The following is a 288,358-nucleotide window of genomic DNA, read 5'->3' on the forward strand; positions in this document are numbered from 1 at the left end:
TCTGGAGGTATGCAGCACTTTTCTGGAAGGCCCAAAGAATCTCGGTGGGGAAATGCGGAGGCCTAGCCTTTGGGTTTTGAGTTTAAGGCTTGAATTAGTACATGATGCTTGGCGTCCGCTTTAACTATATTAAAATGGAGTGATTATACTTCTGGCTTCCGAGCTGAGTGGTTGCAGAATGACAGGCTCCGCCCAATGAGCGCTTTTGGCGGACCCTTTAGCCTGCGAGAACAGGTACGCAAGTTCTGCAAACAATACCCGGGAATATTAGGTGATGATACCTCTTCTGCGGTCTGTGCCATCTGTCCGGAGCACAATTGTAACAGTAGCTTCAGCTGGCAAATAATCCAGTAGCAGTGAAAGACCGGAAAATTATGAATCGGAAGCGTTTATAATGAGGGTGTCTTACTGATTTCCGTAAAAGAGAGTATTGGTCTAACTGTTTAAAATGACTTAGTGGTCTTCGTTGTTAAAGAGGGTTTACAATGCAATGACAAAAATGAAGCTTTTCTAAAACAGCTCTACTTATGATATAGCGTCACCGGTCGGTATCCATGTTGTCTCATACGGAAAAAAAAAAAACTTCAGGGCGATTTTCACAGTGTTTACACTTTTTTTGCTCGTTTAATTTTTATCATCACTGTGACATCGGTATTTATTTCGAAAGCTAAGGTTGCTGATATTCTTTTTCGTTCGGGTAGAAAAGTGCTGATTGTTTCGGCTACAATTTTTTTTAATTGAATAACCGTTTTATGGACAGAAATCTCAGCCAGGAATGCGCTGCTGCAAGCCGCTGGCTGCAAAAAGAGGAACAGAGCGTTCGTTGCATTTAAAACTCCCAAGAAGAATGGAAAAGTATCGGCTGTGGATTCAGGTATAACGGTGGCCTTACGTCCCTAATATTGCCTTATGATGTTTGAAGTATCTTTTCTTGTGAGGGATAGGCCGCTGGTAGCAAAGCGTGCCCCTATTTTAACATAAGAATGAGCCTATCCGCCCGCTCGGGGATCACCTAGGAGTCCTTATCATGATCGATAATTTCTGAGGATTCACCTTCCCTGTATTCAAACCATGAACATGTCTCCATGGGGTGCTAAAATATTCTCCTCCTCGAAAAAGCCTTGGCCCTGGAACGAGAACAAGAGATCTTGTAAACTTTCTTCACCTACACGATAGAAGTAAGATTAATAATTTTGAGGTGAACTTGCTTAAGGTACAACAAGGTTTTTGAGCGCACCCTAGTGCTGTGTTCTCGGTTAGTTTTCATCTTTTACGTGCCCCGAAACCTCGACACTTGGGCGCCTTTGCTATTTACTATCATGAGAGATACAGTCACCCCGCCTGCGATCAAACCCGCGTCCTTGGGTTTTACCAGCACCACGACGTACCAAAAGAGTCACCAAGGCAGGAGCGACGAATTGGTGGATGTATGCCTTGACGAACCGTATTTGGAACAGTGCGGCGCGCCATGCGACATCTGAAAGATTTCAGAGGAATTTTTTGGGCATCCATCAGTATGATGCACAATGTAGTAAAGCACGAACATCGAAAAAGCAGTAAATAATAGGCTGGCATAGCAAATCGTCCGCAAATAACATCCCATGACGTCCAGTGTGCAACTACTTATATTAGTGAGCAGTCCTTTGCGCAAACATTACACCACAACAAAAAAGATTTCAAATAGACCAAAACTGTAGGGAGTTTCGTGAAGAAAGGAGAACCCGTTTATTCTGCCAGAAAGTTATTATTTTACTTTCATTTTTTGTCACAAAGATTTGGTGGTTCAGCTTAATTTTCCCGCACTCGAAATTCTGCTGCACCACAAATGGGCGCTTTTTGTTATTGTTAAAAGCGCGAGTCCTTGGCTGCAGCAGGAGCGCTTTGTATTTTCTAAAAAATTGTAGTTTTTTGTTGCGTTTGTTTTCTTTCTCTGTAAGTCCTCCCACTAATACTTTTATTTCAAACAACACTGAAGTACCAGTGATTTCTGAATGCTTTGCCTCAAATACAAGTATTTTTTTCTCTTTGTAGGGCAATGTAGAAAAGAATAAGTGCAGTGCCCCATTTATACTCTGGAAATCGGTTTTCAATATTATCATCAAGTTCAAGAGTGATATCACCGTTTGACCTGGCGGCTGAATCTTGGGAAATATAGAGAGACATACAGACACACGAAAATGTCAGTATTTCTGTATATCAAGAAGACCACCATCTTTAAAATGAAACAGTTTGCAATAGTGGTGCAAGCCTAAAGAAAGTTGCATGTTGGCGAGTTGGTAGGTTTCCATAACTAATGAGGGCGCGAAAAATTAGAAAGACAGAAAAATATTCACAGGGCATTCGCTGTCCTGTGGTTATTCTTGTGTCTGTCTCGTCTTTCTCGCTGAAGAAAGAGAGCTTGCAGCCGCTCCTCCTTTGCCGGCTTTCCCACTCTTGCACCTCACAAGGACTCCAAGCTTGTCCCCGAAAATGGTTCGTGACTGAAAGGCCCGGTTAGTTGTGTCCGCGAGCTTTCATATCCCTCCCGAAGTTGACCGCGTTAGCATGCCTAAAACAATCTGCGACCGGCATCGCAAATTCGACGTGTTTAGCGTGAACTGAACGCCTGCACTCCCCTCTTCAGGCTCCAACGCACCGAACGGTGAGGACGACACCACGCTTGATATTACCCCACAAAATCAATCGCATAGAAGGCAATTTTGTAACGCCAGGGACCCAAGTGTGATCCCCACAACAGAAACCATTTTTCCCCAGGTTAGCCTAATTTTAAAAACGCAGCTGTGGCATAGGCCGTAAGTTTGGTGTTGCTGAAAACATCGCAAGAAAATGCGAAGCCCTCGTAAACACTACCGCTTCGACCACTGAGCGTACCCGGCACTGGCAGGGATTTAGGCAAAAAGAGTCCCGCGCTGTGGTCTCACGCTCCCGGGCATGTAATGCTTGGCAAGAAGGCCACGATGATATCGATGCGTATGTGATAGTGGTTACATTCTCTTAGCATGAAGCAAAGCAACGACAAAACATGTTAATTACGATTTCAAACTTGTAGAAATGCACCGTGATAGGTGCTTCACTGATCACGGATCAAGAAATACTGAAGATTCGCGATAGTTAAGCTTTGCGTGACCAAGCACAAGCGTCACCAGTTGAGCTGGGGGAACGCTACATTAATGATGATGACTTCGCATCCACCACTCACCACTAAGAATACGACAACCACTTCGATGCATATGACGACTAATACTAGCGCCACAACTATGCAAATAGTGACATTGAAACTTAAATGTGTATCCATCAGTGCTCACCTACAACAGATTCGTCGTTCAAGTCTACCGTGCGAGTGCAAGCCTCCCCGATTTTTTTTTTGTTTCTAGAGGGGGCAGCCTTTTAATTGTTTTTTTTTGCTCCCCATTTGGGGAGATCGGTTATCACTGCTTTTGCTGCACAGTGAACTACTCTTAAGAAGAATTTGAAGTAACGATGATGATGTGTTCTTTCGGAAGTTCTTCTTATCAGGAATCCTTTCAGAAAACGCTCGGCAACGTGCCCATGCGCATGCCTATCTTCTGCTTCAAGAGAGCGCAAGAAGTAGACTAACAATGCAGGAAAAAAGCAAAAAACAGTAATTTTTTTATTGCGTAACTAGATAGAAGACTGTCTTCAAGTGCTCCTGCCTGGTTTTATCCAGTTCAACAGTGACGAAGAACATACACCCCCGCTACCTCAAGGGTCAACGCCGCTGAAGCAGGGCGGGCCCTCCTCGAACCTCCGCGAACTGTCATGCTCCCACGGAGAAAAAGCATTGCTCACGAGACCTGCTACGTTTGCGAACAAGAAGTATTCTCGTCGTTTTTTTTTTTTTACTTTTTCTATCCTCCTAGTATCGCGCTTTTCTCCTGTGCAGCATAGTGGCCACAAAAATTGCCCTCTTTGTTTTTTGCTTTGCTGCTGAGCTTAATCCACGTCTCTCTTTCCCGCTCTCTCCCTTCCTTCGTGGCGCGAATACGCTTCGCGTTGAGGTTTTCTCTTTACTTTCATTTCCCTCTGGTCGCGTGAATGCCCCTCTGCATCCCACCAAGACTGCCATGTTCGCTACCTAGAATAGCCAGCAGTAGTGGTCACCCCGAAAGTTATTCGTGTTAACAGAACAGTACGTGCAAAACTGTTCGTCTTAAGCAATTTTTTTTAATTGGGTCGAAGGAAAACCGAACAAACATGCCCATGTCGTTCGGCTTAAGGGAGAATTTATATAAACAAAGGTTCATTTTAATGTGTGTTTACTCAAATTATATTAATTCGAACACCGAAAAACAAATGATTCCGCCTTCCAGTACAGTAATGATGCGGCCCCGGATATCGAGATGAATTGGTTATTGCACGCTATGTGCGCCTAAAGTAACTTTTTTGGTTATTTATTTTTTGTGTTTTTCTGCTTCAAAATTAACGCCATGGTTTAAATAGGTGTCAAAATTACGGTCTTGCTGATTTTCTTCTAGGTGTGTGGCACTGTGTGCCAGCATGACTTCTTTAATTCCAAATGGCAGGACATGTTATGGTTCCCTATCGCTGCTACAACCGCTACCCGTCGGGGCCATGAGGTATCCCTGTAGTTAGGGCATCGGTTTTAACGCCTACAGGGTCTGGGTTCGACTCCCGGGCCTTCATATCCACATTTTTTAGGCGCACACTCACAGTTCTTGCTACTGCGCTTCTTCCCTCCTCGCCACTCTCCCTCACACTTCTTGGCCCAAATATTTACCCTCTTCACTGCGCCGATGATGATAGTTTTCTGGTAATGCTGCACGATAGAACTAAATGTGTAAACAGTTCCGCTGTCGAAACCCACTCGCCCATTCCTCCTCGAGATTAAACGGCTAGGGACACGCGCGGCAAACAATACGGAAGTAGTACGCCATATTTTTTCTCAGTATACCCCTGCTTACCATCTAAGAGGGCATCTGGTCTGTTTTGAAAAATGCAGTTCTCAAAGTATGGAAAGTTCTTTAAGTGGCGGGTAACCGCTTAGTGTCCACCACATAAATATTCTCTCCAATGAGCTCGGTAATGATAGCCGGCCATCCCATGACGAAAGAGGCACAAAAATAGTTTATTGAACCCTATGTTGAACACTCTGTATCCTCGTGGAAAACTCTCGCGAAGTTGATATTATCTAATCCCGCGATAAAGCCACACCCGATCATCTAGACCCTACTCAGAATCCCGCGTCATACGTTATGCGTTCGCATCAGATATAGCGAACGCATATATACTGATTTAGGCAAGTGATACTGCCTACTTTGTAGTTGCAACCGTTGCTGGAAAAAACTACGAAGGTCAGAAAATGAGCGTTCTGCGACGAAAAAAAATCGTGACATCGTTTTGTAGAACAAGGTGATTCAACTCTTTTAAGGCACCTTGAAAAGACATTAAACAAGTTGTTTGGCTGTAGTTGGAAAGAATGGAGTGGGTGGCGGTGTTTTGCAGTAGTTCGACTTGTTTTATGCTAATTTGAGACTTTTATTCTAAATTAGATGCTAGGAACTCAAGAATCGACCGCAATATATCCTTGTACAAAAGGGTCCTAAATGAAACCAACGCGGAATTGAGATGGCAACGTAAGTTTTCTTTTTCCAACAGGTCAGAAAATTGCAAACAAATACGGCCAGCAACAGGAAGTTCGAACTGTGCATTTTAGAAAAAACTTTCAATTGCATTCAGAAGATGCGTTGATCGTATAATTTCGTTGAGGAGGATGTAACAGTACATAATTGTGTTGAGAAAGCATGAATACTTCAACAGAATATAGCGGCACCGTTCTGGTCTAATTTTCTTGTTGGTTGCCTTTCGTTCGTTCACGTAACTGAGTGTTTAGAGATGCGTTTTTTTTATTCTTCAAGTTAATCTGCTAGTAACGTTATGAAGAAGATTGGGTCTGCAATATTTTCTTCGTGGGCACAATGGTTTAAACCATGAATGGTCTTTGATTACGGATTTTTGGGTTATACATTTTCAGTGATCAGCAAGAAATAGTCCTGCATCCTTCTGTACCCCTTCTAATGTTTTTAACGCGTATTTATAGAGGTCTCATACTGGAAACGGGTTTTCATACATTAGCCTAATGTAGCAAAATAGTGTTTTTTTTTATGTCTGGGAGGGAATTTTAAAAATGGCTCTAGAAAAAGTACAAGATCGGAGAGAATGTGCCGGTGTTGCAAGGTCTTGGTCTGTCTAGTGAAACCTAAATTCAAACGTAACACCAAGATGTTTTATCTTTGAACATTTAAATACTAAATGAATAAAAAATAGGAACCTTTCCGCTGTTTTTTATTGTCTGTAAATGCTACGTGGTAGCATTTGCTTTTGATTTTTTTTTATCTTCATTGCGAATACCAATTTGAACTTTTAACAATTCAAGAAAGTCTTTGCGCTTCTGTGGGCTTCTTGAAGCACAACCTAAGTTGTTTTTCTCGGTAATCAAAAGCACCTACCTCTTTTTGAAGTGTTTTTCAACACGAAGGCACGCAAAGGACACTTTCCAGAGTTATTGTTTCCAAGAAGGAGTCTTGGTGACAAGAAAAGAACTATAACAAAGTAGCTTATTTCTTAAAAAAACGTCACAAAACCATCTTCATGAGCCACCTGGATCTATAGCCTGTACAGCTAGAAGTGGATATATCACAGAAATATTTTCAAAAATGCAATTGTAGGCAGAAACGGTTGATTGCCGCACGCAAGTAAAAATAATTGGGAGCAAGGTAAAATGTTTACTGTGTTTTTTTATTAATGATTCTTACATTCAAATTAACGGTTCTGGTTTATTGTACTTCAATTCTGAAGTAACGTTTTAGGAATGGCAACGTATTTGGCAATGTTTTGAGAGTTTGGTATCTTATTCTATATTTTGCTTCCGTGAAGAACAAGAGGCGAAGGCCATACAAATAATGTACTATTGGAAGTGTCACACCTCGGCTGGGCGGCGAAGCCACCGCGTGCGCCTTTCTGCCGTCAGGCGCCAGCATGTCGCTGAGTCATACATTCACGCCTCGACATGCCCGGCTCGGACGCTTCGCTATCGGGGCCATCAACATTCGAAGGCGCGCCGACTGAACAAGCCCAGGCATGTTTCAAGGACGTGCGCACCACAGCCGTCAGGCGCCAGCATGTCGGTGAGTCATACATTCACGCCTCGACATGCCCGGCTCAGACACTTCACTATCGGCGCGATCAACATTCGATAGCACCCCGACTACAAGCCGAGGCATGTTTAAAGGACACAGAGGCCCTGTCGGTCGCAGCGGAATCCTCCTCTCTCGCCTCTCTCGGACTCAACGTGCGCCGAGGATACTGACGACTCACAAACTGTAGAAAGAGCGTTGTGTGTGACTGTGACGTTCGTGGCGTGTTGCTACTGGTTGGTGTTTTGACCGTTGCCGCTTTTGGGTATAAATAGAAGCCGCCCAAGAGCTGTAATTCTTTCCTGTTTGAGCAGCGACTCCATGCTGTCGCTCTGCTCGAGTCCTGTGTTGTAACCTCGCCCGTCGGGGCATATTTTTTGTAGCTTCGGCTCGCCTCTCGCTATGAAATAAACAGTTACGTTAGCCTACGGCTTGTGGACTTCTTCACGGCTGCAACAGCGGCTGGCCGCTCGCATCATACACGCTACCACTCGTATGTCGGAGGCCACGGAGCTCGGATCGGGTGCCCCCACCCGGTCGCAACAACCGGTGTCAGCGCTGGGAGGACACGGTTTCGACAACTGGTTGGCAGCGGTCGGATGAAAACTTTGTAACACCTGGACCCAGCGGTGCGAGACCCAACACCACGGACGTCAAGGCGGCTTCGGACTTCGCAGAATTCACGGCGTCAAGGGTGAGTGCGGGACTTTCCTTCACTGAGTTTTACCAGGCTTCTGAGGATAGCTGGTAGGGCGGGTGTTTTTGTCGCGTGGGGTATTCGCGCAAAACATTTTTCGAGCAGTGGGAAAGCAGTACTCAAGACCGGCCATGAATTTGAAGGCGTTGAAAAAACCTCAGTTGTTAGAGCTTGCAAAAGAGTTGCGCTTGGATGTTACGGACGCGCTGAGAAAGCCATAGCTGATACAGGCTATACTCGCTGTTGGGCCTGACGATGACGAGCTGCCTGAGTGCATTGAGACGATCAATGACAGGGAGACCGCTAAACGTCAGGTTATAGAGGGAGAGGCTGTGCGCCAGCGTGAGGAACGCGAGGAAAGAAAGCGCAAAGAGGAACGCGAGGAAGGAAAGCGAGAACAGGAACGCGAGGATAGAAGGAAAGAACAGGACCGACAGCATGAGCTGGATATGAAGCGTCTAGAAGTCGAGGCGTCTAGACCTAGACGTCAGAGTGGCAGTAGCGTGCAGTCTGCGGCGACTCAGCAGCCTACGCTACAAATGTGTGACCTAATGCGACCCTACAAGGTAGGAGAAGACATCGGCTTTTTTTTGGTCAGCTTCGAGCGTACGTGTGAGAGGGCCCAGTTTAGCCGAGACTCACGGCCGCACGAGTTGCTTACGCTTTTGCCAGGTGAGGCATCCGACGTGATGGCCCGCTTGCCAAAGGAGGAGGCGGAGGACTACGAGAAAGTCAAGTCGAGCCTGCTGCGTATGTACAGGCTGTCAGCAGAGGCAATTCGAAAAAGGTCCGTGGGGCCGGGAAAGCCAGGGGCGAGTCGTACTCGGAGTTCGCCTACAAGCTGAGGGCAAATATGGAAGAGTGGCTCAAAGAGGCAAAGGCTTTCGGAGAGCCCGATTAGGTAGTTGAGTGCTTCGGTCTGGAGCAGTTTTACCGCCGTCTTCCAGAAAACCTGAGACTCTAGGTGCAAGATAGGCCAGGGGTAAATACTGTGGATCAGCAGCTCAACTAACTGACGAGTTCGTCGCACGTCGAGGTGCGCAGGGGCCGAAGGATGGCCAAAAAGAGTTCAGGTCGATGCCTGATAAGTCAGGGCCGAAAGGCAGAGCTCCCCAGGAAGACGGTGAAGCAAGGGAAGTCGTGGTCGTGGATAGAGAAACTGGCTACGATAACGAAAAGAGAGCAGCAGACGCTGAGGAGCAGTGCAGAAAAAAGCTTTTGAAGCGCGCAGACAGGCTGCGTGTTACAAATTCGGCGAGACGGGACATTTCGCTGCCAGTTGTAAGAAAGGGAAACTAGTTTTCCACGTACTAGATCAGAGTGAGGACAGCCGGCACTCTCTGGAGCCGTACGTACGTGAGCTTGTCGGCAACGGTAAACCGTGCCGAGTTCTTCGCGACTCCGCGGCGACTGTACACATCATGGAGGAAAAAAAAGCTTAGGAGAGGCCCCCAGCTATCCCCGCGCATTGGCAAAAGTGTGGAGGAAGTCACGTGTTTTCGGCGGCCATTGGAAGTCGCGTTAGCAACGGCGTCCTAGCAACAGCCCGCCCGCCGTTCGCCAGTCATGGAGGAAAGGCAGCGCCTGCCTTGTCGTCCGATTGCGAAGATTGCTGCTTCGCTTTGCTGCGCTATGGTCTTGCGGAACTCGAAAAGGATGCTGCGAGCTGCGACAGCTGCGCCGATGTGAATATGTCATTTAATTTCTACTTGCAAGTGCACCTTGTACTGCGTCAAGCTTTTGCTCCGGTCGCGATCACGACGCGCCTATTGAAGCGCATATATCGTGAACGCGCCGTCCCGTCGTACGCGCGGACACCCGTCAGGTAGATTTTCGGGAAGTGATACACGGTGTGCAGTACGTAGGCGACTTGCAACCGAACGATTCGCAACTCAATTTTTTGGTTATCGCCGCTGCAATATATAGTTTGCTAGGCCGGCAATGCGCGGCAGTGCCTTTGCAACTGTTACAAGGTAGATTCCCAGTTGATATAATTCCATCGTCCTATTACCTTAGTAGGTGTCCGCCGGTTGACTGGAAGAGTGCTGGATCTGGAATATGGATCGTTTTGTGGTCTCGCTCTGGATTTCGCTTTCCAACGCTTCATACTGCGAGGTTAGTGTATGAACGTTTTCAACTGATATCACCTTGAATTTATTGACACTGAGACAAGTTGAAACTTGGCGAAAAAAAGTTTATTGACGCCACCCACCCTCTCATTTTTTTGACTCAATAAAACGTTTTGCCTCCTTCTCCTCCTCCTCCTTCGCAAAAAATTCTATCGAAGGCACGCGAACAACGGTAAAAACATTCCACAATTTTTTAGCGCGAAATCTGCATGAAGTACTGCTTACCTATATATATAGAACGGCCGTTTAATTGACTAGTCATCTCTGGGATTGCCAGTGAAACTGCAACGCAAACTTGGGCACTTTCCAGTCCGGTAGCCGCACGGCGTTCGCCCACTGTTTGCGGCGATTGCAAACAAAGGATGAATGCACACCAATGTACAGCAATACTTCTCAGCGGAATGATGCACTAACCGGTGGAAAGTGACGCCCAATTCCTTGGGTACCGATCGCGACTTGCAGCCTGGCACCGAGCATTGCGGCATTGTTAGAGCGAGCCGCTTCGCAAAACTGCTGCGGCCACACTGAAGACGTGTATTGTAACCGCGCGTTTAGCTTCACGGTCACGCGCTGCAAAACGGCCTTCTACCTGCCTATCAGCTGATTTCCGCCGGCTCGGCGCTGGCAGATGCAGACGACAAGAGAGGCGATACAGGACGGAGGAGGCGGAGAAGGTGCACCGAGAGAGAGAGGCAAAAAGAGTCCGCCAATGGCATGGAGGGCCAATGGTCCGCCATTCGACTTACAGAAATGGCGTTTCCGGCTGCGCTGGGTGTGACGTCAGGGCCTCTCCTAAGCTTTTATTTCCTCCATGGTACACATGATCCATTCTTCGTACGTTGAGCCGGATCAGCTAATGGGGCAGTGTGTGTGGGTGAAGCCAGCCGTAGGAGCACGAAACGTGCGCCTGCCGATTGCTAAGGTCAGCATCGGAGGTCGGTTTGGTGAACTTGTGACGCAGGCAGCAGTATCCCCTCAACTTCTTCCGGAGTACAAGTACCTATTCTCGAACAGGTCGGATCAGCTGTTAAGCGACAAGGGGTACAATTTCGAGAAACTGCCGAGGAAAGAACCAGCCGGGCTCGCTGCGATGCGCTCATGTAACGTTAGTGTCGCCACCTCTGTGAGGAATGGCGAAACTCAGACAGAAAGCGATGATTGGGCATTTCCGTAGGCTCACGACAGAGGGCAATGTAAGTCCACTGAGAGCGTAAATGTGTCTGTGTTGGCTTCGGAGATCTCGGCAGGGTGTTTAGATGGTTCAATTTGCGGGAGGCTTTGTGAACGGCTACCGGTATGAACACGAACACTTAGCGAGATAGCGAGGTTTCGCTGGAATGCGTAAACAATGAGGCTACCGAAAGGCAACAGGAGTCCGCTGAAACGAAGGTTGTTCCTTCGACGGTAGTGCAGAAACGAGCGACGTGGTGGGAAAGCCTGCAGTCCATGCAGCCAACGGTTTGCAGCGTTCAGTTCCGAGTCATGCCGATATCGCCATTGAGCAAGCCGATTCCGTACTGCCACCAGCTCAGGTAACCAACCTCGAGCAACGGCCAGCCGAGCTCGCAGAGATTCAGGTGTCAGGGGTGGCTGAGCCATCTTTTGAGACAGGGCAGCCTCGATGTAGTGTAGTTCTGGCAGTGAGGAAGTAGAGCGGGAACACGCTTCGGTCTTCGCGTGTCGAGGCTGTCGCTGAAAGCGCGAGGGACAACGAGGTAGTGACTGTACGGAACTGCAAGTTGTCTAAAGAGCTCGTCGTGCCCGTTTCACTCCCCGCTGATGCTCCCGATGATAGGCCAACATCGGCTGAGCTAGTTGAGGTTCCGGTGTCACCTGTGGCTGAGCCGAAGTCGGGAACCGACTAGCCTAGAGGAGACAACGTAAACGCGTTCTGACGTTCCCTTGCCGAACGCGTTCGCGAAAAGGTGAGCATCGAGGAGAGCGGGAAAACTTCTGCGCATACTTGCGGCGCGTCTTTCAATGCAGGCACGCCGAGAGGCAAAGCCGCGAGCTCGCTCAACGCCAAGTGGACGCCACCTCCAAGAAGGAGTGCGCGCCTTTCCCATGAACGATGAAAAATCCCTCTCGCTCCTTCGCGCGCTCGACCTTTGTCGAAAAAGACGACCGGTGTCCTTTCACGCCGTCGCAGTCGCTTTCAGAGAGCAGCCACACATAAAGTGCGGTACAAAAAGGGAAAAGCTCGGGGCAATGACGAGAGCTGAATTCGCAGCTCTCTGCGCGAGAGCTGGCCTGTAGACGCCTGACTTTCTGTATTGCATTGTTTTCCCTGAAGCAGGTTTCGCCCTTTACGATTACGTTTTTTTTGTGTTGGACATTTCCAATCACGCGAAATGCCACCTTTCAAGTTTGATCACTTGTTTAAACTACTGCTGGGCTAAAATATAACTACAGTGGTTAGTTATTAGCGTATTTTATCGCAACTAAAAGCTTGGTTGAACTTCAGTGTGGATTCGTCTTCGCACTTGCCGGCGATGCGGTTGTGTCTTCCTGTGTTGTTCTGATGCTTGCCTGACCAAGCCAGAGATGTTCTTGGGGAGCCACTACTCGTCCAGTTATCGACCCTGTGAAGGTCCAGCACGGTGTTGTACAGCACAGGCCTGGAGTCGAGCGTCTGCCGAGCACTTCACTTCGAAAGCATCCCTCTGCACTACGGTTGAAGACCCTTATCTATCGGGATATCGGACCCCCCGCGAAGAAGCTGTTACGAATCGGCCAGCGCCGCCGTAGTTTCCCGCATCACTCCTCGGCTGGGCTGCGAAGCCACCGCGTGCGTCTGTGTGCCGTCAGGCGCCAGCATGTCGGTGAGTCATACATTCACGCCTCGACATGCCCGGCTCGGACGCTTCGCTATCGGCGCGATCAACATTCGATGTCGCGCCGACTGAACAAGCCTAGGCGTGTTTCCAGGACGTGCGCCCCACAGCCGTCAGGCGCCAGCATGTCGGTGAGTCATACATTCACGCCTCCACATGCCCGGCTAGGACGCTTCGCTATCGGCGCGATCAACATTCGATAGCGCGCCGACTGAACAAGCCCAGGTATGTTTTAAGGAGACAGAGGCCCTGTCGGTCGCAGCGGAATCCTCCTCTCTCGCCTCTCTGGAACTCAACGTGCGCCGAGGCTACTGACGACTCACGAACTGTGGAAAGGGCGTTGTGTGTATCTGTGACGTTCGTGGCGTGTTGCTACTTGTTGGCGTTTTGACCGTTGCGGCTTTTGGGTATAAATAGAAGCCGCCCAAGCGCTGTAATTCTTTCCTGTTTGAGCAGCGAATCCATGCTGTCGCTCTGCTCGATTCCTGTATTGTAACCTCGCCCGTCGGGGCATTGTTTTTTTTTTTTTTTGGCTTCGGCTCACCTCTCGCTATGAAGTAAACAGTTACGTTAGCCTACGGCTTCTGGACTTCTTCACGGCTGCAACAGCGGCTGGCCGCTCGCATCATACACGCTACCACTCGTATGTCGGAGACCACGCAGCTCGGATCGGGTGCCCCGCCCGGTCGTAACAACTGGTGTCATGCGCTGGGATGACGCGGTTGCAACAGAAGGTTTGGATTTCTATGAACAGCGGGCCTTGTACCTCGCTTGGGTGTAATTAGCTTTGACGAGTGGTACGAATGGTAGTGGTAACTATTTCGTAAATGATTACAGCATTAGTATAGTCCCTGACTCTATCAAACGGCAATATGTAAATTAATTTAAGGCGTAGCTTATGGCAGATTCCTCAGCGCTCCGGCCAATATTTATGGCTCTTTTCTGGATAACACAGCGATTTGCAGTAAGGCGCGTACGTGAACCCCCATGACTCAATGTAATAGTCAATGCTGCTCTGAAACGTGGCAAAGTAAGTGAGGCGTAAAACGTGGGGAGAAAAATTATTGCGTGATTTAACCAGTGTGATACAGACAAATTCTATTTTCTTTGTTAGTTGTTCGATATGAGGGAGCCGAATGAAAAGACGGTTCTAAAGTTATACCTAAGTATGTATGGGCGCTCACTTGATCTGTGGTTGTTTCTCCGAGGTTGAAGCTGCATTGGCCGGTCTGTACTTTTTGGTTCGAGCGAGTACTGTAAACGTTTTAGTGCGTCATTAAAGCTTATTAGCTTTAAACCAGCCTAAGATGTTTCGGAGTTCCTGATTGGAAGCGACTCTGCTTCTTGATAGGTTTGACTAGGTATCAGCACGGCTGTATCGTCCGCATAGAAAACGGTGTTGACGCATTTTAACGAGCGTGAAATGTCATTAAAGTAAGGAGAAAAGGCAATCGGGCCTAATACAGAACCTTGAGTGAAGCCCATTTTGACATCTTTGAAGATTTCCTATCTGCAATTGGCACAAGTGGTTTCCAGTCGGAGAGGTAACTACGTAAGAAATCAATATCTCAACCTCGAAAACCCTAGCGTTAAAGTTTTTTATAGTTTATTACGGTTCAGACAGTCAAACACTTCTCTGATATCCAAAAGTATACCAAGTACTGTTATTATCGTTAAGGGCCTGGTGCGCGTTTCTGCTGTAACTGCTTTAAGCACGGTACTACCTGAGTGCTTTTTCGTGAAACCATGTTGATGTTCTTTTATAGGGTAAATGTTTCCAGAAAGTGTAACACACGCTTTGCGATTAGCTTCTCAAGCATACTCTTGATCCAGGGCGAAATTGTCATGGTATGGTAATTTGCCAGGTCATTAGAGTTTCCCGCATCTCATCTGCTGTATAGATGAACACAGACCTTCCAATTTTCAAGTGCGCTGCGCAAGTTACACAAATAACTGATTAAACATAGCTGCATACGGTGGCGGGCAGATTTCGATGTTGTATTTATAATGCTAACACGAATTGCGTCATGCCCTTTGCCTTGCTTGATTTCATCTATCTTGCCTTCCTTATAATTTCCGTTATTGAATCTCACTAAATACGAATGAGTTCGGTTGTGGCACAGGTAAGATTGCCTCGTTATCTTGCAGTGTATGAGGATAGCGTGGTGAATATTGGAAAATAATTCGGCATTCCTTGCACTATTATCCACTTCAGAGAGCTAGCATTCAACAATTTTCAAACCTACACATTCTTGTGCAATTTTTTAAGATCCTCTTTTGTTGCAATGTGAATAGCCCTGGCGTTTCCTGAGTTCCTCGTGATTATTTTAGACTCCGTGACCAAAAATAACCCCACTTTTATCCTTCTTTTTTGCGATGGCCATGCCCAGCAAGGCTTTATTCTCAGGACACAGTTATTCATTGATAAAAACTGCATTTATGTCCTTAAATTCCATTTTATTTGCTGTGAACCGCTTTTTTTTTGCTGCCTGACCAATTTAGCCACGTTTAGCTCGGGATACAAGTCGAAAAATCAAGTTAGTTTCATCTTTTTTTTTATCGGCTCTCTGTGACACATCAATTTTGGAATCAGCCACTGCTACTCTAACTTTAACTCCTATCTTTGTAACAACTTACACGAGAAATAGCTTTTCTTTTTTGGGTATTCTTTTTATCTCAAGTCTGTATTCTTTTAGTGTTCTTATATAGATCAGTAACTCTTTCGTTGCACTAAATACAGACTGGGCAGACACATTTTTCGTTTAAGGGCGCCATTATCTTTTACAAGCTTTTCCAACTCTTGCTTCGTGCCACAAAGAAACCCGAATATTTTGTTCACAAATTCCACGCTTTTTATAGCGTCGAACGCTTGTCTGAGCTTTGATGTGATTTCCGTGAAGTGCCCTAGCAGTTTCTTTATAATGTTTAGGGGCTGTCACCCATGGTCGCGCAGCAAGCAATCCATGCGCACAGACAAAAATATCAAGGAAAACTATGCACTGCGAGATAGAGCTGATTCGTGAGTGCGGCGTATAATTTGCTCGTGCCTGGCCGCTACCGTTCACGTTAATTTATTGAGCCAGAGAGTTGCAGGTGGCGGTCCCATAGTTTCGCAGTGGATGCGTTAGGGGGCAACCCGAGAGCTGCCTTAAGGCTTTACCGATGAGGCCGCCTTGTGGTGACCTCCGTGGGAGTGATGGACAGATATTAGATGGACTGAATGATGCAGGTCAGCAGAAACGCCTGGATCAATCGGCGGTGGTGCTTCCCTTGGGGTTGTGGCACATAGGAGTTACGCGCCTCAGGAAGCCTATGACATGGGTTACGTTGGAAGAAAGGGTATGTGGGACGATGTGTTCGGTGATTGGATTCGATGACTTAACTGGCCATTTGTATAAGATTCACACTTAGTATTGGAACATCGTCCAGAAATATAAGCACATTGGGCGTTGTTTTATTGATGGCGGAGTGTGGTGATAGCATGACGAGTTCAGATTTGATGTCAAACGTATTAAACCAGCTTTTTATACTGCCCTGCCTGTTGCACCGCTGTCACACCTGCTCAGAGTTTTTCTCCTACGTGCGCATCGCTGCACCCAGTTATCCAAACGCTTTTATCATCAGTGTTCTTACTACGGCATCGCATAGAGATTTTGCCCAGAAGGAGGGGAGGAGGGAGACGACAAGAAAAAACAGGACGGGGAGAAGACTGAACTTTGTGGGGTGCCGATCGGCGGGAGTTGGAAGGTAGGGGATTCGAGGTCGCTGAATATGGAGCGTGCAGTGCGATCCGAGCGGAATGCCATTACGTGTACTATGTACACTCACCAGGAGATCTGCGGGAAAGGCTTGGATCTATGGCTTGATAAATTATCCAATTATCCCGGTCCTGCGCTAACAGCGACCAAATTATCTCTGATAGTTCCGAATCTCAGTTGCCAATCTGATATTTCCCTACCCCCTGACAAGCTCGGCTTCCTTAAGGGCCCACTATGTTACTCTTAAGGACCAACGGTATCTTCTCTAGCATTACTTTCTCTGCGCACACCTATTTCCTGTTAATTTCTATTATTATGTCCTTTAAAAACTTTGCTAGCTGCCCCACTCCGCTCTGTTCGTGTCCTTTAATGTGGCACCTCTCTTCCGTTCCATTGTTAGCTGAGTCGCCCTCAATATAAGTTGAACTTTTTGAGTAAGCCTCCAATGTTCCGCCCGTAGGTGAGTACCGGTAAGATTCAGCTGTCGTAAACGTTTTTTCTCAGGGACAATGGTTAGGTGCATTCATTACCTGAGAATGCCTGACGAATGTACTCCACCCAATTTGTACCCTTCTAATTACCTCTGGCTCAGAGGTTCCCAATGCATCCAGGGTCACAACATAATCACGTTTGATTTCCACTCCCTCGCCGCTATTTTAACCGCTGTGCTCTCCCGAGTTTATTGAGCAATAAAATAGTTTTCTGCATATAATTTTTGGGCCACAGTTGTGATGATGATGATGGTTGGATGTTAATGGCGCAAGGCCAACTAGGGCAAAGAGCGCCAAAACAGTGGTTAAATATGAGAGGTGAGAACTTAGACACTGAAATCACTAAGCAAGAACAAAAGTAAAATCAATAAAAGACAGTGAGGATGGCTGGTGTAAAGGGCCAGATTTCATGATGCGTGATAGGAAATGAGGTTTAAAAACTTGACTTCTGACAAATACTCAAACACACGTTTGACGGAAACAATGGCATCGTCACCTAGGAAAAACGATGGATGTAGGGGAATATGTTGTCTGTAGAGTTCTCTGAAGTGTTTGTGTCGTGTTGTGTGAAGTGCCTTGCATGTGATTAGTATGTGCACTACGGATAGGGCCTCTCCGCACCTGCCGCACTGGGGTCTAGGAGATCCCGTCAGCAGATACGAGTGCGTTGCATGGGTGTGCCCTATCCGCAGCCTACCCAAGGCGACTTCCGTGTGTTCGTTGTGCGAGTCAGATGTGTACCGTCCCAAGTGTGGCTTTATTACATGTAGTTTGTTGTCTGTCTGTTCATTCCAGTGTGTTTGCCATGTTCTGCGCAAGTGTTGTCTTATGTGTGGCTTGAGGTCTGTGTAAGGTAGTGTTGTTATGTCTACTGCATTTCGGAGTGCAGCATTGGCGGCCATTTCATCCGCCAGTTCATTTCCGCCGATGCCAGAGTGGCCTGGCACCCAACACACAGTCACCTCAAGGTTTGAAGAATATGCCAGCACAATTGATTTCAAGACAAGGTTAACTACATGGTTTTTCGAGGACTCTCCGGATGACAATGTACGGACGACACTCAGCGAATCTGTATAGATGATGGATTTAGGAATATGATGTTCAACTATGTGACTTACAACAAGAAAAATGCCATATGCTTCTGCCGTAAAAATACTTGTCTTTACATTCATTGTTCTATATGCTTCAAAATTCGGCCCATGCGCCGCACAAGACACTGCAGTGAATGTTTTCGATGCATCGCTGAAAAACTCTGCAGCCTTGTATTTATCCTGCACATACATGAAATGCTGCAGAATCCCACTTTTCGGTGTCCTGTTCTTATTGTATTTTAAGAAAGACAAGTCACATGCAACAGGACGAAGATGCCATGGTGCTACAAGATCAGTGATAGATGACTTGAATGTGTCTACAAAGGAGACCTCATGAATAGTGACCTCGTCCCTTACTCTGAGCGAGAAGGGAACAGGAATGGACGGGCGATTTAAAAAGAGCTTTGATGTGGATGTATCATTAAAAACCGGTTTAAAAGGATGGTTGTCCATTGATGAAATTTTAGAGGCATACAACAAGTCAACATAGGTTCGCTGGTGTGATAAGCACCATTTGTCACACTCTGCGTAAAGACTCTGTACAGGGCTCGTACGGAATGCGCCACAAGAGAGGCGAAGCCCCAAGTGAAGCACTGGGTCGAGCATTTTAAGTGCTGTTTTAGTGGCTGACCCATACACAACACTCCCATAGTCCAATCTAGACCCCACTAGACTTGTGAAAATGATACTTGGCTGACTGGCATGCAGAGTCTCATACACATCGTCAAGATTTTTAAGGAGGCCTCTGCAGTTCCATTGGATAATATTTTCTGTTCCCATTATTTACGTTTAAGAATGACTGGAGTGTGTGTGTGTGTGTTCATGTGTCGTCTTTCGGGGCTGTTACTCTTGGATTAGGCTTTTTAGGCCTTTCTACTGGCTTGACCGTCGGAGGCCGCTCCTTGCGCTGCGTTGCAGGCAGGAACGGCACGACGTCCATATCGTCGTCGGATGTCCGAGGGGTGCCCGTCGAACCGGGTCCCCTGGACTTGGCCCCACTTCGGGAGCCCTTCGTTTGAGCCGCCACCGCCGCCACCGTCGTGGGCGCCAGAGGTGGCACGGGCCGTGCGGTGACAGTGGGAGCCGGTGCGGGGCCCGTGGTGTCCATCACCTCGGTACCCTCCAACGCACTGGAGGACGGGGAGACAGAGGCGGAAGCGGCACCGGTCCCAACAGAAGTGGTTTGCACCACAACCGCTGCTGCCTCAGCAAGCGGTGTGGTGCCGGGTTGGGCTGCGTGAGGCAGCCCAGTGGGGGGCGGGGGCGGGACCAGGTCAGACTCGCTGAACTGGGTCCCTGTGGAAACCAGACGTCGCTCCGCCCCCCGGCGAGCTGCGTCGGCGTACCTCCCCAGGGGGAAAGAGGCGAACCTTTTCCGCGCCTCTGGGAAGGTGATGTTCTCAGTTACCTTGATGTTGATTATCTTTTTTTCGGTTTGAAATTTTTCGCACTTGCGGGAGTAGGCTGCATGCGCCCCCCCGCAGTTAACACAAGAGAGGGTGTCGGATGGACAGTTGTCAGTCGGATGATCGTGCGCTGCGCATTTTGCACTCGTCGTTCGGCCACGGCAAGAGTTTGTACCATGCCCGAACCGCTGGCACTTAAAACAGCGCCGCGGATTCGGGATGTACGGACGGATGGAGCAACGGATAAAACCTGCATGTGTGTGTTGTGGAAGAACTGCGCGGTCAAAAGTGAGGATAATGTGCTTGGTGGGAATCTCCTTGTCGTCTCTGCGGATAGTGATGCGTCTCACGGCAGTGACGCCCTGATCCTTCAAGCCGGCAAGGAGATCCGCATCCGTTTCATTCAAGAGATCTCTCTCGGATATCACACCCTGCGAGCTGTTGAGGCTCCGATGGGGTGTGACCCTGATGTCTAGATCAGCCAGTCTAGTCTGAGTTAGAAGCTTCGTGGACTGCTGCTTGTCAATTACCTCGATTAGTAGTTCACCAGACCTTTGTTTTTTGCACTTATATGATTTTCCTACTATGGCTTCAAGATATTTTGCAATCAAGAAGACTGACTGAGATGCTAGAGGGTGGGTTGGATTGAGCAATTCCATCACAAGAAATCGAGAAAAATTATCCGGTTCAGGAAATGTTAAAGATGGCAATTGGGGAAAAGATGCTTCGGTGCGGCCCCTTTTCAGGGACCGATCACGTTTGGGGGGGGTTTTGAAAATGCCATATAGCATAGTATAAAAGCAGGGAGACTGGGGTACTTTTTTCTTTGACCTTACCCTGGTAGCCAAAGAGGTCCCGGAGCTCCCTGCCTGGTGAACAGACAGGGGGCCAATCCGCCGGAGCTTGACCTGGGCTCCGACGGCCACCGTTCGTGGTTTCTAACCCTCCACCTATAAACACATTGCCACGGTTGGATCCAGCGTATGTTTGGGGGCTCGGGGTCCGCGGTATCGCCAGTACCGTCACCAAGATTGCTCAAGGTGCCCCGTGCGGGGGGGCCACAGTTCTACTCGCCTCGTGGGGTAAGGTAGCCAACTTCCATGAATACGCCAATTATGGCCGTTACGAGGAGGGAAATGCTGGTTTCGTATTGCCTGTTATGAATTTCGTCACGGCGCCTTACTTTCGTTGAAGAGTACAAGAGCTTCCCACATTTGGGGTTGTTTGGCATCTACATGGGGATGGTATGGCTCGGTGTAGGGTATATTGATTAGTGTGTACATTGTGGAGAGGGTGTTGTGTGCACCGTTCTAAAGGTGTGAGTTGGGTCACTGGGGTTAGTAGAAGGACGAAATTCCAGAAAGCCAGCCCAATCGGTTACATGCGTTTGGAGCTGCGCGTGGAGATGGAGGGTTCGTTAGGTGCATGGAACTGTCGAATATTGAGGTCGCGGACTGTTGTATGATCTAGGCGCAGCTAGGTGATCGTAAGATGTGCTGAAGTGTCTGTTTGGTTGAAATTTCCGTCTCGCATTGACTCATTAGGAGGTGTCGTTAGAGTGAAATGCTCAGCTTTGAGACGCTCCCGGAGCTCTGTTTTTGTATTGGCATCGCACGGATAACTCCAGGCTGTGTGAGGAGCATTGAGGCCCCAAGAAATAAAGACGGCGTGCTACGCACAATTAGTTTTGACGGCTACAATTAGGGGTTTGAAGTTAACCGGCATCTAGGCTTCGGAGGTTGTAGCGTCGGGCATCCGCGAGCGGCTTGTTTGTTGTAGAAATTTGAGGGAGCTGGGAGACCCCCTCACAAATTACAAGTAACGTTTTACGTCGTCCTTGAGATTGCCGTCTTCTACGTGTGACATCTTGGCATCGAGCATCACCGTCGGCTGTTGACCGTAGCCAAGCTCGGTTAGAGTAATCTCCGTACTTCCTTGGAGAGCTATCTTGCAGGAAAATACGGCGTAAGGTAGTATTGCGTCGCCTGTCATGTTCAGTTTCCACGTACAGAGAGGCCACATCCGCGATCGTCTTGTCCAAACATTCCGTTAGCACCCAGCACTACTGCCATGGTGCCATGAACACAATTACGCTCCTTGTTACTTCAAGTAACAAATGTTTATTGGAGTGAAATTATGTTCCTCAAGCAACTGAAAGAACACACAAGTGGAGAACGAGCAGGCAGCAAAACAATTTGCGTGTGCATGCGCATGCTGTTGATTCACATAACACGGTGTTGCCCTGGGGAGCATTTTTCTTCCGGTATTATTCCTTCCGGAACTATCTAATGAGATGTAGAGCATTGGCTAACAAAGGTGAACATTCTGTACCAAGAATGGCACGGTGAGTAATCTGAAAGGTTAAACATTGCCCCCTACAGAGCTCATGCTCAAACAGAACCGCTGGTGATACGTTCTACGGACCGCAGTATGTCTAACGCCCCCAGTTTTCATTCCGGTGAAACCGCTTGCCTCGCCGCTGCTCTGGACTCTTCCTCACCACCGCCGACCCCTCTATCACAACTGTAATTTCCCTCTCCACCATCGGTGTTCCTTTGACAATTTGCGCTATTGGCTGACAACGGCGTTAGCGCCGTTATCAAGTGATTGCATAGAGTCCTAGATAGCTACAGCGGGTTTTAAGTGTAGCGCCAAGAGAAACCAACCTTGTAACTTCTAAATGTTTGTACGACCTTTACTTGAATACGGTTTTGTCGTGTGGAATGTTCACAAAACATCCGAAATGCGAAATTTGAATCAATACATAAATAGCCGTCTGTTTATCTGTTGCCGATATAACAGCAATTTTTTGCCCTCGTCCAACTTATCACCTGTGTGTTTTACTCTGTTATCAACTCGGCGCGACTCAGGATGCTTAAACATTATGTTTACATTGAATGATTCACCGCTCTTACCACCGCTTTAAACGTATATGGAGCTTGAAACACCATCCCGTTTACAAAATAGAAGCCAACATGCGCTGAAAGTTTGCTTTGCGACGGACGAATGTCGTTCGGCCTCTGGAAGAGCGGACAATAAGGAAGCTTGGGTAAAATCAGATGCTCGAATAGGCACGAAAAAAAATAAAGGCGCTGCCTCCGCCTTCGCTGCCTTAAGTTCTAGCTCCTTGAGCAGACGCGAATCTTTCCGGGATGAACGGCAACCTGTCCACTTAAAACGCAGCCGTGGGCCAATATTACTTGTTCAGCTTACCGGTCTTTCAGAGCAGCCTTTTTGACGGTTTGTTTCTCTTCTAATCACCCGCACATAACATTGCACGCGTGCACAGGTTGGGAGGGGAGGTGGGCGTGCACGGGAAGCTAATTTGGATGCCCTCACTCATGACATGTTCATTGCTTAGGCGGCAGGTTTAAACTTGTACCTCAAACGGCCCAATGCGACCTGTCCGGTGGGCTCTCAATAATCAAGCGGAATAAGCTGATGTATTACACAAACGATAAGGGCCCTACCACACGGGGATAAAACAGAGAGCTCCAGTTATGTCCATGATACTAATGCTCTGTCCTTACAAGTTTTATTGGGCTAATTTTGAAGTAAGCGTGGTCTAGTGCAAATTACAAAAAACGTGTTTTGATTCACGCACTCTGTGAACTGCGTAGAGCTTTGCAGGTGATGCTTCTTCACAGAAAAAAAGGGCACTAATTTTTTTCTTCAGGCTAACCTGCTTGAAATCGGAAATGTTTGCGCAGCCCGGTGACAGGTTTCTTGGTGCGTATGACGTGATACGTTAACCTGGCATTATAATTATGCAACAGGTCATTTTCCTTAAAATGTGAGTCGAAAATATCTCAACTTGTTCTTGCCGGTAAATATTACCCCAGCTATAACATGCGAAGAGACAGGTCCGTGGCGTTGATTGATAGCTGTCCTTCTGAAAAGATGAAAATTAGTCTTACCACAAATCTCCGAACGAAGCGAGTCTGGGCGAATAAAACGTAATATTCATTTGAAATGCAGCCAGAAGGTTTTATATGGAAGCCAGGCACCTTTTCTCAAAAACGTAGAGGTAAAGAATATTCTCACCCCGGAATTTGATCGCGAACCACCGCCCGGAATTAACAGTCATTCCACAAACTAAGCTAGCCAGCCGGCTACAAGATTACTGCGTAAGTAAATTGACCAAATACTCGAAGGGAAGTACATGTGGTATCTCACCTATTCTTCACAACATAAGGAGAGTGCGGTGTTTTTCTGCAGAAAAAATATTTCATCCAAGCAAAAGGCTTGTGTACCGCTCCAAAAAATCTAAATAACATTCCTGACTGTCCGGTACATCAGCCCTCCCCCCCCCCCCCCCCCCCGAAGACGCCAGGCATCTTATCTCGGTGGCAACTTTGGATGGTGAGCTTAAAGAAAACGAGGACCAAAAAAGTTGTAGCTCATGCACGGAATCAGATTTTATAAATGGCCTCCATGAAATACCTCTAACTACACACTACGTACTTGCTGGTTAATTTGCAGTAGTGCAAAACATAGGTTGCGGATTCCTCCTGCACTTGAAATTTTAGCCGGAGCCCCTGCTTTCTTCCTTATTACGCGATGCGGCAAATCCTCTACATAACGAACGCAGATAGAGGGGTTTATGCTTTACACAGAACACACATTATTTCTGTCATTCTGCATGTAAAATCTGTTTTGATAACGAACTAAACATTTGATATTCCAAACACTGAGCTCGCGTGATCGGTCACCACATGCCTCCAACGGGTTTCTGCGGCGGCTGCGTTGAGCTTCCGAGGGCCGCGCTCCCCAACTGCATTTCCGTAAAATGCCGCAGATGGGCCAATCCTTCAATTTGACCAGCCTCGCTTTACAGCACTCTTATGCAGCAGCGGCGTGCAACGTGATTAAGTAAGTGTGAGCACTTTCGGACCCATGGCGTTTTCGGAAAAAAAAACTGCCACAACTGCTTTGCTGCCTTCAGGACCACGGCAATCCACCCGTATCTATGTTATCCACGTTTCTGTGAGCTTGCATAGCGGCCCTTCATAGCAAGATGACTACGAAGCCGTGGCAAGTTCTGCCGAAATGCACGGAAGTAGGCTCTATTTCGGCGATAAGATGTCGCGTGTCGAGAATGTGATTCACATTGTTGGTGCTAAATGCAGTGTCTCCGAAATCCACTTATTTTTAAGTAGATTAGTATCCATGGTGAGGTTCATGGTACGTTCTTTATCTTGTTTTCAATCAGCTGTCCAGATTGTTTATAATAAATTTGATACTGAAGATTGTCACACGTCTGTTAGGTTATATGGAACTACATCGTGTAGCAAACCTTGCGCGTTAAATCATGCTGTCCGTTATAGCCGGACCTAAATGTGCTAGAAGAGAAAAGACAGATATCAGAACTAATACTACAACTACCAGGTACAATACCTCCCTAATGACACTCACAAGAAATCTTTAACCACTGTAGGCCATAAATTGTTGGTCCCTTGCCTTCCTAAAGCTTTCAAAGGCCCACGTCAAAGGTCCCTTATTTTTTCTATGTTTAGCGGTACTAGTGACCAGAATAGATATCTTTTGAAAGTCACATTCAGTAGTACGTAATACTTATGAAGAGATACTAAAAGGCGAAATTTCTACACTGAAAATCATGAACTGTAGGTTCTTGGCAACCTAATGTGTCCAGGAACCGGCGAGTGGGAAACATGCAGAAAATACAGCATGGAGACCAAAGTGGTAACAGCAGACCCTTCGTCTGCTGTTATCGCGTGTTATTTAAAATCGGGCACTGCTCTAGATAAAACCACAACCAGGTGTTATACGAAACCTTACCACTACATTACCACAGCTTAACTTGCCACAGCGTGCCTTAACAGGAACCCGATTTTGGGAAATAGAATTTTCGGATCAATATGAATATTTTTTGAGAAATAAGTCTTTAGCATAGACAGTGAGTATTTTATCTACGCAAAACTATCACATGATATATATTTCCGAGTTTCGGCTTTCGGCTAAAAGCTGTGAGTTAGGTAACGCATAGTGTTAAGATAGACCAGATATACTGCTACCAATCATAATTACAAGCGATGAATTGAGGGTGTTTTACGATGTATATGGTTGCCTTAAAACATCCCGTTTGCATTTTTGTTCAAGAACAATTTTACGGCATACCAATCGCTGAATGGAGACTTTTGGAATAGCTACTAGCATATGCTGAGGGTTTGGCGCCGTGTTGCGGGAGCCGAACGGGCAGTGCGTATTAGTTCACCGGGGACGGGCACCAATGCCTCCCTAAGACCCCACATTAGTTTCGGTGACCTCCCCGCCGATCTTGCGCGCTCATACACGTGTGTGCGTAGTCATGTCCCCGTAAACTACGGCCAGAGCGTTTCGTGCCATAGCAGCTATGAATAAAATTTTATTGGGGACGTTACATTTTTCTGTTAAAAATTGTCTCAAGAATCACTACAGCTTGACGAGGACGAATGTTAATTATCACACAACACACTGGATACGGGAAGTAGCGTTTATTTATTTCTGTAACATTGCTAAGGTTCTGTAATATTGTGTAGGTTATTGCTAAGGTTCGCGCATAGCCTATGTACCTAGCCTATGTACCACATGGGGACATGTACCAGGTACTATCCGAAAGAAGATGACGGTAGCACACGCAGACTCGGAAAACCTGCTAGACGTAGAAATTGAAGAGGATCTTGCGCCTTACCTGCGAGGTGATCTCGGGATTGTAAATACACTGCGTGAATACCTCTTGTACCGCTTGGCTACACGACTTTCTTTACGTCATCATAACAAAATATATTCTTTGAATGCAGAACTTTTTCTAGTCACACAAATATGTGTTAAATATGTTAGGCACAGGGTACGTCTGTTTATTTCTGTAATTTTTATTTGGTTGTATGCAGGGACATTTTTTTCCTAAGCCGATGTGTTAAACGGGTTAGTCGCATAGTTGAAGTGGACACAAAGTGCAGTTGCTCACCGATTGCTCAACTAGTGAGGCGTGCATACACGTGACGGGGTGGCTACCGACATGAGAAACCAATGTTGTCGCTTTCCCCGACTATAGTGTTTGAGAACCATCTCTCAGAAATGGCCTGCTTTCCAGAGATTACTAGAAGCACTCATCAAATACTGTGCAGAAGGTTCTCTTATCTAGAATAATCAAACTATGCAATAAAACCACTCTTCATCTAACGAGAGACAAAGTAGACAAGGAAAACAATCTCGACTGCGAATAAGTAAGTGGGCGTTTAGGATTGGTTTGTTTTAATTCACGTATTTGGAAGGTTGAGTACCAGAAAAGTTAGAGTGGGAAATCAGAATAGCTTCGACAGTGTCAGGACGACACAATCGAATGGAATTCGGCTTCCTAATCAGATAGACTCCAGTTTAATGCCGACGACTGGAACAGTTCATCCTTTCTTGCCACAACAATTGCCGCCATTAGCACTTTTATTGTCCACAGTTGACTCTGTTGCAGTGTGTTTTCATTACAACACAGTCATCAGTGAGACGAAGAAAGCTTCTCCTAAAAATCCTAAATTCACTAAAGCAGTGCTAGCAAGATGCGCATGGGGCACTAGTGTACACTTACACCATACTTGTTTTAGTTTGGGGCTATTACTATTGGCGGCTCTTGCACTGTGTTGAAGGAAAAAAGGTGCTGGTTGATGCGACACTTTTCTGCCTTTCTGAAAAACAATTTCATAGGCAAAATACATATCTCTCTGTTATCAAATTGACAGTGACAGGCCGAGCCCTTGGCTAGCAGCAAAGGTTCTTTCTCGAATTAGATCATGTAGCAATGTTGCAGCAGTAAATGTTTCACCGCAAGCTGTGAGCTTGAATAATCTACACGCTTTTTAATAGGCACGTGTTTTTTTACTTTTCCTGTTGAACTGGCCATACTGTATATTTTGCTGTACATTTAGATGTCCTAAATGCAATCGCTATCACTTTGTAGTTTTATCGTTGTTAAGTATATTTAGGCATAGCACCGTCGCATTATTTTTAAGCTGCGACAGCAATGAGACCATAAGTGCACACAAAGAGTGAACTTCTCTGCCTTCACGTTATCCTGCTGAAGTGGGAGGAATACATTTTGAATAGGTTCTTGTGAACATACAAGTTTTTTTGGGTAAAATATATAAAATCCTTACAACTACGCCCTGTGCCAAAATTTTCACGTTTCATACGGAAATGCCCACAAATATGTAATTAGGTGTGTAGTAATTAATTTATTTTTTCATTTATTTGTAGAACACCCTCAGCCTTTCAGCACTTACAGGGGTGGAAGATTCCAGGAATTTTATAGATAAACACATTCAAATTCTGTAGTGATATAAACAGCAACACATCAACCTGTAGATGTTCCATGGCATACATCCGAAACACCGACATTGTGGTTAAAGGAAAAACAGTGCAGTCAAATCACGCGTGCAAACAAAGAACTAAAATAGTAGACCATGCAAACAGCGAAAAATAATTGTACACTGTTTCAAGTCTTTTCAGTGAATCACAGTCACTGGAACGCACAAGGTTTCCACTGACGACTTGTGTTTGAAAAAAAAAATGAATTCGCATAAACAGTGGCAAGCTGTTGAGGTACTTCGTATGTGTAATTGTTTATACCTCTTAGGTTTCTTCACGCCGTGGCATTAGGTGCATTGTTGTGTTCATGCTTAATCGTTTTTTTTACAATAAAAAGAACTTCGTCCTTGCCAACTGCCGACGTTCGTCTAAGGTAGGCAGTTGAAGAGAGCATACCATTGCTCTTACCGACTCGGTCGAAGAGTACTTTGAAAGCGCAAACCTGACAACTAGCTTTTGTACTTTATCCGACTTAGAGGGATCCAATACAATGATTGCATATTGTAAAGTTGGTCAAATATGTGAAAGATATGGTGCTAGCTCGACGAAGGTCGAAGCAAGTCTAACTTTCGCTGCAGGTACCATAGTTTCCTCTTTGCCGCCATTCAAATGTTTTTGAAATGGGCCCAACAATTTACATTACTGGACATTGTTACATCTAAATATTATATTGCAGTGGCTGTAGACAGGCGGGTATAGCGTAGACTCCAATTCGAATCGAAAACACGCTTAGTTTGGTTTGTCACGCACAAAGCACTGTTTTACTTTGATTTATTTCCATTTTAGAATCGCTGCACAAATTACAGACAGCATCGAGAGTGTCATTCAGCGTTTTTTTGTCAACCTCACAATGTATTTTTTATAGATTAAGCAGTCGTGTGCAAAACGTCGCGCTGTAGTACTCGTACTTATGCCGTATGATATCTCATTTATGTATGTAAGGCGTATTATCGGGTTTAAAAATGAACCTTGCGGTAATCCTGAGGTGACATTTATGACACAGATTTCAAGCTGTTTATGTCTACATCAGTGTATTCTTGCGGTCAGGTAGGCACCTATTCATTGAATTATGTTATCGTTTCTGCCTACGAGTTCTAAGACCTCAAAAGCATTGTCAAACCCGTTGAAGGACGCGATGCCCACTGCACCAGTCTGCACACTTGTATTTGAAACATGCGTGGAGTCATCGACTGTTTCTATTAGTTGTGTTTGCAGTGACAACGTTTGCCGGAAATCATGCTGATTAAGAGAAAATAATGATTTTGTGCCCTGAGGATACGTATGCATAGCTCTGGATATATAATGCTCTAACGTGCAGCATACCCAGGTGAGGGAAAATCGGCGGTAGTTTTCCACCTTTTGTTGGCCTCAACGCTTATGCGTTGGAAACCCCTTCGCCACAAGCAAGTCGTCTGGAACAAGCGTTTTTTTTTAAGCATTTGGTATTATGTGAACGCTGTGAGTTCGATGTATAATTGTGATTGTGTAGTTCTGTAACTACAATGAAAACCGTGGATGTTTTATTGGGTGTATCCAAATAAATGTTTTACAGGAATGTGATCGGAAAAAGAAGTTGTGGAAAATGGGATTTAGGAACCGTCATATATATAAAAATTGATTAAGCACTTTCTGACGCTCATGAGTCTTTGCCTACAACTCAAATAGCCGAATGTGGGCTGTATTCACCCAACAGTGGAAAGTGCCAGGTTTCCATCACCATTATTTCCATAACATTCCTATTATTATTCTACTATCGAGCGCTTATATAACATATCTTTTTGGATATTTTTGATTAGGATGCTTTATTTTAACTTTTGTCATAATGGCGATAAATTGACTGATTTATTTGTTGCTGCCTCTTTACAGAATGACAGATTTATTTTATTTCATAAAAAGCAGAAATTACCTACTCTATTGGCAAAACATGGTAGGAAATTGACGTGATGCGAAAAACAAGTTCCCTGTCATAACTCCATTTACGCCTAGAATTCGGAGTCATACTTTATACGTAAGGTGTGGTTAACTTGACAAGTACTTCACATTAGTGTCCCTGGCGCATTTCAAAGCCACGCAATTATTCTAACTTGGGCCAGTAGACGTCTGCGGCATCTTCCAGAAGGCGTTTGGAGTATTGTAGGAAACTTGGCGATAGTGGAGTCCGCGGCAGGCAAGGTGAATGCTGTAAGTGTCCACGACACACTAGGTATTTCAGGTGTTGGTTTTCTGCTACCACCTTTAAGCTATTCAAGCAGAAGCTGCGGAATGTGTGCTCGACATCGCCGCAACTTATATTTCATCATTCGGTAAGGTTAGAAACGCAGAAGTGCAAAAATGAACTTGTTATCAGCCGCAAATAGCATAACATAACAGCAAACAACAGCTTGAACCACGGCTGTTTGTGTCCGGCCACTTGACATTTGTGTTGAGGATGCCCCACGTTACCGTCGTTCATGTTCACCCACCCTATTATATGATGTGGAACATCACACCCGTACGACACCAATCCGCGGCCAACTACCGACCATCATCTGTTTTGCTTCCACTGAACAGAAGTCGCCCCCTCCATTATTTTCGTGTCTACCACTGCATGGGTGTTAGAAATGTTTTCGTGGAGGACAACGCTCTACCCTATACACGCAACAAACAATACCTCCGAATCACTGTCTCGGGCCAGATTAAAAAAAATATAACGCAGAATATTTTACAGGAGTCATTTTTTAGCGAAATAAAGAAAACCCCACAACAAGCAAGGTTGGGTGCTCAGAGAAGAAAATGATATAGCCAAATCCTCGCGATTTACGTATATCTATTTTTTCATACGAAAGGCTAAATATAATAGCTAACAGAGAAAATATTAAAAGAAGAAATTACAGAGAAAAGGAAGAAAAGTGACAGCTTCGATATTAACGTCTGACGCCATAAAGAATCCTCACGCTTCCCAAATTTTATTCTGCTGCGAGGGTAGGATTACTTGTCTACCTAAAAAGGTTTTCCATGTAGGTAAGGCGCTTCTATATATAGGTAACCCTTAACGACTGTTGATCACCCATTTGTTGCGCGACATGAGTCAGGACTGAATGCCGTTGTACGCATTAACTCGCCAATACCATTCTTTTTTCTTTTCCCTGTAAGTTTGGAACTTAATTTCCCTCCACTTCTGTGACGTGTGCACCCTTGATTTTTTAGACACGAGTGGCTATGTTCGTCTCCGCATTAACAAAAATTCTAAAGATCTTTCTCAGGGTATTAAATGTAGCCTGGGGTTTAAAGGTTCCCACAATACATCGCATGCAATCTATGCCAACGCAATATAAAGTAATGTTATCGGTTTGAGCTTCTTCTATACGAAGGCCCCTGGCTCTCACGTGATAACAATATTTTCCTGTCCCCCTTTTATTCCCTACTCTACCTTCTACAGAAATATGCAGTCTTATAACGTGATGGACGCACCTTTTATGGCCCGCTGAATGTGAATGCACACTTCGATTCCCGGGAATATACACTTGCGATCCTGGTATTTTCCGTGTATGCAACACAGACGCGCTAGCTGGCACAGTGTGCGCAGGTACACTGAACTAGAATTTATTGGAGTTAGCTGCTACTCCGACTGGACGTATTGTGTTTCTGCTGCAATAAAGGTCATGTCCCTCTCGAGTACCCAGCCATCAGCACTTAGGGTCAATCAATCAATGTTTATTTTCGTTCTGCTCCTCTCCTTTCATTATAGCGCAGAAGCAAATTTCTTTGTGTCGATTACAATTCACTCATCTCGGTTGAAAAAAGTAAGACAGTAAACTTTGTTTGGCCAGAGCTGAAGTGAACATGGTTTTGTTTGTACTTGCTGCATTGTTCACAAATTTACCTTGTCTTGAAATGTTTTTTCGCGGTAGTTTTGTTGCCATCACGCACAGCCTAGATGATGTTTCATCTGACTTTGAATTGAGATCTCCAGCTCATTATTTGTGAAGTATCCCCGCGCTTCCGATTCGCGGTCCGTACTCACACAGAACACCTTTACTTGTGTGCGTGAGTGCGATTAAGCAAGAGAGGGGTGCTTAAGTGTAGAGAAGCACATGGTATTCCTGGCAATCTACAAAACTTCCGAGAGGCCTACACTCACGTAAAAGGCTTCAATGGCAAACCTGTTTTTGGTGTATATTGCCAGACACATATTTGTGTTCAGTATCATTTATATACCAAAATTGTGGCACTACCAATCGTCGTCACCTGCACCGAAGAGGTTGGCGTGTTCTCCGCGGCAAGAGGTGGGTGGGAAGTCAACACCAGCCTTGTAGACTCCCACCAGCTCTTCTTCATCGACTTGAGGCAGCGGTGGCAGGATGTGCAAGTCGTATCAGGAAGGAGATGTACGCTCTTTCCCATGTCTCCAATTATCCATGATTTCTTCTTGAGAATGCAGAACCGCGGTGACCTCTCCGTGCAGGGCGCTTTTTATTCTGTAGTGTTAACTCTGGAGGGTAATTTTGCTGCCCGGTAGCGCCTAACGACAGTGCCGCAGTTTTGTCGTTTAAGGCACTTCGTGAGCCGGGACTCGGCGGTCGCCGCAAGACACAGCGCACGCCCTCTCGCCATTTTCTTGACAATGTTTCCCTCAACAGCGAACTTGCCACCCTAACAACTGCTGCAACGCTAAAAGCAAAAATGTGTGCCAGATCTCGTATTTATAATATCCGACTGTATAGCAGTGTCGTCGTATCCAATGTGTTTGCGATATAAATTGGCTTGTTAAGTTTAAATAGCGTATCAAAAGGCAGACTTCCCAGATTAAGATTTAAAGCTAGATGAGGAAGCCATGCTACCCTTGTGTCTCTAACTGGGCGCGTATCCAAATTACGTTCCAGGGCTGCCACGCTTGTCTCATTGGGGCGCTGTAATATCACAATTTTTAACATGATAAAGGCACGCATACTGTGAACGAAAGTAAATTTAGCAGTCAACTTCTTGAAAGAGTTTCACTAAAATATAGAACGCTTTTTTTAACATGGAACCAAACCAAAGAGTTTTGTCATTTCTTTCCAAATTCATATTTGGCAGAGATTTCTTGTTATGGTTGCAAAGTGGACATGGAAACTCCCAAGTTTTCTGTTCCATTTCCTGTATTGTATCGGTGGAGGGATGATTTGCCTTTTACATAAAGCATATAATTTATACAAAGTGGGGGGGGGGGGGTTGTGAGTATCACTAAAGTAGGTCGTAGAGAGTTGGGTTGATATGGTTCGACCATCGCGCTATACACGCTCTGGGAACAAAATTATGTAACATGTTTTTGCTGAAAATGCAAGTACATTTAAAGGCAAATTTCTACATGTGGGGAGAACTTTATTGCCAGGGCGGTACAGTTTCTCTTAAGACGTTGCGTGTCGCACGTTTTTGTGAAAATGTTACTCGCAGACTAGCTCACAATAAACCGTGCGTATATAAAATTGCCAAACTGTCTATACTTGTTGGAACTTTCGAAGGCGACGAAGACAACGCAGGCACGGGGCTCAACAGACGCATAGACGATGAAGAGGAAGACGACCAGGCGCGGCGACAAGATGGGCGCTTTGAAGACGGTTCCCTGTAAATAGTGTGAATATATCTGCTTTCCCAGACGACGGCCTCCTCCCTGGCCTTTCTGGACGTTTTCCACAATATTCATTTCATTGTGTTTAATTTAGCGCACCGTTAGCTGGCAGTATGCAGGGTATGAAAAGGGAGGGAAAAGGAGAGTTTACAAAGTAACCGCGTGGCGTCAAAGTGTGGTAAGGCGCGGCGAGGGTGGGAGCGAGGGGAGGTAAGTGGGAGTGTGAAGGGGTCGAATGAAAAGAAGGTACTCAGGGTATTGACCAGAATAAAAAACTAGTTTCCTCAACAAGAGCGGTGACTATGAAATAAACATAAAGTAAACAGATCTGAAAAACTCGTAAACGTCCCCATCAATGAGCTCCTCAAACACTTGATGTCGTTCTAGAAACTACAACAATCAATTTGTTGTTTATGCTGTTTTTATTTGTGCTGCAGATATTTCTTGTGAAAAGTTGAAGTTACCAGGGAATGTGTCGCGTTTGTGGGGCGTCTGAACCAATGGTGCACGTCGTCCTGAACAAATGCTTAGTCTCTACGGGGCCTTCATATCACTGTACCGTACAAAGTGTTTATGCGCGGTAAACCAGTAGGATGTTTCATATAGCAAATATTTGAGGTGTGACGTCATTTCCTCCGCACTTTTTTACTGTTCGGCTGCTGTTCCGTGATTGAATTCTCTGCCACAATCTCCTCGGAAAGAACTGACTCCCAAATCAAACCAAAATCGAATCCAAAACACATAATTTCCATTTCTAAACCTTGAAACATCTCAAAATAACCATAATATTGTCTAAAATATAATTATTATGCGCTTCGTAATCAATTCCTTGCTAATACAAAAAACGTAAATAAACATATGTAGTATGGTGCGTGTTCGCTAAAGTAGCCACGAGTGCAACAATGGAGCTACGGTGAAGCAAGAGAACGACCTCACAAGGGCCGTCTCGCCAAAGATATCACCCCAATCATGAGAAAATCCTATAAATCGCAGAAAATGGTGTAGCAGTGCGTATCGCCCACAAGCCTTCGACAATAATGGGCCGCCTAATCCCCCGATCCCAAAGACCGACCGACAATACACAAAGCACCCAGAGTCGTTTACGGCATTCCGTGAGCTGAGTGCTACGCCTCGTACATCGGTGAAACCAAAAACCTACCAGAGAATATTAGGCAACACAAGAATGACGTACGGAAACAGAATAGAAAACGCAGCGCAGTCGCCGAACACTGCCACGTGGCAGACCACGAAATTGACTTTTCCGGAACGGCCATCCTCGAAAGGAAAACCAACTGGCGGAAGTGGCTTTTCCTTGAATCGTGGCACATCCAACGCACCCCTGGCAACGTTAATCGCTCGCTTGACACTCTCCATTCGGTGTCCACACACGAATTACGTGCCGCAGCGAAGGGCTTTGTGCGAGGCCAGCAGAAGTGAAATACTATTAAAACGCAGCGGCAGCGTGGCCCAAGTCACCCATGAAGAAGCCGAGCGGGATTCGAAACGTCGGGTTTTTGTCTATGTATTCGTTAGAGCATAATTAAATCTCAGTTCCCTTCAAGGCAGCACTCTAGGGCAGGAGGGAAGCGAAGGGCTCACTCTAGTGGTGAATGAGTTTGAGTGAGCCGCGCCAACTTTGCCAGATGGCATGCCTCGGCAAAGTTGGCGCGGCTCACTCAAACTCACTCACAATTTTTTTAATCACCACTCACTCAAACTCAAATTCAATGCTGAGCAGCACATCTGTGCTCACTCAAACTCAGACTCAGATTGAGCGCCAAACTGAGAACTCACTGGGATTCAGAATTCAAAATGTACTCAAACTCAAAATGTACTCAAAACTCAAAATGTTCTCAAACTCAAAATGACCTAAGAACTCAAAATGTACTCAAAATAAAAATGAAATCAGAATAAAATAGTACTCAAACTCAAAATGTACTCAATCTCAAAATGGACTCAGAGTCAAAATGTACTCAAACACAAAATGGACTCAGAACTCAAAATGTACTCAAACTCAAAATGTACTCAAACCCAAAATGTACTCAAACTCAAGATGAACTCCGAACTCAAAGTGTACTCACATTCAAAATATACTCAAACTCAAAATTGACTCAGAACTCAAAATGTATTCCAACTCAAAATGTATTCAAGACTCAAAATGAACTCAAACTCAAAATGTACCCAGAACTCACAATGTATTCCAACTCAATATGTACTCAAACTCAAAGTGTACTAAAACTCAAAATGGACTCAGAACCCAAAACGTACTCAAGCTCAAAATGTACTCAAAACTCAAAACGAATTCAAACTTAAACTATACTCCAAACTGACAGGTACTCAATCTTAAAATGGACTCAAAACTTTAAATGTACTCAAAACTCAAAATGAACTCAGAACTCATATTGGACTGAAAACTCAAAATAAATTCAAAACTCCAATGGGCTCACAACTCTCTCGTGCTCGGGCTCACTCGGGCTCAGATGGACTCTGATTTCATGAGCATTCAGTGTTTTCAAAATGACGCGTAGTGAAAATATTACGGGTGCAAATGCGTGAGCTGATACTCTTGCATTCGGTATGACATGACACCGTAAGTCCTGTGAGGTCGCAAACAGATTTTGTTGCAGTTTTAATACAGCTATACCTACTGGCCATGAGGATTAGCGCTGGTTCCAAGCAATTGTACGTATATATTGGATACCAAACTATTGATTTAGACTCCGTGTGCGTGTTCATGACAGAGGCTGTCCAAACTCGATGGTGTGCTGGGGCCGTGGGGCGAAACAAACAAGATTGGGCGAGGGGACGCGCGCTCACTGCTCAGTTCATTTACGTCGAAAATGTTTAGCGTTACGGTGCCATTCATTCTTGCTCTGCATCCTGAAAATAACGCCTTGTGTCAAAGTGAACTCTCCCTGCGAATCTCTGAAGAGCGAGACGTTCATAGATATGCCTTTGCTTTTTTAATACGTAGTCTTCTTTGCCGAGTACCCCCTTCCCCTCCCCGTGCCAGGATCGTGTAACGCCCTGCATTTCCACAAAATTGCAGATATCACGGGAGTTCAAACTGTAATCATTATAAAAGCGTAAATGTAAAGAATAGAACAAACTACATGTTTAAAGACTAAAAAAAAGCTAAACAAAAAAATATCAAAAATGGCGAACCGTGTAACACGGAAGTCATGGATAGTCTCAGATTGGTTTAAAATTCAGAGATGTGGCGCTAAAGAATGTGGGATATCAAATTCAGGCTCTCGAGGAGCGAACTCACGTCGGACAAACAAAAAATGCTTTGTGGTCATAATCTTGACTTAGTTGTTGTAACTTGTATTAGCGAAGTAAAAACGCTAGAAATGGCGCGTTTTAGGACTTTTTCGCAAATGCACCATAAAAGCTTGAGTCGTAATATTCCCATCGTGCATTGATATGGTCCTTGAGTGTCTACTCTAATTATTTAGTTGATTATAGCACGTATTGTTTAGGCAAAGCACTTACAAAAATGAAACAAATTGCGTTTTTTCCGAACTTCAGACGTAGAAAAGCACCAAAGGCCCTCGAGGTAACATTACATTAGATGGCTCAATATGCGCATCACAAGTTTAACTTCTAAATTCAAAATAAAAAAATTGCGTTTTTTCCGAACTTCAGACCTAAAAAAGCACCAAAGGCCCTTGAGGTAACATTACATTAGATGGATCAATATGCGCATCACAAGTTTAACTTCTAATTTTAAAATTTTTTTGGAGTAAATTTTGTTTCAGGGAGAACAAATTTTTGAAGTTCACAATAAGACGCACTTGTGCCCACCATTGAACTGTGTACCCAACTCGGGACGCATACGTGCCGGCGGCCTTTTTTGTGGCAGGCATGTGCTAGCCTGGCTCTCTACTAGACGAAGATGGTTTGTGTCGCTGGACATTGCAAAAAATACACCGTAAACGCAATACTTATATTTGGGTTTTCCCGCACTCACTTCGTACAGTTGCTGCTCATATATTTCAAAGTGCAGTGCTTGAATAAAGAAACAAGGTCTCCCTCAACTAAAACAAATTCAGGTGGCGGAAAAATTTTTTCAACGAAAATACTCTGTCCAGACCTCCTACACTAGTCGGTTACAAGCACAAATTTCTCAATGAAAATGGCTGTGGTCAATTTTTGGGCTGGGACGTATCGCGTGGAATGACCCCACACCAGCCGCAATACCGATAGAATAAACCGGTGTGTGGTCAAGCCCAGTACAATAACCGTTGGTTTAGAAACTGTCACAACTAATTCCAACAAAGAGGGTGCTTTCCTGTTAGGTTAGCCGAGGTTTCCCAGTCACCTCTCCCCATCTGCAAAGAAACGCTGGCACTGCACAATATTGACTTAGGTAAGCGTTCTGACGTGCTCCACCGTCAAGAACAAGCGGTAACACGCTATCTCGAAGGTTTTACAGACGTCGCCATGGCAGAAGGATCGACCACCCGCAGCCTGGTAGAGGACACCTTGGCGTTAAACACATGGGCTTTTCGAGACCGCTGATAACATGTGTAAGCCTGCCGACCCAACCACCCGCTTTATTGATAGCCGGAGAAAAGTGATAGTACAGGTGGGAGACCTGCATTCCAGCTGTCTGGCGCCGTAATTACCTTCCGTTCATTTTTCCTACATCTGTTCACGGCATGAGGTGTGGAGACTATCTTGGACAGAAAGACATCGAAAACCAGATGGAGTGAGAAATACATGTGGCCGCCTCTACACTCTCAGCCGTTTATACCAATATTTTTTGGTTGCGGCAGACTTTTAGGAAAAGAAAAGGACCGTAATGACACAGCGTTGGTTTTCTTCTGTTTGTACTGATATGTCACAGCGGGCACCAAACAAAGCAATAAGGAGCACGCTCAGCATAAAAACTAAGATCAATGACGTATTAATTACCTGTTTTGGGGGCGTATTTTGAGAATAAAAATTTTGAGCCACGCAGCAAAAAAAGCCAGCTTATTCAAAAACCCACAAACATAGCTTAGGATAGATTTATCCCGAGCTATGCTTGCGCTTTCCAAGCCTGCAAATAAAATGGTTTTGCAGTATTGGCAAATTGCAAAGAAATAAATATTCATTTGCAATAAATAAATATTCTTCCGAATGTGTACCTTCAAATATATTGTCATGCCACGCCATATTGCACAATTATCCTCGAAATACTACGTGGTACACCGATCTGTTCCAGGTGAACATTACAGATGCATATGTCTATTTACAAGCAAGATTGGAGACAATGTTATTGATTGACATTAGTCTACTTTTTAAGTGTAACCGTGGTATGTAAGATAAGTAGTTGAGTGGCTAAGACGTCGTGGTGCTGAGCCCATGGACGCGGGTGCGATCCCGATCGCTGTGGCTGCGTTTCTGATGGAGGCGAAAAGCGAAAGCGCCTGTCTACGTGTGTCCACATTTGCAGCGCATTAAAGATCCCCAAGTGATTAATATTGTTACGAGGCGAGGATGCCGTAGAAAAATGTATTTGCAATATTCAAAACGCAAGAGGCTGGGTGCCGCTGGTACACACTGAGGGAAGCACAACCATCACACCTAGTCCTCTTCTTCCACGGGAACTCGTCGCACAATCACCGTTCGTTTAACCTGGGCAAATCGCCCCATAACCACATAGTTTGCTATCGCCTGTCGGTGCCTCGTGTCACTATTACCCGGTGGAACGAGTGCCGTCGCAGCGCTATGGGGTTACAGCGTCCGTCTGAAAATCTTGCTTCAATCGTACATGTACAATGTCTGTAGAATTAGCGTGACTCGACGGTGCCGACGCCACAGGGGAGATATCGTACGTTATGTCGGTAACTTGGCACAAGACGCGAAAGGGACCACAGTAGCGGGGCAGAAGTTTTCATAAAGGCCAATACGGCGGGTAGGTTTTCAGAGGAGGACAAGGTAACCTGGAGCAAAGTGCGTCACCCGATGTCTTCGGTCATAAATCGTTTTCTGATCAGCTTGTGAGGAACAAAGCCGGTTTTGGGCATTCTGCCTAGCATTTTCAGCGCGAGCAATAGCGTCCGAAGCGTACTCCGATCGCACTGAGGGTTCTTCTGCCGACATAGGCATAAGGGTGTCCAGTGGTAGGGTGGGCTCACGACCATAAAGGAGGTAGAACGGCGAATACCCAGCCGAAGCATGCCATGACGAATTATACGCAAACGTCACATACGGCAGGAAGACGTCCCAGTCGCGGTGATCCGGGGAAACGTAGCAGAAAAGCATATCGGTCAAGGTACGGTTTAAGCGTTCGGTGAGTCCGTTAGTCGGGAGATGGTACGATGTAGTTATTTTATGTTGAGTAGAACAGGATTGGAGGATGTCGTCAACGACTTGTGAGAGAAAGAAACGGCCACGGTCGGTGAGCAACTAACGTGGAGCCCCATGCTGGAGAATGACGTTGTGAAGAAGGAAATCTGCCACATCAGTAGCACAGCTAGTCGGCGAAGCACGCGTAATGGCGTAGCGTGGGACGTAATGTGTGGTGACAGCAATCCACTTCTTTCCCGACGTCGACTGGGGAAACGGGCTAAGCAAGTCCAGGCCAACCCGGAAAAAAAGTTCTACCGGGATGTCGAGTGGCTGTAGTGTTCCCGCAGGAAGCGATGTTTGTGTCTTGCGGCGCTGACACTGATCGCAAGAACTGACGTAGCGGCGGATGGAACGGTACAGGCCAGGCCAGAAAAACGCTGGCGTACGCGTTCATACTTGCTAGAAATGCCGAGGTGACAAGCAGTAGGCATGTCATGAAGCTGCTGGAGGACTGTGGAGCGCAAATGCGCACGGACAGCGAGCAAAAGTTCCGGCCTGTCAGGGCGGGTATTGCGGCGATACAAAATGTTATCGCGTAGCACAATCATTCCCGTACACGCGTCAGGTGAGGCAGAGTTAATGTTGTCGATGGTCGATCGTAATGCTAGATCACGGCACTGTTCTTCCGTAATGTGGAGGAGTCCAGATAGAGCAGACAGAAAGACTGCATCGTCATCGTCAGCAGCGTCTGGTGTGTCGACCGGATGGCAAGACAAGAATCAGCATCTTGGTGCAAGCATCCAGATGTGTATTTTACGTCAAATGTATATTCTGTAGGCGCAATGCCCATCGACCTAACCTGCCTACCGGATCTTTTAGCGAAGAGAGCCAGCAAATTTAAGCCCGCGGTGGTCTGTTATAACTGTGAATGAGCGGACATGCAGATAAGGGCGAAACGTGGCGACAGACCACACGAGGGCGAGGCATTCTCGTTTCGTAATGGAGTAGTGCTCTAGGGCGGAAAGATGGCGGCTGGCATTGGCAATAACCCGCTCAAGACCATCCTGTCGTTGCTTCAAGACAGCTCCGATTGCATACGCACTGGCATCTGTGCGTACTTCTGTGGGTGCATAAGGGTCAAAATGAGCCACAAGCGTCGAGTGGGTGAGTACGGAGATAAGGATGGTAAAAGCGGCGGCGTGCTCGGAGCTCCACGAAAGCGGAACATTTTTCTTCAAAAGGTTGGTGAGAGGTCTAGCAACATCATCAAAGTTTTTGATAAAGCGCCGAAAATACGAACAAAGTCCGAGAAAGCTTCGAACATCTTTCGTCGACCGCGGTGCTGGAAAGTTCTGAACTGCGCGAACTTTATCAGGGTCGGGACGAACCCCCTTCGCGTCGACGAGGTATCCGAAAATTGTGATTTGCTGACATCCGAAATGACATTTTCAGGAATTCAGCAGAAGACCGGCGCGTCGGAAAGGGTTAGAATTTCCGAGAGGTGTTCCACGTGGGTAGTAAATGAGGGAGAAAATGCGATAACATCATCCAGGTAAGAGAGTCAGGTGGACCACTTGAAGCCCTGGAGCAGCGGGTGCATCATGCGCTCGAATGTGGCTGGAGCGTTGCAAAGGCCGAATGGCATCACTTTGAACTGGTACGGACCATCGGGTGTTAGGAAGGCGTTTTTTTACGGTCCATTTCATCTACTGTGATTTGCCAATATCCAGACCGAAGGTCAATGGAGGAAAAATACTTAGCGCTGTGAAGGCAGTCAAGGGCGTCGTCTATCCCTGGGAGGGGATACACGTCCTTTGTGACTGCATTGAGATGTTGATAATCGAGCAAACCCGCCATGTGCCATCTTTTTTCTTCACCAGCACTACTGGTGAGGCCCATTGGCTGCAAGAACTTTCAATGATGTCATTCGCTAGCATCTTATCCACTTCCTGTTGGATAATTCGCCGCTCTACACGAGAGACTCTCTAAGGGCGTTTGTGAACGGGGCTTGCGCTGCCGGTGTTGATCCGGTGGGCAACTGACGACGCTTTCCCTAAAGGGCAATTGTTCAGGTCGAAAATGTCCCAAAAGGAAGCTAGGAGGCAGGGGAGTTGATCGGCTTGGGCAGGGGGTAAATCTGGGGCCAACATTTTCCCAAAAGGTTCGGTCGGGGTAGTCGCGTCCGGAATGTGAGGGTCAGTATTTCGTTTGCAATCGACGGCCAATGTAGAAACGTGGCATTCCTCTAAAGCGGAGAGGAGGCCCATACTGATGGCTTGCGGCAGACGTTGGGTAGAAAAACTGAAATTTAGGAAGTGAAGTGATGTCCGATTTTGCTTGATCGTGGCGATTGTTTGGCGGGAGGTCACGTTGCGCTCCATTAAAACGGCTGGTATTAGAGAAATGACGTAATCGCTGTCAGGAACAGAGGGAAATACACATAGTGGTGCGTAAGAAAGAGCTTTAGGCGGCAAACGGGTGCTTCGAGGCAGCAGAGAAGGGGCAAGGCTTCATCAGCTGTGATTGGCGAAAGCGGTAGGTCAAGGTGGACGAGTCCGAGAAAACAATCGATCAGCGCAGAATGGACCGACAGAAAATCTTGGCCGAGGATGAGGTCATGGGTGCAATGCTCTAAAACGGTGAACAGGACAGAGATACCATGACCAGCAATTGTGGCGCGTGCAGTGCACATGCCCGCGGGGGCAGCAGTTCCTCCGTCAGCGACTCGGAGACAAGAAGTGGCTAGCGTGAAAACTTTGCGCAAGCGGGAGTGAAGTTGCGCACTCATCACGGACACCTGCGCCCCTATGTGTATCAGCGCACTCACAGGGACACCGCCAACTTTAACGTCTAACAAGTTCCTTTCGGCAGGCAGCGTTGTTAGAGGATTTTCGGGTCATCGGGAAAATACAGCGGTACCTCTGGGCGCTGTATCGTCTAGTTGTCCTGGTTGGACCATGGGTATGGCGAGGAAGAGTGGCGGGGCGAACGGGACTCACGGGTCTGTGGTGACGGCGAGCGACTGCACCAGCGACTGTCGATAGGATTCCAGAAGTTATGTGGTGGCGTCTGGTGATTGGTATAGAAGCGTCGATTTCCCTCGTCGGTGTACCGGGAGAAGTTGGCCGGGCGCGATTTGAACGAGCGGTTATGGCAGTAGCGGGCGGCGTGGCCTGCTCGGCAGCAGTTGAAGAATTGTCCCGTCATCGAGCGTCCTCCATTCATGTGGGTTGCGGTACCGGATGCGCGGTGGTATATTGTCGCGTCGAGGCGCTTGCAAGGAAGGAACAGGGCGATCATTTGGATGAGTGACGGCACAAATAGCCTGCAATATGAGATGGATTAGCTCGTCGCGTACAACGGCTTTTATCAAAGATACAGCAGGCACATTGGAGGGTTATTGGTTAGGCTAAACCACGGCTGGAGCCATGGCCTCAAGTTCACGACGCACTATTCTGGTCACATTTTCGGAAGTCGGTGCTGCCCCTGTCGAAGGGAACTTCGCTGGTGTTGGCAATACGTTGTCGGAGCACGACGACGTCGCAGCCGTGTTCGGAATTCGTGTAAAATGTTGAACGATGCGACGGCTTTTCGCCGGCTCAAAGCGGCGACATTCAGTCATTATACCGTCTACTTTGCCACAGTTCTTAAAAGCAGGAGGTTGAAGGCGTCATAGACTATCCCCTTCCAAACGTGTGGCACTGTCGTCTTCGGACATTCGTCGGTCAACTGTTTGACAAAGTGCCAGTACGTCGAGGATGTACGCGACGTAGGACTCAGTGGGGCTCTGCACGCGAGAAGCGAGATCGGCCTTTGCTGTGAGCTGCCCACTGGCGGACGTCCCCAAAAAGGCTTTGAGGCCTTCCAACGCCGCCTGTAAAAACATTGCCTAACGCGTGAGCGAAAAATGGCCAAACAGCCAGTCTCCCGTTGCTCTCTCCTACCCTTCCCCGCTCCGTAGCCTTCCAGCGTGCTTTCGTGTCCGCCAGCCAGCGCCGGTTCTCGGAAACTATGCAAAATAGTGGAAAGTTTGTTTAGCGTTCCCGAGGCGGCGCTCCTACGCCTTCTTGTTTTTAACCATGCCTGTCTGTCTTGGTCTGTCACTGATAAAACTTGCTTTGTCACGAAGCAAAATCCCTTGCGCTGCAGCACGCGGATGCCGGCTTTGCGCGCTTATCTACTCAGATCACAGGCCCTGAAATTTTCTTAGTGGGGCATCCCACCTCTATTCCCTCCGCATTTAGGTATTGTTTTGACCCCACTGTTCGCACTCCGCATCGGTACGCACTTCTAAAATTGAGTACTGTACTGTAGAAGTGCCCGGACAGCGTGGCGGGATCCGAGCTGCTTATCCTTTTGTTTCCTATAATTTTCTGAAGTTTACAAGCACGTGATATTATTTGAAAGTAATAGTAGAAGTGAGCGCCTGAACAAAAAACGTGCATGCAATTTGTTCTTCTCTGAATACTCCAAAAGGAAAAATATCAGTAAAATAATGGCTGCCCCATCCGAAAATATCGTTTTTCTGTTAGCTATATGTCTACCCGACAATCAGTATGTTCTTACACCATTTCAGTCCGCCTCCGTCTTTATCTTTGGAAAAATGCAGCAAGTATGAACCGAGCGACACGTTGAACGAGATCCCCAGTGCGCCACAGAACTAGCGCCCCGTCGCGGCTAAGATGTAAGCGAAACGGCCCTTGAAGCCCAACAGGCAAGCTGACAGACACACGTCGTAGAAGGGGGTGGAGCGTTCGCGACTCGCGAGCAGTGACGTAAGGCGAGATGTCCGCCGGCAGGCGCCACATAGCGGATCAGTGCCTGAACTAAGCGTCCCTACCCTTCCCATTGAAAAGCGCGCGACACGTCAGGCAATGTTAATACAGGCGGCGTTGGGCCTTCTTTGAAAACGTAACAGCTGGTGAAGTGTGCCTCTTTCATAAAAAAACATGTTTGGGCCGTACCTTTGAGGCGGAAAGACAGGTTGGCGAGCATGAGGGTATGATCTCAGCGGTTGTTGCCACCGACGCGCTCGTACATCATGATCCAGTCTTCCACATCTTCTCCAGCCGTGCCTTAGAAAAAAGGAGGGTCCAGGGGGTGCGACAAAATGATGTGGGGCTTGTCAAAGGGGCAGTAGCCGCTGGGGCCTCGTTTCGAAGCGGGATTGTCATGGCTGCAGTAGCCGCTGGGTCGTCCGAGCGAAGCTCGGTGAACGAAATCTGGCGACCGCTGCGGAGCTCCGTCTTCTCAGAAGTACCCCGCACCTACACCACAAGATGTTATGAGACGAGGATGCCGTAGAAAGATGTATTTGCAATATTCAAAACGCAAGAGGCTCGGTGCCGCTGATACACACTGAGGGAAGTACAACCATCACACCTCGTCCTCTTCTCCCACGGGAACTCGTCAGACCATCCCCGTTAGTTTAACCTCTGGCTAATTCCGCCAACCACATAGTTATCACCTGTCGGTGCCTGGTGTCAATATTATTATGGAGCCCTCCACTACGGTGCGCCTCATAGCCAAAGTGTAGCTTCGGCCGTTCAAACCCAACAAGAAATCAATCAAAATGAGCAATATAAAAGATAACTATGAACTTATGAGACTATTGTGCAATGTGATTCCTATCTCCTTTTCAGTTAGCCGCGGGGAGGAGAAGCACGTAAGCTCACGCAAAATATTGGATGAATCAAACGTACGTGCATTTTCTTCAAAACTCTATTCCGATTAAAAAATACTGTCAATTGTACCATTATTTACACAGCGGCCTTATGGTAAGACGGCTTAAGTTACTCAGGATGGTGTGCTGCCTGTGAGTGTAATCAGGCGAAGCCCGCTCTTAAGTGCAAATCTACAACATAGGTGATGAAGCACCATTCAAACCGTTCAAAGAAAGGGGAACACCATCTTTGCGTAGTATATATTCCTAGTCTTGGTTGAAAACGAATCAGGTAAATATAGTATGCACAGTATTCTTGCAACTATTGGCAGAGAGCACTAGTCTGAAAATTACTTATAATGCTCGCTTTTTACTAGGGTGTTTCTGTCAACGTCAACAATTGTTCATGTTCAGTCCTGTAGCAGATTAAGATGCGGGCTTGCGGAACGCCAGCAGTTTAGAACAGAAAACACTAAACTTAAGGCAAATATGTAGTTTTGGGGGTCCTAAATGCAATGAACATTTTCCGATTTGGCAGAGTTTGATCAGTGATAGCCAGTTACAATGGTTAAGATTAAGGAATGGTATCCTGCTAGGCTCAGGTCAGCCTTTTTTGTTTCACAATTCAGAAATACATAAATAATGGCGCCCGAAGCAATATCCGCGCCAGCACATAGGAGCGCGCTGGAGAACGTTGATATGTGTTGAAGCAAATTTGGAGAGGATTGATTGCGCTTTAAGCGTTCATGCACGAAAATGTTGAAGTGGCTATCTAAACACTTATTTAGGCCGTTATAACTCAATACGGCCGACGGTTTCCTCACATGTACTGAATTCTTCACCATCTTATCTCCGTATTGTCGGGTTGGAGGCCATTATGTAGGTTACTACAATCACTTCCCCAACAAGCTACTCATTGCCACCATCCACCCAAAACATCGTGCATAACTGCTCAGTTAGGCAATTCAGCGTCTCTGTGTCCCGGAACTTTATTTGGTGCTCGGTGAATTCTTCCTGTGTGAAAACGGCTGCTTGCAAGGCAGCACGAGTTGCTAGTTAGGCATCTCTCTCTATATATATAAATAAATATATATATATATATATATATATATATATATATATATATACATAAGAAAAGGAAACTTTGAACAAGGTAAAAGCACGATTGTTGCCAACGTTTCAGTAAAGAGACTTGCTTTCGTCAGGGCAATCTCTCGCCTTGCTGGCACGCTTTATATAGGGGCAGGTCTCCAGGTAAGAGGGGAGAAGGAAAGAAGGAAGTGAAATTAAGTTTGGGAGTTTGTCGGGGGAGATATTGAGGGGCAAAGAAGGTTGTATAGTTTAAGAAGCGAAGTAGGTCACAGGGAAGTCAGCCGGGGGATGATATTCGGGGAATTTTTGGAGAGAACGGATGACAAAGTGTTTGTTGACCCGCCACGGGGCATACGGAAAGGTTCTCAGAACCACCAGAAGCAGACCAGGCGGTGAGAGGGGGGTCCTTATCAGAAAGTATCTGCAAGCCTCAGGTCAAAAGAAAAGATGGAGAAGAGGGGCAATAAATAGGTCAAGGAAAAAAGAAAAAAAAGAGAAAACAACAGGGAGGGAAACTACACAAACCCACACACACAAGCAAAAACAATGACCCCGCAACTGAAACGGCACGTGTCACCCACAGCAACATTCCTCGAACAGGCCTGTCCTGAAACTCAAAAACGAAAAGATGAAGTTAGAGTGACGTACGGCGCACAAGACCACGCGGAGTAAAAAAAAAGAGAGAAATAACTTAAATAAAATGGAATTACAAAAGCAAAGGTTGGAGGGGCGGTCGAGTATTAAGCTAGACGCTAAGGAATGAAAAAAAGGAAATTCGGTGAACATGTAAAGACCAGAGGGAGCGATAATAGTCTTTGGGTAAGGTATATGCAAGACATTGCCTATTTCTGTATTCCAAGTGAATATCGCAAAGATTCCAAGTTGCCCCTAGACACAATAATTCCAGTAGGTTCCTTGGAGTTGAATTTGTGAATTAAATAGGAGGAGACCTGAAGTTTGACTGAATTATATACAACTTAAGCTCATCAAAATTGTGGCCTGGTTGGTTGAAATGCTGCGCTACAGCTATGGATGATTCGCTAAGAGTATCTGCCCGGTGACCATAAAGGCGTAGGCTCATAGATTGACTATTTTCGCCTATATACTGTTTTTGGCACATTGAGCATTCCAACATATACACAATGTTGGATGAAGTGCATGTAAAACTTGAATTAGTCTTCTGGACATAGTTACTGGCTGTACTTTTCACAATGCAGTCGGTCTGCAGGTGCCTGCAAGTCTTCAATCTGGGGGGGGACCAGCTGGCTATGACTGGTTGCTTTGAAGGCCCTGTTTTAGCATGAACTAAAAATCTTTTAGATTCCTGTTGCTCCGTTAGGTAACCCTTGGGGCTTCCGGGAAAGCCTTTCTAAGTCAGTCATTACAGGCTAAAATGGGGTAGTACTTGCGCAGTTTATTGTTTACGTTTGGGAGGGCGTTTTAAAATTGAGGTATTAGGGCAGGCGGCCTGCCGCTTTCGTTTTGTCGCTGTTTGTTGAGCACGTCATGCCATTTGAGACTACATGCACGTTGCTACATCTGATCGAGCGAGCTTTTGGGGTGGTTCCTGTTAATAAGGGTGGCCTTCAGGTCATCTACGTGCTCTACGTAGTCACTGTCATCACTGCATACTTTTCTAAGCCTGGTGGCTTGTCCTACAAAGATCCCTTGCTTGCAGTGTCTCGGGTTATGGCTTTTATAGTCTAGGTACTGCTGCCTGTCAGTTGGTTTTCTAAATAGCGTGGTTTTAAGTTTACCGTTGTCTAAAATGACAGTAGTACCTAGGAAGTTCACTTCTTTTTCGGAATACTGGCCGGAGAATTTAATAGTCGGATGCGAAGAATTAGATGAGATAAAACGTTTCTAGAGTCGCACGACCGTGTTCCCAAATCATGAAGATGTCGTCTATGTTGCGGAGGTAAACCTGAGGTTTATGCGGAAAAGAGCCTAATAGAGTGTCTTCAAGCTGCCCCATGAAAATGTTGGCATAGGTCGGCGCGAATGGAGTACCCATGCTGGTTCGAAAAACTTGCAAAAACTTAGAATAGTCGAATTCAAAATAGTTGAGCGTTAAAACTAGTTTTAACAAAGTTATGTACACTTCTGGTGCATGTTGGTGCAGGTTCTCTGATAGAGCTTTTAAAATAGCTTCAATTCCTTCTACGATAGGGATGTTTGCATAGAATGCGGCAACGTCAAGAGTAACAAGGAGGGTTCGAGTGGGTAGGCGCCCACCCTTATTTATCTCTTCTATTATGCGGAGGAAGTGGGGTTGTCCTGAACGAATGAAGGAAGAACAGTCGGAATGTCAGTTGGGTAATGATTCAGAAACAGAGATAATGCTTCTGTTGGGGTATTGTTATTCGAAACTATGGGTCTGCCAGGAAAGTCCGCAGTGAACAATAATTCAACGATGACTTTGTGGACTTTTGGGAGAAGGTAAAAACGACCTGCATGCTTATTATTCGGTTTCATAAAATTTAAGTCAGTGGTCGTTATTAAAGGGACCCCGAAAAGCTTTGTGAAGGTTGCAATCAAATGCATTCAGGTGGTAGAACACATAACGGGGGATTTTTGAGCCAAGTGTGAGCCCCATACGTTGAATAGATCATTTGTAAACAATTTTTGAAGATCGCCTTTCTCAGCCGATGAGCGCGACGCCGCAGGGAGCCGACCGCGGCTGACGCAACGGCGATCGCTGCTGACGCAACGGCGAAGGCGCCCCCTGATTCGCCCAATCGCCGGAAAGGTCGGCCGCCGGCTGCGTCACTGCCATTGGCTTCCGGCTGCTCTTCCTCCTTCCTGCGCGATCCCGAGGCAAAGGCGGCAAAGGCGGGTCCGCAGTGATTGACGCGAGCCTAGGCGGAGGAATATGTAGTAAGCTGCTTTGAAGGAGGCAGAGAGGGAGGAGGAGTCGATCGGCAAGTGGGGAGAGGTGCATTTAATTGCTTCTGGCGCAGCTAATACTGAATGTAGATCAATAATTCCAACGGCATTGCATCGCTATATTGGTGCTACGTGACAATACAGGCCTTTTGTAACTTTTACAGAAGGCTTTTCTGGGTCCCTTTAATTCTCTAGATCGCAGGTCTGTGAGGCTCTGAAGGATTTTTAGGCTGTATTCCTTGCTCGGATCGTTATCTAAGGGCTTGTAGTGGCAAGGGATATTGAGCTGCATATAAGCTTCATCTTAGTATTTTCCCATAGGTAAAACAACTATGCTACCACCTTTGTCGGCTGGCTTTATGACTGTCGGTTCTGGCTGATAGGCTATTCAGGGTAACTTCTTACGACGGAGTTAAGTTCTTGCGCTTGTTTGATCGCTTGGTGGTTGCCAATATTTCTCTTGATACTGATTTTAGGTACAGATATAATTCTGGAGATTGATCTACATCTGGAGTCCAAGTGCTTGGAGGGTGGAGGGTGCATTCGTTAATGTCAGGTTAGTCCTGCTTTTCCGAAAAAAACTCGCTTAGTCTCATTCTCCGGGATATTTCAGTGAGATCTTTATGTAACTCGTATTCATTCACACTGTTATTTGTGGGACAGCAAGTTAGACCTCGTTCTAGAATACCTTTTTCGTTGGCCGTGAGTGGTTTGAAAATGTCAATGACGTTGCTGGGGCGCGTAGCGAGGGAGCTCGTTTTTTCTATAGGATTATTGGCTGGGGGATGAGGTTCTACTTAAGCAATCTCTGTTTCGAGGGCAACATTGCATGAGATAATACTCCATTGTCTTGGCTATTGAGAGGCTGATATTCTGCAGTGCAAGCCGTAATTCGCGAGGGAAGCTGGTCACGTTGAAACCTAAACTTCATTTATAAAAATATTGAGATCTATTTTCTCAATAATATTATAAATCGTAAGGAAAATGATCTTAGAAATAGGCAAGCGGTTAAGTTTCAACGTGACCAGCTTCCCTCACGAATCACAGCTTGCACTGTAGAAAATCAGCCTCTCAATATCCCGGACAATGGAGTATTATGTCATGCAATATTGCCCCTCGATACAGAGATTGCTTTAGCAGAACCTCATCCCCCAGCCAAAATTCCTATAGAAAAAACGAGCTCCCTCGCTACCGGCCCCAGCAACGTCATTGACTTTTCCAAAACACTAACGGCCGACGAAAAAGGTATCCTAAAATGAGGTCTAACTTTCTGTCCAACAAATAAGCGTGTGAATGAATACGAGTTACATAAAGATCTCACTGAATTTTCCCGGAGAATGAGACTAAGCGAGTTTATTTTTGGAAAAGCTGGACCAACTTGACATTAACCAATGCACCCTCCACCCTCCTAGCACTTGGGCTCCAGATGTACATCAATCTCCAGAATTAAATCTGTACATAAAATTTGTATCAAGAGGAATATTGGCAACCACCAAGAGATCAAACAAGCGCAAGAACTTAACTCCGTCGGAAGAAGTTACCCTGAATAGCCTATCAGCCAAAACCATCATAGTCATAAAGCTAGCCGACAAAGGTGGTAGCGTAGTTTTTTTACCTATGGGAAAATACAAAGATGAAGCTTATAGGCAGCTCAATAACCCTTGCCACTACAAGGCCTTAGATAACAATCCGAGCAAAGAATACAGCCTAAAAATCCTTCAGAGCCTCACAGATCTGCGATCCAGAGAATTATTAACGACCACTGACTTAAAATTCATGAAACCGAATAATAAGCATGCAAGCCGTTTTTGCCTCCTCCCAAAAGTCCACAAAGTCGCCGTAGAATTATTGTTCACTGCCGACATTCCTGTTAGACCCATAGTTTCGAATAACAATACCCCAACAAAAGCATTATCTCCGTTTCTGAATCATTACCTATCTGACCTTCCGACTCTTCTTCCTTCATTCGTTCAGGACACCCCCCACTTCCTCCGCATAATAGAATAGTTAAATAAGGGTGGGCGCCTACCCAGTGGAACCCTCCTTGTTGCTCTTCACGCTGCCGCATTATATACAAACATCCGTTTCGTCGAAGTAATTGAAGCTATTTTAAAAGCTCTATCAGAGAACCCGCACCAAGATGCGCCTAAAGTGTACATAACTTTGTTTAAACTAGTTTAACTCTCAACAATTTTGAATTAAACTCTTCTTACTTTTTGCAAGTTTTTGGAACCAGCATGGGTACTCCATTCGCGCCGACCTATGCCAACATTTTCAAGGGGCAACTTGAAGCCTCTCTATTAAGCTCTTTTCCGCATTAAACCTCAGGTTTACCTCTGCTACATAGACGACATCGTTATGATTTGGGAACAAGGTCGCGCGACTCTAGAAACGTTTATATCTCATCTCAATTCGTCGCATCCCACTATTGAATTGTCCTGCCAGTATTCTGAAAAAGAAGGGAACTTCCTAGATACTACCGTCATTTTAGACAACGGTAAACTTAAAACCACGCTTTTTAGAAAACCAACTGACAGGCAGCAGTACCTAGACTATAAAAGCCAACACCCGAGACACTGCAAGCAAGGGATCTTTGTAGGACAAGCAACCAGGCTTGGAAGAGTATGCAGTGATGACAGTGAGTACGTAGAGCACGTAGATGAACGGAAGGCCACCCTTATTAACAGGAACCACCCCAAAAGCTTGCTCGATCAGGCGTACCAACGTGCATCTAATCTCAAAAGGGATGACGTGCTCAACAAACAGCGACAAAACGAAAGCCGCAGGCCGCCTGCCGTAATAACTCAAATTTGAAACGCCCTCCCAAACGTAAACAATATACTGCGCAAGTACTACCCCATTTTAGCCAGTAACGACCGACTTAAAAAGAATTTCTCGGAAACCCCAAGGGTCACCTATCGGAGAAACAGGAATCTAAAAGCTATTTTAGTCCATGCTAAAACAGGGCCTTCAAAGCAACCAGTCATAGCCAGCTGGTCCCGCGCCAGATTCAAGACTTGCAGGCACCTGCAGACCGACTGCATTGTGAAAAGCACAGCCAGTAATTACGTCCACAAGACTAATTCAAGTTTTACGTGCACTTCATCCAACATTGTGTATATGTTGGAATGCTCAATGTGCCACAAACAGTATATAGGCGAAACGAGTCAACCTATGAGCCTACGTCTTAATGGTCACCGGGCAGATACTCTTAGGAAATTCTCCATAGCCGTAGCGCAGCATTTCAACCAACCAGGCCACAATTTTGATGACCTTAAGTTATATATACTTCAGTCAAATTTTAAGTCTCCTAGGGACAGGAAATACCGAGAATCCTACTTAATTCACAAATTCAACTCCATGGAACCTACTAGAAATAATGCGTCTAGGGGCAACTTGGAATCCTTGCGATATTCACCGGGAATACAGAAATAGGCAATGTCTTGCATATACCTTATCCAAAGACTATTACAGCTCCCTCTGGTCGTTACTTGGTCACCGGATTTCCTTTTTTTTTTCATTCCTTAGCGTCTAGATTATTACTCGACCGCCCCTCCAACCTTTGCTTTTGGAATTCCATTTTATTTTTTTTATTCCTCTCTTTTTTTTGCTCCGCGTGGTCTTGTGCGTCGTACGTCAGTCTAACTTTATCTTTTTGTTTGTGAGTTTCAAGACAGGCCTGCTCCAGGAATGTTGCCGTGGGTGACACGTGCCGTTTCAGTTGCGGGGTCATTGTTTTTTCTTTTGTGTGTGGGTTTGTGTGGTTTACTTCCCTGTTTTTTTCCTCTTTTTTCTTTTTTCTTGACCTAGTTATTTCCCCCCTTCTCTATCTTTTCTTTTGACCTGAGGCTTGCAGATACTTTCTGATAAGGACCCCCCTCTCACCGCCTGGTCTGCTTTCGGCGGTTCTGAGAAACTTTCCTTATGCCCCGCGGTGGGTCAACAAACACCCTCTCATTCTTTCTCTCCAAAAATTCCCCGAATATCATCCCCCGGCTGACTTCCCTGTGACCTACTTCGCTGCTCAAACTATACAACCTTCCTTGCCCCTCAATATCTCTCCCGACATACTCCCAAACCAATCCGCTTTCTCAATTTCAATTCCTTCTTTCGTTCTTCCCTCTCACCTGGGGACCTACCCCTATATAAAGTGTGCCAGCCAGGCGAGAGATTGCCCTGACGAAAGCAAGTCTCTTTGCTGAAACGATGGCAACAATCGTGCTTCTACCTTGTTCAAAGTTTTCTTTTCTTGGGTTCTCTATTCATCTGCAAAAGTTGCAACTTCTTTATATATATATATATATATATATATATATATATCAAAGTTGCAGTCCTTATTGCCAGTGCTGTTTGGCGTTTTAACCGTCTTTTATAGTGCCGAATGAGGTATGATTGCCTTTTTTTTATGCAGGAATAAATAATTAAAAATTCAAGTCGAGAAAAAATGCGCCGTTTTTTCTGGAAGCGGGAATCGAACCCACAACCTCCGCATAACGCGTGCGGTGCTCTACCATTGAGCTAGTTCCGCGGCGACTCCCCTCTCGACTATAGCGCTGGGTTTTGTATTTACGACTTGTCAGAGCCCGGTCAACTAGCGCCGCCCCTCGACCACCGCGGGAAGACGTAGAACGTCTTTTCCCAGCCGCCGCACGTAAGACGTGGTCGGAAGTCGGGGATAGCCAAAGGCATTTCAGACTGCTGAAGCCAGAACCCTCGTAATGCATTTTGTAGAACAGAGACGTACGGGACGAGGGATTCCGTAAGGACACATATCAAAGTTGCAGTCCTTATTGCCAGTGCTGTTTGGCGTTTTAACAGTCTTTTATAGTGCCGAATGAGGTATGATTGCCTTTTTTTTTATGCAGGAATAAATAATTGAAAATTCAAGTCGAGAAAAAATGCGCCGTTTTTTTCGGAAGCGGGAATCGAACCAACAACCTCCGCATAACGCGTGCGGTGCTCTACCATTGACTTAGTTCCGCGGCGACTCCCCTCTCGACTATAGCGCGGGGTTTTGTATTTACGACTTGTCAGAGCCCGGTCAACTAGCGCCGCCCCTCGACCACCGCGGGAAGACGTAGAACGTCTTTTCCCAGCGGCCGCACGTAAGACGTGGTCGGAAGTCGGGGATAGCCAAAGGCATTTCAGACTGCTGAAGCCTCATTCGGCTCTATAAAACACTGTTAAAACGCCAAACAGTAGTGGCAATAAGGACTGCAACTTTGATATGTGTCCTTACGGAATCCCTCGTCCCGTACGTCTCTGTTCTACAAAATTCATTACGAAATGCATCCGGAAAGTGTATTCAAGATATGTATCACAGTCGAACCATGCTATAACGAGGACTGATATAGCGAATAATGGGCTGTAGTTAAATAAATACAGTCTTGGGTTGGCCACGATTCCTTTCAATGACGCGTGGTCTTTTTGTAACAAAACCGCAACCGTGAAAGCCGTGCGATATCGTCTGTAACTCAGAAATATTTTGTGCGCGCAAGGCTCAAAATTCTAAAGGTAGCATGAAAATGCAACATAAAAATTATAATATTACGCAACCCTTTTTAAGCGTTTTGAAATAATTACGAAAATTTTCGTCATCCGGCGCAAAAGTGAATGACTAATTTTATTTCACGTTTTTATTTTCCGGTCCATTTATTTTGAAATGCCGAAACGACATACGTTTACATTACTTTGGTTATAGTGGTGTCGAAGCCCGGAATAATACTTTTTTGTATCTAGGATGTTTGCGCGAGCCAGATTGCCAATATTTTAGAGCTTGTTTTTACCTTTTCTATTACATCAAATAATAAATATAACAAACTAAGTTTCTGCCCCATACTGCTTCGTTATAACGAGGTTCGACTGCAGAAGATTTAAGGGAGTTATTTTTGAAGTCATCGAAAGATTTTTAGTTGACCTACGGCTACCGTTTATTAAGCCCTTAATTTTTAGCTTATTCCTTGATCCTACTCATCAATATAAAAATGAACGTTCGTAAAAAAAACACAGAAGCATATTAAGTCTGCCGAAAGTATAAATTATGTTCAGCTTGAGAGTTTTCTGGGCAGTACGGTTCACTGGCTCGCGGCGTTTTACATTTTTGTTCTAGGACTATTGATTGATTGATTGATTGATTGATTGATTCTAGGGTTTAACGCGCCAACGCAATGCGGGAGATAAGGCACGCCGTAGTGCAGAGCTCCTGATTATTTTGACTTCCTGGAGGTCTTTAGCGTGCGCTGAGATCTCGTACACAAGGGCGTTTTTGCTTTTCACCTCTATAAGAAAAACGGCCGCCGTGGCCGCGGCCGGGGTTCGAACCCGCATCATTTTGTTAAGACCTTCTTGCCTGCATTTGTTACTTCAGATGGTGCTTAATGAGGAAGTCGGGGAATTCGGAGCGAAGCGCCAAAGGACACTTGAAACGACGGTCGCGATATTCAGACAGCAACAGGCTAAAAATCAAAAGGTTCCTTCTTCTTCCGACCTTCAGAAAAGCTTCAATAGATATGTGGCTGCAATGGTTGCGCCTGACGGCCTTCCTTTGTTCGTCACCAACGGCCCCCGATTCAGGCGTCTCATACAGTTTTTATAGCCGGAGCTCAACCTTCCATCCCCGAGGACTATATCAAGGCAGCTTGACGAGCTGGCTTCCAACTTGGCCCTGCCGGTCCTTCAAGAGGAACGTCTTAGCGTTCCATCGGGAACACTGCATTTTGTTGTGACAATTGGACAAGCCGTACGTGCGACGCAGTGCTTGGCATCAGGGTCCAGTACGTTAAACACCTGCAGCTGCAGTGCCATAAGTTCACGTTCCGCCACAAGCGAGGCCATCACACCTGTGAGAACATTAGGGAAACCTTCGTCGCCGCGTTGGAATACGAAAGTGCGAACGAAGAGGAAGTTGGTACAGTTGTATGCGACAACGCTGCTAATATGAGCAAGGCATTCAACATGGCTTCCAACTTCACCGACCAGTGGCCTCATGCCTCTGTTGACGTTGAGGACTGTGATGAAGAAACCACTGCCGAGAACCCCTTGCTTGTGGAAGATGCCGAAGGATTCGTCCTGATCCCAGCGTTCAAGAGAGTGTGCTGTGCCGCCCATACCCTTCAACTTCCAGTAAACTCGGCACTATGCCCTGACGAGTCCGCGCAGAAACTCTTGGAAACAATCAACAAAACTGTGGACGTGTTCCGCCAGTCCTGTTTTTGGACGGAGCAACTGCGGGAGCAGTGTGGCAAGAACTTGGTGCCACCATCAGAAACAAGGTGGAATTCTCTAGTGGAGGCGCTAAAACGGCTCACTGAGGTATGAAAGTGGTGTTTTAAAAACGCACATGCGTTTTGCATGCATGTCTGGTTGATTCAGTGACCACTTCATGTTGCTGAAAATACTACTAGAGCTTCAGAGCTTTGGACTTTTTAACTTTCCATAAAAAATCATTAACCTATATAAGCCTGTATTTAGGTGTGTGAGTCTATAAGTACGTAAGGCTACCATCTCTCTCTTGACCGGCTCAAAAGAATGACTGGCATAAAAACACACATGGTTGTACTGCTCGAAGTCACTACGCCGATTCGCACGTTAGGACGTGGAGAATGTTGATATACAGAGGTCGCGGTTTCGATTCCCGGCCGCGGCGGCCGCTTTTCTGATGGAGGCGAAAAGCAAAAACGCCCGTGTGTGCGAGATTTCGGCGCACGATAAAGATCCCCAGGTGGTCAAAATTAATCCGGAGCCCTCCACTACGGCGCGCCTCATCGCCTGCGTTGCGTCGGCGCGTTAAACCCTACCATCAATCAATCAATGTTGATATACATTGTGACCATATAAATTTATACCTATTTATCATCCAAACTGCCTTGGGGAGAACACATTTATTAAAAATAGAATAAAAAAATTAAAATCCAAATGAAAGATACAGCCGGCTCTATTGCATAAATAATTGCCACTGATCGGTGACGCGATCTGTCTTTAGGTCGCTACGAATAGGGGTGTCAGTCGACTGGGTTTTATATTGGGAAATATTGATGCACGGCAGTTGCGCTACGTTTCGTAAACATTCAAGTTATAATTTTACTTCCCCCCAGTTATTGTTGCAGGAAAACAGGGAGAAAAAAGTAGGGAAACAGAAGCTTCATTCAAGCGCAGTGCCCACCGGCAGGAGGCTGGTGGTACTTTCAGTGGCTCTTTTGACTAGGGTGATTGTCTGGTCGGAACCACCCTAAGCTTGCCTTGACTGTTCCTGCTAATAATTGGACACATGCCTGTATGAATTTGTGGGACTTTAGAAGGAGTTTCCCCAACAAAAGTGACATGAGGATGAAGGAAATGCTAATGAGTCGACGCGGTGAATGCGTCGCGCTGAGACGACTACTCCCGTCTGTTCTTTAAACAGCGGAGCTGTTTAAGCTTGAGCTTTGTCCTGTAGGATCATTAGCATAAACCATCGTCATTCGTGACGTGCAGAGGTGGAAAATGCTAGGGCAAGAAAGGAAATCCCGTGAACCGAACCAGGGACTTTTACGCCGTGGATATTGCAACTTAACCACTGGATCACCTCAAAAGACCGAGTCGAATGGGGTTAGCAGCGGCGGGGAAAAACATTAAGTGCAGGTAATTTGCTAGAAAAAAAAAAGTTGGTTTTGGGACACAGTGCGCTACACGCACAGACAAAAAAAGCCATATAAGAATTTACACAAGCAATACAGCAAAAATGGTTAATTTTGAAGCGGAAAAAGAAAATACCCGATCGCAAATCCCAGCATAAATTCTGCTGGGAAATCAGGTGGGCATCCTGGGAAATCAGGTGGGCATGGTGATCAATACTGCAAACTTACATGGGCAACGTTTTTAAGGCTGGGAGTAGGTGGGAATAATGGCGGTAGGTTAGGTGGGCACCTCGGCTATCCTGGGCAATACTGGTGGCCTTACTGGTCAACGTGACCCACGACAACCATGCTGGCGTTAATAGTGTTGACTGATCGTCTGCGATGGGGACGCCCTTTTTTCTCCTTGGCAATGCCCACCGTCGTTTGCCGTTAAAATGCGCAAACAGTGAAGGGCGCCATGAGCGTTCGAAAAAAGCGGTATAGACATCGACAGCGCCCATGCAATTTGTTGTGAGCGCAGCATGTTTATATTCGCACGTAAAGTATTTGGAAGCTTAGCCAGTGATCTACCTCCAGGCTTAGAAACGAAGCTTCACTTGAGTGGGCCGGCCTGCGTGCGCACAGGCGTGCATAACGCGAACTTATCTAATATATGAACTACAAGATGATATGCCGAGCTCTGCATATATATGAAAAGATGCAACACTACGAAGCCTACGAGAGAACAACCGCCGTCGTTCCTAGCCGTTCTCGCCAGCAGCCCCCGTCACGCAATGAAATAGCTCATGGAACTCGTACTGTTTGCTTACAGAACAGGCTCTCAACTCCTGCTGGATGTATGTGGCACCTGACCTTACCGTTCACCGACAGCTTAGGCGTCCATGACAACGCTAGAGTTTTATTTATTTTTAACGCGTTTTGAACGGCGCGCGTCACTCGACTCAGTTGGCCGCCGCCAGGGGGCAGCGCGACACAAGACGACGGCGGTGACGGCGGCGACGTTTCGGCGGCTCGCTCGCACCCACCGTCATGGCTGCTTGCAGTGGTTCTACGATTCGGTAAATGCTCAGCGGCGTGAAATTTCTGGTTACGTGACGACTGTGACGACTATGGATTTATCTACCGGACGAACAAGTACGGCTGGGCAGTTAAGAAAAGTGAAACGTCGTTTACTAGTCCTGTGTATTTAACGGAGCACTGTTGTCGAGCCGGTGCCGGCCCTTAGGACTGACGTTCTGTGTGTGCAACGTATCGCTCGCGTTGGTGTGCGATATCTATCATATCGGCGTTACGCAGATTTGGTATTTGACAAGCGACCTTTTCCGTCTTGTCACGTATGTAAGCAGCACTTGCTCTAAAGTTTACACCTTGGGTTGTGCGAAGTAGAATCATGTGTCATTAGTCAAACTGACCGCACCGAAAACGCTACCGCCTTGTTCTCGCTATGAGCCACCCGAAAAATACCACTTCCCTCAAGCCTCCAGGTTATAAAAATAATGCGTAGCTGTGTAATCGGCTGAGTACTCTGTTTAGGGGAATTGTACACTAACAAAAAAAATACCCCGAATTTCCCCGAGGGGAAGAATGTGAAAGTGCGAATGCACGAGTGGAATTTGCGCGGTTCGGAAATGTTCGCGAAAAAAAGATCACACACACACACACACAACTACAAAGAAAGAAAGATGCATTTATTCATCTCCGCATTCAGCTCCGATATTCAGCTCCGGGGTATTGAGCTCCGCTCCGTTGCTAGGGGAGAGGAGGCGCCCGATAACACCTCCGGAGGAACGGCGGACGACAGCGGCGGACGATTCAGGCTCGCTTAAGAAGTGCATTCGCACTTAAAAACGCCGAGCGGCCGCTATGACAGGATGTATCACGTGACGTCACCATTCTTGCCGTATCGCTGCCTCTCTGGAAGCGCTCGCGAGCGAGCGCACGCGCGCGCCCAGACCGGTCGAGGTCTTCGCCGTCCCCACAGGCCCGGGCAGCATGACGTCAGTCCCAAAACCATGACGTGTACACACGCCCGAGCAGCTCGCGCCAACCACAGCCAGCGCCTCGGCTTCGTCACGGGAGCCCCGACGTCGGCAGTTTGGGGCACGTAGCAGATGATGTCACGTCGACCCGCTCTGGGCTTTCTCGTGCGGGCGAAGATTAAAATGGATTTTAAATATGTTTCGCTGAACGGTTGCTGTTAAAACTTGCTGAGAGATATCTCCTGATAAAAAGGAAGCGTTTTACATAGTTATCTCAGCTTTGAAATTTCGTGTCAGTACTCCTTTAAGCGGGTGCATTAACCCTTCTCACGCCCGATTCCTGGCCAATTACCCACGTGGGTATGTGCCATGTCAGCAGGAACATCTCCCCCCGTTGCTAGGGAAGACGAGGAGCGCGCGCACCCGCAGCTGTTGCTATGCGGACGACGGCGGCGGACGATTCAGGCTCGCTTAAGAAGTGCATTCGCACTTAAAAAAGAAAACGCGGGGTGTACCTTAAATTCAGTCTAGAGCAGGGTATCGGAGTATATTTAGGGCCCCCTAGCACGCTCCGCACTATGAATGTTTCAGTATTAATGTGTTCAATTATGAGCGTTAATAGTGTTGTGCGTCCGTCAGCCGCCTCGGGAATATGCATTTATACGAATTTTTATGCGACCACATTGAAACATTGCACGTATCGTGACTCGTCTAGACGTTGGCGTGCTACGGCTGGATAAACAGCGTTGTTGTAACCAGGTGGCCGCTGCCTTGCGCGTGCTGTAAAGGTCGAAACTTTTTGTAAATGGCAATAAAATGTGCGTTCAGACTCTCCATGTCGAAAGGGGTTTGCCTTCTGGTTCTCCCATTTTCATCCAAAGTATATTCCCCGCGAAGCACTCCTTTCATTTCATTCCTAATTGTGGAAAGTTACCTTGCAGAAGCGTAAGTGCTTCAAAAGAGCATGCCTGTTTTATGCGCGCTGGCTTTTTCGGTAGTGATCCGCGGCCATTGCAGTTCTTCTGATAGATACAAAATAGAAAAAACAGTAGTGTCGATATTTCAGTGCATTTTACTAAACCAGGGTGGTTTAAATTGGGAGGATCCCTCAAACTCAAATTCGCGCATCCCGTAGTCTAGGTGCAGATTCAGTGCGTTGAACCCTCAAACTAAAAAAGGGGTTCTCAGTCTTTTTCATGTAAATAAATGAGCAGCTGCTAAATGTCTTGTGCATTCTATCTGGGAACGTTTTACCTTCAGACAAACTTCCCTGATATGTAAAGCCCAAGTTTTGCACCCCTGTTTACAACACTTGTGTGAACAGACCACATTCCCGCATGCCTCTAAACATCTTTCGAGTGGCGTAGCTTCTGAATACGCAGAGCGTGTATATTTCAAAATAAATGTTTGCCTTATCAGTTTATTTTTTTGCTATCATTACGGTAAATGGTACTGTTCTTACCAATAATTCTCAGAGAAAAATTAGAAGGATCATTTGAAATATTGATTGCTGATATTGCCGCGAACCATACATTGGGTTTGTGTATTTGTGTTTTGCTTTTACCGCCCGGCTGCGCCGGTCTGTGTTATCTCTGCGCCAAGGGAAGCGCGTGTTCTATTCTTTCTTTCTGTGCCGCATGTGTTATCTGTCGTGATAGGGAGATCATTCTGATCTAACGTGAACAGCCCAGAATAATCTTCTTGGATCTACTATGTTCTCGATGCGAATCGACGTTTCGAGAACCAGGCGCGCCGAAAGTTAAAAAGCCTGCAGTGCGGACGCCGGAGCATTCGATTCGACGACACTCGCCTGTGTAAGTCACTTTGTTGACCGCTGCTTCGCCGCCTCTGTATTCTTTTGAGTTGTTAGGGGAGCACAAGTTCGCTCCAATAAACGTGTTTCTCATTCAAGACAACTGCATCGTCCTTGTCTTCGCGACATCTGGTGGAGGTGCTGGGTACTAATCCTTTATGCTCTCTACGACATCTCGAAGCCGCCAAGCCAGTCCAACCAGAGAAAGCCCCCGACTGTAAGGATTGCCGATGATCATGTCACCCTGCCACCCCGCGCAAGCTTGATGGTCGCAGTCTACTGTGAAGATGCTGCTCCTGACGTCGACGCTATCGTAGACACTGATCAAAGGGTGCTTCTCGACCGTGGTGTGTCGGTCGCAAGAGGCATTGCGCGCTTCAAGGAACACGAATCCCACATTCTGGTTACTAATTTCACCGAGGAGTACCAGCATTTAAACATGGGCGCGGCAATTGCATTCCTCGAAGAAGCGCAAGAAGCAAGTGACGTGATCGCGGTCGCCGATTTTGAACGCACACTCGTAGAAACCTTCAAGCTCCCGCAGCCCTTCGACGTGAATCCGGCGCTACTGCAAGAACAACGGAACAAATTATTGGCTTTGCTGCGTCGCTATAGCGAATGTTTTTCGTCGAGCGCAAAACTACGTCAGACCCCTCTAGCGAAGCACCGAATAATAACCGTACATGGAGCCCGACCTACCCGACAGTCACCGTACCGCGTCTCTTCACACGAACGGGAAGCCATCCGGACTCAAGTCGACGACATGCTCAGCGACGACATTATACAGCCATCGAAAAGCCCCTGGGCTGCGCCCGTCGTACTCGTAACGAAAAAAGACGGCACATTAAGGTTTTGTGTTGACTACCAGCGACTGAACAAAATCACGAAAAAGGACGTGTACCCCCTCCCCCGAATCGACGACGCCCTCGACCACCTCTGCCACGCGAAGTACTTCTCATCGATGGACCTGAAGACCGGCTACTGGCAAATTGAAGTGGACGAGAGAGACCGAGGGAAGACTGCATTTATAACCCCAGACGGCCTATACGAGTTCAAGGTGATGCCGTTTGGGCTGTGCACAGCACCAGCGACGTTTCAAAGAGTCATGGACACTGTGCTAGCTGGCCTTAAGTGGCACACCTGCCTCGTATACCTCGACGACGTAGTGGTATTCGCCCGGACTTTCGACGAACACCTTGCAAGGTTGGAGTCTGTACTCGAGGCCATTCGTACGTCGGGGTTGACGCTGAAGCCTGAAAAGTGCCGTTTCGCATATGGGGAACTCAAGTTCTTGGGCCACGTCGTCAACGCCGCGGGAGTCCTAGTTGACCCGGCAAAAACTTCAGCCATTGCGAACTTCCCAAGGCCGAAAGACAAGAAGGGCGTGCGAAGATTTCTCTGGCTGTGCGCATACTACCGGCGCTTCGTCGCAAACTTCGCACACATTGCAGAGCCACTCACGCGCTTGACGAAAGATAGCACCCCTTTCAGCTGGGAAAACGACCAAGAAAAAGCATTCTGCGAGCTGCAAAAACGCCTGCAAAGCCCGCCCCTGCTCGCTCATTTCGACGAAAATGCCGAAACGGAAATGCACACGGACGCCAGTGATATAGGCTTGGGTGCCGTCCTTGTCCAAAAGCAAAGCGGCTGCGAAAGGGTAATCGCCTATGCCAGCCGTGGTCTGTCGAAGGAGGAGAAAAACTATTGTGCCTATGAGAAAGAGTGCCTGGCTATTATATGGGCGATTTCAAAATTTCGCCCATACGTGTATGGAAGGCCATTCAAGGTTGTAACAGACCACCATGCGCTGTGTTGGCTCGCCAATTTGAAGGACCCCTCTGGCCGTCTTGGGCGGTGGAGCTTGCGCCTGCAAGAGTTCGACGTTACAGTCGTTTATAAATCCGGCAGGAAACACTCCGACGCCGACTGCCTGTCCCGCGCCCCCGTCGACCCACCACCACAAGACTCTGATGAAGACAGCGCGTTCTTCGGGATCGTGATGGAGAGCGACCTAGCCGCCCAGCAGCGTGCCGACCCCGACTTACGCGTCATAATCGAGTACCTCGAGGGATGCAACGTCGCCGTTCCTAGGACCTTCAAACGCAGCTTACCAGCATTCAGCCTCAGAAACTCCGTCCTCGTGAAGAAGAATTTCAGCCCCGGAACAAGAGCGAATTACCTTCTCGTCATCCCCGCGGACCTTCGTGACGAAATTTTGGAAGCGTGCCACGACGACCCGTCTTCCGGACATCTCGGCGCAGCCCGCACTATTGGAAAAATCAAGGCGAGGTACTTCTGGCCGGGCCTTACCTCTGACGTCACCCACTACGTCCGGAGCTGCCGTGACTGCCAGCGATGAAAAACGCCGCCGACAAGACCCGCCGGACTTCTGCAACCGATCGCCGTCCCATCGAGACCATTTCAACAGATTGGAATGGACCTTTTAGGCCCGTTCCCTACGTCACGATCACAGAACAAGTGGATTGTCGTAGCGACAGACTACATGACGCGCTACGCAGAGACCGCCGTTCTTCCGAGGGGGACTGCACAAGAAGTGGCAAAGTTCTTTATAAGCCAAGTTGTGCTGCGACATGGAGCCCCGGAAGTCCTAATCATCGACCGCGGAACGGCATTTACTGCGGAGCTGATGCAAGGAGTATTACGCTACAGCAACACGGATCACCGAAGAACGACGGCGTACCACCCCCAAACGAACGGACTAACAGAACGTCTGAACAAGACAATCGCAGATATGCTGTCAATGTACGTTGACGTTGAACATAAGACTTGGGACGAAGTGCTCCCGTATGTCACGTTTGCGTACAACACGGCTATCCAGGAGACGACGCAGCTGACGACGTTCGAGCTTGTCTACGGTAGAAGGCCGACTACGATGCTCGACGCCATGCTTCCGCATGTAGAAGACGACGACCTCAACGCCGACGTCCACGGATATCTTCAACGTGCGGAGGAGGCCCGCCAGCTCGCTCGAGTTCGTATAACGGACCAGCAGCTGGTGGATGCGGGCCGCTACAACCTCCGACGCCGAGACGCCGAGTGCCAACCAGGGGATCGTGTGTGGGTTTGGACTCCCATCTGACGACGCAGCATCAGTGAGAAGCTCCTGCGACGGTACTTCGGACCCTACCAGATTCTACGACGTGTCGGCCAACTTACCTACGAGGTGATCCCCGATGGTGATTCCGGAACATCACGACGACGCACGCGGCCTGAAGTCGTCCACGTGGTTCGCTTAAAACCTTTCTACGGTCGATAACGAATTTTATTTTTATTTTCGGACTGTCGCTTATGTTAGCATCGGGTCGATGCACTCTTAGAGGGGGGGTAATGCCGCGAACCATACATTGGGTTTGTTTATTTGTGTTTTGCTTTTACCGCCCGGCTGCGCCGGTCTGCGTTATCTCTGCGCCAAGGGAAGTGCGTGTTCCATTCTTTCTTTCTGTGCCGCATGTGTTATCTGTCGTGATAGGGATATCATTCTGATCTAACGTGAACAGCCCAGAATAATCTTCTTGGATCTACTATGTTCTCGATGCGAATTGAAGTTTCGAGAACCAGGCGCGCCGAAAGATAAAAAGCCTGCAGTGCGGACGCCGGAGCATTCGATTCGACGACACTCGCCTGTGCAAGTCACTTTGTTGACCGCTGCTTCGCCGCCTCTGTATTCTTTTGAGTTGTTAGGGGAGCACAAGTTCGCTCCAATAAACGTGTTTCTCATTCAAGACAACTGCATCGTCCTTGTCTTCGCGACAATATTCATGCCCCGTGGTTTTTGTCGGTTACGGCACGTTTACGCTCAGCCTAATGTTGTATAGGAGTGATTTTCATAATCAACCTACAGTGGGCAAGGCAGCCTGGTGATCTCTCTGATTCTGCATTTTGGGTGCACCACGTTCGAGGAAAAATGACTGCGTCTGGCATGCAGGGTGCGCGCAGGTCCTTGAAATCCTTGAAAACCCTTGAAATTGAAAGTTGCGTTTTCAAGGCCTTGAAAGTGCTGGAATTTCTTTACCGTCCTTGAAAACCCTTGGATTTTTAGGGTTTTCACGGGGCTCGGTTGTGCAGCTCCCATTTTATGGCGGTTGAGCGTGGATTCGGCAAAATTCGGTGCTTACCGCCTTCCGTGACTTCGGGATCGCGAAGTCAAACTGGTCAAACCAGTTAAACTTCCTGCGCGAAAAAAAAGGCAAGCGCGCGCGGTCGCAGCGTTTTTTTTTATTTGGCTTGCTTCGACTTCGGGGTTGGCCAGAAGCCATGTAGCCACAATGGGGCTAGAGTCTCGATGTCCTCGTAAAAAAGAAAAGTTGCGCCAGCATGGTTTTTTGTAACGAAAAGGCCGTTACAGGAATCAAGCACGTATCATAACAGTTAAATTTATTGGTATTTAACTTTCTTTTTGACTTCGTCTTGAGCGGGATTTATTGGCAACCGATTAAAAAGGCATTGTCTGTTGGCCACATTGTGCTGTGCCCACTCCGTCGACTCCGGTGCCTTTGTTTGCTGTCTTCTTCCCTCGTGTGCTTATGGTGCGCGTATGATCCAGTGATTCGTGCATTCAAATGGCATAGTTCAGAATAATGCCTGGGAAGTGTAAGTTCCAAAGCGCTTGGCTCAGCAACGACGATTATAAGCTTTGGGTTGCGCCGGATACATCAGACCCTCACTGCGCAAAATGCACATCGATTCGATGGGCGAATCTGCTCTCAGAAGCAACGCAAAAAGTGCAAAGCACCGGGAAATCATGCAAATGGCAGCTGGAAACTCGATGCAGAACTATCTTGCAACAAGCACAAGCGGGCGGACCACTGGCTCGGCTCCATCGCAGGCGACGGATCTACACAGCGCCTGCAAATCACACGAGGTGGTTACCGATGTGGAAATTCTCTGGACAATGAAAGTGGTCACCTCCCACTACTCGTACAGATCATCGGCGCAAAGCGGCGACTTGTTCAAGCGGATGTTTCCTGACAGCGACGTGGCCAAATTGTTTTCCTGCGGGGAGAAAAAATGCGCCTATGTAGCATGTCATGGGCTCAGGCCATTTTTCTTGTCGTGCATACAACAAGAGGTAGAGAAGTGTGACTATTACGTCGTGCTTTTTGACGAGTCGGGGAACGACTTCCTGCAAGAGAAGCAGATGGACGTGCATGTGAGCTATTGGGACTCGTCACACAGGGTGGGCACCAGGTATTACACATCCGCCTTTATGGGGCATTCCACGGCAGAGGATATTCAGGAAGTGCTTCTAAGGGCTCTGGAGCCTTTGCCACTTGGCAAGGTTCTTCAGATCTCGATGGACGGGCCAAACGTTAACCTGAAGTTCTTCAGGAACACGCAAGTGCACTTGCAGGAAAACCATCAGGTCCAATGTGTTGACTTAGGGACGTGTGGCCTGCATGCCATCCACCATGCCTACAGGGCTGGTGTTACAGCGAGCAAGTGGGGCATTGACATTTTGTTGACAAGCCTGAGTGCACTCTTCCGAGACTCACCAGCACGAAGGGAAGATTTCTCTACCGTGACCAACCAGGACACATTTCCGCTGCACTTTGTGGCCCATCGATGGGTGGGAAACACAATTGTCATTGAAAGAGCTTTGCTTCTCTGGAATGACAAAGAAATATGCGGAGTCTGCAAGGAGTAAGCAGGTGAACTTACCAAAGTGTGCATCCTTTGAAAATGTGCACAGCTTTTGTCGTGACCCCTTGACTCTGGCAAAACTGAACTTTGCTCTCAGTGTTGCTTCCATTCTTCAGCCGTTCTTGAAATACTACCAGTCCGACAAGCCAATGATCTTCTTTCTTGGTAGAGACCTTGAAAGTGTTGTGCGGAAGCTCCTTGCAAAAGTTCATGAAGACTTCAGTGTTGTCTTCATTGGAAGGGGTTGGTGGTTTGCTCAGGGTGGATGTTGATAACCCTAATAACCACACTGCGCTTGATGAAGTGGATATCGGCCCCAAATACGTACAAGCACTCAAAGATTCGAAAGCAAGTCCGAAGGATGCATTTCAATTCAGAATGGAGTGTAAACAATTTCTGGCAGCTGTGACCAAGAAAATACTGGAACGAAGTCCCCTGAAGTCGTCCATGGTTAGAAACTTGTCTTCCCTTGACCCCCGGATGATGTGCTCGAAGCCAGATCAGTGCCTGGTGGGTTTGAGGAAGGTGTTGGACGTCTTGACCATGGCAAGAAGACTGAGTGACAGCCAACAAGAAGGTGTACTGGGAGAATACACTGAATTACTGCAAGAGTCTAAGCACGAGCTTCGTCTGTTTGAAAGGAGCGTAAGCAGGATGGATGAGTTTTTTCGTGACCTCTTGGGCTTCAATGCCTCATACAAAGAGCTGTGGAAAGCAGTCAGGCTGTTGCTTGTTTTGAGCCATGGGCAAGCCACCGTCGAACGGGGGTTCAGCATCAACCGCCAGATCTCCGTAGAGAATCTGAAAGGTTTGTCATATGTTTCACAGCGTATCATATGTGACGCAGTGGAGAGGGCAGCTGGGATTCTGAACGTTCCTATCTCAAAAGAACTCAGAGTAGCTGTGTCCACAGCGAGGCAGCATTACAGTGTACACTTGGAATCGCAAAAGAAACAGTGCCAGGAAAACTCCCAGCAGACAAAAAGGCAGAGAATTATGGAAGATGTTGAAGGCCTGCAGATGAAGAAAAAGAAGCTTGAGGCAGTTGTTGCCGATTTCACGGCATCTGCAGATGAATATGCAGAAAAGGCTGAAGCAACCGCTGACATCAAGAACGTGGTGAGATCAAAAAGCCTGAGAAAGAGCGCAAAAGCCAAGGCTGAAGAGCTCAGCAGCATTAAGAAGCATATAGAAAACAAACTTAAAGACCTGCCCTGAGCTTAAGAACTTCATCTAGTCGATTATAACTGTGCAATCTAGTCGAATCGAGTATAACGTGCAATAGGTTCAAGTGAAGTCACTTTTTTTTGTTCTGTTCAATAAAATGTAACGTGATTGATCTACCGTAGTGTTCTTCCATTTTTTGAAAGGTACTTGAAAAGTCCTTGAATTTTTTTCTTGAACACCTGTAGGAACCCTGGGCATGTTGGTTGATAATAATCTGGCTTTTGCAGGCCATTGGCCGCTTACAGGCAGAGAAGTTGCTTTGAAGATGAAGAACGGGCACGACGTACTCCCAGGCCATGGACGAGACTTCTCGTGGGACGTCGAGTGTGTTCGGGCCTAGTAAAAAAATGGTGACCACATTGCTTTTCTGCAGTTCAGAATTGTCTTGCATTATGTGTCTTGTTCAATTTCAGTAAGCTGAATTTGCCTATTTGAGTTTAAAGGGACACTGAAGTGAATTTGTCAAGCTCCCGTTTTTGCTTGCACTGCGTAGACTGGCTCAAATTAGCACACTTTTCATCGTTTATCCGGTTGACAAATCGGTAATTATTTTACAAAGGGCGAAAGAAGAAAAACTACCATGCGCGGTTTCCGGCAGCCGCACCAACTAAAGCTGTGAAGTTAGGAGGAGCGGGCACCGTGATTGGACGATGCCCAAGGTGAGCAACCAAACAAGTTTCGGTTTCGGTTCTGTAAAACACAACCGGGGGCGTTGTTGGATGGGCATTCTCAATAACTCAGTAATCATCGTACCGCGCTTCTGCCATGTTGTCAGCTGTAAAAATGCAAAAAGATAAGCCTCCCAGGACGGCTTGGAATCGTAGCATTCACTAGCCGAGACCTACGCAGTACATGAACGCCCTCCGCGTACCCGCAGACGCCCAAATGTCATGCGCTTTTTCCCCATATTTCGAGCTTGCCTCCCTCATGCCTGTATCGTAAAAAGCGTGTTCGCACCAGGCCAAGGATCTGTTCATTCTGGCCTGTGCCCACTGCCTGCAAGCAGTCGGTGCTTATGGCAACAGCACGCCAACGAGAACTCGCTAGCGCGCCAGTGCCAGCCTGCGCGCGTTCTGTCAACTAGTTCGTGGAGCCATGAACGTTGCGGCCCAAAAAAAGGTGAATTCAACGTAGAAAACATCGGCGGAAAACGAGAAAGTTAACTTACAAAAAAAAGCACGTACCCGCGGGGATTCGAACTCGTGACTCGCAGAATACTTGCGGTGACATACCTAGCACCCAAAGCCACTCCACCACGGGCCGGGCTCTGCTGGCCTTGGTAATATAGGGTATATATTGTACAACCAGTTTACAGTTTTATTTAGTTTTAGCATTTCAAGCAGCTTAGGTGACTATTTGTTGTATTGCGCTCGTGCAGTAAGCGTCGCCCGAGTTTCCACAATAGCTCACGTCTAGCAATTGCATTTCGTAGACGGAAAAGCGTTCGCAGATGCGCAGTCGTGCTGCTGACCGCTGTGCTTGTTCGCCCAGCGTAAAAAAGTGCTTCCCGCACCCTAGTTTTACGCTGTACGGTAAAAATATCAGTTGATTTTATTTCCTTAGTACCTATATTGACTTCGCTGACTCTTCTCCCGCCTTCAAGAGGCCTTATATTTTCCTACTGGCGTACCAGTCAGCGAAGCGTCGCATATGCGCTTGTGCAGCGCTTGTGTGAAGCGACCTTGACTTGGAGCTAGATAGTGTACAAACTAAGCAAGTAACGAAAGGCAGATTCTTCCATTCACAAACGTGTCCTGGCTTCGTTTCAACTGAGCGAACGAATTGCGACGACCCGTCGGCGGCCGGCGGAAGAAACGCTGGGCCGACTGACTCTGTCTGACGGCCGGGGAGCCGTGCAGTAGCGCAGCCAATTGCGAGCTCGGCTCCTCTCGACGTCTCACGAAAACGCCGCAGAAAATGAGCGAGCGTAAAGAGAGGAGGACAGCATTTTCGAATTAATTTTTCTACTAAATAAAATCGCGTAAACGCTCCCAGGGTGGTCGAAACATGGCTTGGGGACTCCGGACTACAATTTGCGCAAGTAATCACGCAATGTTTACATATCACTTCAGTGTCCCTTTAAGGATTGTTTTAAAAAGCATTTAAGCCTTAGCAGTGTTACTACTTCGCTTATGATGTTTTGACACAGATAAGGTTGACCGATCAGATGGCTAGGTAACATAACGACGTCTAATTTCCAAACTTGCACCATCTTTGCACGCATCTAGGTAAGTTTTCACTGCTTTCATCATAATGCTGCCTAGAACTGTTTTAGTTTGTAATTAAACGTAACGAGGCTTGGTGTTGGCTTTCAGCTAGCGTGATGGTGTCTGCTTATTTACATCGGGGTTTGTTCTTATGTTTTGGCACATCTTACAGCTTTTTAAGTCTGCAACACTGGTTGAGCAAAATAGTGATCTTGATGTGCTCAATTTATTGTTAGTTTTGTTACACTGTGAACAGTTTTGTTCCACCATGAACATGCACATAATTTAACCGCATTTTGAAGCAGAAATATAAGATGTTGCAAGTGTCAAGTAAAAAAGATGGAGGTAGTCTTGTAATAGTTGGCTTTATCCAAAAAACGACGAGGAGAGCCTTCACGGTACCACAGCCCGAATTGGGAGGCTAAGAGGTGTTGACGTACCTAACTAGCTTGTAATTAATATGGAGCTATAACTGCAAATTAGTTTTATGCATGACTAGGATGGCATGCACCCAATTATGGCTAAACAAAGTTATCTTTGCCCTTTTTCTTCATGTGAGTGACCGCAAGCCTTTGAACTATAGAGAACAAGTTGCCAGTGGGTGATTCATGATTAAGTGTTGCAGGTTTCAGGTTTCACATTTGAGCTGATGGGAACGGAGGGGCTCTTGGCCATGGCAGGTTTTCCTATTTTTTTAAAACAAGACTTCTTTGGGCTTCAAAATCACCCACGGCAACTTAAATTACTAATGTGGATGTGTGCCCCCTCTCATTGAATAGTTAGTCTTGCAGCAGACATCACACCTGGAAGTGCGGTGAAGCATGGTGATGGTGATGAACAGTAGAAAAGGAAAAAAAAAACATCAGATGGCCCACCATATTTTCTTTTTTCTACCGGGCCTCTCTTCATTAATGATCTCCACGTGTAGTCTGTTGGTTCGTTATGTCATGGTGACGTAGGCATTTAAACAAACATGCGTATTCTTATCTCAGTGCTTAGAAAGCTTTTGCTGCTTTCCAGCTCTGCACTTTTTCCTCCCCACTTGTTTGGCAGTTCCAGTTAATTTGTACATGTGGACATAAAAAAAAGCTTGTGAAGAATCAGACAAATATATTTGACGCTGACCACGCTGCAAGCAAATGGTTACCAATGAGGGAGTAGAGGAAAATAACTTTTGCCGGCTGCAGGCTAGTCTCGAGAATGTGCACCTGCTTCCAGGGCTTTCTCGTAAAACAAATTGGTGGCAGATGAGCGGTGACAGTAGAATATGCTATTAAGCATCCACTGCACTTCTGTCCTGGTAATTAGTGCCTTCTGGTGCACAATGCAACAATTATTGCCCATAATAGCATTGCTTGGAGCAGCCAGCTAACCACACGGCTGACCATTTTTCTTAGGAACCTACGTGGACTTTCAATGCATTGCATTGGGCCTTTATGTTTGCATTTGAACTTTTTCAGTATATTGAGCCTGATCCTGATTTGTATCTGCTTTTAGCAGTTGCAGTGCCGGTGCGACCACCACCAGGTTCGCTTGCTGGAAGAAAGGTGTTGCTGGAGCTGTGGTGTCCCCTCCTCCCTTCCTCCTTGAGTCAGTTTTGAGAATGTTTGCAGCTGTAGATGGACAGGTGAGCAGAATTTCTTCCCTTGTCGTTGCTGTACACTAATGAATCATAAGGAGCCAAAAAACCAGAATTCAGCCTGCAATTTAAATCTCAGCAGCATTTTTATTTTAACTTACAACTTCATCTGGATGCATGCGCAGCACTCAAGAGTAAGTTCTATGAACAGTTATTTCTTAGAAAATATTGGTTCTTATCCAACTGCACTTTAATTTTTAACCATATAAGAATGCTGTCTAATAGTAGATATAAAAAGAACGGTAGCGTCAACAACTGGTTTAAAACCTCATTGCACACAGCACAGACTGTCCAATCAATTGGGGTTTTCGGAACCGAAACTGAGAACGGCAGCCGCACCCGACACCCTGCAGATACGTGCCAGAAGTGGCTCATGTCGCACTTCTCTTTCTATGGAAGAACAATACTTTGTCGCGGTTAATTATGTCCAGTGAAAAAGCAGTGAAAAACGTCTACAGTTAGAAATGTAACGTGTTCCTACCACACACAAGTCGCAGTAGACAATGTGGCCTGGGTACTAGCCATGGAGGAAAGAAAAGTTTAGGAGGGAGCGTCACGTGACAATCGTGAAGCCTAGTCATAAAAAATAAAAAGAAAAGACTGATGGGAGGTGTTCTATTCACGTGACAGGCAAGCGGTAGTTGTTTGCGCCTCATGTGGCCCTTCGCCGACGCTGCGTGCGTGCGCCTATTCGTTTGGTTGCCGGGACGTCCGCGTATTCGAGTTTCGGCGACGAGTCGTTGCGCGCAGCTCTGCCTGCAACCCGAAACGCGCAGCGGCCTGATCGTGCGGGCAAAGTGGTCGGACGGGAGAGGCAGAGAACATCTTTGTCTACTGAGCTTTCGGACCCATCGAAGTTCACGCCGCAGTCGGAGAGTTGTGTGCCGCCGCCGCGTGCACAAGTGGAGATTATCTTTTCAACTTTGCCGCTCAGGCAAAGTTGAAAAGATCAACCATTTCAACCCTTTCTTTAACCATTTATTACCAAGGCGCAGTCAGTCCAAAATTCAGCAAGGTCCCTCCCAGACGTAATCTAGCATTCGTTTTTTTTTTTCATATACGTATCGCACCGATCGAGCGGTCCTCAGCGGACAAACAGCCGGCGTACTGCTTGCGACGCGAGGTGGTCACACCCAACATAAGGGTTCTGAACCCTTTGTTTTGCAGTGCACTGAAGTAGATAAAAACGCACTACCACGCCGGAGCACCGAAAAGGCGAACGTATGCAAAAGCGCGCGCAAGCGAAACCAAAGCTAATCTCACCACCTCCCTGCCGACACGACACTCGTTACGCGCGGTAACTCAGCAGAATGCCAAACGCAAACGTCACAGCACACCTGGCAAACACCGCGCAGCTGTAGGCCGCTCCATGCTTGTGAATGTTTACGGCGGCGTGTTCGAGCGATCCAACGTCAGAAGTGAAATTCGGCTTGCAGCTCGTGTGGGTGCTTCTTAAGAATGCGATCGAAGTCTCGCCTTGCTTTGAACAGCGACAGCGGCAGTACTTCCACGATACGAAGCCTGGAGCGCAACGCTGGCGACCAATCTTGTACGGCGCCTTCGGCGACGGCGCCCGCCTCCGTCTCCACCGGAAGCCAGCCGGAGCCACTAAATGCTACCGCGGGCCTGAGCGTGGTGGATTTTCCATAATGCATTGCGCGGGAGGAGCCCGAGGAGAGGAGAAAGCGGCGTCAGAGGAGGTTGGCTTGCCGAAGCTGGGCCGCCTGACGTCATGCTCCCTCCTAACGTTTTTCTTCCTCCATGGTACTAGCCTTGGCACTTCGAGTTTACCAATAGTGGCCTGATTGTAGTAGCTATTTGTAAGAGATGAATGACCTGCTTTGAATCGTGTACGCATAAAAATAACCCGCAAGAAACAGTGATGCAGCACTCCAGAGTTTTACCGTCATGCATTTCAATAGCTGTCCTGCAAAAGCTATTCTATTAACGCTGTTTTCTCAGTTGCATGTCCTCGGTTATTGATTACTTCAAAAGCATTAAACGAGAATTTTGGGTAGATTAGAATTTGTTTTTTAGAAGAAGATTTGGTCGTTGCAGATGTGGCTTGCTACATTATTGTGTACGCCTAGGCCCAGCCAGAACTGGGAGCGCTGAAGACCAGCCGCGCAGGTGGGCAGTCCTGTTTGATCAGCCATTTTATACTCGTGGTGATGATGGAACTGATGAGGATGATGGTGCTGGTACAATACTTCCCCCCTGGTGCGCAGTGTGATAAATAGAAATGAAAGCACGTTATGGTCAATCTACCAGTAGATACTCATAGACACTGGAATGCTCGACTACGGACTGGCTTTCATGCAGCATTTTTCTCCCATGCGTGCTGTTTGAACAGTGCAACTGTTGTAGCTGGCTGTAATGTGTGGTGCTAATGCGTTTAAAATACCCAAAAAATGCCGAGTGCTCGTGAGCGTGTGCCTCGAGCAACGGCCAACCGACCCCCGCATGCACAGTGCCTTTATAAAAAAAAAGAGGCAAAATGTTGGAGGAGTGCCTCGGGTTGCCTAGCGACCAGCAACGCCACAATTGCTAAACACTTGCTCCATGGAACCTCGACGCAAATCGAGGAAAGCAGTGCATGCGTCGTGCATGTAAGCGCGCCACTGCGCCCCAGCTGTCATGTGGCGCATGCAGTGCTCGTCAAAAGGACCATGACGATATTTTTGCATATGATGACTACTACTACCACAGTGCAAAGCATCGACGGAACATGTAAACAGGGAATTTCAAACTTGTACAAACGTGTGCTGCTGTGTTCTTCAGCGTTCGCGTTGAAAGAAATCCTGCAGCTTCACTATGGCTCAATCCTTGCTTGACTTAGTGCAGTGAAAGAAGCCAAATGTCGGTGAAACATTGCTGTTAATCAACTTAATTAGCATCCCAGACACCAGACCACACAGCCAAGTGGTTGAGAGCAAAGGAGTTTAAAAAGTTTTTTAGCAAACGATTGTCCCTCTGTGCTCTTCCTTACCCTTCGAGCTGCATTAATTGATTGTATGGTGTATTCGCCGACGCTACAAAGGCGATGAGGCACGCTGTAGTGGAGCGCTCCAGAATAACTTTGACCACCTGGGGATCTTTAATGTGTGCCGAAATCTTGAACATGTACTCACTTATGCTTTTCACCTCCAATTAAAAAAGTGGCCGCCACACACATTGGGCTTCATTGCAGAGTTGGTTGGCACGCATACGTTGTACATTCTTTCATCACTGAGTGGTCATTCCTCTTTTGGGGTCTAACGACGACACCAAGCAAAAAAAAATTGGTTCCAATCCACGCTTTAAAGGTGGTTCGAAAGCAAAGGTGTAAACGACACCCACAACAATTGCCCATGCCGTCACTTGAATTCACAAACGTGGCAGTGCAAAGAGTGAAACCACATATTCTGCCAGCCGTTATCTGGAATTCACAGGGGCGGCGTCCCGATTGCAGAAGTGTTGGCCACGGCCGGGCTAGAGCGCCGGACGCCGCCGCTGTATCCCGGCCGTGCGACAGCAGAAAGAAAACGGTGACGTGCGTCTTTGTAAGGGTGAGACAGCGGAACCTCGTCATCCTGATGAGCTAGCTAGGGGCTACACCACCGCACGACACAAGCGCAGACACCGAAGCAATTCGGCATGTGAGCTTAGTGATTCCCATTTATACCGATAACTAGTTAGCTTAGTAAGGTTGAGAATTGCAAGAAAGCTTAGGAAACTTTTATATTCGCTATTTATCAAATCCTGTTGATTCTTTTGCCTTGTGTAACGCCTGTTAAAACACAACCAAATTTGTATTCAGTAATTTAGAGAACAGAGTCCCATTTGTGGCAAGCACTGCGCAAAAGGTAGCGTTTCTCTAGTGACCAGATGTCTGTAAAGGGGTCTGTACATTTTGTTTTCCTGCCCTCCAAACCAATAATTCGCGTGTCTCTGGTGTATGGCCACTTAATTCCGTCGGGTCTGGGTTACCCAGGAGGTGCTGTTGAGCAAGTTAAAGAAGTCGTGTGAAGGAAGCGCGCAATGTACGCGAAGCTGCACAAGAACAGGCCCAAACAACCGTCGCTTAAGCAGATGACAAAGCCAACGGAATGGTCCTACCAACGTGCCTGCCGGGGCGCACAGCTCCGAAAGCAACTCCGGCGTTCGGGGAACGCTGGGTAATAGCGCCCTTCGCCGCTCCATCTACACAGTGCTCCGTGAGTGAAAAGGGCCCCCCTCCTCCTCAGCCACGTTGGGAGTTTCTTGTTGCGCACTCCACGAAGAAACCGTTGGCTGGTAGAGGCAGAAAGCTTTCTTTAAAACGTGTCCGCATTTCAAAACAACTACAAATAATACTTGGCCGAGTTTCCAAGCATAACCAGGCATAATCTTAGTTGAACCAAAAATAAGCTAGGTGGGGCGGCCAGCTTTGCTCTTTGCCCATCTACGCGCCACTAGGGTAAAATTGGCCGGGAATCCAACCCGTGCCCTTGTGCTCGGCAGCGCAACGCCTTAGCCACTAGGCCACTTCGGCGGGTGTGTGTTATCTTTTGGCCTACCAAAACTTCAATAGTATAGCACCGCAGTGGTTCGCAGCCATGTCTGCCCTGCGAAACAGTGGGGAACCACACGATTGATCGGTGTCATTATGTCAAACAATTTGTACTTGTATCTACAAGTCTTTGAACACTTATATGCTGCCTTAGGTAGGCCTTTTTATCTCTTGTCATAGCTGGCATGTTGCGCGGAAAGAAGGTGTTAAAATATGCACTACGCAGAGAAACTAAACATAAATTTAATGCAGCGAGGCCACCTTTTTGCACAGCAAGAAATTTCTGGCAAAATCAAGAAAACAGTGGCAGGGGGGAAATTTTGAAACAGGCTTCACGGACCCCTGAAGTGCTCTCGCGGACCCCCATGGACCAGTTGTACAGCATGTTGTAGAGCATGACAAAACTTATTTGATCAAATCTTTGGATTTATCTGACCAGTAATGTTTGGTTACATGATTTAGCTTTCTAATAAAGTAAGGTACAACCTCAACACAGGATATAGTACTTATACCTGATTCAAATAGTGCAAGTTGATCAGTTGGGAGTTTAAAATAATTGCTTTGTTTTCTAATTTTAAGTGCAGATTGGTCCAAATGTGGATGGGCCTGACGCAAAATGGACGTGGCTGATGTGGAACACACCCTATGGAGAATTCTGCCTGTATCTGGCAACCCTACACAAGCGGCGGTACAGGATGTGACGGGGCAGACCTTCTACAGCATGGCATGGGCGATAGACAAGACAGCATCTGTCGTCAATGTGGAACTTGAAAAAGCATGTTAACATCTATATTGTTATCGTGCGCTTAAAAAAAATAGATCATGTAATTCATGTAATATTTAGAGCATATAAGATGTTTTCAACTGGCTGACACGCATGTTTTGAGTTGGTATTTTTACTGGGGAATAGGTATTAATTACAGAAAAAAAACCCGTTCCCAGCTCTTCAACCTGAGTTCAGGCTGAGGGGTTTTTTTCTAGTTTAAAAATGGGAGGGGGCTTAATAAGAATTTTATGATTGTGAGAAACAACACGCTGGAAAAAAACAGGACAACAAAAAGGAGCACACTAGTCCTGACTCGAACTAGTGTTTATTAGGCAACAGAAAGAATGCGCATATACATGCAACTACGCACCTGCACAGACGCAGAAGAAAAGACTGATGCAGCTTTGCATAAGATCATGCGCTAAAAAGACAAGAAGTTGGAAGAAAAGGTATGTGGGGAGGGGCTGACAAGTCACGTGAGCATATGGCCAACTAGCTTGGCTTTTTTTTGTGGGACGTAATCGAGGTCTGGCTTACGCAGTCACCTTTATAGACCATAATTGCCTGGCTCTCCCTGGGCACTGGCATTTTTCCGTGATGAGTGTGCTGCTATGCAAGCGCTTTGTGGGGGAATGTGGGCACGCCAGCTGCCGCCCCCGTAGCGTGCCATTGCTCGTATCGTGGACTGCATATAGTGCGTCTCGTGTTGCTTGAAATTTGGTAAGGGCCTTCCTATTTGATGTATCATGCCACAGTTAGCTTGTTCACCAGAGAGCACATTCAAGGAAAACGAGAACTAATTCTGATGCGAGGCTTGACCATGCTGCACAGGTTGTGAATGCAGTGTGTGGCACGTTGTTTTCGACAAAATCATGACTTTTGTGACTTTATTTTGTAGTGCCAGACTTTTTGATGCCCACTGTTGTACCCAGGTTCTTACAGCCGCTTGCTTTCTTTTTAAATCTCACCTCCAAGTCACCATGCCCTGCGTGAAATTCACTATGGAAGCTACCTGTTCAAGCATGACTGCGCTGCTGTTGACTGCACTAACAACCAAAACAACTGCAAAGTCTTCACGCAAGAACTAACCCACAGAAAAAGGCTTAGAGATATCGTACCTTGGTGCAAACACACAGACGCATAAGGAAGAAAAGACACAGAGCTTGCATGTTTTTCCTTCCTTCTGTCTGTGTTTGCACTGTTGTACGAAATGAACTTACACCAACTCATCCAATTTACTACTTTACCCAGGCGTAATACATGTGTAAGGTCTATAAATTTTCTCGAGGCTTTCAGCGCTGTGCAAATGGGTCTTTATGTTGAACCGAAAGTACTTCCTATCCAGCAGCTTGGCACGAGCAGAAAAAGGAAAAAGAAAGGGTGTGGCACGCCAGTTTAGAAAGCCCGTTTATGGACCTCCATGACGCTTGCAGTCAGAAACTCCGGTTTTCTAGAAGTTAGCTGTGTTTATTTCACGAGGCCAGGGTCTGCGAAAATGAACCCTTCGCTTGCGTTGTAGCACGGGTACGTGAGAAGGGCGAGTGTGCAGCTAATGCCTCGGGTATGGGAAAGTCACCTACAGAAATTGACCACAAAAGGGTAGTGCTGCAAAATAGATCCTCACAGGCCACAATGTGAGCGAGAATGATTGACAGCACGCTTGTAAATACCCAAAGTCAGCGATGGACGTCAAGGGGGTCAGTAACAGGTTTCTAGAACAAACATGCAACCACACTTTTTCGCTGTTCGTGCCAAACTGCTTGATTCAGTGTTTTCAGTTCAGTGTGATGACCCATTTGCGCAGCACTGTGAGCCCCAGGAAAATTTATAGGGTGATTAGACTTCATATAGGAGTAAAGTAGGAGTTACACACTTGGAATGAAGTAAGGAAAAATACGCAAGCGATGAGTGTCTTTCTATTCTTTTGCTTCTGTGTGTTTGTGTCATTGTATATCTATATGCTTATTTCTTCAGGATATTTTTGCACTAATATGTTGCGCTTGCGTTGCTTGCTAGTGCAGTCAACAGCGGCGCTGTTACGCTCGAACGGATGGCCTCTGTGCATGTGAATTTCTCTCTGAGCACGGGACTTGAACGTGGTAATTAAAAAGACGGCAAGTAGCTGCAAACACCTAGGTATAACGCGCCATACACTAGCCCTGAGGAATCCGAAGACTTGCGCATGGGTTCGGGTTCTCAGAGGCTTTATTGCCTGGCAGATACAGGGCATATACGCCTCGAGCGCGGCCTGTAGGGGCTAAGGTCCCTAAAATTACTAAGGTAGCGCCAACTCCTCCCTCCTTCTCTCCTACCCTCCTCTTTTTTCTTTCCCCTCACCCGCGGCGCCGCGGTCCCTTTAACTCCGTGTCGGTGCCGCCATATTTGTTGGGCACTTGAGGGCAGACGCCCTCGCTACGCTTCAGGGCGCTCGCTGCAGTTTGCTCTTGTTTTCGCGCCGAAATCGCTCTTTGGTAGCATTTATAGGATTTCTAGAGCACCGTTTTACCAACACGCACTGAGTGATAGGGTTTTGTTTTATATTTTTGTCTACAAGGGGATATTTGCGGGGCGGATGCCGCTGGCGCATACGCACAGCGCGGTTTTTGTTTACGTGTGCGGCATTCTGTAACACCTCAGGATAGCTCGTGAATGCGAAAGGATCGAGCGTGGACATTTCAAACTGCTCTGTTACGGTAGTTCCGTTCTTGCATTCGCGTGACTGTGGTCGTGCAATCACTGCACAGAGGTCTTGCGCACGGTTCGCGGCAGTGTACAGAGCGCTTCATTCGCAAATGCCGTAGTTCGTGCGCTGCGCTGGCGTCCTTGCACTCGCCTTTCTTGCGATAATTGTGAATCCTCAGCGGCGTTCACTCTGCGCCCGCTTTTACGAATGACCTACATCCTACATTAATTCCGCGCAGTTTAGAGTGCTTTGCCTTTTTTGTAGAAATGTTTCCTTCACCTTCATGTCGTTATAGGCCGCTGTTAGTAGATTAAAAACATACACATGCTGTTGTGCGTGTGTGCACGTACAGCGACGTGAAAAGCCCCTGCTTCCCCGACTTCGCAGCCGGATACACTAAACTGCACTCGCGGCCGTACGTTCATGTGCGAACCGAGTGAAAAACGCAGACTTGTAATTCTGGGAATACGCGCCAGAGAAGACTGCGATCAATTGATCGGGTAAACTGAAATTACAGATTTGTGGCCTCTTATTTCTCATACGAACCAGAGATCGAGTCCCTCTAGGCACAAATTATGTAACTAGTTAGTGCAGTTAATTAATCATGCAATACGTTTTTTCACCGGGCGCGGTCGTTTACAGCCATTAATGGAGGCGCCTGGACAGAATTGTTTTGTGCTGGGATATATTCTGGCATATTTGTACATTGCACTAACACAGGGATACACCCGAAAGAAATTCGAAAGAGGACCAATGTCACGATGATTATCAAGAGAAAACAATAAATCACAAAAATGAATTGGTGCCACCAAATAGATATTTTATTGGAACAAACGTCCGTGATGACGTCGTGCAGGTGGCTTGTGCTGCTGACGTGGCTTCCCGTGAGAAAAAATGTTGTGAGTGGCATTTGGGTTTAGTTTTTTTAACGCCAAGCTTCTCCAATATCCGTTGCTCAAATTGATCCGTGAAGTAATCCTATTGAGAAGGGAAAAAAATGTCGCCACCGAGTTTGAGATGCGCCACAAACACTCCGCAAATATAGGCAATAATGCATTGCAGAAGGGAGTTAGTGACCGTTCTACCGTAGCATGGTCAAATTCGTGTTCGCGCATCTGCTCAGTGCCGCGTCCGCTCAACACGCTACACTAAACCCGTTTAGCAAGCGCTTTGCTGGACAAAAATACGTCTGGTGAAAATAATATAGTCGCCCAGTGTGTTTTGGTTCAAATCGCAATGACTGGATACGCTGCGCCATTGACTACTAAGATGAAGTAAGCGCGCACACTACAAATGTACGGCATCACGTGTAATGCAAACGTAAGTTGTAATTAACGTTCCTCTGTGCATACACGGAAGAAAGGGCGTTCAGCCATGACGGTGCGAATATGCATTTGAAGCGCTCATTCAAACGTGCACGAATTTAATAAAGCCATAACAGAAATTGCGAATCAAACGTACGTCAACGGCGCGGTCACTATATTAGCTGGCCTTAAATTGTTTTACCTAGCCGCAATTTTTTTTCTCGCAACAGCCTCAATTTGCGCCGCACCGACCAAGCCCATATTACGCAGCAAATCACTCCAGTGTCATAACAACGGGATTATAATACCACCCGGGTCGCTAACACACAAAACATGACTTCACGCCAAAAAGAGCGTACACGCACTAGGAACGCACACGATACATGGTCAGACGCAAGCTGCCGTCGGCCAAAACAAGCATGAATTCAGGTGAACAATTCTCGCGTCACGAAAACCTTACGACGACTGACTGAACATGCTACGCCGCTGATATTGATGCTGGAAGTTAAGCGCGCACATGACAAATACACGGCCTCTTATCCAAAGCAAAGCTTACGACGGGACTAACTCGGCCCTGCGCGCAATGCCTACTCAGAACAAAGCGTGGACGACGGTCGCGAAGGGAATACACATTTCTTCGTAAGTGACCGCTCAAGCTCGCGCAGAATTTAACAGAGCATGCAAGAACAAACATTCAGAAACTTACCTCGCTAAAGAGTGAGGGCAGCGTCGGCCTGAAGTATGCCTGTTCAAATCTATGCAACCAAACTTTTATCCTTTCTGCGTCGCGTTTCCCGGGCGGAATAACGAAGTCTTGTGCCCTGCCTGACGATATTCGCGCTGCCTAAGGCACAACACATCGGCACCGAGAAGCAACATAAAACGACACCGGTACGACATTTTTTCGAAACGAGCAGGTAATTCTTACTTTGCTATTAGCTGGCGCCTACGATAAAGCCGGTACTGAAGCTCGGTGGCTCGGAAGCCAGCAATGGCGTCGCAGCGGCGGCGTTGCGCAATGTCCCAGCCGGCGAGGCATCGGCGAGGCGACCCGGCGGCGGAGCAAAAAAAAAAAAAAAAAAAACCACGTGACTTTTCCCTTGGCCAATGGCGCGCGGCGTTCGCCGGCGAAAAAGAAAATGGCAAAAAACGAAGTAGGAAAGGAGCGCGGGCGAGGGCGAAAGGCGGCGAGATCTAAAGATGGCGCTACCTTAGCAATTTTAGGGACCTTAGTAGGGGCGCCACTGAAATCCCCCTAGCGGCCCGTTTCGAAAGCAGGCGCGGGAGTCCCCTGCCCGCTCCCCCCTGTCACCGTTGCTTTTGGGGCTCATTCAAGACAGCGATTTACCGTTTGTCCGCGTTCGAAATACCGAATAACGTGGATCAGGCACTCTGTTTGCAAGCCTGGTGTGTTCACGAGAGTATAAACGTTTATGACGCGATCTTAGAAAGATCTATATATATGAGCGCCGGGCGTGTGTCACCGGCCGGCGTCCAGAAGCCAGCATTTGCATGCAGCTGATTGCAATTCCGCGGCCCTGAAATTTAGTGGCAGTGTCTCCGTAAGCAGTGTTTCCTCCGATGGTCATGTTGCGGTCATACACATTATGATGTAAATTAATCCAGCGAAGCATTCATACCTGGTAGCACGAAAGTTACTCCTGCCAATATCACATATCAGATATTGATCAGTACCCTGAACAAGCCAATGCGGCATAAATTTCGCAAACATTGTACCAAATAAGTACGATGGATAATGCAAAATTACACTCCGGAGTCGGCACACGATGACAAATTTAATGCTGGGTCGTCTTGTTGTCCCGAGGTGAGCGCTCGCAAAGATTCATCTGTTACATTTATCCTCCACGACAAGCGCGAAGATGGGCTTATACGCCTCGAGCGCGGCCTGTAGGGGCGCCACTGAAATCCCCCTAGCGGCCCGTTTTGAAAGCAGCCGCGGGAGTCCGCGCCCCGCTTCCCAGTGCCGCCGCTGCTTTTGCGGCCCCTTCACGACTGAGATTTACCGTTTGCGGGCGTTTGAAATCCATGTTTATGTTGAGCAGTCACTCTGTTCGCAAATGGGGTATGTTTACCACAGTGTAAATGTTTCTGACGCGATCTAAGTGTGGTATATTCGGTCTGCATAAGCGCCAGGTGTGTGTCACAGGCCAGCGTCGTGGAACCGGCGTATGATGGAGCCGATTGAGTTACACTGACCGGAATTTACTAACCGTGTCTCCGGAACCACCGGTTCCTCAGGTGTTCATGCTACGGCTATACACTACGATTTAAATCGGTTTTGTGCGCTTACATAATCAGCGGAGCACTCATACCTGACAGCACGCCAGTTACGTTACGTTTACCGATAATATACCTCAGATATTGATCACCACTATTTACAAGCCAGTCTGTGTTAATTTCGGGAATATTCAACAAAAGTACAATGGACTATGCATAATTATACTCAGGGATCAGCACACGACAGAGTCGCCTTGTCGTGAGCGCCCGCAAACATTTATCTGCTACATATATCCTCTGCGAGCAGCGCGGAGACGGGCTTAGAATATAATCCATGTCCGTGGCTAAATGCTTCTTTAAAATATCGTCATATGGCACAAGAAGCCTGCAGAATGAAGCAGAAACTGAAATCAGAGGTCCTTATCACATACCACACTCTTCCAACGACACCTTTCATCGCTTGTTGAACAGCCTACCCTGTATACTTCCAAAAATGCGTGCGCCGTACGATCAGCTCTTCGTTGAAGTAGAAAAACGAAAGGAAAGTGAACGCGAGATTTGTGTGTGGTATTAATAAAACGTTCATTGCTGGATTCCGCTCCGCATTTGTACACAGCGTCCCCCTCCCCCCCCCCCCTCCTCCCCCCCCTTCGATGTCTCGCGAAATAGCAGTGCATTTCGCGTATTTGTTGGTCTAGTGAACCCTACCTGGCTTAAGTTTCGACGAACGTATTTAGCATGTCAGAAGCTGCACTGTTTCTTTTTTTTTTCATTTCCGTTAGAGCTATTATGTTTCTTAATTCCGCACTTGCACAGCATTTATTTTTCCGTGAATTCATTAACTTGCCTTGGTTCTTGCTATATTGCGTGTGTGGGCACATAATTAACGACGCACAGGCTTGGAATATACTTAACATTTTCGCATGGTTTATATTCTTATAAAAGGTATAAGTCTTTGTCCAAGAATGGTTAATCACACCCCCGAAAAATATTTTTCTGCGACGTATATATTCTAAACGAAGCCGCCTTCGTTGTCCACGCTGCAAAATGAAGCCAACCTCTCATTGTGCCAGCATCAGGTCTAAACGAGGCGACAGTAGAATTCATTTGTGCCTGCTGTTTTGGAGGTGACATGGGTGATATGTTGCTGCCGCCGCCGACGCACGGAAGAGCGGCGACAAAGCGCGCAGAACCGCGTCCCCGGGTAGCTCTTGGAGGCGATCGCGTACTCTACGAAGACGCAGCTGCTTTTTAAGTGACCTAACGTACTCTTTGCCCATAGACGTCACCATAACAAGTTTGTTTTAGGGCGCGGAATGGCGAAAAGAAGCGAAACAGAGCCCACACACTGAACGAGCCCTTATCAGCCACGCAGCGCAAATCCCGTCAACGCCGCGGAGAAGCGGCGGCAGGCGGCGCAGCGATCGCGAAGCTCGAGGCGTATAGAGTAATCCGCGTCCGCGATCAAACTCTTCTTCGAAACATCGTCGTATGACACAGGGAGACTGCAGAATCTAGCATAACCCGAAATCAGAGACCCTTATCAGATACGACACTCTTCCAACGAGCCCGTGTGTACGAGATTTCGGTCAAAATTAATCCGGAGCCCTCCACTATGGCGTGCCTCATCGTCTCCGTTGCGTCGGCGCGTTAAACCTTGCAATCAATCAATCAATCAACTCTTTCAACGACACCTCGTATTTCTTGTGAACTGCCTACCTTGTATTCTTCAAAAAATGCGTCCGCCGAGTGATCAGCCGTTCGTTGAAGGCGAAAAATAAACGAAAAGTGAACACGCAGCTTGTGTGTGTGATTACTAAAACGTTCATTCGTTGATTTCGCTCCGCATTTGTAAACGATATAGTTGAGCGTCCTCCTCCTCACCCCCCCCCCCCCCCCATGTCTAGCGAAATATCAGTGCATTTCGCATCTAGTTGGTCTGGTGAATACTACCTTGCTCAAACAAACGTCTTTAGCATTTCAGAAGCTGCACTTGGTTTTTTTTTTCATTCCCGTACTATTCTATTTATTGCTAACTTGCAGACAATTCATTTTCCCGTGGTTTCATTACCATATACCTTGGTTCTTACTATAACGCATGAGTGAGCACATATCCGACAATGCACAGCCTTTGAGTGTACTTAACATTTTCGCGTGGCTTATATTCCCATAAAAGGCACAAGTTTTTGTCAGCTATTGGGTTATCGCATCCCCGAAACATATTTTTCTACGACGTACATACTCGAAGCAAAGCCGCATTTGTTGTCTGCGCTGCAAAACGAACCAACCTCTTACAGTGCCAATATCAGGTCTAAACGAGGTGACAATAAATAGAATTCACTTGTGCTGACGTGTTCGAAGGTGACAGCGGTGATATGACTGCCGTCGCCGACGCCCGCAAGAGCGGCCAAGAAGCGCGCAGAACCGCCTCCCCGGGTAGCTCTTGTTGGCGTTCGAGCGCTCTATCAAGACGCAGCTGTTTTTTTAAGCGCCCTAAACGTGCAGTTAGCTTACAGACGTCGCCATAACAAGTTGTTTAGTGCGCGGAAAGGCAAAGAAAATCGAAAGAGAACCAAAACACTGCATGACCACCTATCAGCCACGCAGCGCTAATCCCGCAAACGCCGCGGAGAAGCGGCGGCAGGCGGCGCAGCGATCGCGAATCTCGAGGCGTATACCAGAAAACATGTCTTTTGCTTGTGGGGAGACAGTGGCTCCGTTCGCTCGCTCAAGCCGCGGGACCCAGACCTTGATAACCGTCATCACGGCTGCGGGAGCAGGGGAGGCATCTGTGCGACCGATCAAGGCAGAATCTCAGCAGAGTCCATGGAACAAACTGGGTTCCCGTCATCGGGGCATAGCCAACCGATTCCGACCAAATCGCCCAGTCGACTCCCGGCGGAGGGCTCGTTCGTCCTGCAGTTCAGCATGGTTGGGAGAGCAGGTCTTCCCCTGGTCGAGGAGAGGGTGGCGCGAATGAAGGCGACAAACTGGTCCTCCTTCCCCCGCGCCCTCGCGCACAGATTCACAGCGAGCCTGTTCGGCGCGTCGCTTGGGGTCACGAAGAGGTCACGGCTCACGCGATGCGCCGGCTGCCCAAAATGACGGCTCCCAGTTTGCGAAAGCATGTGCAGGCGAGGCGTAGGGAAACACGGGTGCCCACAAAATCGAACCACACAGTTCGTGATTTTGACGAGAACGCGCAACACCCTTCATTCTCGACATGCGACACGCTGTGACACACTGCATCTGTGTGCAGTGTGGTCAAGCCTGGCATAAGAATTAGTTCTCGTTTTCCTTGAATGTGCTTTCAGGCAGTAAGCTGTGGCATGATGACACATCAAATGAAAAGGCATTTACACATTTTCACGCCATATGAGACGCACAAAATGCATTCCAACGTGAGCGTTGGCATTCGGCTGGGGCAGCGGCTGGTCTGCGCGCAGTACCCACAGGAAGCAGCCGGACGGTGCAGCCCACGGAGTGCCGGAATATTTTGGTTTGTAAAGGTTAATGTTGAAGGCTTCTACTATATTCCTAAGAATCCGATTTCTATGCTCGAAGAGCCTTTCGTTATCACCGAATCGAGGTTTGCATGGACACTTTTCTTCACGTGCGGGTAAACTTGCATACGTGTGATGTTTTATCGTCTGTGGGTGCTCTTCTTTTCAGCAGCTCCCATCTGCCCCACGTACACTGTTATGCAAGAGAGCAGTATCTGATAAACGACACGCATTTTACAAGGCACAAAAGCACGCATGTGCTTTACTTTGGAAGTTGTAAAACTGGCATTATGCGGACGCTTTTTTGTTCACCAACGAACAAAGCCTGCCTATTTTGTTCTTAGCTGAGAAAAGGATTTGCACACCATATTGAGACCTCGCATTTTTCAGCCCATGTGCCATCTTGTGCATGTAGGTAATGACCGCACAATCACGAGTTCCTTTGCTGAGTTGTCTTGCCGTACATGCACAAAACAGCACGCAGGCAAGAAATGTTGGGTGCCTATATGGTATGCAAGCCTTTTCCTCAGCTAAAAACAAAACAGGCCGGCTTTATTTTTTTCTTTGGTGAACAACAAAAAAACGTTCACATGGTGTAAACACGTGTGCTGTTTGCCTTGTAAAATGTGTGCCGTTCACCCAATACCGCTGTCATGTGAAGGAGATTACATGGGGCAGATGGGGCCCTTCTTAAATGTAAGGCCAGAAGCGCACTCAGGGACGATAAAAGATCGCACGTACGCAATTTTACCTTTGACTTGCAAAAAGTGTGGGGGCAAACCCTTTTTGTATGATAGCAAGGAGCACTTCGAGCAAAGAAATGGAATGGTTAGGGAGATACTAGAAGCCTTTTACGTGAACATTTAAAAGCTGACTGCGTAAGCCACACCTTTATTACGCTGCACAAAAAAAGAAGCCAAGATTGTCCGCCATATGCTCAAGTGATTTGTCAGCCGCCTCTACACACACTTTATCCTGTGTTTTCTTGTTTTTCAGCGCAATATTGTTTGCAAAGATGCATCAATATTTTCTTCTCCCTCTGCGCATGCGCGCAGCTGCGTGTGTTTTTCCATTTTGCTAATACAGGTTGCGGGTCAACGCTTGTGTTAGGCCTCTTACTGTTATCCCATTCCTTTCCACGCCCTGTGGTTTCAGTATGTTAATGAAAGGCAGAAAATATTTTGGGTGAGAACCATATTTGCCAGTATTTTTTTTTCATGTCAATGGTTCTCAGTTGTTCATCCTTAGATCAGGCTGAGTTGATATATCAGGAATAGAAGGCGACTTAAAATGTTAATAAGGACGAGAGAAAACGTTTTATTGAGAACAAAAAATGGAAGGTCTGTGTGAGTTTCCTTGACCAGATATGTGGCCTGCCTTCTACTTTCAGAGTCCCCTGGTGAAATGTGCGTCAGCTATGCCCTCAAGTACCTGTGGAGGTTATTTACGGAGGCGAGCCTCCGTGAAAAGGGGGTCTGTGCAAAATAAAATGAAGCTGTGGTGTGAGAGCACGGTTTCGCATTACTTCTTCCACATTAAGCAGCAAAAGTGTCCTGGCAGCCACGCATACATCTATGCATATTCTGTCAAGACGGCTGCCATTCCAGAAAAATTCACGACCCGCTATTCTCCCTGTGACGCCTATGCCCACTAGATGGGTATGCCGCCATCTGTACCACCATGCCCCCCAAGTGACGCCTATGCCCGCTAGACGGGTATGCCGCCATCTGTACCACCATGCCCCCCAATAGCGGCGTGCCCGATAGTGCCCGCCATTCGGCATGGCGGTGTCTCCACTACAATAATCCACTATTTTGACCGGCAGCAGATTCCGCTATTCCCGGCATGGCGGGATTTCGGACAGGGGCAGTTACTAAGATCATCATAAAACGGCCCTGCCGCCACAAATTCACCTTACGAGCAAGAGCGTGCGCGCCAAATGCCCGTTCACTTCAACTAAAACTTCGCGCACCTGCAGAGCTGGTATATATTGGCACATTACTTTCCACTTCAAGATAACTGACATGACTTCACGATACATAAGCGGAGTATTTTGAAAGTAGAAGAGTGCCGTCGGGCGGCTTTTTTGTAATTCACTATTACATCTAAAAAGCTAGTTTGCTTACGTGTCATCTTTGCAAAAGACGAAAAGCTTGGCCAAACTGTTTCACTCTGCGTTGCAAAACCACAGATCTGGGCAGTACTGGTGACGCTCCTTCCTCGGCAGCCCCTTGTTTAGAATACCTTCGAATATATGTTACAACGCAACCAAACTTTCAGCGCTTGGAGGCATTAGGGCAAACAGCGTAACCCTTCGGACACCGGCTCGCTCACGCACGCACCGAACTGGCACGCCGTGCGCGCAGAGAGAAAAAAAAAATGTTGGTGCCGGTGAGCTGTTGCGCAGGCGTGACGAGGCTGAGAAAGAAACGCTGAGGGAAATGGAAGGGCCACAACACAATATCCTGCTGCTAGGATCCCCTCAATTTTCGAAACCAAAGCTAGCCAAAGTCGCCCACCAGTACTATTGCTCTGAAGGAGTGCCGTTATACCACTTCAAGAATCAGCAAGGAAGGACAAAAAATGCGTAGGAAGAAATAAGGAAACCCGCCTAATCATGGGAGGTAGATTTCTCTGGCACCCTCAAGTTCTCCAGCTCCATGTAAAAAATGTGGCGGTCTCAAGTGGTGGGTACCCTTGACAGTGTTTTGTACATTTCGAATAGCGCGCTATAGAAGTGGTCTCGCTACATGCAGAGCGCAGCTTTTCGGGCATGCTATACAAAGCACTCTGGAAACTTACCAGGGTGTCACCCTAAATGTGCTTTCGTGTAGCCCTGTCAGAAGGCTCAATGTAAAATTTCTTTTATGCGGAGGAGGACCCCACGCAAGCACATGTGCAAGATGAGAAGAAGCCAGAAACACGAATTTATTTAAAGTGTGTGCTCAGGCAACCTTTGCGGACACTTCTTAGGCTGTAGACACACAAGGCCAATCCGAAAAAATTGTAAAGGAAGCCACTGGGCACATGATGAAAGGTGTTCTAGTCGTCGCCCAAAGCGCAAAAAGCAGAGTGGAAAGGGAACCGCTGAGGCCATTCCAGAAAGACAGGCACGTTTATTCATAAACATGAACTAAATAAGTACTTTTTATGTAAAAGGACATAACTGAATGAAGTGCATCTGGGCGGGGCATTTAGAACTTTCTAAGTGACTTCTAGAGTTTTTTTGTTCAGATCTCTTTGTTTTCTTTGGACTCACGCATCTGTGACTATGCTTTTGACAGCAGTGTGTAGACATTGATTTTTAGAGACATTATCAGACTCCAATCATGTGCATCTTCCCAAACTTACACAGGCAACAAAAAGACTTCCCTGCTCACCAGGGTTAGAATAGCTCTCGCAACAAATTTCTGAAAAGGGGGTACGTAGTGAAGGCCTGGTGCAGAGTGGAGTGGACTCAATGCCTTGAGCCGGTGTTGTAATTTTGCGCAAACGTATGCCGCTTCCAAGATAAAGGGTAAGTTCAAGCAGTTCCGAGAAGGTGGTGGGAATTCCGTGCACCTGGCGGTGCAGGCTCGAGGACTGGCGTCCGAGCCACCACCCGGATGGCAAGGAGAGGACGGTCGCCCGTCGTGGTAAGCGCACGATGGCCATCTTCGACGCGGCCGGTAGACGCCGGTGTCTGCCTACGAGTGAGCGGTGTGTCGATGGCGCAGAGCCCGGGGAGCGAGTCCTCTTCCTGAAGTAAGCGTACGCTCTCTCCTCCTCCCCCTAGACGTCGGCCACCGCCACTTTACAAGCCAGTGTGACCTGTTCCGCGTACCGAGCTCCGCAGCTCTCCGAACTGACACTATTCGACCCAATTCCATAAAGTACACTGAACACTTCAAACCGTGATTTACAGATTGCATGAAAGCGTTTGATTTGGTCTCACCGCAGACCGGTTTTCATTTCTGCACCTCCCACACCACATTTTTTCGCGAGAATTATTTGTTTCTTGAGGCGACGAATGAACTAATCTGGGCCTAAGCAGCGTTACTGTTAAGAACGTAGTAACGCATTACATGACGTCATGTAACGTAACTAGCCTAATAACGCCCGGTCAATTCTTCTGCGCTCTGCGTGTTCATTGGGCCTACCCAAACATAAAAAGAAGAGCATATTGCGTTGAACAAATGACAGCAACTTGATCCGTTAATGGGATTTCAAGGACTGATATAGGGTCTTGTTACAGGATTTACCTTGATAATGATGTAACGGGCCACCTCAACAAGAGATAGAGTACCTGGGTATATTCCAAATTATCGGATTTTTCACGCCCTCGTTAAAATATTTATTCTGTTCTTTTATAATTAAAAGTCCAGATTAGTCCAAGTGCGAATATGCCGGCGCAAAATTCACGTGGCTGAAGCTCAACCCTTGCAATGGAGAATTCTGTATTGATCTGGCATTCCTACAGAAGTGAATGGTTAGGATTTGGAGGGGTGGATTTGTCGCAACTCGGTGTTGCCAATTGCGAAAACTGTCTGCGGTAAAAGTGGAACTTGTAAAAAGTGTGTGAACGTCAATTTTTAGGGTACTTGTTTCGGAAAAAATAACCCAAGATCATATTGTGGCTGCTGTAATATTTAGAGCATATTTCTTTCAAGATTTTTATGCAGAAAGCTTAGCATAATGACTCGACTACAAAGCAATGCGACAAGGCGGCCAGAATATGTTTTTCTACTGATTGTCTTACAGAGTTTCAGTTGGTATTGTTATTGCGGATCAGAAATATTAAACAAAAAACATGTACCATTTTATTTAGGTAAGGCGACATCAGACATATAAAGTGCGCCTAGTACTTTAAATAACAATCGTTTTTGTTATTTCTCACACCGGGATGAGTGGTGTTTATATTCAGATATGGGAGGCGGCTGAATAGGTAATGAGGAAGTAGAAGTAAAATGATTTCTTGAGTCTTAAACAAACATGAAGGAAGTAATGTCGCCTCTCCGTCGCAAGAAGCGGTGCTCTTCCGCAGCTGCTGAAGCAACAAAGGTTGATGAAGTGCTGACATTTTTGGGGGGTGAACCGCACTTGCCCGAGGTAGTTTGAGTGGGAATTGTTTTTATTGACAGTTCTTCATAAATGAAGTTTGTTTATTTTATTTGCGTGATGCAGAAAGCTTTGCCTTACTTCATTTTAACGTTTTATTTAAATATTTATCCTCCCTTCTACTTTGAGAATCTCCTTGTGATGTGTGCATTCTTGTGTGCTTAGAAGTACCTTCGGAACCTATTTTCAGTGGCGAGTCACCTTTTAGAGAGAGTCTCCGGACCGTAAAACTGAGATGTTGAGAAGGGCGCGGAATTTTGCATTACTTGGAAATCTGCAGAAAAATGTATCCCAGCTGCCATGGTTGCATGCATGTGTATTCTGCAAGAAGGCTTCCTTTCCTGGAAAATGAGTGCCCGCCCATTGTTGCCGTGAATGCTATGCTGGCCACCTGAAGCCCCAGATTCTCGCAGTATAATACAGTTAAACCCGATTATAACCAACCTGGATAGAGCAAATTGGGCTATATATCGAACAAAAATAAACCAGTTGCGAAAATACGCGCGAACCATATTCCTTCTAACGAAGTTCATGTCGGATATATGGAACTCGGGGAACCTAGGATTGTTGCCGAAATCATGGTCTCACGGCGGTAATTGATATCTAGAGTGGCCGTGGTTGAGACGTTGAGGCCCACATTGAGCGACGTGACGCCGGAATCTTTCTTTAGCTGAAGGACAGTGGAAAGCTGGGCTTGTTGAAAATCGTTCATCACTGCAACTCCGCACAACAAAACCGGACAATAGAATTGCTTCGACGTTTTTTGGAGTGACGTCCATGACTAGGTTGCCATCCCTGTGAGCCCTTCTGACGCAGCCACCATCGCGGATGTCACGGCAGCTGGTGCTGCAGTGACATCGAGGCAGACTACGAGGCAGACACCGTGACAAAGAGGCAGAGGATGTGGCAGGTGAAAGCCGTCCGCCGCTTAATGAAGTGCTTTAGGCAGTTGATATGCTCCACCATTATTGCTTTGATATTGATGGATGGGGACTCCAATTTTGTGCTAGTTTACGCCGCCAAAAAGAAAGTGAAAACAAGAATCTCCACTTTTTGCGAAGTAGGCAGTTGAGGCGGAAAGTAGCCTTCTTGCTTGCAATAAATGTACTGTTTTGTGTATGGTCACCACACACTTAACTCTGTTGGTTTCCGCATGCGGAGATGTGTAAAAGTGACTGGGTGTCCGCGTACTGCGAACTCGTAAAGAACTCGTTATCGGGGGGTTTCGCTATATGGAACTATTGGATATATTGAACAAATCGCGGCGCGTATGGAAGTTTACTATAGCCGGGTTTGACTGTACTGCACTATGTAAGAGGGTGGCAGTTCCCGCCATGCCTCTCGTATAGGGAATCGACAGAGATGAGCAGTATTGTTAGACGTAACTGGAAAGCACGTTACTTGCATAAAATTACAGGGCAACTGCTCCTTTTTTTGTTATTACCTGTGTCTGGCAACCTCTCGGTCACCAAGGAAGGAGTGGTACACAGTGTTACACAGTAAATTGCTTGGTAACTGACCACAGTTTAGTAATTTTACTTAGCGAGTTGTACCATATAGCTACAAACTGGTGTGCATTATGGAAGGTCTTCTGGGCAGATGCAAACATGTGGGACCGAATGTTACCTAACCCTTTTAAACAAAACTGCCACAACAATATCGTGTTTTTGCAGTTACAAACTCACAGCCGGTTGCCCTAACCTAGTTTCGCTTCTCTCAGAACAAGCCAACAGAAATAATTTAGACTCGCTCAAGATGGACCTGGGCAAACGCTTTATTGAAGTCTTAGAAAGTACTACAAATAAGGTCCTGGTAAATTGTGCGACAGAAAAGATAGAGCAAAAAGAATGCATTGTTAGTAGTTCAGTAGCATAGCAGGCGTTTAACGCCAGTAGGGAAGCCCTGAACTTGAAACAAGGGAGAAGCGTGTCTATTACACAGGGGAATATCTCAAGCAGGACCTCCTGAGATGGCTGCAGGTCTAATGGTTTTCACTTGTTCGCACTTAGCAGCACAATCTTTGGCTACTATTGAATAATCATGTTGAGGCTTCTGTATACCCTGGATGCATCTCTCAAAGGAATAGCGACAAAGCCGATTTTCCGTTGCATCAGTCTCGGCCAATACGCCACACCACTCTTCTGAAAAAAAAATACAAAAACCAAACAAACCTCCTTTTATTGCAACAAGTCCGAAAAGGAGTATTTTCACCAGTCCCACTTGAGCTATAAAATAAAACTTTTGAATTCATATTTCTGACTGTACCCCAAACTGCACCTTGCTAACATATTGCGAGCAGTCATACCGCATTGTTAATACATAAACTCGTGATATGTAGGAAAGAATAGGAGCAGCTTGCACCGCACATTACTTTAAACGTTTGATACAAATTGAAACCGTGACTGTAGTTGCCGGTAATAATTCACCAATGTGAAGACCTAAGGAGAGATTGTCTGCAGGAAGGTGGCTTCAGCCCAAGAACAGCTGTTGTACCTCAACCACGAAGGTTTGAGTCATGCATCGAAATATAAGTAAGCAACATTGATATATTTATTGGTTTGAGTCATGCATCGAACTATAAGTAAGCAACATTGATATATTTATTGGTTTGAGTCATGCATTGAACTATAAGTAAGCAACATTGATATATTTATTGGAAGCACTAAAATCACATTGGGCTGTGAAGCATTTTTCAAAAAGGTGGATTAGTCAAAAAGCAGTTATTAATCCCGTTTCTCTGCCTGCGTGCGGAGCGTTCTACATGCCAATGCCTCAAGCAAATGGATTGTAATATATAGGTGAAAAGAAATGCTTGTGTTATTCGAAAAATTTCAGCACTGCCATAGTTAAAACTGTTTTTAATTGCCGTTTTATAATTGTTTTTATTTCCAAAAGCCATCTTCTGCGCCACGTACGTATTTCTTATTTGATGTAAATAGAAATGCTTAAGAGAATGCCCCCGAGTGCTGCTTTTATGGGACGTTAAAGCCGCTGCCAATAGAACATTGATAAGCTGCTGTAGCCTTCTGTCGGCTGGCGGCATCATAACTGACCAATTTGTACAAGTGCCACACGTATGTCAGTAGTTTGGTGTCTAATATTGAATGCATAGCCAAACGGTAGTAGGTAAATCGGCATTGTGCTTTTAATGACAGCTTTCGTCAGAATTACAAATTACCGTTTATTCTGCATACTGGATTTTGGGAACAATTTTTTGAAGTCACAGCAGCCTAAGAAATGACGGGTCTACCGCGGCCTTCTTAATTTGGCTATATTATTACTAGCCTTTTCACATCGTAGGTATTCCGTTACTCAAGTATTAAGGATTTCAGTATAATTACAATTAGACTCGCCCGTGGGTCAGTAACTACCCAGCAAACCGCTTAATCTGCTGCATATACCCTAGAGATGTCAGCAATCAACATTGCCGAACTCCAGGAGACCCGCACGGGGCACCTTGAGAAGTCTTGGTGGTGGTACTGGTGATACCATGGACCCCGAGCTTCCACACATAAACTGGAACCAACCGTGGCGATGTGTTGTATGGTGGAGGGTTAGAAACCACGAACGCTGGCCGTCAGAGCCCAGGTCAAGCTACGGGAGATGGGCTCCCTGTCTTTTTAAGCGGGATTCACACGACGGAGCAGGAGGCGTGCAGAGGCGGATGGTATGCGACGTCAACAGCACGTGACCGGATTATCCGGCCTGGCGGCGCATCCACACGCACGGAGCTAGGTGGAGTGACTAGCAGATGACAGCACCGAGGAACAGGTTCCATTCTCCACCGAGGGCCACCACCGTCGAATGAAATCATGCGGAGGCATTTTCGTTCTCGGAGCCTCCGCGGGCTATCCCCACCGAGGGGCGGAGCCTAAAACGAGTCACGTGAACGGGCCCCGCGGGCCAGAAAGAGAGGATTTTTCCGTCGTGTCAATTCCGCTTTACCAGGCAGGAAGCTCCGGGACCTCTTCAGCTATCAGGGTAAGGCTGACAAAGAAAGTACCCCCATCTCCCTGCTTTTTTTATGCTACATGGTATTTTCTAACCTCGCCCCCACAAAACGTGATCGGTCTCTGAAAAGGGGCCGCACAGAAGTAACTTTTCTGCCATTGTCATCTTTAACATTTCCTGAACCAGATCATTACTCTCGATTTCTTGTTATGGAGTCGATCAGTGCATTCCATCCTCTTGCATCTCAGTCAGCCTTCTTGATTGCAAAATATCTTGAAGCCATAATAGGAAAAGCGTATAAGTACAAAAATATCAAAGGTCTGGTGAACTCTTCATCGAAATAAACGACAAGCAGGAGTCCACAAAGCTTCTAGCTCAGACTAGACTGGCTGATCTTGACATCAGGGTCACCCCCATTAGATCCTCAACAGCTCGCAAGGTATGATATCTGAGTTAGATCTTCTGAACAAAATGGAAGCGGATCTCCTTGCTGGCTTGAATGATCAGGGCGTCACTGCCGTGAGACGCATCACCCTCCGCAGAGACGGCAAGTAGATTCCTACCAAGCACATAATCTTGACAGTTGACCACGCAGTTCTCCCACAACATATTATTGCAGATTTTTTTCGGTGCTCAATACGTCCTTGCACCCCAAACGTGCTGAGCTGTTTTAAGTGCCGTAGTTCCTCTAAATAGATAGAATCCCATCCTTCAAAATGCAAATTTCCCAGTCTCTAGGGAAGCACCTCTAAAATAGTGTCTTATATATTACAAGAGTGAAGCTATCAGTCGTCCAGCAGATATGGCCTAAAAAGTGTGAACTGATCTGCGAAGAGTCACATGATAGAAAACTGAACCAGGAGCGCCCGCAAGCTCCAGAAAACAAGTAAAAGCTTTCTTTACACGTTAACTTCTGTATATCAAAGAGTCATAACAATACAGGTGTATTAAAGCCGTGCCGACATTCGCAAGCTACCAAGCAGGGGCGCTTCCTGCGGTTGCGGTGGTTAGTGCTGGTTTGGCGCGGCAACATGGAGGCTACCCCCGACTACACATATACCAAAGATTCGCTGCATAAACCTTTCTCTGCAGCTGCACATTTAAATGTATATAAAGTTCATGCACGCAACCGCACGCGTAATGCGGTTCAGGTGCTCGCACATCGGAGCATTACTGGGGTGCTTTAGGCACCGTTTCTACACTACGAATGAGACGCTGTTACAAGCGGATTTAAAAGGTGGGGCCACGTAGTCAAGCAGGATGCTTAGACAGCACGATAACCCACGGTTTAAAAATTGGCTGCTTATACGAGCGTGCAGTTTGGGCAATTGTTTTGGCTGTTTCGCGAAGAGCGTGACCACTGGCTTCTACGGTCGGAATGCTTAGCTTGGTAGGCTCAGTTTTTCAACGAAATCAACTCGCAATCTCAATCGCTTAGGATCTCTGCATGCTTCATGCGGAATGTTATAAAACTATGAGATGGGTGAAATTGATTTTCAGGTTCGTAATTTCTGTGCTTTTAAAGCATCTGTCGCCGCCGAAGAAACACTGAGAGGGCTATGAGGCAGTTAAAACTTCCTTTTCAGCCCTACTTCTATTTGACTTGATTTTTCTGTTAAATAATTCAAGATACAAAGCACAATAAGATACTAAGAAGAATAAGTCGAAATATTTTACATATAAAAGTGAACGGTCGCGTGTGAGTGATAATTGGGTAGCGCTACACGCTAAAAAATTGCTTTATCGAAAATGAACTGTGAAATCCTTTAATATTGTAACACGTGTGTACATTTTACGGGTTTTAATTTTTCACCTAGTCACTGTACGGTTACGGTGATTACAAGCGTAATACAAGTGGTACAAATATTTGAGTTATACTCTGCGCAGTGCCATTGTGTTTACCGTCTTCATTTTTTGTTGCGCATCAAATAATGGGTACCGTGTCTCATGACTCCAGCCGTTTCAAGAAAAGCATGGTGGTGACTCTTTCAGGAATAAAAACCTGTGCATTCAGAAGAACCCTTATAATGACAGAATGCGGTAAGGGTGGCTGTTGTTGAATATGCTTCCCTTGCATGATGTCGGTTAAAATAGCTTGTCATATTCTCCTGGACTGACCAGAACGCGCGGGCTTACAGCCGCGGCCAGAATAATTACTGCTTTGTAATCCTGCACCTGAGATTTTCAAAAATAGGGCTAGCTCTAAAAAGTCAAATAAAAGAACGGCCGTTCAATACCAGGAGAGCTCACTCCACATATGGCTACCCTGCTCTTGGACAAATGGCCATTGTGGTTTTCACCTTGGTTATAACACTGTCACGGAATTTGTTTTTTGGGGAACAGTTAAACCAGGATACAATGAATTTGTCGAAAGTCCGCAATTTTTTTTTGCCAGCAGGTTTTTGTTACATGCATGCCTAAAGTTAAAGCTCGCGTGAATGACGCGCAAAGAAAACGAAAATGCGTGAGGAAACATCCGTGAGAGTGAACTCATCCTTGAAGGATTTATTTCCCAGTAACAAACTGCGCGACCTGCGCCTGCTTCTTTCCCATGGATTACACACGACATAGCGCATCAGAGCAGGAAGTTTACTTAAACCCGCATTAACTAACATAAGTTGATGATCGCTTTTGGTTCAAAACACGTTATAAGAGCCAAACTTATTCTTAAATGGCGCTTTTTGAGAACTATTTTCTACCCAATAAAAACTGTTGAGAGGGTGCTAGCTGGGACCCTGATATGGGCGGCGGCAGCATTGGCAATTGAGAGCCTCTCTTCAAAAGGGAAACGTTTTCGTTTTCTGGCAGCCGACGTTATCACTGACCTATTGACACCGCAGATTGCAGTAGACATGCGGGACTACACAGCAAAGGTGGGCCCTATACCTCGAAACCTAAGTATTGAACGGACACCGCACTCACACGTGGAAGGCATGGTTGTTCCCGGTACAGGCGATGCAAAAAATAAGTAAAGCTTAGTTCCCCTTGCTAGCTCGGGTCACGTTACAAAAGCAGAATGTAAAGTGGGGGCTGCGTTAGCCATGGGATGGGTGCTGGATGCTCAATTCATCATCATTGTCATCATGACCCATTTTGTTTTTTGGATATTCTGGACAGTTTTCTGGCTGCGTGCTTGTAACGAATTGCCAGTATTTCGTGGAGTAGTGCATTTCTCTGGTCGATTTTTTTTGTAAAAGTGCAGCAAAGCGACTGATCAGCTTAGCCAGTTCGCTGCATCAAGATTAACCTCCGCAACACCTTCATTCCATAGAGGTGCCCAACACATGGGCTTCTATACTAGTAGTAGGCAGTGTCCGCCTACCAGGTGAGGCATTTTTGCAGGCAACTGGGGTAAACGACTGAGCGGAGGGTGTGCGGAAAACGTTTTTGGCGTATTTTGCCAACAGCAACACAGAAAGGGACAAGAGTAAGCCATTTGAAGGTTTGCTTGAAAAAACATCTAAAAAACGTAAAGCTTCACTTACCTCCGTCTTGCTTCTGAGTCTCGGCAAGATACACAGTCGCAAATCGAAACTTTTTCTGATACTCGTATAAGTACGCAGTTGCAAACACTTTGTCCATTGTTTGAAATATTGGTAAGACTTTTTCTTCGTGGCGGGCTAAACCAAAAAAATTAAATACTTATTTTATACCAACAGGTCTTCTTGAAAAAGATTTTAATGTGCATCTTTTGCTTTTTAGTAGAGTTGAGTACTTTTTCATGATCAATTATTAGGGGAAGAAAAATAAAACGCAACACTTGGCTTGTCGATTTTATCACTAATTTCGGTCGAGCCTATACTGCAATTATTAGGTGTAGGACAGTGATAGATGGACAGCAACAACTGCCAGCGTATAAGAGTTATGTCTGGAGCGAATTTCCACTGATTATGAGGGTTAACACGCCGGTGCCACACAGGCGATGAGGCAGGCTGTAGTAGATGGTTCCGGATTATTTTTGACCGCGCGGGGTTCGTTAACGTCCGCCGTAATCTGGAACACACAGGCTTTTCCGCTTTTTCCCACCATCTCAAAAACCACCGCCGCGGCCAGAAATTGAAATAGTGTCCTTGGGCTCAGCAGCACAAGGTGTTAGCTACTGAGCCAACGTGGTGGGTATAAACAGTGGCTATTGCACATGATGCAACGACTATTTACATAGCTATGAAATTATTCGTACATGTTGTTGAAATTACAGGAGCAACCAAAAAAACCACAATTGCGTCGGGCACATTTATTCAAGAAACGCGCCAAGAGTTAGCGCGTCTTCACTGCGTATGTGTCAAGACTTAGAAGTGAGCCGCACAATAGAGACGGGCCAAAAAGAAACCCTGTGCAGCAGAATTTCGACCCGCATTTCCCTCTTACACGTCATGCATAAATATATATGTATGCAAGTTTTCTTTACTACCAAAACTCATTTGCATGTATGTCTTTTGATTGTGCCGCATTTTGAAGCATTGAGAAAATCATCAAGCAGCTGTCACGGTTTCAAGACACCTGGAGATGTCAGTTCGCACGTTTGAAATGAAATCATTCGCTTATTAACAAGGGGCGTACGTTGTGGATTATCTGCAGGTAGACTACTAAGCGGTTTTAACTGGTATCAACACTATGGCGTAAACCATTGACCCGTTACCAAAAAGACATGGTGAGCAAATAGATAAAAGTTATAATAAGCAAGTAATGAGCCAAAATGTCAAAGTCTCAGTGTATAAGCTAACTGGTGCAGCTTTGAGTCTGTAATGATTTCTGATTGAGATAATGGAGGGGAAAAAGTTGTTTCGCTGCGAGCTGGTTATGGGAACAAAGGAATAAAAACTATCAGTTCTGCTTAGGGTTATACCTACTTTTAAATTATTATCTATGCTTGATTATACGTAGCTAGGCCGCCTGCAAAAAGTTTATTTGATCTAGATTTGTATAAAAATGTAATGAAGGAGCGATATATGAAATATTCGTCTACAGACCAATACATCAGAAGGGTGTAAAGGAGATCTATTTGTTTGACAAGAGCGAAATGAGCATAAGTTTAAGGTATCCGTCATGCTGCACGACTCTGTAGTGATTTGAGTGTGTAAATGAGTGTTATTTGGTGTATCTAAAGCTGATAATGTGTATTTTACTTTTGACCACACTAGTCTTTTACAAAGCTGCTGTTCTTTAGGTTGGTGCGAGTGAAATGATTTGAGAGATGAAACAAATCATCTGCTTACGGTTGCTGGTTATATGCCCATTATGAGTATGCCAAGCAAGATCATAATCATTGTAAACACCAAGCTCTAAGCACGTCTTTACTGGAGATCAGACTAAGTAATTCAGAAAACACGCTTGGTCTTTGATGTTACAATGCCGTAAAATTCATCTTTTGCTCTTGTTGCAATTAGGTTTCATCATCCAGGGGTAACGACTTGCTCAATGTAGTTAAGGTCAGCTCAGAACCAGTAACCATCGGATGGCTACGTCATTTTTCAGTATTTTGAGAAATCTTCGACCAAAAGCCAACTGACACCCTCACGAAGGTCACTAACTTATATTAAAAATAGAAGAGCTGCTATGAGTGACCATTGTGGCACACGCAATATCGCTGAGGGAATATCGCATCTCTAACAACTGACGGTGACGAATTGGCACGATTATTTAGGAAGCATTAAATTTGTTTGAGTACATTCCTGTCTACTTCTGTCTAAGGTTGTCGCCATAAAAAAAATCGGAAAACATTGTGTTAAAAGCTTGCGTGAAATTGATAATTTACAAGCAACCAGCAAGAATTTATTCGTGCAGAAAATATTTCATTGGTAAAGGATTTATTTGGGTTGCGCAAAACGAATACTTACGAATTCGTGGTAGAGTGGTAAAAACAGAAATATGTATCGATGAAAATATTAGGGAAACTAATATTTTGTTTTCGCGGAGTTTACACAGAACCGCTGCAGAAACAGCAAAGGAGAAGTATGCATATAACCGAACGTTTCTCAAAATTTCTATATTATAATCTAAAGAGGCATAGTATAGTGAAACACGTAGAAAACTATATACCACCCTTTAGATGCAGAAGCACCACGTCAAAAACAAACACGAAAATTTATATTTTTATTCCTCTTTTTATCAAGAGTATAATCAGGTCCACTGAACAACAAATAACTTTTCTACTCCCTCCAACCGTTCCTCCTGCGTCGCTCGAGTTCATTCTTTGCCTCCGCACTGCCTCATTTTATTCCTTTATCCACGTACTGGCTTTCCCCTTCATCTATACACAACTCTGGGTTTTCACTGTTTTAATGTGATGGTCCACCGGCTGCCATTTCACCTAAATGTATGCTCAGCAAAACTCTTTTGGTTTTGTGAAGTGTGATATAATCACCTCGAGTTATTTCCCAGGTATAGAAGCTTGCTTCCTGTTCTTAAGTGTTAATCATAGCTTCTTTACAGGACTAAAGTTGCTTTACAGTTGTTTTATCATCCCCGCCGTTACGCATTGGTTGCCTACTGTACGCAAGTTCACTTCTTATTATTTGGCAGTGCCTTTATGTGGAGCTTACCCGTTCGCTATTCTGCCGCAGATATCTCTCTCATGATCGGGATAAGGGCTGGCCATCCGGCCGACGTAGTTACATTCTTCGTCTGTTTTATTATTTCGTCGCTTCTCCTGAAGGTGCCTACAGCATAACAGTCGACCTTCTCGAAGGGGGAGTAGATACTGTTCGGTGAAAACTTGCTAAACTGATTTGAAAATGCTCAAGGAATTTAAAAGTGCCCATGGCTTCAAAAACGCAAACATAGATGGGAATCTTGTAGATAAAGAATAGAATAAATTTAGAAATTACAGAGCTATTAGCCAAGTCGCAGTTATATAAAGCTTTTAGAAAAATAATAGTGGGCCAGAAAACTTAAAGCCTTGATTAAAAATCCTCATGGCACACCGTGTTTATAAAAAATACTCAAACGTTAGTCACGGCCATGCTGTGCTTTAATTATTTGAAGTATTTGCATTGTAGGATACAGGACTTTTAATAGGATCTGTAGGCTATGCGAAAGCGTTTCGCTCCGTACATACCACAGCTGTGTTGCAACCAATAAATGACCATACAATAGACGAGACCTATACTGTCTTCTAGCCTACATATTTAAGGGAACTCTAAGAAGGCAGGATGATCCAACGAAAGCAAAGCAACACGTTCTCAATGCAAAAAGCGTAAGGCAAGATAATACCACCTCGCTAAAACTGTTCACAGCTTGTTTGGATGGGGTCTCCCGGAAGCTTGACTAGGAAATCATAGTATTACGGCGTTAGGGTGAATACGTGAGCCATTTGAGTTTGAAAGATGCCATACTCAGGATAGGTGAGTTTCAGAACTGGTTAAAAAATGCCAAAGAAATTGCAAACAAAAAGTACGTCTGTGAGATAAAAAGAGTTAGAAATAAAAATGAAGTAAACATAATTGAGCACGCATCAAACCCTCTCTTCCGTGGAATATCTATGGTTACGAAGGTGGTAGAAAAGGTAAAAAGTAGTTGCAGTATATAAAAATGTCAAGTGTCGGTCACCGTAATATAGTTTCGGCTACTTATGCACTCACCACATAAAACATATATGAGAACACCAACGAGAGTTCTTTGTCGTTTAATTTGGGCATATGCTTTTCTGTAAGGGAATTACATGAATATTGTTGCATCTGCAGTCTGAAACTAGTTCGCGTGACTATACCGGATGACCATAATTTGTGTAATACGTGGAAGTCGGCCAGCAAATACGTTGTAATGTCAGCTTACATCAAAATATATTGGAAATATTCAGAAGTATAACGAGTATGACAACACCTTTAATGAGACAGTCTATATTGTTTTGCTGTTAAATCATATAGAACAGGATGCATTCATAGTATTTTCAGTATTTACAGAAGAGACCAACGCATGCCGGAATCTGACGTGATCCTCGTCTTCCTTCAAAAGCGCAAATACGTCATTTTTCTCTCGTCGTCACTCAGCGACACCGATGGGTAAAAATGTATTTGTTATGTTTGCACATACTGACGTGATCTAGAGCTGCAAAGTATGATCACCTACCATGAGAGACCACTAAGCGAAGGGTATGTTATTATCTGGTTTTGTTTCGTAGTGCGTTTCAAAGGCGCGACCATAAAAACAAACTTTCTTCACCGCCAAGGCAAATACAAATGAGCACCCTCTTAAAAGAGAGATATGATTGCCTTCTTGATAACTAGCACTAAAATACATCGGCCAGCTACGGGAGCTTCTATCGTTGTCTTAACTGATATTATTCGTAATTTTTACGACACATAATTTAGGTGGCTTAAATTGTAAATGAGGCGAAGGCGAAGTATCGCACCTCACCATTTAAATCATAGCTGGCTACAAACGAGAATTCACTGCCTTACCTTGTTATTTTCTGCCTTGAAGAGATAACGCTGTTAAAGTTGTTTAGTCCGCTCAGTATACTTCCCCGTCACTTACAGCTGAAGCATTAACCACTAAGTTGTCTGTTATAACCCTCTTTTACAAATAAAAAAAGCACTTCAGTGCAGGGGTATAAATACACACCGGTTTCTTGTACCGCATGTTTTTTTACCTTCATACGTTTAAGGCTATATCTGAATGGCTAATGTATTGGACTCCAATGCGGGCTGCCGCAAGTTTGAATCGCACAAATGGTAAGTTTTCTTTTTATTGAGATAATATTATGATAATATTATGAAAAAAAAATATTGATACAAAAGAATGTAAGCTGAAGCTCCAAAAGAGCGTGCTAACAGCCACTAGGTTGTGGTGCTACTGAAATCATTTTCGAACTGCGAAAGTGGTCCCACCCCTGCTCCAACGGGTAGAAAATGTTGTCTAATCAATAAAGATTGTGTTAATTTTAAATTTTGTTTCTTACAGCTTTCCAATGTTAAACAAAAAAATAGTGCCTTTCCACTCCGTGAAGAAGGATGACCTGTAAAGCTCGACGCAGTCCAAGCAGTGCACAAAACAAAACACAATTTGCGATGGGGAATACTTCCTAGCCCATTAGCTGTATGAACCCCTGAAGGATCCAAGCTTTGTTCTTGCAGATAAATATGAAAATGCCTGTGGGCTTCCCGCGTCGTAAGCATCCTCCTGTTTGTGTAAGGCCGGGTTCAGACTGTGGCCGGAACTGTCGTAATACCTTTAAAGAATGACATCACCTCACGTCTCAGCCAACCGAACTGCGTGATATGCCATTTTTTACGTGCATAGATCACTTTTTGCGTCGGTAGTCTGAACATAGAAAGACACACAAACCCATTTTGCTCTACCACTGACTCCGGACATGTCGCACTGGGCCGTTTAACGCCCGCGTTTAAACCTCCTACTAGCACAACGGACATGCCATCCATCAGTACGGACATGAAACCTATAGCTGTGCGTGCACTCTCCACCTTCTCCCACCAACTATTCTCCCCTAGAAACGTGCGCACGCATAAACCGGCAACCTGTCCGGTGCGATTGCTTTGAAGTGAAAGGCGCCGTCGAAAGAAAATATTCCCTAAAAGCCCTCTGAAGAAGTGATATTGGCTCGCACCAGCGTTCCAAGCGGGTAAGTTGCTCTTCATCCGGGAGGAATTCGCCGCTACTCGACGAGCTGAACTTCACCGTTGACGGCGGCCCCAGCAGCCTAGCGTTGTTTTTGCGCTCATTCGGATTTGTGTTTGGGCCAACGCTTCAATTCTGGCTCTTCTTTCTCCAAACAAATGTCATGCATCAGTCTCATACATATTTAAATCTTGGAATTCCTTGAGCTACATTCTCGCTATCAAACATGTGGCTGTCGGTTTTCGTTCCCCCCTCGTATGGATCTTACGGTGTGTGTAGGATGTCTGTGTAGCACTTCAACCCACACCCGAACCATTCGATTAACCCTTCAAGCCCTGGAGTATTTATTTCAAGTGAAAATTGTTTTGCTGCATGGTTTCTTACGGCTATAAATTTCAGAAGTGCCGAAATGAAAAATTATGCCAATAGTGCAATTATTTATTATTTAAATGCCTGACAAACAACGAGGTGATTAGGCAATTAAAAGTTTTGTTTCTTTTAAAAAAGAATTTTTTTTTGCCGTAAAAAATATGACACTCCGACTTTACAGAAAAATTATGAAGCTGGTAATCCAAGCATTTACAGATATACAGACATTTTGACTAATCGGAATTTCCGTTTCCCCACCCGGCCTGTCGTCACACCCGGCATCCACTGAAGATTCTTCTGTCTGATGTCATCCATCCCCGCGAAAACTCAACAATGGTGATGTCTATCGCAAGAGGTACCTTTGAACAAGCCTTGCACAGAAAACTAGCAGTTTTTGTTTTGTTCTTAGGGCGCTAGAAGATATTATGAGTTTTATCGTCAAAAAATAACGCCAGGGCCGAAAGGGGTACTTAGCCCAGTGAACGCAAGCACGTCTTGTAGAAGTCTCAAACTTATCTTGTGCAGCTGTCCAAGACATCTTGATCTGCACATTACGGCAGCTACCACACTTCTATACGACATCTTGGCAAGACCTCCCAAGATGTCTAAGCAACACCTGATCAAGATTTTTATAGACATTGCCAAGACGGGAGATAGCCATCCAGTAGGTCGGCTAACGCGACGCTATGCCTGAGCTACAAGACGTCTTGCAAGATATTCTTGACGACATCTTGGAGACTGCTAAAAATTCCAACAAGACGTTTACAAGACGAGTTCTAAACACCTCATAGCTATCTGGATTGAAAGCAACAAAACGTTTATTCTCCGTTTTGACAACGTTCTCAAAAATCTTGCATAGCAATCCACGAGGTGACTTCTAAGCATGCCAGATAGAGAAATAATGTCTCGTGAAGATGTTTTCTAGCAGTTGTGGAGACATAAACGAGAACCTCCCACAGCAGTTTACGCAACCGTTATTGTAGACATCTTGCTATCATCTTATTAAGATGTCATCAAGACAGCTGTTATAGCTCTCGTCCTGTTTTACGGCCAGAGAATATATAGAAATGCGGTTACCAGAATAGGAGTGCACACAAATAACTGGTTTCATCTAAAACAACTTTGATATTGCATGGATGAAACAGCATTCCCTCATTTCACTGCATTTCATGTGGCCTGACAAACTTGAGTGAGCTAAAGCTTCTAGACACACCTTAAGTGCAATAATAAGCACACTAAGCAACTTTTGCAAGACTAACCATTTTATTATTCAAATAAATCATGACAAGTCAAAATAGAATAAAAGGTGACTGAAAGATGTGGAAGTAAATAAAAACTTGAGGCACTCAAATTGAAGCTATACAGATGTTATGCATAAAAGGCAAAAATTAGAAAATTAAAAATGAGACAATTGCCATATGATTAAAACATGCTTATAAAAAATGACTAGATACTGAATGCCTTTCAGCCTTTCAATGTTATATGGGAAAAAGTCAACGGCAAGAACTAAAAAGAATGAACATTAAAAATAAGTTAGATATCACAGAAAATGTATCAAAACATGTGCATTACAGCGAAAACCTAAAGTGGCAGAGTCTTGATGATTTTTGAAGTGCTGGAAATCCAGGCATGCTGATCCAATGACGGAGGGTTAACCTTCCTGCGATGAGATAAACACACTAATCTGAATATACACAGACACGCACCCAAATGAAACACCAAACTTACACATTTTTGAGTAAGGAGGCTTTTTTTAGACCACTAAGGCAGGGCAAAGGTAAATGTTTAAGGTAGCTACTATTTTGCGGGTAGCCAGTGAACTCTTGCTGAGAAATTCTTTTATTAACCATTCTTTCCTTTATACACCTGGAAGGCCTGGGTAGGGGAAGTCAACAGCGACTGATGATAGGGGAGGGGGGAAGTGGGTATACATTTCAGTGGTTTCAGAGTGCCACTTGTGCAAGATGCCAATAATATGGCCAATACGACGGCAGATTAATAATGCAAATTAGTTGCAGGAAATAGAAAATGTTGCTTGACAACTATGTTAGGCAATATAAAGCAGCGTAAAATTATTTGAGCAATTTCCACAATATTAAAGCAAATTTAGAAGAGGGGGAACAGAAACACAGGCGGTGTGGAATATTGGCTGCAATTCCTTCCAGGCTACTACCCACTATAAAACATTTTTTTGTGGTGGACACCTGATTATTTGGCACTTTTGCATCTTGTAATGACAAAATATAATGCCATTTCAACCCAACTTTCAATTATACTTGGTTTTTTTTTCAGGTAAAACCTGAATTCACTGTATTTTTATCCTCAACATGTATCAGAATTGGGTTAAACCCGCTTTCTCCCCTGAATAGACCTTTTCAAAATAGCGATCTCCACAATCGTGGGATGACGGTACGCCATTTTCAACCAGCACTTACTGGAATTCCAGCAAGCCCCAGAAGAAAAGCTTCCAAAATCGCCGAGTATTGACAGAACTCTACTGGTCACTACCGCAGGTCGGCAAATGCTTCACTGACAATCTTGTGCCTTGCTGATGGAAACTGTGGTATTGAGGCGACCTTTTCCCAGCTGAGATACATTCAACGATCGGAGAGATCTTGAATGGAGACCGAAATGTTGCGCATGCAGATGATATGTGCATAAACAAAGACGTGTAAAACACTAAGACCAGGTTTTTGTGGACAAAATATTTTATTTTTTAAAATTTATCAATGCTCTCCACTGTAATCATTACTGATTCATTTCCCAAACAAATGCCAAATTTTGGATGGTGTTCACTAGGAAGCCCTTATATATCCCCGGTTACCAGCGTGAAACAAACATCATTTTTAATGCGTCATAGTTAAGAAGCTCATAATGCTTACTGGTAAAGTAAAGTGAAGTCAAGAGTTCGACGAAAGTTTGTCAGGTCAGGTATCATGATGAGGACGAAGATGCGGTCACTGACGAAGTCAAGGTGAAAACACCGACGTTTCGGGACCCGTACTGGTCCCTTGATCCCACTAAGCTGGCGAGAGCGGTAACTCGTTTCTTATTCTAAAATGTGACGTAATGTGTAGCTTGCCGGCAGATTGCCATCTGTCGTATTGATAGTGTTCTCGGTCGTCTGAATAAACACGGATTCCACAAGCAGTGTGGTGCTTGAACTCTTCCTTGGCTATTAGAGCGGCGTTATCCTCATCGATGGAATGGCCATGATTATCGGCGTTCTCGTCCAGGGTGTTCTGCACTTTCCTGCTCTTGCCCGCGTCCCTTTGCGGTTCCTTTAATCTCCTGATGAAGTTGCCAGTTTCGTCGATGTAACTGCAGCTGCAGTCTGCACATGGTACCCTGTAGACAACACTGGGGTATCTCTTGGTGTCCAGGCAATCTGTCACGTTCACAAGCCGATTCCTCAGCTTGTCGGACCGCATGTGCGCAACGCGAAGGTCATACCTTGCAAAAATACGACTTAGAGCTTCGCTGACCCCAGGAACGTATGGGATGCCGGCGCGTCTTCGAAATCGCTTGCCCTGGGATGGCCTGGGATTGAGGACGCTATCTTCAACATTCTTAATAAGCTTGTCTGGGTACCCGCTCGTCAATAATCCTTGATGTATTGTCTGAAGTTCTTTCGTCATTTCGTCGTCACTTGAGCAAATACGTGTTGCCCGCGTCACAAGAGAGGAAGCGACAGATTGCTTGCGACAGGCTGGGTGGCACAAATTAAAATTTAGGTAATGTCCAGTATGCGTCGCTTTCCTGTGCACAGCAAACGAAATGCTAGTTCCGGTACGGTTCACCTGGACGTCGAGGAAAAGAAGGCTGCTGTTACACGCACATTCTGCTGTCAACTGGATGGCGGCTTCTATCGAGTTGAGAAGCAGGAGCCTTGGGGCATCATTCCTATTGATAACGCAGAAGCAGTCGTCCACGTAGCGGACAAATAACTTGGGCTTGGGAGCGAAATCGATTAGGGCCTTCGGGTCAATGACCTCCATGGACAAATTTGCAGTAGTAACAGATATGGAAGCTCCCATGGCAGTTCCGTGGATTTCCTTGTGAAACTGCTTGCGGTACGTGAAGTACGTGTTGCCTAAGCAAAATTCAAGCAACTCACACATGTGTTCTACCTCTAAAGGTGTGCGTAGCGATCCCAGGGCAAGCGATTTCGAAGATGCGCCGGCATCCCATACGTTCCTGGGGTCAGCGAAGCTCTAAGCCGTATTTTTGCAAGGTATGACCTTCGCGTTGCGCACATGCGGTCCGACAAGCTGAGGAATCGGCTTGTGAACGTGACAGATTGCCTGGACACCAAGAGATACCCCAGTGTTGTCTACAGGGTACCATGTGCAGACTGCAGCTGCAGTTACATCGACGAAACTGGCAACTTCATCAGGAGATTAAAGGAACCTCAAAGGGACGCGGGCAAGAACAGGAAAGTGCCGAACACCCTGGACGAGCACGCCGTTAATCAGGGCCATTCCATGGATGGGGATAACGCCGCTCTAATAGCCAAGGAAAAGAGTTCAAGCACCACACTGCTCATGGAATCCGTGTTTATTCAGACGACCGAGGACACTATCAATACGACAGATGGCAATCTGCCGGCAAGCTACACATTACGTCACATTTTTGAATAAGAAGCGAGTTACCGCTCTCGCCAGCTTAGTGGGATTAAGGGACCAGTACGGGTCCCGAAACGTCGGTGTTTTCACCTTGACTTCGTCAGTGACCGCATCTTTGTCCTCATCATGATACCTGACCTGACAAACTTTCGTCGAACTCTTGACTTCACTTTACTTTACCAGTAAGCATTATGAGCTTCTTAACTATGACGCATTAAAAATGATGTTTGTTTCACGCTGGTAACCGGGGATATATAAGGGCTTCCTAGTGAACACCATCCAAAATTTGGCGTTTGTTTGGGAAATGAATCAGTAATGATTACAGTGGAGAGCATTGATAAATTTTAAAAAATAAAATATTTTGTCCACAAAAACCTGGTCTTAGTGTTTTACACGTCTTTGTTTATGCACATATCATCTGCATGCGCAACATTTCGGTCTCTATTCAAGATCTCTCTGATCGTTGAATGTATCTCAGCTGGGAAAAGGTCGCCTCAATACCACAGTTTCCCTCAGCAAGGCACAAGATTGTCAGTGAAGCATTTGCCGACCTGCGGTAGTGACCAGTAGAGTTCTGTCAATACTCGGCGATTTTGGAAGCTTTTCTTCTGGGGCTTGCTGGAATTCCAGTAAGTGCTGGTTGAAAATGGCGTACCGTCATCCCACGATTGTGGAGATCGCTACTTTGAAGAGGTCTATTCAGGGGAGAAAGCGGGTTTAACCCAATTCTGATACATGTTGAGGGTAAAAATACAGTGAATTCAGGTTTTACCTGAAAAAAAAACCAAGTATAATTGAAAGTTGGGTTGAAATGGCATTATATTTTGTCATTACAAGATGCAAAAGTGCCAAATAATCAGGTGTCCACCACAAAAAATTGTTTTATAGTGGGTAGTAGCCTGGAAGGAATTGCAGCCTGGAAGGAATTGCTTAGTGTGATCAAGGGACCAGTACGGGTCCCGAAACGTCTTGTGTTTTCACCTTGACTTGGTCAGTGACCGAATCTTCGTCCTCATAAAATAAACTGAGTACATTACTTAGTACATTTGTTGATTTAACATGAAATAATACAAATTGCCTACTCATAAAATAAACTGAGTGCATTACTTAGTACATCTGAATATTTTACATGAAAAAGCACATATTGCAGAATGGTTTTACAAAAAAGTCAGATTTTTCCCCAATCATGAGTCTGAAAAATAACAGCTGATTTTTACCAGCTGATTTTAACAAAATATAAAACAAGAATCCTGGACAAGGATGTATTTTCCTTCAACTGCGAAGTTTCTGAGAAAGCTGTATAGCTTTTCTTTGTAGCCGTTTGGCTTCATTCAGGTGGATGTCAAACTTTCCTTCATATAAAACATGAAAACAGACAACTCTAACTATACTGAGCATAATAATAATGTGGCACGAATTGGGTGACTCAAGGGGAGAAGCGGATAAAAAAAAGCACATTTTCTTTATTTTTTATATTTTCTCGCTATTTACTTTAGTAATTTTGAATATGCTTTCAGTCAACAAAACAAAGCAAAATAAGTATTATCAAAAATTCAGGGAAAAACATGTTTGAATATTGATTAGAACTTGGTGAATATGTGTGTAAAAGGCTCCTTGTGATTCAAGTTAGTTCAGTCAATATTTGGCCATCTTTGCGTAGCTTTCTTGCATGGCACCATTCTGGCTGGCATTGTGGCCACTGGAGTTTTGTGGCCCAAGCATTTTTTTTCGGGGGAGGTGTCCGTGAACTTTGTGTGTCAAAGTAAAAAAGAAAAAGTTTCCCCGCTTGTTTTAAGCGGAACTAGTGAGCCTTTTACTTGTGATGCAAATGCGGGATAACCACTGGCTTCTGCGACTTTTTTTCCCCCCAAGGTTGATTCAGTTATGCTACACCTCTAAAAAACATGCAGAGTGAGTAAAATAAACTTTCAAAGTCCTGTACCTCTTTGAAGCATTTTGAAGCCTGGCTGGGCAATTCTTGAGCCAGCCTTGGATGGCTGGCAGGTCATCTTGAAGGGAAGTGCATAGTTTCCATCAGTCGGACCGCATCTGCAGAAATTCAAAATTGGTCTCAGTGCTAAGCATGTGCGTATAAAAACCAAAAAGCATTCTCCCTTTATTTAAAAGCTATACTTTGACAACTAAACAAACAATGCAAATTTAGGGTGTTTATTGTGTCAAAGCTACGTAATGAGGCTATGAGCCACTAATAAGGTGGGCTCTGGATTCATTTAGATCACCTGCAGACACTCAACACACAGGCATTCTTGTTTATAGCTTCAACTACAAAAGTGACTGTTGTGGCTAGGATTAGACCTGCATCTGTGGCCTTAGCAGTGCAACGTTTTGGCTACTATAGGCCACCGCTACTGACGAGATGGGCATGAGGTGAGCCCGATTGGGTACCTAGAATCAACCTGGGCTGTTTGAGAATTTTGAGGTGAGCTTGCTGTAGAGGGTCACTTGTCATAAACTGTGGGCTTCGAACTATTTCTTCACAGCACAAATTTGCGCAAGTTGGTTCGAACTGTGATACATGTGATGGGACAACAAAGAAGACCACACAAGACTAGCGCTGGTCCTGTGTGGTCTTCTTTGCTGTCCCGTCTTTAGCGTGCTACTTAACCATGTTTTATGTTTCTTACCCTGTGACTATTGTTTTGTTCACAATTTTCTCTTTGTCTGCCCAAATCAGTGGGTCGTCACCGCAGCGCCTAATTTTGAACACATGCACACCTTGCGATGATTTCCGTCACATGTTTTGGTTTCGCACAATCCCTCAGCTTCACTAGTTCAGACTGAGGAAGGCGAGTCTTCAAGCAATCACAAGTGTCATTCAAGCACTTCAACTTGCCTCACACTCCACAAGCGTGCAGCAGGCATGGATGTCATGTTAACACCTGTGCCTCATCTCACACACCATTACCATTTAAAGGCGCACTGACACCAATTTTTGGCGTTAATATTATTGCCCAGTTCGCTTCCTTCACACAACAGAATACACTGGCTGAAATATGAGCGGCCTGCAACGCGAAGAGCATAGTTCAATTGGATCTCATTTATCGCGCCGACGGAGCAGCGGGCGGAGCGGCACTCAGCAAATGGACATCAGCGTGACATCACCCCATGAAGCCAAAAGAAGTGACGCGACAGCGGTCGTCAAAAACTCGTGAAGTCACTTCACACGCGCGGCCCCACAAGTGGTGAGAGGGCGCAACACACTCTCAAGCGGGAGCCGGTGACATCCGCACAAAGCGGTGAGGTCAGGTTTGAATTCTGTCATATGTGCCGTTCGGGATGAAAGCGCGGGCATTTGAAACAAACGACTTTCAGCCTGTTCAATGTAATTAACTATCGCAAACAAACGACTTTCAGCCTGTTCAATGTAATTAACTATCGCGCGCTGAAGTATTTGAAGTGCTTTTTCGGCTTCGCCAGACCATTAAGCATCGATTAAAAGCAATAAAAGTGTAACATAAAATTTTCGTGTCAGTGCTCCTTTAAAATGTCACCGCAGGCTTGAGTGCCAAAATTTTTGTAACTCTAGCCATGGTCGTTTGAAGCAACACAAGAAAAAATAAAATCAGGCAACAGGGACGGCACTGAGCTAGCATGAAATGAACCGCATTATCCGCACCGCTGTCGGAGCGACTGTCCAACCATACAAATGGAATCTGCGCTGCTGCTCCCATGCTAGCAAGCACTCGAGAGGTATGTGCATATTAACCCTATGAGAAGGAGCAAGAAGCTGGACTATTTTGGCTCCGACAAATGTAAAAATGTTTTGGATTGTATTTGCTTATATCTGAGATGTTCTCTTGCAGCTTTGTTCATTTCATTGTAGGAATCGCTCATCTCAACATCCAACAGATTCAAGAAACTTACTCCATTTTACTCTGTGGTAAATGTTAACTGAAAGTGTATGATTTCCACTTATTTCTGCACAAGACACCAATAAAACTGGACAAATGTGTTGTCATTGGCGCTATAAGAGAAAAATGGAAGTGCGAAACAAACTGCATCACATCCTACTAATGGCTATACACCGTGTAAAATATGGAAGGTTTTACGTACCAAGAACATATCTCGGCTATCAGGCATGCCGTAGTGGAAAGCTACTGAATATTTTAATGGGGATTTTTAACATGCACATAAATCATGACAGTTGGGAGATTTTTTATAATGCTAATCAAAGATGGTTTAGGTGGATTTCCTAGCGAAAAATGCGATAAAAAAAAGAAGCACTGGAAGACACACCTCCAACATTAAAGCCTTACTGTGTACTGCTATAAGGCACACTGCAGATCTTACAACGTTAAGTTACACAAGGTACTGGCTAGTTGGTTCTTTATAATTTGAAAAATACACTTACTGCATGATTACATGAGGACGGGAACACGAGGACGACAGAGTGTCCTTGCTGTTGAGAGTAATGATGGGAAGTACATGTGTTGTTGCTTCTTCAAAGAACAAGTTTGGTGCTCAGCCTGTTATCCTCCTGCTTGGCTATCATTTAATCGTAGAGTGTGTACTTTTTATATAGGTTAATCCCTTTGGGCTTAATACTGATACAGCTTATATTGATTTAGGAACTGCCTTTTCACAAAGCATGCAGAGCGTGCCGAAAAAATACAAGATTGCTGTACCTTTTGGTGGCATTCCAAAGCTTGAAGGGGCAATTCCTCAGCCACCTTGAATGCCTGCCAGGTACTCTTGCTATACACACTCCAGCACCGCCTGCAGTACAAATAATAAGCTCCAGTGAAGTGGGCACGGCCTTTTCCTGCACAATAAAAAAAGAATACTAATGCAGAGAAATATTGCCTCCCAAGCATCATGCATGTAAAAACAAGCTATGACTCTGTACTGACAGTATCTCTGTTAACAAGAGAGTGCACTACATGTGTTGCACTGTCACTTCATTTCTGATAACAGAGAAGTTGATGCAACCACAGCAATATCAACCCCCTGCACTCAGCTAAAGCACCGCACACATTAACCTGACGCAGACATGAATAGATTGATCTGTTCACTCAATCCTCCTGTGCATACATAAACTGAACAAAATCTAGGGCGTTTAGGTAGACTCCATAAAAACAACCTTTTACGTCAAACCAAGTTGTGCACCTCTGCAGGAGGTTAGCGCAATTTTTCCTGCAGGCGCAAGTGGGCTGCTGAGTGAGGCTGGAAGCATGGCAGAAGGGAGCGACACGAGTTGCCTAACTGCTTGTGACCTGTTGACTCAGCCTGTCTACTTATACATGTTCTTCACCAAGCAGACAGTGTCCAAATCAACTATACTCACCTCGTAGGCTTTCACATTCAACCCATGCACTTATAAGTGGGCGCACTGAATTGGAATAAGAAGCAACTAAGAAGCAACTATCTACTCGAACCCTCCTCCTCCCCCTCCTCCCATTTCTGTATGCAGGATTACTTAACAGTCTAGACTACTATAAAGCACTGCCGACAAACAAACATGAGAAATTTTAACGTTTTTTTTTTTTTGGGGGGGGGGGGCATTATAAATGAAGATGCTTGGGCCTCCAGGTGAGCCAGCAATTACTGTTTGTAAGCACACATGGGCTTATTTGCGTAGCGGCCACACAATGACCCCTGACAGCTGAAGCCTCCAATGTTGAAACTTCAACAGTGTACACCGAACAATGGGCCGATTTTTCTGGTGCTCTCAACAAGTATTGATTGTTGCGACCATTTCACCCTTGTTTAAGGTGAGGGGGAAGCCGAGGGACAAAAACACCGATGCACTTATTTCCGCTTCACTTACTAATAACTGAAGCGTCTGTGAGAAGTTTTGACGATATTTATTTAGCCAGAAGGCCCACACATCAGAATACAAATGGAAAGGAGGCAGTTGATTGATTGATTGATTGTGGGGTTTAACGCGCCGAAAGGAGGCAGTTACGTCGCCACCAACTAAGAAATGCGAACACGACACAATGCTGATTAACCTTACTTTTTCTGGTGCACGTAATCTGAATCACACCTAAGTAGTGCGTCACAAAAAAAAGCACCTCTGCGGCAAACCTCACGGGAAGTTCATACTCTGGCAGGGAAAGATTTTAAGCGTACACTCACCTGAAGTGTGTCCCAGAAGAATTCGAAGGAACCATTTTCTCGAAGCCGCGTGTGTCCGAGCTGGGAGCCAAGATAAGTTGCACACCTCTTTCTTGAGACAAACGCCACTTCTGCCGCCTCGAACTTCTGAAGGCGCCATTTCACCAATACACTGTTCACACTAAAAGCGCTACAGTGAACGAGAACCCACCGCTGAGAGCGCAACGAACTTTTCAGTTTTCTTTCACACACACTACCAGTGTTATCGCTGCTGACAGAAAACCTACTGTAGTCGTTGGCACAGCTAACAACAGACGTCGACATGGAAGGACGGTTTCAGCTAAACGTAACACCACAAAAACGAAAACAGTTTAGTAACACCAGAGTCACCTAGGCAAACAGCGCACGCGTCAACACGGCTTCCCGGCATTCACTGCCTCCCAGATTTCAAAATTTGAAAAAAATAATCAGTGAGTTGCATCTCAATTACTCGCACATTTAAATTGATAAAAATCTGCAAACTAATTGCAAAATTCATAATAATTTTCAGCGGCTTTATTCGCAAAAGCTTCTGTTCTTTTTATGTGGGGTCCTATAAAGTACCGCCTTCACGATATTCCGTCCTCGCGCGTAAGCTTCACGAATCCCCCGCAGCTTCGCACTCGTTTTGTTGTGTAACGCAGCCGCCTGTAGCGCTGGTATCTTACCCCTTATTGGCGCGGTTGTTTGAATGTGGAGTAACGAGCTGCAATGCGTGATAGCGGTTCTAACCAGGAAACACTGTTGAGACGGGATTGCGCCCTACCTGATAAGCATCCGTGTAAGTGTGACGCCGGCATTCAACGGAAGATTTATGGCGGTGTGCGGTCAGTTCGTTAGCAGCATCGTGCGAGTACCCACTTGCCGGGCGTGTTGTCAGTGGTCTCTGGAATGTGAAAGTAAGATTTTTCCTCTATGGTAGCTTATCAGTATGTGTAGGACCATCGTGCGGCGAGAGAATATTGTTCCTGTAAGCTCACGTCACAACGTGGTTGAGCGGGTCAATCACGTCTACCGCGCTTAGCGTTTTAACCTGTGGGCAATTCGCTTCATTTGAGAAACCGTACGCGTGATGTTTTTTTTTTTTTTTGGGGGGGGGGGGGTGGGTTTGGTGGTTCTGATGTACCCTGGGGGCAATCAACTCCTATATTCGTACCCTTTTGCACTGCGTCAGGCTGAATACCTAATGCGGCACGAAGAAACCCACGGCTGCAATTCTGTGCACGTCCGTTGGAGAGAAAATTGTGCTTGGCTAAGTCATGTTAACAGCGCAGCTGTCGTTTCTAGCCGTAATGTGTGCGGTGTGCGGCATCCTAAGAAAACTGGATCATAGTTACTGCCGCCGTTTACCGCGCGTGTCAGCCCGCGTCTTACAAGGAGTGCCCGGTGTCCAGGCTTGCACGTGGCACTCGAAAAAAAAAACATAAAACAGTTCACGTGTGTTCACGCCTCAAGAGGGAGCACAAACAGCTCGCGCTACAGACGTCCAGTTCGCGAAACCCGGCGGCGCCGGTTCTAACACCTGTTGACGCGTTAAACTTTGGGAGAAATGTGAAAGCCTGCGATCCGGAGACGAACGCCAGTCATGCATGAGGAAGACGGCGTACGAAATTAGATGAATATGACGATGACCTCTATTGCCACAATGTGAACATGTTAATAAACAAGTTCAAGGGCTTACATAGAAATAAATCCTCCAGCTTCGTTATGGTTCAAACCTTGCGCGACTTAGTGCAAGCTTCGCCAATTTTTTCGGCGTAGCCATAACATTATTCCACGTTCAAAGGAATTTATCCTCAAGTTCATTTCTCGTGTCATAATTTAGACAAACCGCGTTCAAAGTTTCATAAATATTTCACGGCAATTGTGTTGTAAAAAAAAAAACTGGTGTCATCTTATGCTTTACCACCAAGTAATTAGGAATCGGGGTTAGCTGAAAATGACGTGAATCCCAGTAAACGGTAAAAAAACAGCTTCAACTCTAAAGAACGCGCTTGCGAGTAGATTTCAATTCATTTAGAAAAACGAAGAAAATTAAAACCAGTCCTTTACAAGCGCTGCTTTTTCAATTAGTGCTGTGCCTGTGTCTTTTAAGACACCTTGGTTCTCCAACAAATTTGCTATGGGAATGTAGACTGGCTTCACGACCAGGCCGATTTTGTTGAATTATTGAAATTTCACTGTAGCGCGCATATCAATGGCTATGGTTATTAAGTATCGTTGCAATATATGACGAAGAAACGACATTCTGATTATTTTTCAGCCGGAGCTCTAAATACACAGTGAAGCGTGCACGTGCACAGCCTGCATGCGCGTAGTAGACAATTAGGTTTGAAAGTGCCGTACGCATACGATGTTTGCATAATAAAAAAGTTTCAACGAATTTGAAAATTTTTTCTGGCTTGTATTTTCTTGCGATAACCCAGTTCTCATTCATTTATCCACATATACAACCACGTGTGTGTGTCTGTCAGTGAAAAGTAGCCGTTTATCCAGAATTTAGGTTTCTAGCGGGTGACGAAATCCTTCTGGGGTTTTCTTTTGGGGGAATGTATAAAACCCTGAGTAGCCAGAGGAAAGAATAATGTTCCAGTCAATCACACAACTGACGAGCTGTTTGCCACAAACACAAAGCGCGTTTCATGCATGAAATGGACTCTTTAGCCATCTGGCGCAATCCACCTGGCATTTTTCTTTCTTCTTCACCTGCCACCTTGTTTCCCACCTCTCAGCGAATCCACGATGACTCCTCTTCCCTAGGTTTGACTCTTTCACGCTTGATTGGACTGGATTCGGAAAACGTTATTGGGGAAAGCCCTATTGTTAGGTCTTCTGGATATAATAATGTTCCCTCAACCTCCGTGAGACGCGTCCAGTAGACACCGTAAGAAATTAGTTCTCACGATAATTTGCACTATCTCATACCAAACGCAGTGTAGGCGATCACGTTCTGTAAGCAGAGCCTTCTAGCCCTATTACAGCCAACGTCGTTTAGACGCAGTAATGTGCGTAAACAGAGAGGTGCAAAAGGGGCAATTCCACTTCCAATTGCCCCACAAGAAGAGTTGCCTACTTCCACTTGTTCTTTGCCCTCCCCTCGCAACGCAAATCCTGCCGACGACCATAGCTCAGTGACCTCAGCGCAACGTGCTAAATGCAAAGAAATTATTCGAGATAGTTAGGTGATTATGTATACCCTTTCAACCAATTTAGCAATGTAACAAGCAGGGACCTTATTTCATGTCATAACATATAAGTTACGCCAGGGCTCGCGAGTAGAAGTGCAAGGGGTTCGGACACAAGAAGCGCGGCACATTTACGCATTCGGAACAATTTCAAACAGCTGCCTCTCCCTGCACCTTGACTAGAGCTCTGATCTTTATGTCAGGGGCCCAAACAGACATCTGTCCTCCTTAAATTTCTCCCGTCATCGACCAAGGCTTGTGATACTTTATCGAACCTAGTTTCCATGGCGCAACGCATGCTTAGGAGCTGTGACGGGATCAAGGTAACGGAGGTTGCGTGAAGGCTGCGGAAAAGATTAAAACGAAAAGCTGAGAGAGGCACGCATCGATCACGGAAAAGAAGATAAAAAAGGTGGCCTCTTAGCTGTGCCGATCCTTGATACAAAAAAATATATACGTGACTGGCTGATCGAGCATGTGGCTTCCAGCGGTCTGTCAGCTTAATTACAAGACTGGTATTATACTATTTGGAATTGTTGGCTTGAATCACACAACTGACGAGCTGTTTGACACAAACACAAAGCGCGTTTCATGCATGATATGGACTCTTTAGCCATCTGGCGCAATCCACCTGGCATTTTCCTTTCTTCTTCACCATCCACCTCGTCTCCCACATCTCAGCGAATCCACGATGACTCCTCTTCCCTAGGTTTGACTCTTTCACGCTTGATTGGACTGGATTCGGAAAACGTTATTGGGGAAAGCCCTATTGCTAGGTCTTCTGGATTTAATAATGTTCCCTCAACCTCCGTGAGACGCGTTCAGTAGACACCGTAAGAAATTAGTTCTCACGATAATTGGCACTATCTCATACCAAACGCAATGTAGGCGATCACGTTCTGTAAGCAGAGCCTTCTATCCCTATTACAGCCAACGTCGTTTAGACGCAGTTATGTGCGTAAAGAGAGGGGTGCAAAAGGGGCAATTCCACTTCCAATTGCCCCACAAGAAGAGTTGCCTACTTCCACTTGTTCTTTACCCTCCCCTCGCAACGCAAATCTTGCCGACGACCATAGCTCAGTGACCTCAGCGCAACGTGCTAAATGCAAAGAAATTAAAGATTTTTCCTTTCCACAAAACGTCTGTCACGAAGTGACTATGGCACGTTTTGCGTAGATAGCCAGAAGGCATTATTAGTAGGTGTCTTCGATTCTAAGCTAGGAAAGACGTGTGCACGACAATGATTGCAGTACAGCTAGACGATATCGCGTCATTGAAAACGTCTTCAACACCTTTTTAAAATGCCATCTCTTAGCTGTCTTGCAATCAACGTCAGGTTGGCGTGTTCAATAGCTGAACATCTGACACATAGTGATATCTTTCAGCTGTCTACACAAAACGTACTGTAGACATCTCATGGTAGACGCTTTGTAGGTGTCTTAAAAAGCTTACAACATCGGCCAGCTAGGATAAACGCCTTGTACACGTTGAGGTTCATATGTCTTCTAGCCAGCTTAGCACAGATGACTTATCAACATCTCACGGAGCTCAAGACGTCGGAGATCTTGCACAGGTGTCCTGTAGCTATCTCTCTTAAGACATCTTTGAGACATACAAAAATATACGTCTTATAGGTAACTTTTATAGCGCAAGATGTCTAAGACCTCGCAAGACCATGATAGACATCTCTAAGACGTTTTGTGTTCAGTAAGTAGGGGCCCTATTCTCGACTGCACAAATTGCCGGCAATTCGTCCATGTTTTTTGTGTAAGCACGACAAAGCAATCAGTGACGTGCTGCACCTATAGCTATGACGACATGCAATGTAATTTAACGAGTCACTCATAAAGATCGCTACCAAGGTATCAAATCTTGTGCAAGAAATATAAAAAAACACTTGGCATGTACTATAAAGATTAAGACGGTAGCTGAGGTTGACAAGAAAACCACATTTCTGGAGGTAAAGTTTGGCGTCAACACCACAAGGTGATCGAGTAACGTTGATCCAAAAGCGAGCGAAAGGCGGATGTCGAGCTAAGAAACATCACACAATTTCTTTACCGTATCTATTTACTTCTTTGAATCGCTTTTAGTAACATAGCTTGGCTCTCCGCATCAATGCAAGCTTTGTTGCGTTATCACCTTCCCTGCCGCCACCGCCGCCACGCCATCGTCTGGTGCTATGTTTGTTACAAGTTTACGGCGTGATCGCAGAAAAAGACGGCCGCGACCATCGCTTCTATGACACATAAGAGCAGCGAAGCGCTACGCCTGATAACCGCGGAGCGAACCAATGTCGCCGATTCGCTCATTCGTCAAGCTCGACTTCCATCAGCGCTGTAATGAACCAAATAGTCACTTTTCTTTGTTATTTTTCTCTTGAGTTAGATCATGTGACCCAACAGCTTACTAGGACGAGTATGGACAAATGCATGCATTGGGTTCTCTTTGTCACGGAGAGGCTTGTACTGCCCTCTTATGTTGCGGTTACGCCAAACAAATAATTTTTATTTTATTGCCAAATATAAAAGCAAAATACTGCACGTTATTTGTATGCTCCATGATCGCTGACTTGGAAGCAGTTAAAGTATAATTTGTTTCGGTAGGAAACATGCTTTACACAGCGCGCATGCGAAACTGCGGCTGTTGCAAAGTGCCGCACATTTCGCGGCGCCGTAAGCCGGGGCAATTTTTTGCCCTATTTTGCTTGTATTTTGCGACAAAAACAGCCGCCATTTTCAAGCTGTTACGTAGCATTACGTCACTTTTACGCAGGCTGAAGTTGCCAATATATGACGTAATCGTTCCCGCCAACTGTTTAAACTACATTACGCCTTCTCAGCCAATCACACAGGGGGTGTGTATTACTAGCATTATTGTTGTCGAATAGCAAAGACAGGCCTACGTTGTCATGTTCGCTGCATTTATTCTGGTTTTTCATTGCCGGCCAAGAATAATGCGCTTTGAGTAAGGAGAAATGAGGTAAACTTTAGAACTCGTGCCCGTACACGTCATAAAACGTCAAAATGACCACAGCACACACAACCACTTTGTAAACCGGAAGCACGTGACCAAAATTGAAAGCCAATCAGAAAAGACTTCCGGCAAATTGCCAGAATTGCGGCAAATTGTGCAGTCGAGAATAGGGCCCTAGGACAGCCGACTAACCGCATTGAGCCATGTAATTTCGACATCTACATCTTCCACCTGCACAACCGGCATTTCATCGTTATCGGAATGCAGCCTAGCTGTGCGTGCACGCCCCACTCTTTCTACCCGCAAACCATGCACGCATAAACCAGCAACTGGTGATGGTGCATACTAAGGCGTGAAAGATACGGGTGAAAATGTCGCTCTGAAGGCTTTCTAAGCTGAAAAAGAAATATAGGGTCAAGCCGGCGTTCCAGCTGAGGAAGTTTATCTTCTAACAGGAGGGATTCGCAGCTACTTGGAGAAGTGAATTTCACCGGAAACGGCGACGGCGGGTTTTGGTCTTTTTAGGCCCTAAAAGGGCTTCCCCCAGGCAACCGTTCCCTATGCTTCACGAGAGCGGCGTTTTATGGCCGCGCAACCCAGTGAGCGAACCCAGCTGCGACGAAAGAAAGAAAACAGAGGAGCGTCTAGCGAAGCATGAAGTAGAGTACGACACGAGCGGCTACGGTGTCATTTCTCTCACTAGCTATTCCTCACACATGTTCCATGCGTCACCACCAAGGAGCGCCCTCCCCGCGACACTTTCCCCAGACGCTGTTCCATCCTCTGCTAATCCAAACCATGGGACGTTTGCGCAGCGTGGGAGGTTCAAACACGATATGCAATAACACGCTCGCTGCTGCCTTGTCCTGGGCTAATCGCAACCACGTTACATTTGCAGCACGCTTGCCGTATGCGGCGGCGTACTGCGAGGTAGCAGGAATGTAGCGCAGGCCGCCGTACGTTCGCTGATCACGCGAACACTTCCTGGGACGAAGCAGCAATGCGCCGTTACCGAGAAGACTGCAGCTCGCGCTGCGCAAGAATTTCCTATCAGGCAGTGTGGTAATTGTCAGTGCATTTTTTACGACCATCCGCGGTTGTGTTTATTTTCCGCAATCATCTGATAACCGCACTACCACCGTTAGCTCGCGACTCCAAACTTGAAAAGGGGGCATCAGTGGAGGCAAGGGTTTTGTGGAATATGTATCAGCGGGGGTGAGGAGGAACCCCGGAGCGGCGCCGAGTAAATCTCTGACACCGGAACAAAAACTTGGGGGAGGAGGGGCGGTAACACATATACTGATTGATTGATTGATTGTAGGCTTTAAGCCGCCGACGCAAATGAGGCGATGAGACGCGCAGTATTGGACTGCTCCGTGCATAATTTTGACCACCTGGGGATATTTAACGTGCGCCGAAATCTCGTACACATGGATGCTTTTGCTTTTGCCTTCATCAGAAAAGCGGCCGCCACGGCCGGGAGGTTAGACATATACTGCTTTGCAGTAAAAACTGGACGCAGCTTGGACGAGTTGTGCAAAGCTGGAGAAACAGCAGAGCTGGAGGCCTCTCAACTTCTGTAGGGACCCGGCTGTTGAACCATCATCATCACGAGCAGCCCATTGGGTCCACTGAGGGACGTAGGCCTCTACCACGGATCTTCAAGTGCTCCTGTCCTGCGCCACTTGAGTTCGTTTGTTACCGCTCTAAGAAATTTGGAGGCGAAGAATCGACTCGAGGGGCCTCTGAATTTCTTTATTTGTCCCCTCCACGAAGTAATTGGCCTCCCCCTTTTTCTATACCCGTCTTTCAGTATCCATTCCTTCAGCCTCGCAGTACATTACTTGGCCTGACCAACGTCATTATTTTTCGTTATTGAATTGATGTTCTTCTACTCTAGTGTGTTGTGTGATCTAGGAAGCTCTTTTCCAGTCTTTAATTGTTAGTCCAATCATTTTTCCTACCATGACCAGTTAAATCATTAACCGACGTAAGTTGCACTTGTATAGTAAGGCGGGAAGCTTCCAGTCCAAACGTCACCATCTCACATTTACTTTCGAACTGACTGCTGAGTTCACAGTCGTTTAATTCACTTCCATAAGTCATCCGCGATAGCACGAGCAATACCCGGCACGCAAGTCCAAAGACACCATACCCCCTACTATCCCAAAAGGTATGCTGTGCGTCCGAAAGGCGAAGACAGCTCAATCGAATAGACGACGGTTTATTAACGCGATGAACCCAGGTCCAACAGTGACAAGGGGAAGTTCTTGTTTCTTTACTATTAGCTGCACATGACATCGTTCCCCGCCGCTGCTTACCCCGTACACATAGGAGCGCAATCGTCCCCAGAAAGGGTAGACTATCAGTTTTATGGCGTAAAGGCGTGGGCTTAACTTCTAGGACGTCACTAACCATATTTCATTCTTGAGGTTACGAGGTTTTCTGCATTTGCCGTAAGGTTTTGGTGTCAGCCTTAACAGCTCCGCTTCTAAAAACTGCCGCATGTTCCTAACGTGGTGTCACTGGTGTTTTGTTTTTTGCCGACGAGTTATACGACAAGGTCTCGTCAGATGCGCTGAAATTGAAAATTTCTGTCACGTAAAATGACGTAAGCAATGAATTGCTAAAATACTTCAGATTCTTGTTCACAAAGCGTGTTAGAATTAAAAATTAGGCTAGAAAAAATGTTATATTCTTTTCACCTTCACTGTAATAAAATCGTGCTTTAGGTTATTAGTAACACCAAGACATTCCTTTTATTTTGCTTTTTTATTTCATATCTGCTTTGAAAAGCTCGCAAGACTCCTAATTACTTCAAATGTGTTGTTGATACTCCAGCAGTGCACGTATTATATATTGTTACGAGGATATAAGAGGGAAGGAACACAATGTATTTACGCTATTCCAGTATTTACTGTAGACAGCACAGCAAGCCGGAATCTGACGTGATCCTCGTCTTCCTTCACGAGCCCAAAAATGTCCCTCGTCGTCGTCGTCGTCATTCACTTCACCGACGGGTAACAATACCCCCCGGGACGAGGCGCCGTCCCGGCGCACTTTACAGAGCTCTTAGGTTGGGGGGGGCAAACATATGACTTGAGCCGGACAACATGCACAATGTCTGTTGGAGGATGGGCAGGCGAGGACTGAAGTGGGGATATCTCGTAAGTCACATTAGTGACTTGGCGCACGACTCGATAGGGGCCTGAGTAGCGAGGAAAGAGTTTTCCGGAGAGGCCCACATGACGCGTAGGTGTCCACAGAAGCACTAGGGTACCTGGATGAAATTTGGCTGTGGAACGGTGCTTATCGTAGCGAAGCTTGCTGGAGGCCTGGGATGTCGTAAGACGGGTGCGTGCAATTTGACGAGCCGCGTCGGCCTTGGCGATGACGTCGCGGGCATATTCATTGGGGCTTGCCGCCGAGGGAATCAAAGTGTCCAATGGCACGTTGGGGTGTCGCCCGTAGAGTAGGTAAAATGGGGAATACCCCGCAGTGTGGTGGCAAGAGGAATTGTACGCGAAGGTCACGTATGGCAGAGCACCGTCCCAATCACGGTGGTCGGGGGAGACGTACATAGATAGCATGTTGGTCAAGGTTTGGTTGAGTCGCTCCGTTAAGCCATTCGTTTGAGGATGGTAAGCGGTTGCCAATTTATGTTTAGTTGAGCACGAGCGGAGAATGTCAGCGATCACTTTGGAGAGGAAGTAGCGGCCACGATCAGTAAGCAGCTGCTTAGGGGCTCCGTGGACGAGAATGACGTCGTTGAGCAGAAAGTCTGCGACGTCGGTGGCGCAGCTGGTAGGAAGAGCACGGGTGATGGCATACCGGGTCGCATAATCAGTGGCCACCGCAACCCACTTGTTACCTGCGGTCGACGTAGGGAATGGCCCCAAGAGGTCGAGACCTACTCGGAAGAATGGTTCGGACGGCACGTCCAATGGTTGAAGTGGCCCAGCTGGGAGAGAAGTTGGTGTTTTGCGGCGTTGGCAGGTGTCGCAGGCGTTAACGTAACGTTTCACAGCACGGTATAAACCCGGCCAAAAGAAACGACGCTTGATACGGTCATAGGTGCGAGCTACGCCAAGATGTCCAGCTGTGGGATGATCGTGGAACTGTTGAAGTATGTCTAGGCGAAGTTGTTTTGGTACGACCGGTAACAGCTCAGGTCCATCGCAGGAGAGATTTCGTCGGTATAGAGTACCGTCTTGGAGGTGATAAAGACGGCACGACGGTTCCGAGAGGTTAGAGGAGAGAGTGTCGATTAGGGACCGTAAGGAGTCGTCGCGGCGTTGTTCATCGGCCAAATGGTGCAAATCGGAGATGGCGAAAACGACGGCGTCGGTGTCATGGCAGCTGATGTCGGGCTGATCGACGGGATAACGGGACAAATAGTCTGCATCTTGGTGTAATTTTCCAGATTTGTGCACAACAGAGAAAGTGTACTCCTGGAGACGCAGAACCCAACGTCCGAGGCGGCCAGTAGGATCTCGTAACGACGAAAGCCAGCAAAGTGCATGGTGGTCAGTGACCACAGAAAAATCTCGGCCGTATAAGTACGGGCGGAATTTAGCTACGGCCCACACAAGAGCCAGGCATTCGCGTTCAGTTATTGAATAGTTGCGCTCCGAGACAGAGAGAAGGCGGCTGGCATAGGAAATCACGCGGGTGTGACCGTCCTGTTGTTGAGCGAGGACAGCTCCGATACCGTAGCCGCTTGCATCTGTGCGGAGCTCCGTAGGGGCAGAAGGGTCAAAATGTGGCAAGATGGGAGGTGTGGTTAGCAGGGTGATAAGAGTAGAGAAAGCGTCTGCTTGCAGAGGTCCCCAAGAAAAGGGAACGTTCTGTTTCAGTAGGTCCGTTAGGGGTCGGGCAACATCGGCGAAGTTCTTAATGAAGCGCCGAAAGTAAGAACACAGCCCGACGAAGCTGCGGACATCTGTCGTAGACATAGGTTGGGGAAAGTCTTTGACGGCACGGATTTTAGCAGGGTCGGGCTGAATGCCAGTGGCATCAACGAGATGACCAAGGATGGTAAGCTGTCGCCGTCCGAAATGGCACTTTGATGCGTTAAGTTGAAGGCCGGCGGTACGAAATATCTCTAGAACTGCGGAGAGGCGCTGAAGATGGCTTTCGAAGGTTGGTGAAAAAACAATAACATCATCTAGATAGCACAGGCACGTATGCCACTTCAGGCCATGAAGGAGCGAGTCCATCATGCGCTCGAAGGTTGCTGGCGCATTGCATAACCCAAAAGGCATGACTTTAAACTGGTAAAGTCCGTCTGGCGTGATAAAAGCGGTTTTCTCTCGGTCCATTTCGTCCACAGTAATTTGCCAATACCCTGAACGCAGGTCGATCGATGAGAAATATTGAGCACCATGAAGGGAATCGAGGGCATCATCGATGCGGGGCAACGGGTATACGTCTTTTTTGGTTATCTTATTCAGGTGCCGATAATCCACACAGAATCTCCAGGTGTTGTCTTTTTTCTTCACTAAGACGACGGGCGACGCCCATGGACTAAACGAGGGCTCGATAATGTCCTTAGCGAGCATTTTGTTAACTTCCTGTTGAATAACTCGGCGTTCGCTTACAGACACACGGTATGGGCGTCGACGGATAGGGGTTGCGTCGCCGGTGTTAATGCGGTGCCTCACTAGAGTGGTCTGGCCTAAGGGTCGGTTTCCGAGATCGAAAATGTCACGATAACGGGTCAACACGCGGCGAAGGTCCTCCGCTTGTGCAGACGGGAGATCTGCGGCGATCATCTGGTCAAAAGGGTCGTCAGAAGACACAGAAGGGTGTGGACCATGTGAAGATGACGGGGATGCGGACGCAGACAAACTGAAGATATCTGAGCGTGTCAATGGAGAAAGAGTTGCAAGAGACATTCCAATTGGGAGGATTTGGGGAATGTGGCCGAAATTGAGAACAGGGATGCAGATTTGGTTGTTTTGAACTGTCACAACGGTATGAGGGAGGGTCACGTCACGTGAGAGCAAAATGTCCGTGATAGGCGAGATGATGTAATCCCCGTCTTCAACTGGGGGGCAAGGCGACAAAGGGACGCATGTGGCAGCTTGTGGCGATAACCTAACGAATTTCGTGGAGCGGAGGCGGGAGGGCATGTCGTCGACCGTTGTAGCTGCTTGCGGAAGTTCAAGGCGCACGAAACCCGAGGCACAGTCAATGAGGGCAGAGTGTTCCCCCAAAAAGTCCAGGCCCAGTATGAGGTCATGGGGACATTGCGGCAGCACATGGAACAAAACGGAAATGGGACGGTCGTCTATTGTTACGCGTGCAGTGCACATTCCGAGTATAGTAGGGACTCGTCCATCGGCGACACGCACCATGCGAGGTGGAGCAGGCGTCATAACTTTTTTAAGTTCATTTCGAAGTCTTGCACTCATGACAGATATGTGCGCGCCTGTGTCAACTAATGCTTGAACCGGGACGTCATCGACTTGTACATTGATAAGATTGGGCCGGGCAGGTTCAGTGGACAGAGGATTTGAGGGCGGGGTCGTCCATGCAGCGCTACCTCTCGGCGCTGCACCATTTAGTTTTCCGACGATGGGGGGCTGTTATAGGCGGCAGAAGGCGAGCGGCGAGCTTGCGGCGAAGGCGACTGGCGGCGGCGAGGGGAAGGGGAGCGGCTAGTTCGGGACGTGGAGGCATCGTCGGGGAAGTTGTCTTGCGCCTGGTAGGACGGAGGTCGATGAGAGGGAGTTCCCAAAGGGCGATAAGTCGGAAAACCAGTGCGTGGAGCTGAGGACCAGCGGTTGCGACAGTAGCGGGAGACATGTCCGACGCCGCGGCAGCGGAAGCAGATTGGTCGGTCGTCAGGTGTGCGCCATTCTGCGGGGTTGCGAGCCCGCGGAAACGAATACTGACGCCTAACTGGTTGGGCGGGGCAAGGATTGCAGTTGCCGGCATGATGAAAAGCGCAAATAGACCGGGCTCCCAAGTTGTCGATTTCTTGACGGACGACCGTCTGAATGAGGGAGACAGTAGCGGCGTCAGGTCTAGCGAGATACGGTGACAAAGTAGCAGGGGACATGGCTTCGACCTCCCGGCGGATAAGTCGTGTTAATGCCGGAGAAGGGGGCGCTTCGGGATGTCGTAGGGGCTGGTCCTCACACGTTGATGTCGCGGCAGTATTCGGCAGCCGGGCGAAGTGCTGACCGATCCGGCGGCTTTTTGCCTCCTCGAAGCGTCGGCATTCAGCAATCATTGCATCCACAGTTGTGAAGTTCTTGAAGACAAGCAAATTGAAATCGTCGTCGGCAATGCCCTTAAGCACGTGGCCGACTTTTCTGACTCGGGCATGTTGCGGTTAACCTTCTGACATAAAGCCAGAACGTCTAGTATGTAGGAAACATAGGGTTCCGTCGCAGACTGGGCTCGGGTAGCAAGTTCGTTTTTGGCAGCAATCTGGCGAGCCGTGGACTGGCCGAACAATTTCCTGAGCTCCTCTTTCAACTGGTCCCAGCTTGTGATGGTCTCCTCGTTGGTCTCGTACCAGACAAGTGCGGGCTCTTTTAAGTAACAATTCACATTGGCTAACATGATCGTTTGGTCCCACCTGTTGTGGAGGCTGGCGCGTTCATACATCTTAAGCCAGTCGTCAACGTCGATGTTACCGGTGCCGGAGAACTTCCCAGGGTCCCGCGGCTGGGAGATGACGATGGGAGGAAGAGCCATGGGCGGGGATGTTTGAGTGGCTTGCTGCATAGTTGTTGCAGAATATGTGCGCCCACTGCGTAGCTCCGTAATGGTTGGTAGAGCTTGGAACCCCAACTGGATCCTTGGGTCCAAGGAGAGACGTTGCAGAGAAGGGGCGCCGGAGGGGAACGAGTCCGCACACTCCACCAAAAGATGTTACGAGGATATAAGAGGGAAGGAACACAATGTATTTACGCTATTCCAGTATTTACTGTAGACAGCACAGCAAGCCGGAATCTGACGTGATCCTCGTCTTCCTTCACGAGCCCAAAAATGTCCCTCGTCGTCGTCGTCGTCATTCACTTCACCGACGGGTAACAATATGTTTTGAGAGTACCGTCTTCTTAACATCTATAGCTTAAGTTTATGACCATGTAAGTAGCGTGATTCGAGCTTCAAAGCTCGATCCAAGAAACGCTGTACGACATCGCGCGTTTTGTAACCACACTCGGGATGAAAAAGGCATGCACCAGTGCCATTTAAAATATATGGAAGAAATAATTGCCTCAACAGCAAAGTAGAAAATTGGTTCCATGCTCAGTGGCTTAAGGTTGTTGAACGTAATCCTGTAAAATATTCAATCTCATTTTCACGCGAAATAATGCTACTAGGACAGAACGCCGTGTCTGCCTGAAACTCTTTATGGAGTGATCTGTTTAGTGAGTATATATCAGACGAAATTACAAAGCATTGTATTAACAGTTAGGATCAGGCGCAAATGTTCAGCAAAGAATTCCGGACTGGCGCAGACCTGTCCTATGTTGTGACGCTCCAAATTTGCACCTTCTCCTTCAGTAGTCTCTAAACAACGTGCCCAGTAACGCATCCTACTTGAGCGAACTACCCATTCCAACGGCGTCCACACGGATCCTTGGAAAAGGAGTTAGTGTAAACACGCCGCAAATAGAAGAATGTAAGTTCGCAACTGCTACTTTTTTTCAGCGCGTATTCAGCGGTTTCGCAGAGAGGCACAGAAATGCGAGCCACCTTAAGAAAATTAGCTCCATTCCATGCTGTGAAGGTGGTTGGAAAGCAAAGCTGTAAACAACACCCACCACAACTGCCCATGTGATGTCACTCTAATTCATGCACGTGGTTCTAAAAAGAACGAAGCCAGAGGTAGTGTTTTCAGTCACCTAGAATTCGCAGGGCCGCCGTCCCGAACGCGCAAGCTTTAGCCCCGGCCAGGGCTAGAGCGGCGGACGCCGCCGCTGTAGCCCGGACGTGCGTCGGCAGAAAGAAAACTTTGAAGAGCGCCATTCGAAAGTTGAGATGGCGGAACCTAGCCATCCTGATGTGCTAGCTTGGGGCTAAATCACCGCGCGCACGAAGCGCGGACTCCGAAACAATTCGCCCTGGGATCTTAGTGATTCACATTTATACCAATTTCAACTGGTTAGTTTAGTAAGTTTGAGAATTACGAGAAAGTCGAGGGAAATCTTAGAATCGCTATTTATCAAAACCTGTGGCTCGTTTCGGCTTTATTATACCTGTTGAAGCACAACCGTAAGGGTGTTCCCCATTTTAGAAAACGGAGTCCGATTTTTGACAAGCAGTACGGAAAATATAGTATTTGTTTAGCAGCCACATGTATATATGTGGTCTCTGCATTTTGTATTCGTGACCTGCAAACCAATCTTTACCTCATCTTTGCCGTACAGCCACTTTTGTCATGTTAGGGGTACCCAGGACGTGCTCTTTAACAATATATTCAAGCCGTGCGAACGAAGTGCGCAATGGACGCGAAGCTGGGCCTAAACAAGATCAAAACAGCCGTCACTAAAGCGGACGCAAAAGCCTGGTCCCGCCGTTGCGCCCGCCGGCGTGAACGTGGAGGGAATGCCGGGTAAATCGCCGGGACATCTACACTGTGCTCCTAGAGTGAAAGCCATCCTTCTCTCCGGAGCCGCGTAGGGAGTTTCTTGTTCCGCGCCCCACGAAAGAACCATGGGCTGGTAGAGTAGAAAGCTTTGTTTTATAACTATGGCAAATGCTGTATTTGCGGGAAGCGTGCAAATATAAGCTATAGGTGTGCTACTACTGCTCTTGGTAGTACTAAAATACGCTGTTGTTACTCACTTGAGTTCTCGCATCGTCAGTCCTGTACTAGCGCCACGGCAATGATCTCTTCCATCATGCGCACACAAAGACCTTGCATGAAGACTTGAAAGAGCTACAAAAATCTCGAGCACGACGTTTCGGTATTATTCCGTCCCTTAGAACCGAGTAGTGTCTGCACACACACGCACGCAAAACAATCTTTCACATGTACATCAGCAATACCGGTAGCTCAAAACCCTGCTTCTCGCCTGCATGTCTGAAGGTTTAGCGTTGCATAAACACAGAGGTTAGTAAGGTTAAGTGGAAATGTGAAGGTCTTACCGTGCTGAAAATTTGACACGTCCTATGTTACTGTGGTCTAGTGGACCGAAGAGAAGTGGGAGTAGGAATTCTAGTCAATAAAACCTTAGCTCGCAACGTAGACGAATACTTTAGCATTATCCAGACGGCAGCCGGTATTGTACTTAGGCCTAATAAGAGGTGAAAACTAAAGGTGGTAAAGGGCTACGCGTCTACATTCAGCCACACAGCAGCTGGTTGAATGCTTCTATGAGTTGTGGAATCGGCAGTAGCTAAAGTAAAAACACGGTATACCGTATTTATGGGAGACTGCAATGCTAAGTAGGGAAGAATCAGGCTGGACACGAGGCAGTTGGGAACCATGGCATGGGCTGTAGAAATAGCAGTGGGGAACTACTACTCGAGTTCGCAGAACGGAATAATGTACGCATCATGAACACCTTGTTCTGCAAACGGGAGATCCGGAAGTGGACGTAGAGAAGCGTGAATGGGGAGCATAAAAATAAAACAGGCTTCATAATATACGATAACCCTCGCGTCGTCCAGGATGTGAATCTGCTCGGAAGGGTAAGGTGTAGTGACCACTTTATGGCAAGATCTCGAATTAGGCTAGATTTGAGGAGGACCCATAACAAGCTAGTACGTAGGAAGCCAGTCATTGAGCTAACCGTAACACGTACGTAAAGATGAAAAATTCAGGATGGCGTTGCAGAACCGGTATTCAGCTCTTGCCGAGTAAGCAGAGTTTACAACACAAGAAGACGGCGCTAATCGTACACACATTATCACAAAGTGTGCAGTAGAACTCGGTTGCACGATCGCTAGACAGGATTCCGGTAAACGCTCCCAGGAGAAGAAAGATGTAATTAGGAAGCGCCAAACCATGACAAATTCAACCAGCTGACAGAACAGAACTAGCAGACCCTTCTTATTTGATAGATAGGCGAAACACAGCTTACATACGAAAGTATAATATGGAACTAATGGAATACGCCTTAAAGAACGAATGCAGCTTCAAAGCAGTGAATACGCGTTTAGGCGTGGGGAAAAAATGTATGCACATAAAGACAAGGAAGACAACGCCGTCACAAACAGGGATAAAATAGTCATAGTAGTGAGGAGGTCCATAAAGTCTGTACAGTAGCCAGGGCATCCAGGATAATGCCCAACCAGAAGGTAGTTCAGAGGAGACAAACATCCCACCAGTAACGACTGAAGAAGTATGGAAGAATTTGAAAGAACTGAGAGGGGCCAACGCACCTGGTGAAGACGAGATAACAGCTGACGTCTTGAAGGACGGCGGGCAAATTGTACTAGTAAAAGTGACAAAGCTATACACGCCATGCGTAATGACAACGAGTGTACCGGAAATATGGAATAACGCGAGCATTATCCGAATCCATAAGAAAGGTGACATGGAGGACTTGACAAAATACAGTCCGATAACCTTAGTGTTAGTCGTCTACAACGTACTCGCTAACAGAATTTCTGCACCTAAGATTTCAATAAACCTGAAGAAAAGCAGGGTTTCGTAAAGGCTATTCAACGCTAGACCATATTCACATGATCAATCAGGTGACAGAGAAGTACACGGAGTATAATGAACCCCTAAGTACAGCCTTCATAGAATATGAAAAAGCATTTGACAAGGTGCAGTCATTCTGGCATTACGGAACCAGGGTGTAGACGAGATATATGTAATAATACTAAAGGATGTTTACAGTGGGTCCACAGGTACCGTCATCCTCTATAAGGAGAGCAGTAAAATACCTATAAAGAAGGGCGTCAGAGAAGGAGACACAATCTGTACGATGTTACTGGCAGCATGTTTACAAGAAGTAATCAGAACATTCGACTGGGAACATGGGCGAGTAAGGGTTAATGGAAAGTACTTCAGTAACCCCAGATTTGTGGATGACGTGGCCTTGTTAAGTAACTCGGTGTACATTTGTAAAGCCTGCTTACGGACTGGACAAAGAGAGTAGAGCCGTGAGCCTGAGAATTAATTTGCAGAAAACTAACGTAATTATCAATAACCTCAGGACAGCACAGCGATTAGAGATAGGTGGTGAGGCAGTGGAAGTGGTAAGCGAATATATCTACTTAGGCAAAGTTGTTACCTCAATCCCAACCATAAGGCAGAGATAATTAGAAGAATAAGAATGGGGTGGAGTGCATTCGGCAGGCATCCTCAGAAAATCAATGGTAGCCTACCCTTGTCCCATAGGAAGGAAGTGTATGACAGCTGCATCTTACCGGTTTTCTCCTACGTGGCAGAAACTTGGAGGCTCACTGAGAGGGTTCAACTGACATTGAGGACAACTCAGCGTGCAATGGAACGAAAGATGGTAGCTGCAACATTAGGGATAAAAGAGAGTGGTGTGGGTCAGGAAACCGATGCGTGTTAAGGACATATTATTAGAACTAAAGAAGGAAAAGACCTCGGCAGGGCATGTATGAAGAGGCACGTTAGCCGTTGGTCAGTAAGGTTCACAGAGTGATTGCCTACAGAAGGCAAGTGTAGCAGCGGGCGGCGGAAAGTTAGATGGGCGTATCAGATCAAGAAGGTTCCGGGGATAAATTGGTCACAGTTAGCACAGGACCTGGATAATTGGAGATCAATGCGAGAGGCTTTTGCCCTGCAGTTAACGTAGTTACGCTGGTTGCGGTGGTGATGATGAAGAGGATGATGAAGCACCGAGTATCAACTCACACACATACACAAAACCACACACACACACACCCACACGCACACACCGACACACACACAAGCACGCACGTTACGGACGCACGTACTGTTTTCACGGGTGTGTTTGTTTTAGTTTTATGTGAAATGTACCTGCTAGAATGGGTTACTTTTCTAATCAAGGAGCATAGGTATGATATTTATACGGCTTTTATAGACCTTGACACAAACATCACGGCCTGCTTTCTTCAGTAGGTAGGAGGGTCTCCCAAGACATACTGCTCACATTGGGGCCGGAGTCCTCCCTGTGGTTGCTCCACATCTAGAAATGAAGCACTCTATGTTAACGTTAACCAAATGGGCCAACGGCTTCGACTCACTGACCACCATGGTAACTATTGTTGAATAACAGTGGCGCTGGCTAGTGCGCGAGCGGAACCGAATCAGCGGTGGTACAAACTTCACGCGGACTGCACCCATACAAGTCGGTGACAATTATCGATGCCGTACATGGCGACTTCCATTGTGAGACGATTACAATGCAACCAGAGCACTATTTGCCACCGTTAATATGGTTCTGGATATTTTCATACTTTTGTGCTCCCGTAATGTTTGCACCGCGTAAAAAGGCAACATGTACTTAAACGCAGAATTCTCCGATACCACATGCGTATGACTTCGGAATGGCCCGAATGAAGATAACCAGCCATCGAGAGTTTACTTGCTCAGTAAAAGCTACCTTTAAATGGGACAATGCAATATGCTTGCCTTTTGCTGTTTACCTTCACCCTTTGTCCCACCTAGTACAATATTTCCAGCTGCCCGCACATCACCATAATAGTTTACGAAAACTTGGAGAAAATGAACGTCTAAGGAGAATCGCCCACGCTAGCAATGCAGCAGGAAAGTAGCGATCGAAGCTGGAAGCAGCGATGAAAGGCGTGGTCTATAAAAAGTCGCATAAGCAAACGGGAAAAACGCGCCGGTCAGCCTGTCCGGGTAAATGTACCAACTAAGCAAAAACATTACGTACCAAGTGATCTGCAGAAAACAAAGTGCGCCGAGAGTGGTTGCAGCTTGCAGTGCAGCAAAAAAAAATTAGTGACACCAAGGGTGGCGAGACTGTGCACTGGCAACCTCCATCGTAGATACCGGAGAGGGGTGACGCAACTGCCAAACAATATCTTATTACTATCGGAGATGTATAATAACCTAGCACAAGAATACGTCATTTATAGATTGAAGATTACACTTTTTATAGTGACATATTGTGGCTGCTTTTTATGTCTGTTCTTGCTACTTTTGATGTCGGGAAGTTAGATAAACACTTCGCAAAGAAGACGCCCTGCCGATTGCCCTACTTTGCACGACCTGACGCAGGGCAAACTTTCCTACTCCGCAACGTTTTATAATTTCAAAAATAGTAATCCTTGCACTCTGAAGGTGTGGGTGTTCAGCCCAGAGGGGAAAGTCCTTGTCACCTACTACCGGCGATCACAACAGCTCCGGTGTTGCTATGACAAACATTGACCGGTGTATTCGCAACTACACACATGTCCTTGAAAATGTAAAGGCAGTTAGGTTATGGCAGAAAATCGCAGATTTTACGTTATGAGTATGCATCACAATTCAAACGTCTGCAGTAAAATTTGCATAAACTGCATCTTTACGGCTTCATTGTATTCACCAACTGCGACCAAAACGGTAGTGCGATCGGAAATAAAAGCGCTTCGAGCCCAGTACAAGCAATCCTGCGAATTTATGAAGAATACAATACAAAAGCAGGTTTGTCCAATTGATTAACTGAGAGGGCACGCGTCTGCTTGCCCCAATTGAAAGAATTCATTCTCCTCCCGTTTCGCACAATCGGCTTTGCGATTTGCCTCTCGCTTTGGAATTGTTCTAATCCGTCTCCGACGCGTTCCGCTGGGGCTCCTCTTTCGATAATGCTGTGTTAAAAACCCTGCCCTGTTACTTTTTGCCCTACGGAACTCCTCGCGGTTCAAAGATACGGGAAGCCTGGGGTGTTTTGATATACATCGACTGTTGTATAACATACTACAAACCTGTACACCGGCTCGTTTGAAATTTTACGAAAACTATGTGAAAGTTTGTTTATTATAAAAAAGTGGCGCTTGTAAGCAATATCGGCTTTATTCTAAGCAAGAAAGACCCTTTTACAAAATAGTTCTGGTTTGAACACATTTGTTCTCTATAGCCGTAAAAGAGGTCCGTTTTAATCCCGTTTGATTGGGAAATGGGTGTGTCAATGCGATGATATCGAAAATGGCAGAGTGGGAGTACCGTTATAGAGGAATATGAAAAAGAGTGTCATAACGCAGGCAAGACAACAGAAACATATCTCCAAAGCCAACAAGATGCGGCTGCACTGTGAAAACCATCTAAGTTCAGCGGTGGCTGTAACGCCAGTCATACAGGGTACGAAAAAAACAGGGTGCTCCGGTTAGTGCCAATCTGTTGACATGGCTATATAAGTTTATCTGTGCATGACCCGTCATTTTCTGCATTATTTAAAAAAAGCAGCAAACCAGACGAATGAATGCAACACCCTTGATCAATATACCTATAAATCTAACATATAAAAACGGATAAACCTCAGCTCTTAATAGATAAGAACAATACAGCGAACAAATTAAGGTTGAGCTATAGCTGTGCTGTGGTTTCGACCGTGTCTTTAAATTCAGTGTGGGGCGTGATGGCAGCGCTGCATGAGACAAAAACGTTTCTCGAAATTGATGCATTTTAATGTCAAGGCATCAAAACAGTGGTGCTAATTTAAACGTTTCGAATGCATTTAGAAGCTTCCACTGCAAAACATACATACCCTTTGCAAGAAGTAAAGTATTGTACTCCGGCTCCAGTATGAAGCCGTCAATGTCTATGGTTTCTCTGCCGAAAACAAAAAAAAAACATTGCTGTTGACATTAAATATATTTTAAGAAAGGAAACACAAATACGTTTGTTGGCAATTTATTTCGAAAGTTTTTTTTAGAACGGTGGAGACTCCAGTTGCGGTGTCACTAAGTAGGCGTTCATTTATTACCTTTAACGTCGTCCGCAAAACTATCAAATTATTTTTCACAACCGCCAATATCTGTTGTTGTTTATGTTAACAGCAAAAAGTAAAGGCTAGGAAACTTTAATTTACATGTGCGCCACAAATAAATTCCAAATGAAAGAACACTTGGGCAATTCGTACAAAGTATTTTCGAAACGAAAACTAGAGTTCAATATTTTATCCTAAATATTTAGAAGAAAACGCTACAAAAACGTGTGTCGAATAATATAAAACGAACAGGACTGATCAATAAATAATTTTGTGGTTTATTATCTTTTGATGCGATCGGTGTCACAGAACAATTAGAAAAATCCTTACGAGGCTAAGTAGGTCCTCTGCAAGACGAATGCCCCGTCCATGTCCGTCCAGATGCTTGCTCCTTTGCTATGGGGGATTGTTTACTATTTGCCCCCAACATTTAGAAATTCGTTCGTGACTGACATTGAGTGCCTTCCCTACTTCTGCTTTGTACTCGTGAGAGCCTGTGAGTCATTTTGTTCGTTTACGTTCGTCTTTTCTGGTCAATCAATGTCACAGCCTAAGTTCATTGATTTTCCTATTTCTAACTACAGGCACTAGGCGGGTCTCTCCTCTGATCCTCAAAACCTATCGGCACCCTCGCGGTATTACGTTTCTTTTTTTGGTCAGCCAATGTAAAAGCGTAAGTGATTTATTATTGTAATTGTATCCACATGTACTACACGGGCGTGTTACCTGATCCTGGACACTTTGCTATCAACATTATGCGTATCCCCATATTCATGCCACAGGCCAAGGATTTCTTTCTTGCAATAAACTTTAGCGGAACGTTTGCCTTATGTGTTATCAGCGCCGATGTCTCATTGTCGTCCCCTATCTCTGTACGACTAGCAACCGCGGGGAATTCTATTTTGTAGTGCTTGCCCCGTACTGCTTGCCTATTTCTTCCTTTCTTGCTGGCTGTCTTTCTCAGCGACATAATCAGCACTCCAAGGTTCAAACATTCTATATATGCCGCTTTTCCTGAAAGTGTTAACCTAAGCGGAACAGCGGGTGCCCTTGAAGATATTTTGGACGATATTTTATTTTTCACCAAAATATTTTTACCCTATGTCAGGGTTTAGAATTTTAGGCACTGACGAATTTTTTCATGCGCTCTCCATAGAGATTGAAGAAGTCATGCAGTGAGGAAACGTGAAATGAGTAAAGAATCATTTGATAAAAGGGCATGCTTGCCGATTCCTTGGATTGCGTGTACAGTTTTTGGCGGAATAGTGTACCCTTGAGACTTTAGGTTGTTGTTATTGCTGCCATTGTTATTTTTAATACTTTACGTTATGCGGCGTTGCCTCTGTGAAACAAAAGTTCAAGTCCTTTTTATTATATGCTAGTGTCTCTGCTGCTACTCGGTTTTTAATTACTGTAATGAGGGTACGGATATGCTCAAGCCACATAATCAATTCAAATGCAGCATGCGTTTCGGTGGGAAGTCTCGGTGCTATTTCTATGGTCAATCTGAATGAACAGTTTGCACATGAGGAGTATAAGAATGTTAGTTTGCTAATTCTTAAACATAGTGGCAGTAATTAACCTCGTTTTGTTCACAAACGTTCTTACAAAACCAAGAGCTAATTACACATTTCACAACCTTTGTCACTTCGACATTAGTTTTGCAAGCTCTCGTAGCAAATCTTCAATATCTCCACACTTATTGAAAGAACACTTTCGAACAAGTCCATGTTCAAAATAAAAAAAGGACACTGTACACCGCGTCGGTAAAACATATAAGATAGCAAACGCTCCAAATACAACTATTACTTTTATTGAGCCCATGGCTATATAAGAAGATTTTTAGAACAGCCACAAGCTACAAGGCATATAACGGCGAAACCAGACGCGCAAACCACTGGACCTCACAATTTGCCTAACATTACAAGGTTTTTTTTTGTTGTCATAAGCATCGACTCTCGTATTTGAGAAAACCCCAGTCCCAACTGCTCTACCAACAGGCCACCACTGGTCGAAAATAAGTAAAAGGTAATGCTGGGCGTCTCCCACCTCAGGAAGGGGAGTTGTAAGCAGCTGTTATTTTTATGCCCGTGTTTTTGTCCCTACGTGTTTTGATGTGTTCAATTCTTCGCTGTAGCATGTAATATCGCTATAAGGTAAGTCTAAACCCAATACTTTCTTTCTATTTCATATTCACCAAGAATCTCTTCTTTCTCTTCTATCGCAAAACATATGAACACTAACGGGAGTCAAGATTAGGTCACTTTTTGACCCGCTTAGATTGCGCATTTGTACGTCTTTTGGGAGTGTTACTTAACACTAAGCTTCAAAAAAAGAACTGGTTTTTGTTTCCTAAATAGGTAACGTGCTCCTTACAGTAAGTACAAAATATTTATTTGTTTAAGTGGGCCAATGGTAACCATTCAAAGTTACACTATAACTATCCCTTACGTTTAGCTGGGTTAGTGTGGAATATTGTGGAATATCATCTGCACTGAACTTTGGACCGCCCTGGGTATAATGGCTGAGTATGTGTAACTCCTACATCTCATATTGTCTACAGTTGTGTTGATCATGTTTCGTCATTCTGCTTTATCCCCTCAGGGCCCCCACAAGACAACAATAAATTTAAGGGACACGGCCCAAGCTGGATAATACAAATTGCCTTCTGGGATTGCAAGTTTTAATCATATGAAAAAGCATTTGCATTTGTTTAAAAATTTCCTGAGAATGTACGTGTGCATATATATATATATATATATATATATATATATATATATATATATATATATATATATATATATATATATATATATATATATATATATATATATATATATATATATAAGGTTAGTGACAAACGAGAAAGACTTAGAAAATAAAAATAAGTTTACTGACGTTTCAGGGAGAGAGGACTCCCTTAAACTTATTTTTATTTTCTAAGTCTTTCTCGTTTGTCTCTGTCTCTACTAACCTTATTTTTTTCGGGCTCTGTGTGAGATTTTATCTTTTCAGTCTATATATATATATATATATATATATATATATATATATATATATATATATATATATATATATATATATTGTAGTGTGAAGAGGTGACAGTGGTCAAAAGCCCTATGCTATCTCCTACCCTTGCAGGGACATTGGCCGCTATTGCACGACGGCAAGGAAGATGAAGCACCGGTGAACTGGACAGGCATCATCTTCAGCGTGCACCGCAAGAAGAGCGCGTGAGAGCCAGCCGTGTGCCCCGCTTGCTTTGGACTGCCTTCTCTGAGCATCCTGCCGCATTTCCTTCCGCAATAAAGCCATCTTACAGTTTGGTGGAGTGTGCGGGTTCTCCGCCTCAGCTCACCCCGTGTACCCTCAAGCCTGGAGCTCCGAAGTCGCACCCTGCCATCTCCCACTGAGTCAGCCATGCCTGGTGATGCCCAACACAGCGCGTCACCTTCCCCGCCGGCTATCATCTGCTCCGGCGCGATCCGCCAGCGTGACCCACCACAGTTCAATGGCGCGGACGACCAGGACGTCGAGGACTGGCTTTCTTCTTTTGAGCGAGTAAGCGCGTACAATCGGTGGGACGATGTCACGAAGCTCAGTAACGCGGGTTTCTCCTTGAGGGGGGTGGCCGAACAGTGGTTTCTGAACCACCCAGCTGATAGGGCAACGTGGCCCGCATTTACAACGAACGTCACTGGCGTATTCGGTCGCCCAGCTGTGCGCAAGCTTCTCGCGGAGCAGCGCTTAAGAGAGCGGGCTCAACAGGCCGGTGAGACCTTCACCTGCTACTTTGAGGATGTAGTAGATCTCTGCCGCCGCGTGAACCCGTCGATGCCTGAGCCCGACATGGTCAAGCACATCCTTAAAGGCATAGACGAGGACGCGTTTCAGATGCTGCTAGCAAGAAGCCCCCAAAACGTAAGCGAAGTCGTAAGCTTGTGCCAAAGTTACGACCAGTTGCGCAGGCAGCGCACTTTGACTCGTCGCCGACTGCCACAGCGTGACGATCCGCTCTGTGTACTGGAAGTTGACGAAAACCCGTCCCTGCAGCGGCGCATTAAAGATCTGATTCGGGAGGAGGTCGCCAGGCAAATCTCGCTCTTGCCTTGTTTATCGCTGCAGCCGTCGCCGATACAAGATCCTGCCCAGTCGTCGCCACTCCATCAGATGATTCGAGAGCAAGACGCAGAAGCCATCCCAGCTGCTCCCGAGCCCTTGCCTGTTGCGGCGCCACTTTGCTACGCTGAAGGTTCGGCACGGCCCCGACTAACGCTTATCTGCCTCGCCGCCGCCCACAGCCGCCGCCGCATCTTACTCAGGTTCGCCCGCCGCCGCTCCACACCAACCCCTGGCGAACGCCTGATAACCGGCCGATATGTTTCTCTTGTGGAATTCCTGGCCACGTCCCACGTTATTGCCGCCGTGGGGTTCCGCCGCCAGGAGACGCTTACCGACGGCCGGCCTACGCTGATAACTCGTACGTTGCTCGCCGCCCTTACAACGACGCCCATGCCGAGCCGCCCTACTCACCGCCTTCTCGTGACGACCTCTCTTCCGGTACCCGCAGGTCGTTCTCGCCTCGACGTCGTTCCATCTCGCCGATGCGGCATCGTCCGAATGCCCCGGAGGAAAACTGATTGCCGCAGTTCCGGAGGCAAGAACTGCGGCGCCGTCAAAATACCGAAGCCCTTGTCTGTCCCCCGCCAACACGATTAAGGTCCAGGTGGAAGGAATCCCCACTTGCGGATTGGTTGACACTGGAGCCGCGTTATCAGTTGTGGACGAAGAGATTTGCCGCAAATTATGAAAAGTGAGGACGCCAATTTGCGGTTTTCATCTCCGCACTTCCACAGCGCATCAGGTCGAGCCCCTCGCAGTTTTCACCGCCCGGATTCTAATATAAAATGAGCTGTACATCATCGAGTTTCTCGTCCTGCCAACTTGTTCCCATCGGATCATTTTAGGGTGGGACTTCTTGTCCCGTCATAGCGCCATTATTACCTGTGCCCGAGCCGAGCTTGTTTTACTTCCTCTGTTTGACGCTGAAACGGAGAGTATTTCGCTTTCTTCTAAGTTATGCGCCGCCGACGCTTGCACAATTCCGCCAGCTTCTGCCGTTCTCCTACCAGTGACATGTGACATAATTTCCGAGGCAACAGTCGTGTTCACACCGTCTTATTTTTTTTTCGGTCGCAAAGGTACCCCTCTTCCCTACGCTGTCCTTACTATAGAGAATGGGGCTGGCACTATGGCTGTCTGTAATTCATCTCCATCACCTCTAACTGTACTTCGTGGTGAGTCCCTTGGCCGTGTGGAAGCTATTGGCAGCCACCTCGTCGACTTCCTGGATGTGTCACCTTCTCTGTCTATTAACTCAATGAGCCGACCTCCTCCTTTTGACTCTACTGCCTTCGTTACCGCCGTAGATGACAGTCTCGATCCCCTTCAGCACGACCAGCTTCTGACCCTTCTTCAGCGTTTCAAATCCACCTTCTACTGCCAGAAGACTTCTTTGGGTCGCACGACGACTGTTTCTCATCGAAACGACACTCGCTCCCATCGTCCTTTGCGCCAGCGACCGTATCGCGTTTCGGCCAAAGAACGTTCTGTCATCGAAAGCCATGTTGATGAGATGCTCGAGCGTGGCGTCATTCGGCCATCTAATAGCCCTTGGGCTTCTCCCGTCGTACTTGTCATGAAGAAGGATGGATCGATCCGATTTTGTGTCGATTATCGCCGACTTAACAAGATCACTAGGAAAGACGTGTACCCTCTGCCCCGGATTGACGATGCCTTAGACTATCTGCAAGGAGCTGAGTTCTTCTCATCGCTCGACCTGCGCTCCGGTCATTGGCAGGTGCCGATGGCAGACGATGACCGTGAAAAAACCGCGTTTGTGACCCCCGATGGATTATACGAATTTAACGGAATGCCGTTCGGGTTATGTAATGCGCCCGCCACTTTTGAGCGCATGATGGACGATATTCTGCGTGGCCTCAAGTGGAAAACATGTTTATGTTACTTGGACGACATCGTTATATTTTCTCCCGATTTCGACACCCACGTTTCTTGTCTAGAGCAAGTTTTGCAGTGTCTAACGGATGCCGGTCTACAGCTAAACTTAAAGAAGTGCCATTTTGCGGCCCGCAAGCTGACTATTCTAGGTCATGTGGTTTCGAAGGACGGTGTGCTCCTTGACCCTGCCAAGCTACAAGCTGTTGCCGATTTCCCACAACCGACCACTCTAAAAGCCCTGCGCAGTTTCATTGGCCTTTGTTCATACTTCCGGCGATTCGTTCAAATTTTGCATCCGTTATTGCACCTCTGACAAAGCTACTCGGCGGCAACCATGACTTGTCTACCTGGTCTCCTGCATGCGATCAAGCCTGTTTGACGTTATGTCGGTTGCTCACATCACCCCCTATACTGCGCCACTTCGATCCTCGTGTGCCCACCGAGATCCATACTGACGTCAGTGGCGTAGGGTTGGGAGCCGTACTTGCCCAGAGGAAGCCAGAATTTGAAGAGTACGTCGTTGCCTATGCGAGCCGCACGCTTACAAAAGCCGAATCCAATTATTCCGTCACGGATAGTGTTTGGGCATCGTGTGGGCTATTGCCAAGTTCCGTCCCTATCTTTCCGGCCGTACCTTCGATTTCGTGACAGACCATCACGCCCTTTGCTGGTTGACATCCCTGAAGGATCCCTCTGGTCGCCTTGCCCGATGAGCTCTACGCCTCCAGGAATACGACATCCGCGTAATACATCGGTCTGGGCGAAAACACAACGATGCGGACGCCCTGTCCCGTTCACCTATGGGCACGGATACAGCAGACCTTACCGCCATTGACTCTACCCCGACATTGCAACCGTTTGAGGACATGGCGGGGCAAGAGCGGCAGGGTCCTTGGATATCCTCACTCTGCGACCTCCTTTCCAATCCTACGCTGCATACCGCTCCCAGGGCGTTGCGACGTCAGGCCTCGCACTTCGCCATCCGTGATGGACTTCTTTATCGCCGCAATTATCGTCCACAAGGACGCAAATGGTTGCTCGTGATCCCTCGTCACTTGCGGACTGCCATTTGTGAAAGCTTTCACGCGGATGTGCATTGTGCCCACGCAGGCGTGCTTAAGACGTACGAAAGACTGCGGCAGCGCTATTTCTGGAGAGGCATGTACACCTTCGCGATGAAGTTTGTCCGGGCATGCGAAAACTGACAGCGTCGTAAGTCCCCGCATCAACAACAAGCCGGCCCAATGCAGCCTTTACCCTGCCCAACGCGCCCTTTCGACCGGATCGGCATTGACTTATATGGGCCGCTGCCAGCTACTGCTGCCGGCAACCGTTCGGCCGTGGTTGCTATCGACCATCTTACGCGCTACGCTGAGACCGCTGCGCTACCAGCAGCCACGGCGAGCGAAGTTGCTTCTTTCCTACTACATCATTTCATCCTCCGTCACGGAGCACCACGGAAACTTCTGAGTGATCGAGGGCGTGTGTTTTTGTCCGAAGTCATAGAAGCTCTCCTGGAAAAATGCAAGGTGACTCATCGCACCACTACTGCCTACCACCCGCAGACGAACGGGCTGACGGAGAGGTTCAACCGCACTCTTGGCGATATGCTCGCCAAGTACATTTCTTCTGACCACTCCAACTAGGACGCGATTCTTCCTTTTGTGACATACGCGTATAACACGGCGGTAAAGTCCACCATAGGATTCTCTCCTTTTTTCCTCCTGTACGGTCGAGAACCATCCTGCACTCTCGACACAATCCTCCCCTATCGTCCCGATGTTTCGGAGCACACGACTATTTCTCGACTCAGCAGCCACGCCGAAGAATGCCGCCAGATTGCCCGCGCCTTCACTTCTGAAGACCAGTCACACCAAAAACATCATCGTGATGGCGACCGCCCAGAAGCAACTTTTTCTCCCGGCTCCCTGGTATGGCTTTGGATACCGACTACTACTCCTGGTCTCTCCAGCAAGCTGTTATCCAAGTAACACGGCCCCTACGGCGTCGTCGAACGCACGTCGCCTGTCAACTACGTGGTCGAGCCGCTAACCCCGTCTTCAGACCTCCGTCGCCGAGGCAGCGAGATAGTCCACGTGCAGCGCCTCAAGCGTTATTATGACCCTGTTGTCGTGGCGTGCCCCTTAGTCGCCAGGGTGGCTCCCTTCGCCGCGTGGGGTGATTGTAGTGTGAAGAGGTAACAGTAGTCAAAAGCTCTATGCTATCTCCTACCCTTGCAAGGAGATTGGCCGTTATTGCACGACGGCAAGGAAGATGAAGCACCGGTGAACTGGACAGGCATCGTCTTCAGCGTGGACCGCGAGAAGAGCGCGTGAGAGCCAGCCGTGTGCCCCGCTTGCTTTGGACTGCCTTCTCTGAGCATCCTGCCGCATTTCCTTCCGCAATAAACCCATCTTACAATATATATATATATATATATATATATATATATATATAAATAGTTACATGGCCGCTAGAGAGAGCCGATACGAACGATGATATGAGGTGCAATGATAAATTTACATTATTCACATAGCGGCCATTATTACATAGATCCCACAGGCTGCGCCCCCCATATATTCCATCTCATCAACGCGGTCATTGATTGTGGGCCACGACGCGCCATGGTTTGATCGCAGAGTACCGTGACATCACCCCCTCTTCGAGTCCTACCGTGCCGGTCAAAACCGCGGTGAGGCGCTAGTTGTGATGCGAGTGGGCAATGCCATGGCCATCCAGAGTTACTCTATACATACAGTTGCGAAACTCCGCTTCAGAATCCGGGCGGCGCTAGCCCCCCTGCTCCGTGGAAGCTCAGGGGCAAGTCAACGCGCGCGGCGCCTACCAGATAAAAACTAAACTTCGGTAAGCTATTATTATTCAAAACTTCTTGTAAAATAAAGATTGCTCTTTAAATTGAAATGCATTAATTAGGTGAAATTTACTTGTGTTTTTGCGGCTTTTCTTTTTATGACTTACGGCAGCAGCCGCAAGCACTTGAGTACTACTTCAACGTCCTGCCGACAGACGACAGGCTAGTCAACTTGCCCCGTGCTTTCCGCGGCGCAGGGGGCCAACCGAAGACCGGCTTTCGATACATGGGGCCTATGGGGAGTTTCGCAACTGTCTATATCCAGTAACTCTGATGGCAATCTACATTGACGAATCGCTCGCCACCACGGATGATGATGACGTGCTTTGTGAGGCCTGCCCCGCAGCACGAATGTCTTCTGAGGCGACGAAGCGTCATAGGTTGTCAGAGCCACGCCGGACGAGAGGGATGGGGACACATCTTTGGTTCATCTCATCACGGCTCGTCTCGGGAGGTCTGCATCGGTGTCTCACTGGCTTGGTGCACGAGGCGGCGGACTTAGTCGATCTTTGATCTCTGCGAAGCTCCGGCTGTCCGACATAGCCTACGTATCAGCAACTACCGCGCCTAGGCGGAGACGCCGCGGATCAGTTGCCAGGATAAGGATCCTCCAGCACACTCCACAAAACGTTACGTGGTGGCAGGACAGCAATGAGATGAACAATGAGATGGGGTGAAGCGACCTAGTTACATTGTTCACATAGAGCCCATTACAGAGCTCACGCAGGCTGTGCACCCTACATCTTCGTTCTCGTCGTCTGCGTCATTGATTGTGGGCCATGGCGTCATAGGTATTGACCGCAACGTCAAGTGACAGTACTGTAGCGTTGATTCTGGGCGCGATAGCGAGATAATGAGTCCCAGCCTAAAATGACGTCATAGGGGCAGGATGGCAGCATGAGGACCTCTACAGGATACACGACGTCCTGGATCATGGCACGTGCCGTTCAGTCTACCAAAGGTTTTACACGTTGCTTACCCGGGGCTCTTCTTTCCAGGAAGACCCGCTGTCTAGCTTGACAAAGGCGGGGGCTGACGCATCATTTATGTGGCAGCTTAAACAGTTTGTTCGCGAAGAAGTCGCTCGGCAAGTGTCACTTATTGTTCAGGAGCCCGCATCAACGATGCCACCGTCTGTTACTAGCGCATCACGAGGGTACGGAGTGCCTCCGCAACCTCCCGAAGCGACTCCTTCCGTTGTCTCCGAGGTGGCTGAGGCACTTCCATTCACTCTGGATTATGCACCCCTCACCTATGCCGAAGCCATGGGGAGACCGGTACAGCTAGCTGGAACATCTTTTCGGACCATGCTGCCAACCCCGTCACGCTCTGCGGTAGGCGGAATTCCGCCACCGGGGAACCGGTGGCGCACGGCTGATATTCGCCCCCGGTGGAAAAGGAGCCATCTTGGTGACTCAAGGTGACGAGGAGACGACAGGATTGTAGTACATATTCAGCCTGTTGGCGATGAAGCCTTCGCAAAGTTACGGTGACTCCTCACTTCCCCGCCTATACTGCGACGCCTTGACCGACCACGGAAACAGAAATCAACACGGATGCCAGCGGCGCCGGAATCGGCGCAGTGCTTGCCCAACACAAACCTGAAAAGCTGGTTTTGACGATTATGTCGTCGCTTATGCCAGTCGTACGCTCAAAAGAAGGAGAGTTAAATTATTCGGTCATGTAAAAGGAGTGCTTGGCATCGCATGGGCGCTTACAAAATGTTGACCATATTTGTATGGTTGTCCTTTTGACGTTGTGACGGACCACCACGCATTGTGTTGGTTGTCGTCGCTCAAAGACCCGTCTCGCCACCTTGGTCGCTGGGCTCTGAGACTTCAAGAGCATGACATACGTGTCCAGCTGGAAGCATTCAGACGCCCACGCTTTCTCTGTTGATGCCGGCCTGTTGATGCCGGCCTGTCATCCCTCGACGTCACGGATATAGCAGCGGAATAGCGCAAGGACCCCTAAATTGCTTCGCCTATTGGCTTCCTCTCTCGCCTGTAGTCTGCTCAAGAATCACGTGCGCTTGAGCTGCCCACTTTGCACTCCGCGACGAAATGCTCTTCAGGCGCAAATACCTATCAGGAGGTCGCAAAGGGTTACTGGTAATACCTCGAAATTTGCGCACGGGCATATGCGCATATTACCACGTTTCCACCCCATTTCCACCGCACCTGCCCTCACCCCGGTGTGTAAAAGCGTATCAGTGGCTTCGCCTACGATATTGCTGGCAAGGAATGTGCACGTTCGTCTGCAAGTACATCCAGTCATGCATCAACGCCAGCGCCGCAAGTCCCCTCCTACTACTGCGGTAGGCCCGCTGCAGCCAATGCCGCGCCCAGAAATAACGTTCAATCGCATTGGGATACAGCTTTATGGTCCCCTTGCGTGGACAGCTGCCGGCCACCGTGGGTAATTGCGGCAGTGAATCGCCTTACGCGCTATGCAGAAACCGCTGCACTAGCAACTGCCACGGCACGTGACCTCGCGTCATTCCTGTTACGCCGCTTCATACTTCGCCATGGTGCTCCTCGAGAGCTGCTAAGTGATCCAGGTCACGTCTTCCTGTGGGAAGTCATTGAAGCCCTTGTTAAGGAATGTGGAATTGTTCACCGAACTACGTCGTCTTAGCACCCGCTGACGAATGGACTCACAGAACGATTTATCCACACTTTGAGTGATAAGCTTTCGATGTACGTGGCGTCAGACTATTCTGACTAGGACGTGATACTTCCCTTTGTCACGTACGCCTACAACACGGCCATGCAGACAACGATGGTATTCTCACCTTTGTTCCTTCTCTACGGACAGGAGCCAGCATGTACTCTTGACAAAATTTTGCCGTATCACCCAGATCAGGCCAAGTTTGCACCCATTTCGGAAATACTCTAGCACGCCGAAGAGTGCCGTGAGCTCACCCGCCGACGCTTCCACCGCGGCTCCCATCTATAGGCCTCATTCACGTGTGTGGCTTTGGGTGCTATGCCCGACACCCGGTCTCTCACCGCTGCCTATTGCAAAAAATCATGGACCCTACTGAGTTGTCAAGCAAACTTCACCAAGGAATTAGGTACCACATCGAGCCGGTTGCACCCGCACCCGACCGTCGACACTGTGGACGCCAACCAGCTGAAAGAGTACTACGACCTAGTGGTCGCCCCGCCTCCTCGAGTCGCCAGGACGGCTCCTTCCCCACGGGGGGCGAATATGAATATTGTAGCGTTGATTATGGGCGCGATATCAGTAATTGGCACAGTCGTTCATGCAAGGGTAATTCCCTGTTCGGTATATTCAGCTTGGTAGACGCCCGACGACGAGAAGCAAGAAGAAGCGCATGGCGCACGGGCCGATCGAGTATCGAGGTTTGCCGCCGGCCTAGGCGAGAGAACACGTCAGCTCTGCGATCGAAGCCATTGAACGCTGTTCTTTGCTCAGTGGTGATTTTGGTTAGGGTTTGCCGATTTGCGGGGTGGCTGCTTGTTTAGTTTTATCTCTGTTCCCCTAACCGCGGTAGCGGATAAGAATATACCATGTCATTTTCGTCCCGGCCAGGGAACCACTCCCTGGTCGGCTAGTCTCTCGGCGCAGGACGTGCCTCTGCACTCCTTCCTGCCGAATGGCGGCACGGCTATTCTCGTGGATTTCGTTCCTACGAATGGCGAGGCGATCTGTCTCAAAAACTTCAAAAGCATTCAAAAAGACCTTCAAGCGGTAAACGAGCACTACAACAAGGTGAAGGAGGTGCGATCGTATGGAAAGGGTGGGATCATCTGCAAATCTTCAGAAAAGGGCTCCTTGGCGGACCTTCTTACGTGCAGGAATTTTGGGTTGCTCCCGGTGATCCCTTTTGTGCCATCTCACCTCGCATGCTCCAAAGGAATTGTCCGCGGTGTTGACGTGGACATCTCTCCCAGTGAACTGCTCGATCAATTCCTGGATGGTGGCGTTGTCGCCGTTTACCGATGCTCTCGGTTAGTTGCGAGCACTCGCAATCCAACTGAGTCTGTGATAGCTACTTTTGCTGGCACTGCATTCCTGTCAGAAATCAAGATGTGGCCGTTGGTGTACAGGGTTGATCCTTTATATCTCCGTCCTCACCAATGCCGCAACTGCTGGCGTTCGGTCACAATACAGGGTCATGCTAATCCTCTACCCGCTGTTGCAACTGCCGGGGCGAGCACTTGGCTAGCCAGTGTACTGCTGTTTAATGCGCGTGCTGCCTTCGCAGGTCTGCGCATCCAGACGCCTACTCAAACTGTCCCGCTCGTGCATCAGAAATTTATGTTCTCGAAGTACTGGGAAACGGCGATGCTCGGGAAGCAATGGCAATAGTGAAAGAGAGGACCAATGGGTACGCCGCGGCTGTGGCACGTCAAAATCTATCATATGAAGCCTCTCTAGCAAAGGTCATAGGTATTGCTTTGAAAGAAGTTTTGCCAGAAGTTCCCAGCCAGTTAGTGTTTTTTTGTACTGAACAGGTATCAACTCTGTTGTCGGCACATACACAGCAAATGGCGCAGCTTCTGTCGTTACCCTTGCCTGCCTTGCAGCAGACAAGGGTATCCAAAACTCGGGTTTCCAAAGTCGGCATCCAAAACTCCCACAGAGCATGAACCCCAGACTTCAAGAGGTCATACAATCATTTCAAAGTCAAGTAATCCATCAGCCACCGCACTCCAGCAGGCTGCTGCCAACGAAGTTGGCAGGCAGATTTCAGCTATGATTTCAATTGTTCATGCTTCGACCTTGTTTCTGTGTCCCCTCAAGATCAGCCATCCTGCTCCAATCCTGATCAATATGATGAGTTTGATATGGAAGTTGAAAACTCCGCAATGTCGGCAAGACGCCCTTACAGTAAGAGATCACCTTCCAGTTCACAACTGCCACGTCGCCTGCAGGAGTGCGTTCGAAAAACGCAAAGAAGGGCCAATCCGAGGTTAAACTCAAAGAAAGCATTTTGGAGACAGCTGTGGCTGCCATCAACTCCCCTAATGACCCCACCGATTTTTTCAGTGGAATTGTCGATCAGTACCAGCGGCCCACGGGGATCTAATATAGTTTATCCACAATCATTCCCCATTTTTTATTATTCTACAAGAATCCTGGCTATCTCACGGCAAGCACTTCATGCTTCCAAATTTTAGTGTGTTTCGTCTAGACATAACAACAAGGGGTGGTGGATTATTGATTCACATATCGTTAAACGTTTGCCGCAAATCCAAGTTGTCCTTCCAGTACGTCTCGTCAGGGTGTGAACTTATTGCCATTGATATCTTCCTCCCTGGGTGTGCGCCGTTCTCGTTACTTAATGCCTATTTCCCTAACAGCATACTTACCACCAATCCTTTTTATTTGGTCAAGACGTCCTGTGAGCAAAACGTCCTGTTTGCAAGAGATTTTAATTCCCATCATGTAAGCTGGGGTTTCACACAGACATGAGCATCTGCCGTTTATTGGATTGGACAGCAGAAAATAACTTGGTCGGCTTCAACTCGGGCAATGCGATATTCTTTAGGGGTCAAACGCATTCAGTTTTGGATTTAACGTATGCAAAGGGCGGATTAATTTGTTCGTGGAGTACCATTGACTGCCCCTTGAGTAGCGACCATGTACCTATTGTTTTTATGTATCAGTCTCCCCGAGCGCACCAGCTCGTGTAGTACGCACTGTAATAAACTGTCAGGCAATGCAACAAAAACTACGCAGAGATCGAGAAGGAGCGTCGGCGTCGGTATGCTTCTGTCCTGATCTGTACACAACACGGATAGCGCACTCTTGAAGGCGGATTTCCCAGCGGCCCAGACGGCTGCCGGGTTCCTTCAGCGACGATAACCAACACAGAGCATGGTGATTCGTTACGACCTCGAAAGGGCGACTGTACAGGTAAGGACAAAATTTGCTGATTGCCAATACAAGAGACAAACATTCTTTCTGAGTTACGGAGTAGTTGACTTCGACCTTCGTCAGTGTACGGCTCGCGTACCTCACCATGTATCCGTCAAATCCGTCCTTTTGTTGAGCGAGCACCGCATCTAAGTCAACACCACTGGCATCAGTATGGATCTCAGTGGGCGCATTCGGATCAAAGTGCCGCAGTATCAGTGGTGACGTAAGGATCCGACGTAACATTAAGAAATCGCTCTCACATTCGAGGGAACATTCGGCAATGTCTTTACTTCCGCCGAGAAGGTGTGTGAGAGGCGCAAGGATGAAGGCAAAGTTTCGTACAAAGCGGCGGAAGTACGAACAGAGGCCGATGAAGCTTCGTAGGTCCTTCAGCGTGGTTGGCTTCGGAAACCCCGTCACGGCACGAAGTTTTCCCAGGTTCGGGAGGACACCGTCTTTCGAGATAACGTGTCCATAAAGGTACGTTTTCGAGCAACGAAGCGGCACTTCTTAAGGTTCAGCTGCAGACCAGCGGAAGGAAGGCATGTTAGCACTTGTTTTAGGTGAGTGAGATGGGTTGCAAAATCCTGCGAAAACACGACTATGTCATCTAAATAGCAGAGACACGTTTTCCATTTCAAGCCCCGAAGTACGTTGTCTATCATTCGTTCGAATGTGGCCGGCGCAATACAAAGTCCGAACGGCATGTCGTTAAACTTGTAAAGGCCATCGGGCATCGTAAAAGCCGTCTTCGAACGATCAGCGTCGGCCATAGGCACTTGCCAGTAGCCGGATTTCAAGTCTAATGACGAGAAAAACTCGGCTCCCTGCAGGCAGTCGAGCGCGTCGTCTATGCGAGGCAGCGGGTAAACGTCCTTGCCCGTGATTTTGTTCAGGCGGCGATAATCCACACAGAATCGAATAGAGCCGTCCTTTTTTTTAACGAGAACCACAGGAGAAGCCCAAGGACTCACGGATGGTCGAATGACGTTGCGCTTCAGCATGTCCGCGACTTGGTCATCAATAACACGCCGTTCGGTGGAGGACACGCGATAGGGTCGCTGTCGCAACGGTGCGTGCGTGCCAGTGTCGATCTCATGACACACAGTCGACGTGTGGCACAAAGCGGTGTAGTAGCAGTCGGAGGATGAAGTAAAGCGGTGTAAAAGAGTAAGTATCTCGTCACGTTCAGCCGAAGGAAGGTCGTCGTCAATGGCGCTTCTCAAAAGGGTGTCATCAGGTGTAGACTGAAGACCAAGTGCGGTGATGTCAACGGGCCTCGATTCCTCGAATACAGTTTCAACTAGACCGGGATGCACTTCTTCTACAACGTCAAGCCACTCGCCGCGCAAACGTATAGCAGGGAACGACGTCGGGTTCAAAGTAAGCATTCTGCTGGCACCAGTTGTAATATCAAGAACGGCGAACGGCAGCGACAACCCTTTGCGAGCACAAATAAGACATATGGCGCGAAGACGGCTGTGGCGTAAGAAATATTGTTGCACGACAAGGGCACAAGCACAGATGAGCCAGGAGAGATGTGGGGTTATTCGTTCACACGCAATTTGGCGGTTGTCTCGTCCTGGGGGTTTTTTACCTCCAGAAACCGCTCAACTTTAGCGCGATAACAGTCAATGATGGCGTGGTGGCGCGACAAAAAGTCCCGTCCGAGAATCATGCTGCCAGAGCGCGCTGACAAAGCGATGAGCTCGACTGCATATACAACCCCTTGAATTTTGACCTGAGCAGTGCATGCAGCCAGCGGCTCCAATGGTTGTGCACTAGCCGTTCGGAGAGTAACACGACCTATACGTGTCGTCACTTTTCGTAGCATTCGGCAAAGTTTCCCGTCAATAACAGACACCGCAGCTCCAGTGTCATCAAGCGCCAGTGTAGCTTCGAATTCATTAGGCGGCGAACAATGAGGACTTAGGCATCTTGACGTTGACGCAGTTTCTGCCTCCAAAACTGCGGCGTTTTCATGGTCATCATTGGAAGAACGACGTCATGGGGAAAGAGAACGATGGCTGACGAAGTCGCGGTTCGGTTATCAGACGGAGCAGTCGTCGGCAGCCGGGTCCGAGCGTGCTCTATGGACGGTGATGGCGTATAGGGTAAGGACCACAATGCGTTGCGCGCACCCCTCATGGCACGACGGCAGTAGCATGCCACTTGTCCGGCAATCCCACACGAATAGCAGATAGGGCGATTATCTGCCGTGCCCCAAGGATTCGCGAATGTTGACGCTGGACGCGGAGCGATACGCATGGACCAGACGCGTTGAACCCCGGCAGTGGCATGACTCCCAGGGCTTGCAGCAGGCGCAAAGAAGGGTCCTGGCATGGTTTCAGTGAAAGGTTGTGCCACGGTCTCGGCATAGGTGAAAGTCCTATGTGGCACTGGGTCGACGGAGGTCAAAGGGGCTGCCATCGTAGTTGGTGGCGTTATGCCGGCGTATACCACTGCAGCTACCGCAGAATTGGGCGGTCGAGTTCTTGGAGGTGCGTCAGCCTCTTGTTGCTGTATAACGCTCCTGAGGGTTGGGGCTAAATCCAACTGAGGCTGCTTTTCTACGTCGCTAATGAGACAAAGCTGAAGAGCCACCTCTTCGCGAGGAAACTGTTGAATCTGGGTGAAGAGAACACCCCTATCCCCAGATGCCAAGCTGCACAGGGAATGGTCGTGTTCCACGGCCTTACGAGTGAGAAACCGCTCTCTGCGAAGTTCATCAAACTCTTGGCGGGCGTTTCTGGCTTCAATATCCAGCCGAGGGTTTTTTGCGAGCAACGTTTGGAAGGAACCGTTATCTATGCCTTTAGGAATGGGCTTGAGTTTGCTCTGTTCGGTCATAGCATTGTTCGCCCGCTTAATCAACTCAAAGACGTCCTCGATGTAAGAGGTAAAGGTTTCATTCATGCGCTGAGCACGGTCCCGCAAACACTGTGGAGCGCGCATTTTCCGAACAGCATTCTTGAAGTCCGACCATGTGAGTAGACCAGACCCGTGGTTCTTATACCAGGTTTCTGCGACACCGGTTAAGAAGAGGCTGACGTTGTTCTGTTTAAGTTTATCGCCCCAGCTGTTAAGGGTGCTCATCCGTTCGAAGGTGGTGAGCCAGTGCTCAGCATCCTGGTCATCAGTGCCATTGAAGAAGGAGGCATCCCGTGAACGGACCGTGCTAGGGCAGATGATAGGCGGCACAGAAGGAAGGGATTCGTGGTGGTTACCTTGAGACATCCTCGAGCGAAGTGTCTGGCTGCGCAGCTCCAGGGTAGATAAATGGGGACCCGAGCAGCACCTCAACCTCCACTAAAAACAGTAAATGAGATAGTCTTCGTTCCGGTAGAAGGCTAGACTAGTATATTCACGAACGAGGCGTCAACACAGAGGGGGGTGAGCCGAAACCACCACGTTTTCGCGAGACTGACACTGAACGAGCACGTCCTGTTCCGCAAGCGGCATCCGGCGCAGCATATTCACGCAGAGGGATTTGCCCGTTGGGGCTGACGTTCATTACACTTATCATTAGCACGACATGCTTACTATATATATATATATATATATATATATATATATATATATATATATATATATATATATATATATATATATGTATATATATATACATTTATATATATGTATGTATATATATATATTTTTACGAGGCAGAGGCAGGCTATATACGCGCTGTGCTTAAAAGCGATCTATTTTCAAAGAATGAGGCGTATAGTCCGAAGCCGGGGACACCAGCGTAGCTCGAGCCAGTCTGTCTCTGCGCGACCTCTTCGTCTTCGGTTCGGCTTGCCTTGCGCGACCCACTGATGCGGCACGCACCCATAGATGAAATGTACGATGAATTGACCACCAGGTGATCCAGTGCATTGCCATGTGAAATGTCAAGAGGGCCGTGACATGACCCCCTTCCGGCGGAGAAGCGCCGTCTCGGTGCTTATTGAAATCGAGGGTCAGGGAAGTCTTTTACGGCTCGTATTTTGTCTGGATCAGGTTGGACTCCGGTAGCGTCGACGAGGTGCCCAAGGATCTTTATTTGGCGACAACCGAAGTGGCACTTTGACGAATTTAGCTGAAGTCCAGCTCTGCGAAAAACTGCCAGGATGCCGGAAAGGCGATGCAAGTGTGTCTCAAACGTCGAAGAAAAGACGATAACGTCATACAGGTAGCATAAGCATGTCGTCCATTTAAATCCATGGAGAAAAGAGTCCATCATCCTTTCGAATGTGGCTTGCGCATTGCAGAGCCCGAACGGCAAGATCTTAAATTGGTACAGTCCGTCTGGTGTTACAAAAGCGGTCTTTTCGCGGTCCATGGCGTCGTCGACTGCAATTTGCCAGTACCCTGATGTCAGCTCAATGGACGAGAAATACGACGCGCCATGCAAGCAGTCGAGGGCGTCGTCAATTCGAGGAAGTGGATAAACGTCCTTCTTGGTTATCTTGTTTAAATGTCTGTAATCAACACAGAATCTCCATGAGCCGTCTTTCTTTTTGACCAGCACGACTGGAGACACCCATGGACTGGAAGACTGCTCAATAACATCTTTCCGCAACATCTTCTCGACTTCCTGCTGAATGACGGTACGTTCGGCGTGGGAGACACGATATGGACGTCGGCGGATAGGGGTCGCATCACCAGTGTTTATGCGATGTGTCACATGGGAAGTCTGGCCCAACGGACGGTTGTCCAAGTCGAAAATGTCCCGATATGACGCTAGGAGACAACGGAGCTGATGGGCTTCCGGAGGTGGAAGGTCCGAAGCTATCATGTCCATAAAATCAGCGGTAGTTCGTGAAATGTCCCGTTGGCTATCCGTAGAGGATTCAGAGTCGTCAGTTGTCACCACGGAAACTTCGCATTCAGCCAAGGGGATCAGTGTAGCAAGCGACATTCCACGGGGAAGGACTTGGGTGGAGAAACCGAAGATCAAAAATGGGAGGCCAATATCGTTCTTCGCGACAGTCACGACTGTATAAGGAAGGGTCACGTTGCGTTCAAGGAGTATATCGGTGACGGGCGAGACAACGTAGTCACCATCTGGAACTGGCGGGCACGACGATAAACGCACGTAGGTCATGGCCTTGGGAGCTAATCGAGCATGTTCGGCGCCGCAAAGCCGGTAAGTGGGCGTGATGTCATCAAGGGGTGTTGTGGGCAGCTCAAGACGTAAAACCCCGGCGGCGCAGTCAATGAGGGCGGCGTGTTCTGTAAGAAAGTCCAGTCCGAATATTATGTCGTAAGGACATGTGTCCAAGACGGTGAACAAGACAGGGATGTCGTGTCCGGCAATTGCGACGCGGGCCGTACACATTCCGGCTACGGTGGTCGTTCCTCCGTTGGCGACTCGTACAGCACGGCATATCGCGGGCGTCAGAACTTTCCGAAGAGTGCGGCGAAGGTTCGAACTCATGACTGAAATATTGGCACCTGTGTCGACTAAAGCACTAACACGAACCCCGTCAACGTGAACATCTATCAAATTGGGTCTTGAAACCGAAGTCAACAGAGGATTTGCAGGCCGGGTCGTTAATGCAGCATCACCTCCGGGAGCTGCACTGGCTAGTTTTCCGAGAGGGAGGCCGAGAAAGTGGGCGGCGGAGTCTGGCGGCGGGGCTGCGGCGAACGCGACTGGCGACGCTGAGGTGACGGCGAGCGGCTAGATAGGTTGCGTCGTGTGTTGTCGGCTGCGAAGGGCTGCTGAGGACGTGGCGGAAAACGTCGAGGGTAGTCGTCGGAGTAGCTGTTCTCGGGAAACCGTTGACGGCTAAATGGCGACCAGCTGCTGTGGCAATAACGGGCGACGTGTCCAACGCGATGGCAGTTGAAACAGATGGGGCGGTCATCGGCTGTTCTCCATTCACCAGGACTGCGTCGTCGGTAGCGCGGTAGAACATCGTAGCGCGGCGGGACATCAGTACGGGGCGAAGGGGTACGGAAGCCGTCGCAGGGATCCTGGCGTCCCAAGGCACAAACTGAGTGAAGGCCCAGGGACGTGATCTCGTCTCTAACGACGGCTTGGATGAGAGAAATCGTGGGGCCGTTCCGGTCCTGCGCGCAGTGCTGAGCGATTGGAGCCATAGCCTCGATCTCACGGCGTACTATTTTCGTCAGGCTCTCAGTCTGGGCCTCCGTGCTAGGCGTCAGCGTTGTGCGTGGTGGCACCGACACATCTTGACACGACGACGTTGCCGCCGTGTGAGGCAGCCGAGTAAACTGGTGGGCAATGCGGCGGCATTTGGCCTCCTGGAAGCGTCGGCATTCGTTAAGAATGGCGTCGATTGTAGCGGCATCTTTACACATCAGCAGATGGAAGGCGTCATCTGCAATGCCTTTAAGGACGTGGCCTACCTTGTCGGCTTCCGACATTTCGGGATCAACCTTTGCGCAGAGGGCCAAAACATCGTGTATATACGTGATATACGATTCAGTGGCGGACTGGGCGCGCGAAGCGAGCTGTTGACGTGCGGCGAGCTGGCGACCCACGGGGCTGCCAAATATTTTCCACATCTTTTCTTTGCAAACGTCCCAGCTGGTCAACGTGTGCTCGTTGGTGTCATACCAGGATTTGGCTGTGTTTCTTAGATGGTAAGGTAGGTTAGCCAGCATTATTGTACCATCCCACCTGTTATGGGCGCTGGCACGTTCGAACATGCGAATCCATTCTTCCACGTCGGTGTCGTCCTCACCGGTGAAAAAGCCTGGGTCACGGGGCTGAGAAACGATGATGAGGGGCGCAACGGGTGCGGTCTCGTTGGCAGGAGGCATCGTGCGTCGACGAATGTGTCGCCCACTTCGAAGATCCGTGGTGTGGTGTTACTGCGCTGTTGACAGGCACAGGGACGGGAACCGCAACCTCCACCAAAAAGATGTTACGAGGCAGATGCGGGCTATTTACACGCTGTGCTTAAAAGCGATCTATTTTCAAAGAATGAGGCGTATAGTCCGAAGCCGAGGATACCAGCGTAGCTCGAGCCAGACTGTCTCTGCGCGACCTCCTCGTCTTCGCTTCGGCTTGCCTTGCGCGACCCACTGATGCGGCACGTACCCATAGATGAAATGTACGATGGATTGACCACCAGGTGATCCAGTGCACGGCCATGTGAAATGTCAAGAGGGCCGTGACAATATATATACATATATATATATATATATATATATATATATATATATATATATATATATATATATATATATATATATATATATATATATATATATATATATATATATATATATATATATATATATATATATATATATATATATATATTGTAGCGAAGAACCTGAACAATAGCAGATGGACACTTTTCCAGTGGCTATGTCCTGTCAGGTCCTGTTGGTGGACAATCTTCCGATAAGGTTATGTGCCATGCAGCGCTTTTGCAAGGAGACGAAGTGTGTCCTCGCACAGCTCGAACCTCAGCCCCGGTTCCCTACGTCCGCTCGAACTCTGCCTGACTTGACGACGTGACCGTGCCCAGGTGTCAATAAACGTCACCACATTTTTGGTGGAGGTTGCCGCATCGCGATCCCCGCAAGGCCTGACAGCCTGGAATTGCGAAGCAGAAGACTCCCGGTCAGCGACGACATGCCGCCTACACCCCAGCAGCCCATCGTCTGTTCCGGTACGCTCCGGCAACGAGACCCGCCTTTCTTTAACGGCACCGATGACCGTGATGCGAAAGACTGGCTTTCAATCTTCGAACGGGTGAGCTCCTATAATAAATGGAATGACACGATGAAGCTCAATAACGTCGGATTCTATTTTACGGTGCTGGCTGAGACATGGTATAACAACAACGGATCTACCTTCACTACTTGGCCAGACTTCAAAGCTGAATTTACGAAAGTTTTCGGCCGATCGGCACTTCGCAAACTCCAGGCCGAGCAGCAGCTGCGTGAGCGAGCGCAGCAGGCCGGTGAAACATTTACGAGCTACATAGAGGACGTCGTCGACCTCTGCAGGCGTGCAAATCCAGCTATGGCCGAAAGCGATAAGATCAAACACATTCTCAAGGGCATTGAGGACGATGCGTTTCAAATGCTGCTAAATAAAAACCCGCAGACTATTAGCGACGTCGTGAACTGGTGCCAGAGCTATGACGAGCTCCGCAAGCAGCGCATTTTCACCCGCCAACGCCCTTCGCGGGAAGAACCGCAACGTGGGTCGCTGTCGGCATTGGCTGCTTCTCCTGACCTCTCGGCTCTTCTACCTCATATCGAGCAGTTCGTGCGAGAAGAGGTTTCACGTCAGCTGTCCCTGCTTCCCTGCGCTCCACAGCCCCCTTCCACGTTGCCTCACTCCGTCCAACGGGTGATCCGAGAGCGTGTTGCCGAGACGATCCCTTCCGTACGCCAGCCGTCAGTTGCGCCGGCATCCACCCTTTCACCAGTGGCCGCGTCAGTCGCACCTCCTGTCGTGTCGCCTATTGAACAATACGTCGAAGCCCCGCTCACCTACGCTTCCGTCGCCACAAGACCGCCGCTGGCACCATTCCCTTCCTTTGTATGTCCCGCGGAGCAGTCAGTAGCGCCGTATCCCCGCATGGCGCCTCGGACCCCGAATCCATGGCGCACCCCAGACAACCGCCCAATCTGTTTCGCTTGTCGACTTCCGGGACATGTGGCACGTTTATGTCGCCGTCGACCCCAATCTCCCGTTGACGCCTACCAGTTCCCAGCCTATGGATTTCCGCCACTTTTCGCTCCCGCTACTTCTAGCGCAACCCCACCTTCGTACTCAGCTGACCAGTCGACCTCGACGCCTTCAAGCCGCCGTTCCTTTTCTCCGCGTCGCCGCTCCGTTTCCCCGATGCGCCCACGTGCCAACCCTGCAGCTGAGGGAAACTAGCGGCCGCAGTTCCGGAGGCAACAACTGCGCCCACGTCGAACTACTCAAGTCCTCCGTTTTCGCCTAACAATGTGATTGACGTTACCGTAGAAGGTGTTTTCGCTTGCGCTCTTATCGATACTGGTGCCGCTGTGTCTGTGATACGTGAAAGTCTTTGTCGTTCCTTGAGGAAAGTCACCACTCCGCTTTCTGGCCTCACCCTCCGGACCGCGAATGCTCAAGACGTGAAACCATTGGCCACGTGCACCGCCCGAGTTACAATCCAGCAAAATGTCTATATCATCCAGTTCATCGTTTTGGCCACCTGTTCGCACGATATCATCCTCGGTTGGGACTTTTTGTCACGACATCATGCGATCATTCGGTGTGCTCGCGCTGAAGTTGAACTTTTCCCGTTTGACGACATCGCTATCCCCGAACGTCCCGCCAAGTTGATTGCCGCCGATGATACCGATATTCCTCCCGGCACCTCAGTGCTTGTTTCCGTGTCTTGTGACTGTCTGTCCGACACCACCGTTTTCTTTACGCCGTCGCCACTGTTCAGCGCCCGGAAATGTTTGCCGCTACCTTTCGCGGTCCTTGAAATTCGCTCTGGTCTCGATACAATCCTCGTTTCAAACCCGTCGTCGCGCCCCGCCACATTGGTTCGCAGTGAATGTCTTGGGCACGTCGAGCCAGTTGACGATCATCTCATCGTCGACGCATCCGAGAACGCTGCATCACTGCACCTCGCCGCGCTTGGGCCTAGTGTGAACTGTGACTCCGATGTCTTTTTACGTTCCCTCGACGACGCTTTAGCTCCTGCGCAACGAGACGAGCTTCTGGCTCTTCTGCATCGTTTCCGAGACTCTTTCGATGCCCAACGCGTCGAATTGGGCCGCGCATCCAGTGTTTCGCACCATATTGACACCGGTTCCCACGCACCCCTCAGACAGCGGCCATACCGTGTGTCGCCCACTGAGCGCCAAGTCATTGATGAGCACGTCGCGGACATGCTCAAGCGCGACGTTGTACGCCCTTCGACAAGCCCCTGGGCCTCTCCCGTAGTACTTGTGACGAAAAAAGATGGCTCAATTCGCTTCTGCGTGGACTACCGGCGCCTAAACAAGATCACGCGGAAAGACGTCTATCCGCTTCCTCGCATAGATGACGCCCTCGATTGCTTGCAAGGAGCCGAGTTCTTCTCTTCTCTGGATTTACGGTCCGGCTATTGGCAAGTTCCTATGGCAGAAGCGGATCGCCTCAAAACAGCCTTTGTCACACCTGACGGGCTGTACGAATTCAACGTCATGCCCTTCGGGCTTTGCAATGCGCCAGCAACCTTTGAAAGGATGATGGACAACATATTGCGCGGCCTGAAGTGGAAAACATGCTTGTGTTACTTAGATGACATAGTCGTGTTTTCCCCTGATTTTGCGACGCATCTTACCCGCCTCGAACAAGTGTTAACCTGCCTTGCCACTGCCCGCCTGCAGGTAAACTTGAAGAAATGCCGCTTTGCAGCTCGAAAACTTACTATTCTAGGCCACGTGGTGTCAAAAGATCGTGTCCTTCCTGACCCAGCAAAACTTCGCGCCGTGGCGGAATTTCCCAAACCGACGACAATGAAACAACTTCGCAGCTTTATAGGACTTTGTTCTTACTTCCGGCGCTTTGTTCGCAATTTCGCCACCATCATTGCGCCTTTGACGAAGCTCCTTGGTGGTAACAACGAGATCGGCGATTGGTCACCCGCCTGCGAGGACGCCTTCAATATGTTGCGCCGCCTTCTTGTTTCCCCACCGGTACTGCGACATTTTGATCCCAGCGCTCCCACGGAAATACATACCGATGTCAGCGGTGTGGGCCTGGGCGCAGTACTCGCACAACGCAAGACCGGATTCGAGGAGTACGTCGTCGCTTACGCCAGTCGTACCCTTACAAAAGCCGAAGTCAACTACTCCGTGACCGAAAAGGAATGCTTAGCGATCGTTTGGGCTATTACGAAATTTCGCCCGTACCTCTACGGGCGCCCATTCGACGTGGTGACGGACCACCACGCCCTTTGTTGGCTCTCGTCGCTAAAGGATCCGTCTGGCCGCCTCGGTCGATGGGCCCTCCGGCTGCAAGAGCATGACATACGAGTGGTATACCGGTCCGGCCGCAAGCACACAGACGCAGATGCCCTTTCTAGGTCTCCTCTACCATCCGACGCTGAAGATTTATCTTCTGTGGAGTGCACTCTGGCCCCCCTTGATATCACCGACATGGCTGCTGAACAGCGAAAGGATCCGTGGATCACTTCCATTGTGGAATTTTTGTCCCGTCCATCGCCAGCAGCCGCACCTCGCTCTCTCCGTCGCCAAGCTGCCCATTTCTCTGTCCGTGACCAACTCCTTTACCGCCGAAACTATTCGTCCGAAGGTCGCAAATGGCTCCTGGTCATCCCTCGTCATTTACGCGTGCACATCTGTTCTTCGTTCCACGGTGACGCGCAGTGTGCCCACGGAGGTGTCCTGAAGACATACCGAAGACTTCGCCTTCGCTTTTACTGGCGAGGCATGTACACCTTCGTCACAAAATATGTTCGTTCCTGCACAGACTGCCAGCGCCGTAAGTCTCCCCCGCGATCAACAGCGAGCGAACTCCAGCCTCTGCCGTGCCCTGCCCGCCCCTTCGATAGAGTGGGTATCGACCTCTACGGGCCGTTGCCGTGCACCTCCAGAGAGCACCGCTGGATTATCGTTGCGGTAGATCATCTCACGCGATATGCTGAGACAGCAGCCCTTTCAGCAGCCACAGCCCGGGACGTGGCGTCCTTCCTCCTCCGTCGTTTCATCCTTCGCCACGGAGCGCCCCGAGAGCTGCTGAGTGACAGAGGTCGCGTCTTTTTATCGGACGTTATCAAAGCGCTCTTGGCCGAGTGTAACATCGTTCACCGCACTACCACAGCGTACCATCCGCAAACCAACGGCCTAACCGAACGATTCAACCGCACTCTGGGAGACATGCTGTCTATGTATATTTCATCAGACCATTCAAACTGGGATCAGGTCCTTCCGTTCATCACGTAGGCGTACAATACCGCGACGCAGTCGACTACCGGATTTTCACCGTTCTTCCTCCTATACGGACGGGAGCCGACCTGCACGCTGGACACGGTACTTCCATACCACCCTGATCCCTCGGAGTATACACCGATTTCCCAGATTTCGCAGTTTGCTGAGGAATGCCGCCAGCTCGCTCGTTCATTCACTTCTGAACACCAGCAGCTACAGAAAACTCGCCATGACGCGTCCAGTGCACCACGCGATTTCTCTCCCGACTCCCTTGTTTGGCTTTGGGTGCCATGTTCCACTCCAGGTCTCTCTCCGAAGCTTACATCGAAATACCACGGTCCTTACCGTGTTATCAAAAGAACTTCGCCAGTGAATTATATCGTCGAACCAGTTATGCCCTCATCGGATCTTCGGCGCCGCGGCCGTGAGACTGTGCATGTTCAGCGACTCAAGCCCTACTATGATCCGCTGGTTCCGTCGTCACCATGAGTCGCCAGGATGGCTCCCCCTTCTCGCCGGGGGTGATTGTAGCGAAGAACCTGAACAATAGCAGATGGACACTTTTCCAGTGGCTATGTCCTGTCAGGTCCTGTTGGTGGACAATCTTCCGATAAGGTTATGTGCCATGCAGCGCTTTTGGAAGGAGACGAAGTGTGTCCTCGCACAGCTCGAACCTCAGCCCCGGTTCCCTACGTCCGCTCGAACTCTGCCTGACTTGACGACGTGACCGTGCCCAGGTGTCAATAAACGTCACCACAATATATATATATATTTTGAGCGCGAAGCTCTGAAGCGTAGAAAATCCTTTATTTTACTGCTCCATTATCCCCATCACCAAACACATCGAGGAAGGCTTCGTCTACTACGAGACTGATCATTATCATCGCTGGTGGCTGGACCGGTGTTTCGAGCCGGCTTGGTCGTAAAATAAACACCTTACCTGAACGAGTACCCAAGGCCCTTACAAATGGTGGAGGTTGCGCTCGATCCCGTCCTCAACGCCTTCCAAGCAGACCCCTGGAACTCCGTTCAGGTAGGCGATTGCCTGTTGCAGCGATGGAGAGTGAGGCCGGAAGCAGTCCCGCTGGCACCTCCCCTGCTGCGCCTCTGGCATTTGCTATCACCAGTTGCCATCGCGATGCTCCTCATTTCGCCGGGCTCTATCATGAAGACGTTGAAGACTGGCTGGATCAGTTTACTCGAGTCAGTGGGTTTAACCATTGGGATGACGTGGCGAAGCTACAGAACGTTGGGTTTCTCTTGGACAAGGTGGCACAAACATGGTTTCTTAACAACAACCACCGGCTCGTCGACTGGGCCACCTTTTGTCAGGAGCTGCGCCAGATATTCGGTAGGCCAACCGCCACGGTCAGACATGGCGTAAAGGAAGCTGGCCAGTCGCCTTCAGGGCCCTGAGAAGACGTATGCGCCTTACATAGAGGACGTTCTCGCTCTATGTCACCGTGTGGATGCAAGCATATTGGAGGCCGACAAGGTTCGCCATGTCCTGAAGGGCATAGCACCTTTTGCCTTCAACGCCCTTGTAATTCGAAATCATTCGACCATCTTCGATATCCGGACAACCTGTCAGCGCCTGGACGAACTGCAGGCCGTCCGTCTGCAACCAAATGGTCTTGCTATGCAACCACAGGGGGACGTGGACCTACGCGCCCTCATACGTCAAATCATCCGCGAAGAGCTCCAGTTCAATGACCCGCCGTTTCCTCCACGCGATTCTATTCGCTCGGAAGTGCTCCAGTTGCGCGACCTCGTGAAGGAGGAGCTGGCATCCATGACGGGTGTGATGCCGATGCCACCCCCCATTACTACAACTGCCACTTCGTCCTACTCGGCCATGGTATAATGACCGCGCCTGCCTCAAGATGCCCCGTTCGCACCCGCACATCTAACAGCGATCTCCGCAGCGACCGTTCCAAGGGTGTAGTACACCAACGTGCGAACCCCTCGCCAGGCTTTCCCGAGCGACCGACCCGTCTGCTATTACTGCGGGATCCGGGGCCACATATCCCGCTTCTGCCGACGCCGTATGCAAGATGAACGACGAGGGACCGCACTGTTTGAACGAGATTTCGGTTATCCTTACGGTTCACAGCATCGTGTATATGATTCAACCCCGCGACGCTCATTGCCACCCTCCCCCTCGTTTGAACCGCCTCAGACCAATCGTCCCTCCCGCCGCCGATCACCCTCACCGTATCAACGGTCCGTGTCTCCTCTTCACCCGGCTTTCCACGTTCCCGATAACCGTTCGGAAAACTAGCGCCTGGAGTTTTCGGAGGTGAAACTGCGTCGCTGCAAAAATGTTCAAGTCCTCGTCAACGACCATCAAACTTTTTATCTGTGCTAGTGGAAGGAATTTTTGTTAATGCTCTTGTGGATACTGGTGCAAGCGGTTCGGTTATTCATGCAGATTTGTGTTCGCGTCTCCGTAAGGTTAAAACTCCTTACACTGGTCCTTCACTGTGCAATGCTAACGGAGTCGTACTGCAACCCTCAGCGCAGTGTACAGTTCGAGTATTCATAGATGGAAGCCGTAATCACGTTCCCTGTGCAGTGCTTACTCTGTGTGCACACCAATTGATTCTGGGGTGGGACTTTCTATCTTCGGCGTCCTCTGTGATTTCGTGCAATTTACCGGCTGTCGAACCAACGGCTACCCACTTCTCCAGCGTTGATGATGAGGAGCCGCCTCGGTTGGTGGCACAAGCTGATCACGTTTTGCTCACTGGGCAAAAGACACGAATGAAAATGTGCTCAGATAGGATTCAAGATGGTGACATTTTAGCCGTTCCTGCAGGGTCCTTCCTTCTTAAAGGAGTCGTCATTCTCACCTGCCTCGTTCGGTTTTCGAGTGGGTCAGCGGTACTTGCTGCAACGAACGTCAGTTCAGAGCCGATCTTGCTGCCCAAAGGTACTGCTATTGCTACTGCTGCTGCTGACAGCCAAATCATGTCTGTTATGCCCATTTGCTCGTCATCAGCAGGCCAGCGCCTTTCGGATCCTGCATCGTCATCCGCCGCTCTTGTCGCAACCATTAGCTCTGACCTCAGCCATAAAGAGGCAGAGTTCCTCCTTGCTTTGCTTGAAAAACAAGCAGCTTGTTTTGACTTCTCTTTGTCAAAGCTGGGGCAGACTTCCGCAACAGCGCACCGCATTGACACGGATGGCTCTCGTGTCATCCGCCGCGGTCCGTATCGCGTATCTTCGTCTGAACGAAAGATCATCGAGGACCACGTTTCGGACATGCTTGAACGCAACATCATTCTCCCCTCTGTTATCCCGTGGTCGTTGCCCGTCGTTCTCGTTCGTAAAAAGACGGACCAGTGCGTTTGTTTCTGCGTTGATTATCGTGCACTAAACAAAATTACCCAAAAAGATGTATACCCCATGCCACGAATAGGTGACGCTTTGGACTGTTTACAAGGTGCGGAATATTTCTCGAGCAAATCCCGATGCATGAATCTGACAAAGAAAAAACCGCGTTTTCCACCCAGGACAGACTTTATGAATTCAATGTTATGCCTTTTGGATTATGTAATGCCCCAGCTACTTTTGAGCGTCTCATGGATACAGTCCTGCGCGGACTCAAATGGAGGACATGTTTATGTTATTTGGATGATGTTGGGATCTTCTCATCGACTTTTCCTCAACATCTTGAGCGTTTGAACGAAGTATTTACATGTTTAGAAAATGCTGGACTTCAGCTCAACACAAAGAAATGTCGTTTTGCCATCCAAACAATCAAAGTCCTCTGTCATGTTGTCAGCAAAGAAGGCGTCGAACCAGACCGTGACAAAATAACAGCTGTGCTCAATTTTCCTCGACCGCTACAACAAAAAGCCCTCCGCAGTTTCCTCGGGTTTGCCTCTTACTTTCGCCGTTTTATTCTCGGTTTTGCCACCCTTGCTTCACCTCTCAACAGGCTTCTGCAATCCGACGTTCTTTCACCTGGTCCAACGACTGTGAAAAAGCTTTTCACGCTCTTAAAGGTGCACTTACTTGTCGCCCAGTGTTGTGCCACTTCGATCAGACAACACCCGCACTTCTCCATGCCGACGCCAGTGGGACCGGCATTGGCGCCGTTCTCCTCCAACGGGATGACCAATCAAGATAGCGGCCTGTTGCTTATGCTAGTCGCTCTCTCACGCTCTCCGAAAAAAACTATAGCATCACAGAACAGGAATGCCTTGCCGTCGTTTGGGCTGTCCAGAAATTTCGGCCATATTTATACGGCCGCCATTTCACCATTGTAACCGATCATCACGCACTCTGCTGGTTATCGACTTTAACGAACCTTACTGGACGCCTTGGATGGTAGATTCTTCGTTTACAAGAATACGACTTCTCTGTCACATACAAGTCGGGCAAGAAACACCTCGATGCAGACGCGCTATCGCGCTGCCCGCTATCGCCTTCGCACACTGCTTGCGTAACGCCGCCGGCAAAAGCATTGCCGCTCGCGCCTGTCAGCTCAATTGCGGTTTGTGAACGCTTTGGGCTTAAAAAGCTCCAACAAGAAGACCACTATTGTCGAAGCATAATCGACAGACTGAGCGGTAGAACACAGCATCCAAACAGTCGCTTGCGCCACCAGCAAAGAAAAGTTCTGGTTGTTGATGGCGTGTTGCGTCGTCAAAATTACCAACATACTGGAGAAAAGTGGGTTCCCGTTGTACCCCGGGCACTGCAGCAAAAAAGTTTGGAGGCCTTTCATGACGATGCGACCGCTGGCCACCTCGGATATCAGAAAACGTACGACCGCTACCGAGCCCGTTTCTTTTGGCCTGGCATGTCCACAAGCGTATCCAAGTACGTCCCGTCCTGTACCTCCTTCCAGCGTCGCAAGCGCCCTGCATAACCTCCGGCTGGACAGCTTCAACCTATCTCGTGCCCCGCTGAGCCTTTTGAGGTTGTTGGGATTGATTTGTACGGGCCGCTACCTTGAACTTGTACCGGTTACCGCTGAATTGTCAAAGCTGTGGACCATCTGACACGCTATTCTGAAACGGCTCCCTTGCGTACTGGATGTGCCGCAGAGGTCGCTAGCTTCTTTTTGCACCGCATCGTCTTGCGGCATGGCGCCATTCGTGTCCTGCTAAGTGACCGGGGACAACATTTCTCTCGAACATCGTTGCAGAAGTCCTACATGCCTCACGAAATGTTCACAAATTGACCACGGTATATCACCCTCAAACTAATGGACTTACTGAAAGATTTCATCGCACGCTTTCTGGCATGCTTTCAGTGTATATTGCACCTGATCACAGCAATTGGGACGACATACTTCCTTTCGTAAGATTCGCTTAAAATACGGCTTCCCAACGCACCACCGGTTATTCCCCATTCTTCCTCGTATACGGCCGCCAACCGTCCTCGCCACTAGACACCTGTTTCTTTACCGCCCCTGTATCACGTTCTGCTCCAAGCACTGAACAGTTTATCTCTCGCGTGAAGTATTTCCGCCAGCTTGCCCATAACCGCACAACTGAGTGTCAGCAGGACAGGACAGCGCTACAACACATTTCACTGGACTGTTGATTTCCGACCTGGCGATGACGTTTTGTTATGGACCCCTTTCCGGGTTCCTGGGCTTTGATAAAATTTCCTTCCCCGTATCCTTGGACCATACACCGTACCAGGGAAAACCTCACCGGTCAACTTCCGCATAACCCCCGTAACTCCACTTGCCGACCAACGATGCCGAGGCACCGAGATTGTGCACGTGTCTCGGCTCAAGACGTTCTATGTAATCTTTGTAATCAGGCGAAAAACGAGTACTCGGGGCTGATTTGAGAGAAGAATATATTTGTTCCTCCTTAAGTGGTGTGTTTAGCTAGGAAATGTATCGTCCGGTACCGTTCTCTTCAATTTATTCGGCCGAGTTGTTCCGGCCCTATTATTTGGCATTGGTACGTGATGAGGCAAGACCAGGGCAGCCCTGTAGACTTAGGTGACCTACGTGGTAGAGAGGGACAGATATAAGAGGGATTGGGTGGCCCAGCTCAGTAGAAATGCCAGGATGAATCTCCAGTGGTCCTCCCCCTTGGGCCCGTGGCACATAGGAGTTACGCCACTCACAGATCATATGATTTGAGTCACACAGGGAGAAACGTATGTAGGACCGATGTGTTTCGGCGATTGGTTTGGAAGACTAGACTGGCTGTTTTGATGGGATTCACACTTAGTTTTCTCGGATTGTCCAGAAATCTATGCACATTGAGTATTGGTTTATTGAGGGTGGTGCGTGATGCAAGCGTGACAAGTTCAGAGTTGAACGCGACCAGGTTAAACCAGCTTTTTGGGTTGCCAGTTGCAGCGATGCGACTCCAGCTTGATGTTTTGCTTCTGCATACGTGTCGCTACCCACAGTTATCCAAAGGGTGTTCGATTCAGCGTACATACTACAGCCTCGGCTAGAGATTTGGTACAGGAAGGTTGAAGGTGGGAGGCGGCGAGATAGCAGAGGATTGGGGGAGAGGACGGAACCTTGTGGAGTGACGATGGACGGTAGTTGGAAGGTAGGTAGGGTTTTGGAGGTCACTGAATAAGGAGCGTGCAGCGTGATTCGAGAGGAATATCTTTAAGTAATTGTACGTACAGTAAGCCGGAGATATGCGGGAAAGGCCTTGAGCTATGGCTTGATGAGTTTTCTGAACAGATGCTGTTTCTATGTCTAGGGTCAAGATGGCCGAATAGTCGTGTTTGGAGAGTTGTTGAAGAAAATCAGTACAGGCGCAGGTGTACGTCATCAGCCACAAGGCCTTCGAGGTATCCATGCATGTTAGGGTAAGTAATTGTCTTCAATATGGTTACTTAGGCGGGCATAAACGATTCGCGCCATCAGTTTTGCTAAGCAGGAAGTTAGTCATTTAGGCCGAATGTTGGTTTGGGAGAGCGGTTTCACTGGTTTACGAATGACGACATCGGCATGAGAAAACTCGGGAGAGGATGTCTGCTTTCCAGTAAGCGTTAAGAAGATTGGTCACATATTTTATTGAAGAGTCGTAAAAATACGGATCTATTTGTAGTGGATGCGTTCACCGGGACCTGACAGGAGCTGGAGGTCGTGTAAGACCACCCTTACTTCCGCTAAAGGATTGGTAGATCAATGGGTTCCCTAGGGGGGAGGGACGGTATATTAAAGCATTGGCTCAGATGAGCCTCCTGGTAGGTATTGCTGAGTTTGTGCGTAGGACCAAATATGATTGCAGTCAGTTAACCTGTGGGCTACTTGGGTTGTACGAGTAGTTTACGTAGTTCGGGGGGATCTGGGGACCGTCATTTGCATTGGAAAAGCACACGTGCTGTTCATGCTGAGGCTGTTTGTAATGATGCCGCATGCAGTGTCCCAGGCTGCCTGCACTAGTGTTTGGAAGCTGGTTTCTATGTCCGTAATTATCATTAAAACACCCTATCTACGCCTAGTGTAAGGCGAAGGATATCTCCCCTAGGTCTCCAATTATTTGGGTGCTGTTCTACCTGCTACCAATTTATACCCGCGAAATTCCTAATCTCGTCTGCCCACCTAATTTTCAGCCGCCCCCTCCAGCGCTTGCCTTCTTTAGGAACCCACTGTTACCCTGAACGACGAACTGTTATCTTGCCTTAACATTGCATGCCCTGCCCGTGCCAACTTCTTCTTAACTTTTATTATGGCCATAACAAGCATTTCTTCCCCGACCCCTCTGCTCTCTTCTTGTCCTACAATGTTACACCAATCATCTTCTGTTTCATTGTTCGCTGAGTCGTCCTCGAATTCAGTAGAATGTTCTTAGTGAGCCTCCAAGTTTCTGGCCCGTAGGCGGGTACGGGTAAGATGCAGTGGTCATACGCTTTTATCTTCAGTGACAATGGTAGGCTGCCATTCTTTATATTATAATTCCTGCCGAATGCACTCGAGTAAATTCTCAACCTTCTAATTACCTCTGGCTCATGATTGGAATCCCGCGTCACAATTTGGCCTATGTAGATATTATCCGTGACGACTTGCACTGCCTCGCCACCTATTTCAATCCGCTGTGCTATCCCGAGGTTACTGAGCAATACTTCGGTTTTCTGCATATAATTTTCGACCACGGTTTTGCTCTGCTTGTCCAGTGCGGCAACCACTTCCCATGAATACGCCCATTGGCCGTTGCGAGGTTGAAAATACGGTTTTTGAAGTGCCTGTAGTAGATATCATCAGTAATGTAGTGATGTAGCCTGTAGTAGACATCAGTGATCACTTGCCTGTTTTTTTGTTCCTAGAAGAAATACCTCATTCAAAAACAAAAAACAGGACTCGACGGCAATTATTTTTTCTCAAGATCGGCTTGACCTGTTCCAAAGTCTCATCGTTTCGGAAAACTGGGATTCCGACTACAAAGAAACTACAGCCGATTAGGCTTTTCACAAATCATGGAATTTTTTTTTCGGTATACGATAACTGTTTTCCTATTGTAGACCTAACGACATGTAAAAACGCACGTAAATCTTGGATGACACGTCGCGTTACGAGAATTGTGAAAAAGAAACACAAGATGTTCGCAAAATTTATTAAAACCAAAGATACCGACGTACTATTACAGTACAAGTCACTGCGCCACAGTCTGAATAAAGAAATCAAGTCAGCTAAGACAGCGTATGACAACAATTTATTCGATAGCCACCTTTCGCGCAATCTCAGGCGAAAATGGAGACGCTTAAACTTGCTTTTAAATAGAAAACCCGTTGCAGAGATATAACAAGTTTAATCATTGATGGTGAAGAATTATTAGGTTCACGTCTGGCGATAAATTTTTATAAATTATTCGCCAAAACAAGTCAAAGAAAAATAAATGCTAACACGCTTGACTTTCTGGACGATAAATTAGCTGTATCAGTTTTTTTTGGGCCAACAAATAAAAAGGAAGTTTTGGCGAGATGCAGGAAATTAAGAGATACATGTAGTCCCGATGCACAAAATGTTCGAAGTCGGCCAGTGAAGTATGTTGTCGAGATAATTACGCCATGCTTAACGTATATATACAACACCGAACTTATGACAGCGCAATTTCACACCGATATGCAGCTAGCCAGAGTAGCTGTGATATATAAAAAGGGGGGTAAAGAACAGTTTAGGAAATTACAGACCAATATCTGCACTTCCGTACTTTTCTAAATGCTTAGAGCAATTAATTCGCATTCGCCTTCGAAACTTGCTTATTAAAAATTCCATAATAACTGGCTGTCAGTATGGCTTCATCAGAACAGGTCTACGGAACAAGCATTGCTCATCCAAAAAGAATACATATTAAAAAAATTCGAAACTCAGCTTTTAACCCTCGGGATTTTTGTTGATTTTAGCAAAGCCTTCTATAGCCTCAGTTGCAAAATTCTTTTCGTGAAATTAGAACACTATGGTATTCGCCGACACTCCCTTGACCCAATTACCTCGTACCTGGCAGCACAATCCCAGTAAGTGGTGATTAACCAATGTCCTTTACAAACTCTTAACATTTTGAATGGCGTCCCTCAAGGTAGTATTTTAGGACCACTCCTTTTTATACATACATTATTGAAATTCCAAAAATCAGTAGCCGTGCGAAATACATAATCTACGCAGATGACACCAGCCTATTTGTCTTTTCCAATGACATACAACACTTGACTGACACAGCAAACCACCTACTTTAATTACTTGCCACATGGTCGTTATCAAACTCATTGAAAGCAACACGGAAAAAACTAAAGCAGTACTTTTTCTGCACAAAAGAAAACGTGTAGTTACCCTCCCTCTCTATACCTAAGTGGAAGAGTTATCGACTACGTAGACTCCTTCAAATCACTGGGTGTCACGTTCAGTAGTACTATGTCATGGGATGCCCATGTTAGCAACATTTCTTTAACGTTTGCTAGGATTGTCCGAATTACTTCACGTAACCGGCACATTCTACCCACGAAAACTAAGGCTGCCTTGTATTACGCTTTATTTTTATCCCATTTAAGCTATCGTTTTCTCGTCTGGGGCAACAACACCACAGTGACCAATGTTTCGAAGTTACTAACTTTACAGAAGAAAATGCTGCGCGCAATGGTCAATGAATCTTATGATTCTCACACTAAGCATGTGTATTTGCAATACAATATTGTACCGGTCAACAGACGTTTTGACTACAGGTTTGCGTGTATGTATAAAAAATTAACCGCTAGGAATGACCATTTTCTTTCTTCAGTTGTATCGCCTACCTGCCGCCAGTCGCCATATAATGTTAGAAAACATTACAATTTTGTGCTACCGAAGTGCCGAACTAATTACGGTTTTTCTATGTTAACTTATATTGTTCCGAAGTTTTTGAATACTACACTCCATGATGAACTATTTACTTTTTCTATATCTGCCATCCGCAAGATTTTCGTTCAGGGATCTACACACCCATAATGCATTGTACGGTCATGTTCACCTGTGCTGCGCAAGCGCGCACATATCTGTACGCATGTTCTTAGTGCTTTTACCTTTTACCCACTGCTGACTTGTAAGGGTGGAGAGGCACCCTCAATCAGTGCGCAGTCACTGCTTTTTTCTCTTTACCCCCAGTTTGTAAGTTCAAACCGAAAAAAAATGATGATGAATGATGATGTTACAAATTTTCTTTCACCGGCTTACTAGCTTTGAAGACTGATAAGAGCTTCCCATATGTGGTGTTGTCTGGCGTCTACATAGGGGGATGATATGGCTGGGTATAGGGGCTGTGGGGAGTGCGTACATCGTTGAGAAGGTGTCTTCACCATGCTAAGGATGTGAGCCATGGGTCATGTGAGCTAGCATAAGTACAAAATTCCCGCAAGGCAGCCCAAACGGCAATGACCTTGGAGCTGCGTGTGAGGTTAGGTGTTGGGTTAGATGCTGTCAACTGTATAATTTGGTGGTCTTGCCCTGATTTAGGCGCTGCTAGGTGGCTGGCACTGTGTGATAGCTGATTGTACGGTCTGGTGTAGTGTCTCTTTGGACAAAATTTCACTCTCGCGTTTGCTGATAGAAAGTGTCGTTAGAGTGAAATGCTACTTTTGAGGAAGTTCCAAAAGGTACCTTCTTGTTTTGCAATCGCACGGATACGCCCGAGGGTATCGGGAGCATTGAGGCCCCTAGAAATAATGAGCGAGTGCTGCTCAGCATGGGGTTTGGCGGCTACAGAAAGGGGTTTGAAGTTACTCGGCATCTTGGCATCGGAGGTTGTAGCGTCGGGCATCGGCGAGCTACTGGTTTATTGTACGAACTCGAGTAAGTTGGTTGACCCCCACGCACATTGCAAGTTACCTTTGGACGTCGGCGTTGAGATCACCCTCTAAGTCTGGCTTCTTGGCGTTGAGCATCGCTGTCGGCTGTTGACCATAGACAAGAGCTGTTGGAAAAATCTGCACAGTTTAGCTCTGTTGTACGCAAACGTGCCATATGGTTGTATTTCGTCTGATGTCATGTTCAGTTTCTACGTACAGAGAGAATTTCTGCGATCGCCTTGTTCAGGCATTCGGTTAGCACCCAGAACTTTTGTCAGGTGTCACTAAGACAACTGCGCTGCCAGTTACTTCAAGGAACAAATGTTTATTGGAAGTAAATTGTGTGCCTCAAGGAACTGAAAAACCCACAAGTGGCGAAAGAGGAGTCAACAAAGTGATGTGTGGATGCGATAATCGTTGAATCCAATTCCGCTGTGTTTCGTTTGGAAGCATTTGTCTTTCGGTATTAATCCTTCGGTAACCATCAAACCGGATGTAGAGCATTGGGCAAAAAAATGAACATCCTGGACCAAGGATGACACGATGAGTAGCCTGCACGGAAAACAATCGTCACGTACAGAGCAGATGCTCAAACAGCCCCGCTGTAAATACCTTTTACTGCGACGTAGTAAATGAGTACGCCCCCAGTTTTTATTCCGGTGAAACTGATTGATTGATTGAATAATAATTTGATTATTCAATCAATCAATCAATTGATTGATTGATTGATTGATTGATTGACTGATTGATTGATTGGTTGATTGATTGATTGATTGTGGGGGTTAACGCGCCGACGCAACGCAGACGATGAGGCGCACCGCAGTTGAGGGCTACGGATTAATTTTGACCATCTGGGGATCTTTCACGTACGCCGAAATCTTGCACACACGGGCGTTTTTCCGGTGAATATACTTTACTCGGCGACGCTCCGGGTATCCTCCTAGCCACCGCCGACCTCGTTTTCACAACTGTTACTCCCCTTTCCACCACCGATGCCTCTTTCCAAAGTTGCGCAATTGGCTGACAATGGTGTTAGCGCCTTTGTCAAATGGTTAGGGAGAGACTTTGATACCTACAGCGCGTCCTAAGTGTAGCGCAAGAAGGAACCAAGCTTTAACTATCCAAGCTTTTTACACCCGTTACTTGAATATGATTCGGTCATTTAAAATTCTCACAAAGCATCCGAAATTGCAAAACTAATCAATACAAAAAAGGCGTCGCTTTATCTGTTGCACATAGGACCTCGATTTTTCGTCTTCATCCAAATTATTACATTTGCGTTTAACTCCGTTATCATCTCCGCGCCACTCAGGTTGGTTAAAGTTTATGTACACCTTGAATATTTCCCGCCCTTGCCGTCGCTTGAAATGTATTTGCAGTTCCCAACACTGTAGTCTATATACACCAGAAGCCATCATGCGCTAAATATTACACCATTTCACCCCAACACTAATTTGTTTAATTATAGTTTTTTTCCTTTCACTACTGAAAATTTTAACTCACTACCCGATGGTCATCGCAGGCTCCCTATAGATCAATTTCTCTGTGAAATATCAAATGCATGTTAAATACATAGTTATATCTACTTCTGCTTTCTCCGACCTTGCCTTTGTTCATTATGCATCTGCTCTACAATGGTCAACCAGTCAAACTCTGCGATGCGCTCGTGTTTTTGTTTGTGCTTTTTATCACTTCTTTATCCACTCCTGCAATATTCCTGAAAAGGGTGATGGTGTGTATTAATAACGAAGAATAGATAAACAACTGAACCAAAAAAATATATATATAAAAAACTAAATGAATAACGGCAGAAAAACAAACAGGAAAAAACCATAAATAAAAATAAATATATAAATACACAGCTATACCATTACCCGTCAAATCTTGCTATGCGACAAACAAATTTCGTTCGGTCGCTGCAAGAGTAGGCATTACAGACGCGTCCGTGTGGTCAGATGCAGGAAATAGGGCGATAGCAAAGGAAAGCCGCTGCCTCTGCCTTTGCTGCCTTGAGTTCTAGCTGGTCGAGTCGACGTGAATTCCTACCGGAGGAACGGCAATTTACCCGCTTAGAACGCGGACGTGGGCCAATATTACTTGTTCAGCTTACAGGGCTTTCGGAGCAACATCTTTGACTGTTTGTTTCCCTTCTAATCACCCGCATATTGCCGATTGCCGGGTGCACAGGTTGGAAGGGTGGTGCACGCGAACACAGCTTCAGGTGCACAGGCCGTGCACGCGAAGCTGTGCACGGCCTGTGCACCCATGCCCTCACTGATAACATGTCCGTTATTCGGGCGGAAGGTTTCCACGTGTCTTTCAAACAGCCTATTGCGACCTGTCCGGTGTCTTCTTATTATTCGAGCTGGTTGGGTTGGTGCTCAACAAAAACGGTAAGGTGCCGACCATGCGGCTATAACACATACAGCTCTATGTTTGCCGCGAGACTAATTCTCTGTGTCCAGGTTTTATTAGGCTAATTGGCAAGTAAGTGCACGCAATCGCAAATTACAAAAAAACGGGTTTTGTTTCGTGCACTGCGTAAACTGCGTCCATCTTCGCAGGTCCTCCTTCTCCAGAGAATGGAAAGGCACTAATTGTTTTACTCAAACCAACCAGCTTGCAATGAGAAATGTTTAGACAGGACGCTTGCAAGTTTTTAGTGCGAATGCTTTGATTTGCTTTAACCTAGGATTATCATATTGCAACAGGTCCGTTCCCGTACAATGTAAGTCTAAAATTACTGCAACTTGTTCCTGCCGTAGATTATACCCTGGATATCACGGGCGGAGAGATAGGTGTGTTGCGTTGGTTGATAGCAGTCTCTCTCAGATCAGAACGAGTGTTGCAAAACATCTTCAAGCAGGACGAGTCTCGCGAATAAAACCTAATATCCACCTCAAACGCAGACATAAGGCTTCGTATGGAAGCCGGACACCTTTCATCAAAAACGTAGGGTAAAAAAAATTTATCCCACCTCCCCTCGCCGGAACCCCTGTGTAGATGCGACGCATAGGGGGTTCCGTTGTTGTTTCCGTTAGGTTGATTCTCCCATCACGTGAAACGTGCCGTGAACTCCCTGCCGCGGCTATGACTCAACATGGCGCGGCAATGACGCAACACAATCCAATACAATCCACGTTAATCCAATCCAATCCAAATCTAATCTAATCCAATCTAATCCAATCCAATTCAAGCCAAGCCAAGCCAAGCCAATCCAATCCAATCCAATCCAATCCAATCCAATGCCCCTCGCGAGAGAGTGTTCGCTATCGGAGAGGAGACGGGGTGAGTGGCAGAGAGTGCAGCTCGCACGGCGAGGAGAATGGGAGAGGGGTGTGGACGGACAACAACAACGCCGTGTGGAGGGGCAAGGCAAGTGAATGAGATGCAGTCGCATCTCAAAGACAATTCTCCACCCAGAATTTGAACCCAATTCACCGCCCGTGCTCACATTCGCTTTAGAAACTAAGCTAACCAGCCGGCTACAAGTTTTATTGCGCAAGCCAAGGACCAACTCTGAGAGAGGTACATGTGGTATTCGATCTATTTCGGCAAACTTATTAAGAGCGGTAGTTTTCTGCAAACAATATCGTATCCAAACAAAAGGCTTTAGTACGGCTACAAAAAACTAATCAACATACCCGCCTTTCGGGTACATGCACCTCTGAAGACACCTAGTATCTTCTCTTTTTGGTGACATTGGACGGCGAGCTTAATAGAAAAATAGGGACAAAAATTGTAGATCTTAAACAGAAAGAGGTTTTAAAAATGCCTTTATGAAATACCTGAAACTGCTTAGTGGGAACTAGCGGTTAATCTAGAATACTGCACAGGATAAATTCCGGATTACCCTCGGCCTGCGTTTTCTGCCGGGGCCCCTAACTCATTGTCGCGAAGCAGCAAAACCAGAATATAAGGAACCCCGATAGAGCGAATTATGCTCTTTAGAGAAAACTCCAAGTACTTCGGTAATTCTGCGTGTAAAATGTGTGTTGACACGAACTAAACATTGGATATTTCAAACTTTGAGCTCGCATGATCGGTCACCAAAGGCCCGCCAACGCGTTTCTGTGGCAGCTGCGTTTAGCCTCTCAGCCCACGCGCTGCCCGATCTCGTTTAGATAAAACACACCTGAGGGGCCAATCCGCGTTATTGTCACCCCCGCTTTACAGCACTCCTATACAGCAGCTGCCTTCACGTGATTAACTACGTGTGAGCAGCTCCGGACCTATCGCGCTTTATAAAATAAAAACAGAACGGCCACAACTGATCTTCTGGCTTCAAGACTCCGGCACTCCGCCCGTACATACGTTGCCCGCTTTTCTGTGCCCTTGCATAGTGACACTTCATAGCAAGCTGACGACGACGACGCCGCAATCGCTGCGTAAATGCAAAGAAGTAGACTGTAGTTTGCCGATATGGTGTAGTGTGTCAAGAATGTGATTCCCATTTTCAGTGCTAAATACAGTGTTCTTGCAAAAATCACTGCATTCTCCAAATAAATGTAGATTTCTGTGCCATAAATTTATTTTTCAGTAAATTACTATTCATGGTGAGTGTCATGCTCTCTTTGTGTTATCGCGTTTTCAATGAACTGTTCACATTGGTTATAGCGAATCTGATACGGAAGATTGTTGCAAGTCGGTTCGGTAACATCGAACTACATTTCGTAGCCAAAAACGCCCGTTAGATCACGCTATTTATTATAACCGGGCTGAAACCTACTAGCGCAGCAAGTCAACATTTCAGAAATACTACCAGAAGTACAACATAGTATAACTACTTAATACGCACTGATAGGAAACGTTTCAGCACTGTAGAGCATCAAATGTGGATTCCCCGCGTTCCTAAAGTTTTCATTGGCCCAGGACAAACGTCCGTTATTTTTCTTCGTTTCGCAATACTATCAATAAAACTAGGTTTTTTTTTCGAAATGACCTTTAAATAGAACGTAATACTCCTTAAGACATACTCAAAGGCGAAGTGTCAACACTGCAAACCATAAACGGCGACCTGATGTAGCCAGGAACACCAATGCGGGAAATATGGGGAAATAATCATCGAGACAATGGCGATAACAGCAGACCCTTCGTTTGCTACTATCGCCTGTTATTTAAAATGGAGCACTGCTGTAGATAAAAGCACAACCACGTATCACACTATAGCTTTCTACGTAAACTTGAGTCTTTCGGAATTGTGGGTCCGCCTTTGCACTTCATTCGCCATTATTTAACAAATCGATAACAGGTATTTTATGTCAATAACATTGCGTCATTTGCTAAACCGGCTACCATGGGCGTCCCTCAAGGTTCAATCTTAGGCCCTCTTCCATTCATACTTTTTATTAACGACTTACCTAGTTCCCTTAATCATAATAACTGTCTTCTATACGCCCATGACACTACTATTTTCACATCCAAGAAAAAAAGTGCTGAACTTGAAAGAAGCTTAAACTGCGATCTCTCTAATATTTATCAATGGTATGTTAACAATCATCTTTATATGAATCCCTCAAAAGCTACATTTTTTAGTGTTTTCATCCGCACAGAACACATTTCCTACACCAGTTTTCGTATCTCGTAACAACCACATTATTTCTGTATCGGATCACGTGAAGTTCTTAGGCGTAGTACTAGACAAACATTTGAAATATAACTATCATATACTCTCAATATTAAAAAAAGCTTCTTTTGGGATTCATGTTCTCATTAAAACCCGCCCTTATTTTCAGTCACGCCTCATTTTATCATTTTACTACGCCTATGTTCGTAGCCATTTTTCTTATTGAATTTCATCCTGGGGTAATACATATGTCAGTCACCTAGAGCCCCTTCAACATCTTCAGAAGCGGGCACTACGTCTTATCGCCTTCGCTCAATTTCAATCGCCTTCTACGACACTCTTTATTTATTTTTCCGTGCTTCCAATTAATCATTTATCTACTCTAAAAATTAGCTATATTGATGTACCGCCTTATTTATCATCGTCTATGCATTTCAGGGCTATCCACGCAACATCTTGTCAATACTTTAACACCAGATTTGCAGCCTGTCACAATTTCCTTCTCCCTAAAGTGCGTAGCAATTATGGAAAACTAACTCTTAAATTTACGGCTGTATCCGTTTGGAACAGCATACCACTTGAAATAAAGTTATGTCTCACATTCTATTCGTTTCGCAAATTCTTTAAACAGTACCTAATCACAAAACTGTTGTTTGCTAAACTCTACCATCGTGCCATTCTTCTAATTTATACCATGTTAGTATCTCTTTTAGTTACTATACCACGTGCTGTTACACAGACATTTTCTTGCCTTGTTGTTATGAAATATTACCCATTCTTTGTTTAATTCGGACAAAGTTTTTTCACTGCTTGCTGCGTGCTTATTGCATTAGACTTATTCTCTAACGGATGTCCCCCCGACAGTTTTCTAACTTCGGGACTTCCTCTGAGCCTGTAACCTTTTATTCATGTAAATGTATACATTCCTGAAATAAAGTTTGATTGATTGATTGATTGAAACGCTTACCGCTACCTTACCACAGCTTAACTTACCACAGATTACCTCAACAGGAACCAAATTTTGGCATTAAAAATTTCGGATATATGCTGTTTTTTTGGAGGAATACGTCTCTGACATATTCAGTCAGCATTTTTATCCACGCAGTACTATCAGATGTTATATCATTCCGAGTTTCGGACTTTTCGGTTAAAAGCTCTGAGTTAGGTAATGAATCGTGTTTTTTAAAACACATGTATTGCTTCCAATATAATTTCAAGCTGTGAATTGGGGCTGCTTTACGATGTGTGTGGGTGCCTTCAAAATGAGTTTTTGAAGAAAAAGTTTATATTATAATAATATAATGGTACTTTATTCCTGTTCAATAAAGGAAGATACAGAAAAAAGGAACCCCGGGGAAAAGCCGTCATAGACAGCTTGACAAGGCCGAAGCCTTCTCTAATCACTTAGGCCACATACTAATCAATGTAATCATAGTAAAGGATGCCGCATACTAATCAATGAATGCAAAGTTTTAGTATAGCTGCTAGCGTACGGTGAGGCTACGGCGGCGGGTACCGGGACCTGAAAGGGCCTGTGCGCATCCCTTCCGCGGGGACGCGTTCCCATGCCTCCACAAGCCCATGCATTTGCTCCGGTAAAACACAGCCATTTCGCGGCCCTTGCGCACTCCGGCACGTATGTGCGTAGTCGGGTCCCCTTAAACTGCTGCCGTAGCGTTGGAGTACACTGGCCGCAATGATAAACTATTGTTTGCTACGTTAAACGTCCAACTTAAAAATTCGTACTAATAATAACTACTGCTTGGCGAGGACGAATATGAATTATCCCCCAAGCAAAAATTCTCATCGTGGTGATAATGGTGATGACGATGAAAGAAGCGGCTCTGACCATCCAATGGCTTACGTAGTAGCCACTTCGCATTTATTGTGTGTAGCGTGACACCACGTAGCAAGAACAACTGCACTACACTTTTTTCACGACCGCACCACAAACTACCTTGCGTTTCCACGTGTGAGTGCGAGGTCGGTTCAAGATTTGCGTTGTGCAGGGCTATGTTTTCGTGTCGACCGGTGGTCGAGCAGCTCAACTACGATCTGTGGTTACGGTTCGTTTCTGATGAGTTGTTCGGCCAAAAAATGAGAAGTTGTCCTCTCAAGACAACCTCGTAAGTTTAATTTCCATCTCCACCGGAGCGAAAAAAGAATGTCATTGTTTGGTACAGCACAGAACTAGCACCCTTGAAAAACGTTTGAGTGTTGAAAAGGGCATCCAGTTTGCGAAAACTCGCCATTTCAGTGTAAATATGGTTCTTGAAATGCGTTAGACACTGAAAAAGCACGAAAAGCGAAAGTGATATTTAAGTTCTCTTTGTGGATAGGGGGGTGAACGCCCTTGCTTTTTTATGCGCCATGTGGTGCCTATGCTACGCGGAAACGAGCCAGCGTATATCACGCAGTTTTCATGTTGAAAGATGTCAACGAAGGGTAAGTTCACCTTCGTGATGGGCTCCATTTTGGTTGGTTTCTGCTTCGTTCACTTGATGCCTAATTCGGAGCATGCATATAACGAAAATCTGCATGTAACAAAAAGTAGGAACTTTTGTAAGCTTGCTCACATTTGATTTGACTGCCTACTTCAAAGGTCCCCTAAAAAACGTCGAAACACTTTTTTGTTCTTAATACGGATGCTATGATTAGGCCTTTCTCACTACAAGACGCGTTTTAACACTCACAGACTGAGTGCCCTTTTGAGGTAGCAACTTCAAAGGAAAGCTTTGGATGCCCTACTTCTGGCGATGTAGTTACGCCAAAACGCACTGTAGAAAATTCACATTTGCTGAGTATGATTCCCCAAAACAAATTACGCCACCTTCTTGTAGGGGAGCCCTGAATAGTATGTGAAGCACCCATGGGGTCGATTCAAGTGCCCTTTAGATTTCAGTTCGTCGTTTCCGTTAGCTTGAGGTACGTAGCTACCGTCATATTTACCGTTTGGTTTCCATGGTAACACCAAACGTTTCATTTACCGGAACTACGAAATGGGAAGTTGCGTTGACCCCATGGCTGCTTCGCCTACTACTCCGGAAACCCCTATGAAAAGATGGTGTAATTTTATTGGAGGTAGAGGGGTGTTAGAGTGGAGAGGCATTACGGAGAGATAGAGAGGACGTTGTACGTGGTATGAGTTTGTCTTTATTCAGGCATTTTCATCATCATGTTCAACGTAGGTGACGTCGAACTGTGGTTGGCGTTTCGCTTTGAATATGACCACTTTATGGTTTACGAAATGTAAAGTCAAGGGCTGTTGTAGTTGATGAACCCTAAAGTTGCAGAAGATGAGGTCGATGCACGTTCCCCGGATGGTTGTGGGCTGCTTGTATTCACGGCCCGCCGAGACTCGCCGACGCACGTCACCGCCGACGACGATGAAACGTCGAAGGCGCGTGAGGCGTGCTCGTCTCGTGCCGGCCCAAGAAGACACCGGCAACACTGTCGCTCCAGGAGCCCTTAAAGGGTAAGACCCCACCCGGCGTGCAGCAAGCCGAGCATCCGCAGTGGGGGTGTAGACGCCACACGGCGGAGGGAGGGACATAGCTCCGACCATAAGATGCTCCGCATCTAAAACGTTTCCAATGGTCCGAATCTAACCTCGGTCCCTGGCATTATTAAGCAGACGTCTATGCGAATGTGCTACCTGGGGTAGAACAGCTGCACCGCTAACACAGATGAGCGCCAAACTTGTTTACTGGCGCCATCCTGTGCCGATACGGCTTTATTCTGCCAAACTCGTTCACTAGCGCCACCCTGTGGCACACAGCATGATTTGAGCGATGAGATACGACAGCCGTGACGCTCCGTGCCTGAAAATATTGTAAAGTGGCAGCCAAGCAGCTGAGATGAACCATGAAGAAGGTAAACAATCTATTTACAGTATTTACAAGGCAGTGATCAGACAGCCAGTGCAAGTTGATCGAGCACTTAGACGTCGTCGTCCCTGGTCTTTTGTAATGGCGCTGTCGGTTTCGGCCCTCCTATACGTCCCGTGACATTACCCCCTATTCGAGGGCGACCGTCGCGGTCGAAGCTGCGGCTTGGTGAGAGTGGTGATTCAGATCACCGATGCGATAAAATATACCACAAAAAACCGTTTGCCGCCACGGATGAAGGTGATGGGGTTGGTGAAAACCAACCTGTTGTAGCAGTGCCGCAAGGCAAATACAAATCGGTTAGAGCTTCTAACAACGTCAGACCAAAGGGATGGGGGCACGTCTTCGTCATCTGGTCATATGTCGTCGAGTCTGGATCGGCTCGTCACGGGCTGGGGACACGGCGCGGGGAACCTCGTCGAGTGCTGGTAGCGGTGGGGCTGGGCTGTCCGCCGCACTTTACGCCCCCTGGATGATTTCGCGGATGCCCATGAGGTGAGAAGCTTGAATCTTGCTCGCTACAGAACTACAACAGTAGGAGAGCGTTGATTGCATTTGAAGTACACATGAATAATAGAGAAGTAGTTGCTGCAAATTCTGGCATACGGTGGCCTTCCATTCCCGAATAACGCCCTCTAATGGATGATTTAAGTATTCTTATCATGTCCAGGCCACTGGTAGCAAGTCGTGCCTTTCTTGTAATATGAGAATGAACCCATACGCCGGATAATGGCTTGCCTAGGAGTTCGTATCATCATAGACCATCTCCGAGGATACAACTGTGCTGCACCAAGGTCTTTCACTACAAGGACATGCCTCCGTTGTGCCCTAAAACTCTCTGCTCGTAGAAAACGCTTCTGTCCTACAACTGCAACAATTGATGTTCTTGTCGTCTGCGTTGGCCTACGCGATGCAATTATGATTGCTGGATTTTTAGGTATAACTTGCCGAAGATACAACAAGGTTTTAAATGCGGAGCATTTCTTAGGCTCACCTGGTCCTGCGTCGTTGATGGCGGCGCCATCCACACGCTCACTGGGCACGCGCAACTCTCCTCCTTACACCCACAGTTCCGCGATACTCACTATAAAAAAAGAAATAGTTAGCGGCGCCCGGCTTCGATCCCCCGACTCTCTGGCCGCAACGGGAGGTATGCGGTGCTCTTCCCACTACGCTACAAATCCGGGACAGGACCAAGTGCTACGAACGCGCCTTATGTCCTTGACTCATTCAAACTACGTCAAGAAGCTACTGGTACAAGAAACTCACGCGAAGCTGAACGTCAACGGAAACGACGAACTGAAAACTTCAGAGGGGGATGCTGAATTTCCCGTGGGAAAGTTGTGGCAGGAAGCGCCACGCGCCTTGCAGCTCAACCAGCCCCGTCCGCAGCGCCTCTGATGCTGATTGTGGCAGGATGCCCCTTGGGATTGGCCAACCAAAGAATACATCACGAGAGAGGTTCGCGTTCAACCACCGTCGTCATCTTCCCGTAGGGGAACCGCCGAAGAACGAGAAGACAAAGTTGCGAAGAGGAGGGCGTGTACATTGCTCTCAGCCGGTGCACCAATGTCAACAACCTTTACCTCACCAAAGCTGACGGAGACTACCGATTCTACAACAGAGACAACATCGACAAGAACATGACGGACGAGTTTCGGCGCCTCGAGAACCACCGCCTACTCATCGTAACACAAAAGCACTTGCGTGCATTTGCCACTGGTGTGCACCCGGACGGGGAATTCCCTCTGGCGCTAGTAAAAACCAGATCACTCACCATAACGACAACACAATGGAACCACACGAAACCGCCACGATGCTTCGCATCCTCATCAGGGTTCCCCACGGGAAGATGGTGCAATTTTTGGGCGCGTCTTAGTGGTGGGTTTCAGGATAGGTTTTACCTTTAACGCGACCCTCAACCTCGACACATGGGCGTTTTTGCTGTTTGCCACCATCAGAGATGCAGCCATCCCGGCTAGGATCAAACCCGCGTTTTTTGGCTTACCAGCAGAACACCGCGCACTCATAGAGTAAGCTCAGCGAGAACGATGAAATGAAGCAAGTATAGCATGACGAACTGTGTTTTGCACACCCCGGCACGCCAAGCACCGCCTGGAATATTTCGCGGCAGAGAAATTTTCTCAGTGTCTGCGTGTGATCCGCAATGTGGTTTCAAAGCACTAACATCGAAAAGGCAGTAAAATATGGGCTGGGCACAGCAAAACGTTTGCAATTCATACCCCATAGCTCCAGGTGTGCACGTACTTATAACAGAGAGGCGACCTATGTATAAACTATACAACAAATAAAAAAATCTGTCAAATAAAATAAAACAGAATATTTTGCGGGAAAAAACAACCCCTTTACTCTGTCGGAAAGATGGTACTGCGGAGCATAACGATTTAGCAAAGAGGCATTCTGGCTGCTGCCAGCATCCAACAAAAGGCACTTTTGCCTGCTCCCCGGACTGCTCCCAAAACGATGGGTCGTGTTATACGCCTGGGGCCTATGATATCATTCGGGTGGCTGAGTATTTCCTTAAGGTTCTTTGCACGTGAGTCAGCTTTCACTATGAGTGAGTTGAAGTAGACTTTGGCCTGCAACTTTTAACTTTTGGATTTTGGGAGCATGGCTTTCTGACCTTGATTTGACTCACTATGCATGGGGAAAACCTTTATGGTATAAACGCCTTTCTCCGAAGTAGGCAACCGTATTATTTTTGCGGCAAACCAAATTGAGTGCGCGGGGACTGTTCCAGAAATAGGCAAAATGCAAGTGAATATTCATAATTGCTGTAGAAGTATTCTACTAAAAAATTATCTCCCGAAGTAGTATGTTGTCATCTCGTAGAACATCGACGGATCAGTAAGGTGACAAGGGTTATTTTTGTTTGGTGTTTCCACTAATTGTCAGAAAGATGTATTTTGAAATGGCGTGCTTCGCTTAAAAAGATGTACGTTTTATGTTCCTGTTTATTTGCATCTCATCTATCAGAAAAATATTCCGACTGTAATATGGATCGAACACTTCTTGCATAACCGCATCCAGTACGTAACAGCTAACGGTCACGATTCGGGTCCTTGTCCAGTCAAGTCAGGAGTTCCGCAGGGCTCTGTACTTGCACTTCTTTTTATGGTATATAATATTGACCTCCCAGACTGTGTCATTTCACATATAGGGCTTTTCGCGGATGATTGTGTACTCTACCGAGAAATCTGCAACCCTTCCGATATCTGCTGTTCAGCATGAACTTAGTAACATATCTGACTGGTGTGACAGTTCGTTAATGAAACTTAACTTTCCTAAGAGTAAGTCAATTAGAACAACACGAAAAACAAGCACAACAGCCACCCCACACTTTCTTACCAGTGTAGCTTTGGCTTCCGTTACAGTTACAAATACCTTTGTATCTATATCACTAACAACCTTTCCGAGCAAGCGCACATTGAACAGGTTACTAATAACGCAAATTGCATGCTTGGTTTTCTTCGCCGGAACATTTCACTCGCACCAAGTCTACTGAAACTGCTCCTCTACAAAGCACTAGATCGGTCCAAATTGGAGTATGCCTCATCAGTGTGGGATCCACAAACTATCTCACTAATCAAAAACCTGAAATCTGCACAGAATTGCGCGGCACGCTTCATTTTATCCAATTACGCCCGAAGAGCTAGCACATCACTAATGAAAAAAAACTTTAGGTATTCAATTTCTGACTATTCCAAGCCGCATTTCACGATTGTGCCTTTTTCAAAAAATGTTTTACAACAATTAAATTTTAAAAGAGTCTCTTCTCAGCCCCGCCCGGCATAAATTTTTTCTCGCCTTGCCCACCATTTAAAAGTAGGTGTCCAACTAGCAACACCAAACTTCATTTTGGTTCATTGGTCCCGAAAACCAGTGTGAACTGGAATAGCCTTCCAGCCGCCATCGTTTCTACACGTGAACTGGAGAAATTCAAGCCTACACTCGTGAATCATCTTTCCTGATGCCTTCAATGCTTCTTGTGTACTCATTTTTTACTTACCCCACTCCTCTCTGTAACGCCCGAATGGCCCTGAGAGTAAAATAAATGAAATGAAATGAAATATCTGTCCACATACGAGGCTGCAGCACTGCACAGGCGGCTGAATGAATACTGAAATGTAAGCACATTGCCAAATAATTACTATTGGGTTTATTAAAAGGTAGATCTCTTCAACGTATGTTCAAATTACCCAGTGGAAGAATCCCTTTTGCTGCTTTTAGCAAATTGTTTGTTGAAAGCAGCAGCACAGTAATTCAACATGCATGTATTTATATGACTGCGTTTTTTATGCAATTAGGTTGGGCACATAGCGCTGTGAACCTATTTGCGTGGGGAAGTTTTGAGTTCTTGCAGCTGTTGTTCTCAAATTATGACCCTAAAAAATTTATATCAGTAAGGCGAGGTTGTACTGTATTCCACAATATTTCTGCAATTTTAGAGACCTCTGACAGTTCTGGTGTCAAGTAATCAGTCACTGGCATCTTTGTTCGAAAAGGTTTCGCAAAACGGCTTATTCAACGCAAAACACAAAGCGCGAAAGGTGCTATATCCCTCTGACTTCCAGATAAGTTACAGTCTGAACAATGAAAGGCCAGGTTTTAATTTTCTTTTCAACGAATTGGCGTAGGATTTTGTGCGCATCTAAGTGAATTTTGTTCGAACCTATACATTTTCAATGTTTTCGGCTTCACTGACGAGACACCCATTCTACAAGGGAAGATTTTAACCTAAAGATGTTTGTGAAGGTTTGTTAAAGTATAAAAAACGTTTTCATAACAGAGCCACCAGTTTTTAACGGTTCTCTAATGCTGATCGTCGTCTTTCATTTGATGCCGTCTTTCAGTGGTAGTACTTAATTATTTTTTATTTATGATATACTGGGAACCATTTAGGGTTCAAGAAGAAAAGGTACAGCAAGTTCGAAAGTAAAACAAAGGTACAACAAAGTTACAACAAAATTGTTACTAGGATACATCAAATGTAAGACAAACATGGCAATCACTATGAAATTATACTCGTTTCTTTGGGGCTGAGTACACACACTGCAACACAACCCAAAAACAGAGCACCACACTTTTAGGCACACAACATGTTGGTTAAATCAAAGATGTATTGGGAAAAACAGGAAAAAAAGCCCATTTCATGTTGGAATGAAACGTAGAGTGGAGTTCTGGGGCAAGAAAGTGGACTCAGTGACAGATTTCGGAAAAAAAATGTTTGTGAGTATTACTTCTTGCGAAGATTGGCTTGATGCTGCAGCTATGTTTGTGACGGGAAGGCCGGGAAGAATCTTTTACCATATAATTTCCTGGCTTTATTTCTAGTTTAGAAAAATTTATTAGATGGAATAAGTTAGGTCGACCAGCCCGTCGTCTGTCCTCAAGAGGTTCAACATTTTCCAACTGCAACATCGTAGAGGGCGAATCGCAAAGTCTTGTATTCACAGTAGGTATCTACTGTGAATACAACGAGCTGCCAGCGCTGAATTTTTTCTATCTTTTTTTATTGCTTTTTGAGTGATGGTCCCATACTACGGAGGCATACCCCAAGGACGGTCTTACCATTGTTTTGTATACTTTGGCTTTGAGGAACTGGGGCATTAGCTAATCGATCCTTTAGAAACTCTAGCTTTTTATGTGGTGAAGAGCATGCAATTACTACATGGGTTGTCCAGTTCAGGCTTGAGGTAATTGTTACACCCAAATATTGATCTTCTTCCCCTTGTGTAATCTGTGACCCTTTTATATCATATTTGAAATGAAACTAATGATTTTGTTGGTGATACACAAATGAGCAATTTTTGAAGATGAATTCCCATGTTCCATTCTGAACACGAAGTTTCCAAGTTGCTGATATTTCTGTTAAAAACTTGTTGATCTGCCGTCAAGTTGATGACTTTGAAAAGAACGCACTCGTCTGCGAACAGTTTAACTAATACGCTGGTATCTATTGCTTCAACCAAATCATCAATATAAATGTAAATAAAACAGGACCGAGTATGGACCCCTACGGTACTCCGGAAAAATAGTCTAAAAAACGCGAGCGCGATATCTCAATCTCTACGTACGCTTTATGGTTTGGTAGGTACGATGTGACCGAGTTTGTATTATCTGAAGGAACGCCAATTGCCTTCAGTTTATGTAATAATTTTTTATGTGGTACTTTATCAAACTCGTTCGAGAGGTCAAAAAAGATCACGTCAACCTGGCTACCAGCATCTAGAGCCTTGGCAAATTCAATAGTTGTAGTTAATAACTGTGTATAAATAGAAACACCTCGTGGAAAACCGTGTTGGTGTTCAATGAGTACATGCTGAGATGAACAAACCTACTCAGATATTTTGCGATAATATGTTCCAGAAATTTACAAGAATGACAGGTGAGAGAAATGGGCAGATAGTTACAAAATTTGAGACGGGTACCTGTCTTAAAGACAAGATCACACGTACAATACGCCAATAATAAAGTATCGCACCAGATGAAACGGATTTCCGAAAAATGACTACAAGGAACCTGGCTAACAGTGTAGCATAACGTCTGAGAAATGCGGAAGACATATTGTCAGGTCCTGTAAATTTTTTATGATCCAATCGCAAAAGCAATTCGGTGATACCTTCCAAAGAAATCCGAATGACACCCCAGTCTCCATTTTCACAAACAGCCCCGTTTAAAGGATCTGGCATTGAAAACACATTTTGGAAATACTCGTTAAACACCTGAGCCATTTCTCTTGGATAAGTAAGTACACGATTACCCTTGGCGATTTGGTCAAGCCTCGTGCCTCGCTTATTCGATAAAAATTGCCACTGTTTAGAGGGTCTTTCATATACAAAGCGATTGAGTGTCACAATAAAGTAGCGATTCCTAGAGCCAGATAATTTGGACTTTTTTTTAGCCTGTAACTCAAATATGTCTCGCTTGAGCAGCATTGGAATGTTTCTGCAAGTATTTTAATTGGCACTTCACATGAATTATTTCTCTATTTATCCACGGATTCGTCCTGCCAACTTTTTTCACTTTATCTGGAATTAAACGTTGTATTTAGAAATGACAGTGAGCTTTGATCTTTGTCCATAATGCATTAACGTCATGACAATAATCAAACAGGAGAATTGCTTCTTGGAGATAATTAGTTATATTTACATTACCTGCAGACGTGTACTGCCTTATAAAAATACATTTGCATTGGGGTGGGTTGGATTGACGTTGGAGTAATAACGTAAAGTATACCAACTTATGATCTGAAATTCCCTCCCAAATTTTGGTGGTAATACCAGTTATAGTTGACGAGCACAAGACAAGATCTAGGATCGAAGATGTGCTGCTTGTCACTCGAGTGGGAAGCAAAACGATTAGAGTCAGATTAAACGCCAAGAGCATGTCAAAAAAATTTCAGAATTCGGCACGTTAGTGGGGCCGCATTTTCGCGTTTCCCAATTAATAATAGGCAGGTTGAATTCCTCAACAAATTAAGGAAGTTGGTTGCGATACTGGTTTAGCAGGTTCTTAGGTTTTAACAGAAATCTGGCTCAGCATTGGGTGGTCTGTATAGACCTAGGACGATGATTTGGTTTTCCAAAAATTTATATTTGCAAAGCACGCTCTCGTGGTAGACATCAATCTCAGGCAATTGATGCCACGGCACACCACTTTTGACAAAAACTGCAGTGCCACCACCCCTTGTTTTACGATCCTTACGATAACACGCATATGAAGGCGGAAACACGCAACCATTTGGATGGTCAGGGTGCAACGTGGTTTCTGAAATGACGGCTATGTGGCGGGGTCTGCAGCTACTCTGGGGAAGGATTCGCACACTCGTAGCCATGTCGTTCATTTTCTTTAATGGCTTCTAGGGAAAGCGGCGGCAGCGGCTACCTCTCCAAAAAAGGGTGTCGTTTCATACTTATCAATTGCGCTGGAGGTGTTTTTATATACGCGGTACACCTGCAGGACAGCGCTCGAGTTTTTTATAATGCATCTGCGCGTGTCAGAACACGCGGTGGTTGTGGAAAGGCACACGCTCCCGAGCGCTTCGCATTTTCTTGGTATTCTTTCTTGCAACGGCGTACAACGGCTTCTACAAAGGCTCCCATGGTAAATCCCAGCTTTTGTGTATTAGTAGGGCAACCTTGTTTTTATGCTATTTATTCATTGCTACAATATGACTCACAACTCACTCCATGCAAAAACTTGCTTCATGCCACAAAATTTTACCCAGGTAAGAACTTCAGGTCATTTCTAAGCGTAATTTTGATGCTGCGGTTTTCATTTCTCAAAGAACAGTACTGGGTGGACAGGACACACTCAAGCGCACCCACAACTAAGTATTATTATTACCGATGTGCAACGATTACCACTACGATGAAAAGCCTATCTGTGACGAAGGGCCTATCTCACTAACATCTGTGAGAAACTTCAGCAAGAGGAGACCTTGAAATATCAGAACCTCTGCATCGGAAGGGTCCGCACCTCAAAACAAATTTCAACCATTTTTGCAACATAATGGCGTTGCGTTGGACATTGACGCACCCAAATGACTAAGCATACTCTTAGTAAGTCTTTCTCTTCCGGAAAAGCTTCAGCTAAAAATATTCGACGAAAACTGCACAGAATACAACACTGTAAACATCTTTCAATATTCTTTCTTTTTATGTTCGGCTAGTACTCCAGCTGCAACTTCTTGTAACACTGTCGCCAATCTATGCCAGAAATCCGCAAGAATCTTGATAAGCTCTCTTTTTTCCAAGAAAGTGATAATTAGAGTTGGTTTCCAAAAGGCACTCGTCGAGTCAACACGCACAGAAAGTACATAGCAATCTTTGGATGCTGAACGACCACCATAAGCCGACATCTTTTATTTGTAGCACCTACGGAAGATTAAACAACGTCATACAACCACAGAGACGCAAATTCCTTTTTCGGGTGCATTGGGCGCATTATCTCGGCAGAGATATACACACAATGGCTCCAATTTAAAGTTTGCCGTCTGGTAGTGGTTTTTGAGGTTGTTGATTTTGCTTGGGAGGAATACATTTACACCTGAGTATTTTTCCCGTTTCAGTTTACCTGGTGTGCGCAAAGACAAAAATTCCGGTTCGCTAGAAATAAAAGTATTTAAAATATTTGATAATACAGCCTGAGGGCAACCCCGAAGAAGGGTTATATGGAATGTTGTAAGTTTTTTTCAGAATTAGTTACTCAAGCACAATGTGTCCTACGACGCACGCTGCTGTACACGGCTACAAATTATGTATGGCACCACGTGACATGTGAAGGACCCCGCAATATTGTAACACAGCTTCTGTTGTTTCTCTTCTAGATTCGAATAATGATCGTGGGGACTGCGATTCCATCCGAGTGCGTGAAGCATTTAGAAACAAATTTAATCATTAACCGAATGCTGTATGTATAAATGTATTGTTTTACAAATGTGGTTCATTTCGATCACCATTTTTATTACATTGTCACAGATACTGCCTTTTTTGTCATGTTATCGCATTGGTGAAAGACCTAAGCGCTATTCGGTGCAACGTAAGGTACTCGTGTTCCTCTTTAAGACACCTACTGCAAGCGCATTCAGGAAGGTATGATGCTCTGTGGTAAACCGACTTCTTGGGGGTTGCTCGGTGCATAATCTGTTTGTGATTTTTGGTTACGTTCGTCAACGAAGAAGAATAAAAGTGGGAAAAGTGAATCGTTAACTTTCCATACTGTAAATGAGCAGGCCTTTTTTAGAATGTTTACTTGAGTATTCGACACAAAAAAAACTGGTGCTACCGAATTTTTTTAATTATTTCGTTTATTTCTTCTATTCGTTTTTTGTTAAGTTAGTTTTTTGTGTTTATTTTAAAGGCACTACCATACAGACTGGAGTGGTGAAAGCATTTTAGAAACAGTACAACGAAATGAAGCAATATCAAAAAGAGGGCGCATATATGGTCGCTTGATGCTAGTCGTGTCGGTAATTGGCGCGATACTTAGAGAATGGCTAAACTAAACAAACATTCTTCTGAATTGAACTCATTTCTTTAGAAACATGGTAGAGTAGAAAGACGCTGAAACTAGTTTCAATTTTCTGGTAAGATAAATGCGAATGCAGCTGAAGTTGCTTCCAAACAATCCAGAAAGGGTGAGGTCATTGCCTTAAAGACTTTGAATCAAAGGCTAATATTTTGATGAAAAAACTACATCCGGAAACTTTCCCTGAAAAGAATACGTAGTTTGCGAATGTTTTAAGGCGTGTTTTTATTCGTTAGGGAAACAAATTCCCAAGAATAAAAAATGCGTCAGAAACAGGCGATGTTTCATACACATTTGTTATGGGGTTAAGAAGTTGTCATACAGTATATAGGAGAAGCAATTAGAGTGCAGTGTACAATATAACTGAATGATATCTAAAGTGCCTGTACACAAAGATTTGATGCCGAATAGTAGCTTCTCATTGAAAAGTAGTTTGTACAACGTGGGCGTTGTTGCACTGCGAGAAATGTCGTGTGACGCAAAGAAAACACAACAATATACAATTACCTCATGGAGAATTTTGTGTTTTGTAATGTTGTTATGTTACGGTACGGAGATAATCGAATATGCTGTAAAAAACAGCAGCAGCTTGAAAGCAGTTGAGAGGTGTCTAGGTCTGCGGAGAAATCAAATGAATGCACTTATAGACAAGCAATGCAATGTCATCAAAAAGAGGGATAAAATAGTGAAAGTAGCCGATTACTTTTGTATAGATATTTACTGTAGTCGGGACAACCAGCATAATGCCGAAAAAGAAAGTACTTCACAGGAGATAGACATCACACCAGTAACGACAGAAGAAGTAAGGAAGGCTTTGAAAGAAAAGAAATGGGCAAAGCCCCTGGTGGATTTCAGATAACAGCAGACCTTTTGAAGGATGGCGGAGAAATTGTACTTGAAAAACTGGCAAACCGGTAGACGCAATGCCTAATGACCGCGAGTGCACCGGAATCTTGGAAGAACTTTGACATCATACTAATTCATAAGAAAGGTGACATGAAGGACATGAAGAGTTACAGGCCGATCAGCTTACTGTCAGTCGTCTACAAGGTACTTACCAAGGTAATCGATAACAGAATTTCTGCCACCATAGATTAGAGTCAGCCTAAAGAGCAAGCACGGTTCCGTAAATGTTATTCAACAACGAACCGTATTCACACGACCAATCAGGTGATAGAGAGGTGCAGAGAATAAACTGAACCCCTATAAATCGCCTTCATAGTCTATGAGAAAGCATTTGACTGGGTTGAAACTTCAGTAGTCATTCAATCATTGTGGAATCAGGGTGTAGACGAGCATTATGTAAAAATACTAGAGGATATCTATAGTGGCTCCACAGCTACCATCATTCTCCATAAGGAGAGCAGTAAAATACCTATAAGGGAGGGCGTCAGGCAAGGAGACAAGATCTCCCCGATGTTATTTACAGCACGTTTATAAGAAGTATTCAGAACATTGGATTGGGAAAAGGTGGGAGTAAGAGTTAATAAAGAATACCTCAGTAACCTCAGATTTGCTGACGACGTTGCCTTGTTAAGCAACTCGGGGAGGAATTGCAAAGCATGCTTGCGGAGTGAGTCAAGGAACAAACGCGTGTTAAGGACATATTAGAAGAAATTAAGAAATAGACGTAGGCAGGGCATGCAATGCGAAGGCAAGATAACCGTTGGTCTTTAGGGGAACTAAGTGGATCCCTAGAGAAGGCAAGCGTGTCAGGGGGTGGCAGGAAGTTTGATGTGGAGATGAGATCAAGACGTTTTCGGGGATAAATTGGACGCAGTTAGCGCAGGGCCGTGGTAATTGGAGATTAATGGGAGAGGCATTTGCCCTGCAGTGGGTGTAGATAGGCTGGTGAGGATGATGATGTTGTTAGGAAGTTATGTTGTGTTTGTAAATGCGTAAGTTACTTCTCAGGAGCGTTTCTTTTGTAGAAACTATGTTGCATTAGTGAAACAGGATATATAATAAAAGAAGGCAACAATATTCAAAATAAACACTTGATTTGTACGTTTTGCATGATATTATGTTTAGTTACAGATGGTAACAACTACGTAGTTGTGAAAAACGCCTAGTCGACGACATACGTAGCCGACGTCGTTGACGACGTACGCGGGACAGCCATAGTGATAAAAAAATCGATCGAAACACTTTAGGAAACAATTCTTATAATCACGATGCCTGCGTTCTCCAGAAAAACGTATCATCAATCTTGTTGGTGTATGCCCTATGCTGTTTCCAAATAGCGCGTAGTTGGGTGTTGCACGTGAGAAAGCATTATTAGAAATTGTCATAAATAGATTGAGTATTCAGCCTTGGGCAACATTGCAAATATGTTTTTCTACAAGCGCCGATGTCCTACTACTGAGTGTGTAAGAAATAGTGTAGTCCCATTCGTGTGCACAGTGGAACATAGGGGCAGGTCAGTGCAACAAAACTTCAAAATGGGTACTTCCCTGAGGATGGGTACTTCCCTGAGTACTTCCCGGAGAATTACACTTCTCACGTTTACCAACATATTGTGGTTTCAATATTGAGAATGATGATGCATGGAGTCCTCGTGATCTCATTAAAAAAACCCTCACTAAGAGTATACCTCCATTTATTCTTTAAGAATCGCGCATCCTGTGCGTAGGGCATTGGAGTGCCTTGCGATGTTAACAGAAAAACACGGCATATTTGGTGTACTTTTGGCTTCCAATATTGCACAATCCCATTGGCCTATTGTCAATCCCACCAATAAAAAATCCTCATTTTATGTTACATTGCCAATAAAACTATGAGATCACAGCTAGGCGAATATTGGGCTGGAGGAAAAGTTGTGTCCAGAGCTCGTAAAAGGAATGCGAACATAACGGAGGTGCACCAGTTTAAGTAAATATAATTCGCAATCCTTCGCAAAAATGTTACACTGATCGTTTTTTCTGGACTATATAAACGCATTCTCTTCGTTCTAAATGCTTTAGCAACTCGTAAATTTATATCACTGGCAATCTGATATTATGGTGGATATTTTTTGTGGAAGCTTATTCATATGAACAATGACCCTGTAATTGCATTTGATTCTAGATTTTTTTACCATTTTAGAAAGTCTTTCTGTTCTAGGCCAAATACCAAACTGAAATTGCCTTGTTAAGTATTTCACTAAACAACTAAGTTTATACAATTTTCATACGGTAAGGCTTTAGCTGAACGCCCGATGTTTCTTAAACCATATACTTCTCCAGCGAACTCTTTTGCATCGATTACTATTTGAATAACGAAGCAATAAACCCGAACTATCAATGTACAATACCAACTGTAGTATACATGCTTACAATCTTACAGATTTATTCTCAGTTGATTCTTCATGATGGACTAGTTTTACGCAGCTCAACGTTTTCCTGCACTGACTTGTGTCATTTTCATCAGTTAAGTATACTTTCTAGTAAAATCACAAGAATTCAATTGGTAGGAATATAACTGCCTAGCATGCGCCATAAACTACGCACTGCCTTGCACAAACGAGACCAGTGTGTGTTCGATACGTTGATTCAGCCGAGAAAGGCCGACCAAACCTTGCGCAGTCTTTTTTTCTGCTCGATGTTCTTACTTTCACTCATCCTGCACCGTAAAACACTGTAGGAGTCATTTCTCTTCACCAAGAATTCAAAAGGAGCAAGCACAAATAGACCAAGCGATATTGATATTAGACCTTTTTGTAGAGTTAAGCAATAAAGCAAATGAATGCAACCAAAAACAAGGCAACAACGGCAACAAGACCTGGCGTATTTATTTGAAATTTTCTGGTTTAAGTTCACCATAAGGCTGGCTTTGTGTTCACCAATATCAAAACAAAATGCCAATACAGAAACATGAAACATCGTTGTCCACTGCGCTGGTTTGTGAGCTACGTTTCTATGTACACAGGGGTGCCACGAAAGCCAAGTAATTTATTCATCCTAACGACATGCGCATGACCGGTCCACAGACTCTCCCGACGCCGAAAAGTGAACGTTTGCAGCATTTTCTACTCATTTAGTGCACTTGTAAGCTGATTTCTAGTTGGCTTCAGATGTCTGAAGCTTTACTTGCGAGAGCAGGTTCCTAGGTGGGCAGCAGAAAAACCTGAATTCTTTCATGTCTATTTTATTTGTTCTCGCAAACCATCTTTCACTTCCATCAATAAAATCTAATCTGCACAACATAATCACGGCCGCTGGAGGGAGCCGTGACATGGGAATTTAGTAAACACTGCCAATGTACAACGCATTGCAAGCAGTGTTTAAAACAGTGTCTTTTTTAATTATTCGGAAGGCATTGTTAGGACTGTATTATTGTACAGCTGCTAAGGAAGAAAAAAGAACGTGACATTAGCCATTGCACCTTTTCTGCTGGAAGAGCGCCGAGAAAAGCAATTGAGGACATACAACGTTTTGTAATGACTTATGGTCTGTATATTTATTGGGAAGATTTTTCACAAGGTGGTTTCCACAATTTTGTACAACAAAATATTTTTATAGCTTTTGTATGCAGAAAACATCGTTTGATACTGACCAATTTATTTGAATTTTTATTGATATATAAATAAAACTTTATTTCTCGTTTGAGCGAATGGATACAATGCGTAAGTGTGCACAGGTGCGGACAGAGGTCCTCAGACCCTGCGAACTGTGTCACCAGAACTGCAACGTCAGCAACAAAATTCACATAATGTATATCACACTGTAACTCTGCATTTATACAATATAAAAAGAGCAATTCCTACTGCTACAAATTTTTACTATAAATGAAAAAGACAAAGAAGCCAGAAAGAAAATAGAAGAAATGATGTACGCGAAAATAACGATTACAACGCAAAAGGTAATAGCGTAAGGTGGGGTTCTCCATCCCCCTATGAAATATTTTTAAGCACATAATCGCAAAGTTATTATTTGACCAACGGCACTAAAAACAAATAATATGGTAAGTACGATGAATACGTTGCAAACATATTACATGTATTTGCCTTTTGGCGTGATAGGTTGAAAAAGAGATTAAGACAAGGCGTGCTGTGCGCATTTTCAACTATTTGTTTTCCCGCGCCTCTAATTTTATGGGCAGAATATTTGGGCTACGACAATAACAGACTTCACAATACACCATGCCGCATTCACTTTTTGTGGAGTTAGGGAACCAACATTTGCTTTGATGCTAAGGAAAACCTAGACTTATACGCGAAAAAAATCTTTAGGGGCACAGTCTTTGTTAAACGTGAAGTATATGAACTGCATTTCTCTCATTTTAAAGCGAAGCTATTCTTTACCGCGGCCTCCAGGGGACAAGGCGGAGTAATTCGGGGGAAAAGAGCATACCTGAAATGCAGTGGCAGCTTCGAAACTAGTTTGAAGCAAAAATAAAGGCATAGGGTCCTTCCGCCCTGTGCCGGCGCTCAGATTCACACTTCGTGGGGGAGTTCACGTCCACGAACCAAGAAGTAAAACGCAGCATGATATCTTTTAAAGCAAAGCTTTACACCTCTATCAGCTAACGATTTGTCGTGGCGTGCGCCACAAGAAACTCCTAACCAGGCTAAATAAAACTACTTGCACCACACCGGCATCGAACCTAGTCCTGAAAAGAAGCGGATTGAGTGCCCGTCATCTTAGAGACCAAGCTACGCACATTTTTTTGACGCACTTTGACACACCCACAGCAGCGAGTTTGCGTACTTACAGGCGCAAGGTATAAGACAGGTTGTACCGGCACACGTACAGAGCGACACACGTACAGTGGAATCAAGATATGTTGCCGCACTTCGGCATACACACAAAAGCAACAACATGAAGCAAAGCAGCACAGCAAACGTATAGTGCCACCATCAGGTTATGTCACCGGACTTTCGCATACGCACAAAGGCAACAACAGTGAGCAATGCGACACGAGAACCTTAAGGTGTCACTATACAGGTCACCCAGCTAGATTTGTTATATTATTTCATCATTGCCACTGGTTCTACACGCACATTCCTATCAGGTCACGAGCCTTGAATTTTATTTTCTTCAACAACCATCGCAGCCCAATTTCGATGTTGCCATGGAGCCTCGCGAGGCGTGCTCTCCACATCCTAAGAAAGCCCACGAGCATGTGTAAATCATTCTTATTTTCGATAGGGAATACCGTGTGGGCCTCTTGGAAAGTCTTGATGTATAATTCGCGGTAACACATCCCGAAGTGGACCGCCACCCAGCAGTGTTTGAACAAATGGTCAAGAGTGTCTAGTTAGTTACATATGGTATGGTCAGTGCCCTACAGTACCTCTAATTTCTTTTTTAGTAGCCACGTTTGAACTTCAAGTGTCTCGGTATGCAGCTAACAAAGACCTCCTTTCCCCAGCTGGAATAGGCATTCTTTAGAATCTTTTATTCAGTCTTCCCCGGACTTGAGAGCGCCAACCTCGCTACCACGGTGCAGGGAATAGGCTACCGCATGTATTGTTAGAAATGTTCCTATGTGATTGTGTATAAAGGTATTCTAACAAGACGCGAGCCGAGAAGAAACTCATTGATAACGCTATTTCTCTGATATAGCCAACAATTCTTCCCTGCTCGCGTCGTCATGACACAACAAACTGCGGCAGTGCTTCACATAAGCGCCCTTGGCACACTGTTCTAAACAAAAGGGTCAGCTGTGTCCATAAGAAACATAAACGATTCACCGGTGGGCGGATCCACAGATACGTTAGACCCAACCCGCCGCCGCGTACTCGCACGAAGAGGTTGCCTTTCGCGCACCTTTCCTTGGTTGACATACAAATGAACACCGCGAATGCTCGGCGAATCCTTCGCACATTGATGCGAGAGCAATGTATACCATTCGCAGTACAGACCGCAACTTCGATACAATACATAAATTGCAAACAGTTGCCGTTGAAAACATGAACAGGTTGGCCCCTCTCCACTTCCTCCTCTTTCGCGTATTTCGTGCAATTTGCTCCCACCTGTATAGTTCGCTGTCTCGGAACTTTTGGAAAGGTGCCCCCTAGTAATTCTCTGGAAAGATTTCCTAGTAGACCTTTGCGAAAAAGGTGTGTGTTGTAAGCCATCGGTCATGCGGAAACCCAAGGCACTTGGCCAATTAACCATAGTGCCGGTTCAAATACTGAAAGCTTCGACATTCTTAACGGCGGCTGTTACAGTTTCCTGTACTATACAAAAGACAGCGACGTCACCAGCATGTACAAGCAGTTTTAGCCCATGCATTTGCTCCGGTGAAACACAGCCATTTCGCGGCTCTTGCGCACTCCGGCACGTATGTGCGTAGTCGGGTCCCCTTAAACTCCTGCCGTAGCGTTGGCGTACACTGGCCGCAATGATAAACTATTGTTTGCTACGTTAAACGTCCAAGTTAAAAATTCGTACTAATAATAACTACTGCTTGGCGAGGACGAATATGAATTATCCCCCAAGACACTGGATACAGGAAGTTTTGTTTATTTTCTCTCTATTATTTTATTCCTTGTATTCAGAGCTTTTTCTTCTCGCATGAACCTATGAGTTAAATGCGTTACGGACAAGTTCCGTTTTTTTATTTCTGTAACATTTACTGCTTGTATGCAGGGATTTTTGTACTTACAAAAACGTATGTGCAAATGGATTAGACACATAGTTTTAGTGCACATATGTAGTGAAGTTGCTGACCGATCACTTAACAAGTTATTGCAGACACGTGACGCGGTAGTTAGTAACACGAGAAACCAATGTTGTCGCTTTCCCCCCCAACAGGTTTCTGGGAACCATCTCGCAGAAATAGCTTGCTTTCTAGAAATTGCTAGCGGCACACATCTAATATTTCCAAAAGCTTGTATTATGAAGAATACCCAAATAAGCATTCAAAGCCATGTTTATCTAACACTAAAAGAGGTAAAAACGCAAAACTTTCTCGACGCGGAATATTCAAGTGGGCGTTTGCGATTGCTTTGTTTGAATTCGACTTTATTTTACATGGTTTGCGTTGGAGAACTCAGATAAAAATGCTTACGCGTCAAAGTGCACAGGAACTTTCTCAATTTTTACAAATCTTTGGCCGGTTTGGTGCCAGCCTTTATTTTCCAAATGTGGTAAAAAGAGGATTGCAGTGGGAGGGTTCGTAGCTGGGTTTGCGGGGTGGTTGAATTACTTTGGGTCTCGATGAAGGGGTCACGATAAACAGGGAAGTTTTGAAAAAGTGTGTTGGTGCGGGCTTGTTGGTACATAACTGAATATTGAAAAAACATCGCTAAAACGGGACCAAGAACGTGACAAGACTGGGCGCTGATGTTTGGCTTCAGCTCGTAGGCTCTCATACTGTCATTTGTGGAAACGGAATGCACAAAGCACAATGTTACAGAAAGAAATCTAACGATACACCGAACACGCTAAGCTGATCAGTGTGTTTTTGCACAGTCACTAAAAAAGTGGCCTGAGCAATGAGATAATTTTGCAAATACTAGCACTGCCGTTAGTAGCCAGCAGCGACGGAAATGTAGAGATCGCATGAAGCAAAAATTCTCATCATGGTGATAATGGTGATGACGATGAAAGAAGCGGCTCTGACCATCCAATGGCTTACGTTGTAGCCACTTCGCATTTATCGTGTGTAGCGTGACACCGCGTAGCAAGAACAACTGCACTACACTTTTTTCACGACCGCACCACAAACTACCTTGCGTTTCCACGTGTGAGTGCGAGGTCGGTTCAAGATTTTCGTTGTGCAGGGCTATGTTTTCGTGTCGACCGGTGGTCGTGCAGCGCAACTACTATCTGTGGTTACGGTTCGTTTCTGATGAGTTCTTCGGCCAAAAAATGAGAAGTTGTCCTCTCAAGACAACCTCGTAAGTTTAATTTCCATCTCCACCGGAGCGAAAAAAGAATGTCATTGTTTGGTACACCACAGAGCTAGCACCCTTGAAAAACGTTTGAGTGCTGAAAAGGGCTTCTAGTTCGCGAACACCCGCCATTTCAGTGTAAATATGGTTCTTGAAATGCGTTAGACACTGAAAAAGCACGAAAAGCGAAAGTGGTATTTAAGTTCTCTTTGTGGATAGGGGGGTGAACGCCCTTGCTTTTTTATGCGTCATGTGGTGCCTATGCTACGCGGAAACGAGCCAGCGTATATCACGCAGTTTTCATGTTGAAAGATGTCAACGAAGGGGAAGTTCACCTTCGTGATGGGCTCCATTTTGGTTGGTTTCTGTTACATTCACTTGATGCCTAATTCGGAGCATGCATTTAGCCACACGGGTATTTAGCCACAGTGCAAAAACTGCGGTGGCTCCCAAGTAGCAACGGATCCCCGTTGTAAGAAGCGCATTGAAGCAAACAAAGGCATCAGAGCCAGGCAGCTGCTTGGCCGACCGTTTAGGGGTTCTACGCACAGTGATGAATCACGAATACCTCCGAACAATACAATGCGCGAAAAATGATGATGATGGTTCGATTTTATTGGCGCGAGGTCGACATGGGCAAACAGCACCAGGCACAAAGTTATTTGATGAGGAGAGAACAAAAATAAAATCAGTTAAAAAAGTATGACAACGGCTGGTGTAAAGTGAGAGGGTGAAGAACAAGAGTGGGTAAAAGATAAATAAGGTGGTTGGTGTATAAGACCAGGGGTAAAACTTAGGGTGGTATGAGATAAGTTGTAAGAATCGAACTTCTGATAGGAACATAAAGGTGCGCTGAACAGAAAACATGGCATCGTCTCCTAAGAAGTATGACGGGTGTGGTGGAATATGTCGTGTGTGTAGTTGTGGGAAGTGTTTGCGTCATTTAATGTCGAGTGCCTTACATTGTATGAGGATGTGGATCACGGATATGGCCTCTCCGCACCTGCTGCACAGATGTCTTGGAGATGCAGTGAGAAGGTGCGAGAGCGTTGCATGTGTGTACCCTATCCGTAATCTGGCCAAGGCGACCTCAGAGTATCTATTGCGTGTGTCGGAGGTGTATGGTCCCAAGTGAGGTTTTATTACGTGTAACTTGTTGTCCGTTTGTTCACTCCAGTGTGTTTGCCATGTTTTGCGAAGTTGTCTGATGTGTGGTTTCAAGTCGGTGTAGGGTAATGTGGTTATGTCTACTGTATTCAAGAGTGTAGCAGCAGCAGCCATTCGATCCGCTGCTCGTTCATGGGTACACCACAGTGGCCAGGGACCCAGCAAAGAACCAGTTCAAATTTGCGTACATACACAGACATAATACCCTTGACGATCAGATGGACAACGTGGTTTTTCGAAGGCATTGTTGACGACAGTGCCCGCGCAACACTGAGGGAATCTGTATAGATAATGAATTGTGAAATGTGGCTTTGCAGTATATGATTGACAACAAGAAGTGCACCATAAGCCTCTGCCGTAAAGATACTAGTATGAATATTCAGAGTTCTAGTAACATTAAGGCCGGGCCCATGTGCCGTGCAGGACACAGAAGTGGCAGTTTTAGAGGCGTCCGTATAAAATTCAGAACACTCATACTTCTGCTGCAAATACAAGAAATGCTGCAGAATTGCACATGTGGGAGCTCGGTTTTTATCTACATGTGTGAAAGATGTGTAGCATGATGTAGGGCGGAGATGCCATGGTGCTACTAAATCCGTTAGAGAACTTTCGATTGTATCTAAAAAGGAGACAGCAAGCTCTCTTTCTCTCTAACTCTGTAAGAGGAGGGCGCAGAGAATGATGGTCGATTTACAAGGAGTCTAGTCATGGACCTATTATTAAACACTAATTTAAAAGGATGGTGAGGCATGGATAAAATTTTAAAAGCATAAAGGAGATCTGTGTATGCTCGCTGACGTTGTAGGTTGCATTTGTTGCACTCTACATACAGGCTTTTTAACTGGACTAGTGCGGAAGGCACCACACGCCAAGCAGAGCCCTAGATAGGGCCCAGGGTCCATCATTCTGAGGGATGTTTTAGTGGCTGACCCATAGACAACGCTACCATAGTCCAATCTTGAACCTATCAAGCTGGTAAAAACACGCAAAAGAAGTTGTTTGTCAGCACCAAATGAGATGTGCGAGAGAACTTTCAGGATATTCATTGTTTTTAAGCATTTATGTTTTAGTTGATTTATGTATGGTATGAATGTGAGCTTTTCGTCAATGATTATACCTAAAAACTTGTGTTTCTTTTTGACAGGAATCGAGACACCATTGAGTTGAATGTCTGTGTCCGGCCGGATGCCACGCCTCTTGGAAAACAAAACACAAGTGCACTTCCCTGGATTAAATTTAAAACCGTTGCTCTCTGCCCAGCCAGCTAGCTTGTTAACACCAAGCTGGACTTGGCGCTCGCAGACAGAGAGGTTACGAGACTTAAAGGATAATTGTACGTCGTCTACCTAAATTGAGCAGGAAATCGACGGTAGGAATGCCTTCCTAAGGGAATTCATTTTCACAATAAAAAGGGTGCAACTTAAAACTACCTTGTAGCGCTCCATTTTCCTGCACATGAACCCTAGAGAGCGCAGTTCCAACCCGCACGCGAAACGTTCTTTCGGACATGTAACTGGCAAGCGTGTTCATCATGTTACACGATATGAAAAGGACTTGAAATCGATGAGAATACCATACCTCTAAGCACTATGATACGCCTTTTCTACTAGACCAAAGAATACTGTGATATAGTACTGCTTGTGGAGGAAAGCATCTTTTATATACGCCTCTAATGAAACGATTTGATCGTTGGTAGATGGCCCCGCCCTGAAGCCTGCCTGGTAGCTCTCGAGTACACCATTGTACTCTCAGAAGTACACGAGTCTCGTGTTTATCGTCTTCTCAAAGAGCTTACACAGGCAGCTTGTCAGGGCAATGGGACGATAACTGGCAGGAGAGGAAGTGTCCTTCCCTTCCTTTAAGAAAGCCACTACTATGGCCTCCCTCCAAGAGTGTGGAATGTGCCCCGAAAGCCATATTCTGTTGTATAAGTGTAGGAGCGTTTCAAGGGTGTCTGAGCGTAAGTCTTGTTTCATTGTGTATGTAATGTTATCTCCACATGGAGCTGAAGGTTTACATGTGGTCAAAGCCGCCTTCAGCTCATGAATTCAAAATGGAGAATTGTAGAAAGTTTGCGACTTCTTGGTATCACAGATGTTTTCTTGGCAAACTTCTTGGCAGATGTTTTGTGTTTCATGAAAGTGTTTGTGTAGTGTGCTGAATTGGACACGTGTTCGAAGTGTTGTGCAAGTAAGTGTGTTAGCCTGGTCTTCAAGTGTGTCCCCTGTTGTGCTAACCAGGGGCAGGCTGTGCGTCTGCTGTCCTTTGAGCTTGCGTATACGTGTCCAGACTTCGTGATTATCGGTGTACGAGTTTATTGATATCAAGAAGGTGTGCCAACTCTCTCGTTTGGCCTTACGGCGCACACGTTTTCCGAACGCCTTGGCCTGTTTGAACAAAATAAGGTTACCCGACGTGGGGTACCGACGAAGAATATTCGACGCCTTTTTCTGGGCCTCTCGCGCCCGCCTACAGTCCTCCTTCAACCACGGCCTCCTGTGGTTGCACGGGGAACCAGAGGCGTAGGGAATGGACTTTTCGGCGGCGTCGAGGATGTGAGCAATGAGGATTTGGGTAGCTTCTTCAAAGTGAAGGTGTCCGGTGGCTGTGTGGTGTAGTTTCGATGTCTCTGTAAATGTGTTCCAGTAAGCTCGCGCTTCATTGAACCTACTATGGGAAGATGAACTGCTTGCGCCTTTACCTATATACGTTAGTGAAGTGGGGAAGTGGTCATTGCCATATGGGTCAGTTCCCACACCCCACTCAAGACATAGAAAGAGAATTGGCGTACCAATAGCAAGGTCAAGATTTCAGTATGTATTGTGTCCTATGTTATGGTATGTAGGCTGTTTCTTGATGAAAAGGCGTGCTCTAGAGGATGTTAAACTTCTCTATGAGGCGACCTCGGGCATGCGTGCGAGAAAAGGCCAAAGAGAATTGTGTGCATTGAAGTCGCCTGTTAGGATGTATGGTTCAGGCAGCTGGTCGACCAGCGCCTGAAAGTCAGAGCTCAGAAGTGCAAGTTCAGGAGAGATATAGATAGAGCATACCGTTATCAACCTTTTAAATATTATTGTGTGGGCGTATACAGCCTCAAGGACGGTGTTCAAGGTGACAGGGTGGCATGCTAAGGATTTGCGCTCGATTATGGCGACACCGCCGGAGGAGTGTGTACAGCGAACCCTGTCCTTTCTGTACACCAGGTAACCATTCAAGAAATTTGTGTGCTTGTAATTCAGATGTGTTTTCTGGACAAACATTAAACTTGGCTGATTGGCATGCAGAATCTCATGCACGTCGCCAAGATTATTCAGAAGGCCTCTGCAGTTCCATTGAACTATATTTTCTCTTCCCATTATGATGTGTTAGAGCTACTGGAGTGTGACTATTTACGTAAGGTCTGTCGGGGCTTGCACTCTTGGCAGGGGCTTTTTTGCCTTCTGTAGAGGTTTATATTGAGGAACCCGCTCCTTTCACTGCAGAGCAGGCAGGAAATGTCCCATATCCATCTCACCATCAGATTTTGAAGGGGTACCTGGAGTACCGAACCCCTCAGACTTTTCTGGTGCCCTTCGTTTGAGCCGCGACCACCCAGGTGGTCAGGAGCTCCCCGCGTGGCACAGGCGTGCGGCGGATGTGGAAATTGCTGCAGTTTTCTCCGTCTCCATCTTCTCCGGGCCTTCGTGTGTGCTTTGGGCCGGTGGAGAGGAGGAAACGGTGGGTGCAGCAGTATCCCCACCGGACGTGGATGCCACCACAGCCGCTGCTGGCTCTGCGAGCGGTGCGGATGCGGGTTGGCCTGCAAGAGGCAACCCAGGGGGGTGCGGGGGCGGGACCAAGTTTGATTCTTGGTACTGGGTCCCCGCCGAAACAAGACGCCGCTCCGCCCCCCGGCGAGCTGCGTCGTAGAACCTCCCCATGGGGAAAGAGGCGAACCTCTTTCGCGGCTCTGAGAAGGTGATGTTTCAGTGACTTTGATGTTAGTTATTTTCTTTTCTAATTGAAACTTTTCACAATTTCAGGAGTACGCCGCGTGAGGGCCTTAACAGTTATTGCAGAGAAGTTGTTGTGAACTACAATTATCTGTGGGATGGTCTTGTTGGGTGCGCTTGGCACAGGTTATTTGGCCCCGACACAAGTTAGTACCATGCCCGAACCGCTGGCACTTGTAACAGCGCCGTGGGTTCGGGATGTACGCTCGGACGGAGCACCGGATGAAACCAGCATTGATGTGGTCTGGAAGGAGAGAACGATCAAATGTGAGGATGATATGTTTTTTGGGTATTACCAAATCGTGTCTTATGTTTATGCGCCTGACAGCCGTCATACCTTCACTTTTCAGGCCTTCCAGAAGATCGGCCTTTGTCTCGTTTGCTAGATCTGGCTCCGCGATGACGCCCTTGGAGCTGCTGAGGCTGCGGTGGGGCGTGACCTTGACGTCGAGGTCTGCAATTCGTGTCTGCTTCAGGAATTTCGTGTCCTGCTCTTGATTGTGTACCTCTACCAAGATCTCGCCGGTTCTTTGCTTCTTAGCTTTGTAAGATTCTTCTATTATAAATATAAAGAACTTTGAAATCAGGAAAACGGACTGTGAAGAAATAGGCCTGGGTTCTTCAAGTGATTCAATTACCAAGAAATGTGGGTAGTTGTCATGTTTTGGGGTTGTCATGGTCGGAAGGGGTGGATAGGATACTTCGGTGCGTCCCCTTTTAGGGGGCCTATGTTTGGGTTTCGGGAACTTTGAAAAAAACTATACAGCATGTATAAAAGCAGGGGAAGGGGTTACTTTCTTCGTCAGCCTTACCCTAATAGCTGAAGAGGTCCCTGGAGCTCCCTGCCTGGTAAACAGACAGGGAGCCCATTCGCCAGAGCTTGACCTGGGCTCCGACGGCCATCGTTTGAGGTTTCTACCCTTCACCTTAAAACTCATTAGCACGGTCGGTTACGGCGTGAGTATGGGAGCTCGGGGTCCGCGGTGTCGCAAACACCGTCACCAAGATTACTCAAGGTGCCCCGTGCGGGGATCATGCGCCAAAAAGGACGGTGGGATTCAACCCCACCGAACAGAACGAAACACCACTCGACGTCGTCCACAAAGCTGACGGCGCCGGAACCACCAGAGTCGTCACAACCACAAAGCACAGATCCGCCTCCGGCGCTAACACAACCGTCGAACGTCATTTCACGCTGGAAGGGGCGCCATGAACCGCCACCACGAGACTCATCGCTTCACTATCCGCCTTTACTACCAAATTCTTTGGCGTCAGTGTCACCGACAGAAGCACCAGCGCCCCCCCACAATCCGGCGTTACAGCTCGGGATCCTACGCTTACTTCAGCGCCACAGTCGGTAAATGACCATCGCAATGAAAGGGCATACGTCAGGCCCAAGAACCGCAATTGTCACCGCAAGAATCACATTCAACTACAATTTCTTCGGCGCCTCCACCAGTGGCACCGATATCACAAGGCGAACCACGCCGTGAGATTCAACAGCTGCGGGTCGACTTCACTCACCAACAATCACTCTTACGCCAATCAACCCTGAAAGAAGTTAGAGCCATAATCTCTTTCGAGATACAAACCACCATAAAACCATTATTGCGGAAGGAATACCGAACGCCCTTGTGGAACTTTTGCCTCAACTCCTCCGCAAAGCCCTATCAGGCCAATTCCACCTTGTCGCAGGCATGTGTCTCTCGCAAGAGCCAAACCATAACCACTGAGGTCCTCGAAGGCGCCAGTGCTGTGCACCGTGATGCTGCGTCCGGCAAGTAGATGCCACGGGTCGGGTCACCCTGGGACAGTGATGCAGTGGAACTTCCGCGTGCTGTCCACACAATCCGCTGAGCTAAACCAACACTTCGCAAGAAACGTGAGGCCAACAATCCTGCTTCTACAGGAAAAAAACACTCCTAATATTAAGCTGAGAGGATTCAATGTGTATACAACCCCTGTTATTCGACAAAGTCACAGAGGGTGAAACAATGGTGACACGTCGCAGCCCGATGTCTGCAACGGTCAAGCTGCTTTCGTGTCGATAAGTCCGTGCCGCAAACTCAGCTTGACACCATCCATCTGTGTGACCCGAATCGAGAAGTCGTAGCGGTGAAGACTCAGCTCCGGGGGTAGAGGATCACATTAGTTTCGGTATACTGGAGACCCATGGGGCGCAGCAGCCAAGACGCTGCGTGGGTGAACTCCTTCATGCAGACCCTACAAGGTCACTCAGTACTTATTGGTGGGGACTTTAACGCTTGGCACACCACTTGGGGATATCGCCGAAACAACATCAGAGGAACCCAGCTGCTTGCTGCTGTGCGGCATACACGCTCAGAACTCCTCAACGTCCCCGAAGTTCCTACGCGCATAGCAGCGTTTGCGTCGCTGCGAGACACGACCCGGGACCTTACTTGGGCTTCTCCCAACCTTCGAGGCATTTGGCACACCAGACAGACACACCCGGAAGTGTACCACCTGACGATATGGATAACACTTCAAGCATTGCAGGCGATACCAGAGAAACGAAAGCCAACTTTCGTAAAATGGGATACATTTCGCACCATTCTAAATGAAACCGATCCTGCAGATGCTCTCTACATACGCATTGGTACTGCTCTGCGCGAAGCCACAACATCGGTTCAAGTCAAAGACGGTGCCCCCTCCCCGACCTACATTTGCTAAATCTATGGGCCAGCGTCTGCAAGCGTTCCAGCGATTTCGCAAAGGAGGGAGGACACCTATGCTTTGATCGCGCCTTAACCAAGCAACTGCAAAGGCACGCCAATACTCCTTGCAGCTCTCCCGGGATAACTGGCATCGGCACTGCACTGCCTTCAATGCGCAGACCGGGCTCAGCAAAGTCTGGACAACGTTTTGTGGCATGCAGGACAAAAGAAAGAGCAAAACGGCGGGCCAGAACATAGCTCTTCGACTGGGCATCCCAGAAACCGATCTTGCAATCCAGGCCGGCCAACTTTTCTTTCCACAACCCCCGCTTGGGTTGAAGCCAAGAGCGCCGGTTCTGCCACGCACGATGCCTCCCGAAATGAACACCAGTTTCAACGACCCGTTTAGAATCGCTGAACTTCTATCAGCTCTTCAGAAAACAAAAATAACGAGCGCACCTGGTCCACATGAGATCACTTACGCGGCTCTCCGCAACTGGCCTGAAGCGCACAAGGCGCAACTCCTTGACTGGCACAATGGCATCTGGGAACATTCTGTGCTGCCTAATGAGTGGAAGGAATTGTGGATGGTACCCATTCCAAATCCTGGCAAGCCTCTCACGCAAATAGAGAATCTGAGACCCATTTCTTTGATTTCTAATAATATAAAACTTATGGAGAGGATGGTTCTTGCAAGAGTTCAGTGGCATTTAAAAACAAAAGGCCAACTTCACCCACGTCAGACGGGCTTCCAGAGGCACATTTCTACTCTAGACGGCTTAAAATTGCTGTCAGAAGATGTTACAGGTAACACCTCATCATGTGATCCCCGTCTAGTGAGAGCCACCGACGTAAAAAAAGCATTCGACTCGGTGCTTCATCAGGCAGTTATTCAATGCGCACGCAACCGAGGAGTGGACGGAAAGCCGCTCGCCTTTGTACAAGATTTCCTGCGAGACCGCCGCTATCGAGTACGAGTTGGTGACGCACTTGACGCCAAAACAGCCAACTGCGTCGGAGTACCGCAAGGTTCAGTCGTATCGCCAACGCTGTTTAATATCGTAATGGCTGACCTTACCCCACTCTTGGATGAGATTGAAGGCTTGAGTTTCATGATCTATGCAGATGACATTACCCTTTGGACAGAGGGAGGCTCTATAGGCGAACAACAACAAGCAATGCTGCAAGGTCTGAACACAATCTCTTCTTTCGGCCCTGGCGTCGTCATTTCACGACACAACACATAATATCCTCTAGCGCCCTAACAACACAGCTAAAACTGCTAGTTTTCAGGCTCAGGGTTGTTCAAGGATGCCTCTTGCGATAGACACCACTATTGTTGAGATTTCGCGAGGCTGGACGATATGAAAAAGACGCAGCTTCAGTGGACACGGGATATGACGACCGTGCGGGTAAGGAAACGGAAATTCCGGTTCGTCAAAATGTCTATAAATCTGTAAATACTTGGATTACCACCTCGATATTTTTTCTATAAGATCAGGGTGTCTTATATGACCCTATCCCATCAGGCTACAACCGGTGGGCAATGGTCACACTCCGACGCATTCGGACGAACACTGCCGTAACGCCCCAGATCATGGCACGCTTTCGCCTACACCCCGGCAATGGTACCTGAAAACTCTGCGAATCACCTGACAGCCAACAAGTCGCTGACCTGGACCATCTTCTATGGAGCTGAGCTGCCTTGAAAGACCAGAGAAGCCGCGCACACGCGCTCATTCCTCCTCAAGTCAGTCCACAAACGCTGCGGCAGTGGACCCATCCAGGAGAGTCTACAGAACACACGAAGATGGACCTCGATTCTCTTCTCGTATATAATCATCATCATTTAATTACCCTTAAAGGCCCTGTCTTGGGCATTACATAAGGGGGGGGGCAGAAACGAGAGCTTCAGATGGTCATGATAAAACAAGGGGAAACACAGGGGCAATATCAAATCCCGTAAACACGACAACAGCAAGAACACTAAGACTACATAAACATGGCAACAGCGATAACAGGAGGATTGCACAAATGGGGAGAAACGCAAAACATGAAAGCGTATATATGTTCGGAGAAACAAAAGAAATAACAAGACAGGAGGAAAAACAAATGGAACACCAAAGAGAAAGATCGGGCAACATGTAAAGCAGAGAAGCCGTTTGGGGGGAGAAACAAGAAGGAACTCATCCCAGCAGCCGTTTGACTGCATGGGGTAACAATGGCTTAAGAGAAATAAACGATGGAGAAAATACAACAGATTTAACATCATTCATGAAAAGGTGAGCCAGAAGTATGGAGGGCACACAAGCAAAGTTGGCGCACAACAGGCTTCTAGTGATCCCTTCAGCAGTTTGAGCACATGTTGTCACAAGACGAAAATAAGGAGGACACGACACATGGGGCGCCAATAGGAGGATGATGTGTCAACAAGAATCAGATTAGCGCATGAGGTAACAGCGATACAAAAAGAGCAAGGAGAACACCATACATGGAAACTATACACTAACATCGGAGTGTGGTCGTACTACATGCTGTTTGGACATGGGGTCTAGTTGTATACGTGTACTGTTAATGACATCTTGAATTTGTTAGGGTCGCGTTCAGTTGCTATAGATTCAGGCAAGTTATTCCACTCCTCTCATGGCGATAGGAAGAAAACATTTGTTGAACGCATTTGTGGAGCCATACAGGCGCTGCTTGCTCATTGAGTTATGTAGGCGGCGTGAGGTGCGCAGGGGGGGTAGCAATAATGAAGTGTGCATGTCGGGAAATGTATAGTATAATTTATGAAAAAGACAGATCCTTGGTATTTTCCGCCTAGAAACAAGTGTGGGGAGACCGAGGGACGACTTTATAGCTGAGATGCTGGAAGGAAAGCCGTACGTAGAAGAAATAAAACGGGCTGCACGATTTTGAATAGACTCGAGAGAATTTATCAAATAAGTATGATGGGGGTTCCAAACTGCTGAAGCATAATCAAGCTTTGCGCGTACAAAGGTAGTGTATGCCAATTGGCGGATTCGAGCAGGTGAGTATGATAGCGATCTCCGGATGTACCCGATGATCTTAGAGGCTTCGGCTGCAAGTTTTTGGATGTGGTCAGACCAGGTTAGTTTGCTGTTTAAAAGGACACCGAGGTACCGGTAGGTCTCCACCCGTGATAAGTCAGTTGAGGTAACCGAGTATGTAAACCCATCGGGAGAGTGTTTGCGTGTGACGTGCATGAATTTACACTTCGAAACGTTTAGTTGCATCATCCATAGCGAGCACCAGTTTTCCAAGTGGATTAGGTCGTTTTGGAGAAGGAGCTGATCATTTTTACTAGAACTTTTTCTGTACAAAACACAGTCGTCTGCGAAAAGCCGGATGGAGAAGAAGGTGCCTGACGGTAAACCATTATTGTAGATTAAAAATAAAAGGGGGCCGAGGACTGAGCCTTGCGGTACCCGAGACGTTACCGTGGTTGTGCGCGACTGACGTCAGGCGAGGGTGGTGAACTGGGAGCGATCTGTTAAAAAGCATCTAATCCACGATAATATCAGCGGGTGCAGGCAAAGGCAAGAGAGTTTACTAATGAGTCTTTGGTGAGGGACACGGTCGAAAGCTTTGGAAAAGTCAATAATGATGACATCTGTTTGAAAAGAAGAATCTAGATTGAGGCTGAGGTCTGTAGTGAGTTGGAAAAGCTGGGTTTCACATGACAAACCCCGGCGGCACCCGTTCTGGTTGTGAAAGAAGAAATTGTTATTTTCCAGGTGAGCAGCGGTATGGGAATAAATTATGTGCTCTAGTAGCTTGCATGTGATGCAGGTTAGTGCGATGGGGTGATAGTTGGATGGGTCGGATTCATGGCCGGCATTGAAGACTGGTGTAACTTTGCTCAGTTTCCAATCGTCCGGAATGATGCCTTCAGAAATAGACTGGTGAAATATTTTGGAGAAAGCGGCTCGATGCTGTGTTGGTAGCCTTTAATATCTTTGCTGGAATATTGTCCGGACCGGGAGCACTAGAGGACTACAGGTTGTTGATGAGTTTTATGATACCCTCTGTAGTTATTTCAATGGGAGGCATCTCGCTATAGTTCGACCGTCGTAAAGTGGGGGTATCGGGGCTAGGTTCACAAGTAAATACAGATGTGAAATAGGAGTTAAGGACATTAGGACACTGATCCTTCGGGGTTGGTGAGCCGTCCGAGTCAACGTGAGGGATGCTGTTGGAGTGGGCGTTTTTCGCTGCAAGTAATGTCCAAAACGTCTTCGGTTTTATGCGTAGGACATCCCAGAGGTCATTGTGGAAGTATTTCTTTTCAGAGCGCCTGAGCATTGCAGTGTATTGTATTCGTGTAAGCTGTGAAGATATTTTTCCCATTTAGAGGGAGAGGGAGATTTCTTTGCCACCCGGAAGAGGCGTTTTTTCTTACGTGATAATTTTCTTATGGTATTAGAGTACCAGGGCCTATCCGCTTCACCCCGAATGCAGACGAGGGGGACGTGGCGTTAAGAGTTAGGATTTTATTTTTAAACAACAGCCAGTTTTTATTCACCGATCTGGTAAACGCACTCTGGTTGAATGGGAGGTAGAATTGTTCAAGTTCTTCGTTAATAAGAAAGAAGTCAGCTTCATTGTAGTCACGAATGCACTTATTAAGAGGTTGGCGCCTGGGTATGTGACTCGAAATGTTGAAGAGTACAATGCTATGATCGCTTAGGCCGTTAGCACACGACCCACATTGGATAAGTTCCGCGTTTGAAGTCAGGATAAGGTCAAGCGTATTCAAACCTCAAGTTGGTTCAATGACTGATTGTGTAAAATTATAAAGAACGGCGAATTCTAAGAAGTCTCTAGACTGCTGTGTGTGGGCCGTGAAATTAGTCCAGTCAATATCAGGGAAATTAAGATCTCCGCAAAGTATTAAGTTTGCCCGTGGGAAGCGGGTAACCAAATCGAGGACGACGGAGGAAATACCTTCAATGAAAGAACGGTCACAGTCGGGGGCCCGGTAGCAGGCTATCAGGATGTTCGTGCATGTAGGGATAGATATACAGATGCAGAGAATTTCGTGTTTGCAGCTCGTAGTTAGGAGGTTGGATTCTATGCTGGATTTCACAAACACAAGAACGCCTCCACCTCTCCGACCAACCCTGTCGCGTCGGTACGTGGTAAACAATGAAGTGCAGTGAAGAAGCTCGTGATTGTCGACATCGGGGGTCAACCAGGATTTGGTGAAAACCGCGAGGTCTGTGCAGTTATCCTCAAGAAGGGCCTCCACAGCCTTCTTTTTCGGCAAAAAGCTGCGTACGTTTGTGAGGATGGCAGACATAGTATGAAACGTGGGGTTGTAGGTAGGAATAGTCGGACATGATGACTCTGGAGATCGCCGAGGTAAAGTCTTGGAGGCACTTTTGGACCGCTATGATTTCAGTTCAACGATGCTATTGGACTCGGCATTGTACATTAAATGTTTGTCGCCTATTGTGAGCCGATCAAATCGTATTTTGAAGGAGGCATTTGACTGATTGCCGTGTGCTCGAAGCTTCTTCCGGGCTAGTCGTGTGTGTTCAGAGAAATCCTCGCGAATACAGAATGAAGTGCCCTTAAGTATTGGTCCAGCTGAAGAATTTTTGACTTGTCTTTGAAGTGCGTAAGTTTAATGATAATGGGTCGATTTGTTCCGGGGCGAAAACGGCCTAGCCTATGCGCGCGTTCAATATCATGGCTATTAATTTTCAGCGAAAGATTTTTGGAGCAAAATGAGACAATCTTGCCCTCGGATTCATCCCACGTTTCACCGTCGGCATCCGGTAATCCAAAAAATATAAGGTTGGAACGACGGAGGCGGTTCTCAGAGTCGTCGCACGTTTCAGTTAGTACCTTAATGTTAGATGTTAGTTCGGAAATAGTGTCGTTGGCGGTGGCAGAACTAGGCGAACCCCCCAACTGGTCAGTACAAGTCTTTTTGTCGAGGGCGTGCACGCGGAGAGAAAGGCGGGATACAGCCTGTTGCAAGTTGGCTTGCGCGGGACGAATGCATTCGAGCTCGGAAATAACAGAGGCCTGGGACCGCTCTAAGAGGGAGATGGTATCCGCGAGAGATTCAAGCGTAACATTTTGGGGACCGGGGTTAAATTCAACGTCGCCTGAGAAAATTAGCAAGAAATAAATATTGAGGACATTTGCAGAGACAGAGAACAGTAAGATGAGCAAGAATTTGCGGCAGGACTCTAGTGTGTCGGTGGGGCATGACACCGCGATCAAAAAGGGATCATTTGAACGCACGCAATAAGCAACGTGCTAGGGGTGAGAAGCCACCGTACAGGACCACATTTAGTCGGGACACTTACCCTCCCACCCCCCCTTGCTCCAACTTCCTTCCCCCATCTCCCCCTCCGTCGATGACAAAGGTCAAGGCACGGCGTGTACATAGCAATATTAAACACATATTACAACAATACATTAGTGTTGGTTTCCTAAGGGCATCCATCGATTGAACACGCTCATAAAGTTTATAGAAATATTTGGATGGTGTACGATAACCATACGCCGACATATTTTATTTGTAGCACCTACGTAAAATTAAACTGAACCTTACACGACAATTGGGCGCCAGTGGCTTCTCCGAGTGCATTGGGTGCATTATCTCGGCAGAGGTATACACACCATGACTCCAATTTAAAGTTTGCCATCTTGTAGTGGTTTTCCAGGATGTTGGTATAGCTTTGGACGAGTACATTTAAACCTGAGTATTTTTCCCGTTTGAAGTTACCTGGTGTGTGCAAAAATAAAAATTCCTGTCCGCTGGATATAAAAGCTGTAAAATGTTTCATAAAACACTTAGGGCAACCCCGAGGAAGTGTTATAGGGGTTGTTTTAAGTTACCTTGAGAATTCGGTACTAAAACACAATGTGTCCTACGACACACGCGCTGTACACGGCTACAAATAAATGTATAGCACCATGTGACTTGTGAAAGACCCCGCAATATTGTGACACAGCGGTTCTTGTTTTTCTTCTAGATCCGAATGATGTCCGTGGTGACTGGGCTTGCATCCGAGTGCGTGAGACATTTAAAAACAAGTTTCATAACTGAGCGAATGCTGTATGCATAATTGTATCTTTTTACAAAGCTGGTTCATTTCGACCAACGTTTTTATACATTGTCACAGATACTTCAAACTTGTGTATGTTTACGCATTGGTCAAAGACCAAATGCTATTCGCCGCACAATGAGGTACTCCGTGTTTCCATGTAAGACACCTACTGCAAAGCGAGTCAGCAAGGTATTACGCTCTGCGTTAAACCGACTTCCTGGAGGTTTCTGGTTGCATAATCTGTTTCTTATTTCTGTTCCGTGCGTGAACGAAGATGCATGAAAGTGGAAAAGTAAATAGTTAACTAGCCACTCTGTAAATGAGCAAGCCTTTTTCAGAATCTTTACTTGAGTATTAAAAAAAACTGGTAGTTTTATCTATTTATTTATTTATTTATTATTTATTTGTTTGTTTTTTATATTTATTTATTTATTTATTATGTTAGATTTCTTGTTTGTTTTAAAGGCACTGCCTTCCAGCCCGGAGTGGTAAACGTGTTTTAGAAACAGTACAATAAAATGGAGCAATATCAAAAAGAGGGCTCGTGTATGGTCCCTTCAAATTAGTCGGGTTGGTAATTGGCGCGATACATAGAGAATGGCCAAAAAAAAAAATTCTTGTGAGTTCAACTTATTTCTTTGGAGACATTGTAGAGTAGAAAGGCGCTGAGACAAGTTTCAATTTCCTAGTAAAATAAATGCCAATACAGCTGAAGTCGCTTTCAAACAACCTAGCGAAGGTGAGCTTTGCCGGGACGAAACCGTTTACCGCGAAATAGAAGGGCAATAATTAGGCGACTGCCTTAAAAACATTGATTCAAAAGCTAAAGTTTCCATGAAAGAATTACGTTCTGAAAGATTTCCTAGAAATAACACGTTCTGTGCGACTGTTTAGGGCGGGTTCAGCTTTATTAGGGAAATGAATTCCCAAGAATAAAAATACGTGAGAAACAGGCGATTTTTCATAAACATTTGCTATTGCGTAAAAAGTGTCATACAGATTTTGAGACAGGCCTTTAGGGTGCAGTTTACGGTATAACTGAATGATACCTAAAGTGTCTGTACAAAAACATTTAATGCCGAATAGTAGCTTCTCGTTGACGAGTAGTTTGTACAATGTGGACGTTGTAGCACGGCGAGAAATGTCATGTTACGCAAAGAAGCACAAAAATGCGTTTTAGGAAATATCAGTAGAAATTAAGAAGAATTGTGTTCGGCAGGGCAGGTATTGAGAAGGTAAGAGAACATTTGGTGAGCAAGGGTAACAGAACGGGTCCCGATAGAAGGCACGTGTGTAACGGGGTGACAGAAAGTTCGATGGGCAGAAGAGATCAACAAGTTTGCGGGAATAAATTGGCCCCAGTTTGCACTGGACTGAGAAAATGAGAGATCTATAGGAGAGGCCTGGTGAGAGGCCCAGTGAGACGTACGTTTTCCTCCTGTTCCCCGCATTCCTTGGCAAAGCATGGCTTCAAACTGCATTAGAAATTGACACGTGCTCTGGAGCCGGGTCACGTGCGCGTTAGAAAAGCAGACGGCCGGGAAGAATAGAAATGTAGTGTAAGGTTGTGCGCCCACATTATGAAGTCTCCCGCTAGGTCGTATCAGGTCAAGAAATTCAGCGAGAGGGTGCTGTACGACAATTGTGGGGCGAAAGCTTGAATCTAGGCAGTTGGGTTGTCATATGTTGGCTCTGCAAGGAGGGACTTGTTGTGGCGTCGCTGAGTTGATGGTGCCGACATTCCGGTGAGAGATTGTATTGCGCGAATATGTAGGTCGCAATAATTTCCTCTGCTACGTTGGCGCTGAACATGTACAATTACAATTTTCTCCGTAGTTTTCTAGAATATATCTTAACGCGGAGCTAGCCGGTGGTGGTAATGTTGTAGTGATTGGACGCACGTATTTAAAAGCACGTCAAAAAACGTTTATCACAGAGGACGGCTCGTGGATAGCAGGAGTTGTGGAAACCGCAGGCGTGACTGTTTCCGGGACGAAATTGTGACAGTCTTCAGCTTGCCAGCTGGCGGCAGTCTCTACGGGCGGCTGCTACTATACTGGCGTTCGGCTTCACATAGTCGCTGACATTACCACGCTCTGTCACCTAAGCGAGAATGGTATTACAGAGGCAGTTTTTATGGCGACTCGAACAGTCGGCATTAAGGTAGTTCATTTGGCCGCCTTTGTGAGAACGCGACTTCGGCTGACGGGTTATGTGTTCGACGCGGCGTACGAGCTCATGGCTAGGCTTTGTGGCGTCAACATCAGAGATGGTAAATTTTGGGCGATGTTGGAGAGACGTCGAAAACAGGGTTGATGATTTCGGCGAGTTGGTCCAGCGGTTAAGTTTGCGGAACTAGAAAGATCCCTTGTGCGTGTGAGTGTAGGGGTGCAAGTCTGAACACTCGGAGGACAGAGTCCTCGACCCGCATTTTGCAACCGAGGGCAGTGCACGCCACGCAGGATTTTATTGAGCTTGCAGTGGGCTTGGAGATCTTTTCGCACTACGAAGTTGATGAATTTTCTGGGCTTCTGAAATAGAAAGCCGTTTATCAAATTTGCTATTCAAGTTTGTTATCTTGGGGTATTTCGTGGAGCTTTTTTGCTTTGTGGGAGCCGAGGTGAGCGTCGAAGAAGTGGTAGCGCGTGCCTTTCAGGCTGATACATGCCAGTGTGCCCTCAGCCTCCCTTTCTGTGGACAAACATAAGGTTAATTTGTTCAAAAAGGGAATCAGTACGGCGAAGTGACCGGCGTTCGGGTTATTGATGACCGTGCGTTTTGAAGCGCCTGTATTGACAGCGAATGCTTAGGCGGGCCCTGAAGGAGTGCACGCCGAGAGGGGTCACATGGAATAAAAGTCGAGCGCATGTTCTTTTAGAAGCAGCGCAGGTGTTTCTGAAGTTGGTGCGTTTGGTTTGGATGCCAGGCACTGGGTCGTTTGTTGCTTTTAGTGTGCGGTCAGCGCTTCTTATATTAGCTCTCAATGCTTCCTGAACAGCGACAGCGGTGCGACATGTTCAATTTCGGGTGACCAGTGGAAGACAAAAGCCGAGTTTAATGTTTGTACTCAAATACACTCCAGAAACGGTTGTTTTCGGTAGTGCGTACTGTATAGTATGCTTAAAGCACTGGACATTTGGCCAACTTGCGCTCGCTGAACGCCTCATCCTCACGCGCTATCGCTAGGAGGGTAGTGTTCCGGGATCCGGATCGGGTATTGTGTACTCGCAATCACCAGAGTGGCGTTTGTTCAACGCCGTCGCCGAAGCGAGTTATTTCTACTGGCAGCAATTCCAAGCTCCTAACACTTGGTAAAGGTAGAGTGTGTGTTACCGCGTGTGTACCCAAGGGCTAGTGCCGGAAGAAAATTTCTCGCAACACTAGTCTGCTGAAGCGCCTTTAACAAGAAATCTTCTCAGTGCCTATGGGTGAGGTTACTTCTACATCGTTGTGTGTAGCTTTACGTTACGATTGTTTTTACCTGCTGGGCAAATTTCCGTGACCGGTGTTTCTGCTACACCTTGCAAGTGTCTCTTTCTTGTTCCTTCTTGGCTTGTTTTATGGGGCAAGTAACTGAGGAAGCAGAGTGCCACAGTTTCTCAGGAATCAAAATTCCTGGTGGCTGCCGTGCACCTCATTTACTGGCTTAGCACCACGCTATGTGTCACGTGACAGCGACAGGTTTACAGCTGGTTCGTTCGTAGAGTATTTCTTTTTTCTCAGGAACGGAAGCATCAAGCGTTTACCCTCTCATTTCCTCAAGTCTGCATGGGTTACGCAGAAGCTGACAACTACGATGAATTTTCCTCATGCTAGCAAAGCGATGAGTAACGTTAGCAGAAGTAACTGTGCCTATTAAATAAGGGTATTTACAATTCACAGTTTTTCACCAATATGATGTCTCTTTAATTTTATGTTATATCTTTGAAGTTAAGCTTTGACAGGTACCTTAATAGTCTGCCTCTGGTTCTCCAATATTATCAGTCCCAAATTGGCCCCCTAAGGCCAGTGTTTAGGGGCGCGTCATCTGCATGTGTCTTCCGCCAAATGAACAACGTTTTTTTTGGCTGGATTCCTTCAACTTTCTGTTAAATTCGCTGAGACAGTTGGTAATGTCGCAATGAAGATGCTTCCATTGATTGAGGTCTTGCTTTGTGTCATGACATGGTGTTTCTGTAGGGTCTATTGTAATGAAGCGTTTAAAAAATAAAAATTGTGTTACACAGCTTAATTCAGGCATGTAGAGGTACTAATACAGGGCCGTATGAATTTGTTTTAGAAGAAATTTGTTTAGCTTGATGATTGGCCCCATGACCTACTCGCACGCAGAACTACCTCGCCCAAGGAAGTCAATTTATTGGAGCAGGCTCTGCCATTTACACGTTTATGCGCCACCAAGTCATTCATGTGAGTGGATGCAGGTGTTTGGCGCGTGTGTCTGCTTCAGTAGTTTGGAAGCCCACTCTGTTTTAGCAAAATTGATGCGCTTCTTTTTGTGGGACTGTAAACATTTGAAATGTATGGTAATGACAAGTCTCCAAAACATTAAAAATACACAGAATGCATTGTTGCTAGAGCTCTGTGCTTCTCTTGTACAGACCCGTGTTAGTACTATCACATTACACAAGTGTTCGTAGCTGCATTTTCATAGAAACGTTCATTTACGTGTCCGAATGTCTTTATCTACTATTGCAAACACAAGGATACTTATGTTGAGGAAGGCGCCATAATTCTCCGCATGAGAATAGCGGAGTCAAACCAGTTTGATATCTGTGTCTATAGAGTTCATTTTTGTGTCAATGGAGTCTCTGTATAGAAACATTTCGATTTTCACAACTGTTTTTTTCCTTTTTCCTCCTGTCCTACTGCAATTACTATGCTTCGTTGTTCGTCTGCGCATGACATTGAATATTGTTACCCGCCTACGCTTGAAGTCGAACTCTGTATAAAAGAGAAAAAATTCAGACCAATCCTCCATGTGAATATGGCTGGAAAGCAAAGCTGTAAACGGCACCCAGAACGACTACCCATACGTCGTCACTTAAATTCCCTCACGTGGCTCGACAAATACTGAAGCACTGAAATGAGATATAAGTGAAATGCACTTAACCATACGCATTGTACTTCAAAGAGATATTTTTGGTAAGGATTAGTTCGATGCATGATGTATGAACGATGGTTGGTTGAGTTGTGCTGGTGTAGCACATGAGCGTAAACTCTTTTTTTATAAAATTAAAAGAAGATCAAACCCGGTGTTAAACGATCTCACTTCTCCGTTTCTGCCGCCGCGGACGGAGGCGACGAAATCGGAGGCAGAGACGGCGGTGATGGTGGCGGCGGTGAAGGAGGAGGTAGGAGGAGGAAAAACGTTTGTTGAGATTTCTGAATGGCACAGGGTGCGGCGCAGGGGAGTGGTTCCTTCTTCACAGGACCCCATTTGCAGTGCGCGGCGCCTGTCTAGCAGCTGAAGCTGGATAGGCGGAGAGGGTCTGGGCAGCACCATCTCCATTGCTCTTGTTTGGTGCTTGGCGGAAAGAGAGGAGGGTGCTCAGGGCTAAAGTCGCACACCCCCGTTATGTGGCGGAGTGTTACTACTTCTGAGCAAAATTTACATTCAGCGTCACAGCAATTCGGGTGCATCAAGTGAAGATACGTCGGGTGTGGGAAGGAGCGGGATTGTATGAGTCGTAGGGTAGAATTCGTGCTGGCCATCAAGGAGTATTTGAATGTGTTCTTGATGTGTCGTTAAGTGTGAGGGTGGACGACAAGAAGCTGTGATTTTTTACGTGAACACGGGAAGCCACGGGTGTTAGGACATTTGCGTACTAGAAGAGGGATGTTATGCTTTGGTGTGAGCGTCCTTTAATTTTTGTAATTTCTAGCACACCCGCAAGGCGCGCGCAGGGCCGTTAGACGTGCCGTGGGTGGAGCACACAGTGGCGCGAGAGGTCGCGTGACGCTACCATGTGGCATTCAGCGAGAACGCAGGGGGTAAACCCGTAGTTGTGCTCGGTGAGTACACCACCTGCCTTTTCTGTCTCCGCGTGGGCTCGTGGCTAAATCGGTAAGGCAACGGGCTCTCGCTTTCGTACTCTATTAGTCTCAGGTTCTGTTCCCGCCGGCGCCAGTAAATTCCTTTATTTGTTCGCGGGAGTTTTGTGGTGGCACCAACGGTCGCGAAAGAACCTTTTGGGGGGTATAGAGGTAAAAAGCTTTGCTTTAAAAAGGAAAACAGAAAACTGGAAAAGTCTACGTTGCGAATGCGGGCCCTTAGGCACATTTCAAGGGGTCATTACGGACACTTCTCACCTGGGAGACCCCAAAATTGTGGTTGTAAATAAAGGTTGAATTGAATTGAACTGAACAGATGACAGAATTCAACACTGCAAGATGATGAGTTAAACATTAAAAAAAATTTCGACACATGTCTTGGGAAAACTAAGCGACAAACCATAAAGTACGCCCATTTTTAATGCAAGTAATTTTTGTAATCTGCTTCCTACCACCTCATTCAGTTCTGGAGAAACTAGTGATTTTCATGTAATATAAAATTTAAGATGATAGGTGAACTTGTAAAGTTGTGGTGATTGTAGAGTGAGAGGGCACAATCTGTCATTTTCATCCACTGGAAGTTGATTTTCTTTTATCGGCACAAGGGTGAGCTCAGAGCCGTAGAACCTGTACAGTTCTGCTTGCGTTTCAAATCCTCAGAACTCGTCCTTTTCTTGTAAACCAGCATTGCTGACATGTTGCTCGTCTAAAGAAGTTGCCATTGTGTGTTCATCTCCAAGGAAAAGATCGAAGCAAAATGGTTTCTTTTCATGTGTGAGCTGATGATGTTAATACCTGTCTCAGCATCAGCGCTATGAATACTGAATTCTCGAGTGCACTCTAGTGCTGTTGCCTTCTTGCTGTAAAAGTACGTCCTTTGCCAAACGGAATGCTGTTGTTTCAATTGAGTCAATACCTGCCAAGCTTTATTAAAATTCAGTATAGAAAGCGTGCACATCAAAAAGGTGTCTGGGGCTGAATTGTTTATTTAGATACAATAATTTGTTCCTTCTGAGAAATCATCCGAGAGCAGGAATTTTCAGATCATTCTTCGCAGTCTGTGGTCAGCTGATCTTCCTGACTTTGAGCAAGACTATCGCGTATGGCGTCAGTACACTCCGAAAGCCTCGCAAAACAATACGGGGCATGTCTTTTGTCTTTGTCTACGTCCATTACATACTTCATACACCACCAACCTGAAAATTATAAAGTTTAAAACAGGTTTTGCACTCACCACTCAAATTTATTTTGGTGTTTCAGGTAAGATTTAAAAGAAAATGGTGAGTTTATTTCGGTCGTCATTCAGTTTTATCAGGGTAATCGACATCGTAATTGCAGTTCGTGTAAAAGTTTGGTGAACGGAAACTAGCACGGCGGTATTCCATAAAAATCCTGTATTCCTCAATATCTTGCATGTTTTCGGTCTTTCGTGCTTTGATTGGAATGCTCTCCTTGGCTACGTATTGCAGTGGTTATGCGTAAACGTTGGAAGACATTATACACTGCACACCTTTTAGTGGCCCGTGAGAAGTAGGCAGTATGCCACCCTCAACATCACTGTAGAAAGTTTCGTGCGAAACCAATTTGCCGAAAAAAACTGCCAGCCTTGATTATGAAAACATATTCACATTTACCTGTGCGTAATCCTTATTTTAATGTTAGTGTGATAACTGCGTACATAAAAGCACTTTGTGTTTAATACAGATGTTTTCGTAATATTAAACTGCTATGGTTTATATCGCAACACAAGAAGACGTTATCTGGATGCCTGACCTTCTATTAACTTCTTCCCTACGCTCATTTCTCGTGTAAGCACATATTAAAGATTTAACGCTGGCACTCGCGTGGTGAAACGACCAAGTACTTTATCAACCACATAACAAATGGCTTTGCTTTTATGAAAGTGTCTGAAATTTATGAGTACTTGCTGCATTTGAAACAGGGAATCCTACAATAAATCACAGCTAAAATACAACTTAAGTATCAGTTAAAAACCAACGCTTTGATTGATTGAGGGTAAAAAAACTACGTGGTGCTTCGCGGTCGCTATGAATATTGAGCTGACCCCCTGTCACCAGAGAGTGTTAGGGGAGCACCTGGTTGCCTTTCTCTGTGAGGCGACACCGAGCATAAAGGAAATACTATATAAAGCCAAGCGGTTATTAGGTTTAGAACTCTGCGCCCGTGTCTGTGCTTATCTTGCCCAGTGATTCGTTCCCTCAAAGCTTCGCCTTACTAAAAATTGTATTGGGCAACACTTCCCCCGAAATTTCCTCACGTGAAGGTATATGGATAACGACGCATTCTAATACCGGCTACTGGGAGATTCAGTTTATTCTTGCAAGGCATAGCGTTAAACTGAACAACATATCTACAGACGAATGCCTTAAGTGCATGCGTGTTGCGAAAGCATTTCCCGTCAAAATATTTTCTTTCACCCAAACTCCCATTTCGGGAGAGCTTTGCATGCCGCCATACATTGCATCTCCCTAAATCTGTATTAACGAGCGCTTACTTCAAGCGATGTAGATTTTGTGCTAGTCCCGAAAATAAAGCAATTATGCATAGCCGCAGACACGCTAATCGCCTTAAAATCTCTGTGATCACAAATCCTCAATGATTTCCTGATTTCCGCGAGTAACCGAAGTCACAAGAAGTTAGCACATAGCACGAACGTAGTACGTAGTATGCAAGGTCGTTGTTTATAAAGCTAGAAACTCATTCAGTTCACTGGACCGATGTGTGCCGCCCAGACGCAAGTGATTGATTTATAATTTGCACATTGTATCCCACCCCTGTCAAATCTAACACACACCAGAGCAATATATCAACACTACACATAGCTTAGAAAAACGATGGCAAACAGCAATAGTCATCGCCAGCGACTTTTGTCATTTGTACGGCACCCCGTATTTTGCGCCCATCAGTTTTTCACTAAAATTGTGTGTATCAATGAAGGCAGAAAACTCGTACTTGCTTTTTGTTGATGTTCGAAATCGTTCCTCTATACTGTTAGACTCAAATAAATGTTACTACCGCTATAACCAGGAGTAGTGGTTTTAAATATTTTGGCTGCACAATATTTTCGTGCAGCTTGAACGTAGCATGACCTCTTTCAATGATTCCTTGCATTCAGTTGACGCTTAGGTATTCCCTAACTGTTTGTTTTCTTAACTGGTTGGAGATATTCACGTCAATTAGCTGTGCAAACAGGATGCAGAAAAACGAGACATTTTATAAGCAGGCACCATAATGGTCGCAACACCACACAACACGGGAATCCTCCCTGCGGTACGGTTGAAAAGTTCTTGAACAAAACCAAGCACAATATACAGTTCTTAGGTTTCGCTCACTTTCCCCGTCATGTACGTTCCAGGTTGTAGCTGTAGTATGTAAGGCTGCGGTAGACAGTCACAAGTAGAGATGCTGGTTGGTAGGTAATTTGCACGACATCCCATTGAACCCGGGTGCACCGCACCAGGTGCCGTCAGAAACTGTCGCGAGCACGCGGCCCGAGCGTTCAGGCATGGTAGCCCTGCTGGTACTGGCTAGCCGAAGCCTCCAAAGATCCCCGGTCAGGATCGTTGCCAGCAGCTGCTCTCTGGATGATGGACTGGCACCTTTCCAGAGTTGTGGCCTGGATCATATAAGGCGTCGCCATCACTGACCCTTCTCGTTCCACGCACGTGCCTCCTTTCTCTTGTTCCTCTTCCAGTCCCCTTCTTCTTAAGGTTGCTCATGACAAGAATAGCTCCCCCTTTTAGGCGTTTTTCTATAAAAATCCTTCCTTCGTTGTATGGGGAATGTCGAATCAATTGACACTGACCAAGTCCTTAGCTTGCAGCACAGTCCCCTCTCACACATGTTGCCTTGTAGCCCCAGAAACTCCTAGTACACTCTATCTACTCTAACTTACAAAGCTCACACACCCAGTTCACCCACCAATATAAAGCCATAGGTTAATGTCCTTTTAAAGCAAACATACGCACTCTACGCTACATTTAACCAGTACCTCCTGTAATAGCTTAGGAGTGAGTACACGTTCGCTTAGGCTGCTACTGTACTCATCAAATCTGCGCCTACATTCACTCCTCCGAGTATGTACTCCACATGACCGTCAAACTCTTATAGCGTGCAAGAGAGTCAAATTATTCGGCTGTCATTTATTTTCGCATTCGTCAAATATTCTAGTGGTCGGTGGGTGATCTGCTCGATGAAGATAATGATGGGGTTTGAGTTTTTTTTGGAGCAAAGCCGACTGATGGCAAAAAGCAACAAAGGATGGTTAGTTCATTTGAGTGACATGAATGTCAAAGTAAACTATTTCAGTTAAAATAAGCGAAGTAAAACACATGGTAATGAAGATGACTGGTATAAAGGGCCAGGTTATCATGAGGCATGATAAGAAACGAGATGTGAAAACTTGACATCAGTCAGAAACATAGAAACACGATTGATGGAAAACTTGGGCTCCTCTCCTAAAAAGTATGATGTGTGAAACGGGATATGTTGTCTGTATAGTTGTGGGACGTGTTTGGGTCGGGTGCTAATCAAGTGCCTCGCATTGAATGCGTACGTGAACTACGGATAGGGCCTCTCGCTCCTGCTGCACAGGGGTCTTAAGGATCCCGTGAGCAGATACATGTGCATTGCTTTGGTGTGCCCTATCCGTAGTCTAGCCAAGGCAGACTTCCGCGTGTCTTGTGTGAGTCAGTTGTGTACAGTCCCAAGTGTGGTTGTATTACGTGTAGTTTGTTGTCTGTTTGTTCACTGCAGTGTGTTTGCCATGTTTTAGGCAAGTGTCTTTATGGTGGCTTGAGATCTGTATAGGGTACCGTTGTTATGTCTGCAGTGTTCCTGAGTGTAGCAGCAGCGCCTCTCTGCTCTGCCTACTCATTGCCAGAGATCCCAGCGTGTCCTGGGACCCATCAGATGAGCCGCTTATGCTTTTGCGCATACATAGACATAATGGTGTTGAACACAAGAATAACTATATGGCTTGTTGTGGGGCTTGTGCCATAATACTGCACGAACAACACTCAATGAATCTGTACAGATGACGGAATGGGAACTTGATTTTAAAGAACTTGCTATACTATGAGTAAAATTCGATATGCTCCTTCCGAGAAAATGGTTGTGTGCGCACTCATATTTCTAGCTGCGTTGAAATTCAGGCCATGAGCAGCGCAGGATAGCATATTGTACGGTTCGGAATCGCCATCGTAAAGTTCTGTAAATGGGTATTTCAACTGCAGAGACAGAAAGTGCTGCAGTATTGCAGCTCGTGGTGCCCCGTTTCTGTCATGTTTGATAAAAGAAATGTCATTGGACACAGGGTGAACTTGCCAAGGCGGTAAAATGTCTGAAAATGATGATCTGTACCCATTTAAAACTCACGCGCTGAGATCCAATGCTCGCTTTCTCAATCTTAGTGAAAAGGACAGAGGAACGGATGGGTGATTTACAAAGAGTAGAGATGTGGACGTATAGTTAGAGACAGGACAAAAAGGATGGTTATTCAGCAATAAAATTTTAAAAGCACAAAGCAAGTCCATGTATGTCTCTTGGTTCTCAAGGCGCCACTTGTTACACTCGACAAACATACTTTGGACCGGACTAGTGCGAAAAGCACCGGACGCAAGACGAAGCCCTAAGTGTAGCACTGGGTCTGGCATTTGCAACTCTTTTAGTCGCCGAACCCGTACACCACACTCCCATAGTCCAAACGTAACACAACCAAAGCAGTATGCAAGTGTAGAAGGAGTCCTTTGTCTGTCCCTTAGGGTTGGTAGGAGAGAACCTTAGGAATATTTATTGTTTTCACACATTTATGCTTAAGTTCCTTGATGTGGGGAATAATTGTGAGTTTGCGGTCAAACACAACACTAAAAACTTGTGCTCCTTGTTCACAGGAATGGACACACCATTAGGACTAATATCTGGGAACGCATGAACCTCACACTTTCTGTAGAATACAACTCAAGAGCTCTTTCCAGAGTTAAGTCTAAACCCATTCTTGTTTGCCCAGCCAGCAAATTTCTTTACGGCCAGCTGGACTTGACGTTTACTGATTGACATAGCATGATTTAAAAGATATCTGCACGTCGTCTACATACAAGAAATAAGAGATTGTAGGTGGCAATGCCTGCCCAAGAGAGTTCATCTTGACTTTGGAAAGAGTGCAACCTAACACGCCACCTTGTGGCACGGCAATTTTTTGCACGAGAACCTTTCAGTGTGCACAAACAACTCTCACTCAAAACATTTTTCTGACAGGTAAATTAAATGGTGTCTAACATGTTACCCGAAACACCGAATGACTTTGGGTCACTAAGGATCCCGTAACAGCAAACGGTGTCGGAGGCGTTCCCGAGGTTGAAAAACATAGTCACACAATACTGTTTATGCACGAAGACATCCTTGATGTACGAGTCAAGTGCAACCACTTGATCGTTCATCAATCGCTCGACCCTGAAGCTTGCCTGACTGCTGTCAAGAAGACTATTGTACTCAAGGATGTATACCAGCCTGCGATTGTATAATCTTCTCGAAGAGCTTGCACAGGCAGCTCTTCAGGGCTATGGGACGGTAACTTGAGAGGGACGACGGGTACTTTCCCTCCTTCAAGAAAGCCATAACTATGGCCTCCCTCCAAGATTGTGGAATGTGCCCCGAAAGCCATATTTTATTATATAGATGTAGAAGTGTTTCGAGTGTATCTGCGTGTAGGTGTTGTATTATTCTATATGTGATGTTGTCTCGGACTGGAGCTGAGGGTTTACAAGTGCTCAGAGCGGCCCTCAGATCATGAAATAAAAACTTCTTGTTATAAGAGGAGATTGACTTACCGTTATCAAGTAAAGACTTCTTTTTGGTCGATTGTTTGTGTTTCAATGAAGGTTTAGTGTAGTATGCTTAACTGGATACGTGTTGGAAGTGTTCTGCAAGTGTGTTAGCCTGGTCTTCCAGTGTGTGCCCGGTTGTACTAACCAGTTGCAGGCTGTGTGAAGTTTGTCCTTATAGTTTGCATATTGGGGTCCAGAATTTTTGAGTGTCGGTGTATGAGCTGATAAATGTTATGAATGAGCACCAACTCTCTCGTTTTGCCTCATAGTGCGGACGTTTTCGCATCGTCTTTGTCGTTTTAAACCATAAAAAAGCTTTCCCGATGTGGGATACTGGCGCACGATACCCCACGCCTTCTTAATGGCCTATCGCGCCCGCCTACAGTGCTCATTTCACCTGGACCTGCACTGGTTGCTCAGGGCGCCAGGGGCCTTGAAAATGGATTTTTCGGTGGTGTCGAGGATGTGCGACGCGAGGAGTCGGGCGGCGTCATGTGCGTGTAGCTGCGTTATGGATTTGTAGTGTAGTTTTGATATTTCTGTAAATGTATTGTAATTTGCTCTCGCTTCATTGAACCCGTTCTTTGAAGATAGACTGCTCGAGCCTTTACCAATGTAAGTTAGTGAAGTGGGCATGTGGTCACTACCGTATGGGTCTATGCCCAAGCCCCACTAAAGAGAAGGAAAGAGAACTCTGGAACCAATTGCCGAGTAAAGGTATGAATACGTGTTGTGTCCTATATTGTAGTTCCTGTTTATGTTTCTGTGGCTGTTTCTGGTTGCAAAAACATCCTCCAACCAATTTTAAGAATTTCCCAATGAGGCGACCTCTGGCATCTGTGCGAGCAAAGCCCAAAGAGAATTACGTGCATTCAGGCGGCGTATGGGGATGTATGGTTCGGGTAGCTGATCTACGAGGCCCTCGAAATCTGAGCTGAAGGGGTGGTAGTCAAGAGGGATGTACAGAGAACAGAGTGTTATAAGCCAATTGAAGACTATCGTCCGCATGGCAACAGCCTGCAGAATGATCTGTAGTTGGACAGTGTGGCACTACAAGGTTTTTCGGGCAATGAGGACGACCCCACGTGAGGATTTACCACCACCACCTCTGTCCTTCCAAAATACAATGTAAATGTTTTATAAGTTTGTGTGTTTGGAGTTTAAATGCGTTTCTTGGAGGCACATCACACTTGGCGGTTCGGAATAAAATATTTCATAGATATTGTCACGAAGACAAGGACGATGCAGTTGTCTTGAATGAGAAACACGTTTATTGGAGCGAACTTGTGCTCCCCTAACAACTTAAAAGAATACAGAGGCGGCGAAGCAGCGGTCAACAAAGTGACTTGCACAGGCGAGTGTCGTCGAATCGAATGCCCCGGCGTCCGCACTGCAGGCTTTTTATCTTTTGGCGCGCGTGGTTCTCGAAACGTCGATTCGCATCGAGAACATAGTAGATCCAAGAAGATTATTCTGGGCTGTTCACGTTAGATCGGAATGCTCTCCCTATCACAACAGATAACACATGCTGCACAGAAAGAAAGAATGGAACACGCGCTTCCCTTGGCGCAGAGATAACACAGACCGGCGCAGCCGGGCGGTAAAAGCAAAACACAAATAAACAAACCCAATGTATGGTTCGCGGCATTACCCCCCCCCCCTCTAAGAGTGCATCGACCCGATGCTAACATAAGCGACAGTCCAAAGAAATGAAAATAAAAGTTCGTCATCGTCCGTCTTCCTCGGCGTCTGGTTTCGGGCTACCGGGGGTCGGGCGGGTGACAGTGGGCGGCTGTACGGCGGGGCCTCTTGACGGCGTGTTGGAGCAGGGCGGGGTCGACGAACAGCCGCGGAGTATGTCATAGCTTGTGGCTCTCGGGGTACCTCGGATGGCGTAGAAGTTCTCAACGCTTGTTGCACTTCTTCTCTAATCACGTCGGTGAGGGAAGCGACTTGGGGCTGCGGCGGCGTTGGGAGAAGTTTCCGCAGCTCCTCTCTCACTATTGCGCGGATAGTCTCGCGTAGGCTGTCGGCCGGGATCCGCGTGCTGCCAAAGTCGTTCGCATTGGCCGCGCCAACAAAGTTGCGGTCATACTGCTTAGCAGGCATTTCGAGGGCTTTCTCAATGGTGCTGGCTTCGGTCACGAATTCGGCGACGGTTTTGGGCGGATTTTGGACAAGTCCAGCAAACAGTTCCTCCTTCACTCCGCGCATTAAGAAGTGCAACTTCTTTTCTTCAGTCATTTCGGGGTCCGCGCGGCGAAATAGCTGCTTCATCTCCTCAACGAAGATCACGACACCTTCGTTGGGGTGTTGCGTGCGCGTTTCCAACAAAAGGGGGCTCTTTCTTTCCGCACGACGGTAGTGAAGGTCTTAGTAAACTCGCTTTTCAACTGAGCCCAGTTTGTCAAGGAGCTCTCGTGGTTCTCGAACCAAGTGTGAGCCGAATCTTCCAAGTAAAAGAAAACATGCCGGAACGTTTCTGCGTCGTCCCACCTGTTGAATTTCCGGACGCGCTCCAGTTTCTCCAACCATTCTTCTGGGTCTTCTGCGGGGGCTCCTCGGAACGATGGCGGTTCCCGGGGCTGCTGCAGGACGATTGGCGACGTTGTTTCTTGCACCATGGTGTTGGTTGCAGCGTTCCTTTTCTTGGGCCCTTCTGGCATCAAACCGAACTCGGGCGGTAAATCTTCCAGGCGGGGGCTGGCTCTTGTTGGACTGGCTTGGCGGCTTTTCGAGGTTGTAGTGGGCATGAAGGGTGCGTACCCAGCAGCTCCACCAGATGTCACGAAGACAAGGACGATGCAGTTGTGTTGAATGAGAAACACGTTTATTGGAGCGAACTTGTGCTCCCCTAACAACTCAAAAGAATACAGAGGCGGCGAAGCAGCGGTCAACAAAGTGACTTGCACAGGCGAGTGTCGTCGAACCGAATGCCCCGGCGTCCGCACTGCAGGCTTTTTATCTTTTGGCGCGCGTGGTTCTCGAAACGTCGATTCACATCGAGAACATAGTAGATCCAAGAAGATTATTCTGGGCTGTTCACGTTAGATCGGAATGCTCTCCCTATCACAACAGATAACACATGCGGCACAGAAAGAAAGAATGGAACACGCGCTTCCCTTGGCGCAGAGATAACACAGACCGGCGCAGCCGGGCGGTAAAAGCAAAACACAAATAGACAAACCCAATGTATGGTTCGCGGCAATATCATCAAGATTTTTAAGGAGTCATGTCCAGTTCCACTGCATGATGTTTTCTTTTTCCGTTTTTTTTGTTTAGAGCGAGTGGAATATGTCCGTGTTTATGCATTGACATTCGGGGCTCTTGGAAGCGGGGCTCTTGGGGCTCTTGGGGCTCTTGGAAAACACGCTTGGAAGCGTTTTTTTCAGTTTTACCGACCTGGATGCGCAGCCAGTTCCTTTCACTGTGATGAAAGCCGGAAGCACTCCATGTCCATGTCGTGATCTGAAGGCAAGGAGGTCCCCAGCGGACTGGACCCCTTGATTTTGTAACCTTTCGGGTGTTCTTTGCCTGTACTGCCAGTGCCGATGTCGCGGGGAGCACCACAGATGGCACAGGCAGTTAGCCAGGAGAGGGGGTCACTACGGCTGCCCCAGTCTCCATCTCCTCCGTGCCCTTGCGTGTGCTTTGGGCCGGTAGAGCGGAAGCAGTGGTTGCAGCGGTACCCCGAACCGACGTGGTTGCATCACGGCCGCTGCTGGCTTAGCGAACAGTGGGGGGGGGGGGGGGCAGGCGAAAGGGGCCACCGGAGGCACCTCGATGGCGGGTGGGTGCGGGACCAGGTCCGACGCGTGGTACTTGGCCCCTGTCGAAACAAGACGCCGCTCTGCCCCCAGACGAGCCGCGTCGGCGTACTTGCCTTGGGGGAAGAGGCGAACCTTTCTTGCGCCTCCGGGAAAGTGTTGTCTTGTGTGACCTTGGTGTTTATTATTTTCTCTTCAAGCTGGGACGTTTCACAATTCATGGAGTAGGCGACGTGTTAGTCCTGGCAATTAATGCAAAAGGAGTTGTCGTGAACTACAATTATCTCTGGGATGGTCACGTTGGGTGCACTTGGCACAGGTTATTTGGCCCTGACACGAGTTTGTATCATGCCCGAACCGCTGGCACTAGAAACAGCACCGCGGTTTTGGGATGTACGCTCGGACGAAGCACCGGACGAAACCAGCATTGCTGTGGTATGGAAGGACGAAATAGTCAAATGTCAGGATTAGATGTCTAGTTGGTACTACCTTATCGTCTCTTCTGATGATAATGCGCCAGACAGCCGACACACATTGACTTTTGAGGCCTTCATAAAGGTCAGCTTCTTTGTCGTTTGCTAGATCTGGCTCCGAGATCATGCCCTGCGAGCTGTTGAGGCTGTGGTGGGGCTGACATTGATGGCAAGATCGGCAAATCGCGTCTGCGTCTTGCATTTTGTGGCCTGCTAATGACTGCGTACCCCAACCAATATCACGCCCATTCTTTGCTTATTACTTTATAGTATTCCCCGATAATACTATTAAAAAACGTTAAATCAAGAGCACGAACGGTGACGCAATAGGCCTGGCTTGTTCAAGAGATTCAATTACCAAAAAGTGGGGTAGTTATGAGGTTTTCGGATTGTCATGGTCGAAAGGGGCGGAATGAATGCTTTGGTGCCGCCCCTTTTAGGATACTGATCAGTGGGTTTCAGGAATATTGAAAACACCATACAGCATGTATAAAAGCAGAAGACGCGGGTATTCTCTTTGCTCGGCATACCCTGATACCAAGAAAGGTGCGGCGCTCCCTGCCTGGTAAACAGATAGTAAGCTCATCCACCGGAGCTTGACCTGGGCTCTGATGGCCACCGTTGGAGATTTATACCCTTCACCTTAAAACATTACCCCGGTAGGTTACAGCGTGAGTATGGAGGCTCGGGTTTCATGATGTCGCCAATACCGTCACCATGGTTGCTCAAGGTGCGCCGTGAGGGGGATGATCTTTCCGCACCATGAAGGCTTACAGACGCCAGGCGTTGCTTCTGTATAATACAGTAATTACTCGTTTGATTTGCCCTTTTCCTCGCAAAACAGACGGCATGTAACTTTTGATGTTTCTCTTCCAGCAAAACTACGCCAAGAGCTTTGTCTGATGCATCTGTTCTACAAATAAAAAGCTCCCCCAGGTTGGGTGCTAAAGTACCGGAGCCCGTGCCATGCAGCTCTTGAGTTTAGCACAGGCTTCTACACATTCTGTTGTCAATTTCAGGATATTCCTTGAACCTTTTCTCGTGAGTTCCATCAGGGGACCAGCCGTGCTAGCGCAATTGGGAATTACCACGTTAAATCAGGTCAGTCCAAGAAATGACTGCACGTCTTTCTTCGTCTTCGATGGATTTGCTGCTTCTATCTTGTCCAGGATTTCTTCCTTGGTACACACGGTCCCCATTCCTAATTTGTGTCACAGGCTTCGTAACCAATATTCACAATTTGTGGGCTTAACCCTAAGATTGCCCTCTTAGAGCCGTTGTAACGAGTGTTCAAGTGTTTCGACGTGTTCTTTCAATGTGTCCGTGGCAATCAAAATGTGATTGATATAGTGCTCCTGGTTGCGGATTCCTTGTAACACTTTTCCCATTTTTGTACAAGTAGCAGCGGTGGTGTTGGGCCCAAATGGCCTGAAAGTGGAATAGAAAAGTTCCAATGAACAGGAGAAAGCTGTCGTTTATGTCGACTCTTCGCCCTTGGAGATTTGCCAATACCACTCGCTATGGTCAAGCTTGGAAAAGTACTTTGTGTCTGCCACTTTCTTTAAAAGTGAGTTCACTCTAGGTATTGAATCAGCGTAGGCGACCCAAAGATTGTTGAGACCTCAGAAGTCTACAAACACTATCGTCGACTCATCAGGTTTCTTCACTGTCATTAAAGGTGTATTGTATGCAGAACGAAACAGTTGAATTATGTCTTGGGGTAACAGTAATTCTACCTTTTTTTAAATATTATCTTAGAATGACAGTGGCAATGGTATTGCTTTACTTGCCCAGGCTTGCCGGAGCTTAGCTGTAGCTTGCATATTTGCATGGTAGTTCTTCCGGGCATATCCGAAAATAGGTGAGCATATTTCTGGTGCAGGTTTTGAAGTTCTGGTGCTTCGCTTTCTCTCTGGCTGAGACATATTTCAACTTTTTTTACTCGATTAGTTTTTGCAGAAAATGAGAGTACTTTATGCTAGGTATCTTCGGCTTGCAATCTGTGCTGGAAGTGTTGCTTGTGTTGGGATGGTTCTTCTCGTGCTTGTTGAACATATGGATGTGAAAGAGTTTTCTCTGTCTGTTTACTTACAACTCGTGGTGCAGTTTATTTCTTTCACCTATAACAATGAAGGGCCGTTTCGATTGCATGATTAATTTATTGCTGTCACTGAGAAGTGACACCAAGACGTTCTCACGCGGTTCAACTTTTTCAGGGTTGAGATAGCCGTTTTTGTGCTCCTGCATTTTTTCGTATAATCTTTTTTCAGCGATACGGCAGATTGCTTCTAATTTCTCCCGTAGCTCCAACAAATGAGTATAAATCGTTTTCAACTCGGTTTCCAGTCCCTCATTAACCAAGAATTCCTTAAGTATTGCTAAGGGTCCTCTCACCGTTCCTCCATACATCAAATCTGATGAAGAGAATCCAAAAGGGGATCGTGGTACTCCACGGTAAGCACAAACAAGGGCAAGGAGATACCGGCGCCAATGTTTAGAGTTCTCTTGACACATCTTCTTGATTATGTTCTTCGAGGTGCTGTCAAGCTTCTCTACCAACCCTCTAGCCAGGAGTTTTAAAGTGTTGTCAACAATTGTTGCATCGACATTAGCCTGTTAATTTCCCTCATAATCTCAGGTGTGCAGCTTGATCCTCGTTCACTGAGAATTTACTTCGCTGTAACGTACCTTGAAAACAGCTCTACCAGTGCCTCAGCAACTTGAATTGTGGCCACAGCCTTGAGAGCCACCGCTTCTAGATTGCGCGTCGCCATGTCCACCAACATTAGTGCGTGTTTATTGCCGTTAGGCGGAGCTGGTGTAATTGGTCCGATAATATCTATGGCTACTCTATGGAAGGGGGTCGTAATGTAAGGCATTCATTCAAAAGGGGCTTTGCCTACGTGGCCTTTCGGGAAAGTTCATTGGCAAACATCACAGGACTTGCTATACTGCTTTGCATAACAGGCCAAAAGTACTCTTCAGCTATTGTGGCCAAAGTGCACCTTGCCCCATGATGTCCCGCCATTAAGCTGTCATGTGCTAATTCCAGGATTGCCTGCCGCAAATCTTAGGGTACCACGAGCTGCATTACCTCTCGACCAGAGATAAACTCACACCTTCTGTAGAGAAGCCCGCCGAGTATTTGGAACTCGTACACTGGATGGTTTCGTCGCCATTCTGCTCCTACGTGTTGATAACAAACTCGCAGTGACGGACCTTTCCCTAGCTTCTTCGGTAGATCACTTCTAACTTATAACGGTCCGATGGTTGGAACTTTAGGTGTGGATGTCTTATCTTCTAGCCTTGTCAGTCGTTTAACTGGGAATGTGCATGCCTCGATGTTCTTATTGTACCGTTTACTCACATTTTTGCTGTAGTTCTTCACGGATGTCGGAACTGCTTGTTGCTAGAGCGTGTGCCTTGTGTGACCATTGCGGATCCGGACTGTTTAAGTTTACAACCCCCGGAACATTTCCTAATATGAGTTCATATGAGGGGTTGCTCATAAACTTGGCGCAAATTTTTCAGCTTAAAAGGCGTGGAAATTTTAATAAATGCTTCTGGCAAGCAGTTCACAGTACTTTCTACTAACCAGATCGTAGAAAAATCTCCCGTAGAGTCTCCATCAAGCACCAAGCTTCTTTTCACCAATGCATATGCGGCTCCACGGTCCCGTAGCCCCGCAATCTTCGGACTAGGAAGTTCCCCCTCTACGACCTGCCCTCTGTCTAATGAGTTTAGGTTCGAGCTCGGTATTGGGGCACGAGATTTATCTTCTTTTGGGATTTTGTCCTCTGGTTGTTGCACTGTTGTTTTATACTTAGAAATAGGAATGCTTGCTGCTGTGTCTTCCTACTAAAATGCAGTCCTCCGTTTTGTGTCCAATGTTAGACAGACATAAAAAGTTAGGATAAATTCCCAACCACCGGAATTACTGCAGCAATCTGCTCCTGAATTTTCCGCACGATTGGACTGAAACATTTTCTAGATGCTTGCTGGCCAGCACTATAATTTCTTGATCCTGACGAGTTTGCATTGGGGTTGGATTGCGTCTCCATCTCGTCTCTGGTACTACCCAGGATGTTTATGTCGTACGCCTCCAGAAACATGTCAGTAGACTCGGCCATTCCTTAAGGGCATGCCGTCTTTTTTCTTTAAAAAAAATACGAATTCTGAATGCAACACTTAAAAAAATGCTCAGCGACGATACGATTCCTGATATCTACATCGGTTTTCTCCGTTCCAGAAAGCTTCATACACCTGTCAAAGTAGTCGCTCAACCGGGCAGCGAATGACCGACCGGTTTCTTGATCCTTTTGCTTAGACCATATAAACTTTTCCAGAAGTCCTTCAGCATTCAGTAGAAATGTTTGAAGGAGACAAACATTCACCTTTTCATAGTTGGTGCTGTCCAAAGCTGGCATTTGTCCGAAAACGCTGAAATCCTCTCCTGACAGCAAAAGCTTAAGGCAGGAGCCCATTCAGACTTTTTCCAACAGTGGCCTGTGGTCGCTCTTTCAATCCAGTGAAGGTACGCGTCTAAATCGCCATGTGTTTTGTCGAACGTGGTGCCATCATTTTGTTCGGACAGAAGATCTTCGGGGCTCACAGTGATGCCGAACCTGATGTTTATCCTTTCTGCACTACCGTCCCCTGCGAAGACTCTCGGCAAGCTGCAGTTTAGGCTGAAGTAGTTTCTGTTGTATCTCTGCTTTGCCTGCTTTCTTTTGGATCTCTTCTGCTCCTCCTGGGCTGCTCTTTCATAAATTGCAAACGCCTCATCTTTCGTCAGTCGTAGTGCATCGGTAAAGGGTAACAGTTTTTGGGGATCCATAATTCACCTGGCTGAATTGAGAGTGAAAAAAAATACCGTATCCTGGCAGGCTCTCCAAAATGTCACGTGAATTAGCCGGGCAAGCAGGATGCAGAAAAAAAGACAGTTTATAGGCAGGGACAATAATATGCGCCACGCAGACAACATGTGACTCCTCACTGCGGTACGGCTAAAAGGTTCTTGAGGCAAAGCAAGAACAATATAAAGTTCTTAGCTTTCGCTTATTCTCCCCGTCTTGACCACTCCGTGTTGTAGCTGTAACCCGTAATGGTGCGATAGAGAGTCACAACTTGAGAGGCTGGCTTGTCAGTGCTTGAACGACACACCACCGGAGCCAAAGGGCGCGTGGTGCCAGGTCCCATCGGAAATTGTCTCGGTTGCGCAGCCCAGGCGTCCAGGCACGGGAGCCGAGCTAATACCAGCTAACCAAAGCCGCCAAGGACCCGCACTCAGTATCGTTGCCTGCGCTTCTAACTGGAGGCCTGCTGGGTGTATTTTCATGGATGTGACCTAGAGCCTTATGGCAGTCATCGCCATCACTTGCCCTGCTCGTTCTACTCATGTTCATTCGTTCTCTTCTTCATCTTCTTGTTTCAATCTTGGGGGTTGTTCAAGACAAAGACAATCTTTACACCGCAGATGGTATGAAGGCCATATTACAGCACTTTCTAAAACTGTCTCTGAACCTAAATAAAGTTGGTCTTAGTTATTTTGTAAAGCTGGCTATAAAGAAACAGTTTTGGTTATCCAATTTATAAACATTTAATGCAGTCTAGTGAAATATTGTATTGATATCGAACTCCTCAAACCCCGCCGCGTTATTTGCCACTAAGTTTTCTGTGCTTTACCAAACCAGATTGCATACCGACCTATTAAAGCGAAGCCTTATTGTTCTCAGTAAGGGCGTCTCTAGCGCAAAATCGCCGTGCGGAAACGTCCACTATCCTTGAGGTTGATTATGATTTCATGTGGGTTTTTTAAAAGTAAAAACACTTCACTGCCCGGAATTCAAGCCAGGTCCTACGAGTTCTAGAGCCGGCGTCTATCCGAATGCTTCATAATGTTGTTTTATTGTATGACCAGGTTTACGTTATACCGCTAAGTACCATACAGGTTTCACTGTATGAATGAAAGATAACCATAAAAACGTCACCAACCCGACCCGGGCAGGCGTGGTATTTTGAAAGGGTTTTAACGCTGCCGGTGGTAAGACACAAGAAAACCATTCCACAAGGCATTCAAAGAACTTCTGTTATTCTATATACCTTAAAATATATTCAAGAAAGTACACCTGCGGCGACCGAGCGTATACGTAGCTGTACACATACGCGTTGATCATCATCCGCTACCAGGTAGCAAATTTCGTGTTTCTCCAGAGTGAGCCCTTTTCTCATAGTTCTCTGAAGAACATCCCAGAAAATCACACCTTCTCAGCAGAGTCGGAAAACATCATCTAATTATTTGGGTTGATTACGTAGTGTACAGTGCGTACCGCAATATCCAAACATAGCCCTTTGTGTCATTGATGTTTTGTGGTTAATGTGTTGATCTGAAGTTTCAAAATGAGAGATTGCAACACTGGTGGTAAAGGAAGTTTGTCAGTGCGTGGTAACGCTACGTAGACTATTATACAATTTCTTCTCTGCCACAATACTCAAATATTACCTAGAAAACCGCACGATCAGGAAGTTAACCATGTCGACTACTTCCTTTATATAGGTGTGGAGGTCGCCATTCATGCCACCGCGGGGAACAATTAAATCCGACAATTTTTGTCTTAGTCGAAAGTGACATACAGTACTCAAAATGAATCGTGCACATGCCAAAAAATAAACAAAGGCTAACAACCCGTCGCACGAACAAGTAGGTCGTCCCTAGCCCACCCTCCTGACATCGCGTAAAAAAGATTTGCTCGGCTACTTCTCTCCAACCTAAGGCGCACACAAATAACGAGAACACGCGATGAAGTTTCTGCACGTTCACTCGAGAAAAATATCAAACTTGCATCACAACCCACAATTTGCAGTAAAATAAAGGTCTCATGCGTTTGCCCTCGCAAACATAGATACACGAGAGCCCCTGTATTTGTTAGCCTTCTCGCACAGCTCTTCAGCTTGTGTACACCAAGAGGGTTCACTTTCTTTATAATACTAGAATGGAGCGCCCATCATCTTGACTGGATGGGTGACCTAACTTATGTTGGCTAAATAATTTAAGTTTCTTATCCTGTCACCATGCCAGAACCCTACACACTTCCCCAGCTCGCCACGCTTCATTTAAAAATGCTTACCCGTTTCGCGATTTCTACTACGTGAACGACCCTTCCCTTTTCGTGACAAAAAATCGAAACACCGCCTGCATAGCCAAGAAAGCTTCACCTCTGGCATATGTAAACGAAAACCTCTTATCTGGTCGTTCCTTTTATTTGTTAAACACAAGACTTTAATGTATATTTTGGAAAGCAAAAGGCTGACGGGGCAGCCATGGCGTACCGAACGTTACAAGTTAGATGTCCCTACGAGTGACTTGTATATAAGTAACCACGTGGTAAACTTGTGGTAAGCTAGGGCCACCCCATTCTGTAATGACGGCTCCCACATTGACATGATTAAATATGAACAGCAGAATATCGCGAGAGACTCAATCAAAAGCTGGAGAACTGCGACGAAATGATGATGATGGTTTGATTTTATTCGCGCAAGGCCGACTTGGGCAAAGAGCGCCAAACACAAAGTGATTTGATGAGGAGAGAACACGAAATAAAATCAGTTAAAAAGTCTGAGCACGGCTGGTGTAAGGGGCCAGGGTGAAGAACAAGAGTGGTTAAAAGATAAATAAGGTGCCTGGGGTATAGGACCAGGGGTAAAGCTATGGGTGGTATGAGATGAGTTGTAAAAAGTGAACTTCTGATAGGAACTTAAAGGTGCGCTGAACATAAAACATGGCATCATCTCCTAAGAAGTCTGATGGGTGTGGTGGAATATGTCGTGTGTGTAGTTGAGGGAAGTGTTTGCGTCGTGTAGTGTCGAGTGCCTTACATTCTATGAGGATGTGGATCACGGATAGGGCCTCTCCGCACCTGCTGCACAGAGGTCTTGGAGATCCAGTGAGCAGGTGCGAGTGCGTTGCGTGAGTGTGCCCTATCCGTAATCTAGCCAAGGCGGCTTCAGTGTATCTATTGCGTGTGTCGGTGGTGTATGGTCCCAAGTGTGGTTTTATTACGTGTAACTTGTTATCGGTTTGTTCGCTCCAGTGTGTTTGCCATGTTTTGCGAAGTTGTCTGATGTGTGGTTTCACGTCGGTGTAGGGTAATGTGTTCATGTCTACTGTATTCAAGAGTGTAGCAGCAGCAGGCATTCGGTCCGCTGCTTCGTTCCCGGCTATACCACAGTGGCCAGGGACCCAGCAAAGAACCAGTTCAAATTTGCATGCATACACAGACATAATACCCTTGACTGTTAAATTTATAACGTGATTTACTGCGACGAAATCTCTATTGGCGTAACAACACACAAGTACACACGTCGCTGTGTGTATGTTTGCTCTTATGGCGCTACCTTTGATGCCGCAGGTCTGGTGCGGTCTGACAAGGAGTGTGATGAGCATTTTCAGCCTTCGCGCAGGCCCATTTATTAATCGTATGGCCTACGTTCATCAGCGCTACTGGCTTTAAAATTTGTTTTCTATTACCTTTGTTTTTGGCATCAAACAAGTGTGGGGAGATGAGTATGACGTACTATGGCGGGAAGCTTTTCAGTCGGGAATCTCTATAAGACATCGCCGTCACAAAAGGTGATACCTCACCTTTGAAAAGCTCATAGGAGGCGGCGATTATACCATTTTGTTTGGGCAACTTTACTGGGTTGAAATTATCTGTAGCGGCCTTCACTTCTTCTGCAGATATTTGTTGTTCCAAGCACTCTTTTCTTTTGTCTTATAGGGTTGGCATGCAGCTGAGATAGCACCTTCAAAGAGTTTCTAGATTACCAGACGAATACGCAAAGAGCTGTTGGTAATAATCAAAGAAGTATTTGGGAGCGTTTCTCTTTTTGTCTTGAGGTGCATCCTTCCCACACAATTTTATGTATTGTGTTTACTCGAGCATAAGCATTCTTATTATTTGCGCTTTTGCGTGGGCGGTTCCTCCACCGTTAATCACTCGGGTCTCGCCGGAACGAGTTCTTGGCGATAACGTTCTTGTTTCATCATCTGAAGTTGCTGTTTGCATTTTTGCATGTCATCTTTAACCACAGAAAGCCGAAATATATTTACAGGCGAAAGAAAATTTGTATAATCTGATGAACGTGTGCACGAGCACTTACGGTAGCGTTGATTCAAAAAACGAAATAAAATTTCAAGGCAGTAAAAATTTGATAAACCTATCATATATAAAACAGTGGGCTCGTGTGCTATCACCTTTCTGCTGTAGAAATGTGGCTTGTGTTATTCGAAGAAGAATTTGTGTTGCATGTTCAGGCGGCGAGTGACATTCAATTTAGCGCACAAAACGTTTGTAATCTTGCTAGCGAATGGTGCACAGATCCTGCATTGAAGCCACTAGCTTATAGCAAGAGGAAGATGCTCAACCACACCTCCTTGACCATCACCCCTCGGCTGAGTAAGCAGGGCCTCCGCTTTCTTTACATAAAGAAACAGACGCCCTTTCGGCTGTTCCCTTGGACCTTTCCCGATGGAGATTAGGCTTATTCATATGCTGGAAAAGCATGTCTTCATCTGGAGTCGCGGCTCGTTCAACTGATAACTCTAGCGCCTAGGGACTTTGCAAACAATCAGGGACAGGTTAAGATAGTATGATTTATGAGATACATGTACCAGCGCCTGCAGCAAATGATGTACACGGAGAAAGACAGATGTCAGTTACGCTGGTCACTGCCGAAGTAAAACTTGTGCAGATGAACAACTACAGAGACGAAGACGTCAACGTTGATTATGTCTTCGGTCACAGCGTTCCTTTATCTGGTTAGTAAAAAATAGTGTGAACTGCTTGCCAGAAGCATTAGCATTTGTTTTTTGTTATTTGTAGCCTGCCCGGTTAAACTGGCTGGTATTGTGGTGATTTTGGATGGCTAGTGAAATTCACTTTTCATAGTCATTTTCCAAAAAGCTGCTAATATCGCTAAAACCTTTTGCGATCGACACGTGGGTGAAATATGTTTGAAACTTGAAGCCCTAAAAGTCAAAGGAATAGAAAACAGGGTAAATGTTTTCGTTTGAAAGTTGTCTTGGTTAGCTTCCCCAAAGCTATACGAAACTTGTGCGATCAATCAACACCTATTGTATCAAATATATTAAACGAAAGTTTTAAGCAACGCTTACAGTGGCCGGGCCACAAACATGATAATCTAGGGAATATTTTGGTGTCTCAACGTTTTGTGACAATAACTGGCAAACGTTTTCAACGAAAGAGAAAAAACGTAACTGTTTATTTGAGTAAATTGCTGCCGGTAAGATGCCACCGTTCGAGATCCCGGGTGCGGTCTTTTTTCTCGAGCTGCGAGCAGGCCCGCGCCAGCATGCCTTTCTAACTACTCACTTGATGAAACATCGCCAGCGTGTTTGAAGGGATACACTGGGTTCGGGTTTTGCTTAATTCAATTCATTGTCACTTGATGGCGTCTGAACCATCCCGTATAACATATCATACGCTGGGCGTTTGGGTTTTTAAACATATCTGGCGTTTTTCTATCCTTTAGCGCTAATCTCTGCATGCTGTTGTATAGCATGCATTCCTTTGATTTTACCTCATATTTTCTGCAGCCAGATCTTTCGAAGGTTTAAAGTTTATTTGGTTCTTAACCTAATGCCTATTGCTCTTCAGTTTTATTATCCAAATTTTGTGTTTCTTCAATTTTTCCCCAACTCTGCCGGTCAACACGTTGTTATATGAAACTTTATTGTTCAAGTTCTGGAGGTTCCTTGTATCGGCCGTTTTCTGCTTTCTGCGCCCAACGTTACATTTACTAAGGAAGTGATCTGATAGCAACAGTGCATGAACTCTGCACAGTCAACTTTTGGGGAATATTTCAAGTGAAACAAAGAATCTGTCAATCATCGCGTGAGTGGTTCTGAGAAAGTGCATGATGCCCCACCTCTACCCTTCCCGAGGCACTTTGCTACATCTAACAACCGACAATCATCAATAAGCTCGACGAGCAAGTTGGTACTTGCGTCCTTCTAAGAACTGCTGCTTGTCTTTGCTTACGGGGATAACACACAAAAGAAGCCTCGCCTCAATAATATTTTCTCTATGCTCTCTCAGGTTAGCCGCATACAAATAGGTAACACGCTATTCGACGCGGTTGATCCGAAAGTTCCACACAACAAGGGGACCAAAACACTCGCCATCTGACCCTTTATACACTCAGGCGTGAATGATTTTTTACAAAAATCGCATAGCCTGCGGATATCTTACAGCATGGCTGACACACCCAAATATCCAGCCGTGTCGCGCTGTACCAAACTTTCTGTCTTGGCCACCCCTTCAGCTTTAAGTTCAGATCCTGCTCAGTGAGTAGGCGGTACACCTGAGTTTGCCTATTTTTGGTGCGTTCTAGTTCATTTACCATTTTAAATACCGAAGGAGCGTCAGGAGGCATTAAAACGAACTGTGGAGACCGGGAGCTTGGTGCTGACAGCTCACCTCACGACGTTGCTAGGTGTGTGTCAGACTTCCGTGAGGCCTACCGGCTATTTCTACTGTGCGGCATCATATCCCGTGGCTCATGGTCGACCTGAACTTTTGGCCTATGTCGTTAGGACAACCACCGAGCAACTGCCGTGTTTTGTCGCGGCTCTCCGATGACATCTTGTTCTGCCCCCTCACTGTGGTCAGCCTCGTCGGGGAACCGTTTTGTAGTCCTGTTTACGTTGTTTTGGCAGGAAACGGCATTCGTTTTCCTCACGGGTGTTTCGGGCTCCACCGGCTTGACTTAAGCAGGAGGTGCGGGCGTCAACACCACCTTTCGCCTTGTCGACAGGCCAAGGGGGAAACGCGTCGGTCAATGGACGGCTCTCGGTTCTGTTGTTGGGACGTGGCCACTTGGTCTACACGATGCCGCCGCCACCTCCACTGTTGAATTCTGTACCACATCTTTCCCCACTCCATCACCTTGCACACTGCTCATGAGCACCCCGGGCGAATTCTCCTCTCCTTGGCCCGGATAACCTTGAGGTACGTCTGTACGCATTGTGCGTCTTAGCGACAGATGCGCCGGTATTAGGAGCAGCGCTGCCTCTCGCAATCCCTGCGTACGTTTCCGGTATTGTTGAAATCTACGCACTCCATCGGACGCCTGGTTGCAGTACAAAAGTCAGTTTCCAATTTGGTGGGTGAAGTCGTAAACCTTCAGTCCGGTAGCTTCAGGAGCACACTGAGGGTGGTGGAGCGCTTGTCGTGCAGATCTTGTACGCATTAGCGCCCCCGTATTCCTTCAGTCACTGTCTGCTAAACATAACTCCTCGATGTGATTTATCGGATTTGACTCCCAAGCGACTACCTCGAAAAGCCCACCAAGTATACCAATTGTGTTTTTTGATGAGAGAACTAACGTGAGAACAAGTAAAAATGTTTCCTCATTATCATTCTGATGTATTCATGATCAGTCATATTTTGGGCTCAAATTGATACTTCTGCCCCTAGGGCATGCATGCTATTAAATTGAATCATTCCATCACGAGAAACACTTCGGACAGATCAAAAACTCACGATGATATATAAATTGGGTTACCAATAAAGGGGCACCACTGGACATGTCAGGTATCAAAATGAATGATTGTTTGAGGTGCCATTCGCGGGACAAATAATATGGTCTTCCCACAGAGCAGCACAATTTAAAAGTATCTAAACATCCGGAACTTTCTTTACCTGATAAAATGGTTGCACAAGAGGATTTGATGTGAGAGGAAAGATTTTAGGTTCGCATAATCAGCCAAGTAGATAACAACAGTGTACGATCAATATTTGCAGTCGATGCATAAGTAAACATTCCCTGGGGCTGTAATATTATCTATATAGGATATCAGTGCCGCTGGAGCAAACGCATACCACTGAATAATGGGAGTTCTGATTTGAAGGACCACAATATTCAAAAACTGTCATGTTACGCTTCAGAGGGATCATTCACACTTTTACCTTTTCAGCAGCCTATGTGTAAAACGTCTTTGGGTGAACACACTGCAGCTCGTAATGTGTGAAAATAAACCACGTGTATCGACGAAAAACAACCACGCGGGCAAAATGGAGAAAGAGATAGTTGAAACTCTTCCTAGGGCTACACGTTTCTGCGTCCTCTGTACTTTATTGCCGATGTTTTGCTGGTGCTCCACCCAACATTTGCCTAAATGTCACAAATTTTCATTAGGGGAGCCACCTATTGCTCACTTTAGTACGCTTGTATGACATTTAACGTTTGTTGAGTTAGCTGGGAAACCTGCCATGTATAATACCCTTCAGTGTACAAAATTAAAATTTAACAATCTCTCGTCATGCGGGGTTTTCTGAAGTTGTGTCAATTTGTTTCTCCGCACTTTCACACGATAAGCAACAGTTCACCAAATGATCTGCTAATGTGATTTGCACTGCTCAAGTTTCGGTTGGCTGAAAAAATTGGCTCAAAGTGGCGCTGTAAACGTACTAGAAAAGCCAAGGTTTACACGAAACCTACAAGCGACGTCACTTGAATGCACACAAGTGGCTCTACAAAGAGGAAACCAGATCTCGAGATTATACCAGCTGTTGCCTGGAATTCGCGGGGGCGGGGTAATGCAGCGTCGGGCACGGACGGGCTAACACAGCGGACGCAGCCGCTGTATCCCGGCCTTGCGTAGTCGGAAATAAATGGGAGAGGAGCATTTTTCGAAGGTGGGACAGGGGAAGAGAGTCACCCTGATGTGCTACCTCGTGTCAACACCACGGCGTGACACAAGAGCAGACACTGAAACAAGTTGTTGTGTGAACTTAGTGCCTCCTATTTATACCGATTTAAACTAGAATAGTAAGTTAGAGAATTGCGAGAGCTCAGGGAACTTTCATATTCGCTATGGATCCGATTTCATTGCTCCTTTCACACTTTGTAATACTTCTTAAAACACAACCGAAATCGTATTCGCCAATTTAGAAAACCGAGTCCCATTCGGAACAAGCAATGTGCCAAAGGTAGCCTTTCTCTGGCGGCCAGACGCCTGGATGTGGTCTCAACATTTTGCTTCCCGCCCTGCAAACCAATCATTAAGTTTATCTTTGCCGTACGCTCAGTTAATCCCGTTGGGTCAGGGGTACCCCGCAGGTGCTATCAAAAAATAATCAAGCCAACCGAACAAAGCCTCCCATTGACTCGAATCAGTGCCAAAACAGGGCGAATACAACTGTCGCTAAAGCAGACGACAGAGCCGTCCCGCCGACCCGCCCCATGTTGCGAGCAGTCACCTGCGTGCGGCGACCGCTGGGTAATAGCGCCCTATCGCCGCGCCTGCTACACTATGCTCCGTGAGTAAAAAGCGCCCTCCGCATACCCAGCCGCTCTGGGAGTTTCTTGTCCCGCACGCCACAAAAGAACGGCTGCCAGGTAAAGGTAGAAAGGTTAGCTTTAAAAAATACCTGGCTGTAAGATAGAGGGCGCCCAAATTGCTCACAGAGCGTCCTCATGCAGCAGGAGAGTGTGCCGTTGGCCTTACATTGCAGCATGTACCTTTACGTTTCGTGTATTATACCTTTCCTAAAAACTATGTAAAACATAGCAATGGCCGAGTGCGTCTTTTATTCACAAGCTGTGGTATTAAAAACACAAAGTAAACAGAAAAGAAAGCGCACCAATTTCCACATTGTAGGTGGTGTTGTGTTTCGTCACTAATTTCTCGCCGTGTACTTCTCGAAAGAAGAATTTTCGGAAAAGGAAGATAGTTATGAACTACACTATGGTATATACACTGTTGTGTTCGTAATCTATATTGCACTCATGGGGCACTCTCATCAAAAGAAGTGGCTCACTGCCGTATCAGGACATTTGACTGTTGGGGACACAAATTAGTTAATCGTGTGCAGAAGAAATGAGTTCTCAGGAATCAAGCAAGCAATGTCCTGTTCCGCCACAGAGATCTATAATTAGTAGAATTAAAATATTTCTATGTTAGAATATCGTAAATGTTCTATTATTGGTGAATATAGACAATTAAAATAAAAATATTCAGACAGACTTTAACTCACGAAGTATCCTTATATATCCCAAACTATTCCAATTTAGCTACCTAATGGCACGTCTCGAATGAAAAAACTCCTGTTGAAGGGGAGCGGCGCATTCATGCACTTCTATAACTTAGCAATATTCAAACATTCTCTGCATTTTGGCTTCATTGGGTGATGTGGTCATCAATTTTAAATGTTAGCACAAATGTATGTTGGCCTGCAAAATATAAATGAACAAAGCTTTTCCTGCACTTTAAACAAAATTTCTTGGCTGTTTTTTGTAGGGGTGGAGTTGATGAAAGTAATGCATGCAAATGTCTCTTCAAGACAGTTCTTAATTCTGCACCGAGCTACAGAATACGTTACGTTCAGACTATCCTCTGCTAACACCGTCTGTCATCGCAATCTTTCCACATCAGCTCCGCTGCAGAAACAATGTTTGGCTTGATATATGTGGAAATCAACGGGGTGCTTTTATTCTGTTTTTTATAGGCGGCAAATAAAACTTTGTGGCACCACCTACATATTTATACTTTTGAAACTAAATGGAAACATGGCCCTACCGAGAGTTAGTACCCGCAGCTTGCTTCCAGAAACAGTGGCGCTGTGTGGCGCGTGTCTTGTCGCGGTCGCCGAGCCCACGTGCTGCTGATGCTGATGCTTCATCTTATGGTAAATATGAAGTGTTGCTGGGGCTAACGCAGATATGTCTTCTACAATTTCAGTCAGTTTTACTTTAGTCGGTTAATTTTTAATCTGTTTTTACTGTTTACTCTGTCCAATGAATTTGCCATAGCCTGTGGCATTTGAAGCAGTTGAGGTCATCGGCCCCCCAAAAGTTTGAAAAATAAAAGTTGCAAGAGAAAGCTGAAAAACAGCTTAATAATATGGCCACCATGTTTTTTCCCCCACGTATATTGTTCTTGTCGCCGTGAGACATGTTGATAGAAGTTACATTAGGAACTGGCAAGTTCCTAATGAAATCGAGTGAAGATCAAAAATACGCCAATGTTGAAGATATATAAAGTGTAATGCCTTTACACAGTTTGTCTCTTAGTAGCGGAAAAGTAGGTCCCACCCAACCGCGGTGACGCAATGCCATGTAGCCATTGCCCTGCTACGCGTAAGTAGGCTAGTTTCATTTCGACCGCGGTATATGGCTGCTTTTCAGATGGAGGCGAAAAAATAAAATGTCCGTGTGTCTAGACATCTGCGAACACTAACAATACTTATGTTGCAAATTTATCCATGGCCTTCCACTACGAAGTGCCTCATTGCCACTTCCCAGCTTCGGCGCATCGAAATATGAAATCCCGCTTTGGTAAGCATAACTCACACAAGTAGTAGTCTCAACATTGATTTACAAACACTTCCATGAAAACGTACGTTATCCCGCTTGCACCACATCTACAGCTTGCATGAATTTCGTGCTTGTAACAGCCTGCAATGGGCTTCCAATGGCTCAATGTTGCAGTATGTAGTTTGCGCTTCCAAAAAGCTTTCTCAAAATAGAACTGGTGCTTAACATGTAGAAGGTGTGCACTTGTAAACACATCCGCACAATGCAATCACTGCACATCAGCACATTAGCAAATTTTAGCACAAGCCCACAAAAAATAGTGGGAGTAACAAGTCACAACCTGTCTTGTGTTAGCACACATGCTTGTTTTTTGCACGTGATATCTTTTTACTCCACAACTATTGCTTATCTGCTAAGGTAAGGCCAGTTTATTTAATTTTACGTAACCCACAGAAACAAGCACGAGGCCGCAGAAAAGTCTCGAATCTAGCGTGTAACATTCACTGAACCGCCTGCGCCAAAATAGGAAGCATATAGTCGAAAGAGAATCCAATTCATGATCACGCCAGCCAATCACCGGCCTAGCTGCCGCCTTAAGAACTGCAAAATATATCAACACATTAGTTGCTAAGCGTTTCATGAGTATGCTGGTTTGTTGATGGATGGTGAAAGCCACAGTGTGTCAAAGCAATAAAAATCTTAGCATGGCATGCTGGCAATTCATCACCACATTTCTGATGCACTGGATGAGAGTTTTTGCTCAGCTAGCCGGTATTCAGTGGCATGATTACAGATAATTGCAGGAGATTTACCTTCCTTTATGCAGGTATCTATTGTTGTATTCCACATGCCTTAGCGGCGTCAATCTGAAATTTGCCTTAATTTTTGACTAGGCGTGACTATATATCATGGTTATAAGCAGGACAAATTTTTACTCTTCTTGCACGTGACTTTCCTCCCTGACACCTTCATTTTGATAGGCACACTCCTACCGCTATCATTTTGAATGTTAACACAATATAATTCTCTCTATGTGTAATTGATGAATATGACCATCAAGCATTTTCTATCCCAAGGTTCCCGCTATGTCGACATTTATTTCGTACCACAAACGCCATAGTGGCATCAGCTTGACATTTTGGCCGATGTTTTACTGACCATGCCAGTCCTATAATATGGCAATTATTAGGGCTAAACTGGCGTCAACCATTCCGTTCAGTTAACACCTCATTTGCATGTCCGCGGCCCCTTCAATGTCTTTGTGTTCGCGAGGTTTAGCTCTCCTAACCAGTACTCATCAACAGAGGAGACTTACCCCCGTATTCTGAATCCCTCCTTCACTCAAAGTGCTTCCTCCACTCCGTTGAGTGGAAGATAGGGCAACACCTCCACTCGAGGTCTCAACGCATTTCATAAACGTGGTGACGCCGGCCCTCCGAGGCAATCCTTCGTTTGGATGGTTTGGAGGTACCCTCGAGATTGCACTTGCGGAGGAGCAGCGAAAGGCATCTGGGGGCGAGGTTATTGCAAATTTTTTATTCAAGACATGAAAGTACGCCTAAGAAATATAACTTCTTCATGTTTTTTTTTATTTTTTGTTAAGCAATTATACAGTTATTTTAAGAAATATTAGTTTCTATGGTTGAGAGGAGCACGAAAATAACGTGAACCAGGTGGACACAGCTAGAAATAACTGTTTTCTGGTCTGACCACACTGCACACACACTTCGGTAGCAGACGATAAATCTGTTTTGCTTTTGTGCACGCTGCTCCATGTCTCCACGTATCCCGTTGTGTCTCCTGTTCTTTCTGATCCTATCGATTACTAAAAGATTCAGGGCCCCCCTCCGGATGAAAGCCAAGATAACGATATGTCAGCGGAAGGGCTGGAGGTGTAGGGCGGTTTGCTTCCATTCGTGACGAGCGCATATCATCGGCCGGTATTGCCGACACAGTGAGCGCTTAATTATTTGTTCTTTTTGTTCACGCCACTATCGGCAGCTCAAAGCCGACACAATGTTCAAATTACAAAGTAGTGCGTGTGTAATTTTACAGGCACCACGGTGAACCCGGTAGAAATGTCCCCCTTCGACAGCACGCAAGCGGGAGGTAGCAGGCAAGCACAAAGCGACGGGCACTTGTAGAGGGGCGGAGCCTCGCAGCGCAGGCGGCTCGAAGAAAAAAAAAAGAAAACTGGCTTTGGAGCAAACGACACGCTCGCTCGCTTCCCTACGGCGATCGTCTGCTTCATACGCACTGTAAGCAGATTACGGTAGCCGTGTCATAGGTTAGTGTGACACCCTCATTACAGAGCGATGAATTTCGGTACATGACAGCGGCAACCTTGTCATTGCGAGGATAAAGACAAGTCCGCACAGATATCTCGGAGCTCGCCCGCCGTCGCAGAAAACATCACGAAGCTTCGAATTACGAGTTCCAACCAAAGAGGTTCCTCCTTGGTTCCAACCAACGCCTGACGACGCGGCTTGTCGGCGGCGAAACGTTGACGAAGGCACCCATCACAACTTGAAATGTCCCGGCGCCATAACATCGCAACGTAACCAGTAGCCGGAACGCAGGGAGCAGTGGGTGACCGCGGTTGCTGGCGTTTGGCTTGAAGGGTAGCCACCTCGGCCGCTCCAGCAGTGACCGATTTGGTGAAGTGGCCCCGCGACACGAATTCGCCCTTGCTGAAGTGCTCAAGCGTATTCAGCCAGTACCTTATGCGCTGACATGGCAAATTCACGGTGCGGAAATCCCCTAAACGTTCATTATATGACTCGTCAATGCGGGTTACATGCTCGCGAAAGAGGCGAGCGAGCACAGCCGGCTCGAACCGAGAGGAGCATAGGCAGCCATCTTGAAAATAGTACTGGAGGGCTGCTTCAAGGTAGCACAGACGACACCTTGGAATGGCTCCTCCAAATCGTGAGCAGCTCCTCCAAATCGCCGAGCGGCTCCTCCGTTGGAGGAGACACTCGAGTGGAGGTTAGTTTATGAAACCGAAACTTGCTTTCAAGGGTCTTCTCGAGTGCAGGCTCGAGTGGAGGAGGGACTCAGAATACGGGGGTTAGACTTGCCGATGTTAATTCCCTTGATCAGGCACTAATTTTATGCCCAACTCCTCGGAACGATATCACTTTAGGGTTGAACAAAAGATATGATCAAGCACGACAATGTCTGGGGGGTTACAAGCGGGGCAAAATGCATTCCTTCGGAAAATGTCATGTGATGCCTCACTTACGAGTGTGCGTTCATTAGAACGTGCCAATCTCTTTGTGCACCCAAACAACGCCCCGCAAACAGCAGGTCTGATTATCAAAATGGGCAGTCGAGAACTTCAATTTTATTGCGCAACTACAACAATTTGGTGCAACTGTTCTCCAGCACTCTCCTTGTTCCGGCCACTATTTAGACCACGAGGAGTACTTGGATGCTTCGTCAAGACGTCCTGACGTATGGTTTGCTGGCTGTTACTTTATCTGTGATAAGGTTACATTTCGGGGGAAACACGAAAGCATTTACAGGAAACCTCAACATGTGTAACCCCACTGGTCATCGCGGTGGTGTGCACACTTTACTCAAAACCCCAGCCTCACTGATAATGGCACTGATAGTAATGCACGTACTGTGGTTGCCGGTCAGTCCGTTAGTACTTGTGTTCTTGCTTCCTTTCTTACTTTATTGGACAAATCGCAGGCTTAAAGGAACGGCAGAGCAAACATCCATCTCAAGCTAGAAGCTTTCCGTATAGTTTGGGGACAAAGCACTCCGAAGCAGAGGAGGGCCCTCGGTTCTTGGTACACCAAAACAAGGATGCCGAACACCTTCCACGCGCAAATTCCTCTTTCCCACTGACTCTTATCTTTATTTTTGAAGACGAACTTTATTGTACAATAACCTAAATAAACGGTTAAAAAAACGGGCCCTCCAGCGCAATACACAATTTCAGAACTTAATAACAATTACTATCGCAAGCCACTACATCGTAACTCAATTTCACTACACCGTCGCCATAGTGCATAGTATCGAAAAAGGCATGTCTTTTCTCACAGTCACAGTTTCATTACGAGTCACCATTTCATTTGTGATGAATTGTGAGCTCATTAGGTAGCAGTAGACAAGATCAGCACCTTGTCTCAGGATATGTAATTGTCATATGTATTTGTCGCACTCGATCACGTGTACTGAATAATGCACTTCAGCTTTATTTCTATGAATTCTACCCTGTAACCGTGCTGTATTCATGCTGCAGAAAATTCAGTCGGGCTCTAACATACAGGAAGGCCGACTAAGCTCTCCAATTCTTAAGCTAACTGAGAGTAGGGCTGTCTCAAGCGGTCGGTTTCAATATCAATTGGACTCGCACTCACTCGGGCTTAAAGTCGATAGAGCTCAAAAGTACTCAAACTCAGTCGGAATCTCTTGGGCTCAAACACAATCAGGCTCAGGCCATTCTCACTCGAAATTATTCCGGCTCAAACCCTGTCAAGATACCTCTGGCTCAATCTTAATCATTATTGCAGGGATACACTTTTAAAGGTGGTGTCGCTCTGCAGGCGACTAAATAAAGTTGCTTTTATCTATCTACTTCAGCTCAAACTACGTTGGGATTAAGCTCTGTTGTAATTATTTCATTTAAATTTAATTGGAAATCACACCTACTCCAACTTACCGGGGTCGCTAGAGTTCAAACGAACTCGGACTGTAACTCATTATGGAACACTAGTCCCACACTCACTAAGACTCAATGTTAAGGTGACTTGAAAGTCACACATGAGTTTGAATTTAACTGAGTGCGAGCACGTGGACCTAAAAGGGAGTACACCAGCCTCTGATTGTGACGAGTCTCCCCTGTCAAAAGCTTAGTTTCAGGATTCATAAGATCGGGTGCCATAAGATGTGCTTGTCTTGTCTACTTGAAATTCTCTGTCAAAGTCTTCAAATGTCTTTGAAGCCGTAAGATCAGTATATCAGATCCGTTTCATAGATAACACTCTGAGTTTTATTATGGCTGCACGAGAGTGTGACATTTACCTCAGAAAGCAATGGCCTATATTGACTGAAGAATTTGTTGTCTTCTGTTGACTAATTGTGTCAACCAAACGTTTCCTCCTATATGACTCACCGAGCAGGCTTTTTCAAACATTTTTAAATTACAAATTGTGGGTGCGAAGCTGCCTGACCTAATTTTCGTAAAACAAATCACCAGGCAGGCGGGGAGAGTGATGATTCTGATGTGCTCGACGTACCAATGTTACAGCCCCTTTTCAGAGACCTCTCGTTACTTTGAGAGTGTTAGACTCGCCTTATAACAAAAAGAAGCTCAGAAACAGTTGTAAACCTGTCACTGCCTTTACACGACCGACAGAACTCGGAGCATCTCACGCGGTGGAACATAGGTATGTCAACGGACAAAGTTTGGCCTCTGATCCGACGGCCTCCTTTTGAAACGTCTTCCCTCCAACTTCTAAAGCGTTGTTTTGTTTAGCCACAGCTTGTTTTTAGGGGCCGCTGGGGATAGTAAGTGGAGTCGAAGCTCATCAACACGCTAAAAGCTTCAGTTGGCGCGTGCGGGCGAAACGAGTGTGGCATCACAGAACGTATTCCCTTTCATGGTGCTTACATGTTTGTCTTAAGTAAAACATAGGGCATTTACCCTTTCATACATAGGCCGTTTTTCAAAATCTACCACCTCACATGAAGATGATGGCGGGAATAATAATGATGGTTTTATTTTTTCGACAATGCGGACTGTGGTCAAAGTAGGTAAAAACGTTATTTACAAGAGCGGTGTAAGAGTAAATACTACGCTATTTGTGTAATATAAATGTGAAATGACACAAAAGGCGACGGCCTTTACTTTTGTAAAAAACCACGTTGTCATTACACATAATAAGAGATGACGTGTGAAAATTGGACAGCATCAAGAAACTGCAAAGGGCGGTTATGGCAAATACGATGGGGTCGCCCCGTAAACCTGTATTGGGCGCAGTGGAATGTGTCGTCTCTGTTGTTGTAAGAAGTGTTCGCGCTGTGTTGTCTCAAGTGCCTTGCATTGAATGAACTCGAAGTTTACAGTTTGGCACTATACCCAGCTGCTACTTAGGACATTGGAGATCCAGTGGACAGGTGTGTGTTTTATATGAGTGCTGCCTATCAGTAACCTGCCAAAGACAACTTATGTGTGGCTGTGGCATATGTCGGTTGTGTAAATTCCCATGGGGGTGTCGCAGCATGCAATCTTCTGTCACCGCAGATGTAGAATGCCCAAGAGGGTTACTGCTAGAGCTGAGGCACCATTATTAAGCACGCACCATGCGCCTCTAGTGTGGTGCAAGCCAAGAGCAGAGAAATAAACGGTTCCCTATTTGGTGTCCACGGTGTGGAAGCTCTCGAGCGTGTCCTGTCTGATATTTCTATGGCAATGATGACGTTGGAAGCCCTGGCATTTCAGCAGATGCTACACGACAGATAAACTCTTCTCTCGAGTTCTAGGGCAATTCTTCGACTTTCGCTGCTGCACACGGCACCTCTGGTCTCGCTTACGGCTTCTAAAGCTTGAGCGCGCCAGACACTAACGTATGATTCTTCCAAGGCAAGTAAATTTTGTTGAGTGGCCGCAACCCGTAGCAGCAACCCGCTTCAGCCATTAACTACACTAATTGCCTATTGAGTTCGCGGTTGAGGTTCGGAACGCTCTCGCACACCTTGCGCCGCAGAGCGCTTACGACATACTAAATGCTGCCACCTTGAACCGCACAAACCTTTCGAAATGCCAGCGTTTCGAGAGGCTGCTTTCAATGGAGGAGTTTTTGGGCACTCCACCGTCGCAGCTCCTTTGTGATCGACAACTTCTGCTGAGACACACAGCTTCTGCCAGGGACTCCAGATTACTTTTCTCGTGGGCGCAGATGATCTCGGGAACGTTTCCTATCTGCCACCACACGCTTTCGCCACACATGCAGACAAGATAATAGAAGGCACCACGCTACATCCGCATACGTTCACGGTGCAATCTGCCACCTGTTGTGACACCACCGTGGTGGTGCCTGATGCAACCTTGCCCTCGCCAGTACCCGAAGATATCGCCACCCTACAAAAGCACACGTTTGTCGTGAAAGAGATCACCGAATCGACTTCATTGTACCCGCCGCTGACCAACTGCCTTCGAGGTCTTCATTCCGCATATGCAAATTCTTCTTGCCAGGAAGGCACGTTCACCAGCAACGTAACACTTTTATCCTTTTACTGGCATCATCTACCCTTTGACGCGTTGGTGAAACGTTGCACTCGCCCTTGCAGCTGGCGGACAAACCAAACGCGTAACTGTTAGCGGTGACGACCGATTTCACTGCCAGCGGCAGTCGCCTTTTCTGGTAACTAAGAAGACAACTCTCAAATATTTCTAGTTTACACTCATGCTGAAGTAAGCGTGCTCCCGACCATTTCCCCTGATCACACTGAACAACCTGGGCTGGTCTTGGAAGCAACGGGGCTGGCCATCTTTCAATCATGCCTTGTGTATTGAACCTATTGCAACATTACCGCCCAGGACACCATCTTTCAAAACTCGCGACGTCACAGCCAAAGCCGCTGCTTCACTATGCAGTGAAAGTATCTGCGAAAAAGCTAGCGCGCTTTCTCTAGTGAAATCTGCAGGCAAAACATTGCATTCACAATACGTAACTTACAGCTGAAATGTTGACTGCAGCAAACCGGTTTCTCAAGGCGACTAGTAAAAGGAATATTGGGAGCACAGTACCCACCTTTATACGCTAGCCCAATGGAACCTACAGCCTGCAGTGCCGGCACGTTTGAACGTCAGGGACGAGCAGGACAATTGTGCAAACACTGCGGGTTATGCCCACCCGCAGGTATCCCTGCATGGCCCATTACGTATCGTGTCTCGTCCAAATCGTCATCTTCTCCGCAAGGCCGCAACCGAGTGCTTCAAACCACGCGCCCGGCGTACCTTTACCGGTATAACAAAGGATTGATTGATGGATTGATTCTAGGGTTTAACGCGCCGACGCAACGCAGGCGATGAGGCGCGCCGTAGTGGAGGGCTCCGGATTAATTTTGACCACCTGGGGATCTTTAACGTGCGCCGAAATATCGTACACACGGGCGTTTTTGCTTTTCGCCTCCATCAGAAGAGCGGTCGCCGCAGCCGGGAATCGAACCCGCGACCTCGGGCTCAGCAGCGCAACGCCTTAGCCACTGGGCCACCGCGGCGGTGGCCCAGTGGCTAAGGAGTTGCCAAACAAAGCAGCCATCTTTGTTGTCAACATCACTGCACAGTCCGATTCCGAATTGTTACTCGAGACAACAAACACAACTGGTGGCGCACCCAGAAAAGCCATAACAAAGCGCCTTCCGCGTCTTGCTGTGTCGACCTAAGTTGCTCCATCGCGTTTCACGCGACTTATACCGGCTCCTCCACTGCATTCTACTCATTACTGTTCGGGACGAGAATGGCACTCCGAATGCCGGCCATGTGAGGGTAACCGGTACATCGTACCGGTTATCCGTAGGAAGTAAACGCCTATTGAAACTGTACTTTTTTCTAACAGCGGTCTAAACATGCACTGCCCGCAAATTTCTGTGAATACGGACACGCTCTTCAATAAAGGTTTACACTTTCTTCCTTGTTCGATACTGGATAAAGAAATGCCCCGTCGAGCCTCAATCTGAAAGCGACCGGGCTGCTGTGTACGCACAAGCTGGCATAGTTGTTTGCCTCCGCAAACAAGCAACCCCGAGCTGGGACACTGCTGGGGTGAGCAACTATTAATAGCTATGTTCCAGGTGTCGCTGAATTGCTTCGAGCCACAACGAGACGAATAAACGGGGGCACAAGATTTGGTTGACGGCGGGGAAGCGTTCAGACGTGCCTCGCCCCATTTCTTCTCGGGTCTCGCACAGTCCCGGGCGTGGTTTTATTAAACGTATTTTCTGTCTTTCTGTTCTTCTTAGGAAGTTGTTGTCTGAGTGCGGGTTGAGGTGAGTGTGTGGTGGTGTTATGTGAACGATGTTCCTAAAATTAGCAGCAACGGCCCGTTCGTCTTGCAACTCATTGCCACACATTCAAGCGTGGCCTTGAACCAAGCGAATGACTACGTGTAGTTTTTTGAGCACATGGAACCAATATGGTTTAAACACGACGCCGATTATGTGGTTTTGTTGGGCGTTTAAGATGTAATACTCGCATTTGGTCAATAAATCTGCTTAGATCGTTGACTTAGAAATTTGTGTTCGAAGAATCTATTTTACAGTTAGTAATATTTCATATGCTTCTGCTTAGAATATGGTGTGCTCACGCTTCTGCCTCCATTATTCTTTTGTCCATGAGCAGCACAACTCGCCATAGCAGACGTTTTGGAAGCATTATTGTAAAATGCTGCACATTGTTATTTACCGTGGAGGAACAAGAAGTGCTGAAAAATAGCGCTTTTATTGCGCGGGTTTTAAGTTTCCACGAAAGATAAGGACAACACACCACTTTTTAAATTCTGCAAACAGGCTTTGTTGATATTCAACAAACAGGCTTAGTAATTAGGCGTCTTGCTGCCGGCCAGCACAAGTTCTAGGTGGCGCTTTTAGGCCAGTGTTGCTGTCGCCGCCATCAGCCGCATTCGCAGGAGCTGTGTGTGCCACAGCGGTGATGACTAACTTATATATGTAAATTTGTGATTCAGAAAGTGAATGATTGCATATCCTGCGATGAATATGCTGTCATGCATTGCTCTCCAGTAAGCTACCATTATGGCAGAACCTTTACCTGGCCAGAACTGCCAGCTGCGAATAGTAATAGCCATGAAAAGGCATCCTGAAGATTCGCCAAATTGTAGAACTATAGCTTCGTGCTCTCTAGGTTTATTTCAAGGACCTAAAACCGCTACATGTAAATTAAGAGCGCCTTAGGGTAGAAGCGTTGCCTTTGAAGAAGCTAGAAATGTTTTCTCATTTGGAGCCCTAACGTTGAACTGCTATTCAATCAACAATCCCATACGCGAATCGAAGAAGGTTGCTAGGCAGTAAGGTCAATTCAGGCCTTACCAAGTTTTCCAAGAAATCAACCGGAAACCTCGCACAACGGGGTGTGAACACCACTCCCAACGGCAATTTTATCATCTGTACACGACTGATAGGAACAATATAGCTGCAGCAAATTGGCCAATTACTAAACTTTTTTATGTTTTCTACCCTGTTTAACCACTGAGAGCTTGTGTTTTATGTTTCTTTGCTTGATAGACTACATTATGTATGTCAAATAAGGTGAACTTCTGGACAGATTTGTATTGCATCTTAGACACGTAATGCTTGATACAGTACGCTCACAAATACGTCCGCAGACATTGCGTTGCTTGAACAAGATGCTTGGGTGCACTGGACATATAAGTGCACATTATCGGAAATGAAAATGCACGCCTTGATTTTACGCGACCGTAGGAATACCAAAGCACACAAACCAGCTCGCAGTGAAGCTAAAGCAAATTGGGACACATTTTCACATGAGTCTAAACTTCACTGCACATCGATAACACATTTACATGCAGATGAAGCAGCCCAACTCCTCATGGCGCACATCCTTACCCCACTGAAAAGTCTGTCTTCACGTCTCCTGTGCCTCGCCTAACCCAAGGAGGCCCTTGGTTAGGGAGTCGACAGACAGAAAGCAAATTACATGTAATAAAGCCACACTTGGGAGGATACACAACTTACACAACAGACACACCAAAGTGACCTTAACAAGGTTAGGTTAGGTTAGACCCATGTGTAGCAGTGGTAAGCATGGTCTACCTGTAGTGTACATCCTAATCACTTGCAAGGCAATCGACACAAAACACAGACACTTCAGGAAACTATTCAGACAACACATTGTACTAAACCCATACTTGCTTTTGGGTGACAATCGTATGGTATTTGTGAAACGCGTATTTTTAAATATTTTTCTGATAGTAACTTTGTAAACCGCATTTCCTGTCATGCATAATCAATACTGGCCCTATGCACTACACCAGCCATCACAATTGTCCTAATTGATTTTACTGTTGTTCTGACTTAAACATTTTACTACCCACTTTTTTCTCTCATCGACTTTTGTTTCGCGCTATTCCCCCTAGCTGGCCTTGCGCCAAAAAATCTACCCATTATCAAAAACCCGCATCCAAGAAAAATTATTGGGGCGTTTAGGTAAATAGTTTCACCTGTCAGGCCGCCATACTAATGCCACAGTTGAATTGATTTTCTCGGGAAGTTTTGTATATCGCCGCTTCTTACATTAACCGCACTTTAATTTTTGTGTGTTGCGGGTGTTTTTTCTATTGCGGTTTTTGTTTTTTGATAAAAGGTGTCACATAAAGGTTGGTTGTTTCCACGTTGTTATGTGTACATAAGAGGACGGGATGTGTCAAAAAATGCATTCATGAGCTCATCTCACGGATGGGTATATATCGTGTCAAGTGTTATTTGTTGTGTTAGTGCGAATGTTTTCTACGTTTCTACGAGTAAATAATCGTTCGAACTAGTGCTGTCCCGGTCGTCCTTTTGAGTCCTTGGTGTAATTTTTTCTCTTTACACATCTGCATTAGGTAGCTCTTCTGGAATTCACGTATAGTCGAACGGCAGATGGTATTTTTCATAACAAAAAAAATGGATCACCGTGTTCCTGTAGTCGGCAATGCTGCAAGCGAATATACATACTCTAACAGCTTTTGCTCGTATAAGACTGCATTACAACGGCGTTGTGTATAGCTCGTTTACATACCGCAACAAGAAATCTGCCCAGCATAAAAATACGAACTTACGTTCTTAATGCAGAAACGCCACCGCGAAATCTCACGTTCTTGGCACTCAAGGTACGCCCTCTCTTGCCTCACGCCGGGGACGCGGGGACGCGGAGCTGGCGGTGAGATGATGCATGACCCTAATGGAAATGGTTCATTATTTGTGAATAGCCCAACCCTTAAGCCTACCTGGCCGATGTACCAAAGGCAGGTGTACTCTAAAAGCGTACACTAGTATCGCATTGATCCTCTTCTCAGAAAACGTGCACAGGCACCTTGTCAGGGTTGTGGGAGGATAATTGGAAGGTTATAAGGGATCTTTGTATCCGTTAAAAATAGTTATTATGGCTTCACTCGAACACCTTGGAAGGTTCCCCGAGAACCATTTTTGTCATCAATGCGCTGGGGTGTTTCAGGAGCATCTGCGTTTTGGTGTTGTATTATGCTTTAAGTATTCTACTTATTGCCCGGAGCTGAATGCTTCCGCTAGCTCAAAAACCCACAGGTCATAAATTTTTAATTCAGATTTCACGATGTGCTATGTATATTGTTCTCCCGCAAAGACTTTTTAACCCGTAGTATTGTGTTTCATAAATGCCTTTGTACAGTGTGCAGCAGTCGGGATGTCTTAGAAGTGTTGTGACATAGTTAGCCTGCTTTTAAAATTTCCCCTTTATGCTGGCCAGGGCACGGTATGTGTCTGTCGACCTTCAGGTATACGTATCCATGTACACATTGTGTCTGTGCATGAGGTAATCGATATTAAAAAAAGCGCCAACTCTCGCCGTTTGCCGCACAGAGCACCCGGGACCCACGAGCCTTTGTACGCTGAAACCTTAAGGGGTTATCATTATTGGGATACCAACGATGTTTACGCTACGCGCTGTTGGCATCTCTCACGCGCCTACAGTCATCGTTCCACCATGGATTCCTTGGTTTTCCTTTAGCCGCGGAGTCATGTGGAAAGAACTTTTCAGCGGCATGGAAGAAGGGAGCGTGAACCAGTTTGGTTTCCTCGTCTGTGTGCTCGTGTGCTATGAATAAGCTGTATACTACAGATGTCTCTGTTTATGTAGGCCAATTCCCTCTCGCTTTACAAAACATACAAATTTTTGGTAATCAACTAGATATGTTTACTTTGCTGGGAAATGTTTACTTCCATATCGTTTCTTGTACTCGTCCCCCTTACGACAGTGAAAATGAGTCGCAAAGCCAATAGTTGAAGCAAACTGTCATAATTGTTTGGTTCCAAGTCGTAATTTTGATATGGCATTGGGATCACCAGTTCTTGAGACTCATGGTGAAGGAACGACACAGGTGCTTGAGTTGGGCGGATAAGATTGAGGCGAACATTTATCCAGGCGGGAAGAGGTATGATAATGGCGCTAATGTGGACACAAGAGCGCGATAAACAAATTCATCCTAAACACACACATTTGGTGAATGCAGATAATCTGAGACGTCCACTTTTATTTCAAATAGAACTGGTAATGAACCAGACGCCGTACGTCCTGGTGCGCTGTTGATGCGGTCTTCATTGATACACTCCAGGTTGTCGGCGGCGTTTGGTAGCTCGGCACCTGAAACACAACGTCACAGTAGTTTGCGGCGAATTATTGCGCGGTGGTCGAGCAGCAAGTAGATATGGTTGATCGTTCAATCTTGTTTGGTTTCCGGGCGTCCTCAAGAAGGGCCTGAGCAGGCCATGGCATGCGTTTCTTGCTGGAAGCCCTCAGAAGCATGGCCCTTTGAATACAATCACCTAGGTAACTGAGTCAAAATGGCGCTTCTCTTTTGGCCGTCATTTTTATGCCTTGGGCTGTTCCGACAGTTCTCGCCACAACGTACCCACAGAAACGGTTGTCCAACTTCATATTATTTTTCCTCCTCACTCGAGCTTGTCGAAGCTTAGTCGGATCACCACTGTGCTATACTTCATCACAATTCTCCCCACTCAACAGAGTTGTTGAGGACACACAACACACATACAAAAATCCCATCATGGGAGAAAACATCGCACAAATTCACACATCGCAGACATCTTTCCATCAAAATAATAGTTGACATCCCCAAGGATTATCATCAAAAATAGCCACTTGTCACGAGGATCGAGGAAATCTACACTCTGCTAAGACATTCCCCAAAAAAGGTTCGCTTCTAATGCACTCGACTCGACACAGAACGAGTGATCTTGTAAAAGGTGGTGGTTTGCTTCATTGTGTAGGGCGACGTTCTTCCATACACGGGGTTCTTCTAAAACAGGAGCAGACGGCCACACCCTTTCCAATATGCTGCAGGCCTTTTCTTGCTCGGGAGGCTACATTCGCCAGTGCTTCGCAGATGGCAGAGAATCCGACGCATCTCTTGCCGTCGGCCTAGTTGTTTGGCCAATAAACATTTACAGTATCCTGGCGGATGTTTTTCAAACGCCTTTGTGTTTCGCTGCCATACGTGTTCCTAGAAAAGCTCTGGTTCTATTCTTATGTAAGGGACCGACAACTGCTTGTAATTTCTGGCGCAACAAAGTTTCCAATCGCGAAAGAGCAATTCCGTGTATAAAAAAAAACTTCCAACGGATGTCATTCGTTGAGTTGAACTCAATACCCACTTTCTTGAAACACTCTTTCAATCTTTTATCCTGCTCTTGCTTGTCCTTAAGGTCCGATCATTTGATTTTAATTATGGCAATGTGACTTTTCAGGACGTTGTCACTATTCGTGACACAAAATTGGCCACGTGTCTGCTCCTTTCACTGCAAATGTCGTCAAAAGATGGTAGTCTTTGTAGACACTTGCCCAGGAAATGCACCCCGTTGCTTTCCCGCTCACCTTTAATGCTGTTTATATTCCCTGGCCCTCATCCCAATGTAAACATAGTAAAGGTTTGCTCAAGGCGATTTCTATTTACCGCATTCCACTGCTACAAGCCGGGCTCCTCGACGCCAGCACTGCAGTACGGCGGAGGCGGGCGACCGAGGCGGCCGACTTAAAGGTTTATAGAACCGCGTTGCCGTGCTCCAGGTGCGTTCCAAGCAGAACGTGGAACCTAGCTAGTGAAACCTTTCATTGCTGTCGTCGCGTGATTTCTCATATGCCTCCAGGAGGTGGCGCAGCCAACTGCAGGCGGCGGGTTTCTGCAGTAGATGTAGAATATCATGTGGTATCGAAAAAGCAAGCATCCTTATATTTTTAATAAAGGAACACTATAAATATCCTTTCTGTACTAATTGCCAGTCTTATATTTGCGTAATGCTTGTTCTGGTAAAAACAAAGTTGACAAGTATGAACATATTGCCGCGAAACATGTATGGGTTTGTTTATTTATTGTATGTTTTTACTGCCTCGCCACGCCCGGTTGTGTTGTCTGCGAAGCGCGTCTTTCATTCTTTACTTTCATGCCACACGGGCTATCACATTCAGATAAGCACACTGTTTCGTCCTAACGTCGCTAGCCCAGAATAATCTTCTGTGATCAACAATGTTCTGGATGTGAAGCGAAAGTTCCAGAAACGCTTGCGCCGAAACATAAACGCGTGCAGAGCAGACGCCGTGGCATTCGATCTCCGACGCTCGCTTGAGTACGTCACTTTGCTGACTGCTGCTTCGGCGCCCGTTTATTATTTGAGTTATTATCAGAGCACAAGTTCGCTCGAATAAACGTGTTTTCCATAAAGGCAACTTCGTCGTCTCAGGCTTCGTGACATCTGGTGCAGGTGCGGGGTACGCACCCTTTATGAGGACCTCTGCAAGCCGCCAGCCCAGTCCCACAAGAGCCAGCATGCGACTGCAAGGATTGCCGCCTGAGTTCGGCCTCCTGCCAGAGAGACTGAAAACAACGACTGCTGGAACAACCACCATGGTGCAAGAACCAACGTCGCCAATCCTGCTGCAGCAGCCCCGGGAACCGCCAACTTTCGGAGGAGCCCCCACTGAAAACCCGGAGGAATGGTTGGAGAAGCTGGAGCGCGTGCGGATCTTCAACAGGTGGCACGATGAAGAAACCTTCCGGCATGTTTTTTTTTACTTGGAGAATGCAGCTGGAACTTGGTGTGAGAACCACCAGAGTGCCTTGACCGATTGGACGCAATTCAAAAGCGAGTTTCTTAAGACCTTCACGACCGTGGTGAGAAAAGAATGAGCTGCGCTTTTACTGGAATCTCGAACGCAACGCCCTAACGAAGGAGTCGTAATCTTCGTTGAGAAAATGAAGCGACTATTTCGTCGTCCGGACCCGGATATGACGGAAGAAAAAAAACTGAGGTTTCTCATGCGAGGAGTAAAGAACGAACTTGCTTGCCTTGTCCTCAACCCCCCAAATCGGTGGCCGAATTTTTATCTGAGGCGGCCGCCATGGATAAGACGTTGAAAATTCGCAAGAGGCAGTACGACCATGCCATCAATAGGGTAGTTGCGGACACGATCGATGCCGGGGCACTTAGCTATGACACACTACGTGAGACAATCCGCGCTGTCGTCAGGGAAGAACTGCGGAAACTCTTACAACAACTCCGCAACCCCAAGACACTTCTATGAGCGACGTGATTCGGAAAGAAATTCAACTCGCTTTGGGGACTTCTACGCCTTCCGAAGTACCATGTGAGCCTCAAGATATGACCTACTCCGCGGCTGTTCAATGGCCCCGCCCTGCTCTAACCCGTCATGAAGTCCGCCGTACCGGTGTCCACTGTCGCCCGCCCGATTCCCTGCAGGCCAAAACCCTGCAGGAAGACGGACGTATGGCGAACCGCCGAGAATCGCCCGCTGTGCTACCACTGCGGAGAGGCTGATCACATCTATCGTCCCTGCCCGTACAGGAGACTCGGACTGCGTGGTTTCTCCGTCGACGCCCCACGCCCCCGACCCGGCCAGCGCCCTTCTGAGATCGACGAATACCTGTCCAACACCAACCGAGGACCAGCCCGCTTGAACCGATCGCCGTCGCCCTACCCATACCAGTCGCCCTACCGTTGCAGCAATGCTGATTCCGCACGGGGAAGGTCCCCCAGCCCATGCGGGGAAACTAAAACAGCAACTTCGGCAGGTAAAGTTGCACAACGGCGGAAAACTGAAAACCCTCCAACGACACAGCGACTCGCTGAAGACCCTGATTCACGACATGCCCCGACCCCGACGACCAATCTAACCCTGACGTGACTCCCGACCACGACGACAGCAAAATGGTGCGACGCGACCTGCTGATGAGAGCACAACGACGACCACGACACACAGTGCCCGACCGTCAACACGCAGAAGCCGAGATACGGCACCACGACGCACCCGGAACTCGAAGAAGGCAGCGTCCGAAGTTCAGCTGTCCATCGACGGCTTTGAAGTAGTCGCCGTCATGGACACGGGAGCCGACTACTCAGTCATGAGCGCACCTTTTGCATCTAAGCTGAAGAAAGTTTTGACCAGATGTGACGGTCCGCACATTCGAACAGCAGGAGGCCACCTCGTGACGCCAAGTGGAACGTGCACATCGCGTGTCGTCATAGACGGCACAACGTACCCTGCGGCGTTCGTTATTTTGCCTAACTGCTCTCGCGACGTAATTCTGGGAATGGACTTTTTGACGGACAACGCTGCAATAATTGATCTACAGACCAAGTCCATAACTTTTTCCTCCGATCACTCCATGACGCCGGAACCAAACCCCGAACACCGTGCTGCTTTAAGGATCGCGGATGATCATGTCATACTGCCACCGCGCACAAGCTTGATGATCACCGTCTACTGTGAGGATGCTGTTCCTTACGTCGACGCTATCGTAGAGAGTGACCAAATGTTGCTCCTCGACCGTGGTGTCTCCGTTGCAAGAGGCATTGCGCGCTTTATGCAATGTGAATCCCAAGTTTTGGTCACTGATTTCAGCGAGGAATACCAGCATTTAAACAGGGGCGCTGCAATTGCATTTCTCGAAGAAGCGCCAGAAGCAAGCGACGTGACCGCGGTTGCCGACTTTGAACACGCACCCGAAGATACCTTCAAGCTTCCAAATCCCTTCGACGTGAATCCGGCGTTACCGCATAAAGAACGGAAGAAATTGTTGGATTGCTGCATCGCTACATAAAGTGTTTTTCGTCGAACTCAAAACTACGTCAGACACCTCTAGCCAAGCACCGAATAATAACCGAAGATGGAGCCCGACCTACCCGACAGTCACCGTACCGCGTGTCTTCACACGAGCGGGAAGCCATCCGAAATCAGGTCGAGGACTTGCTCAGCAACGACATTATACAGCCATTAAAAAGCCCCTGGGCTGCGCCGGTCGTACTCTTAAAGAAAAAAGACGGCACATTAAGGTTTTGCGTTGACTACAGGCGACTGAACAAAATCGCAAAAAGGACGTGTACCCCCTCCCCCGAATCGACGATGCCCTCGACCACCTCAGCCACGCAAAGTACTTCTCACCGATAGATCTGAAGACCGGCTATTGCAAATTGAAGTGGATGAGAGAGTCCGAGAGAAGACTGCATTTATAACCGCAGAGGGCCTATACGAGTTCAAGATGATGCCGTTCGGGTTGTGCACGGCACCAGCAACGTTTCAACGAGTCATGGACATGGTGCTAGCTGGCCTTAAGTGGCACACCTGCCTCGTATACCTCATAGATGTTGTGGTATTCTCCCTGACTTTCGACGAACACCTTGCAAGGTTGCAGTCTGTACTTGAGGCCATCCCTACGTCGGGGTTAACGCTGAAGCCTGAAAAGTGCCGCTTCGCGTACAAGGAACTCAAGTTTTTGGGCCATGTCATCAACCGTACGGGAGTCCAGCCTGATCCGGCGAAAACTTCCGCCATAGCTAGCTTCCCAAGGCGGAAAGATATAAAGGGCTTGCGGAGATTTCTCAGACTATGCGCATACTACAGGCACTTTGTCGCAAACTTCGCCCCCATTGCAAATCCACTCACCCGCTTGACGAAAGATAGCACCCCTTTCAGCTGGGAAAATGCCCAAGAAAATAGCTTTCTGCATGCTTCAACACTGCCTGCAAAGCCCGCCTGTGCTCGCGCATTTCGACGAAAACGCCGAAACGAATTCGCACACGGACGCCAGTGATATAGGCTTGGGTGCCGTCCTCGTACAAAAGCAAAGCGGGTGCGAGAAAGGCATCGCCTATGCCAGCCATGGTCTGTCCAAGGAAGAAAGAAACTACTCAGCCGCTGAGAAAGAGTGCCTCGCGATTATATGGGCGATTTCATATTTTCGCCCATACGTGTATGGAAGACCATTTAAGGTTGTGACCGACCACGATACGCCGTGTTGGCTCACCAATTTGAAGGACCCCTCTGGCCGCCGTGGTAGGTGGAGCTTGCTCCTGCAAGAATTCAATGTTACGGTAGTTTATAAATCCGGGAGGAAACACTCCGACGCCGACTGCCTGTCCCGTGCCCCCGTCGACCCACCACCACAAGACTCCGATGAAGACAGCGCGTTCTTCGGAGTCGTGACTGAGAGCGAACTGGCCGCCCAGCAGCGTGCCGACCCCGATCTACGCGTCAGGATCAACTACCTCCAGGGATGCAACGTCACCGTGCCCAGGGCCTTCAAACGCAACTTACCTGCATTCAGCCTGAAAAACTCCTTCCTCGTGAAGAATTTCAGCACCGGAACTAGAGCGACTTATCTCCTTGTCATCCCGGCAGATCTTCGTGACGAAATTTTTGAAGTGTGCCACGACGACCCGTCTTTCGGACATCTCGGCAAGGCTCGCACAATTGGAAAAATCAAGATGAAGTACTACTGGCCCCACCTTGCATCCGACGTCACCCACTACGTCGCAAGCTCCGTGACTGCCAGCGACGAAAATCGCTACCGACGAGACCCACCGGACTTCTGCAGCCGATCAGCGTCCCATCTAGGCCCTTCCAACAGATTGAAATGAACCTTCTGGGCCCGTTCCCAACATCCCGATTCGAGAACAAGTGGATTGTTGTAGCGACAGACTACATAATGCGCTACGCAGAGGCCGCCGCTCTTCCGAGGGGGACTGCACAAGAAGTCGCAAAGTTCTTCATAAGCCAAGTTGTGCTGCGAAATGAAGCCCCGTAAGTCTTAATCACGGACCGCGAAACGGCCTTTACTGCGGAGCTGATGCAAGGGATATTACGCTACAGCAACACGGATCACCGAAGAACGAGGGCGTACCACCTCCAAACTAACGGACTAACGGAACGCCTGAACAAGACAATCGCAGATATGCTGTCAATGTACGTCGACGTTGAACATAAGACTTGGGACGAAGTGCTCCCTTATGTGTCCTTTGCGTACAAAACGCCTATCCAAGAAACTACGCAGATGACGCCGTTCGAGCTTGTCTACGGAAGACAGCCGACTGCGATGCTAGACGCCATGCTTCCGCATGTAGAAGACGACAAACTCAACGCCGACGTCCAAAGATACCTTCAGCGTGCGGAGGAGGCCCACCAGCTGGCTCGAGTTCGTACAACGGACAAGCAGCTGGTGGATGCCAGGCGCTACAATCTCCGACGCCGAGACGCCGAGTACCACCCTGGGGATCGTGTGTGGGTTTATACTCCCATCCGTCGACGCCTACTAAATGAGAAGCTTCTGCGACGGTATTTTCGACCCTACCAGATTCTACAACGTCTCGGCCAACTTGCCTACGAGGTGATCCCCGATGATGATTCCGGAACATCACAACGACGCACACGGCCCGAAGTCGTCCACGTCGTTCGCTTGAAACCTTACTATGTACGATGACGGACTTTTTTGTTGTTTGTTCGGACTGTCTTTTATTTTAGCATCGGGTCGATGCACTCTTAGAGGGGGCATAATGCCGCGAACCATGTATGGGTTTGTTTATTTATTGTTTGTTTTTACTGCCTCACCACGCCCGGTTCTGTTATCTGCGAAGCGCGTCTTTTATTCTTTACTTTCATGCCACACGGGCTATCACATTCAGATAAGCACACTGTTTCGTCCTCACGTCACTAGCCCAAAATATTCTTCGGTGATCTACAAAGTTCTGGATGTGAATCGACGGTTCCAGAAACACTTGCGCCAAAAGAAAAAAACCTGCAGAGCAGACGCCGTGGCACTCGATCTCCGACACTCGCTTGAGTACGTCACTTTGCTGTCCGCTGCTTCGCCACCCGTGTGATATTTGAGTTCTTAGGGGAGCACACGTTCGCTCCAATAAACGTGTTTTCCATCAAGACAACTGCGTTGTCTCTGGGTTCGTGATAATATAAACCGCGGTTAGACGTTTACATTTGGCTTTGAGTATATAAGACTATTGTGGAGTATCCATTTTACTTTGGCCGGGTGCCTGAATCGAGCCACAGACAGGCGTTCATACAGACCGACCACCATTTCTGGATTTAAGTAGTCTAAGAAAAACTATCGTCTTTAAAATTGCTTTGGGAGCTTCAGTCGTGTAGGCGTTGTATAGGCGTCCGCCACTTTCACCTGGTGTTTCATTGGTGTATGAAACCTTTGTTGAATGGTACTGGCAGTTGTGGTCTTGATCGTTAGCTTCTCTAACACGAGATAGCTTACCTATCACAAGGTCATAAGGATGCTTGGCATGCATTTACCCACTCCTTGCCTGAGAAGGGGGGGGGGTACGTACGCACGACAACATACGCACAAGCAAGATGGTGCGTGGTCTTGTCCAAGAAAAGTGCACTTGCTAGTTTGCCCGTGAGACATTCTTCTGGGAAAAGTATCTCCTCACAATAACAGTATTGCTTTAAGTCTCTCGCACACCCGATATTGCTGTTGTGACCAATACTCGAAATACCAAGGGTCCATCATTGGCCGAGAAGAAGGCCTTGGTTTGTTTCATAGGAACTTCAAGCGTTCCGCTCGCCGGGATTTCAGGATACTTTGGCTTAAAGGAACTTGGATTTGCTATAGACGATGCGCATCGATGGTACACATGATGTCTTTTCACCATCTTCAGGGATTGGCAATCTTAAGTTGGATGGCCGGTTTGAAAATGTAAATTTATGAACTTGCCGTTCCTATATGCGGCAGTATCGCGCACGGTGTGCTATTGCACTACATATGAAGCATGTAGGAGCTTTTCTGGAGGATCCTAATTTATCAATCGCCCATCGTTTCGTTATTTGTCTTGCACATCTCATCGAGTGTGCTTCCAGGTAACGGTCGGACACAATTGGTTTATCCATTGTGGTTTTAACACCGCGTTTCTGCAGAACCGAGACGGGTGTTAGAGACGGGCGGATAAGACGTAGACAACCATTCCTCAAGAGAGGACGAAGTACACGGCATTACACACAAAAACAAATGCGCTAAACAAATTTATCCTGACCTCACAGCATTGAGCGTAAGCGAAAATCTAACACGTGCATATTCACTGCGAATAGAAATGGAACATGAACACGACGTCTCATGAAGTGTGGCAGGGTTGATGCAGTTGATGCCGATACAGTCCTGGTTGTCCGCTGCATTTATAGCTGGTTAGTCTGCTGATCGAGCACGGCGCTGGAGCAGCGGGTAGTAATGGTTAGCGCTTCAAGGTGATTGGGTTTCCGGGAGTCCTCAGGAGCGGCTTCACCTCAGCAATGGCCAGTCTTGATCCTTTTTTAAAAGCAGCGCTTCTACATCTTTGAGCAAACGGTTTATTTTTGGCGTGCGCGACAAGAAACTCGCAACGCCGCTGAGAGGGGAAGGGCGGGTTTCACTCACGCAGGACAGTAAATTTGGCGCTGCGAATGGTTGGCGAGTGTTCCCCGAGAGCAGGTGCCTGCTCACACCGCGGTCGCATCGGCAGGACGGTTTTGTCGTCTGCTTTAGCGACGGTTGTGTTAGGCCTGTTTTGCCGGTGCTTTGTGTTTATTGCGCGCTTCCTTCGCAGGGCTTGTATAACTTGTTCCACCGCACTTCCCGGGTAACCTGGAATCGACGGAAGTGGTCATACGGCATAGAAGCGTTAAGGATTGTTTTGGAGGGCGGGAAAAAATCTAGAGAACCCATGCAGACACCTGGCCGCTACATAAATACTAAAAATTTCTTATTGCTTGCCACATAACTTGTGACCTACTGTGGCGACGTGTTTACACATGGAGGTTTAGAAACCGCGATCGGTGGCCATTGCAGCCTAGGTCGAGCTCCGGCGGATGGGCTCATTGTCTGTTTACCAAGCAGTGAGCTTCGGGACATCTTCAGCTATCAGCGTAAGGCTCACAGAGAAAGTACCCCCGTTCCCTGCTCTTTCTTATGTTATATGAATAACTCAAAACCATCCAAAACATAATGGGTCTGTAAAAGGAGCCGCACCAAAGTTTCCTTACAATCTCTTCTAACCATGAACACTCCGAAACCGGACTATTCTCAATTATTGGTTATAGGTGAAGGGAACAAAACGAGCCCCGCTTCTTGACAGTTCTTATTCTACATCACAAAAATGCTAGAAGGTATCCTCGGAAAATCGTTCGATGCTAAGACACTCCGACCTGGTGAAGTGTTAGTCAATGTCAACACTCAGCAAAAAGTGACTAATCTCCTGACCCAAGTCCGCATGGCAGATCTTGACATCACAGTCACACCCCACCGTTGCCTGAACAGCTGTCATGGTGTGATTTCCAAGACAGAGTTAAGTGCTTCCCTCTCACTGCTTTATTAACAGTTAGTCCTTTCGTTTTAAATGCTCAGATGGGTTCTCCTAAAATTAAAATGCTTAACTTAATAGCCCACTTTATAGCATAACTTAACAGCCCAGCAACAAAAATTGAATGAGACTGAAGCTGATCTGCTGGACGTTCTGAAAAATCGGGGCATAATCGCCGTCAGGCGTATCATCTTGCGGCGAGATAATCAGGAAATCCCCACAAAGCACATGTTCTTGACATTTACCCACCCTACATTTTCGGAATTCATTGAAGCAGGCTTACAAAAAGCAGGCTCCCAGCATACATCCCAAATGCGCGTCGCGGCTACAAGTGCAAGAGGTTCGGGCATGGTAATACCTCGTGTCGGGGCACGCCAACGCGTGCCAAGTGCGCCCAACACCATCCCACTGACGACTATAGTTCTGATAAATTCGTCTGTCACAATTACAAAGGACCTCACGCGGCATATTCCCGAACCTGGCAGCAGTCACAACTAGAAACAATCACAAACATCAAGGTCACAGACAACATAACCTCCCCAGAGGCTCCAAAGAGGTTCGCCTCTTTCCCTCTCGGGAGTACGCCGACGCGGCTCCTGGGAACGGAGCGTCTGGTTTTGGCGGCGGCCGTGGCCCAGTACCGCGAATGAGACCTGGTGCCCCCTTGCCATTCCTCCGGTTGCCTTTGGCTGCCCGTTCCGCTGCCACACCAGTCACTGAGCCTGGAGCGGCTGTCGTGGCAACCAGGTCTTTTTGGGACACCACTGCATCCACTGTTTCCCCTCCACCTGCCCGAAGCACAACAGAGGGCATGGAAGAGATTGAGAAGAGATTCCCAAGGAAGAGATTCCCACCCCCGCCGCACCACCTGTGCCACGCGGGGTGCTCCTGACGCCCTAGGCAGTCGAGCCTCGAAACGAACGGCTCTGAAAAGAGTTCCAAGACTGGGGTCTGGTACGCCGGGTACTCCTACCCGCAGTCTGATGAGGCGATGGATGTGGGACCTGTCCTGTCTGCTTCACACTAAAGACCTGGTCCCTTTATCCAAACCTCCAGAGATGATAAAAAAACTTCTTCCAAGAGTCTAAGCCAAGAAACACCTTACATAAATAGTCACACTCCAGTAGCTCCGAACACGGCATAATGGGTAAAGAAAATATGGTTCAATGCAACTGCAGAGGCCCTCTTAATAATCTTCATGTTTAGAAGATCCTGCATGCCAAACAGCCGAGTGTGCTGTCTGTCCAAGAAAGGCCATTAAATTCCAATCAACCAAATTTATAGAATTGTTATATGGTATTCAGAAAGCAGAAAGGTGGCTGCACACACATTTGGTGTGCAGTTAAAAGTACGTCAAAATTACGTTGAAAAATGAGAAATAAATTACGTTAAAAAGCAGTTAAAAGTATGTTGAAAAATTGTAAATAAAAATAGTGAGAAGGTCACCAACCTGTAGCACCCTCAATTTCCACAAAATGCGGATTTGGTGGAAGTTCTATATTTATTCGTCGTTATAGCGTATATAGAGATAATTCGTCTGAACGAGTTCTAAACACCACAAATACAAAACGACAAAACAGAACTTTACAAATACGATGCTACAAAATAAAAAATATGCATCTCATCTACCTCCCACAAGAGAAAAAACACAGACAAGACTCCACAAAACAACAGCCAAAATACGAAATAAAAACGACGAAATTGTGTTCTGTGTAATGCCCTGTATTTTATAAAAATGCAGATAAGGCCGAAGTATCAGCTTTAGTTTTTTAGTAAAATGAAGATACTTGGTTGGGCAGAATTCCGAACAACGAAGAACTAGAAAAATGAATCTGAAATATTTTATCACAAACTTAAAATATCCCTCTTATTAGCCTCTCCCCAAATCCGAAGAACAAACAAGAAAGTATCGAGAAAACGTTTAAAACGCGAATTGAAAGAAATCGGCAAAAGGCAAAGTACAGGTAAAACCCTGAATGACGAAAACGCAGATTAAGTGGAAGCTCTACCTTCAATGTTTGGATCGGCGTAGATGGAGATAAAAGGGCGGGCAGACTATCAAAAATTCGAATAAAAAAAATAAAGAATAAAATTCATAAAGATGATCCAACAAAATAAAAAACATTCATATTTTACGCCTTTCCCGAAATGAAATAAAAAACACGCCTAAATAACGTTGAAAATGGGAATAAAGAATTCACAAACAAAAAAAAACTGCAGGATGCCTTGCATCTTCGGAAAAAAAACATATTTACTACGTATACATGCTTAACTTTCTTCTGGTGTATAGATATATGTTTGGTTGAAATGAACAAGCCCATCAAAAAAATAAAATATTTTCTATTTCGCTACTCATGGCCGTATTTTTTTGTAAACAACTCGCATTCTATACAAACGGCCTAAGAATTCTGCGAATCAGTAGACAATACTATCACTTTCTACAGACTTGAAGGTACCACACTATGGTGAATACGCAGGGCGAGGTTCATGCAAGTTAGGACAATTAAAGTTAGTGTCAGAGTTCTCTATCGCATGGTAAGATAGTGGGATCCTGCTAATCTGCTCCGTTACGTGCTCTTGCCCCGCCCATACCGTTTGTATTTATAGCAGCAGCGTCAGTTTTGTGCATACGGCCGCGTTTCACAGTGAAGGGCACCTATCGTCAAGCATTCTTGCGCTGGGGTTGTATCGAGTGTTAGTGCAATATGCCTGTTTTTTATTGCTTTACCACCTCGTGCCATTTTTGCACGGGGTACATACTGTGACACCTTGTCAGGCAGTCCTTCCAGCATGTCCGTTTTGCTTTTGTTAATCTCATACAGTTATGAAACGGCGCCTTGAGAAGAGATTAGGGTTCTGTGAGGTACGACTGTAATTTCTAGGCCTAAGGATGTAGGTCCGTAGCAGTAGCCTAATGGCCTGCTCTTTGTGACTGACCGGAATAGGCACTTCTCCAGGATTAAGTGTTTCGGCCTTGTAGTTATTTCCAGAAGTACGTTCAATGAACTTTAGATCAAGAAGACTGATCATACAATTAAAGAAGTTTCGTTGTCCACAGATTGCATAATAAGAAAGCGGGGAAACTTGTCATTGCTTGTGAAGTCAATGTTCGGTAAATATTTGTAACCTACTATGGTGCCGGCCCTTTCTTCGCTCCTATCATTTAGTTAAGAGGGTTTAGGAAATACCACGTGACATGAAAAGGCCGGAAACGAAGTTTTATTTTTCGCTGAATTCACCCAGATGGTCACGAGACGACACAGAAGCAGGCACACAGCCGACATAGAAGAAAAAAACTGGACACATACGACCGCTGCGTCCATGTGCTCTAGTGTGTCCAGGTCTCATCTTTCTTGTCCGTGTTCCAGCTGCGTTGTCGTCTCCAGATCATGTTCAACCCACATTCCCAAACAGCCACTGTAGTACCCGGATGGCCATAGAGGTCTAAGTCTCCCTTCTGGTAAACGTACCCGGAGACCATTGGCCGGAAATTTTCCAGCTCGACTGCCACCATTTGAGGAACCCACTATTCGCCTTAAAACTACATGACACGGTTGCGCACACCGGGAGTGCGGGAGCTTGGGGTGCGTCTTGCCACGAACACCGCCAACCAGAATGCACAAGGGGCCCCGTGTAGAGTAAACCAAGCACCTCTTACGTCAACATGATAAATATAGTTTTTCGTGTACTTGTTACTAGGGAGCGAAGTGCAACACATTATTGTGTTTAGGGTTGTATCAGCTTGGAATTACTTTCAAGAGTGGGTTTTCGCTGGCCGCAATACTCTGTCATTGCAGCCGTATTGAAAACAAAGTCATCTTTTTACAAAAACAAGGTAGGAAAAGAATCGAAAAATACTTTAAACAGGCAAAACATCTCCGGAGAAGTTATGTGTTTCTACGTACTTTGTAACGAAGGCCGTGTGATAGTCTTGAAACGCCTCATTAAAGCTACAATAAAATAGCCTCTCGTTTTAGGCTTTACATCCTTCGATTTTACGCTAATTACTCCAGCAGCTTTAGAGTACACTTGAGGTTATGAAATGGACATTATTGTGCCCAATCTTACGTATCTTACGTATCTTTTGGCTTACGTATCTCGGGCCAAGCCCAATTTTATTTTTCACTCACTGTTGAAACGTGCGACAATAGCCCGGGGTGAAGCTCTCGGCTTTTAAACCCAGGTTGAAATCCTAAGCAAACTAAAGCAGAATTCTGTTGCATTTCTGGTGGACGAAAGTCAGAACAAAAATAAAGTCGGTGTTTTGCAGGAGGAGGCAATAAAGGCTTCCAGCAGCAACCGATGTGACTAGAACCGATGCGACTGTGTGATACAGCCAGAGTAATGCACCCCGTGACTCTTTTTTGAGCGGTGTTGAACGGAGAAGGCGATGTAGTGTTAATAATATCCAAATACCTCCCGGCGGTCACTTCCTAATACACATCCTTGGTGAACTCACTCCACGAAGACATGCGTGCAGTGCTGTGTGGGTGAGCTGACCGCTGAGGGCTCATGCCACAGGACTGCAGTGCAGAACCTGCCACTCGCAATAATATCAAGAAGAACGAGGGCGAAGCTTAGTGCGGCCATCCAATCTAACATCATAACCAAATGCGATGTTGCCTCTCTGTTCTTAAGTGTTAAAGAAGGCAAAGATGTGGATTAACGCTGGATTTGTTTGTTGCAGAAAACATCGCTGAGGGAACTTTACGGACAAAATACAGGCCGCCATAGCGGTTTTGTGCAAGCAAAAGAGTGTTGACGTCTCCTGTGACCTTCCAATTCCAGTTTACTATCGTTCATTTTCATTAGTTAGAAATGTTAACCTTTCTCATTTGGATGCAGACTTCTTACGTTTAGAAAAATAATGGGCTTGTATTTAGTGGCAATGTAGACACCCCAGTATAAAGCCCGAATCAGCAAAAGCGCGATATCAGCCATTGTATTTAGGTATTGGGCAACACCCCCAGTGCAACAATTCCGTTTCGATAGCCTAGATTACAATTGCGTGTGTTCATTTCGTTTCAACAGATTAACTAGAGTGAATGTTTGTCTGCATCTGATGGGGAACAACCTCTTGTGTGTGCCAGAAACAGCGTGTAGGGGGTTCTTACATGCTGAGCAGAAATTCTGACCGGAGGCGTTTCCCAAAACGGGGAGTCGTATAAACTGGGAGTGGGTTCCGGTGGATCGCAATTTTTAGCCTTTCGATGAGTGTAGGGTTGCGGAAAGGAGGTCGTGACACCGCGTCAGGGCTTCCGAATGCCATGGGCATGGCCTCTGCTCTGCCAATCTAGAGCAGCCAGTTCTCGAGGGGGGGGGGAAGGTGTGCTGTATAGCACCATCACCCCAGGCCCAGAAGACCGACGGAAAGGAAAGGGGATCTCACTGGCGGTGGGAATTTGTTTTGAAGCCGGCTGTTGGTGGTGTGACGAGTGCAAGGGAGAACGAGATGCAGGCCTTTCCGGCCTGCGATCACGATGTTGCCCTGGATGCATGTAAATGAGGATCACGTCGACATGTATTGTAGTCGCTCAAGAGAGGGGTAATTGTTCTTTCTCACTGCTCTCGGGAGGCTCATTCATTAGGACACGTAGGCTTTGGAGCACGTGCACTTAAGCGTTGGTGTGTTTGAGCCTTCTGTTGTGGGAATTTATATTGGCAGTGATTGGTTCGTTCGTCGTTTATGCAGGCCTAGTTCTTCAAATGTGTCCGTATTGGTCAGTTGTGTTTTGCCAACGATTGTGTATAATATTACGTGAAATAATGTTTTTCTTCTCGGGCTCGTGAGCCGAAAGACAGAAATATAGTGTTCTGTAAATGATTCGCGGAAAACCGAACGGTTGGACAATCCTAGTTAATAACGCCCGTTTTCTACCGCGGTTTTGCTTTCTATTTTTTGCCTAATTCTTTGTCTGCATTGGACTTCAGTTTTCTATTCCTGACTGTTTTAGTTTCTAATTGAAGCTGCAGCATCCCCGCACGGGGAACCTTGAGTAATCTTGGTGACGGTGAGTGGCGACACCGCGTACCCCGAGCCCCCCATACTTAAGCTGTCGCCTACCGTGGCTAGAAGTTGAAAGGTGAAGGGTTAGAAGCCGTGAACGGTGGCCGTCGGAGCCTTGGTCAAGCTCCGGCCGATGGGCTCCCTGCCTGTCTATCAGGCAGGGAGCTCCGGGACCTGTTCGACTACCAGGGTAAGGTCAAAGGAGAAAGCACCCCCGTCTCCCTGCTTTCCAATGTATCATATTGTCACGAAGACAAGGACGATGCAGTTGTCTTGAATGAGAAACACGTTTATTGGTGCGAACTTGTGCTCCCCTAACAACTCAAAAGAATACAGAGGCGGCGAAGCAGTGGTCAAAAAAGTGACTTGCACAGGCGAGTGTCGTCGAATCGAATGCCCAGGCGTCCGCAATGCAGGCTTTTTATCCCTCGGCGCGCGTGGTTCTCGGAACGTCGATTTGCATCAAGAACATAGTAGATCCAAGAAGATTATTCTGGGCTGTTCACGTTAGATCGGAATGCTCTCCCTATCACAACAGATAAACATGCGGCACAGAAAGAAAGAATAAAACACGCGCTTCCCTTGGCGCAGAGATAACACAGACCGGCGCAGCCGGGCGCTAAAAGCAAAACACAAATAAACAAACCCAATGTATGGTTCGCGGCATTATCCCCCCTCTAAGAGTGCATCGACCCGATGCTAACATAAGCGACAGTCCGAACAAATGAAAATAAATGTTCGTCATCGTCCGTAGAAAGGTTTTAAGCGAACCACGTGGACGACTTCAGGCCGCGTGCGTTGTCGTGATGTGCCGGAGTCACCATCGGGGATCACTTCGTAGGTAAGTTGGCCAACACGTCGTGGAATCTGGTAGGGTCCGAAATACCGTCGCAGGAGCTTCTCACTGAGTCCGCGTCGTCGGATGGGAGTCCAAACCCACACACGATCCCCTGGTTGGCACTCGGCGTCTCGGCGTCGGAGGTTGTAGCGGCCCGCATCTACCAGCTGCTGGTCCGTTATACGAACTCGAGCGAGCTGGCGGACCTCTTCCGCACTTTGAAGATATCCGTGGACGTCGGCGTTGAGGTCGTCGTCTTCTACGTGCGGAAGCATGGCGTCGAGCATCGTAGTCGGCCTTCTACCGTAGACAAGCTCGAACGGCGTCAGCTGCGTCGTCTCCTGGATAGCCGTGTTGTACGCAAACGTGACATACGGGAGAACTTCGTCCCAAGTCTTATGTTCAACGTCAACGTACATTGACAGCATATCTGCGATTGTCTTGTTCAGACGTTCTGTTAGTCCGTTCGTTTGGGGGTGGTACGCCGTCGTTCTTCGGTGATCCGTGTTGCTGTAGCGTAATACTCCTCGCATCAGCTCTGCAGTAAATGCCGTTCCGCGGTCTGTGATTAGGACTTCGGGGGCTCCATGTCGTAGCACAACTTGGCTTATAAACAACTTCACCACTTCTTGTGCAGTCCCCCTCGGAAGAGCGGCGGGCTCTGCGTAGCGCGTCATGTAGTCTGTCGCTACGAGAATCCACTTGTTCTGTGATCGTGACGTAGGGAACGGGCCTAAAAGGTCCATTCCAATCTGTTGAAATGGTCTAGATGGGACGGCGATCGGTTGCAGAAGTCCGGCGGGTCTTGTCGGCGGCATTTTTCGTCGCTGGCAGTCACGGCAGCTCCGGACGTAGTGGGTGACGTCAGAGGTAAGGCCGGGCCAGTAGTACCTCGCCTTGATTTTTCCAATAGTGCGGGCTGTGCCCAGATGTCCGGAAGACGGGTCGTCGTGGCACGCTTCCAAAATTTCGTCACGAAGGTCCGCGGGGATGACGAGGAGGTAATTCGCTCTTGTTCCAGGGCTGAAATTCTTCTTCACGAGGACGGAGTTTCTCAGGCTGAATGCTGGTAAGATGCGTTTGAGGGTCCTAGGAACGGCAACGTTGCATCCCTCGAGGTACTCGATTATCACGCGTAAGTCGGGGTCGGCACGCTGCTGGGCGGCTAGGTCGCTCTCCGTCACGATCCCGAAGAACGCCCTGTCTTCATCAGAGTCTTGTGGTGGTGGGTCGACGGGGGCGTGGGACAGGCAGTCGGCGTCGCAGTGTTTCCTGCCGGATTTTTAGACGACTGTAACGTCGAACTCCTGCAGGCGCAAGCTCCACCGCCCAAGACGGCCAGAGGGGTCCTTCAAATTGGCGAGCCAACACACCGCATGGTGGTCTGTTACAACCTTGAATGGCCTTCCATACACGCATGGGCGCAATTTTGAAATCGCCCATATAATAGCCAGGCACTCTTTCTCAGACGCAGAATAGTTTTTCTCCTCCTTCGACAGACCACGGCTGGCATAGGCGATTACCTTTTCGCAGCCGCTTTGCTTTTGGACAAGGACGGCACCCAAGCCGATATCACTGTCGTCCGTGTGCATTTCTGTTTCGGCATTTTTGTCGAAATGAGCGAGCACGGGCGGGCTTTCCAGGCGTACTTGCAGCTCGCATAATGCTTTTTCTTTGTCGTTTTCCCAGCTGAAAGGGGTGCTATCTTTCGTCAAGCGCGTGAGTGGCTCTGCAATGCATGCGAAGTTTGCGACGAAGCGCCGGTAGTATGCGCACAGCCCGAGAAATCTTCGCACGCCCTTCTTGTCTTTCGGCCTTGATAAGTTTGCAATCGCTGAAGTTTTTGCCGGGTCAGGTAGGACTCCCGCGGCGTTGACGACGTGGCCTAAGAACTTGAGTTCCCCGTATGCGAAACAGCACTTTTCAGGCTTTAGCGTCAACCACGACGTACGAATGGCCTCGAGTACAGACTCCAACCTTGCAAGGTGTTCGTCGAAAGTCCGGGCGAATACCACTACGTCGTCGAGGTGTACGAGGCAGGTGTGCCACTTAAGGCCAGCTAGCACAGTGTCCATGACTCTTTCCACGTCGCTGGTGCTGTGCACAGCCCAAACGGCATCACCTTGAACTCGTATAGGCCGTCTGGGGTTATAAATGCAGTCTTCTCTCGGTCTCTCTCGTCCACTTGAATTTGCCAGTAGCCGGTCTTCAGGTCCATCGATGAGAAGTACTTCGCGTGGCAGAGGTGGTCGAGGGCGTCGTCGATTCGGGGGAGGGGGTACACGTCCTTTTTCGTGATTTTGTTCAGTCGCTGGTAGTCAACGCAAAACCTATGTGCCGTCTTTTTTCTTTACGAGTACGACGGGCGCAGCCCAGGGGCTTTTCGATGGCTGTATAATGTCGTCGCTGAGCATGTCGTCGACTTGAGTCTGAATGGCTTCCCGTTCGTGTGAAGAGACGCGGTACGGTGACTGTCGTGTAGGTCGGGCTCCGTCTTCGGTTATTATTCGGTGCTTCGCTAGATGGGTCTGACGTAGTTTTGCGCTCGACGAAAAACATTCGCTATAGCGACGCAGCAAAGCCAATAATTTGCTCCGTTGTTCTTGCGGTAGCGCCGGATTCACGTCGAAGGGCTGCGGGAGCTTGAAGGTTTCTAAGGGTGTGCGTTCAAAGTTGGCGACCGCGATCACGTCACTTGCTTCTTGCGTTTCTTCGAGGAATGCAATTGCCGCGCCCTTGTTTAAATGCTGGTACTCCTCGGTGAAATTAGTAAGCAAAATGTGGGATTGGTGTTCCTTGAAGCGCGCAATGCCGCTTGCGACAGACACACCACGGTCGAGAAGCACCCTTTGATCAGTGTCTACGATAGCGTCGACGTAAGGAGCAGCATCTTCACAGTAGACTGCGACCATCAAGCTTGCGCGGGGTGGCAGGGTGACATGATCATCGGCAATCCTTACAGCAGCACGTCGTTCGGGGTTCGGTTCCGGCGTCATGGAGTGATGGGGGGAAAAAGTTATTGACTTAGTCTGCAGATCGATTGTTGCACCGTTGTCCATCAAAAAGTCCATTCCGAGAATTACGTCGCGGGTGCAGTTAGGCAGAACGACCAACGCCGCAGGTACGTGGTGCCGTCTATGGTGACACGCGATGTGCACGTTCCGCTTGGCGTCCCGAGGTGGCCTCCTGCTGTGCGTATGTGCGGACCGTCCCATCTGGTCATAACTTTCTTCAGTTTAGACGCAAATGGTACGCTCATTACCGAATAGTCAGCTGCCGTGTCTACGAGGGCGACTACGTCAAAGCCGTCGACGGACACCTTGGCGTCAGATGCAGTCTTCCCCGAGTTCCGGGTTCGTCGGGGCGTCGTATCTCTGCTTGCTTGTGTTGACGGTCGGGAATGTGCATCGTCGTTGTCGTCGTCTTCTCCACGGACGTCTCGGTCAGGTCGGGTACGCGTCGCGCCGTGTAGCTGTCGTCGTGTTTGGGAGTCTCGTCAGGGTTAGGTCGGGTCGTCGGGATGAGGGCATGTCGTGAATTACTATCTTCAGCGCGTCCTTGCGTCGTTGGAGGGTTTCCAGTTTTTCGCCGTATAGCAACTTCACCTCCAGAAGTTGCTGCTTTTAGTTTCCCCCGCGTGGGCTTGGGGACCTTCCACGTGCGAAATCAGCATTGCTACGGCGCTTAGGGGACTGGTGTGGGTAGGGCGACGGCGATCGGTGTGAGCGGGCTGGTCCTCGGTTTATGTTGGACAGGTATTCGTCGATCTCGGTAGGGCGCTGGCCGGGTCGGAGGCGCGGTGCGTCGACGGAGAATCCTCGCAGACCGAGCCTCTTGTAAGGGCAGCGACGGTAGATGTGGTCGGCCTCTCCGCAGTGGTAGCACAGCGGGCGATTATCGGGCGTTCTCCACACGTCGGTCTTCCTTAACGTCTGGTATTGGTCTACAGGGCGTCGGGCGGGCGGCATTGGACGGCGGTATGGCTGGGCCTCTTGACGACGGGGTGGAGCAGGGCGGGGTTGACGAAGAGCTGCGGAGTAGGTCATCGCTTGGGGCTGACGGGGTGCTTCTGAAGGCATAAAAGTTCCAAGCGCCTGTT

General features: G+C 46.7%; 1 protein-coding gene across 1 annotated transcript; it reads left to right on the forward strand.

The window, feature by feature from the left end:
* Nucleotides 1-175,891: 175,891 nt before the first annotated feature.
* Nucleotides 175,892-176,461, forward strand: LOC144143200 (uncharacterized). The gene has a single exon (XM_077674993.1). The coding sequence runs from the start codon at nt 175,892-175,894 to the stop codon at nt 176,459-176,461; it is 570 nt and encodes a 189-aa protein (XP_077531119.1).
* Nucleotides 176,462-288,358: the final 111,897 nt, after the last annotated feature.

Source organism: Haemaphysalis longicornis, unplaced genomic scaffold (genome assembly GCF_048455015.1).
Source record: "Haemaphysalis longicornis isolate Haplotype H1 unplaced genomic scaffold, Haemaphysalis longicornis Haplotype H1 scaffold_6, whole genome shotgun sequence".
NCBI lineage: Eukaryota > Metazoa > Arthropoda > Arachnida > Ixodida > Ixodidae > Haemaphysalis > Haemaphysalis longicornis.

Excerpts from the sequence above, each read along its gene's own strand:
- LOC144143200 (XM_077674993.1), top strand. The coding sequence starts at position 175,892 with ATGTCATGGGATGCCCATGTTAGCAACATTTCTTTAACGTTTGCTAGG.